Here is a 262,375-nt window from a genome sequence, read left to right as displayed (position 1 = left end):
ATGGTAGTGCAAATCGACCAAAGTGTTCCCAGTGTTGCTGTACTGAGGCAGTGATCAGGGTTGTGCCGGTTGGTTCAAGAACCGAATGGTTGAAGGGAAGTAGCTGTTCCTGAACCTGGTGGTGTGGGACTTCAGGCTTCTGTACCTCCTGCCCGATGGGAGCTGTGAGAAGATGGCACGGCCCGGATGGTGGGGATCTTTGATGATGGATGTTACTTTCTTGAGGCAGTGCCTCCTGTAGATACTCCTGATGGTGGGGAGGGATGTGCCCGTGATGTATTGGGCTGAGTCCATGACTCTCAGCAGCTTCTTGCGTTCCTGCCCATTCGAATTGCCGTCCCAGACCGTGATGCAACCAGTCAGGACACTTCCAACTGTACATCCGTAGATGTTTGTTAAGAGCGTTCCGTGACAAACCGAACCTCCTTAACCTCCTAAGAAAGTAAAGATGCAGGTGCGCCTTCCTTGTGATTGCATCTATGTGCTGGGCCCAGGACAGGTCGTCCGATATGTTAACGCCCACAAATTTAAAGCTGCTGACTCTCTCCACCGCCGATCCCCCAATGTAGACCGGCGCATGTTCACCCTCCTTCCCCTTCCTGAAGTCAACGATCAGCTCCGTAGTTTTACTGACGCTGAGCGAGAGGTCTTTGTCGCGGCTCCACTCAACCAGGTGTCCCGTCTCATCCCTGTACACTGACTCATCGCCGCCTTGGTATTGGTATTGGTTTATTATTGTCACTTGTACCGAGGTACAGTGAAAAACTTGTCTTACAAACCGATCGTACAGGTCAGTTCATTACACAGTGCAGTTACATTGAGGTAGTACAGGTACAAACAAAGCAGTACAGAGTAAAGTGTCACAGCTACAGAGAAAGTGCAGTGCAATAAGATGCAAAGTCACAACAAGGTAGATCGTGAGGTCAGAGTCCATCTCATTGTATAAGGGAACCGTTCAATAGTCTTATCACAGTGGGGTAGAAGCTGTCCTTAAGTCTGGTGGTACGTGCCCTCAGGCTGCTGTATCTTCTACCCGATGGATGAGGAGAGAAGAGAGAATGACCCGGGTGGGTGGGGTCTTTGATTATTCTGGCTGCTTCACCGAGGCAGCGAGAGGTAAAGACAGAGTCCAAGGAGGGGAGGCTGGTGTCCGTGATGCGCTGGGCTGTGTCCACAACTCTCTGCAGCTTCTTGCGGTCTTGGGCGGAGCAGTTGCCTTACCAAGCCGTGATACATCCAGATTCAATGTTAGAAGTAAAAATGTTAAATTTTAAACATTAACCCCTAAAACTAAACTCGAAGTGTGTGTGTGGCAAATTCCCAAACTCCAAGTCCAGGAATAGTTCTTAAAGTTCAGTTCAGCAAGCCATAAGGTGAAACATGAGCAAAGGCTCCTTCCACAACCACTGTTGACTGAAGACAAAACGTGGAGAGAAAATAGAGATTAATTACAAAATCCAAATGTTCCACTTTGAAACCGATTCGACACCTCAGTGTTTACTCAGCAGTGACTACTCCACTGCATCTGCCTCACCCCAAAAGGCTCTCGAATCGTGGCTGTCCAAAGACCTGAGATTCATCCAACGACAGCGGTGTCGTCAGCGTTCTATGGCGTTCCCATTGCCGAGTCCCCCATAGTCAATATCCAGAGAACACCACTGACCAGGATCTCAACCGGAGCAGCCACATCGACACCATGGTTACAGGCGCAGGTCAGAGGTCGGGGATCCTGCGGTGAGGGACCCACCTCCCGACTCCCCAGGACCTTTCCCCCATCTACAGGGCACGGGTCGGGAGTGTGACGGGACACCCCTCGCCTGCCTGGGTGACCGTGGCTCCAACAGCTCCCGAGAAGCTCCACACCGTCCCGGGACAGAGCAGCCCGCTCGATCGGTACCCTGTCCACCCCCCCTCAACACCCCCTCCCTCCGCCACAGCGCACCGTCCACAGAACACACTGTGGTTACTTGCCCAGGCTACTCCGACACCACCTCCCAAACCCCCCACCCCTCCCCACCAGGAAGGACGAGGGCAGTGGGGGGGTGCAGGGGAACGCCACCACCTGCAGGTTCCCCTCCCGGTCCCACACCACCTCCTGCCCCCCCCACCACCCACTTGGAAATATCTTTCCATTCCTTCACCATCACTGGGTCCAAATCCCAGAGCACCCTCGCCACCAGCACGGCAGGAGCACCTTCCCCAGAAGCACTGCAGCGGTTCGAGGGGGCAGCTCAGCCCCACCGTCCCAAGGGGCAATTAGGGATAGGCAGTAAATGCTGGTCTTGTCAGCAAGGCCCAATAACAAATAAGACAAAAAATAGGCATCCTGAAATAGCAGATTACATCAGTTGTTAGTAGTTGACAATTATCTCAGAAATAAAACCCCCTGTGTTAGATGAAATTAACTTCCTGTCCTCTGGCCTGTCACTGTTGTTAAACTAAATATAAAAATTGGTCATCTGGAAAGTTCCAACAAATTTCCTGCATCAGAATAATCACAAAAATGCCATGTACAAATCTCGAGAGGCCAGGGATAAGGTCAGTGGTGAACCACTTCTGATATGATCATCTTACATGATTGTCAGCCTTCAGGGGTCAGGGAGGGTTTGAGAGGCTGGACGGAGACAGACTCCAGGTGGACCTGTCAGGGCAGTGAGGAGGGAGCGCCACGCCGCGGGAGGGGTGGTGAGGAGGGAGCGCCGCGCCGCGGGAGGGGCGGTGAGGGAGTTCCGTGCTGTGGGAGGGGCGGTGAGGAGGGAGCATATTCCCAATTAGCCCGCTGACCCTACGCACGTCTTTGAGTTGTTGGAGGAAACCAGAGAACCCGGGTAGGGGTTGGGTCCAATGTGAGTATGGACAGATGGGAGCTGCAGTGTCTGTCACAACATAGGTTGATTTTGTGCAAAGTAAGATCCCACAAACTGCAGCACGATGACAGTCAGGCCTAAACTTTTGCATGCATCTTGAACTTCCTGTGGCAGGTATGGAGGGAGAGAGAGGGAGAGAGACAGTTTGAGGGAGTGAGAGAGAAAGAGAGAGAAAGAAAGAGTGAGAGGTAGAGAGAGAGATAGCGAGAGAGTGAAAGAAAGAGGCAGACAAAGAGCGAGAGAAAGAGAGGGTGGAGAGAGATAGAGAGACAGAGTAGAGGAGAGAGGTTGAGAGAGTGGGGGAGATAGGAAGAGAGAGAGGGGAGAGAGTGCAGTGGGGGAGATAGATCTCTCTTCCTCCCACTCCCTGTCTCTCTTCCCCTCTCTGAGCCACCACTGACTATCTGCAGCAGCTCCCAGATTTGCTGATGAGCCACTCTGCCGAGAACAACTCTCTCAGAGGTTTGCGGTTTCTATGACAGACGATCTCAGAAGCAGAATTAGGTCAGACGTATTTAAGGAAGTCACACTGGGTGCATGACAGAAGTAATCTGCAGGATTTTATTGCACTTCACTGTTTTAGTGCTTTAAGAGGACCCGTGTCTGCCTTTCATCCGTGCTGTCTGTTACAGAACCAAACCACCGCAGATTGTGGAAATCCGAGATAAATAGGGCTGATTTTCGAGGCTTTCAATCTGTGGGGGTGGGTGGGGGGGGGGCGGGTGGTGGTGGTGGGAGAGGAGGAGTCAACGTTTCAGGCCCTGAGACCTGGGACACGGGTGGGGTGGGGGAGCAATATCACAGGGTGAAGGTGAGGAGGGACTGGATGACATGTGAATGGTGAGTGGGGGGGGGGGGGGAGGAAAAAAAATGTAAAGAGGTGTAAATGGGAAGCAAAGCGAACTAGAAGAAGGCCATTCAGCCCATCGGGACTGCTCTCTCACTCATCGACACTCTCCTGCACCAGTCCCTCAATTCCTTTGAAATCCTAAACTCTGGATATCTCTCTCTCAGTGAATGAACCTCAGTGAATGAACCTCCGCAGTCTCCGGGGAGAGAATTCCAAAGACTCACCACCCTCTGGGGGGGGGGGGGGGAGGAAATCCCTCCCAAACTCCTACTCATTCCTGTAGCCCTCTCCACCTGAACAATTCAAGTGCTCGACTAGACATTTCTTAACTGTTGTCAGCACAGTCTGTTTCCACCATTCCTTGTGGTGTTAGCTTCATCTACAGTAAACCATATTCCGCAATCCGACTACTTGGAAATCCGGACAGCCTGGGTCGCCCGGTGATGTGTGTCACACTCCCTGTCCGTTTGCTGGGGGCTCTGCTTCCTGGCCTCCCTTTAAGTGCACCGGGTTCACTGGGAGACATTGTTACATCTTTAACGAGGTGAATTAAAAGCGTGTTGGGAGTATTCATGAGAATATCAGAGACACAAGGGGCTGCAGACACTGGAATTCAGGGCAACAAACAATCTGCTGGAGGAACTCAGCGGGTCGAGCAGCATCTGTTGGGGGAGAACGGATGTTTCAGGGTTTTGACCCAAAATGTTGATATTTCAGATTAGTAAATTGGCTTGCTATTGTGACATGCTTTGTTCTGCAAGTGGTCCATACAGATCATTTCATCACATCAGTACATCGAGGTAGTACAAGGGAAAAGCAATAACAGAATGCAGAATAAAGTGTTACAGCTACAGAGAAAGTGCAGTGCAGGCAGACAATAAGGTGCAAGGGCCATGACGAGGTACATTGTGAGGTCAAGAGTTCATCTTATCGTACCAGGGGACTGTTCAATAGTCTTATAACAGTGGGATAGAAGCTGTCCTTGAGCCTGGTGGTACGTGCTTTCAGGCTTTTGTATCTTCTGCCCAATGGGAGGGGGGAGAAGAGAGAATGTCCGGGGTGGGAGGGGTCTTTGATTATGTCGGTTGCTTTACCGAGGCAGCGAGAATTCCTTTCCTTCCACAGATACTGCTCACCCCAATGATTTCCTCCAGCAGATTGTCAATGAGAATAACGGCCACCATTCCGTAAAATCTGCTAATGCCTCAGTCCGCAGGGAGTCGGATTATCGGGGCTTCACTGATCTAACCTTGCCCCTTCCTCTAAACACCCTTAAACTCCACACCTTCCGGAGTTAAGGAACTCACGTTCCCACTTCCTCTACCAGAGGTTTGCAGAACTGTTTTTAGTCTCAGTTTAGTCAGAGTGAGGAAAGTTTAGGAGTGTGTTTACTCAGAGGTTACATTTCTGAACCAGAGCATGAGCATGCAGCTTCATTTAATCCAAAGTTACGTTCCTTCTTCAGTTTCGGACATTCTGGACTCTGGTCTGGGATTTTCTAAAAATATGGATACTGTGGAAAAGTGGCACCCGGATGTGGCCGGATCTGATTCCACTGCACCAGGCTGAAGGTCTGAACCAGCAATTTCATGTCAACCTCAGTCCTCACGTGCTCCAAACATGACCACAACTGGCAACTTCCTCTTCACCTCCCTGTCTGGCTCTTGCGTTATGATCTTCCATTCTCAGTTTGAATGGTCAACTCATGTCATCATGGATGTGGATTTGAACTTGAAATTTTAACCAACTTCTCCTCCAATTCCAGCCAAGTGATTATCCCCTGATTCCCATCACTCAGGCAATGGTAGAACAGCCTTCAGCTGCCAGAGTCTGACTCTCTCTCTCTCTCTCTGTCTCTCTCTCATCTACCCATCTATGTCTCTCTCTCTCTCCTCTCCTCTCTATCTACCCCTCTATCTCTCTCCTTGTCTCTCTCTCTACCAGTCTCTCTCCCTGTCTCTCTATCTACCCATCTATCTCTCTCCTCTCTACCTATCTCTGTCTCTCTCTCTCTCTCCTCTCCCTCTCCTCTCTATCCACCTGTCTCTCTGTCTCTCTCTCCCCTCTCCCTCTTTCTTCTCTCCCTTTCTGTCTACCCATCTCTCTCACTCTTTCACTCTCCTGAGGCCATGTAGGTCAGACAAGGAAGGAAGTTCTGCTGAGAAATTACCAAGAGCTCAGAGCAAAATTGAAAAGCAGAACCACAAGATCCCCAGATGATTATCTGAGCCATGTGTGAGTTGACAAAGGGTAATTGTATTCAGGAGCTGGTTCAGAGCATGGTGGGTAGAGGTGGATTCAGTCCATGGGACACTGGGGAAGGAGAGAACTTCTCCTGAACTGTGCTGAGACCAGCGTCCTCCCAAATCACATTAATGGGGTTGTTAAACCAACGAGGAGTGGGAAGGGCTCCTAGAACGGATGTTTAATAATCAAGAGGAAATGAGAGCCCAGTGGCACAGGAGCGAGTCGGAGATATTGATGAGCAAAGTGTGTCAGTCTGGGGTGGCCAATGTGAACAAAATGATCCAGCACATACAGACTTAGCAAAAACCGTAAAAAACCAAAGCTTAACCATCTTCATTTGGGTAAAATCATGAGGGGTGTAGATATGGTCTTTTCCCCTGGGTAGGGGAGTCTAAAACTATAGAGGGCATAGGCTTAAGTTGAGGGGGCAGAGACTTAAAGGGGACCTGAGGGGCAACTTCTTCTGTGGTGTGTGTGTGGAACAAGCTGCCAGAGGAAGTGGTAGAGGCGGGTACAGTTACAATGTTTAAAAGACGTTTGGACAGGTACACGGATAGGAAAGGTTTAGAGGGATATGGGCCAAATGGGACTAACTTAGATGGGAATCTTGGTCGGCATGGACCAGTTGGGCTGAAGGGCCTGTTTCTCACCGTATGACACTGTGACTCTATGGATGCACGTAATGTTAGCAATAATATGGATGGGTTGGCTGTACAAGTAGCAACATATAGCTGCAGGGTGACCAGCGCTGGATGCTCAGTATTCCAGGTTTGATGATGTAACACAGGCCTCTGTAAAGCAGCCGGCATAATCAAAGACACCAGCCACGCCGGACATTCTCTCTTCTCCCCTCTCCCGTCGGGTAGAAGATACAGGATCCTGAGGGCACGTACCACTAGGCTCAAGGACAGCTTCTATCCCGCTGTGATGACTATTGAACGGTTCCCTTATATGATGAGATGGACTCTTGACCTCATGATCTACCTTGTTGTGACCTTGCACCTTATTGCACTGCACTTTCTCTGTAGCTGTGACACTTTACTCTGTACTGTTATTGTTTTTACCTGTACTACATCAATGCACTCTGTACTAACTCAATGTAACTGCACTGTGTAATGAATTGACCTGTACGATCGGTATGCAAGACAAGTTTTTCACTGTACCTCGGTACAAGTGACAATAATAAACCAATTCCAATACAGGCCAAATTGAAAAGAAGGCAGGGTGGTTTTGTTAATCAAGGAAGGCATCAGCATGGTGTTGAGTTATGCTGTACAGGTACTAGGTGGTAATGTAGAATTGGTTTGGATTGAAACTTCTCCAGATGTTCGGTATCCTGACTGGGTGCATCACGGCCTAGTGTGGGAGCTCCAGTCCACAGGAACGCAGGAGGCTGCAGAGAGCGGTGGCACTCAGCCAGTTCCATCGTGGGTACAGCTCTCCCCACCGTCGAGGACGTCTACAAGAGGCGACATGTCAGAGAGGTGGCATCCATCATCGGGGACCCCTACCATCCGGGCCGTGCCCCCTTCTCGATGCTGCCACCAGGCAGGAGGCACAGGAGCCTGAAGACCCACACCTCAAGGTTCAACAACAGCTTCTTCCCCACTGCCATCAGGTTCTTGAACCCACCTGAAAATCCCCAACACTACCTCGGACTGTGTTTCTATTTCTCTCTCTCAACTTGTCCCAGTGTCGTTCTGTTTATTTTGCCGTGTGAGTTATGTATAATTTATGTTAATTTAAGTTTATGTTAAGTTATGTTTGTCCTAGTTTGGCATGTGACCGAACACGCTAACAAACTTCGACAGGTGTGCTGTTGGAAGTGTCCTGACTGGTTGCATCACGGTCTGGGACGGCAATTCAAATGCACAGGAACATAAGAAGCTGCAGAGAGTAGTGGACTCAGCCCAACACATCACGGGCACATCCCTCCCCACCATCGGCGGTATCTACAGGAGGCGCTGCCTCAAGAAGGCAACACCCATCATCAAAGATCCCCACCATCCGGGCCGTGCCATCTTCTCACAGCTCCCATCGGGCAGGAGGTCCAGAAGCCTGAAGTCCCACACCACCAGGTTCAGGAACAGCTATTTCCCTTCAACCATTCGGTTCTTGAACCGACCGGCACAACCCTAATCACTGCCTCAGTACAGCAACACTGGGACCACTTTGCACTAAAATGGACTTTTTTTGTTGTAATTGTGTTCTTTCTTGAAAAATTGTGGATAATTTATGTTTAATTTATGTGTTTCTTGTGAATGCTGCTTATCTGATGCTCTGTGCCTGTGATGCTGCTGCAAGTAAGTTTTTCATTGCACCTGTGCACACACGGACTTTTGTAGATGACAATAAACTTGACTTTGATTTTGTCTTATAACATACTGTGCTACTGCTGCTGCAAAAACGATGATTTTCACGGCATTTATACTGTGTGTGTATACCTATGACAATAATAAACTTGAACTTGACTTGAAATCACGAATAACAGGAAGAAGACGTGGGTGGAAGTTGTCTATAGACCCCAAAATATGACCTCTCAATCAGGCAGAGCATATTTGGAGAAATATATAGAGGAGGTTTGAAGGGAACTGCAATCGTCATGGGAGATTTTAACCAACATATTGATTGGCAGAGGTAGCATTCGAAGAAGGATTTGCAGACTTGCATCAGGGCTTGCTTCTTGGAACAGTGGGGTACAGAACCAGACAGAATACTTTTGATTTGATTGCGTGAAACAAAAGGCTCAAGAAGAGTCAGAATCAGGTTAATTATCGCTGACGTATGCCGTGAAATCATAGAATCATAGAACAGTACAGCACAAAACAGGCCCTTCGGCCCACAATGTTGTGCTGACCTTTAAACCTCGCCTAAGACTATCTAACCCATATCCCTCTATTTTAAATTCCTCCATGTGCTTATCTAGCAATCTCTTGAATTTGACCAATGTACCTGCCTCCACCACCACCCCAGGCAGCGCATTCCATGCCCCAACCACTCTCTGGGTAAAACACCTCCCTCTGATATCTCCCTTGAACTTCCCACCCATTACTTTAAAGCCACATCCTCTTGTATTGAGCATTGGTGCCCTGGGAAAGAGGTGCTGGCTGTCCACTCTATCTATTCCTCTTAATATTTTGTACACCTCTATCATGTCTCCTCTCACCCTCTTCCCCTCCAAAGAGTAAAGCCCGAGCTCCCTTAGTCTCTCCTCATAATGCATACTCTCCAAACCAGGCAGCATCCTGGTAAATCTCCTCTGCACCCTTTCCAATGCTTCCACATCCTTCCTATAATGAGGCGACCAGAACTGGCACATTATGTGTTGTTTTGTGGCAGCAGTACAGTGCAAGACATAAAAATTACTATAAATTACAAAAGTAAATAAATAGTGCAAAAGAAGAATAACGAGGTAGTGTTCATGGGTTCATGGACTGTTCAGAAATGTTCCAGAGAGTGGACCCATTGGTTGAAAATTTTCAGGGTGGGGGTGGCGTAGTTAGGGACTGGCAATAAATGCTGGCGTTCCCAGTGACGCCCAAGAGGAAGTAAGAAGAAGAGGAAGTGATAGTCATTTTTTGACATAGCATGATCCCACGGTCCGTGGCGCTTTGCTGCCCACGGGTGATCTGGTCAGCCATCTGTCACATGCCTGTGGTGTCGCAGAGGAATTTCCCTAGAGCTCGTCCAACCCATTCCTTCCCAACCCTGGTCCAAAAGGCCTTTCCTATCCATGGACCCGTCCAAGTGTCTTTTAAATGTTGTTAATTTACCTCCTTCAGCCACTTCCTCTGGCAGCTCGTTCCACATACGGACCACCCTCTGGGTGAAGAAGTTCCCCCTCAAGTCCGTTTTAAATGTCTCCCCTCTCACCTTAAACCTATGCCCTCTAGTTTTTAGTTCCCTTTCCCTGGGAAAAAGACTGACCATTCACCCTATCGATGCCCCTCATGGTTTTATTCACCTCTATAAGGTCACCCCTCATTCTCCTTCTCTCCAAGGAACAAAGTCCCAGCCTGGCCAACCTCTCCCTATAACTCAGGCCTTTGAGTCCTGGGAGCATCATCGTAAACCTCTGCACTCTTTCCAGCTTAATGACGTCTTTCCTTTAACAGGGTGGCCAAAACTGTACACAATACTCTAAGTGCAGTATCACCAACGCCTTGTACAACTACAACATAACGTCCCAACTCCTATACTCAGTGCCCTGACAGATGAGAGACCCAGTTGATTGAAGATCTCACTCAGCACTGAGTACCTGGATACGCCATCAGATATCTAGATCAGGGCTAGAACTTTGGGAACACAAAACCAAGGCTGATATCAGACCCCTGTCTCCAAGGCTCTTTGTAGAGTATCCCTGGAGTAGTCTTGTGGTCTGTTGTGTTATTATGGGGAAGGTATAACCTTTGAGTAACAAACTATCTGCTGGATCTCAGCGAGTTGAGCAGCATCTGTGGGGTGGAAAGGAATTGTTGACATTTCTGGTTGAAATCTTGTTAGCGCTTAGACGTAATACAAATCTCCTCACGCATTAGTTAGTTGACTGAGCTTTACTGACGGACAACAGCCATATAACAGGACCCTCGCAACTTACCATTTTGTCCGTGTTAAATAAAATAATCCTTAGTTATAAAGTTGTCATGTCCCAGTTCTTCCCGTCAAAACCTTGTTTCTTATAAACAGTTTTATAAAACTCTAGTTAGGCTGCATCTGGAGTACTGCATTCATTTCTGGTCGCCCCTTTACAGGAAGGATGCGGAGGCTTTGGAGAGGGTGCAGAAGAGGTTCACCAGGATGCTGCCTGGATTAGAGAGTATGAGCTATAAGGAGAGGCTGGACAAACTGAGGTTGTTTTCTCTGGAGCGGCAGAGGCTGAGGGGAGACCTGATAGAAATTTATAAAATTATGAGAGGCGTAGATCGAGTAGACAGCCAATATCTTGGTTAGTTCAATGGAGATGTGTGGGGCAAATTTTTTTACACAGAGAGCGGTGGGTGCCTGGAATGCGCTGCCTGGGGTGGTGGTGGACGCAGATACAATAGAGGCATTTAAGAGGCTCATGAATATGCAGAGAATGGAGGGATATTGAACTTGTGTAGACCAAAGGGATTAGTTAATTAGGTCGAAATCAAAATTGGGTTTCTCGGCATCTGCACAAGTCCATGTGTGCACAGCTGCAATGAAAAACTTACTTGCAGCAGCATCACAGGCACAGAGCATCAGATAAGCAGCATTCACAAGAAAAACACAAATTAAACGTAAATTATCCACAATTTTTACAAGGAAGGACACAATTAGAACAAAAGCACTTGGGCTTAGAAGAGAGGAGCTGTTGACTGACAATGTTAACGGTGAGGGACCACAGGGAGGTATCAGTGGACTGGCTAGGTGAGCAGAAAAGTGGCAAATGCAGTTTAATAGAGTCATAGAGAACTACAGCAGGGAAACAGGCCCTTCGGCCCATCTAGTCCACGCCGACGACATTTTGGCTCGTCCCATCTACCTGGCTCGGACCATATCTCTCCAAACTCCTCCCATCCATGTACCTACCCAAACCTGTCTTAAATATTACAGTTGAATCCACATCCACCACTTCCGCTGACAGCTCGTTCCACACTCGCACCACCCTCTGAGTGAAGGTTTCCCTTCAGATTCCCCTTAAATATTTCACCCTTCACCCTAAACCTATGTCCTCTAGTTCTAGTCTCACCCAATCTGAGAGGAAAAAGCCTGCATGCATTCACCCGATCTATACCCCTCATGATGTTGTATATAAGACCTTTTCTCATTCTCCAAGGAATAAAGTCCTAACCTATTCAACCTTTCCCTACAAGTCCTCAAGTCCCAGGAACATCCGTGTAAATTTTCTCTGTACTCTTTCAAGCTTGTTGATGTCTTTCCTGTAGGTAGGTGAGCAGAACTGCACACAATATTCTAAATTCGGCCTCACCAACCTCTTGTACAACTTTAACATAACATCCCAACTCCTGTACCTAATGCCCTGATTTATGAAGGCCAAAGTGCCAAAAGCTCTCTTTACGACCCTATCTACCTGTGACGCCACTTTCAAGGAACTATGGATCTGTATTCCGAGGTCCCTTCGTTCTACCGCACACCTCAGAGCCCTACCATTCACTGTGTAAGTCTTACCCTGGTTTGTCCTCCCAAAGTGTAACACCTCACACTTGTCTGCATTAAATTCCATCTGCCATTTATCAGCCCATTTTCCCAGCTGGTCCAGATCACGCTGCAAGCTTTGATAGCCTTCCTCGCTGTCCGCTACGCCCCCAATCTTGGTGTCATCAGCAAATTTGCTGATCCAGTTTACCACATTATAATTAATATAGATGATAAACAACAACGGACCCAGCACCGATCCCTGCGGCACACCACTAGTCACAGGCCTCCAGTCAGAGACACAACCATCTACTACCACACTCTGGCTTCTCCTGCTAAGCCAATGTCGAATTCCATTGGCTACTTCATCCTGAATGCCGAGCGACTTAACCTTCTGGACCAGAAGGAAATAATTAAAGTAACTGCAGGTGACAGAAATCTAATTCGTAATCGGTTTATTGTTGTCATGTACCGAGGTACAGTGAAAAACTTTGTTCTGCATGCCATCCATACAGATCATTTCATCACATCTGTGCACTGAGGTAGTACAGGGGAAAACAATAACAGAATGCAGAATAAAGTGTCACAGTTACAGAGAAAGTGCAGTGCAGGCAGACAATAAGGTGCGAGGGCCACAACGAGGTAGATTGTGAGGTCAAGAGTCCATCTTATCACACTAGGGAGCTGTTCTTATAACTGTCTTATAACAGCGGGATAGAAGGCGTCCAACCAGTCCATGCCAACCACGGTGACCACCCAGCTAGGCCCAATTTCCTGCGCTCGGTCCGTATCCCTCCAAGCCCTGTCCCTCCGTGTACCTATCCAAGTGTCTTTTAAATGTTGTTGTACCTGCCTCTGCCACTTCCTCTGGCAGCTCGTTCCATATACGCACCACTCTCTGCGTGGAAAAAGTTGCCCATGTAGTCCCCTTTAAATCTTTCCCCTCTCACCTTAAACCTATGCCCCCTAGTTTTAGACTCCCCTACCCTGGGGAAAGACTGCAACCATTCAGCCTGTCTATGCCCGTCCTGAGTTTATAAGCCTCTATAAGGTCACCCCCTCAGCCTCCTACAATCCAGGAACAAGATCCTAGCCTCTCCTTACAACTCAAGCCCTCCAGTCTCGTGAATCTTTCCCACGCCCTTTGGCAGATGCCTCAAGGAGCAGAGAGCATGGCTGAAACATTCAGGAGAAAGACAGAAGGGAAAATCCTTGGAAAACTTTATTTTCTGTTATCCTGTCCAGATGCAACACGGCTTGGTACGGCAACTGCACTGCCCGTGACCGCAAGAATCCGCAGAGAGATGTGGACACAGCCCAGCACGTCATGGAAACCAGCCTCTCCTCTATGGACTCTGTCTACACTTCTCACTGCCTCGGTGAAGATCCCTCCCACCTTGGACATTCTCTCTTCTCCCCCCTCCCATCGGATACAAAAGCCTGAAAGCAGGTACCACCAGGCTCAAGGGCAGCTTCTATCCCACTGTTGTAAGACTATTGAACGGTCCCTTAGTATAATAAGACGGACTCTTGACCTCACAATCTACCTCATCGTAGCCCTTGCGCTTTATTGTCTCCCTGCACTTGAAGTATGAAAGGCCAGGGGTCAGGTGACAGTGACGACACTACTGACCCCCATGGTCGGATGATAGCATTGCCTATTAGGTCAGAAGCAACACCACAGTCAATCAAGTTTTGGCTCCAGCCTACTAGGTAAACACCTTTGTCCTTGCTGGACCACTCGGATTGCTCTGTGCGAGCACCTTAGTTCCTGAGCACACCGACCACTGGTCCGTTTAAACACCTCTGTCCTTGCTGGGCCACCCAGCCCCCCCCCCCGCCCCCCCCCAGCAGCATAAAAATGCTGCATGTTTGGTTTTTCTCTCTCTCAGTCTCCGAGGACGTTGAGGTAAGCTGTGCACTACTTCAGGGCAGTTAGTTAAGGACTCCCGAGACCAAAGATCCAATGTTTGTCCAGAATCAGGGTGTCCAAACATTGTATTGTTTATTCCTTGATCATTTGTACCCAGTGACTGTGAGTGTGTGTGTGTGTGCGTGCGTGCGTGCGCACGCGCGCACCTCACCCCGTTGCGATTTCCCTCCACATTCGCGATCTCCTGCTTGAGAGTGTGTGAGTGCGCATCTGTTCCCGTTCATTCTGTCCTCGCGTTTGTCTTTGTTAATAAACCATTTTTAAATGACAAAGGCTGTGTGTCCAGACCTTTATCTTTAAGATACCAAAAGAACCTTTCTCACAACAGCACTGCACTTTCTCTGTAACTGTAACACTTTATTCTGCATTCTGCTATTGTTTTCCCTTGTACTACCTCAATGCACTGATGTGATAAAATGATCTGTCTGGATGGCATGCAAAACAAAGTTTTTCACTGTACCTCGGTACATGTGACAACAATAAGTCAATTTACCAATTTCCGCACTGGGAACATTGATGCCTCCAATTGGATGTCTTTCTGCCGATCTGTGTCTATGCCGTGTGAGGCCGTGACAAGTCCCAGGCCGTTTGGCACGGGTGGATCCCGGTTGTGATTGCCCAAACGGTGTTGAGGGAGTGAGGTGGATCATCTGGGGAGACCTGTTTGTCGGGTGGTGGGGGGATGGTCAGAGGGCAGTCAGCTCGTCGCTGGAGCAGATCTCGACCAGTAGGGACCCCGGCTGGTGCCGGGCGTTGGAGTGGTTCTGAAGACGCAGCACTTGGCTGGAGCAGCTCTCGTTCTCCGCGGCCAGGATGGTGGTCTGTCCCAGGAACACGTCCCTCAGGCAGCCCTTGGACCAGACCTGTGGGAGGGGGAGAGGGAGGGGGTTACACTGAGAGCAGTGGACACGCATTGACACGTGGAGACACAGATCCGGCGAACCCTGACCCCGGGGGATTGGTGCTCAGCGATCCCTGACCCCAGGCGGGTCGGTGCCCAGTGACCACATGGGGGGGGGTGGGGTTGGTGTCCAGTGACCCCCATGCGGGTCGGTGCCCAACGACCCCCATTGGGGGGGGTGTCAGTGCCCAGTGACCCCAGACCCCACGGGTCTGATCCCTGACCTGGGGAGGTTGGTGCCCAGTGACCCCTGACCCAGGGGGTTCAATGCACTGTGACCCATGACCGGTGGATCAGTGCCTTGTGAACTTTGAACCATGGATCAGTGCCCTGTGAACCCTGACCCAGTGGGGGGGGGTTGAGGTTTTGGTTGATACCCTGTCACCCCTGACCAAGTGTTGGGTTGCCCTGGGATCTGATCCCACCCAAACCGCCCCCAGTACCTGGATCCTGATTGGCTTGTTGGGCTTCCTCCTGTAGAACAGCCCCTTGAGGTCGAAGTCAGGGCTGGAGGTTCCCTTGTGAACGGCCGACCTCAGCCTGGCGCCCTCTCCGCTCATCACCACGTAGGCATCAGGAGCTGGAGGGGGGCAGAGAGAGGGCCCAGGTAACTACAGCAGCCCTCCGCAGCCCCGGAACCTCCCCTCCTCCCCTCCCCGGGACCAGAGCCTCCCTCATCCCCTCTTGGGTAACCCACACTTCCCCCCCCCCCCCCCCCCCCCCCCCCCCCCCCCCCGTGTCCCTCCCATTGCCACCTCCCCACAGCATCTGTTCACCCCTCCCCTTTCCTCAAAACCTTTACCCTCCTCCTGTCTGGTTCCACCTCCCTGTCTCCCTTCCCTAATCTGAACACAGAGTACAGCACAGGAACAGGCCCTTCGGCCCACAATGTCTGTGCTGAACACGATGCCGAATTAAACTAAATCTCAGCTGCCTGCACGTGATCCACATCCCTCCGTTCCCCGCGTATTCACGTGTCTGTCTAACAGCCTTTTAAATGCCTCTATCTGGCAGCCTGTTCCAGGCACCCACCACTCTCTGTAAAAAAAAACCTTGCCCTGCACATCCTCTTTAAATCTTTCCCCCTCTCCCGTGAAATGTGTGTCCTCTAGAATTTAATAATTTGGAATAAAGGTTGCCCTTGGCAATTGTGACTGCAAAACTGCTCCCAATCTGTGTTACTGCAGCAGCCAACTCAAACAAGGGCAACGGACAGTCGATGTTCCGGGTCGAGACCCTTCGCCTGGCCTCCATTTTCCTCCGTAGATGCTGCCCGACCCACTGAGTACACGATGCTGTGATGAACTAATTAAACTGGTAATTAAAGGCCTAACTAAATGAATCCCTTCTGCCTGCACAAGGTCCATCTCCCTCCATTCTCTGCACAGTCACGTGCCCATGTAAGAGCCCCTTAAACCCCTCTATCATATCTGCCTCCATCCCCACCCCTGGCAGCCCATTCCAGGCACCCACCACTCTCTGTGTAAAACACTTTCCCCGCACATCTCCTTTGAACATCCCCCCTCACCTTAAGTGCAGTATTATTTGACATTTCCACCCTGGGAGAAAAAAATTCTGACTGTCTACTCTATCTGTGCCTCTCATAATCTTATAAACCTCTATCAGGTCTCCCCTCAGCCTCCGACACTCCAGAGAAAACAACCCAAGTTTGTCCAACCTCTCCTTATAGCTCATGCCCTGTAATCCGGGCAGCGTCCTGGTGAACCTCTTCTGCACCCTCTCCAAAGCCCCCACACCCTTCCTGTAACAGGGCGACCAGAACTGCACACAGCGCTCTGAGTGCAGCTTGACCACACTTCTGGTTCCACCTATCACCTTCTGGCCTGTCTCCACCTCCCTCCTCTTCCCCTTCCCTGGCTCCACCTGTCCATCACCCCCCTCCTTGCCTGGTTCTACCCGTCCCCTGCCTCAATCAGACCTGGCTCGGAGATGGTCCAGAGAGGGAGCAATTTGGTGCTGGGGGAAGGTAGGGAGAAGACGATGGAGGGGGAATCAGAGTTAGAGGAGGCAGTGTGGGTCATTGAGGGGGAGAGGATGGTTTGGGAGGAGGTGGGGGAGATGGCCCATTTGATATGGTGAGACGAACAGCGGTGGGAGGATCGGGAGGGGGGTGTAGGAGATGGTGTATATGGAGGGGACGGTGTATATGGAGGGCACGGTGAAGGAGGGGGCTGCAGGCAGGGATAAAGCAGCAAATCCCCAACCAGAAGGCCCGATATAACTGGGAGCCGGTTCAACCGGACCATCTCTTCTGGCTTTGGAAAGGCGAACCGGGGTTGAGGCCCCCTTCCCTCCCTCCCCGGATCCCAGTTATACTCACGGTTGGAAGATCCGGGGAGCAGCAGGCCAGCAGCACTGCGGACGTGGACGGAGGTGACACGAGTCGGGTAACCAAGGCAGCATCTCCAGAAGGAAGGCTGGGGTTGGTCCAGGGTCAGCTCTCTGCGTAGACCGAGGGGTACGGAGGGAAGAAAGGCTCATCAGTGGGGGAGAGGTGGGAGGGCGGAGAGACTCAGAGGGTCCTGGGCAGCAACGTCCCTCCTCTTGCTCCCGGCCTGGCCCTTCGTCTCGAACCTTCCTGGTTCTCGGCTGGTTGGAGAACTTCCTGCAGAGGTCCTGCCCGACCTGTTAGGTGTCTCTGCCGCTCGTTGGTCTTCCCAGAGCGTCGAACCAGAGAGGTCCAAAGGCGGGAAGGTCAACACAAATGTCAAAGGGAAGGTCAACGCATGGGTCAAAGGGGCAAGGAGCCAGCAGCCAGTCAGAGATCAAAGTTCAAAAGGTAAAGGCAGGTCAAAAGATCATAGGGCCAATGTGTTGAGACAAAAATCAATGGGGGGGGGGGGGGTCAAAGAGTCTATGGTTGGTCAAAAAGCAAGAGGTCAAGGATTAAAAGGTCAACACAAAAGTTAATGGTCAACAGTTGGTTAAAAGAAAGCCAGGAGTCAAAGGTTAAAAGGTCAACACAAAGGCCAAAGGGTTAACAGTTGGTCAAACAGTGAGAGGTCAAAGTTCAAAGGGTCAATGGTTGGTCAAAAAATGAGAGCAAAGGTTAAAAAGGTCAACAGTCAAATGGTCAAAGCAAGGGGCAAGGAGCCAGCAGCCAGTCATAGATCAAAATTCAAAGGGCAAAGGATCATAGGGGATGTATTGAGGGAAAAATTAACGGGAGGGGGTCAAAGAGCCAATGGTTGGTCAAAAAGGAACAGGTCAAAGGTTAAAAGGTCAACACAAAGGCTTAGGGGTCAATGGTTGGCCAAAAAGTGAGAGGTCAAAGCAAAGATTAAAAGGTCAGCTCGAAGGCCGAAAGGCCAAAGCAAAGGTCAGAGGATCCACGCGTGGTCAGAGGATGAGGCGGTCAGATGTCAAGGGTCACTGGCCTACCTGAGTCTTGCCGGCCTGTCGGTGAAGAGCTGGAGCAGGAAGTGACCCTCCAGGCTGGGCTCGAAGGTGCTGGTCACCACGACGTACCGCCCTCGGCTGAGCTCGGCGCGGAGCGAGACGCTGCGCATGTCAGCGTAGGTGGAGCCCATCACCTTCTGCTGCAGGGCGTGCAGGCGGTACTCCCGGTTCACCTCCACCTGCGGCTCACAGGCACGGGACAGGGTCACCTCGCAACCCCCCGCAGGACCCATTCACCCTGTCTACGCCCCTCCACCTTATCCACCTCTGTAAGGTCACCCCTCAGTCTCCCACGCTCCAAGGAACAAAGTCCCAGCCCGCCCCACCTCTCCCTGTAACCCAGTCCCCCGAGACCCGGCAACATCCTCGTAAATCTCCTCGGTGTCCTTCCCAGCTTAATGACGTCTTTCCTACAGCAGGGCGACCAAAACTGAACACAACACTCCAGGTGCGGCCTCACCAACGTCCTGAACAACTGCAACACAACGTCCCAACTTCTAGACTCAGTGTCCTGACACCTTCAGCGCCAAACACCTTCTTCACCACCCTGTCTACCTGCAACGTCACTTTCAAGGAACCAGGTACCTGTACTCCTCGGTCCCTCTGTTCCACAGCACTCCCCAGGGCCCTGCCGTACACAGTGAAAGTCCCACGCCGATCTGTCTTCCCGAAACGCAACACCCCGCAATTATCCGAATTAAACTCCATTTGCCAATCCTCGGCCCACTTACCAGGGTGACCAAGATCCCCTGTAACTTTGGATAACCTTCTTCACTGCCAACGGGCTATTGTAGTGTCATCTGCAAACCTGCTGACTATCCCTATTTTTTCCTACTTTTTCTGACCTTTTTTTTATTAATTCCTTTATCATAAAATACAATCTACAATACTACAACACTACAACAAACACAGAGACAATAACAGTGACTAAACACAGTCACCAACACAAACTAAATTAAATTAAAACACCCCCATCTCTACCAACGATGGCGCTTATCCCTTGCGGTGCCCAACGGTCCCAGAACACCTCCATGGTGCCCGTGGACACCACATATTCCCTCTTCACAGCTACCCGGGCACGGACATAACCCCGGAACATCAAGACGCAGTCCGTCCGGGCAGCACCTTCCGCTAGCTGCTTCCAGGACCCATGGATAGTCACCTTAGCCAGCCCCAGGAGCAAGTTCACCAAGATATCCTCAGCCCTCCTTGCCCCTCTCCTTACTGGATGACCACAGATAAATAGGGTGGGGCTAAAGTGCAACCAGAAGGCGAGGAGTAGCCCCCGCAGTTATGCAAAAAGGGGCTTCAACCTCGCACACTCCATGTACATATGGTACACGGTCTCCTCCGGCCCACAGAAGTGACAGTCGGCTGGGAGATCCATGCACAAACTTAGAAACTTGTTACAGGGCATCGCCCTGTGCTGCAGCCTCCACCCCAGGTCCCCGATGTACATGGGAAGTACACCCCTGTAAAGGGACTTCCAGTGGGGGAGCCCCTTGCTCCCAAGTGAAAAACCGACCGCCGTGGTGTCGGGACGGTGGACAAGGGCTAGGAAGTGGAGGCTTTGGAGCAACAGCCCATACAGGTACCACCTACCTGCATCCCAGAAGGGACTAACTATGCCTTGTACATTCTCATCCAAATCACGTTGACCAGGCAGCTGGCAGGGGAGAGGGAGGGGAGGGAACTGGGGGACCACCCCACACTCACCCTGAAGATCTCGAAGCCGATGGAGAGGTTCTGACCTCTGCCCTCACGACGGTGTTGTCTCCTGTCCTCCTGCTGTAGGCAGAGCAGGGCAGTGTCGTCACGGGACAGGTGGAAGACGAACTGTGGGGTGGGGAGAGAACAGTGTGAGAGCGCAGACGCAGCCAGGGAGCCCAAACTGACTCCGAGAACCAGGAGGGTGGCTCCAGGGGCTGTTCTTCCCATCCACTGCCTCCTATCCCTCATCTCCCTCAACACCGTCCATCACACACTGCCCCCACACCCTTCCCTGTCTCTGTGACCCCCTCCCTGTCTCTGTGACCCCCTCTGACCCCCACACCCCTCACTGTATCTGTAACCCCCTCCTTCCCCTACACCCCTCCCCATCTCTGAGACCCCCTCCCTCCCCCACACCCCTCCCTGTCTCTGTAACCCCCTCCGGCCCCCACACCCCTCCCTGAACCTCTCCACCTCTCCCTTTAAGACGAACTCTCCCTCAGCTACCCTGATACCTCCCGGGTGCACTGGGACTACGTCCTCTGCCCACGTTGTCTGTTGGGGGCACCTCCTGAAAGGCGCTATACAAATGCAGGCAGAGGAAGATCAGCTCCTGCAGAGCTGCCCGGACCTGTGGGTTCTGCAGGAAGGTGTGGCGGTTGTTGATGCATCCCCCGCTGCGGTTACGGAGAGCGTCCGCGGACACAGACCACTGGCTGAACGCCCGAGCCTCCACCCACGTCTTGTGGAAGCTGAGGAAGGAGGTGTTGATGCGGCGGCACACCACCAGGTCGGTGAAGTTCTGCATGAAGTCGTCGAAGCTCATCCTGGGGTGGGGGCGGAGGGAGAAGGTTAGACACCCCGCGACCCCATGAGCAACCATGGACCCTCCGACCAATCACCGACCCTCCCACCAACCTCCGACCAATCACCGACCCTCCCACCAACCTCAGACCAATCACTGACTCTCCCACCAACCTCAGACCAATCACTGACCCTCCCACCAACCTCAGACCAATCACCGACCCTCCCACCAATCACCGACTAATCACTGACCCTCCCACCAACCTCCGACCAGTCACCGACCAATCACTGACCCTCCCACCAACCTCAGACCAATCACTGACCCTCCCACCAACCTCAGACCAATCACCGACCCTCCCACCAATCACTGACCCTCCCACCAACCTCCGACCAGTCACCGACCAATCACTGACCGTCCCACCAACCTCAGACCAGTCACCGACCCTCCCACCCATCACCAACCCTCCCACCAACCTCTGACCCTCTGACCAACCTCCATCCCTCCCACCACCCTCCATCTAATCACTGACCCTCCGAACACCCTCCAAGTAATCACTAACCCTTTGACCAATCACTGACCCTCTGACCACCCTCCGACCAATCACTGACCTTCCGGCCAATCACTGACCCTCCAATCACCCTCTGCCCAATCACAGACCCTCCGACCAACCTCTGACCAATCACCGGACCCCACTGAGGATTCTCAGGCCGCTGTCTCCTGCACCATCACGGACCTCATCTCCTCCAGAGATCTCCCCTCCACAGCCTCCTACCCCATTTGTTCCCCAACCTCGCACCTCCCGTTCCTACCTCACAAACCAAACTGCCCCAGCGGGCCTGTTGCTTCTGCCAGCTCCTGCCCTACCGAACTTGTTTCCTCGCATCTCGATCTCGTCCTTCCTGGTCCTCACCTACATCCGGGACACCTCACGTGCTCTCCACCACTTTGACGACTTTCAGCTCCCCGCCTCCTTTTCACCATGGACGCCCAGTCCCTGTGGACTTCTATCCCCCATCAAGAAGGCCTCAGGGATCTCTGCTTCTTTCTGGAAAACAGACCCAACAAGTTCCCTTCCACCCGGCAGAAGTTGTGCTTACATAGATACACAGAACGTAACAGCACAATACAGGCCTTTCGGCCCACAGTTGCTAAGTAAAAGCAGCTCAGACGAAGGGTCTCAACCCAAAACGTTGACCGTCCATTTCCCTCCACAGATGCTGCCCGACCCGCTGAGTTCCTCCAGCACTTTTTGTGTTGCTCCAGATTACAGCATCTTCAGGATCTTGTCTCCATTGACCAGTCACTGACACTCCAATCAATCTCCAACCAATCATTGACCCTCCAATCAATCTCCAACCAATCATTGACCCTCCAATCAATCTCCAACCAATCATTGACCCTCCAACCAATCTTCAACCAATCAAGGAGCCTCCAACCAACCTCTGACCAATCACTGACCCTCCAACCAATTTCCAACCAATCATGAACCCTCTAACTAACCTCTGACCAATCACTGACCCTTCAACCAATCTTTGACCAATGAAGGAGCCTCCAATCAACTTCTGACCAATCACTGACCCTCCAACCAATCTTTGACCAATGATGGAACTTCCAACCAAACACCGACCAATCATGGCCCCTCCAACCGTTCCTGTACCTGAACGCAAATGTCTAGACTGAACAAAGTAGTGACTGGCTGGAGGGATCTCCGCACTGTGGGAGGGAGGGGAACTGAGGGAGGGGCGGTGAGGGAGCTTCGCACTGTGGGAGGGAGGGGAACTGAGGGAGGGGCGGTGAGGGATCTCCGCACTGTGGGAGGGAGGGGAACTGAGGGAGGGGCGGTGAGGGATCTCCGCACTGTGGGAGGGAGGGGAACTGAGGGAGGGGCGGTGAGGGATCTCCGCACTGTGGGAGGGAGGGGAACTGAGGGAGGGGCGGTGAGGGATCTCCGCACTCTGGGAGGGAGGGGAACTGAGGGAGGGGCGGTGAGGGATCTCCGCACTCTGGGAGGGAGGGGAACTGAGGGAGGGGCGGTGAGGGATCTCCGCACTCTGGGAGGGAGGGGAACTGAGGGAGGGGCGGTGAGGGATCTCCGCACTCTGGGAGGGAGGGGAACTGAGGGAGGGGTGGTGAGGGATCGCACTCTGGGAAGGAGGGGAACTGAGGGAGGGGCGGTGAGGGATCTCCGCACTCTGGGAGGGAGGGGAACTGAGGGAGGGGCGGTGAGGGAGCTCCGCACTGTGGGAGGGAGGGGAACTGAGGGAGGGGCGGTGAGGGAGCTCCGCACTGTGGGAGGGAGGGGAACTGAGGGAGGGGCGGTGAGGGAGCTCCGCACTGTGGGAGGGAGGGGAACTGAGGGAGGGGCGGTGAGGGAGCTCCGCACTGTGGGAGGGAGGGGAACTGAGGGAGGGGCGGTGAGGGAGCTCCGCACTGTGGGAGGGAGGGGAACTGAGGGAGGGGCGGTGAGGGAGCTCCGCACTGTGGGAGGGAGGGGAACTGAGGGAGGGGCGGTGAGGGAGCTCCGCACTGTGGGAGGGAGGGGAACTGAGGGAGGGGCGGTGAGGGATCTCCGCACTGTGGGAGGGAGGGGAACTGAGGGAGGGGCGGTGAGGGATCTCCGCACTGTGGGAGGGAGGGGAACTGAGGGAGGGGCGGTGAGGGAGCTCCGCACTGTGGGAGGGAGGGGAACTGAGGGAGGGGCGGTGAGGGATCTCCGCACTCTGGGAGGGAGGGGAACTGAGGGAGGGGCGGTGAGGGATCTCCGCACTGTGAGAGGGAGGGGAACTGAGGGAGGGGCAGTAAGGGAGCTCCGCACTCTGGGAGGGGTTGTGAGGAGGGAGCGCTGGTTTAATATCTCATCTGTAACTGATGACAAAATCCGGGTTGGATTTTATGCAGGGAGGAGGGAGAGGTGGAGAGGTTTAGGGGGAAAATTCCAGGGCTCAGAATTCCGGGCTATTGAAGGCAGGGCCACCAACAAAGGAGCGATTCAAGTAAGGACAACCTAGAGACTGGAATCGAGGGGTCGCTGATGTTGGGGGAGGCTGCAGGGTTTGTCGGGGTAGGCTTGTCATTTTTTTGGAGGGGGAAAGAGTTTTACCAGAATTCCCCGTCATCCTGGACGGTGACTCCCATCCTCTCCCGCTCCCTCTTGCCAATCCTTTCCCATTCTTCTGACCTGGGAACGAAATGGGAGAAGGCAGTGAAACCAGGTGTCCTACAGCGCAAAACATCCCCTTAATCCCCTTCCCCTCCCTCTCCAACCCCACGACCTGTACTGGGACCCCCTGACTCCATTCACCTCAGGTAGCAACGGACCCCATTCCTCATGCAACTCTGTCCCACAATCTCAGGGTCAGGGGACGTTACTGAGGGAAACAGTCCAACAAACACCTACAGATGTACTGCAGCAAGCATCCTGACTGGTTGCATCACGGTCTGGGACGGCAATTCGAATGCACAGGAACGTAAGAAGCTGCTGAGAGTAGTGGACTCAGCCCAACACATCACGGGCACATTCCTCCCCACCATCGGGAGTATCTACAGGAGGCGTTGCCTCAAGAAGGCAACATCCATCATCAAAGATCCCCACCATCCAGGCCGTGCCATCTTCTCACAGCTCCCATCGGGCAGGAGGTACAGAAGCCTGAAGTCCCACACCACCAGGTTCAGGAACAGCTACTTGCCTTCAACCATTCGGTTCTTGAACCAACCGGCACAACCCTAATCACTGCCTCAGTACAGCAGCACTGGGACCACTTTGATCACTTTGCACTACAATGGACTTCTGTTGTAATTGTGTTCTTGTAAAAATTGTGTTTAATTTATGTTTTTCTTGTGAATGCTGCTTATCTGATGCTCTGTGCCTGTGATGCTGCTGCAAGTAAGTTTTTCATTGCACCTGTGCACACATGGACTTGTGCAGATGACAATAAACTGGACTTTGACTTTGATTAATGAGAGGGTTTGAACCCCATCAAGCAGATGGGAAAATAAAGTTCAGTTCATTAAGTACATTTGGAACAAAAAGCCAAACCTACCCGAATGTTGTAAATTAAAAAAACAATTACTAATGTGAGGGTATGAGCTATAAGGAGAGGTTGGACAAACTTGGGTTGTTTTCTCTGGAGGGGAGAACTTTATGAGGGGTATCAATAGGGGAGCCAGTCAGAGTCTCTCTCCCAGCGTAGAAATGTCAAATACTAGAGGACACGGGTTTAAGGTGAGAGGGGGTAAGTTGAAGGAGATGTGTGGGGCAAGTTTTTTTACGCAGAGAGCGGTGGGTGCCTGGAACGGGCTGCCAGGGCTGGTGGTGGAGGCAGATACGATAGAGGCGTTTGTTAGAATATGCAGGCGATGGAGGGATATGGATCATGTGCAGGCAGAAGGGATTAGTTTAACTTGACATCATGTTCAGCACGGACATTGTGAGCCGAAGGGCCTGTTCCTGCGCTGTACTGATCTATGTTGTATGTTCTAACGTGACATTTTACCCTTCCTTACCTGGTCTGACCTCTCGGTGACTCACACCTTCAATGCGGGTGACTTAACTGTCAATTCAGGAGGCAACTGGGGTTAAATCAGAGGAGGTTCACTAGGATGTTGCCTGGATTGGACCACTTTAGTTATGGGGAGAGATTGGACAGGCTGGAACTGTATTACCTTCAGTGCAGGAAGCTGAAGGGTGACCTGATAGAGGTTTATAAAATCATAAGAGGCATTGATAGGGGTAGACAGTCCAAATATTTTTCTCATGGTGGAGGTATCAAAACCAAGAGGGTGTAGGTTCAAGGTGAGTTTTAAAGGGGATCTGAGGGTTGAGTATTTTACGCAGAGAGCAGCTGATATCTGGAACATGCTGTCAGGTACAATCACTACATTTGCCTTTGTTAGTCGAGGCACTGAGTTCCAGAGTCGGGAAGTTGTGTTGCAGCTTTATAAAACTCTGGTTAGGCCGCATCTGGAGTATTGCATTCAATTCTGGTCCCTCCATTACAAGGAGGATGCGGAGGCTTTGGAGAGGGTGCAGAAGAGATTCACCAGGACGCTGCCTGGATTAGAGGGCATGAGCTATAAGGAGAGGTTGGACAAACTTGCATTGTTTTCTCTGGAGCGGCGGGGGCTGATAGAAGTTTAGTTCCGAGTTTACTGTCATCTGCACAAGTCCGTGTGTGCACAGGTGCAATGAAAAACTTACTTGCAGCAGCATCACAGGCACAGAGCATCAGATACACAACATTCACAAGAAAAATGTGAATTATACACAATCTGGACAAGAAAGAACACAATTAGAATTTAAAAAAAGTCCATTTTAGTGCAAAGTGGTCATATTGTTGCTAAACTGTAGTGTTTAGGGTCGTGTAGTAAGAGAGGCATTGAAAGAGTAGACAGCTGGTATCTTTATCCCAGGGTCATAATGTCTAATACTTGAGGGCGTTCATTTAAGGTGAGAGAGAGAAAGTTCAAAGGAGATGTGCGGGCCAAGCTTTTTACACAGAGCGGTGGGTGCCTGGAATGCGCTGCCAGGGGTGGTGGTGGAGGCAGATACGATAGAGGGGTTCGAGAGGCTGTTAGAGAGGCACATGAATGTGCAGAGAATGGAGGGAGATGGACGTTGTGTAGGCAGAAGGGATCAGTTTAGTTAGGTGTTTAATTAGTTCAGCACAACTTGGTGGGTCAAAGGCCTGTCCTGTGCTGTATTGTGTTTAAGAGACACTTAGATCGACACTTCATTAGACGAGGCAGAGATATGGTCCTAATGCGGGCAAATGGGATTACAGTAGATTGGGGGGGGGGGGGAAGGGTCATTATGGAGGAGGTGGGCTGAAGGGCCTATTTCTGTGCTGAGAGATTCAGACTCTCTGACTGTGAGGTGCTGGTGTTTGCAATGAGCCACGTCAGGAAACCCCCTCTCTAAATCCATCAGTTAGTGTGGGGTCGATTGTGTTGGAGCACAAGATCAGCTGGACCTTGGTGTAGATCCACAGTTCTGCTGCCCAGGTTTAGGGATGTACTTGCGTTGGGGATCGTGCAGAGAACGTTGGGTCTTGGGGTGAAAGAGGTGCCTTAGAGAGGTTGAGCAAGGTGCACTGGAGTCCAGAGAGGTGATCCTGGTGAAAGATAAGATCCTGAGGAGGACTAACAGGGTGGATGCTGAGGGGTGGCGTACCCTTGGAGGCACAACGTGTCCGAATAAGGGATCGCACGTCCCAGACGGAAATGCGTAGGAATTTCTTTCGGAGACACGAGAGGCTGCGGACGCTGGGATCTGGGACAACAAACAATCTGCTGGAGGAACTCAACGAGTCGGGGAGCATCTGTGGGGGGGGGGGGGAAGCGGACAGTCGACATTTCAGGGTCGAGACCCTTCATCCTGACGGCGGACGCTGCTCGACCCGCTGAGTTCCTCCCGCACCCTGTGATGCGTTGCTCCAGATTTCCGGTGTCTGCTGTCTCCTGTGTCTCCATTTTGCTGGGAGACCTCAGCGGGTCGAGCAGCATCTATGGAGGCAGAGGGATGGTCGATGTTTCGGGTCAAGACCCTGCATTGGGACTGAGAGGGGAGAGGGGAGATGGCTGCTATAAAAGCAAGGATATACTGCTGAGGTTTTACAAGGCCTTGGTCAGACCGCATTTGGAATACTGTGAGCAGTTTAGGACCCCATATCTAAGGAAGGATGTGCTGGCCCTGGAGAGGGTCCAGAGGAGGTTCACAAGAATGATCCTGGGAATGAAAGGATTAACATAGGAGGAGCGTTTGATGTCTCTGGGCCTGTACTCTGGGAGATCTCACTGAAACCTCCCGGATACTGAAAGGCCTGGATAGAGCGGACGTGGAGAGGATGTTTCCATCAGTGGGAGAGTCCAGGGTCCGAGGGTACAGCCTCAGAATAAAGGGACGTCCCTTTAGAACTGAGATGAGGACGAATTTCTTCAGCCAGAGGGCGGTGAATCCGTGGAATTCGTTGCCACAGAGGGCAAGTCACTGGGTGTAATTAAGGCAGAGATTGGTAAGGGGGGGGGGTTCAGGGTTATGGGGAGGCGGGAAGAACGGGGTTGAAAAAAATCAGCCATGATCGAATGGCGGAGCAGACTCGATGGGCCGAATGGCCTAATTCTGCTCCTATGTCTTATGGGTCAGGTCTGAGAGTGCAGAGGGGGCAGAACTGATCTGAAGAGAGGGGCAGTTGGAAATGGACATGGAGCCGGAATTTCTTTTCCCAGAGCATTGGGAATCTTTGGAATTCCCCATCCCAAGTGGAGTCAGTGACCGTGTCCGAGGATAGATGGAGGGTTACAGGAAACGGACGGGGAAGCAATGTTGAGGTCAAGGTCCAATCAGCAGTGACCTTATTGAATGGGGGAGGGAGGGGGGTAGGTTGGTGGGGCTGAATGGCCTGTTCCTGTTTGTGATGGCCACCTCCGGGGAATCCCTGAACCCGCTCGAAGGGATGGGGGGGTGCAGGGAGCAGGGTGGGGGGGGGGGGCAGGGAGGAGGGAGGAGTGTGCGAGGAGGGAGGAGGGGGAGGGAAGGAGGGCAGGGAGGAGGAGGAGGGTGGGGACAGTGGAGGAAGGGGACGGAGAGAGGAAGGGGACGGAGGGAGGGCAGGGAGGAGGGAGGGGGTGGAGGAGGGAGGGAGGAAAGACTCACCCGTCGCTCCATGGGCCGTCCCACTCGACGCTGCCCCAGGGGTTCCGCAGCCGGAGTAGGTTCAGCCTCTCGGTGGTGAGGAAGGTCCAGACTCCCCGGCCGGGACGCAGGGTCCTCACGCCCGTCACTCCGTAGGCGTGACCCTTCACCAGGCCGCAGCCCGTCCTGGCCTCCAGCTCGCCGCCAGACTCGGGCTGTGCGGGGCAGAGATGGGAGGGATCACCACACATCCCCCTGGGAGGCCGGAACACGGAACAACACAGATGGGAACACGCACACGCATGTATCACGGTCAGCAGACAAGCTGGATCACGGCAGGGAGCGGGGACAGACTCAGACCGGAGACGTGAGAGGTTCTGGAGATGCTGGAATCTGGAGCAAGTGCTGAGGGAGCTCAACGGGTCAGGCAGCATCCGTGGAGGGAGATAAACCATCAACGTTTCGGGAGGGGTCTCGACCCGAAACGTCGACCGTCCATCTCCCTCCACGGATGCTGCCTGACCCACTGAGTTCCTCCAGCGCTCTGTGTGTGTGTGTTGGATTGAACTGGATTCAGTTCCTTGCAAGGGGTGTGACAGGGGAGGTGGGTGAGCTCAGGGCGTGGGCAGCTACGTGGGACTGGGATCGTTTCGTCATTCCGGGAGGGACAGGACTGGCCGCTAAATGTCCCAGGGCACAGGTGCTGGAGGCGGGACAGAGAGGAGGGGGAGGGGGAGGAGGGGAGGGAGAGGACGGGGAGAAGGGGGGGAGGAGGGGGGAGGGAGAGGAGGGGGAGAGGGAGAGGGGGAGAGGGAGGAGGGGGAGGGAGAGGAGGGGGAGGGGAGAGGGAGGAGGGGGAGAGGGAGGAGGGGAGGGAGAGGAGGGGGAGGGGAGGAGGGGAGAGGGAGGAAGGGGAGAGGGAGGAGGGGAGGGAGACGAGGGAGGAGTGGAGGGGGACAGGGAGGAGGGTGGCAGGGAGGGGAGGGGGAGGGGAGGGAGGAGGGGGAGGAGAGGAGGGGAGAGAGAGGAGGGGGAGGGGGAGGAGGGGAGGGAGAGGAGGAGGAGGGGAGAGGAGGGGGACGGGGAGGAGGGGCACAGGGAGGGGAGAGGAGGGGGACAGGGAGGGGGAGGGGGAGGAAGGAGGGGGACAGGGGGAGGGGGAAGGGGAGGAGGGGAAGCTGCATTTCTGATTGAGAGAAGGTCATGCAGTCGCCCGAGGTGAGGGACCCTCTGGTGAGGTCCTGTGGGTGATGCTGAGGGACGGAAGCGGGATGGCCGGGCACTGTGGGACTGCCCAGCCTCGTGACTCCTCTGCTGCAGGATTAATTGATTTATTTGGGTAACGTGGTGATTTCTGAGCCATGCTCTGTACCGCTGCTGCAAAACCATACCTTATTCAGTGAAAGTAAACCTGATTCGGATGGGCCGCTGACCGTCAGCGTGAGGAACAAGTGTGCAGGGAGGTTGTGGAGAGAGGAAAGAAATGATTGTGATAGTACACACACACACACACACACACACACACTCCCTCACACACACACACTCACACACACACTCACACTCTCACATCTTCATACACACTCAAACATGCACATACACACATTCACACACACCCTCACACACACACACAAACACACATAGACCCTCACACACACAGACTCACACACACACACACAGACTCACAGACAGACTCACACAGACTCACACTCTCACCCTCATACACACTCACACACACACAAACATGCAGATACACACATTCACACACACACCCTCACACACACACACACACATAGACCCTCACACACACAGACTCACAGACAGACTCACACAGACACACAGACTCTCACACACACACAGACTCTTACACACAGACTCTCTCTCACACACACACACACACACACACACACACTGTTGAAGGGAGGAACTGCCCCTCGCACAGCGCGGCGCTCCCCCCCTCCCTGCCCCACCAGCGGGTGTGTTTGGGGGTGGCGGGGTACGAACCCGGATGGAACAGCTGATCAGGGCGCCGCGGGAATGGGCCTTCAGCAGGTTCTTGTACAGCTGCTTCCTCTTGTCCAGCTGCGTGCGGAACCCATCCCTATCCAGCACCACCGGCTCCGAGATCCCGCCGGTGAAATCCACCAGAGCCTCTCCTGTGTTCCCGCCGTCCAGCGCCTCGTAACACCCGTTCAGCCTGGCGTGGAGACAGGACCACAGTCAGTCCGGCCCCCGCCGCACCGTCCACCCCGAGGGGGCTGTCCCGGCCGGTGATGGCCATTCGGCCCCTCGGCTTCCTGCCCCTCACAGGCCTCCTCCCAGTCCCCTCCCGTCCGCCCCCTCACCGCCGCCTCACTGCTCCAGAGAGCCCAGATCGATCCTAACCTCCGGCACTGTGTGTGTGTGTGTGTGTGTGTGTCTGTGTGGAGTTTGCATGTTCTCCCTGTGACTCCGTGGGTTTCCCCCGGGGGCTCCAGTTCCCTCCCACATCCCAACCACGTGCGGGGTCGGTGGGTTAATTGACCGCTGTGAATTGCCCCCCTAGTGTGTGGGTGAGGGGGTAGAACATTTTGGGGGTAGTGGGACTGCACCAAAACCCGGCGTGGTTTCGATGGGCTGAACGGCTTCACTCGCTGCCCTGGGATAACGTGGGGAATGCTGTGGGGAATGCCGGCTGTTCCGGCTGTGTTCTCTTTCTCCCAACCTGTTCTCCGGCGGGAGAAACCGACCTCCGATCCTGAGCACTCCCAGGATCCCACCAGCAAAATATTCCAGGAATGGAATCCCAAAACTCCCATCGACTCCCAAGATCCAACCAGCAAAACATAATGGGAACCAAATCCCAACATTCCCATTGATTCCCAGGTCCCACCACCAAAGTGTCCCAGGAAGGGAATCTAACGTTCCAGGAACCCAGCACCAGTGTTGCGGGAGGGGAGTGGCGGTGTGGTTGGGTCAGTGGGGACTGTGGTGTGCTGGGAGCCCCCCACCCCCCTGGGATGGGGTCCGAGCCCACTCACTTGGCGTAGGCTTTCTCCAGGAGAGCGCACCAGAACTCGCCGGGTTGCTCCGAGCAGCAGAAGAGGAGGCTGCCCGCTAGGGTGGGCAGCCGGTCATCGATCACCACCTCCTGCCAGTGGCCCAGCCGGCAGAACCGGAACCGGAAGATCCCAGCGTATCGCTCGGGATGCTTCGGATCCCATTCCTGATTCTGGTGCTGTGGGATCACCTGCAATGGAAAAATCCCCATCCCTATCCGATTCCTGATAAATCAGTGGGCAGCAATGTACACAGACCCCTCCCGTCCTGTATAAATACACAGACCCCTCCTGTCCTGTATAAATATGCAGACCCCTCCCTTCCTCCTGCCCAAATTCTCAGTTCTCCTCCTGTCTAGACATACAGACTCCCCCGTCCTGTTCAAATACAAAAGACTCTTCCCTCTCCCACCCAAATTCAAAGCCCCCCTACCCAAATACACCCCCCCTCCCTCCCTCCCAATGCACCCAGTGACGGACCCTCTCGGGAGAGGATTCCGAAGATAACTCACCTTCTGGATGAAGACATTTCTCCCCATCTCTGCCTCGAACACCCGACCCTTTATTCTGTGATCCCTCTAAACCTTTCCTATCCGTGGACCTGTCCAAGTGTCTTTTAAATGTTGTTAATGTACCTGCCTCACCCACTTCCTCTGGCAGCTCGTTCCACACACCCACCACCCTCAGGGTGAAGTTGTTGTCCCTCAGGTCCCTTTTAAGTCTTTCCCCTCTCACCTTAAACCCTCTAGTTTTTAGTTTCCCTTCCCTGGGAAAAAGACTGAGTGCATTCACCCTATCGATGCCCCTCATGATTTTATACACCTCAGTCTCTTGCGCTCCAAGGAATAAAGTCGCAGCCTGGCCAACCTCTCCCTATAACTCAGTCCCTCGAGTCCTGGCAACATCCTCGTAAATCCTCTCTGCACTCCAGTTTAACCATGTCTTTCCTCTAGCAGGGCGACCAAAACTGAACACAATGCTCCAAGTGCGGCCTCACCAGTGTCCTGTACAATCGCACCATAACCTCTCAACTCCTGTAGTCAGTGCGCTGACTGATGACGGCCAGCGGGCCAAACACCTTCTTCACCACCCTGTCTACCTGCAACACAACTTCCAGTGAACCATGTACCTGCACTCCTCGATCTCTCTGTTCCACAGCACTCCCCATGGTCGTACCTGGGCCCCTCTGTCCCACAACACTCCCCAGGGCCGTACCTGGGCCCCTCTGTCCCACAACACTCCCCAGGGCCGTACCTGGGTCTCTCTGTCCCACAACACTCCCCAGGGCCATACCTGGGCCCCTCCGTCCCACAACACTCCCCAGGGCCGTACCTGGGTCTCTCTGTCCCACAACACTCCCCAGGGTCATATCTGTGTCCCACAACACTCCCTGGGGCCCTACCTGGGTCCCTCTGTCCCACAACACCCACCCCCCCCCCAACCGCTACCCGGGGCCCTGCCATTCACTATGAGACACCAGACCTTTTTCCACAGGGAGGGCTCGGTGGCGAGGCAGGAGCAGGCTGCCACGAACCAGCAGTTGCCCAGCCTGCCCTGGTTCAGGTCCCGGGAGCTGATCCCATCCACGAAGAGCCGAGGGTCCGTGCACAGTTCCTGTGGGGGGAGGGGGTGCGAGAGGGGGCAAGAGTCAGCAAGTGGTTGGGGTGTGTGAGGTTTGAGGGGAATGGCTGATGGAAAGGGGGAGAGTCGGTCGTCTAAAGTAGTCGTACAGCACGGAAGCAGGTCCTTCGGCCCAACTGGTCCGTGCTGACCAAGGTGCCCATCTAGGCTGGTCCCATTCAGCCCAAATGTACCTGTGTACCTGTCCGAGTGTCTTTTAAAGGTCGTTAGTGGGCAGGCACAGTAGTGTAGTGGTTAGCGTAACGCTATTACTGCGCCAGCGACCCGGGTTCAATTCCCGCCGCTGTCTGCGTGGGTTTCCTCCGGGTGCTCCGGTTTCCTCCCACATTCCAAAGACGTGCGGGTTAGGAAGTTGTGGGCATGCTATGTTGGCGGTGGAAGCGTGGCGACACTTACGGGCTGCCCCCAGAACACTCTACGCGAAAGGTGCGTTTCACTGTGTGTTTCGATGTACATGTGACTAATAAAGATCTTATCTTATCTTACCTGCTTCAACCACTTCCTCTGGCAGCTCGTTCCATACACAGACCACCCTCTGGGTGAAAAAGTTGCCCCTCAGGTTCCTATTAAATCTCTCCCCTCTCTCCTTAAACCTGTACCCTCTATTTATTGAGTGGGTGCATTCACCCTGTCTACACCCATCATGATTTTATCCACCTGTATATGGTCACCCCTCAGTCTCTATTATCCTTGAAAATATTTATTCCTTAAGTCCTTGCCTGTCCAACCTCTCCCTATAACACAGGCCCTCGAGTCCTGGCAGCGTCCTCGTCAAACTGGAGAGAGGTAAGCGGGGTTTGATACTCGATGAAGAAAAAAGGCCCCCCCGCAGCGCGGTGCTCCCTCCTCACCGCCCCTCCCGCAGCGCGGCGCTCCCTCCTCACCGCCCCTCCCGCAGCGCGGCGCTCCCTCCTCACCGCCCCTCCCGCAGCGCGGCGCTCCCTCCTCACCGCCCCGTCCCTCCTCACAAGCTCACACCCTCTGGACTGGGACCCTCGAACTCAGCTGTGTGAGGAGCCCAGTGCACAGATCTTCACTGAGATAAAGCTCTCCATCCGACGGTCCCAGTGGGATCTATCAGTGCCGGAGGGAGAATTCCGGGATTGGAAGCACTGAGGACTCGCCTGGGCTCCTGCTCACTGTGGGTCTGCACCACCATCTAGTGCCCGTAGAGCATAACTGCAGCTTCCTTTGGGCTAAATTATTCTTTAAAGAAAATTTTCAAGACAAACTACATGGAAAGCGGCCCTTCAGCCTGCAGATTCCTGCTAGCCATCGAATACCTCTCCAGATTAGTCCCAATTTCCAGCATTCAGTCCCCCTGGTGTTTCAGGAAATCATCTAGATATTTAAACAGGGACTAAGGTAGGCTTAAATTGGCCATGAAATGTCCTTGGTGAGTATCGGTATTGGTTTATTACTTGTACCGAGGCACAGTGAAAAGCTTGTCTTGCATACTGATCGTACAGGTCAATAAGAGAATCCCAAAAGCATTTTTTACTTACATTAAAAACCAAAGGGTAACTAGGGAGAGGGTATGACCAATCGAAGACAAAGGACGGAATTTATAACTGGGGCCAGAGGAATTAAGCAAGGTACCAAACGAGTACTTCACATTGGTATTTACTAAGGAGAAGGACTTGGGACGATAGCGAGATCAGGGAGGGGTATTCTAGGGAATGTTGAGATCAAGGTGTTGGGTCTTTTGAAGAACATTAAGGTGGATAAGTCCCGGGGGCCTGGTGGGATCGATCCCAGGTTATTGAGAGAGGCAAATAAGGAGATTGCTGGGGTCTTGACAGAGATCTTTGTATCCTCTTTAGTCTCAGGGACTGCAGAATAGCCAAAGTTGTTCCTCTGTTTAAGAAAGGCAGTGGAGACAAACCGGGAAATTATAGGTTGGTGAGCCTTACGTCAGTGGTAGGGAAATTATTAGAGAAGATCCTTAGGGATGGGAACTACATCTGGAAAAGCATTGACTTATTAGGGACAGTCAGCATGGCTTTGTGTGAGGGAGGTCATGCCTTACAAACTTGACTGAGTTTTTTTGAGGAGGTGACAAAGATGATAGATGAGGGGAGGGTAGTAGATGTTGTATACATAGACTTAAGTAAAGCATTTAGTAAAGCCTCATGGTAGGCTGATCCGGAAGATTAGGGCGCATGGGATCCGTGGAGACTTGGTATAAAAGATAAGATAAGATGAGATTTCTTTACTAGTCACGTGTACATCGAAACACACAGTGAAATGCATCTTTTGCACAGAGTGTTCTGGGGGCAGCCCGCAAGTGTCGCCACACTTCTGGCACCAACATAGCACGCCCACAACTTCCTAACCCGCGCATGTTTAGAATGTGGGAGGAAACTGGAGCACCCGGAGGAAACCCACGCAGACACGGGGAGAACGTACAAACTCCTTACAGACAGCGGCCGGAATTGAACCCGGGTCTCTGGCAATTGGATTCAAAATTGGCCTGTCCATAGAAGACAGAGGGCAGCGGATGGAGGGGTGTTATTCTGACTGTAGGTCTGTGACCAGTGGTGTTCCACAGGCATCAGCCTGTTCCTCTGTTGTTAGTGATAGAAAGAAATGGTTTAGATAGCAGTGCAGAGCTGACAAGCAATTGTGCAATGACACCAAAATCGGCTGAGCTGTGAGGAAGGTTGTCAAAGGATTCAGTGAGATTAAAGGTCAGTCAGAAATACAGGCAGAGAAACGGCAGACGAAATCGAACCCGACCTGCACCCAAGAGACGGCAGACATTGGAATCTGGAGCAACACACAAGATGTTGGAGCAACTCAGTGGGTCGGGCAGCATCTGTCGAGACCCTTCACCTGGACTGGAAGATAGAGGGGAGGTAGCCGGTATGAAGAGGTGGAGGGAAGGGGTGGGGAGTGATAGGTGGATCCAGGTGGGGGGGGGGGGTAATAGGTAGATGGAGGAGGAGAGGGCGGGAATAGTGACAGAGACTGGGGGGTGGCAGGTGGAGGGAGGGGAGGGGAATCACTTTACAGGGAATGACACCGACGGAATTCCCTCTACACCACAGTGATACTCGGATTCCAGGAAAAGTTGAGGAGGCTGGGGCAGGATCCGCCTTTATCCATCTCCGGATTGTGGAAGGAGGAGACAGGATCTCGTTGAAATCCGTCAGACCCCAAAGTGGGTTGACTGACGTTCTGTCCGATGGGAATAATCCCAGAACAGGAGCGCCAAGAGTTGACCGGAAAAACCGGGACGAGGAGGGATCTCATCTCTCGGAAGGTGGGGAATGGTCGGAATTCTCTTCCCCAGAGATCAGTGGGGGTGCAGTCGGTGAACAAGGCCAAGAGTTTGGGTTCGTAGGGAGCTGGTTATTGACCTCAGGGAGCGAGGCGGAGCACATACCCCTGTCTGTATCAGTGGTTCTGAGGTGGAAATGGTTGAGAGCTTCAAGTTCCTCGGTGTAAACATCACCAACAGCCTGTCCTGGTCCAACCACATAGACGCCATGGCCAAGAAAGCTCACCAGCACCTCTACTTCCTCAGGAGGCTAAGGAAATTCAGCACGTCCCCGTTGACCCTTACCCATTTTATTGATGCACCATAGAAAGCATCCTATCCAGATGCATCACGGCTTGGTACAGCAACTGCTCTGCCCAGGACCAAAAGAAACTGCAGAGAGTTGTGGACACAGCCCAGCGTGTCACGGAAACCAGCCTCCCCTCCATGGACTCTGTCTACACTTCCCGCTGCCTCGGGAAAGCAGCCAGCATAATCAAAGACCCCTCCCACCCCGGACATTCTCTCTTCTCCCCCCCTCCCATCGGGCAGAAGGTACAAAATTTTGAGAACGCGTACCACCAGGCTCAGGGACAGCTTCTATCCCGCAGTTATCGGACTCTTGAACGGACCTCTTGTATGACTAAAATCTCCCAACCTACCTTATTGTCTGCCTGCACGGCACTTTCTCTGCAACTGCAACACTTTATTCTGCATTCTGTTATTGCTTTCTACTAACCTCGATGTCCTTATGTATGGAAAGATCTGTCTGGATGGCACGCACACAGAAGCTTTTCACTGTATCTCGGTACGTGTGACAATAATAAACCAATTACCAAATGGAAGATGCTGAAGGGATTGGAACAGGGGCACAGATCACTAGCACCTTGTTGAACAGCAGAAAGAGAAGGGCTGAATGGCTGAATCTTCCCGTAATGGTGGTTAACAACACGTAAACCAAGGTGAAGCTTCGTCACTTACCCCTGGACGCTTCCATTCAATTGTCCCAGGAGGCGGTCTCAAGTAGTAGACAGAATCGTCGGAGGCGGGGAACAGGGGGTCCTCAAACAGAACCCCCCTCCGCTGACACTCCCGTCGCAAAACCCGGAAATTCTGGTCCTTAAACTGCCTCACACGCTGAGGCATCGCTCACAGGTGGAGGAGAACAGGCAGTCCTGGCAGAGGGAGAGAGAGAGGTTGGTGGGGTAGGCGGTAGTGCATTGGTGTTTACAGGGGGTCCCGGGGAGTGTGTCAGTATTTACGGGGGTCCCGGGGAGCGTGTCGGTATCTACAGGGGTTCCTGGGGAGCGCGTCGGTGTCTACAGGGGGTCCCGGGGAGTGCGTTGGTATCTACAGGGGGTCCCGGGAGTGCGTTGGTATTTACAGGAGGTCCCGGGGAGCATGTCAGTATTTACAGGGGGTCCCGGGGAGTGCGTCAGTATTTACAGGGGGTTCCGGGGAGTGCATCAGTATTTATAGGGGGTCCCAGGGAGGGTGTCGGTATTTACAGGGGGTCCCGGGGAGTGTGTGTAATTAAACTAGTAATTAAAGGCCTAACTAAACTAATCCTAAACGAATCCCTTCTGCCTGCAGAAGGTCCATCTCCCTCCATTCTCTGCACATTCACGTGCCTACCTACAAGCCTCTAAAACGCCTCTATCGTATCTGCCTCCACCCCCACCCCTGGCAGCGCATTCCAGGCACCCACCGCTCTCTGTGTAAAAAGCTTGCCCCACACATCTCCTTTGAACTTACCCCCTCTCACCTTAAATGCACGCCCTCAAGTATTAGACGTATCGACCCTGGGAAAATGACACCGGCTGTCTACTCTATCTGTGCCCCTCATAATCTTACAAACCTCTATCAGGTCTCCCCTCAGCCTCTGACGCTCCAGAGAAAACAACCCAAGTTTGTCCAGCCTCTCCTTATAGCTCATGCCCTCTAATCCAGGCAGCATCCTGGTGAACCTCCTCTGCACCCTCTCCAAGCCTCCACATCCTTCCTGTCGTGGGGGCGACCAGAATTGAATGCAGTACTCCAGATGTGGCCTAACCAGAGCTCTATAAAGCTGCGACATCCCGACTCTTGGACTCAGAACCTCTCCTTATAGCTCATGCCCTCTAATCCAGGCAGCATCCTGGTGAACCTCTTCTGAACCTCATCCTGACTCTTGAACTCAGAACCTCGACTAATAACCTCGACGACGTTTGAAGTCCGCCCAACAACAGCAGTGAACCAACCTGCCGGGATGCTGGACCTGTTTTAGTTCAGGTACAACCTGCTGGGCTTGTGGAGGCCCCACCTTCCCCGGGAACAACCTCAATGACACAGAAATCTCAAGCCCTCCCCGCCTCCCGCTCCATTCCTACAGTCACACACTCACTCTCCTAGTGGGGCGCAAGAGAACTCAGCGGGTCGGGCAGCATCTGGGGATGGTCGATGCTTCGGGTCGAGACCCTGCATCGGGACTCTCCACCCTCCACAGATGCTGCCTGACCCGCTGAGACCCTCCTGCAATTTGTCGTCTTACTCCGTGGGAAAAAGCCCCTACTCGCTCTGAGACCTCTGCACCCGGGATCCGCTGGGAAACGGCACCCCGTGGTTGCTCCTCCCTTTGGAAACCCTGGGACAATCAAGTCCCGTCAGCTGAAGGTAACTCACCACAACCTACAAGGTCACCAGTGCAATTGCGAGAGGGGGTGGGGTCCCCACGTTGTACCCTGCTCTCAGCCGTAAACCAGCCTGCGGGAGTCTACCTGAAGTTAGGAGTTTTAATGATTAATTTGGGATTAGCGATGAGATAACACACACACACACACACACACACACACACGCACACGCACGCACGTGCATGCACACACACGCACGCACGCACACACACACACACATACACACACACACCCCAAAGCCCACATCCCGAGACCGCCGTGGGGAAACAGAGCCGGTGGGAAACTCCGGCAACATGTAGCGCAGGGGCCAGGGATCCCTGGAGATCGGAATGTCGCTGTTGCAGGGCTGGAGGGCTGGGGTTGGACAACAATCGGAACCTCGCCTGTTGGACCAGTGTGGGACAACAGTCGGAATTTTACCTGTTGGAGGAGTGGGGTTGGACTACAATTGGAATCCCACCTGTTGGTTTCAGCGCCAACACCTGCTTTATTCTGGGCAACCCCCGCCCCCCCTAGCCCCCCCCCCCCCCGTGTCCCCTTCCCACACCCACCCAGGATCTCCCTTCTCCATCCCCACCCCCTCCATTACCCAGACCCATCGCCCTCACCACCCCCCCCACCACCTCCAGCCCGTTCCAGCCCTCCCTCTCACCTCCACACAGAGGCTCCCTCCCCCCTCAGCCCTGATGAAGGGTCTCGACCTGAAACGTCGACCCTCACAGACGCTGCCTGACCCGCTGAGCTCCTCCAGCGCGTTGTGTGTGTGTGTGTGTGGGGTGTGTGTGTGTGTGTGTGTGTGTGTGTGTGTGTGTGTGTGTGTGTGTGTGTGTGTGTGTGGGTGTGTGTGTGTGTGTGTGTGTGTGTGTGTGTTTGTGTGTGTGTGTGGGGTGTGTGTGTGTGTGTGTTTGTGTGTGTGTGGGGTGTGTGGGGTGTGTGTGTTTGTGTGTGTGTGTGTGTGTGGGGTGTGTGTGTGTGTGTGAGAGAGAGAGAGAGAGGGCTGGGGAGTCCACTGATACAACCGGCCGTCACCCTAAACTGGACGAGTTACAGTGTGACCGGTGACTGAAGGCTGGAGGCTGTGTCCATTGGAGATTTCCTCTGCTGTCACCCCAACGCCATCTCGTTCCCCACAATCTCACTGTCCCCACACTCATCCTTCCGCATTCCCTCCTCTTCCCCTCCCCTTTAACTTTGCCCCTTTCTCTCCCCCCCCTCTCTAACCACCTCCTGTCTTTCCCTCCGTCCCTCCCCCCATTTCTCTGTCCCACCCACCCTGTACATCTCTATACTCCCCTTCTCCTTGTCTCTCCTTCCCCCTCTCCAGTCTCCACCCCCCCACCCCCCCTTCCCCATTCACTGCTCTCTCTTCCTCTTCCTCTCTCGCCTTTCTCACGCCTGCCCCGAACCCATCCCACACCACAGCATTCTCTGCAGTTCCAGCCCAGCCGCACTGACCTCGCCGACAGTGAGTCTCTGCCTCCCCCTGGTCACTGGAAGCTTGCTGACCAGTCCCCTATGGCTCCTGCGCAACCCGGGCTTCCACACAGACAGACCTTTGCTGGTGAAACTGGTGTCATCTCACTTGGACTGGAGTCCTTGGACAACGAACCAGGACTTCCTGGATTACTTCAGAGGCAACTCTATAAACACACACGCCCGTTAACCCTTTAAAGCCAATTGCCAACTGGTGTAAGTTGCTTTACTCTCACAGGAGAGGATTTGGGCCCAGCATTCTGAAGTTGGGTCAGGGGCATTTACTGACCTGGGGACTGTGTCAGTATTTACAGGGGATCCAGGGGAGTGTGTCAGTGTTTACAGGAGGGTCCCGGGGAGTGTGTCAGTGTTTACAGGTGGTGCCAGGGAGTGTATCAGTATTTACAGGAGGGTCCCGGGGAGTGTGTCAGTGTTTACAGGTGGTGCCAGGGAGTGTATCAGTATTTACAGGAGGGTCCCGGGGAGTGTGTCAGTGTTTACAGGTGGTGCCAGGGAGTGTATCAGTATTTACAGGGGATCCAGGGGAGTGTGTCAGTGTTTACAGGAGGGTCCCGGGGAGTGTGTCAGTGTTTACAGGTGGTGCCAGGGAGTGTATCAGTATTTACAGGAGGGTCCCGGGGAGTGTGTCAGTGTTTACAGGTGGTGCCAGGGAGTGTATCAGTATTTACAGGGGATCCAGGGGAGTGTGTCAGTGTTTACAGGGGATCCAGGGGAGTGTGTCAGTGTTTACAGGGGATCCAGGGGAGTGTGTCAGTGTTTACAGAAAATCCCGGGGAGTGTGTCAGTGTTTACAGGTGGTGCCAGGGAGTGTATCAGTATTTACAGGAGGGTCCTGGGGAGTGTGTCAGTATTTACAGGGGGTCCCGGGGAACGTGTCAGTATTTACGGCGGTCCCGGAGAGTGTCGGTATTTACAGGGGGTCCCGGGGAGTGGGTCGGTATTTACTTGGAGTCCCCAGGGAGTGTGTCAATTTGCTCCACCCCATTGGTCAATCAAGGATGCTTGCAATCTGTGTTTCTGATCATTTTCAACAGTAAACACAGTTTAGGGGAACAGGACCCTGTAGGATCCCATTGGTAACAGGATAACAACAACCCCTCTACCCAGCACCCAATGACCCATTCCTTGTGAAACTCCGGTAGAGACACTGAACCATAGGTAAACCAATGTACCACTGGGAGTAACTTTAAGTCAAGGCTCTTTATTGAAAAGTCTTGGACTAATTAGTTCCTCGGGACACCCCAATGGGAATCAGGAGGCCATTCCACCCCTCCAGACTATCCTGCCCACTTTCCCACAACTCTCTCCAAATCCTCTGACCTCTCCAGATTTTGATTCCGGCCCTGAATGTAAAGTCAAGTCAGGGTCGAGTTTACTGTCATCTGCACAAGTCCATGTGTGCACAGGTGCAATGAAAAACTTACTTGCAGCAGCATCACAGGCACAGAGCATCAGATAAGCAGCATTCACAAGAAAAACAGATAAACACAATTTTTACAAGAAAGAACAGAATTAGAACAGAAGTCCATTTTAGCGCCAAGTGGTCCCAGTGTTGCTGTACTGAGGCAGTGATCAGGGTTGTGCGGTTGGTTCAAGAACTGAATGGTTGAAGGGAAGTAGCTGTTCCTGAACCTGGTGGTGTGGGGACTTCAGGCTTAAGGTCAATTGTGGAGAGAATTCTGAAGATTCAGCAGCCTCCGGGTGCAGACATTTCTTCTCATCTCAGTCCTGGATGAGCCCTTAACCTGAAACTTTGTCCCGGTTTCAAACTCTTCAAGTACTCTTCAAGAACTACTCTTCAAGTAGTTACAGCTATACAGGGGAGTTTCCAGCAGACAATTTACACATCGTGGCAATGGCTTCTCTTTTTTTTCGTAAAATAGGAATGTAATGTTACTTTAGGGGTGAAAGTCTGCCTGGGACACGTTGGTGAGTTCCAGGCCTTCCTTGCAGTAGCGCTGTGGGAAGGTAGTCCCGTCAACTGTGCTGCACTCCACGGGAGAGTCAGCCCAGATCTGGATGATCGTCGGGTCACTGGATGAAGCCACAACCTTCACATTGGAAGGATCCAAGAAAGGTTGTAGAGTTACACAGAAACAGGCCCTTTGACCCACTGAGTCCGTGCCGACCATCAATCAATCACCCATTTACACACATCCTGTCTTATTCTCCCCTCATTCCCATCAGTTCTCCCCACCCCCGGATTCTACCCCTCACCCACACACTAAGGGGGCATTTAACCCATCGACCCCGCACGTCATTGGGGGCTAGGAGGAAACTGGAGGAAACCCATGCGGTCACAGGGAGAGCGGGCAAACTCCACAGGTGTGTGCGCGCGCGCGCACACACACACACACACACACACACACACACACCCTTCATAAACCTCCAGTCAGGCTGCATCTGGAGCACTGCATTCAGTTCTGGTCGCCCCATGACAGGAAGGATGTGGAGGCTTTGGAGAAGGTGCAGAAGAGGTTCACCAGGATGCTGCCTGGATTAGAGGGCATGAGCTATAAGGAGAGATTGGACAAACTTGGGTTGTTTTCTCTGAAGCGTCAGAGGCTGAGGGGAGACCTGATAGAGGTTTATAAAATAATAAGAGGCATCGATAGACAGTCAGTATCTTTTCCTCAGGGTCGAAATGTCTAATACTAGAGGGCATGCGTTTAAGGTGAGAGGGGGGGGAGTTCAAAGATGTGCGGGGCAAGTATTTTTTTTACACAGAGAGTGGTGGGTGCCTGGAGTGTGCTGCCAGGGGCGGGGGTGGAGGCAGATACGATAGAGGCGTTCAAGAGGCTCTTAGACAGACACATGAATGTGCAGAGACTGGAGGGAGATGGACATTGTGCAGGCAGAAGGGATTGGTTTAGTTAGGCGTTTAATTACTAGTTTAATTAGCTCAGCACAACATCGTGGGCCGAAGGGCCTGTTCCTGTGCTGTGCTGTTCTATGTTGTATGAAATCCCTCATCACTGCAAACTGAGGCCAAAACAGCATTAGTGCAGCGGGCAGAGCCGCTGCCTCACAGCCCCAGAGACCCGGGTTCAATCCCGACCTCCGGCAATGTGTGTGTGTGGAGTTTGCACATCTTCCATTTCCCCGGGCGCTCTGGTCCCCTCCCACATCTCAATGACATGCGGGGTCGGTGGGTTAATCGCCCGCTGTGCATTGCCTCCCCCCCCCCCCCAAGTGTGTGGGTGTGGGGTAGATTCTGGGCTGGGGGGGGTGCGGGAGTTGATGGGAATGTGGGAAGATGGGAAGGGAAAATGCAAACTGTCCGTTTCCCTCTGTGGAAAATGTGGTCGATATGTTAAATGGGTGGTCGATGGTCGCCACAGACTCAATGATAATCCCAAACATTAGGTGCAGCCACTCCCTGCTTGGGCGATGTAAATATTCGCTCGCTTGTTATCAAGCGCTCCCAGTGATCACCAACCTGCAGAAGAGGGGAAGCGACTCCTCAAAACGCAAAAGAGAAACTGCGGATGCTGGAAATCTGAGGCAAAGACAGAAGATCTTAGAACGAGTATCACACAGAGCTTGGAGGAACTCAGCGGGTCGGGCAGCATCTGTGGAGGGAGGTGGACAGTCGACATCTCGGGTCAGAACCCTTCACCAGGACTGGAAAGGTAGAGGGGAGGTAGCCGGTATAAATAGGTGGGGGGTGGGGGTGGAGCAAGAGCTGGCAGGTGATGGGTGGATCCGGTGGGGGAAGCCACACAGCACAAGATGGTGGCGGAGACCAGTGGAGCAAAATCTCTTCCAACATCTGCAATCTCTTGTGTCTCCATCTTAGAAAGATGCAACGGTTCATAGAGTCAGGCAGCACGGAAACAGGCCCTTCGGCCCAACTGGTCCATGCCGACCACTGTGCCCACCTAAGCTGGTCCCATTTGCCCGTGTTTGGCCCACGTCCACCACCTGCCAGATCTTGCTCTCCCCTTCCCTTCCCCTCCCCTCTTTATACCAGCTCCCTTCCCTCCATCTCTCAGTCCAGATGGAGGGTCTCGGCCTGAAATGTCGACTGTCCATCTCCCTCCACAGATGCTGCCTGATTTCACATCACATCATATGTCAACGATAATGAACCTGATTCTGACCCGCTGAGTTCCTTCAGTATTTTGTGTGTTGCTCCAGATTCCAGCATCTGCGGTCTCTTCTGTCTCCCTCTGAACCTCTCCCATCCCTGTACCTGTCCAGACGTCTTTGGAACATTGTAATTGACCCTCCTCTACCAGTTCCTCTGGCAGCTCGTTCCACATACCCACCACCCCGTGTGAAAAATTCACCTCTCCGGTCCCTTTTAAATCTCTCCCCTCTCACCTTAAACCTATGCCCTCTAGTTTGAAACTCCCCTACCCTGGGGTAAAACACTGTGAACAGCCACCTTTATCTGTGTCCCTCATGATTTTGTAAACCTCTAGAAGGTCACCCCTCAGCCTCCTACACTCCAGGGAAAACGTCCCAGCCTATCCAAGTCCCAGAATATCCTCGTGAATCTTTCCTGCGCCCTTTCCAGCTTAATCACATCCTTCCTATAGCTGGGCGACCAGAACCGCACACAATATTCCAGGGGCGGTTTCCTACAGCTGTAACATGACAACCCAACTCCTGTACTCAATGCCCCATCCGTTGAAGGCAAGCGTGCCGTAGGCCTTCTTCACCACCCTGTTACCTGTGTCTCCACATCCAGAGCACCGTGTACATGTACCGCCCGTTCTCTGTAGGTCAGGCAGTGTCTCCAGAGACAAAAGTAATATCTCAGCCTACTGTCTTGGGAGAAAGGGAAGGGGGTGTTGGAGAGGTTGTTCTGTGTTAACATAGAACACTACAGCACAGTACAGGCCCTTCAGCCCACAATGTTGTGCCAACATTTTATCCTGCTCTAAGATCTATCTAACCCTTCCCTCCCACATAGCCCCCTATTTTTCTATCATTCATGTGTCTATCTAAGAGTCTCTTAAATATCCCTAATGTATCTGCCCCCACAACCTCTGCAGGCAGTGCGTTCCACACACCCACCACTCTCTGTGTAAAAAACTTACCCCTGACATCCCCCTTATATCTTCCTCCAATCACCTTAAAATTATGTCCCCTCGTGTTAGCCATGGTCGCCCTGGGAAAAAGTCTCTGACTGTCCACTCGATCTATGCCTCTTATCATCCTGTACACCTCTATCAAGTCACCTCTCATCCTCCTCCTCTCCAAAGATAAAAGCCCTAGCTCACTCAACCTATCCTCATAAGACATGCTCTCCATTCCAGGCAGCATCCTGATAAATCTCCTCTACACCCTATCTAAAGCTTCGATATCCTTCCTATACCTGCCATACCTTTATTTGCTGCTGTTAATAAGCCAATCAGCAGGTAACAATTTGCAAATGCGCCTCGTTTAGACTCTTGCAAGGTGAAACTCACAAGCTCAGGCACAGAGACCAATATTCTTGCGGGCAGGTTTGCTGGAACTGTCGGGGAGGGTTAGGAGGGATTGAATGACAGAGGGGCTAACAGAGTGACAAAAGATGTGTCTATGGTGCAAGAGAAATGAAATTATCAATAGGGAATAATTCAAGGGAACCCAGTTCTGAAACCGGGGCTGGTTATCTGAAATTGGTGTTGAGGCTGGAGGGCTGTAATGTGCCCAGTCAGGAGGTGAGGTGCTGTTCCTTGAGATTGCAGGGAGCCACAGATGGGTTGGTCGTGGTGGGGATAGAACAGAGAATCAAGGAAGATTAGGGGCGGGGAGGCTCTCTGTAGTCACCTGATCCTTGTTTGGTTTCTGGAGCAGGATTTGATCCCACGATATCCCCCAAGTCAGAAGTGGTTGGTGCACACTGGCACGTTGGATGGAGATACAAGAAATTCTGCAGATGCTGGAATCTGGAGCAACATACAAAAAGCGCTGGGGGAACTCAGCAGGTCAGGCAGCATCCCTGGAGGGAAATAACACTGGATGTCCCGGTGGGAGGCTCCGGTGGAATCAAGGGATCTACCTCGGGATGAGTTGGGCATCAACTGAAACAGGAAACTCACTAGGTCAATGCTGGGAGTGATTCGGGCAGCAATCAAACATCTCGGGATGGGGAGGAAGAGGCTGAAGATAAGTTTATGTAAACAGAGACAAGTTAGAGCCAACCTTTGCCCTGTATCCAAGGAGAAGCTCATTTATCTCTCTCTCTGGGTGAGAGTTGACACGGCCCAACCCTGTGCCACACCAGAGTAAACACCACAGGGTAAAGGCACATCCGAGACACTTCTATACGATCTGTTCCTTACAATAGCAGAACAATGGTCTTTGATGCTCCTATTTCACCCCAACTCATCCAAACCCCCTCCCTCATCTACAACCCTGCTGCCCCGTCCATCTCACAGGTCCTGCCCCTCCATCAGCCTCGGGATCACTACCCATCTCGGCCCGAAGTGTCAACTGTCCATTTCCCTCCACAGATGTTGCCCGACCCACTGGGTTCATCCGGCAGTTTGGTTTCTCCACCAAAACCCACTGAAGCAGCACCATCATTGTTGAATTATGGCAGTTGAATTGCTTCGCTCCTCCGTCTCTGTAACCCCCTCCCTCCCCTACACCCCTCCCTGTCTCCGTAACCCCCTCCCTCCCCTACACCCCTCCCTGTCTCCGTAACCCCCTCCGGCCCCTACACCCCTCCCTGTCTCCGTAACCCCCTCCCTCCCCTACACCCCTCCCTGTCTCCGTAACCCCCTCCCTCCCCTACACCCCTCCGTCTCTGTAACCCCCTCCGGCCCCTACACCCCTCCCTGTCTCCGTAACCCCCTCCCTCCCCTACACCCCTCCCTGTCTCCGTAACCCCCTCCCTCCCCTACACCCCTCCCTGTCTCCGTAACCCCCTCCCTCCCCTACACCCCTCCCTGTCTCCGTAACCCCCTCCCTCCCCTACACCCCTCCCTGTCTCCGTAACCCCCTCCCTCCCCTACACCCCTCCCTGTCTCCGTAACCCCCTCCCTCCCCTACACCCCTCCCTGTCTCCGTAACCCCCTCCCTCCCCTACACCCCTCCGTCTCCGTAACCCCCTCCGGCGCCCACACCCCTCCCTGTCTCTGTAACCCCCTCCCTCCCATACACCCCTCCCTGTCCCCGTAACCCCCTCCGATGCCCACACCCCTCCCGGCTCTGTAACCCCCTCAGGCCCCTACACCCCTCCGTCTCTGTAACCCCCTCCCTCCCCTACACCCCTCCGTCTCTGTAAACCCCTCCCTCCCCTACACCCCTCCCCGTCTCTGTAACCCTCTCCACTCCTCCTAGTCTCTGGATTATCCCTCCATTCACCCACCTGTGACCATGCACCCCTTTACCTCCCTGATGTCCCTCTCCTTTCCCCCCCATTGAAACCTTAAAATCTTCCTGTCAGTTGAGGCGTTCCCCTGAATCTACTGACAAGGCTCAGAGTTGACCTTTACAGAAATGCTGGAAAAAATCAGCCAGTTAAGCAGCTTCTGAGGAGAGACAAACCAGTTCACGTGTCTGGTCAGGAACCCCTTCTCCAGAATATGACGACTGAATGGGTGTTTCTAGCGTTTTCTATTTCGGTTTCAGTTTTCAGTTCTCAGCTTTCAGCACCCTGCTCTGAGAGGCGGCTTGTGTTTGATCATGCTCCTAGGGAGAGCTTTAGGACATTTTTGATACGTGAAAGGCATTTTATGAGTAAAGTCTTTGTACTCGAAATGACATCATCGTCATGAAGTCAAGTATTTCAGCCCAATTAACTGGAATTGCAAGTTGGATGTGATGCATTTGGTAATTTTTAAGCTTCCTAACAGTAGCCTGCAGTGTGCATTGAAACCTCATTCCTCGACTCCTTCCCGTAACCTGTTAGGGTCATACAGCACAGAAAGAGGCCCTACGGCCCAACTGGTCTATGCCGACCAAGATTCCCCATCCAAGCTGGTCCCATTTGCCAGCATTTGGCCCATATTTCTCTAAACCTTTCCTACTCATGCACTTGTCCAAGTGGCTTTTAAAAGATGTTATTGTACCCACCTCAGCCACTTCCTCTGGCAGCTCGTTCCACATATCACCCTCTGTAAAAAAAAAAGTTGCCCCTCCCCAAGTTCCTATTAAATTTTTCCCCTCGCACCTTAAACCTCTAGCTCTTGATTCCCCATTCCTGGGAAAAAGACTGAGTGCATTCACCCTGTCTCTGGCCCTCATGATTTTATACATCTCTATAAGGTCACCCCTCATTCTCCTACACTCCAAAGTCCCAGCCTGTCCAACCTCACCCAATAACTCAGGCCCTCGAGTCCTGGCAGCATCCTTGTAAATCTTTTCTACACTCTTTCCAGTTTAATAACACCTTTCCTTTAGCAGCGCGACCAAAACTGAACACAATACTCCAAGTGCAGCCTCACCAGCGTCCTGTACAACTGCAACATGACGTCATATATGCAATACTTCTTGTCTGAGACTGCTCCTGGAGCAGTGTGTGTGCAGTTCTGGTCGCCATACTGGAGGAAGGGTGTGATTAAGCTGGAGAAGGTGCAGAAATGATTCACAAGGTCATTGTCAGGACTGGAGGGCTTGAATTATAAGAGGAGGCTGGATAGGCTGGGACTGTCTTCTCTGGAGTGAAGGAAACTGAGGAGTTTATAAACTCATGAGGGGCATAGACAAGGTGAATGGTCACAGCCTTTTCCCCAGGGTAGAGGAGTCTAAAACTAGAGGGCACAGGTTTAAGGTGAGAGGGGAAAGATTTAAAGGGGACCCGAGGGGCAAGTTTTTCCCCCAGAGGGTGGTGGGTGTATGGAACGAGCTGCCAAAGGAGGTGGTGGAGGCAAGTACAGTTACAGTGTTTAAAAGATATTTGGCCAGGTACATGGATAGGAAAGATTTAAAGGGATACAGGCCAAATGCAGGCAAATGGGACTGGCTCAGGTAGACAACTTGGACGGCATGGACGAGCTGGGCCAAAGGGCCTCTTTCTGTGCTGTATAACTTTATACATGTTGTCGGGTTACTGTTCTGGCAAAGCGTGCCTGAGGTGCGTTTGGCGGGTGCCGGTAAGGATAAACTATATTAAGGCAACCGTGTTACACAGTCAACAACCTTACCAGCTAAGTTCTCCCAGGGAGACACAAGAGACTGCAGATGCTGGAAGTCTGGAGTGACACACACAAAACGCTGCAGGAACTCAGCGGGTCGGGCAGCGTCTGTGGAGGGAAATGGACAGTCAACGTTTCGGGGACTGTCTGACCTGCTGAGTTCCTGTAGTGTTTCGTGTCTTTATCCAGGATCTCCCAGGATCCAGATTACAGTGAGAGGCTGTAATGCTGTTAAACGCTTGGGGGAGTGGGGGATACCAATATCCTGAAATAAAGGGAGTCGTTGTTGCATGGTGGAGGGTCGTGGCTGTCACGTGACAGCACTGCCCATTACCTGGTCAGAAGACACACCACTGTCAATCAAGGTTTGGCTCCAGCCCACCCATCAGTGCACACCTGACCATTGGTCCCTTTAAGCACCTACTTGGCCTCGAGCCATTGGCCTTTGTGATCGATTAGCCCCCGCTGGCGCCGGGCCATTGGCCTTTTTGAACTACCTGGGCTGGACCCCCCAGCCCTCCAGCACTATAAAGAGAGCCACATGTGCCCGGTTCATTCTCTTTGACTGCTCCAAGGGATTCACCCTGCTTCATTCCAGGCACTGTGGAATGGCGCTGGAGATCGTTGGTAAGGTGTGCACTGTCAATAGGGTTAGGAGCATTCTAGTTAGTATCCCTGGTAGCATTGAGCCATGCCTGCACTGAGTCAAGGGGTGGCAGGTATCGTATTGCTTTTTCCTTGATTGCCTGTACCCAGTTTGTTTTGTGTGTGTGTGTGTGTGTGTGTGTATTTTACCCTTGTTGTGATTTTCCCACACTCGCTCTAACTGGTGAGCGCGTGTGTTGTTCCTGTTATCTTTTCCCTGCCTTTGTAAATAAGTCATTTATGTCTAAGACTGTTCCGAGTCCTTCTCCTTCGAGACCTCGAATCTGTTTCACAACAGTTGTGAATTGAACTTTATTATAAAAACCTCAGGATACAGCTGTGTCGCTTGAGGAGGGTGTGCATGCGTTTGTGCACGTCCATCCGTCCTGTTATCCTGCTGCGTCATGTATTTACACAGGTGCGCAGCGCTACCTGTAGGCAGCACTGCCAGCGGTGCATTCCCACTGGCTCACTCCCGATGTCCCGGGAATGCTTTCGAGACCTTCCCACACCCCTCGGAGAGCTGGCACACATCTTCAGCATCCCCCCCCCACCCCGCCACTCCCCTCCCCACCCACACAACACACACGGAGAGTCCCCTCCAGTGGTTCAGCCACACCGACACAGAGTCCGTCGCGCTCTCGGCTGCCGCCAGCCTCGTCCGTTTCCGCGAGCTGCCTGCACCTCGCCGTCCCCGGTCATGGGGTACGCTTTGCCGAGCTTGGCCCTCTCTTCGCCCTCCTCCACCGCAAACCCCCCACCGCGCCCCCTCCTCTGCCTCCTGGGGGCAGGGGGAGGGCCGTGAAGTAATAGAGAGAAAGGAAGAACGGGAGAAAGAGTCAGTGGAGGGGCTCACTTGGGGGAGTTGCTGTTGCTCTGGGTTTTGCTGTCCGACACCGAGGGGAGGGAGACCACGATGTATTTCTGCGTGTTGCCTGTCACTGTGCTGCTGGGCGCGGTCTGGGAGGTGGACACCAGCTTGACGATCGGCTGCACACTGGGCACGGTGGTGGTGATGGGGGACGTGCTGCCGCTCCCGCACGACGTGGTCCTCAGTGTTATCACCTGGAAGGGGGGGGGGGGGGGGGGGGGGAGAGACGGAAAGAAGGTTTGGCGACGGCCAACTGCAGCCCACGAAGGACATCGCCTTCCCAACCGTTTCTCCGTCCTGGGCGCCCCATTCACCTCCCTCCACCACCGGCGCACAGTGACTGCAGTGTGCACCTTCCGTAAAACGCACCATCCGTAAAACGCTCCTTCAACACCACTTCCCAAATCCTTATCCTGTCCTGCCGAGGACGAGCAGGGAACCCTGAGCTGGAAATATCTCACCAGTCCTTTATGGTCACTGGGTTCAGATTCTGCATCTCCTCATACAACACTGTGGGAGCACCTTCACCAGCAGGACTGCAGTGGTTCAAGGAGGCAGCTCACACCCACCTTCTCAAGGGGCAATAACTGCTGGTCTTGCCAGCAATACCCACAAGGCAATAGATAACATTATGGGAAGGATGTGGAAGCGTTGCAAAGGGTGCAGAGGAGATTTACCAGGATGCTGCCTGGTTTAGAGAGTATGGATTATGAGAAGAGACTAAGGGAGCTGGGGCTTTACTCTTTGGAGAGAAGGAGGATGAGAGGAGACATGATAAAGGTGTATACAATATTAAGAGGAATAGATAGAGTGGATAGCCAGTGCCTTTCCCAGGGCACCAATGCTCAATACAAGAGAGCGTGGCTTTAAAGTAATGGGTGGGAAGTTCAAGAGAGATATCAGAGGGAGGTTTTTTACCCAGCGAGTGGTTGGGGCATGGAATGCGCTGCCTGGGGTGCTGGTGGAGGCAGGTGCATTGGTCAAATACAAGAGATTACTAGATAAGCATATGGAGGAATTTAAAATAGAGGGATATGGGTTAGATAGTCTTAGGCGAGGTTTAAAGGTCGGCACAACATAGTGGGCCAAAGGGCCTGTATTGTGCTGTACTGTTCTATGACTCTATGATAACTAACTCTTGGATTTATAGTCTTACATCACAGACACAGGCCCTTCGGCCCACTGAGTCCGTGCCGACCATCGAGCACCCATTTACACCCATCCCATTTCATTCTCATCAACCCCACCAGGTTCTACCCCTCACTCACACACGATTTACAGCGGCCAATTAACCCATCGACTCCGTGTGTTGTTAGGATGTGGGAGGGAACCGGAGTACCCGGGGGAAACCCACGCTGTCCCAGGGAGAACGTGAAAACTCCACACGTGCACGTACACACACAAACACAGAGCGCGAGAGTCCTCAGAAGCTCCCTCCACATCTAAGGTCACGGCTGCTCCCTGATTTCCACGGTTCCCTACAGAAGTTCCCAAATTCACAGTGCCCAAACAAATCTACCGACCTCAACCTCAAATATACTTAGTGACACAACTTCTACAGTCCTCTGAATGTTCGCAGCAGGCTGCCTGAAGAGATTCCCCCTCACTTATACCTTAAAAAGTCAAAGTGCTGTTTCCTGGTTCTACAGTTCCAAGGCAGGGGGGGATCAGCCTTTCAAACGTCTACTCTACCTTGTCAAGCCCCTTAAAAGTTTTACATGTTAACCACCTTCCCATAGAGTCAGTCACGCAGCATGGAAACAGGCCCTTTGGCCCACTGGTCTGTACTATCAAGCATGGAAACCCTACTCAAGTGCCCATCAACCCCTCCTTCCCCCCCCCCCCCCCCCCCCCCCCCCCCCCCCCCCCCCACCGATTCTACCCCTCACCCACATACTGGGGGGTAATTAACAGCGGGTAATTAACCCACCGACTCCACACGTCATTGGGACGTGGGAGGAGACTGGAGAGCCCGGGGGAAACCCATGCGGTCACGAGGAGAATGTGCAAACTCCACACACACACACACACACAGCATGAGAGGTGGGGATAGAGGTGTCCAAAATTATGAGGCGCAGAGAGAATGGATAGGAGGAAACCTTCTACAGACCCAATGGCCGCCCATCTTCCTCGATTACAGCTCCTCCCACCCTGACTCTCACAAGGATGCGATCCCTTTTCCTCAATTTCTCTGCCGCATCTGCTCCCAGGATGAGGCTTTCCACTCCAGGACATCCGAGATGTCCAACTTCTTTACTAACCGTGGCTTCCCCCCAAATGAGGTCGAGAGAGCTCCCACCCGCATCTCTGCCATTTCCCGCACCTCCGCTCTCACCCCCACCCCTCCCAGACCCAACAGGGATACGGTCCCCCTTATCCTCACATCTCAGCCCATCAGCCTATGTATCCAACACGTCATTCTCCGCCCGCCATCTCCAACGGGACCCCACCACCAAGCATAGCTTCCCCTCCCCATCCTTTTCTGCCTTTCACGGGGACCGCTCTCTCTGCGACTCCTTAGTTCACTCCACCCCCCTCCCCCCCCACCCCAGGAACTTTCCACTGCCCCTGCACCACCTCCATCCAGGGACCCAAACAGTCCTTTCACCTGCACCTCCCGTAATATCATCGACTGCATTCGGTGCTCCAGGTGTGCCCTCCTCTACACTGGGGAGACCAAACGCAGACTAGGTGACTGTTTCGCCGAACACCTGCGCTCCGTCCGTAACCGCGACCTGCACCTCCCCGTTGCCGGTCACTTCAACTCCCCCCTCCCACACTATCACTGATATGTCAGTCCTCGGCCTCCTCCACTGCCGGGAGAATTCCAAACGCAAACTGGAGGAACAGCACCTCATTTTCCATCTTGGAACCTTGCAGCCTAACGGCATGAACATTGAATTCTCCCACATTAAGTAATCCTCACCCCCCCTTCCCCACACCCCCCCTACTCCCCCACCCCCCCACCGTGCTTCTTCTCTTCCCTTTCCCAGCCTCTCTTTTTTCTACCTTTTTTCCTCTTTCTCTCCTTACCTGTGACCCCTCCCCCGGTGGATCTGCTCTCCCCTCCTCCCCGCACCTGCCCATCACCATCTCTTACCTGCATCTACCTATCCCCACCCTGTGCCCACCCTACCTCCCCCCTTTTGTCCACCCACCACTGCTCTGCTTTTCCCTCCTATATATCGGGCTTCCCCTTTTCCTATCTTCAGTTCTGAAGAAGGGTCCTGACCCGAAACGTTGACCGCCTGCTTTTCTCCACGGATGCTGCCCGGCCTGCTGAGTTCCTCCAGTGTTTTTCATCCAGGAGGAAACCTTTCCCCATAGCAGAGGTAGCTAAAACTAGAGGGCATGGGTTTAGGGTTAGGGGTCAGAGATTAATAGAGGGGATCTGAGGAAGAACCTTTATATCCAAAATCTGCCTGAGGGGGTGGTGGAGGTAGAGACTCTCATGACATTTAAGAAGTACCTAGACAAGCCCTTGAGTCTCAAGGCATCATAAACTTGAGCCAAGTGCTGGAAAATGGGATGGGTGTAGATGTGTCCTTAATGGTCAGCATGGATATGATGGGCTGAAGGGCCTGACTCTGTGCTGTATGTCTCTACGACTCAATAATTCCCTATGGCTGCACAACTTCTTTCCCCAGACCCTCAACAAACCCCACCTCTAAAACCATAGAACACTACAGCACAGAAAACAGGCCAGTCGGCCCTTCTAGTCTATGCCAAAACTTTATTCCGCTAGTCCCATTGACCTGCACCCAGTCCATAACCCTCCAGACCTCTCCCGTCCATGTATCTATCCAATTTATTCTTCAAACTTAAGAGTGAGCCCGCATTTACCACCACAGATGGCAGCCCATTCCACACTCCCACCACTCTGAGTGAAGAAGTTCCCCCTAAACCTTTCCCCTTTCACCCCAAAGCCACGTCCTCTTGTACTTCTCTCTCCAAATCTACATGGAAAGAGCCTACTCACATTTACTCTGTCTATACCCCTCATAATTTTGTAAACCTCTATCAAATCTCCCCTCATTCTTCTACGCTCCAAGGAATAAAGTCCTAACCTGTTCAATCTTTCCCCGTAACTCAACTCCTGAAGACCCGGCAAAACTAAAACAAAAATACGTGATGTCAAGTTACAGCCGTACAAGACGTTGGTAAGACCACGTTGGAGTATAGAGAGAGAGCGAGAGAGAGAGAGAGAGTGTGTGTGTGTGTGTGTGTGTGTGTGTGTGTGTGTGTGTGTGTGTGTGTGTGTGTGTGTGTGTGTGTGTGTGTGTGTGTGTGTGGAGTTTGCACGCTCTCCGTGACATGTTTCCCCCAGGTGCTCCGGTTCCCTCCCAAATCCCAACGAAGTGTGGGGTCAGTGGGTTAAATGGCTGCTGTAAATTGCGCCCTTCGTGTACTAGTGTGTGGGTGAGGGATAGGGTATTAAATAGAATTAGTGTAGTTGGGTGCTTGATGACAGCACATACTCAGTGGGGCGAAGGGCCTCTCTCCATGCTGTGTCAGTCTATGACTCCCCCAGCTTGGAGGGATGGTGGGGGGGTCTTGGCATTAATACCAATCTCTGCCTCAGATAGGGCTCTCCTGTTTGCTGAGCTTTGGTCAGGTGGTGCAGTGTGGGTCAACTCCCAAGGTGGGGGGTGGGGGTGGATGCTCGGTGTGAGAGTGCGTGGGGGCCATTACTTCGCCAGCAGCACCCGATCCCCTCTCCCGCACCCACCGCCTTGGCCCGTTTCTGCTCACCTGCTGAGTGCTGGAGCTGCCGGAGCTCGAGGACATCACGATGTAGTTGGTCGGAGATGGGGACGACTGCGTCGGGGTGGAGGGCCGGGTCAGGAGCGTCTGCATGGGCAGTGTGATGGAGCTGGGCACCTTGAAGATGCTGGTGGTGGTCGAGGGCTGTGATGACTGCGGGCTCTGGGGGACGGTCAGCAGGGGCCTGGGCTGCAGCACACAAACAGGCGGGTTAGCGGCAGTCTCCTGCGTCAACACCCACTCCCTCCCAGAGAAGGCCAACACCCCGTGGGACTGGAATCACAGAAACTGCGGACGGCAGATCCCCTTTCCTGAAGGACACCGAGTGCTGGATGGCTTCCATGGTTACCGACCCTGCCTCTTTATTCCAGGAACATCTCACTAACTGGACTTAACCGCCAAGTTTACATCATTAGTCGGAGCCCGGATTATCAGCCCAGTGCACACTCCCCCCGGGTTACGATTGCCTGACTTACTTAGTGAGCTCCCATGATATTATTAAAAGTCGAGAGATCGAGTTTAAGAGCCGCGAGGTAATGATGCAGCTCTATAAAACTCTGGTTAGACCACACTTAGAGTACTGTGTCCAGTTCTGGTCGTTTCATTACAGGAAGGATGTGGAAGCGTTGGAAAGGGTGCAGAGGAGATTTACCAGGATGCTGCCTGGTTTAGAGAGTATGCATTATGAGGAGAGACTAAGGGAGCTCGGGCTTTACTCTTTGGAGAGAAGGAGGATGAGAGGAGACATGATAGAGGTGTACAAAATATTAAGAGGAATAGATAGAGTGGACAGCCAGCACCTCTTTCCCAGGGCACCAATGCTCAATACAAGAGGGTACGCCTTTAAAGTAATGGGTGGGAAATTCAAGGGAGATATCAGAGGAAGGTTTTTTAACCAGAGAGTGGTTGGGGCATGGAATGTGCTGTCTGGGGAGGTGGTGGAGGCAGGTACATTGGTCAAATTCAAGAGATTGCTAGATAAGCATACTATATGAAGGATTTTAAAATACAGGGATATGTGGGAGGAAGGGGTTAGATAGTCTTAGGTGAGGTTTAAAGGTCGGCACAACATTGTGGACCAAAGGGCCTGTATTGTTCTATGTTCTAAATTCAGAATTTCAACGTACGTACACAGATCAGTACAGCACAGAAGCTTCGGCCACAACGTCCGCACTGAACACGATGCCAAATTAAACTAAATCTCTCCTGCCTGCACGTGATCCACATCCCTCCACTCCCTGCATATTCATGTATCTGTCTAACAGCCTCTCAAACTATTGTATCTGCCTCCACCACCACCCCTGGCGGTGTATTCAAGCACCCACCACTCGTGTTTAAAAAAAGTTGCCCCGCGCATCTCCTTCAGACTTTCCCCCTCACACCTTAAAGCTGTGCTCTCTAGTGTTTGACAATTTTACCCTGGGAAAAAGATTCTATCAACCCTATCTACAGGGCATAGAATGCTACAGCATAGTACAGGCCGTTCGGCCCACAATGTTGTGCCAACATTATATCCTACTCTAAGATCTGTCTAACCCTTCCCTCCCACATAGCCCCCTATTTTTCTATCTAAGAGTCTCTTAGGTGTTCCCAATGTATCTGTCCCACAACCTCTGCCGGCAGTGCGTTCCACGCACCCACCACTCTCTGTGTAAAAACACCCCTAATATCCCCCTTATACCTTCCTCCAATCACCTTAAAATTATGTCCCCTCGTGTCAGCCATTGTCGCCCTGTGATTCTCAGTTTTGTTTCTCACAAAGTGATTCCCACGAAGTGAAAATCACGATTCTCATGATTTTATAGCAACACACACGCAGCATCTATGGAGGGAAATGAACAGTTGACGTTTTGGACTGAGACCCTTCATCTGCACTGCTGATCTTGTGTCCTGATTTTATAAACTTCTATCAGGTGGTGGTGTAAGTATACGATAGACGTTTTAAGAGGCTCTATTACATGTAGATAGGCACATAAACATGTAAAATAGAGGGACATGGACCATATGCAGGCAGAAGGGATTAGGTGTCATTGGCTTAATTTGAGACACAAGGCACTGCAGATGCTGGAATCTGCAGCAACAAACAATCTGCTGGAGGAACTCAGCGGGTCGAGCAGCATCTGTGGGAGGAAAGGAATTGTCGACGTTTCCAGTTGAAACCCTGCATCAGGACTGAGAGTGGAGAGGGGGAGATGGCTGGTACAAAGAGGAGAAGGGGAGTGGCGAGAAATGACTGGTGAACTGAGGAGACAGTGGCAGGTGAAGGATAGATGGAGGCAGAGAGAGAAAGAGGGGTAAATGGAGAGAAAACCAGATGGAACGAGGTGGGAGGAGGGGAGTGTGAAGACAGGACACAGCTGCTGGAGGGAGATAAGCAGGAACACAAAGGGCTCCCAGTGCTGGACTCTGATAAGTAAAAGGAGGTGAGAATGGGAACCATGAGGGGAGAGGTGAAGTGGCTTAATTAGTTTGGCACAAAATGGTGGGTTGAATGGCCTGCTCCTGTGCTGTATTGCTCGATCGTTCAAACTCCACACACAGACAGCACCAGAGGTCAGGATCGAACCTGCGTCGCTGGAGTCATAGAGTTATACAGCACAGAAACAGGCCCTTCGGCCCAACCCGTCCATGTCAATCTGAGCTTGTCCCAGTTGCCTGCGTTTGGTCCATAATCTTTGAATATTTTTAACAGAGGTAGATAGATTCTTGATAAGCCATGGGTGTACAGAGTTGAAGTTACACTATTGACATAAAATGCCGATAATATGCTACCCAACTATTTGGAAATCCTGACGGTTCAGCATTTGGCTCAGCAGCTGATGTTTACCACACTCCTTTCTGACTCACTGGGGTTCCTGCCCTCTCTTTAAACTCGACCCCATTTCCAGCACTCTCTTCAAGAGTCTTCCAGGTCCCTTTGTGGAGTCATGCCACTGTGCTAACTGACCAGAGCTACAGAGTGTTGACAGAGAGCAGACAGACAGATGGACAACAGCAGTGACCATCTCTCCCCTGCCTCGGAGGCGAGCGATTCTGCAGATGCTGGAATCTGAAGCCACACACACACACACACACACACACACACACACACACACAAAATGTTGGACGAACTCAGCAGCATTTCTGGAGGAAAATAAACAGTTGACGTTTTGGGTCAAGACCCTTCATCAGGACTCTGCCCTTACTCCATCTCTTACGCAGTTTAAAAGCACAAGGATAAGAAGGGATCAGAGAGAGGGGGAACGTTGGCCGTGTGCCATCTACAGGAGGAATTGGAAACTGTTACGCTGCTGGTTACAATTAAACATTTCCCCCCTTGCTTGGAAATGAAGGCTTGGTTGGACCGTATTCAGGAGTACATGCACTGCTGTGGTTTTAAAGGGCCAGGGCGCCGGGAAAGCACGAACAAACTCAGCACAGATGTTATCAGAACTTGCAGCAAATGCTGAGCCTTTGCTCCAACCTTCCGCAACCCTGCTATCCAGCTCCACTGGCTCGGTGGTACTGCGAACAAACTAGGGTCGTCCCGACTGGTTCACCAGAGCCAAGTGGCCTTTTAAGTTGGTGGAGGTGATTTGAAGTTCTTTCTGGAATGATCCGGGCTCCTGTGACCAATTGTAAACACCGTGGCTTCTGTGCAAAGACAGGCTGCCCGTGCAAGGGGGAGGGCAAATGCAGACCAGAAGGATCAGCACCTCATGTTCTGCCTGGGTAGTCTACAACCCGAGGGCGTGAACACTGCTCCCCCCATCACTCTGCTTCCTTCCCCTCCACCCACTCCATCTGCCCAGCACCCCCCCCCCCCCCCGTTCCCATCTGCCCTCCCCACCTCCCTCACTTGATTTCATGCTCCACCTTCCTCCTATCAGATCCCTCACCTGCTGCCCTCTGTTACCTCCACCTATCACCTCCCGGCCTCTGTCGCTAACTCCACCCCTCCCTCCTCCGTCTGCCTATCACCTCCCCCTCACCTGGATCCACCTCTCACATAGAACATTACAGCACAGTCCAGGCCCTTCAGCCCACAATGTTGTGCTGACATTATATCCTGCTCTAAGATCCATCTAACCCTTCCCTCCCACATAGACACATGAATGATAGAGAAATGGAGGGCTATCTAAGAGTCTCTTAAATGTCCCTGATGTATCTGCCCCCACAGCCTCTGCAGGCAGTGCGTTCCACACACCCACCGCTCTCTGTGTAAAAAACCTACTCCTGACGTCCCCCTTATACCTTCCTCCAATCACCTTAAAATTATGTCCCCTCGTGTTAGCCATTGTCGCCCTGGGAAAAAGTCTCTGACTGTCCACTCGATCTATGCCTCTTATCATCTTGTACACCTCGATCAAGTCACCTCTCATGCTCCTTCTCTCCAAAGAGAAAAGCCCCAGCTCACTCAATCTATCCTCATAAGACATGCTCTCCAATCCAGGCAGCGTCCTGATAAATCTCCTCTGCACCCTCTCTAAAGCTTCCACATCCTTCCTATAATGAGGTGACCAGAACTGAACATGATACTCTAAGTGTGGTCTGACCAGAGTTCTACAGAGCTGCAACATCACCTCACGGCTCGAACTCAATACCCCGACCAATGAAGGCCAACGCTCCATACGCCTTCTTAACAACCCTATCGACCTGCGTGGCAACCTTGAGGGATCTATGGATGTGGACCCCAAGATCCCTCTGTTCCTCCACATTGCTAAGAGTCCTGCCACTAACCTTGTATTCTGCCTTCAAATTCGATCTCCCGAGGTGTATCACTTCACACATATCCGGGTTTAACATCACACGTCACCTGTCAGCTCTTGCCTCGCCCTTCCCCCTCACCTCTCTATACTGGCCATCTCCCCTCTACTCTTCCAATCCAGGCGAAGGGTCTTGACTCGAAATGTCGACTGTCCATTTCCCTCCACAGATGCTGCCCGACCCGCTGAGTTCCTCCAGCAGCTCGTTTTTTTTTGCTCCAGATTCCAGCATCTGCGGTCTCCGTGCCCCCACTACCTTCCTGTCTGCTTTTGGTACCAGATTTGAACAGGTACCAGATCTCCTCATTGAAGTCACCCTTCCTATTGGAGGATACAAGTCTCCCCAACAAACAGAGGGACTCACTGGGGAACCCGCGGCCTTGTTCGGGGACAGGGGGGCCTTGTAGTTGGAAATTCAGCACCCCCTAAACAGCTTGAAACTCTTTCGTCCAGCACCCTTGGGTCCTGACCAGTGCTGGACCACAGAAAATGCCTCTGATCATCTTCCTCTGAGCCGGAGAACTGTTCTAGACTGCTACATCAGGGATGTAGTTGTAGAAGGATTCATAGAAAGCCTCCACTCTCCCAAAATCCAGAACGTCCTCTGGAGGAAGCCAATATTATGCTGTGCCCCTCCCTGGGCTGACACGGTGTGGGACTTCCCAACAGCAATGACACAATCTCTGCCTCTCTCCTCCCGGGACATTTTCACAGCAACACTTTTGGTTATTACTACGGGAAGGCCGAAGGTAAAGCACCGCCCTCTCTGATGAGGCGCTCACCTGCTGCGTTGTGGAGGAGCCGGAGGCTGACGACATCATGATGAATTTGGTGGGAGGTGGCGAGGGTTGGGTGGGGGTCGATGGACGGGCAGAGACCAGGGTCTGCATAGGCAGCGTGATGGAGCTGGGCACCTTGATGATGCTGGGCGACCGCGACGTCTGCGTGGTCTGGGGAGCCTGCGAGATGGTGAGGGTGGGCCGAGGCTGCAAAGCAAGGACACGATTAAGGCTCTGCCACCTGAGGCACTGAACCATAGAGTCACATAGCATAGAAACAGGCCCTTCGGCCCAACTCGTCCGTGCTACCCAACATTCCCATCTGCCCACATCCCTCTAAACCTTTCCTATCCATGTACCTGTCCAAGTGTCTTTTAAATGTTGTTAATGTACTTGCCTCAGCCACTTCCTCTGGCAGCTCGTTCCATACACGGACCACCCTCTGGGTGAAAAAGTTTCCCGTCGGGTTCCTATTAAATCTCTCCCCTCTCACCCTAAACCTGTGCCCTCTAGTCCTTGATTCCCCAACCCCGGGAAAAAGTCTGTGCGCATTCACCCTGTCTATGCCCCTCATGATTTTATCCACCTCTATAAGGTCACCCCTCATTCTCCTACGCTCCAATGAAGAAGTCACAACCTCTCTCCATAACTCAGTCCCTCGAGTCCTGGCAACATCCTTGTAAATCTCCTCTGCACTTTTCCAGCGTAATGGCATCTTTTCTACAGCAGAGTGACCGAACCTGAACACAATGTCCGAATGCGGCCTCACCAATGTCCTGTACAACTGCAACATAACCTCCCAACTTCTATACTCAGTGCCCTGACCAATGAAGGCTGGTGTGCCAAGAGCTTTCTTCACCACCCTGTGTACCTGTGACACCACTTTCAGGGAACCATGTACTTGTACTCCTAGGTCCCTCTGTTCTACAACACTCCCCAGGGCCCTGCCGTTCACTGTGAAAGTCCTACCCTGGTTTGTCTTCCCAAAATGCACACAGAGATCGGCTACTCACTCGCCCTATGAAGAATCACACAGCTATATAACCCCCAGTAGTCGTGCAGCACAGAAACAGGGCTTTCGGCCCACCATGTCCATGCTGTATCCATCTACACTATAGGTCTGTTGCCTTCTATGCCTTGGCAAATCAAGTGCCTAGAATATAGAACAGTACAGCACAGGAGCAGGCCCTTCGGCCCACAATGTTGTGCTGAACTAATTAAACTAGTAATTAAAAGTCGAACTAGACTAATCCCTTCTGCCTGCACAAGGTCCATCTCCCTCCATTCTCTGCACATTCATGTGCCTGTCTAAGAGCCCCTTAAACCCCTCTATCGTATCTGCCACCACCACCACCCCTGGCAGCCCGTTCCAGGCATCCACCACTCTCTGCGTAAAAAAAACCTGCCCCGCACATCTCCTTTGAACTTACCCCCCTCACCTTAAATGTATGCCCTCTAGTATAAGACATTTCGACCCTGGGAGAAAGGTACTGTGTGTCTATCTGTGCCCCTCATAATCTTATAAACCTTTATCAGCTCCCCTCAGCCTCCGATGCTCCAGAGAAAACAACCCAAGTTTATCCAACCTCTCCTTATAGCCCATGCCCTCTAATCCAGGCAGCATCCTGGTGACCCTCTTCTGCACCCTCTCCAAAGCCTCCACATCCTTCCTACAATGGAACGACCAGAATTGAATGCAATACTCCAGATGTAGCCTAACCAGAGTTTTATAAAGCTTGTCTGCATATTTCTTAAATGTGAGAGTCTCTGCCTCCACCACCCCCACCAGGCAGTGATTCCAACACCCTCTAGGTGGAAAAAAATTCCCCCTGAGATTCCCTCTACACCTCCTATCTCCCATCTTAACCAATGCCCTTTTGTCTGACCAAGGGAAAAAAGACTACCATGTACCCCCCTCATAATTTTAGACACACCTATCAGGCTCCAGAGAAAGCAAACCTAGACTACCCAGTCACCCCTTGTACTGGCATGCTCTAATCCAGGCAACATCCTGGTGAACCTTCTCTGCACTCTCTCCAGCGCAACCGCATCTTTCCTGTAGTGTGGCGACCAGAATTGCAGACAGTACTCCAAACGTGGTCTGCCCGATGTTTCTTTCTTTTTACAATTCTTTTATTAATTCCACATAGAGAATACAGAGTACATGAATCAGAAAAAAATAGAATATTACTGAGTACATTGTCTTGAATCACACTTAAAATCACAATACCCCATAATGGTAATCAACAATGATTATTAATAATGATTAAATTGCAATAATTTTATTATTAAAAAAATCTAAACCCACTACTAAGACTGAAGCTGTTTGGTAAAGAAAGAAAGACAGACAAAGAGAAACCCTCATCACATAATGATACCAGCCAACATCTGTACTTTAATCACCAAATCAAAGGTTTTGAAAGTAGTTCAAAAAAGGTCCCCAAAATGTTTGAAAGTCTAAGTTAGGATCAGAAATTGAACAACAGATCTCTAAATTTAGGTATGACATAACATCACGTAACCATTGAACAACTGAACAGCCCAATGTTTTATAAAGTCCTAGCTCTTATATCCTTTGTCATGGTCGATGGGTGCTTTTAGCATGTCTTAAGAGGGGCAAAAGGGTGAAGAGAACAAATGGAATCTCTGTGATCGGGTGGAGACCAAAGTTGTCCAGGTGATACAAATACTGTAGCTGCCATCTAGATGATGGTGAACCCCAAACCTACGGACCACCTCTTGCACTACCATGGACTTGCTTCTAATTCTGTTTCTTTTTGCACTAATGTCCTGTTTTTTTTTCTTCACTGTCTTGTATAATTTAGGTATTATTTATGTTCTGTGTTGTTGTTATCTGTACCTACGTGCCTGTGATGCTCCTACAAAAGCAAGTTTTTCACTGTACCTGTACCTCACCATACGTGTGCACATGACAATAAACAACTTGACTCGAGGGCAAACGTCACATTAGCCTCCCTTGTTGACCTTATCCACCTGTGCTGCCACTTTCAGGGGTCTATGGGTGTAACCCACAGTCCCTCTGCTCATCAGTACTCCTTATGGCCCTACCATTTACTGTGTACATAATCCCTTTGTTTGCTTTATTCTGTACAATTCCATGATTGATATTGTGAGATTAATCCAAGTCAGACAACGTTGCCCCGATGTACAACTCCTAGACCAGTGCCTGCAGTGCTCCAGCCCCAACCTTTTAGCTCGAGGTGATAGAGTCATACAGCACGGAAACAGGCCCTTTGGCTCAACTGGTCCATGCCGACCAAGATGTCCCATTTGCCAGCATTTGGCCGATAACCTTCTATACCTTTCCTATCCATGTACCTGTCCAACAGGACAGTTGCTAATGTTCACCTTATCTCCAGAACAAATAAACTTCATTCTAGTCCATGATTACTTGAATATAGGACAGAGAGCACGGCCACCAAACATCCATTTACACTGATCCTATATTAATCCCATTTAACTCTTGCCACATTCCCATCAGCTCCCCCCAGATTCTACCCCTCACCCACACACACTAAGGGGGCAATTTACAGCGGCCAATTAACCCACCGACCCGCACGTCGTTGGGATGTGGAAGGGAACCAGAGCACACAGGGAGAACGTGCAAATTCCACACACACACAACCCCGGAGGTCAGGATCGAACCCAGGTCTCTGGAGCTGTGAGGCAGCGGCTCTATCCGCTGCGCCACTGGGCTGCCCGCAGTTGTTGCGCCTTACCTGCGTGATGGTCAGTGTGGTCCTGTTCACCTGCTGCGCCTGCATAGCTGCCTGCGCACGAGCCTTCACCACGTGAGTGCACAGCATGGGGCCCAGGTAGCCGTAGTCTGTCTTGTAGGACTCCTGGTTGTCCGGAGGCGAGCGAACCTTCGCCACGACGGGCGCGCAGTGTTTCTGGAAAAGAAACAATGCAAAGGAAGGAAGGAAGGGGAGATGGCAGCAGATTCAACGTCAATTCTCCCTGAGGGCATTGGGAAAATACGTGGGAGGGAACCAAGTGTGGGACCATCATACACAAAAGACAAACTTAGTGCGTGAGTACAGCTGGTAATTCCAAGGGCAAACAGACTTCATTACAAAGGGGCTAGTAAATTTGGTAAATCGGTTTATTGTTGTCACATGTACTGAAGTACAGTGGAAAACTTTGTTTTGCGTGCCATCTATACAGATCATTTTATCACATCAGTACATCGAGGTAATACAAGGGAAAAGCAATAAAATTGTACAGTTTAGGCTGCTTTATTTTAGGTGGGATGATACAGTCATAGTTATAGTGTCATCAGCATGGAAACAGGTCCTTCGGCCCAACTGGTCCATGCTGACCAAGGCACCCATATAAGCTAGTCCCATCTGCCAGCAATTGGCCCATATCCCTCCAAACCTTTCCTATCCGTGTACCTGTCCAAGGGTCTTTCAAAAGTTGTTATTGTACCTGCCTCAACAGCTTCCTCTGGCAGCTCATTCCATATACTCACCACCCTGTGTAAAAAAAAAAGTTGCCCTTCAAGTTCCTATTAAATCTTTCCCCTCTCACCTTAAACCTCTGCCCTCTCGTTCTTGATTCCCTAACCCTGGGAAGAAGACTGAGTGCATTCACCCTGTCTATGCTCCTCATGATTTTATACATCTCACCCGTCTCCTATGCTCCAAGGGAAAAATGTCCCAGCCTGTCCAACTTCTCCCTATAACTCACTCTTGAGTCCTGACAACATCCTTGTAAGTTTATTTTATTGTAAATCTATTTTCCTATAGCAGGGTGACCAAAACTGAGCACAATACGGCCTCACTGGCACCTTGTACAACTGCACCAGCAGCTTGTACAACTATTCTTGCACTGAGGACAGTTACTGGGTTGATTCCTGGAATAATGGGTTGTCTTAAATGAAAGGTTGAGCAGGTTGGGTCTGTAGTCAATGGAGTTGAGAATAATGAGGTGACCTTATTAAGATTCTAAGGGGGATTGACTTGTGGATGTAGAGAGGATGGTTTCCCCCAGCAAGGGAATCTAGAACTAGGGGACAACAGCTTTAGTTAAGTTAAGGGTAGTGGATCTTTGGAAATCTCTACTAGCTGTGGATACATTCAAGGCCAAGGTGGTCAAGTTTTTAAGTTTGTAGTGGAATCGAGGGGGGTTATGGACAGGCAGGCAAGGCCACTATCCGATCAGCCATCTTACTGAATAGGCCAGCAGGAAAGAAGGGCTGAGTGGCCCACTCCTGCTCCTATTCCAGAGCAGAGAGTGTGTCGTTACTTGGAGAACTCTTTCAAAGACCAGCGCGGCCCCGTTAAGCCCAATAGATTCATTTCTTTTCTAAATTAAGAGTCGCCAACCTTCATGAATCAGGTCTTGGGCACCAACCTGTCTTTCCCCCCCACTTCCCCCTCCCATTTTCCCTCATTCCTGTGACCCCACTCACCCCTTCTTTCCTCTCCCCCACCCTCATGACCTGCTTACTACCTCCCTCCTATTCCCCACCTCCTTCCCTTTATTCCATGGTCTCCTGTCCTCTCCTACCGGATTCCTCCTTCTTCAGCCCTCTGCCTCTTCTACCTCTCAGCCTCTTGCATCATTCCCTTTCTTCCCCATGCCCCTCCCACCCGCCTACCTTCTTCCCCCGGCTCACCCATCACCTTCCAGCTCATGCTCCTCCCCACCCTTTTATCCTGGCTTCTGCCCTCTTCCTTTCCAGTCCCGACGAAGGGACTCGATCTGAAATGTCGACTGTTTATTTGCCTCCATAGATGCTGCCTGACCTGCTGAGTTCCTCCAGCATTTTGTGTGTGTGGGGCTTCAACCAGAGAGGGCTTCCAGTGCAGGGGATTTCAGGAAGAATGTTGGAGGAGACGCCAGAGGGATTTATCAGGAGAAGCAGGATGTGGGACATTGGACATGCTGGGAGTGTTGTCCTTGAAACAAGTAGAGGTTCAACAAACAGATGCTTGAAATGGTGACAAACAGTGACTGGCTGGGTCAGGAGAAAGGTTTCCCACTGGCAGAAACAGGACGGAGACTTGCATTAACTGGGAAAAGTGACGGAGGGGAGGAGGAGCTCTCCTCGCTCAGCGAGTCCTTGAGCTGCGGACTGCACTACATGAAAGGCCAGGGGGAGGCAGGTCCAGTCCAGCAGCAACTTTTAACAAGGAGCTGGATCAACGATTGGAAAGACATAAATATGTAGGGGTGAAGGGAAAGAGCCGGGGGAGTGGGACTAACCAGACAGCTCCTTCGCAGAGCTAGGACAGGCAGAGGCCGGTGGGGGGGGTTACAGAGACAGGGAGGGGTGTAGGGGAGGGAGGGGGGGTTACAGAGACAGGGAGGGGTGTAAGGGAGGGAGGGAGGGGGTTACAGAGGTAGGAGTGTGGGGGTGTTTTTACAGAGATGGGGGTGGGGTGGGATGGGATGGGGGTGGGGTGGGATGGGATGGGAGTGGGGTGGGATGGGATGGGTTGGGTTGGGGTGGGGGATGGGGGGAAGCTCCTTTGGTTAGAACAGAGAAGTGTACAGCACAGGAACAGGCCCTTTGGCCCACGATGGTGTGCTGAACTGATTAAACGCCTGACTAATCCCTTCTCCCTACACAACGTCCATATCCCTCCATTCTCTGCACATTCAGGTGCTTATCTAAGAGCCTTTATTGTATCTGTGAGCACGGAGTCCTTTGTCTTTCTGCTGACCCTATCTCAGGAGGCTTGGCCAACACAAAACCCAGTTCCATCTGGGCTTACTTACCAGCAGTAAACTCTGTACGTGGTCAGCTCCTATCCTGTCGATGTTGCTGACGACCGGTCCGTCCAGCACCACTCGGATCCGCTCACCTTCTATCTGCAACCTCTGGATAATCAGAGTCTTGATTACCTGTTTGGGAGGGAGTTTGGTCAACCGGAGAGCTCCAGACGGAGGAGATGTGGCTGCAGTGTGCACCGTCTACTAAACACACTCTCCCAGGCTGCTCCAACAGCACCTCACAAACCCAGGGCTGTTACCACTAGGAGGGACAAGGGCAGCAGGGGTATACCACCACCTGCAGGTTCCCCTCCCAGTCACACACCATCCCGACTTGGAACCATCTCGCTGTTCCTTCACCGTCACTGGGTCTAAATCCCGGAACTCCCTTCCCACCAGCACCGTGGGAGATCCTTCACCAGAAGGACTGCAGCGGTTCGAGGAGGCAGCTCACCCTTACCTTCTCAAGGGGCAGTTAGGAATGGGCAGTAAATGCTGGTCCAGGTCCCGCAAGTTAAAATAACTGGGGTGCGAATCTGGCACTTTGGTCACTTTCTTGTTAATCTTAATAAAGCTGAGGGGGCAGATGAAAAATAGTGAGATAAACGGAAGAGAATTTGGGAATAATTGCACGTACAGTGTGCACCTCCATGCATATATCCTAGTGAACTAATTTTGGAGACATTTTAAGGTTTAGAATAGGTAAGGACTCAAGTCTCTGGAGATACACAGCCCAAGGTGTCATGCTCCCCAGGGGCTGAGCCGACTTTTTCTGGTAGGTTTTTAAGGGAACACTTACGTCGTGGCCAAGTTCCGCCAACCCAGCGATGCAACCGTACCGGGTAGTCCAGGGGGTTTTATCGTCCAACCAGCTCTGAAATCAGACAGGAAAGGCCAGGTTATGCAGAGAAAGCTAAACGGAGCAGGCTCAAGAACTGCGCTGATCGGGGAAGAGGTTGCAGATAAGTAGAGTACAGAGGGCTCCAGATGCTTTTGGGTACGTCACCAAAGACTTACAAATTTCTACAGATGTGCGGTGGGGAGCATTCTGACTGGTTGCATCACCACCTGGTATGGAGGCTCCAACGCCCAGGATCGCAAGAGGCTGCAGAGGGTTGTAGACTCAGCCAGCTCCATCACGGACACAACCCTCCCCTCCATCGAGGACATCTTCAAGAGGCGGCGCCTCAAGGCGGCGGCGACCCTCACCACCCAGGACATACCCTCTTCTCATTACTACCACCAGGGAGGAGGTACAGGAGCCTGAAGACCCACACTCCACGATTTAGGAACAGCTTCTTCCCCTCCGCCATCAGATTTCTTAACAGTTCATAAACCCAATCTTGTTTTATTGCACTATTTATTTTTGTAACTTATGTCTTTGCACTGTACTGCTGCCACAAAATTTCACACGATATAAGTCAGTAATAATAACTCGTATGCGTGAGAGTGACATCCCAACAACACACAGACGCACAGGTCCAATTAACCCAGATACTATAAGTTGCTACTTAGTGTTGGTAGGCGGTAAAAGAATCAAAGGGGAGTGGATGGGCAAGCTTGAGATATTAAGATGCAGAGCTACAGGCAAAGAAGTGGAATGGGATTCTCTGACGGTTTCAGATTTCGTAACATCTGGAGTTTTCCAATGCTGGGAGCTGACAGGGACCTGATGGGCCAAATGGCCTCCTGTGTCACAATAAGTACATTCAATTGTAACGCTTGACCTCTCACGCTAGGATAGACTCTGGAAGTGCCGAGCGACACGACAAGACCTGCAACACCGTAGGGAGTCCGATTAAACAAGGTCAGGCAGTCAACACAAAGTGGAGTCCATCACGGACACCAGCCTCCCCTCCATGGACTCTGTCTATACCTCTTGCTGCCTTGGTGAAGCAGCCAGCATAATCAAAGACCCCACCTTTTCGGGTCATCCCCTCTTCTCTCCTCTTCCATCAGGTAGAAGATACAGGAGCCTGAGGGCACGTACCACCAGGCCCAAGGACAGCTTCTACCCCACTGTGATAAGACTATTGAACGGTTCCCTTATACGATCAGATGGACTCTGACCTCACGACCTACCTTGTTATGACCTTGCACCTTATTGTCTACCTGCACTGCACTTCCTCTGTAGCTGTGACACTCTACTCTGTACTGTTATTGTTTTTACCTGTACTACATCAATGCACTCTGTACTAACTCAATGTAACTGCACTGTGTAATGAATTGACCTGTACCTCGGTACAAGTGACAATAATAAACCAATACCAATAATCAGGGACCACTCCTACCCTGGTCATTCTCTCTTCTCCCCCCTCCCATCGGGCAGAAGATACAAAAGCTTGAGAACATGTACCATCAGACTCAAGGACAGCTTCTATCCCACTGTTATCAGACTCTTGAACGGATCTCTCAAATGCTAAAAGATGAACTCAAAATCTCTCAGAAGACAGAACAGTACAGCACAGGGAAAGGCCCTTCAGCCCATGACGTCTGCACCCAACACGACGCCAAATTAAACTAAATCTCTTCTGCCTGCACGTGATCCACATCCTTCCATTGATCTCCCGACCTACCTCGCCATGGCTCTTGCACTTTAATTGTCTACCTGCCACTGCACGTTCTCTGTAACTGCAACAACTTATTCCGCATTCTGTTTTCTTTTTAGTACCTCGATGTACTTACGTATGGAATGATCTGTCCAGATGGCATGCAAAACAAAAGCTTTTCACTGTATCTCGGTAAGTGTGACAATAATAAACCAACACCAATATAGGGGAAGGTTGTCCTTGCCCAGCCTGGCCCAAGGGGACTCCAGACCCACCAGTTTCGTTGAGTCCTAACTGCGTAGTTTAAGGGCGACTGGAGATGGAGACTAGGTGCTTGCCCCGCCAGTGACAACCACACACCGAAAGCGAACTGGAAAAGCCTCTGAATGTGGAGCATTACATTCACTTGCCATGTAAGCCATCTCACCTCCCCGGCTGTATCACTAGGAGGCCACCAAACCAAGGGTGAAGTGGCCATCCCAGCACCGTCATATGTAAGCCACAGCCAGTAGCAAATTGAAGGGAAGATACATAGTCCAGCCAATAGGAATGCTGTTCCCCACCGCAAGTATCTCCTTGACCCTCTCGCTTCACACAAGAGCCTTATCACCAAACACTCGAACAAACTTCTACAGAGGTACTGTTGAAAGTATCCTGACTGGTTGTGTCATGGTCTGGGACGGCAGGAACACAAGAAGCTGCAGAGAGTGGTGGACTCAGCCCAATACATCACAGGCACATCCCTCCCCACCATCGGGAGTATCTGCAGGAGGCACTGCCTCAAGAAGGCAGCGTCTATCATCAAAGATCCTCACCATCTGGGCCATGCCGTCATCTCGCAGCTCCCATTGGGCAGGAGGTACAGAAGCCTGAAGTCCCACTAGGTTGAAGAACAGCGACTTCCCTTCAACCATTCGGTTCTTGAACCAACCGGCACAACCCTAATCACTACCTCAGTATAGCAACACTATGACCACTTTGCTTTTATTCTAATTGTGTTCTTTCTTGTAAAAATTGTGTTTATCTTTTTCCTTTTGAATGCTGCTTATCTGATGCTATGTGCCTGTGATGCTGCTGCAAGTAAGTTTTTCATTGCAGCTGTGCACACATGGACTTGTGCAGATGACAATAAACTTGACTTTGACTCTAGCCACCCACGAGGGATGGACACTTCTACTGAAACAAAAGCACAAGGCAATGAGGGGGAGCACTTACCTTAGTGAAGGTTTTGGTGATGCGGGACTGAATGTTGTTGGTGGTGGTGCTGAAGTTCTTGCAGATCTGCGCCATGAGGCGGGCAGCAAAATCCCTCAGCGCCCAGTGGTTGTCCACATCTGGCCGGAGGCACAGCTGCCTGCTCACGATGCACGTCACCACCGCCGGGATCAGCTCGTGCAGCTGGAGGGAGGGAGCGAGTGAATGCGGCAAGAGAGAATGAAAGACCAAACGGTTATTAAAGGGGAATCACACATCCAGTCCTTTCCACTTGGAATTTATCCAGCATAAAAGTCCTGCACTGCCTCTCTCTCCAACCCCTCAACTACATAATCTTCCAGATCATCCCCCACAATCACCTCACCCTCCGTGACTGGACACCTTGCTAAACCCTCCATTCCTCCTTTAAGATGCTCCTACTTTACTTGGACACTGTTGTAATACCTGGTACTGAATCGTTATTGATTATGCGCTATCTGCCTTGTGTTCAAGGATTTTTATATATGCAGGTTATTAATTAGAGCCATAGAGTCAAACAGCACAGAAATGGGCCCTTCAGCCCAACTTGTTCATTCCGACTGTGTTGCCCAGCGAGCTGGTCCCATCTACCTGTGTTTGGCCCATAGCACTCTAAACCTCTCCTAATTCTCCAAGCAAGAAGCAGTTGCTGGAATTTCCAACCTCAAGTGCGGTGGATTTCCCCAAAATCCAGTGGTTTCTGCAAAATCCAAACATGTTGGGAATTAAGCACTCTCCCAAGTTAAGTTCAACTCAACCAAACACGTAATGAATGGGCAGGCTGGCTGTGAGCACTGAACCACTCCTCTCTGTTGTCCATTCTCTCAGCATTATCGCTAATAGAATACTTTGCTCATTTACCTCAATTATGGTACTTGGTTCACCTCAGTCACTGCGTTTCCTACACTGCAACAGTGACTTCAAGGTACTGAAGCATCAGAACTTTCAGTCATAAGAGCTGTACAGCATAGAAATGGGCCCTTCAGCCCACCACATCCATGCTAGTCATTGTACTAGCCCATCTGCCCACATTTGGTGCATAGCCTTCTATGCCTTGGAGGTTCAAGTTCTTGCCTACTTTCTTCTCTCACATCCTTCCCAGGCAGCGTGTTCGATTCCAACCACTCCGTGCGGGGAAAGAAAATCCCTCAGATCCCCTCTAAAATCTCCCATCTCAAACGTCTGCCCTCTTGTTTCAGAAACCTCCACCAAGGGAAAGAGATTCCTACCGCCCACCCTATCTATTCCACCTACTTTTGTACACCTCTATTGGGGCCCCCTCAGCCTCCACCGCTCCAGTGAATGCTTTGGGGCACATTATGGTGAGGGCCTCCACTTAACTGCAAGCACGTACACTGGCGAACGGAGAATAGGGTGACACTCACGTATTTCTCCAGGTAAAGTGTAGGATTGTCCATTAGGGCTTTCACCATCCGCATCAAATAGATCAGGAGGGCCAGGTTATTCTGCACCACGTTCACTCGTACCTGGGGAAATATGGAAAGCACAGAAACTCAGAAAGACTCCAGGCGGCAGAGGAGACCATTAACTAGGAATAAAACATCTCTTTACACAGACTATTGGGACTGGCCCTTTGACCCACCATGTCTGAATGCACAGTCTTTTTCCCAGGGTTGGGGAATCAAGAACAAGACAGTATAGGTTTAGGGCAAGGTGGGAAAGAACTCTAGGTTCCCCATGCATCCTCTCAGCATCAACCCTGTCAATTCCCCTCAGAATCTTGTGGTTTAATAGATCACAAATTTTAATGAGCAAAGAAGCAGGCCATTCAGCCCACCAGCTGTGTGCCTGTATTTATGCTCAGCTCCTTCCATTCACTTCTATAGTTAGTAGAGCTGTTCCCTCACAGCTCCAGAGACCCCCTGGTTCGATCCTGACCTCTGGCGCTCTGTGTGTGCATGTGTGTACATGTGCATGTCTGTGTCTGTCTGCGTGCCCGTACGTCTGCTTGCATGTCTGTCGTTTGCACCTTCTCCATATGCCTGTTTGGGTTTCCCCCAGGTGCTCCGGTTCCCTCCCACATCCCAACGATGTGCGGGGTCGGTGGGTTAATTGGCCACTGTGAATTGCCCCCAGTGTGTGGGTGAATATAACCCTAATCACCCAACCTGTCTTCTAAAGCAGCTCAAAAATTGGATCTTTGTCCTTTAGAGTTTAGAAGAATGAGTGGTAATCTTATTGAAACATGTGATCCTGACGTACGTGTGTGTGTGTGTGTGTGTGTGTGTGTGTGTGTGTGTGTGGTTTGCATGTTCTCCTTATGGCCATGTGAGTTCCCCCAGATGCTCTGGTTTCCTCCCATGTCCCAACAACGTGCAGGGTCCGAGGGTTAATTGGTCCCTAGTGTGTGGGTAGAATGAGGGAGTGTTGAAGGGCGGCGTGAGAGAGAAAATGGGTTACAGGGAAACAGGATGTCTATCTGAGTTAGTCCCATTTGCCTGCGTTTGGCCCATATCCCTCTAGACCCAACGACATGCGGACTGATTGGTTAACTGGCCACAGTAAATTGCCCCCAGTGTGTGGATGAGTGGTGGAATCTGGAGGGAACTGATGGGAATGTGGGGAGAATAAAATGGGATCAGTGTAAATGGGTGATGATGGGTCAGCACAGACTTGTGGGCCGAAGGGCCTGTTTCTAGGCTGTATCTCTCTATGGATTCATCTTGTTTATCCCACAGGAGAGTTCCACCATATACAGGGGGGAGGAATTTTCTCCCAAATTCCCTAGGGGATTTATTGCTACCTTACCCCTAGGCTGAGCTTAGGAGTCAGCCACCATCACCGTCTGCCCGCTTAAAACCTTAAGAGACCATGATCAGGGGCAAAATGAGGAGCCTCACCCCTTCGGAGATGAAGGTGCTGAACCTAGGCAGCATCTGGTACAAGCCAGGGTCCGTGGCTATGCTCTGCAATGCCTCCTGTGGGAGATAATGAAGGAAGCGGTCACCTCTCGAGGAAAAACGACAAACTGATCGTAAAACCCAATGGTTTTCATTTCTAAGCGCAAGATCTTACTGCTCTTTTGGCCTCACAGGACCCGACGCACGCCTCGGTTATCTCCTTGTAATACAGCTGCTGCTCCACTGAGAGCTCGTGTGTGGTCCTTGGCTTCAGTTTCATTACACCACCATCCAGCAGAGATTTCTTCTTGTCTTTACCTGTGGAGGGAAGATCAATTATTGTCCTCAAGGGAGGTATTTTATCCATCCTTACCCATCTGACCTACAGCGACTCCCTGAAAGTGGCTGCGCAGGTTGAAAGGGTGGTAAAGGTGGCGTATGGCATGCTTGCCTTTATTAGTCGAAGCATCGAATTCAAGACCCAGGAACGTATGTTATAGCTTTGTAAGACGTTGGTTAGGCCGCATCTGGAGTATTGCTTTCAACTCTGGTCGCCTCATTGTAGGAAGGATGCGGAGGCTTTGGAGCGGGTGCAGAAGAGGTTCACCAGGATGCTGCCTGGATTAGAGGGCATGAGCTATGAGGAGGGGTTGGACAAACTTGGGTTGTTTTCTCTGGAGCGGCGGGGGCTGAGGGGAGACCTGATAGAAGATGCGCAGACAGCATAGGTAGTCAGAATCTTTTTCCCCATGATAAGGGTATCAAAAACAACGGGCATAGGTTTAAAGTGAGAGGACGGAGTATTAAAGGGGATCTGAGGGGCAAATTTACACAGAGAGTGGTTTATATCTGGAAGGTGCTGCCAGAGGAGATGGTGGAGTCAGATAGTCAGTTTAAGAGGCCTTTAGACCGACACTTAAATAGGCAAGGCAGAGAGGGATACAGTCCTAGTGCAAGTAAATAGAAGTAGTGTAGATGGGCAAAGAGGTCGGCATGGACGCAGTGGACAGAATGGCCTGTTTCTGTGCTCTCTCTCTCTGACTCTGACTGTGAAATTATAATAGGTGTGGGAGAGGGCAGTCGTAACCAACACTGGCCTTGGTGCGGGTGCATCCAGATGAGATCCAAAGTGGTCTGAATCCTGTGTCCGGAGGGGTGGGATGTGCAGATGAACAGAGGGACCAGAGAGAATAAAGCTGCGCTTCTCCAGGATTAACTTCATTTGCTTTGAGTTCATAATTTACAATTTTGCTCCCCTAAAAGTTCACATTCACCCTGGGTTAGGTCTGGTGCACTGAAATAATGGCTGCTCTTTGACCTGGAGCCCAGGCATAGACATCCTGACCTTTGCTGTCGGTGGCCGTGGTCCCTTGACCTTTGCCTTTCGCTTGACCTTCCTCCTCCTGTCCTGGTTTGATGACCTTCAGTGGCTCGGTAGACTCAACCTTCTGCTGCTCTTTAGGGGCTGAGGAGAGGGAGAGAGATTAGAGGGAGGGGAAGAGAGAGCGAGCGAGAGATCGGGGGCAGAGAGAGAGAGAGAGAGAGAGAGAGAGAGAGAGAGAGAGAGAGAGAGAGGGGCAGAGAGAGAGAGAGAGGGGCAGAGAGAGAGAGAGAGGGGCAGAGAGGGGGGAGGGGGAAGAGGGGGAGTGGGGGGAAGCAAAATCAAATATCAGTGAGCAGATTCCATTGTGAAGACCTGTGATATAACCAACAAGGAAACTGAAGCGGAACAGGTCGGCATGCACAAGAGCGGATGTTAGCAGGAGAAGGACCATCGCTTGCAAATTAATTGAGGGACTAAACAACTTGTGCATGAAAGTCCAGGTGCTATAAATCTGAAACAAAAACAGAAAATGCTGGAAATACTCCACAGGTCTGGTAGCAACTGTGGAGAAGGAAGACAGAATTAACATTTCAGGTTGGAGACTCTTCATCAGAATGTCGAGCTTACAAAAACAAAGTTGGCTTTCCGTAGAAGGTGGGGGAGCAGCAAAGGAAATATCTCCAATAGGGTGAGACCAAATGAATTATAACAACAGGTGGGATCAGGCAAGTTCAGTCAGGTGAATGTGTGTGTTGGTGGAAGGGAGCTGGTTGGGCCTCTGTTCATGGAAGAAGCAGAGAGCCCTCAGACCCTCCAGATGAGGGATGGAGGTGTAGAGGGGGAGGGGGTGGAACGGGGAAAGGAAGGATGGAGCCAAGGTAAGAAGAAGTAAATTCCTAATGGTGATGTGAACTCAGTTGGTTTCACCCCATCAGGGACGTTCCCTTTGTTCTACCCATCCACCCCACACCTTCTCTGCGACTGAAACCCAACTTGTTCTCTCCCTTCCCCAGCTCCTGACCCGAAACATTAACTGTTCCTCTCTCCACAGATGCTGCCCGACCTGCTGAGTGTTTTCCTGGCATTTTCTGTTTTTTGATTCAACCCAGGCACATTTAAGATTTAGGGTAAAAACATCACACAGCAAGATTTGGCCATTCAGGTCATCCTGATGGCCAAAAACAGCTACCCAGCCCATTCGTACCTCCCAATCCTGTCTCTTCAAATCCATGCAGAGTTTAATTTGTTTCCTCCCCTTTCCCAATTCTGACCCAAAACGGGAACTGTTTCTCTCTCCGCAGACGCTGCCAGACCTGCTGAGTGTTTCCAGCATGAGGACTTCTGCCTCCATCACACTCGTAAGGCAGTGGGTTTCAGCAGATCTCCAACCCCGAGGGCGAGGGAAAAGCCTTTCACTTTTCCTCTAATCCCATTAGTGATTATTCCCAAGATAGGAGGAGAACCTGCCGATGGTGGCACTTCCATGAGCTTGCTGCCCTCATCCTTCCCAGCTGAAGAGTTTGGGTTTGGGAGGTGCTATTGGAATAGCCGGGGCAAGCGAGTGCGGCATTCTGTAGAAGCTACACGCAGTAGCCACTGTGGTGCTGAACCCCTTCTACTTCCAGAATGCTGGGAACACTCACTCTTCATTCATACAGCCTAACCTGCTGGGCATATCCCACAGCCCCGCTATAGGCAACACAGGGATAATGGGAATTGGGTGATAAAATGGACAAGACACAGGATCTGTCAGGATCTTATTAAAAGGTGAAGCAGCGACCAGACTGCCTGCTCCCATTCCCCTTCTGATACAAGTATTTCCCGAACAAACATGCAACGGTCAGAGATGTAGAAGCCTTACCAGGTGGTGGATTCTCTGGGATGGCAGGCTGCACTCCCTCGATGCTGAGCCAATGGGCTGCAAGGTAAATAGCAAGAGGTTAAGGTCTGGTTGGTGCCCATCTCCCCCTTCCCTCCTGATGCTCTCTGGAGTCCATTGCTCGAGCATGTGGGTATAAATGATTCTTCCCCTTGCAGAATAACCAACAGCAATGCGTGCGGCATGCTTGCCTTCATCGATCAGGGCGTTGAGATTAAAAGTTGGGAACTCACATTGCAGTTACATAAAACTTTGGTCAGGCCACATTTGGAGTATTGTGTGCAGTTCCGGTCACTGCACTAGAGGAGAATGTGGAGGGTTTGGAGAGGGTGGAGAAGAACTTGGACAGGTACGTGGATAGGAAAGGTTGAGAGGGATGTGCACCAAACGCAGGCAAATGGGACTAGCTTAGAGGAGCAACTTGGTTGGCATGGACCAGTCAGGCCAAAGGGCCTGGTTCAATGCTGTATGACTCTGTTACTCTAAGAGATTGACCAGGATGTTGTCTGGAATAGAGAGTATTAGCTATAAGGACAGGTTGGACAAACTTGGATTGTTTTCTCTGGAGCATCAGAGGCTGAGGAAAGTAGTTTATAAAATTATGAGAGGCATAGATAGGGTAGACAGAGTCTTTTTCCCAGGGTAGAAATGTCAAATACCACAGGGAATATCTTCAAGGTGAGAGGGGGTAAGTTTAAAAGAGATGCGCGGGGTAAGGTTGTTTTTCTTTTACACATAGTAGGTGCTTGGAACACGCTGCCAGGGGAAGTGGTGGAAGCAGATAGGATAGTGGCGTTCAAGAGGCATTTAGACAGGCCATGAACAGGCAGGGAATGGAGGGGTATGAATCATGTGCAGGCAGAAGGGATTCAGTTTAGTTTGGCACAGACATGATGGGCTGAAGGGCCCGTTCCTGTGCTGTTCTACGAAACTCCCACTGACGTTGCCGACAAGCCTCCATGGACAATGTGAGGGGGGTACGTTCAGGACAAAGCGAGCCACAGGGCTCTTGCCCAACTCTAGGTGTGGGTGACCTTATGGAGGTTTATAAAGTTATGAAGGGCAAAGATAGGATAGAGAGAGTCTTTTTCCCAGGGCCGGGAATCTAGGTTTACGGTGAGAGGGGAGAAATTTAAAGGAGACCTGAGGAGCAAGTTTTTCCACACAGGGGATGGTGAGTATCTGGAACGAGCTGCCAGAGGAGGTGATGGAGGCAGACAGAGTTACAACATTTAAAGGGTATCTGGAGAGACATTTAGATACGAAAGGCAGAGAGGGATGTGACAGCATCGTCTTGTTTTCTCATCAGAACTGATCATTTCCTGGACTGGTTGGGCGGACTTTGCCTGTCACGGCTGAGTGGTGTTAAGGACTACCGGAAGACTCGTATGCTTGCTGTTGCCGGGAACAGCAGAATGTAACTAGGGACTGTGTTTACTTGTAACCTGTTTGTTCTTGTTACCAAATTGTGCAAAAAAGCAATTTTCTTGAACATACAGATTAGATCAGAGCCATTTTGCAATAAACCAGCAACAAACAACCTGCTGGAGGGACTCGGCAAGTCGAGCGGCAACTGTGGGAGGAAAGGAATTGTCGACGTTTCGGGTGGAAGCCCTGCACCAGGACTGAGAGTGGAGATGGCCCATATGAAAAGGAGGGGAGTGGCGAGACAGGAGTCCGAGCGATTGGTGGACTGAGGAGGGGCGTACGATGACGGGCAGGTAGTGTCAGGTAGGGGAGGTGAGGAGGGGTGGAGTTGGGAGACTGTGGCAGGCTAGAGATGGAGGCAGACAGAGAAAGAGGGGTAAATGGGGAAAAAAAAACAGATGGAGCGATGTGGGAGGAGGGGAGTGTGAAGACAGGAGATGGCTGCTGGAGGGAGATAAGCAGGAACACAAAGGGCTCCCAGTGCTGGACTCTGATAAGTACAGGAGTTGAGAATGGGAACCATTGGGGGAGAGGTGCATGGCAGACGGAACCAGAATCAGATGGGGGGGGGAAGAGGTGGTGGGGTGGTAGGGAGGAGGGGGGTGGGTGGGGGGAGGAGGAGGGGGTGGGTGGGGTAGAAGGGGAAGTGGGGGGGTGGTGGAAGGGGGAACCGAAATAAACCAGCATCTTGCAATGTCATGCCCAACCAGCCTGCAAAGACCCTGAAGCAGTATGTCTACTGCTGACCAGTGTGTGACTGCAATGAGAACATGTGCCTGCCACCCAGTTCCACATCACCGCCGATGACGTTCTGTATACCAGAAGAGGAGAGGAGGCTGACATTGGGCTCGACCCCAGGGAGACAAAGTGGGGAGCTGGTGGCCAACACTTACCTTTGAGGCAGACGTCCAGTGGTACCCGAGGGAGGGGCGTATTGATGATGTCACTGAGGTCCACCTCCTTCTCCTCATAGAAGTGAAGCTCCCGGCCTCCTCCGCTGGCGTAGCGGAAGGGGATGAACTCCTGCGCGTGGAACCCGTACAGCGGCTGGTGGGGGGAAGCAACGGGACAGCGAGCAGGTTACACGCACCCGAGGGATTCCCGCCGCTAACCTGCCACACTTGCCCATCCCTCTGCTTCATCCTCACCAGCAACAACCTGGGCCTGGGACTCAGCTACAGTGGGAGACTGGAAGGGGTAAGGTGGGACATGGGGAAGGGGCAAGGTGGGACATGGGGAAGGGGCAGGTAGAACAAATCCCTAGACTCACATATCACAGACATGGGCCTTTCAGCCCCCCGGACAACTACCATGCACTCATTCCCATTAATCCTAATTTGATTCTCCCCACATTCCCGTCAATAACCCACCCTCGCAGATTCTACCGCTCACCCACTCACTAGGGGAACAATTTACAGTAGCCAATTGACCCACCAACCCCACACGTTTTGGGATGTGGGAGGGAGCCGGAGCACCCAGGGAAAACCCACGTGGTCAGGGGGAACTGTTTTTGTTTAAAGGAAGGACCAGAGACCCAGGTGAGAGAGAGAGAGAGAGAGAGAGAGAGAGAGAGAGCGAGCGAGAGAGCGAGTGTGTGTGTGTGTGTGTGTGTGTGTGTGTGTGTGTGTGTGTGTGTGTGTGTGTGTGTGTGTGTGTGTGAGTAGTTTGCACGTTCTCCGTGACCGTGTGGGTTTCTCCCAGGTGCTCCAGTTCCCTCCCACATCCCAATGCCATGCGGGGTCGGTAGATTAATTGGCCATTGTAAATTGTCCCTTGTGTGCAGGTGAATATAACCGGAATCAACTCAATCTGTCTTCTAAAGCACCTCAAATATCGGATCTATGTTGTTTGGAGTTTAGAAGAATGAGGGGTAATCTTATTGAAACAGGCAATGGCGGCACAGCTGGTATAGCTGCTGCCTCACAGCTCCAGTGACCTGGGTTCGATCCCGACCTCTGGCACATACCACCAGGCTCAAGAACAGCTTCTACCCCACTGTGATAAGACTATTGAACGGTTCCCTTATACAATGAGATGGACTCTGACCTCACCATCTACCCTAACCTTGCACCTTATTGCACTGCACTTTCTCTGTAGCTGTGACACTTTACTCTGTACTGTTATTGTTTTTACCCTGTACTACCTCAATGCACTCTGTACTAACTCAATGTAACTGCACTGTGTGATAAATTGATCTGTACGATCGGTTTGCAAGACAAGTTTTTCACTGTACCTCTGTACAAGTGACAATAGTAAACCAATACCAGATTTCTGAACGGTTCATGAACCCTTTTGAATGTTTGTTTTGTGATTTTATAGCAATTTTACATCTTTGCGCAGCATCGCTGCTGCAAAACAACAAAATTCATCGTCATGTAAGTCAGTGATAATAAACCTGATTCTGAACCCACTGCCCCTGACTACACTGAGGCAGCTCACCTCAACATTTTCAGCTTCAAGGCACAGTCGATGTCCACTGTGGTCAGCTTCTTCCGCTTGCCATGGTGCATGTACTTCAGTGCATCCTGTGAGAGGGGAAGCAAAGTGCATGAGGTTCCTGTTAAAATTATGCCTTTAGGATGGGATGACTTGGGGTCAGCGTTATTTGATGGTGGCTTCCCAAAGCAGCAGCTTCCAGGTAGAACTTCCTCGGTGTGTAGGTGGATATAACCCTAATGAACTCAATCTGTCTTCTAAAGCAGCTAAAACATCAGATCTATATTCCTTGGAGTTTAGAAGAATGAGGGGTAATCTTATTGAAACATGTAATGATGGCACAGCCGCTGCCTCAAAGGTCCAGCAGCCTGGGTTCGATCCCAACCTCCGTCGCTGTGTGTGTGTGGAGTTTGCATGTTCTCCCTGTGACAGCATGCATTACCCCTGGGTACTCCGGTTTCCTCCCACGTCCCAATGGTGTGCTGGGTCCGAGGGTTAAACTGGTCCCTAGTGTGTAGATAGAATCAGGGAGTGTTGAGGGGTACATGAGAGAGAATGGGTTACAGGGAAACAAGATGTCTATCTGAGTTAGTCCCATTTGCCTGCGTTTGGCCCATAGCCCTCCAGACCCAATGACGAGCAGGTTGATTGGTTAACTGGCCACTGTAAATCGCCCCCAGTGTGTGGTGGAGTGGTGGAATCTGGGGAGATATAAAATGGGATCAGTGTAAATGGGTGGTTGATGGGTCAGCGTGGACTCAGTGGGCTGATGGGCCTGTTTTCCGGTTGTAATCTCTGTATGGATTCATAGTTTCCAGTGACCCAGGTTCGATCCTGACCCTCCGGTGCTCTCTGCTTCTTCTAAAACAACCTAAAAAAAAATCAGATCTATATTCTTTTAAAAAAAACATGTAAAAAGTACAAAAAAAAAGCCAGTACAGGGCTTCCTTTATGCTCATAGTGTCGTCCAGTCTATGCGATCATATCGAATCCATACCTTTGTAATGCCTTCAGGTTAATATGCTCCATGCACAAAAAATCATGAGGGGCATAGATGGGGTGAATGCACACAGTCCTTTTTCCCCCCAGGGTTGGGGAATTAAAAACTAGAGGGCATAGGTTTTAAGGTGAGAGGGGAAAGATTTTCACCCAGAGGGTGGTCAGTATATGGAACCGAGCTGCCAGAGGAGCAGGTACAATGACATTTATGCCACTTGGATAGGAAAGGTTCAGAGGGATATGGTCCAAACACAGGCAAACGGGACAAAGTTTAAGATGGGAATGTTGGCCGGCATGGACCAGTTGGGCTGAGGGCCAGGGTCTGTGCTGCATTAGTCTTTGACTCTATGTGAGTCGGCCTTTCGAACCTGCTCCACCATTCAATGTGATCGTGACTGATCCATGTCCTTGTCAAAGTGTCTTTAATGTTGTTAATGTACCTGCCTGAACCACTTCCTCCGGGAGGGGTATCGAAGGACAAGTAGGTGATGGGTAATTACAACATAAACAGCATTTCCTCCCTCGGTCACTAATATAATGCAAGGTAAGAGAACAGTCATTTAAAACTGAGGTGTGTAGGATCTTCTTCTCTGGAATTCTCTGGACGGTTGTGGAGGCTAGATCATTGGGGTTATTTAAAGGTGGGGGGAGATACACTTAAAAGATTGGGGAACTGTTGGCTCAGGGGAATTGGCAGGAAAGAGATGAGGCCTGGGGCACAACACAAGAAGGCACGCCAGCGGCTCTACTTTGTTTAGGAGTTTGAGGAGATTCAGTCTGTCACCAGAGGACTCTTACAAATTTCTATTGATGTTTGGTGAAGAGCATTCATAGCCTGGTATGGAGGCTCCAATGCACAGGATCGCAAGAGGCTACAGAGTGTTGTAGACTCAGCCAGCTCCATCACGGGCATCCATCAAGCATCTGTCTACTAATCCCATTCCCCAGCACTTGGACCATCGCCTCCTATGCCTTAGCGATTCAAGGGCTCATTCATTAGGAGCAGAATTAGGCCATTCGGCCCATCGAGTCTGTTCCGCCATTTAATCATGGCCGATTTTTTTGTCTCAACCCCATCCTCCCGCCTTCTCGCCATAACCCTTAACCACCTCCCCCCCCCCGACAATCCAGAACCTATCGATCTCTGCCTTAAATACACCCAATGACTTGGCCTCCACCGCCCTCTGTGGCAACGGATTCCACAGATTCACTGCCCTCTGGCTGAAGAAATTCCTCCTCGTCTCAGTTCTAAAGAGACGTCCCTTCATTCTGAGGCTGTGCCCTCGGATCCCAGACTCCCCCACTGAGGGAAACATCCTCTCCATGTCTACTCTATCCAGGCCTTTCAGTATCCGGTAGGATTCAGATATGGATACTTCTTAAATGTTGTGAGAGTCTCTGCCTCCACTGACCCCTCAGACAGTGAACGCCAGATTAAATCACCCTCTGGGTGAAAAAAGTTTTCTCCTCGGGTCATTCTTACCCATCACCTTAAATCCATGCCCTCCAGTTTTAGACAATCCTGCTACGAGGAAAAGTTTCCCAGCCTATCTCTACCCCTCTCCGATGGTAGCAGCGAGAAGATGGTATGTCCTGGACCCTTGCAACTTTCTACAGATGTACGGCGGAGAGCATTCTAACTGGTTGCATCACAGCCTGGTGTGGAGACGTACATTAGGCTGCAGAGGGCTGCACACTCAGCCAGCTGCATCACAGGCACAACCCTCCCCACCATCGAGGACATCTTCAAGAGGGTGCCTCAAGAAGGCGGCATCCCTCACCACCATCCGGGACATGCCCTCTTCTTGTCGCACCATCGGGGAGGAGGTACAGGAGCCTGAAGACCCACACAACGATTCAGAAACAGCTTCTTCCCCTCCGTCATCAGATTTCCAAATGGTCCATGAACCACCTTGTTATTCCTTTTTTTTGCACTATTTATTTGTTTTTGTATTTTATGACAATCATATGTCTTTGCACTGTACTGCTGCCGCAAAACAACAAATTTCACATAACTTAAGTCAGTGATAATAAACCTGATTCTGGAGATAGACCATGGTCATATTGAATGGCGGAACAGTCTTGAGGGGCTGAGTGGCCTACTCTTGCGCCTTTTTCTCCCCCTCAGGTGCCTTTCCCTTCACATCTGACCTCAAAACGTTCCTGGGTCCACGTCAAGCTGGGTGTTTGCCATCACCTGGATGGCAATATTCAGGCTGGTTTACCTGTGCCAGCTCCTTGATTCTGTAGCTAACCTCCTCGGTCAAACTTTGGCACGTTTCTTCAGAGAGCTGGGAGATCCCAATGGACTCGGCGATGACTTTCATGGACTCCGTGGGGAGCAGCGTATTGCTGATCTTGAGCTTCTTCTCTTCCGCCATACCAACTTCTGGTCATAGCCTGCAAAACAAACGGGGCAGGGGAAATCAGAAGGTTACAACTCGCTGAGTATTTAAGTAGCTTCTGGTGGCCACACTATCAGAAGACCACAAGATACAGCAGCAGAATTAAAGAGGAATAGGTCTCCTCTACTCGCACTCTCTCTCTACCCCTCCCTCCCCCACTCAACCCCTCCTTCCCTCCCCTCACTCTACCCCCTCCCCTCACTCCACCCCTCCCCTCACTCCACCCCTATCTCCCCTCCCCTCCCTCCCTACCCCTCTCTCCCCTCCACTCCCTCCTTCTACCCCTCTCTCCCCTCCACTCCCTCCCCTCCCCCTACCCCTCCCTCCATCCCTCCTTCACTCTACCCCTCCCTCCCTCTATCCCTCCTTCCCTTCCCTCACACTACCCCTCCCTCCCTCTATCCCTCCTTCCCTTCCCTCACACTACCCCTCCTCCCTCTATCCCTCCTTCCCCCTCACACTACCCCTCCCTCACTCTACCCCTCCCTCCATCCCTCCCTCTCCTCCCTCCATCCCTTCTTCTCCTCCCTCCCCTCCTTCACTCTACCCCTCCCTTACTCTACCCCTCCCTCACTCTACCCCTCCCTCCCCTACTCTACCCCTCCTTTCTTTCTCTGCCTCTATCCCTCCCTCCTCCCCTCCTTTCTATTCCTCCCCTCTCTACCTCCCTATCCTCCTCCTCTCCCTCTTCTGCTTCCTCCCCTCCTCTCCCCTCGCTCTCCCCTCCCTCTCTCCCGCTCTCCCCTCCCTCTCCCCTCCCTCCCTCTCCTCCCTCTCCTCTCCTCCCCTCCCTCTCCCCCCCCTCCCCTCCCCCCCCTCCCCTCCCTCCCCTCCCTCCCCCCTCCCCTCCCTCTCTCCCCTCCCCTCCCTCTCTCCCTCCCTCCTCCCCTCCCTCCCTCCCCCTCCCCTCCCTCCCTCCCCCTCCCCTCCCTCCCCCTCCCCTCCCTCCCCCTCCCCCTCCCCCCTCCCCCCCCTCCCCCCCTCTCTCCCCTCCCCCTCCCCCCCTCTCTCCCCTCCCCTCCCTCCCCTCCCCTCCCTCCCTCCCCTCCCTCCCCCTCTCCCCTCCCTCCCCCTCTCCCCTCCCTCTCTCCCTCCCCTCCCCTCTCCTCCCTCCCTCCCCCTCCCTCTCTCCTCCCTCCCTCCCCCTCCCTCTCTCCTCCCTCCCTTCCCTCCCCTCCCCCCCCTCCCCTCCCTCCCTCCCTCCCCTCCCCCCCCTCCCCTCCCTCCCCCCTCCCTCCCCTCCCCTCCCCCCCCTCCCTCCCTCCCCCCTCCCTCCCCTCCCCTCCCTCCCCCCCCTCCCTCCCCCTCCCTCCCCTCCCTCCCCCTCCCCTCCCTCTTCTCCCCTCCCTCCCCCTCCCCTCCCTCCCCCTCCCCCCCCCCTCCCCCCCCCCCTCCCCCTCCCCCCCTCTCCCCTCCCCCTCCCCCCCTCTCTCCCCTCCCCTCCCTCCCCTCCCCTCCCTCCCCTCCCTCCCCTCCCTCCCCCTCTCCCCTCCCTCCCCCTCTCCCCTCCCTCTCTCCCTCCCCTCCCCTCTCCTCCCTCCCTCCCCCTCCCTCTCTCCTCCCTCCCCTCCCCTCTCCTCCCTCCCTCCCCCTCCCTCTCTCCTCCCTCCCTCCCCCTCCCTCTCTCCTCCCTCCCTCCCCCTCCCTCTCTCCTCCCTCCCTTCCCTCCCCTCCCCCCCCTCCCCTCCCTCCCTCCCCTCCCCCCCCTCCCCTCCCTCCCCTCCCCTCCCTCCCTCCCCTCCCCTCCCCCCTCCCTCCCCTCCCCTCCCCCCTCCCCTCCCTCCCTCTCCTCCCGCCCGTTTGTTTCTCACCGACGCGCCGCCATTTCGCCAGAATCCGCCATCTTGCCTCCTCCCACCGCCCAGGTCCTGCCAGTTGAAAACAAATTAAATCCCCTCTCACCACAGAGCCTTCTCTCCCTGGTTCTTCCCTCCGTGTTTTAAAATACCCTTTTCCAATAACAAAATCTCATTTTGCAAAGTACCCCTCCACAATGGCTGAGTTCCCTCTGACTGGTCATTTTCTTTATTTTTTACTTGGATAAAACTGTCCTCCTATGAGGATCTGAAGCAGCCCACGTGACTGCTTCAGGTCCTACAATCTGAATAGAGAATAAATCTTTCTTTATTTCAGGTCTTTGGACCTCTGCACCTCCCCAATTTATAAAATAAACATTTTCTTCTTCCTATCCACATTTAGTGACTGCTGTCCTCAAATTATCAGTTGAAAAAACCCTCTGCAGCCAAGGACCTGGCGCAGGGGGAGGAGCAGCTAATGAGTCCCTGCCCACGTGACCCCAGGGCGGGGCCAGGGTTTGATTGACACCTCCGAGTCATATCGACGTTCATTCATTAGAATTAAAGCAAACATAATCTCTGTTCTTGTAATGCGAATGCATCACCAGGCGGAATGCAAAGAAGTAGAGGATGTGCTTTGGACAACGGTTAAGGTTGTTAGTTTGAGGGAGGTCCACTTATTGCAATTTCATCATTGAATTAATGCCCAAAGGTTTGCAAAGTAAACGCTCTTTCGAAGAGCTCACTAGCTCCTCTACTTCCTCAGGAGGCTGAGGAAATTCAGCATGTCCCCGTTGACTCTCACCAACTTTTTCAGATGCACCATAGAAAGCATCCTGTCTGGATGCATCACGGCTTGGTATGGCAACTGCTCTGCCAAGACCCCAAAACACATCACCTTGCACATGTCTGGATTAGTGTCCCCATTGACCCTCACTAATGCTAAAGAAATTTTACATGTCCCCTTTGATCCTCACCAATCTTTTAATGATGCACAACAGAAAGCATCCTAACAGAAATGCATCACGGCTTGGGACGGCAACTGCTCTGCCGGGGACCGCAAGAAACTGCAGAGAGTTGTGGACACAGCCCAGCGCATCACGGACACCAGCCTCCCCTCCACTGACTCCGCTTACACTTCCTGCAACCTCAGAAAAGCAGCCAACATAATCAAGGACCCCTCCCACCCTGGTCATTCTCTCTTCTCCCTTCTCCCCTCTTCTCCCCTCTCCCATCAGGCAGACAATACAAAAGCCTGAAAACACGTACCACCAATCTCAAGCACAGCTTCTATCCCGTTGACATCAGGCTCTTGAACGGACCTCTCAAATGCTATAAGATGAATTTGCGATCTCTCAATCTACCTCGTCGTAGCCCTTGCACTTTATTTGTCTGCCTGCACTGCACTTGCCTCTGTAATTGCAACACTATATTCTGCATTCTGTTTTCCCTTTTTTCTACCTTTATTTCCCTTCTTTCTACTTATGTACGGCATGATCTGTCTGGATGGCACACAAAACAAAGCTTTCACTGTATCTCGGTACACGTGAGAATAATAAACCAAAAGCGAATAATAAGACAATGGTCAAATCTCCTGCTGCACTCTCTGTACCTCAGCACTCTGCAACTCTTGATCACCTGTGAATTTAATTGTTCTTTCATTGGCCGCGGTTCTTTCATCTGCTAGTCTTGAGCTTTGAGACTTTCTCCTTAATCTCCATTACTCTCCACTGTCTTTCTTTTTCAATCTTTTTATTAGTTTTCAATTTTTCAGGTGCAACCTATTTAACAGAGCTTTGGCTGGTTCTTTACATCACCTTATATGGTTTCGTTTTGTTTGATAATGCTGCTGTGAAGTCCCTTCGGATTTTTACCTTGAATTCCCAGACCCAGCAATATCCCTGTTCATTTCCCCTGCGTCCTAAATCTTCCTTAGTTACTGGGTTCATTTTATATTGGTCTATCATGCTTTTTATTTCAAAAAAACGACTTTATTTAAACAAAATACAAATACCAAAGGAAAAACAGTGCAAAAATATTTTACATTCACAGTATCATTTGCTGAATACATTCAGTAGGGTTAGTACTTTTTTATAATGTAGGACCATTGGTCGATCAGTGGATAATAACCTTTCTTCTTTATGTTAACTATCTCCATTCATTCTTGTTGAATTTACACTTTTAAAAGTAATCCCAGATTTAATTCGAACTTTTAGCCAATAGGGACCCAGGTGACATTGACGTCACGGAGGGCGGGGCTAGGCTTCAACCACGTGGGATGCAAGCACGCTGCCACGTTATTGGACCAACCTGCCAATGACGTCTGACTCTAGACTCCGCCCTTTGCAGGGACGTGGCTGCTGGCGTGGCGCGTCGCGTCGCGCAGGGCGGGATGACGCAGGCACGCAGGCGGCGACGTGGGGCCGCTGGCCGGGATCGGGACGCCGGGGCGCCGGAGATGCTGCGGCCGCTCCTCCTGCTCCTGGTGCCGCTGCTGGGCGCGGGGAGCGCCGCCGAGGACGACGAGAGGCTGCCGACCAAGTGCGAGGGTGAGGGGGGGAGTGTGGGGGTTGGGGGGGGGGGATCGGTGCTGATGGTCGGTTACCCCTAGCAACGGGGGGCATCCAAGATGGCGCGTTCGTCATGGCAACCGGTTGTCAAGGTGATGGGTGCTCCATCCAATAGGGATCCAAGGTGGTGGGTTCCCCATCCAATAGGGATCCAAGGTGGTGGGTTCCCCATCCAATAGGGATCCAAGGTGGTGGGTTCCCCATCCAATAGGGATCCAAGGTGGTGGGTTCCCCATCCAATGGGGATCCAAGGTGGTGGGTTCCCCATCCAATGGGATCCAAGGTGGTGGGTTCCCCATCCAATATGGATCCAAGGTGATGGGTGCTCCATCCAATAGGGATCCAAGGTGGTGGGTTCCCCATCCATCGGGGATCCAAGGTGGTGGGTTCCCCACCCAACGGGGATCCAAGGTGGTGGGTTCCCCATCCAATATGGATCCAAGGTGATGGGTGATCCATCCAATAGGGATCCAAGGTGGTGGGTTCCCCATCCAATATGGATCCAAGGTGATGGGTGCTCCATCCAATAGGGATCCAAGGTGGTGGGTTCCCCATCCAATGGGGATCCAAGGTGGTGGGTTCCCCATCCAACGGGGATCCAAGGTGGTGGGTTCCCCATCCATCGGGGATCCAAGGTGGTGGGTTCCCCATCCATCAGGGATCCAAGGTGGTGGGTGCTCTATGCAACTCGTCCAAGGTGATGGGGTACCAAAGTAACCAAAGGTGGTGGGTAGCCCAAGCAAAAGGGTGTTGAGGGAGGTGGGCTTCCATTCCAGCAGGGCGTCCAAGGTGGTGGGTGCTCCAAGCAGGATATCCAATGTCACTATCGCGTGCTACGGGGCATCCCAGGTGGTGGGGACCCTGTGCAATGGGGCGTTCAGGGTGGCGGGGACCCCATCCAATGGGGCGTCCGAGGTGGTGGGGACCCAGGCAAGGGCATTGAGGGAGATTGTTGCCCATTCAATAGGGCTCCAAGGTGATGGTTCTCCATGTAACAGGACATCCAAGATGATGGGTACCAAAGTGTGCAAGGTAACCCATGCAGGGCATCCAAGGTGGTGAGTGCTACAAGCAGGATATCCATTGTTGTCAGTATCCCATGCAACAGGGTGGCCAAGGTGCTGGGGACACCAAGCAGCAGGGCATCAAGATGGTGGCTAACCTCAGCAACATGGCATTGAGGTGTTGGGTTCCCCAAGCAGCAGAGTATCCAAGTTAGTGATCTACCCATAACAAAAAGCCGTCCAAGATGGTGGCTATCCCAAGCAACAGCATTCACCTTGAGGTGGAGCAACCCATTTTGACTGGCCAATTAGGAAGGGATTAGTGGACATGTTGATGGTGCTGAATGAAATAGGTAAAGGGATGAGGTTTATAACTGAAAATGTCCTTGTCCTCAAATGATAGACTGTTGCCTTCCCCAGAGGCTGCCTGAGCTATTTTACTTTTAGATTTCCAGTACTTTGCTTTTGGGATTTGCAATGTTACATATATTTTGTGTACCATCCCCACCCATATAAACATATGAATTTGGAGCAGGAGTTTGCCATACAGCTTCTTGAACCTGTTCTACAATTCAACAAGAAAAGAGTTGAACTGATTGTAACCCCAACTCTATTACTTATCTACTCTACCTCTGCCTTGCAAAGATTCAAAGACTGCTTCTGCTGCTCCTTAGAAAAGAGAGTTTCAAAGTCTCGCAACCGTCTGAGACAAATATTTTCAACTCAGAAAAACAAACTGCTGGAGGAACTCAATGAGTCCATTGGGGGGGGGCGAAGCGGGGGGAAGGAATTGTCGAATTATACCAGGACTTACACCTGCTCCTAATGTTCTTATCAGTGTTGGGGCTGTGTGGTCAAGCTCAAGATGAAGGGTCACAAACCCTCTGTCAACTCTGTGTATGGCAGGCTAGCATTTTTGATTGTACATCTCAACAAGTTGAAATCTCTTCATAGAATCAGGAAACTTTACAACCATTTGGCCACCATGGGCAGAATTAAGACCTTAGATTAATCCCACTTTCCAGATCGTCATCTGTGGTCCTACAGGTTACAGTTAGAACATAGAATGTAGAGCAGACCCCTCAGCCCACAGTGTCTGTGCTGAACACGATGCTGAATTAAACTAAATCTCTTGTGCCTATTCATGCTCCATATCTTTCTGTTCCCTGCATATTCATGTGTCTATCCAAAAGCCTCTTAAACGCCATTATCGTAGCTGCTTTCACCTCTAGCCCTGGCAGCCTGTTCCAGGCACCTACCACTCTCTGTGTAAAAAAAATAAAAATCTCCTTTAAGCTTTCCCCCTCTCGGCTTAAATGCATGTCCTCTAGTACTTGACATTTCTACCTTGGGGGTGGCGGGGGGAAGGATCGTGACTGTCTATGCCTCTCATAATTCTATCAGGTCTCCCCTCAGCCTCCACTCCAGAGAAAACAACCCAAATTTGTCCAACCTCTTCTTGTAGCTCATGCTCTCTAATCCAGGCAGCATCCTAGTAAACCTCTTCTGCAACCGTCTCCAAAGCCTCCACATCCTTCCTGTAATGGGGTGACCAGGATTGCACACAATACTCCAAATGCAACCTAACCAAAGTTTTTATAGCTGCAACGTGACTTCCTTACTCTTGTACTCAGTACTCCGACCAATGAAGGCAAGCATGCCATATGCCTTCTACTGAGTGGCCACTTTCAGGGAGCGATGGACTTGGACCCCAAGATCCCTCTGTACATCAATGCTGTTAAGGGTGCTGCCATTAACTGTACACACTTGACCTCCCAGCTGCAACACCTCACATTTGCTCGGATTAAACTCCATTCTTCATGGTCATTCAGATACTTGGTATTGGTATTGGTTTATTATTGTCACTTGTACCGAGGTATAGTGAAAAACTTGTCTTGCAAACCGATCATACAGGTCAATTCATTACACAGTACAGTTACATTGAGTTAGTACAGAGTGCAGATGTAGTACAGGTGAAAACAGTAACGGTACAGAGTAAAGTGTCACAGCTACAGAGAAAGTGCAGTGCAATAAGGTGCAAGGTCACAACAAGGTAAATCATGAGGTCAGAGTCCATTCATTGTATAAGGGAACCGTTCAATAGACATCACAGTGGGGTAGAAGCTGTCCTTAAGTCTGGTGGTACATGCCCTCAGGCTCCTGTATCTTCTACCTGATGGAAGAGGAGAGAAGAGAGAATGTCCCGGGTGGGTGGGGTCTTTGATTATGCTGGCTGCTTCACCAGGACAGCGAGAGGTAAAGACAGAGTCCATGGAGGGGAGGCTGGTGTCCGTGATGCGCTGGGCTGTGTCCACAACTTCTTGAGGTCCTGGGCAGAGCATTTGCCGTACCAAGCCGTGATACATCCACATAGGATGCTTTCTATGGTGCATCGGTAAAAGTTGGTGAGAGTCTTAAAAGTAGTGAGTTTCTGCCTCCACTCCTCCCCCGCCCCAGCCCCTACCCCTTTCAGGCAGCGAGCTCCAGGCCCCCACCTCCTTTTGAGAGAAATATTTTCTTCACAACCCTCTTCTAATGTTTCTACCAATTCAATCTGTCAAAAAAAAGCCAGGAACACCCAGTAGGTCAGGCTGCATCAGTGGGGAGAGAAACAGTCAACGTATCAGGTCAACGACGTTTCGTCAGAACTGACAGAGTGAGGAAACAAGTGTATAACTCACAGGGAGAGGGAGGGATGGATGGAACAGAGGGGATGTCGCTGATGGGTTGCAGGCCAATGCTGTGAAAGTAAGAATTACTTTAAAAAAACACCTGGTAGTTGAAGACTGAAAACGAAACAAATGGGAACAGAAAGGTGAAGCCACATCTGTGGAGAGTGGGGAAGAAGGAATGGTTACCTGAACTTGGAATCGTAGAGTTGTACTGCATGGAAACAGGCCCTTCAGCCCTCCACTTCCATGCTAACCCTTTTCCCCATCTACACTAATCCCATTTGCCTGCATTAGGGCCATATACTTCCAGTGTATTTAAATGTCTGTCTAAATGTCAACAAAACCAAAGAGCTGGTCATTGACTTCAGGAAAGGGGGTGGTGTACATGTACCTGTCTACATCAACAGTGCTGAGGTCAAAAGGGTTGAGAGCTTCAAGTTCCTGGGAGTGAACATCACCAACAGTCTGTCCTGGTCAAATCACATAGATGCCACGGCCAAGAAAGCTCACCAGCGCCTCTACTTCCTCAGGAGGCTAAAGAAATTTGGTTTGTCCCCTTTGACTCTCACCAACTTTTATCGATGCACCATAGAAAGCATCCCATCTGGATGTATCACGGCTTGGTTCAGCAACTGCTCTGCCCAGGACCAAAAGAAACTGCAGAGAGTTGTGGACATAGCCCAGCGCGTCACGGAAACCAACCTCCTTGGACTCTGCCTTTACCTCTTGCTGCCTTGGTGAAGCAGCCAACATAATCAAAGACCCCACCCACCCGGGTCATTCTCTCTTCTCTCCTCTTCCATCAGGTAGAAGGTACAGGAGCCTGAGGGCACATACCATAAGACTGTTGAATGGTTCCCTTATACAATGAGATGGACTCTGACCTCATGATCTACCTTGTTGTGACCTTATTGCACTGCACTTTCTCTGTAGCTGTGACACTTTACTCTGTACTGCTATTGTTTTACCTGTACTACATGAATGCACTCTGTACTAACCCAATGTAACTGCACTGTGTAATGAATTGACCTGTACTGTCGGTATATAAGACAAGTTTTTCACTGTATCTTGGTACAAGTGACAATAATAAACCAATATCAATACCAAATGCCTCTTAAACATAGGGATTGTGTCTGATTCCACCACTTCCACACAGAGGAGGCAGTGGAATCAGACGCACTTCCTATGTTTGAGGCATTTAGACATACTTAAATACACATGTGTAATAAAAAAACTTGCCTCTCTGATCCTCTTTAAAACTCCTTCCTCTAAGCTTAAACCTAAGGCCTTTTGTTTTTGATACCCCTACCATGGGACAAAGATTCTGATTACCTAGCTGTCTTTGCCTCTTATTATCTCATATACCTCTATCAGGTCACCTCTCAGCCTCCTTCGCTTCAGGGAAAACAAGCCCAGCCTCTCCGATCTCTCCCCATAACTAGAGCCCTCTAATCCAGGCAACGTCCTGGTGAATCTTGCCTGTACTCTTCCCAACGCAATCAACTTGTTAAATTCAGTATACAAGTCCCGAGGGCAACATGTTGGTAGAAAACGAGGTAGTGTTCCTGAAGCTCAGTTGGGTGTTGTTGGGATAATGAAGAAAGCCAAAGACAGAAAGATCACAGAGTGGGAGTGGGATGGAGCATTGAGGTGACTGGGAGCTCAGGACAGAGTGCAGGTGTTCTGCAAAGCTTTTGGTTCCTCCAGAGCAGAGGAGCCCACGCGGCGCACTAAATTGAACTAAATCTTAAGCACATTGTAGACCTTTCCCTGACTCCCATTGTCTTCCCTCTGTATGAAGTATGCAAGTTCCTGACGGTGGAGCTGCAGACCGCACTGGACAAGACCAGACGATCCAAGGAAGTGCTGGAGCTTGGGGAGGTGCTGGACAGTGGGAAGAGGAAGAGGAAGATCAAGTACAACACCTCGTGAGTGCAAAAACAAGCCCTCCCTCCAGATGCTTTGCTTTTAGTTGTTGTTCTGGGTTACTCTTTCAACTTCAGGCCAAAAGTTTCCACTATATTGTAGAGAGAGTAAGAAATGACCCAATGCAGCATCAAGGCATGAAACAGTGCCTTCTACATGGGGCTCTTACTATCAGCAGGACCCCAGAGGTGTGCGGAACACCTGGCTGGCAGTGGTCATGTTTTCTTGTCTCCTGTTTACCTATGGAATGAAACCAGTTCCCCCGAGCTTCCGCATAACACAAGGCATCTGGTATCTGGCTGCTGCACTACTGTTACGGGCTTGTATCTCTTTCCTATTTACTGCTTCCTAATGCACGGCCAACAACTGACCAAGAGTGAGTTCTCAGAGACACTCTTACTGTTATGCTCTTGCTCTATCTCCAATCTCTCTCTATCTCTCTCTCCCCTAATCTCTCTCCCCTAATCCCTCTCTCTCTGCCTCCCTCCCTCTCTCTCTGCCTCCCTCTACCTCTCCCTCTCCCTCTCTCCCCCCTAATCTCTTTCTCTCCTGATCTCTTTCTCTCCCAATCTCACGTTCGTTCTTTCTCCTCTAATCTCTCTCTCTCTCTCCCCAGTCTTGTGCGCGTTCTCTGTCTCTCTCCCCCTAACCTCTCTCTTTCTCTCTCACCCCCCCAACAGGGAAACACGGCTGGCAGAAGCAATGGACAATATCTGCGAGAGGATCCTGCAGTACAACGTGCACGCGGAGAGGCCCGGCAGTTTAAGATATGCAAAGGTAGAGGCGAGAGTGCATGTGTTTTCATGCCATAGCAGGGACACAAGGCGTCAGTGTGTTTAACAGGCCATGTGCCTTTAAATTGGTAAAGGTTAATGGTTTACTAGGGAATTGCAGAAGGGTTGTTAAAGGAGGTGGTGTTGGAGACCAGCTCCCCTAACACATAGCAGCAGTGGAACAACACAACTTACTCAGTAGAGTTTGTCTGCACATCCACTCCTGACCTGATGCTGCCTGCCATTTCCACCCAAGTAGAGAGCCCTCACCTTGGCTGCTACTCTGGCAGCAGATTCTGGCCCAGCAGCCTTAAACCCATTGGCCGTGGTTAAAACGGGGGACACAGGACAAAGATGCCAAGGGTCTTGTCATGACTACAGTGTGGACATCCAGTGACGTTGCACTGTCTTAAATACGTCTGCTTAACCCCCACAATTTGGAGTAACTGGTAACCATCAAATATTCCGAACCACATACAATGTTTTCCACAGTTGTTTTTTATTTCTTAAAAAAAATGGAAAAACAATTTCACAGTACCTAATATCTCTCAGGTTAAAATCATAATGATATGATGCTGGGATGGAAATTACAGTAACTGGTCTGATAGTTAAATTAAGTCCAAAATTTGATCTAACAAAGGAAAACGTCAACTGATGTAATGCATAATTGTGCATATGTTCACTGGTGTAACTGTGTGTGTGTGTGTGTGTGTGTGTGTGTGTGTGTGTGTGTGTGTGTGTGTGTGTGTGTGTGTGTGTGTGTGTGTGTGTGAGAGTGAGATAGAGCCATACAGCACGGATACAGGCCCTTTGGCCCAACCAGTCCATGCCGACCACGGTGCCCACCCAGCTAGTCCCAATTTCCAGCGTTCGGCCCATATCCCTCCAAGTCCTGCCCCTCCATGTACCTATCCAAGTGCTTCTTAAATGATCCTGTTGTACCTGCCTCACCCACTTCCTCTGGCAGCTCGTTCCAAATACTCACCACCCTCTGCGCAAAAAAGTTGCCCCTCAATTTGCCTGTGTTTGTGTATGTGCATTCGTATTTATACTACGGCGAAAGTTGTGCGGGTATATTCACGCGCGCGCGTGTGTGTGTGTGTGTGTGTGTGTGTGTGTGTGTGTGTGTGTGTGTGTGTGTGTGTGTGTGTGTGTGTGTGAGAGACTAAAAGTGTAGAAGCTGTCAGTGTGGTGAAGCTTTAACCATAGAACCACAGAACAATACAGCACAATACAGGCCCTTCGGCCCACCATGTTGTGCCGACCTTCAAACCACCCCTAAGACTATCTAACCCCTTCCTCCCACATATCCCCCTATCTTAAATTCCTCCATATGCTTATCTAACATTCTCTTGAACTTGACCAACATATCAGTCTCCACCACCACCCCAGGCAGTGCATTCCATGCACCAACCACTCTCTGGGTGAAAAACTTCCCTCTGACATCTCCCTTGAACTTCCCACCCATTACCTTAAAGCCATGCCTTCTTGTATTGAGCATTGGTGCCCTGGGAAAGAGGTGCTGGCTGTCCACTCTATCTATTCCTCTTAATATTTTGTACACCTCTATCATGTCTCCCCTCATCCTCCTTCTCTCCAAAGAGTAAAGCCCTAGCTCCCTTAGTCTCTCCTCATAATCCATACTCTCTAAACCAGGCAGCATCCTGGTAAATCTCCTCTGCACCCTGTATCCATGCTGTATTGCTTTATATAGGAAAGTTACTGACTGCAGTGCACCTCTGACCACCTCGTGCTGCTGTTTGCAGGGCACCAGTGAGACAATGACGACCCTGAAGAATCTGGTCAACAAAGGGGTTAAGGTGGAGCTGGGGATCCCGTTCGAGATGTGGGATGAGCCCTCGGCCGAGGTCACGGACTTGAAAAAACAGGTGAAAGGTGGAATGGTGGTTTATCGCACTTCCTTCCCCAGGTGAAAGCACTGACGCTGTGCAGCTGTTGGTGATCTGTCTTCACAGTGACCGTTTACAGGAAGTGGTGTCTTGTCTGACTACAGGCAGCATCACTCTCCCCTACCTACATCTACGCACTCTCCAGAGATGCTGAGGAGTGGACCACCTTGGCCAATCATCCTCCTGATTGGATCTGACGTTAACAGAATAATGGAATAAAATGGAGGCCATTTGGCCCTTCATGCTTGTGCCAGCTCTTTCGAAAGTCCTCCTTTCCCCATATTCCTGTGATTTTTTTTCTGCTTTCAGTTTTTTATCTAATTCCCACGTGAAGACTCCTGTTGAATCCATTTGCATCAACCTGTTGGGCAAGCATTCCAAATCAGAACCACACATTCCTGAAAGAGATTTCCCCCACATCATTTTGGTTCTTTTCCCAACCATCCCCACCTCGGACCCTCTGCTATTGAAACTCAGCCATTGGAAACATTTTGGTACAGTGCAGCTTTATAAAACTCTGGGTATGCCACATTTGGAATATTGTGTTCAATTCTGGTCTTAGAGGAAGGACGTGGAGGCTTTGGAGAGGGTGCAGAAGAGGTTCACCAGGATGCTGCCTAGGTTACAGGACATGTGCTCTGAAGAGAGGCTGGGCAAACGGGTTGTTTTCTTTGGAGTGGCAGAGGTTGAGGGGAGACCTGATAGGGGTTTATAAAATTATGAGAGGCATAGATAGAGTAGACAGTCAGAATCCTTTTTTACTCAGGGTTGAAATGTCTAATAATAGAGGGCATGCATTTAAGGTGAGGGGGGTAGGTTCAAAGGAGATGTGTGGGGCAAGTTTTTTTTTACACAGAGAGTGGTGGGTGCCTGGAACGTGCTGCCAGGGGTGGTGGTGGAGGCAGATACGATAGAGGCGTTTAAGAGTGTAGCAGTTAGCGTAACGCTATTACAGCGCCAGTGGCCCGTAATGACACTGTGTGTAAGGAGTTTGTACGTTCTCCCTGTGTCTGCGTGGGTTTCCTTCGGGTGCTCTGGTTTCCTCCCATATTCCAAAGACGTACGGGTTAGGAAGTAGTGGGCATGCTATGTTGGCACAGGAATCGCGGCGACACTTGCAGGCTGCCCCCAGAACACTCTACGCAAAAGATGTATTTCACTGTGTGTTTCGATGTACGTGTGACCAATAAAGATATATCATCGTATCATATATGTACATGTGCAGAGAATGGAGGGATACGGACATTGTGTAGGCAGATGGGATTAGTTTAGTTAGGTGTCTAACAACTAGTTTAATTAGTTCAGCACAACATCGTGGGCTGAAAGGCCTGTTCCTGTGCTGTACTGTTCTATGTTGTGGGTACTGCTAGCTTCAGAGCAACAGAATCTAGTATCAATTGATAAGTTGCAAAGTGGCAGCTGCAATTTTGAAGCAAACAGTGCGACAGAGTCCAAAATCCAGGCCAAAATGTTTCCGTTCTGTTCCTGCCACCAATTCTCCCCCCATTCCTATAAACTCCCCCCCAGATTCTACCCTTCACCCACACAATTTACAGCAGCCAATTGATCCACTGACCCCACATGTCGTTGGGATGTGGGAGGAAACCGGAGCACCCGGGGGAAACCCACATAGTCACAGGGAGAACGTGCAAACTCTACGCACATACAGCTCCGGAGGTCGGGATCGAACCTGGGTCTCTGGCGCTGTGAGGCAGCGGCTCTACCCGCTGTGCTGCATTCTCCTGTGTTGTAGGGAAACATAAAGTGGTCCAAAACTCTGGCTGCTAATCCAGTGAATTAATTAGCGTGCACACCTGATGTCATCGTATTCCTTCCAGTGTGAGAACATGTTGGAACGGTATGAGGATGTTGTGGAGGACTGGTACTTTCACCATCAGGACCTCGAGCTGGAGAAGTTTCTGTGTGTGGCCCATGTGCTGACAAAGGACGATCAAGGTCAGTGTGCTGAACTCTAACCAGCTGCTTCAGTAGCAGAATAATCAAAATGATTATCACACATGGATTGCCATTACTTTATTTCAAGAATAGTTATCAGTTAAAACATTTTTTAAAAAGCTGCAGATGCTGGAAATCTAAACATAAAATGCTGGAAACACTCAGCAGGTCAGCCAAGAAACAGCTTGCATTTTAATTCAAAGGATCTTCGACCTTAAATATTAGCTCTGTTTCACTGCCCATAGATGAAGCCTGACCAGCATTTTCTGCTTTCATTGTAGTTATCAGTTATACTAGTTCACTAAACTCTGAACACATCCCTCAGAGCATGAGCTATCAGGGGAGGTTGGACAAACTTGGGTTGTTTTCTCTGGAGCACTGGAGGCTGAGGGGAGACCTGATAGGGGTTTATAAAATTATGAGGCATAGACAGTCTTTTTCTCAGGGTGGAAATGTCAAATACAAGAGGGCATAGCTTTAAGATGAGAGGGGAAGGCTTAAAGAGATTTACGAGGCCAGTTTTTTTTTACATGGAGTGGTAGGTACCTGTGAGGGGAGGGGGTAAGGCAGATACAATAGCAATGGTTTAAGAGGCATTTAGACAGACACGTGGACAGGCAGGGGAATGGAGGGATATAGAACACATGCAGGCAGATGGCAATCGTGGTCAGTACAGACAGTGGTGTCTGTTCCTGTGCTGTACTGTTCTCTGTTCTATCCCAAATCTAACAGTAAATAGAAACACAAAATCTGAAATTAAACAGGAACTGTTGTTGAAATTCTGGGGAATGGTCATCGACCTGAAACGTTCGCTGTGTTTCCGTCTCTGCAGCTGCTGAGATCCCTATTGGCCAAACGTGTTATTTCAGTAATTGTTACATCGTAGAGTTCAAGTTATGTTGGTCTGGCATCTCCAGGAGCATGGAGACACCATCGGCAGCTTCCTCTCCCACTCGCACACCATCAGTTTGGAGATGTATCACCAGTTCTTCATTGTTGCTGGGTCTAAGTCCCGGAACTCCCTCCCCACCAGCACCGTGGGAGCACCTTCCCCAGAAGGACTGCAGCGGTTCAAGAAGGCAGCTCACCCCCACCTTCTCAAGCCGCAGTTAGGGATGGGCATGAAATGCTGAGCATGAAATGAATAATATTAGGTAAACATTAATCTCTGGAACATGGGAGCAAGTGTAAAATAAGGTGGGATTAGTATAAGTCAAACTCAAGTTTACTGTCATCTGCACAAGTCCATATGTGCACAGGTGCAATGAAAAACTTACTTGCAGCAGCATCACAGGCACAGAGCATCAGATAAGCAGCATTCACAAGAAAACATAAATTATAGAACATAGAACACCACAGCACAGTACAAGCCCTTCAGCCCACAATGTTGTGCCGACATTTTATCCTACTCTAAGATCTATCAACGCTTTCCCTCCCACATAGCCCCCTATTTTTCTATCATTCATGTGTCTATCTAAGAGTCTCTTCAATGTCCCTTGTGTTCTTTCTTTCTTAAATATACAAGAAAGAACACAATTATAACAAAAAAACAAAGTCCATTGTTGTGCGAAGTGGTCACAGTGTTGCTATACTGAGGTAGTGATGAGGGTTGTGCCGGTTGGTTCAAGAACCGAATGGTTGAAGGGAAGTAGCTGTTCTTGAACCTGGTGGTGTGGGACTTCAGGCTACTGTACCTCCTGCCCGATGGGAGCTGTGAGAAGATGGCACGGCCCGGATGGTGGGGATCTTTGACGATGGATGTTGCCTTCTTGAGGCAGCGCCTCCTGTAGATACTCCCGATGGTGGGGAGGGATTAGTGTAAATGAGCGAAGATAGTCACTGTGGACTCGATGGGCAGAAGGGCCTGTTTCCATGTTGTGTTACTCTGATGAACAAGGATCAACGATCGTTCTGGCCATAAAATTGTGCCTTTGCTTTAGTTTGGTAGGAAGGGCATCTGTACATGCTATAAAACAAGTGCACGTTTGAGTGGGTGGGACAGCTGGAGGGGGGAGGTCACACTCCAGAAGTCCACCCGAGTAAATTTTGGCAAGACGGACCCTTGACCATTAACTGCCCCCTTCGCCTCTGCTTCCAGACTGCCTCGTGGAAGGTGTGGAAAGGCCGAAAGGGCGACGTGGCCACCAGCACAGGGAAGGAAAGGAGAGGCGGCGAGGCCGGCAGAGGGCGAGGCGGAGAGCGAAGAGGCAGCGGGCAGGGAGCCGTGCTTCACGATGCTTCAGAACTCTGAGCCGAGGTGTGTGGGGAACCGGGGGGCAGTTCACGGTGCTGGAGGCCTGTACCCAACCTGGAACAGTGGTGGTTTAGCGCTGCCCATCACAGCCCTGTTTCGTCCTTCCGATTCACACCCACCCAACGGTCAGGACACGTACAAGTTGTGCGCCGCCTCGAATCCTGACGCTCCTGTTGTCCCGAGTCTCCACACCATCACGGCTCTCTTTCCCTGTTGGTACGGTTTGTGCCAGAACTCTTTTGGAAATGATTTGTTTTTAAACCTTTGTAAGTGACTCTGCAAGATAAGCTCCAACACGCCACGAAGCAGTCGCTCCCCCAACGTTTCCCCGGGGCCCTTGCAAAGCTACCAACAAGCAGGCGATACTTTAGTGATTGCCCCGTGTGTCCAAACACAGCCTAATACATCGATCACCTTTTATTAATCTCCCTGCTTTTATTTCCCTGCTCCTAGCACCCACAGTGGCTGAGGTGACCTACACAACATTAAACATGTACTGTCTGACTTGGTTCCCCCTGAGTTAAACAGATTTCTCCAGACCACAAGACTCAGCGTCAGAATTACCTGCTCTCCTTTGCCCCACAAACCATGCGAGGCTGTTTCTCATCAGCAGCCAGCTCTTTCAGGTCAAGCTCCTCACGAAACTAACAAATCCATCGACTTCCAGTTTAATCCAGTGAGCTTCATTGCCTTGAGATGCTGCCAGTAGTCTATTTTCTCAAGCTGCTGAATTAACAACCGCCCTTTACGTAATAAAATGCATCCCCGGTGGCTTCAGAAAGCACCTCCTCGTGTCGTTTCTCTCGGGTTATCCCTGGTTAACAGCGCTGCTCTGATGCTGGTCGCCAGCCCATGCCCTGATCCCGGGTTGCATTGTGAGCATTGCCTTTCATCTCAGGAGCTTCCCACTTAGAACATAGAACACTACAGCACAATACAGGCCCTTCAGCCCACAATGTTGTGCCGACCTTTAAACCCAGCCTAAGGCTATCTAACCCCCTTCCTCCCACATATCCCTCTATTTTAAATTCCTCCATGTGCTTATCTAGCAATCTCTTGAATTTGAGCAATGTACCTGCCTCCACCACCACCCCAGGCAGCGCATTCCATGCCCCAACCACTCTCTGGGTAAAAAACCTTCCTCTGCTATCTCCCTTGAACTTCCCACCCATTATTTTAAAACCATGCCCTCTTGTATTGAGCATTGGTGCCCAGGGAAAGAGGCGCTGGCTGTCCACTCTACCTATTCCTCTTAATATTTTGTACACCTCTATCATGTCTCCTCCTATCCTCCGGGAACCCGTCCTGTATTTTTTTATGAACATACAAAAGTTTATTGATTAAAAGCACTACAAAATGACATCCAGTGTTAAAACTACAGCAACTGACACAAGAAAGAAAAACTACGCAGATTCTAACTACGTAACTACAGCAGAGAACGTTAAATAAACCACCGCAAAACGCACTACTTCGGTTAAGAATCTCGTTCACACCGTCCACTACACACACGATCCCCTGGGGGGCCCACCCATTATGGAATTCACCCAGGGTGCCCGTGGATACCGCGTGCTCCCTCCCCAAGGACACCCACGCGCAGACATAAGCCCGGAAGAGGGCGGGCAGGCGGACCGGCCGGAACCCTCGGCCGCCTGCACCCGTGGATGGCCAGCTTGGCCAGGCCCAGGAGAAGGCCCACCAAGAGATCCCCCAAACGACCCGGGGAACCCGTCCTGGTGCAGGCAGCGGAGCGCCTAGACCCCCTTGGGGATAGTAGAGGAGAATCTTCTGCCCCTGAAAGATAATGCTGCATTACAGAGTGACATCAAAGGCATAGGTTTTAATCGGAACTTGAAATCATTCAGAGGAGGAGCCCAAACCTTCGGTGGGTTTTGATCATCCACAGTTTGCTCTTGCAGAGCCTGCAGCTGCGATTGGTATTGGTTTATTATTGTCATGTGTACTGAGGTACAGTCAAAAGCTTTTGTTCTGCATGCCATCCAGACAGATGAGGTAGTAACAAGGAAAAGAGAATGCAGAATATAGTGTTATGGTTACAGAGAAAGTGCAGTGCAGGCAGACAAATAAAATGAAGGGGCCACAGTGAGGTAAATTGGGAGATCGAGAGTTGATCTTTAGTGTATGAGAGGTCGGTTCAGGAGACTGATAACGGCGGAGTAGAAGCTGTCCCTGAGCCTGGTGGTGGTTGTGTGGCAGCTCTCCTGTCCAGGGCATGGCTCCAGAGGTGAGAGCACAGCTGCCTGGCTGGCATTCTGAGCGAGGGATCTGCCTGGCTATCTCTCCCATCGGACTTCAAATCAGGTCCTATCACCCTCCAGAGGCAGGCATAAAGGATGCTATGACCACTGCTTCAAAGAAGAGCGGGATGTCTTGCTCCTGCTCCTGAAATTGGGTTTCACGACCAGGACACTTTCTCGAACCTACCCCTGAACCGTGACCCCCACCAAGGACCACAGGACATGATCTTCCTGCACCATCACTGACCCCATCACTTCGGGAGATCTCCCCGCCCCCCCCCCCCCCCCCCCCCCCCCCCCCCCCCCCCACAGCTACCAACATGATAGTCCCACAACCTAGGACTGCCCGCTTCTATCTCCTTCCCAAAATCCACAAGATGGACTGTCCTGGCAGACCTATTGTTTCCAGATGCTCGTGCCCCACAGAGCTCGTATCCTCGTATCTAGACACTATCCTGCCCCCCTCGGTCCAATCCCTTCGCACCTATATCTGTGACACATCACACGCTCTCCAACTCTTCCATAGTTTTAAGTTCCCCGACACGCACAACCCCATCTTCGCCATGGACGTCCAGTCCCTGTATACATCCATTCCCCAACACGATGGCCTCACTGCCCTCCGCTTCTTTCTTGACCAGAGACAGAACCAGTCCCCTTCCACTTACACTCTCCTCCGCCTGGCTGAACTTCTCCTCACCCTAAGCAACTTCACTTTCAATTCCTCTCACTTTCTACAGACCAAGGGTGTAGCTATGGGCACTCGCATGGGCCCCAGCTATGCCTGCCTCTTCATTGGCTACATTGAACAGTCTCTGTTCCAAGCCTACTCCGGCCCCATTCCTCAACTCTTTCTCCGCTATATCGACAACTGCATTGGTGCCACCTCTTGCACCCGTGCAGAACTCAACAGTTTCATAAATTTCGCCACAAATTTTCACCCTGCTCTCCAATTCACTTGGACTGTCTCTGACGCCTCTCTCTCCTTCCTTGATCTTTCCGTCTCCATCTCAGGAGATTCCTTATCCACTGACATCTTCTACAAACCCACTGACACCCACAGCTACCTCGATTACAGCTCCTCCCAGCCTGTCTCTTGCAAGGACGCGATCCCTTTTTCTCAATTTCTCTGCCTCCGCCGCATCTGCTCCCACGAGGAGTCCTTCCGCTCCAGGACATCTGAGATGTCCAACTTCTAACCGTGGTCGAGAGAGCTCGCACCCGCATCTCTGCCATTTCCCGCACGTCCGCTCTCACCCCCACCCCTCCCAGACCCAACAGGGATAGGGTCCCCCTTGTCCTCACATTTCATCCCACCAGCCTATGTATCCAACACGTCATTCTCTGCCCGCCATCTCCAACAGGACCCCACCACCAAATATATCTTCCCCTCCCCATCCCTTTCTGCCTTTCACAGGGACCGCTCTCTCTGCAACTCCCTAGTTCACTCCACCAGCTCCCCTACCCCCAACCCCGGGAACTTTCCACTGCCCTCGCCATAGGTGCAACACCTGCCCCTGCACCACCTCCATCCAAAGACCCAAACAGTCCTTTCAGGTGAGACAGAGATTCACCTGTACCTCCCTTAATATCGACTGCATTCGGTGCTCCAAGTGTGGCCTCCTCTACATTGGTGAGACCAAACGCAGAGTAGGTGACCGTTTCGCAGAACACCTGCGCTCTGTCTGTTACCACGATCTGCATCTCCCCGTTGCCGGTCACTTCAACTCCCCCTCCCACACTATCACAGATATGTCAGTCCTCGGCCTCCTCCACTGCCGGGAGAATTCCAAACGCAAACTGGAGGAACAGCACCTCATTTTCCATCTTGGAACCTTGCAGCCTAACGGCATGAACATTGAATTCTCCCACTTTGTAACCCCCCTGCCCAGTCTCCCCCCCCCCCCCCAACAACCATGCCTTTTCTTCCCTTTCCTAGCCTCTCTTTTTTCTAAGCCCTTTTTTCTCTCCTTACCTTTGACCCCTGCCCCGGTGGATCTGCTCTCCCCTCCTCCCCCGCACCTACCCATCACTATCTCTTACCTGCATCTACCTATCACCACCCTGTGCCCACCCCGCCTCCCCTCTTTTGTCCACCCATCACTGCTCTGCTTTTCCCTCCTATATATCGGGTTTCCCCTTTTCCTATCTTCAGTCCTGAAGAAGGGTCCCGACCCGAAACGTTGACCGCCTGCTTTTCTCCACGGATGCTGCCGGGCCTGCTGGGTTCCTCCAGCATCATTGTGTTTTTCATCAAGAGCAGGGATGTCCCCAGTTCAGTACTTAGTCCTCGCTGCTTTTCACTGAGGTACAGTGCATTTGTTGGTGGGAACACACATTGGCTGTTGCAGTGAGTACATTTCCCAAGTGCTGAGAGCTACGGTGAGAGGGAAAGGACAGGTGCTGTAGATGTGTACATCTCCCTTCCAGCTCATTTTTGGAGCAGCAAACTGTTGACTCCTGAGCAAGCTCTTGACTTGCAGCTCCCTGCCTTTAGGTGGTGCCTTAAACACAGCCAAGTCCTCGCACAGGAACAGTTCTCACGCCCCGTGCCACGTGCAGACATAGTGGGGAGCGGCTGGGAGAGAGGTGTGAGGAGAGGGAGAGCGAGCAGCGTCCTGGCAGTGTTGCCTGACCCCAAAACGAAATCAAGCTGTCGTTGAGTGTTAAAGGAGTGCCAATTCGGATCTACCTCCTTGACCTCTGAGCGGTTTCCAGCACTCCATAGCTCAGTGGGTGTATGAAACACCACAAGTAGGTCACTTGGCACCTCAAGCATGTCCCACCATCCAATATGATCATACACTGGCCTCAACTCCTCTTCCGTGCTAGATCCCTATACCTCTCAATTTTTTCCCCCCCAAAAATTATCTATCTCTACCTTTAACTACTTGGAATAAAATCCAGTTGGTTGTCATTACCCGCCTCCCGCGAGTTGGTGCTTTTGTTAAGAAGTGCTGTTTACATCTCTCTTGGCCCCTCCTTGTCTGACGGTTTGTCGTGGGGGTTCTGTGTGGTCACTGAAGAGGCGTCATTGGAGCAGGTGCATTCTCTTAACACAGGTACTCGACCCACGTCCCTGCATGTGCTACTTTTCATTAATGTTTTCTTCCCAGATTTCCATTTGGCACAGGAATTTTATATCGCATCCATTTCCAGTGTTCAATATTTATGCTTCAAGTACGAGAAAAAAATAAATGGTTACTTTTTAGAATAAACTGTGTCTTGTCAGTACTTCAGATATCAGTGTGAGGTATCCGAACGAGCTGGTTATTACTGAGATGCAAGAGACTGCAGATACTGGAGGAACTCAGCGGATCGGGCAGCATCTGTGGAGGGAGATGGACAGTCGACGTCTCGGGTCGAGACCCTTCATCTGGACTGACAGGTAGAGGGGAGGTAGCCGGTATAAAGAGGTGAGGGGTAGGGGTGGAGCAAGAGCTGGCAGGTGATGGGTGGATCCAGGTTTAGTGGGTGGGGGGGGTTTATAGGCAGATGTTTATTATGAGCATCTGGCATGGATGAAGGGTCTCAAAATGTTGACTGTCCATTTCTCTCCACAGATGCTGCCTGACCCCCTGAGTTCCTCCAGCCTCTTGCGTGTTGCTCCAAATTCCAGCATCTGTAGCCTCTCTTGTGTCTCCAGGTGTTTATTCCGTTGCGTCTGTGCCAACCTCTGCAGCTGCTTGGTGAACCTCTGATCATCCAGAGGTTAGTTTAACTTGGCATCATGGTCGGCACAGACAACGTGGGCTGAAGGGCTGTAATGTTCCATCCGATTATTCCAAAATCCAGATAATTCGCGTCTGGCTCGCTCATTAGTCGGGAATGAGAGCAGGAGGCCCAGAGCGTAAGCAGTGTGGGGCGGCCTGGGCCTGGGTATTGGCATTAGTATTGGTTTATTATTGTCACTTGTACCGAGGTACAGTGAAAAACGTGTCTTGCACACCAATCGTACAGGTCAATTCATTACACAGTGCAGTTACATTGAGTTAGTACAGAGTGCATTGAGGTAGTACAGGTAAAAACAATAACAGTACAAAGTGTCACAGCTATAGAGAAAGTGCAGTGCAATAAGGTGCAAGGTCACAACGAGGTAGATCGCGAGGTCAGAGTCCATCTCATCGTATAAGGGAACCGTTCAATAGTCTTAGCACAGTGGGGTAGAAGCTGTCCATAAGTCTGGCGGTACGTGCCCTCAGGCACCTGTATCTTCTACCCGATGGAAGAGGAGAGAAGAGAGAATGTCCCGGATGGGTGGGGTCTTTGATTATTCTGGCTGCTTCACCAAGACAGCGAGAGGTAAAGACAGAGTCCAAGGGGGGGGGGGGGGGGGGGGGAGGCTGGTGTCCGTGATGCGCTGGGCTGTGTCCACAACTCTCTGCAGTTTCTTGCGGTCCTGGCCAGAGCAGTTGCCGTACCAAGCCGTGATGCATCCAGATAGGATGCTTTCTATGGTGCATCTGGTTGAGGTTCCAATCACTGGCAAAGGTGGCGTTTGGCACGCTGGCCTTCATCAGTCAGGGCACTGAGTATAGAAGTTGGGAGGTCACGGTGCGGTTCTGCAAGACACCGGTGAGGCTGCACTTGGAATATTGCGTACAGTTTTGGTCACCCTGCCATAGGATAAATGTTATTAAACCGGAAAGAGCGTGGAAAAGATTTTCCAGGATATTGCCTGGACTTGGGAGCCTGAGTTACAAGGAGAGGTTGCGTAGACCAGGACTTTATACCATGGAATGTAGGAGATTATGAGGGTGACCCTGACAGAGGTATATGATCATGAGGGGTATAGACAGGGTGAAAGTGCATAGTCTTTTTCCTGGGGGGGGGGGTGCTTAAAAACAAGAGGGCATAGATTTGAGATCAGAGGCGAGAGATTTAAAAGGGACATCAGGGGCAGCTTCTTCACGCAAAGGGTGGTGCGTATTTGGAAATGAGCTGCCAGAAATAGTGGTTGAGGTGGGCACATTAGCAACGTTTAAAAGCCATCGAGATAAGTCCATGGATAGGAGAGGTTTAGAGGGCTATGGGCCAAACGCAGGCAGATGGGACTAGCTTGCCGGGCAATACGTGTTTTGCATGTGTTTGACTCTTAATCCTGGTAATTTGGGAATGCACCCTTGGTTTGTGACCTTGTAATTGAATTCTTGGGAATCCCATCTCATTCTGCACCGCACTCCCTCAAGGCCAGTATTGTAGAGTCAAACATCCCACTAACAGGCCCTTCAGCCCACTGAGTCCATGCTAACCATCGAGCACCCATTTACACTGATCCCATTTTATTCCCCATTCCCATCAAGAGTCCCATTGGATCGAAGGGCCTGTTTCCGTGCTGTATGACTGTATGATCACGTGAATGCACTCAAGTCTTTTTCCCATGGTTAGGGAATCAAGAACTAGAGGGCATAGCTTTGTGAGAGGGGAAAGATTTAATAGGAACTTGAGGGGCAACCTCTTTACACAGAGGGTGGTGTGTATATGGAACGAGCTGCCAGAGGAAGTGGGTGAGGCAGGTACATTAACAACATTTAAAAGACACTTGGACAGGTCCATGGAAATAAAAGTCCAATAATCTGGGAAATCTGCCAAGCCTGCCCCACCAAAGTCCCGAGGATGCTGGATTATTGGACTTTTATTGGTACTATCCACACGCTGTAAAATCATCAGATATAGGAGAAGAATTAGGCCATTGGGCCCATCAAGTCTGTTCTGCCATTCCATCATGTCTAATTTTTTTGTCAACCCCATTCTCCCGCCTTCTCCCTGTAACCCTCAACTCCCTCACTAATCAAGAACCGATCAATCTCTGCCTCAAATACACCCAATGACTTGGCCTCCACAGCCCTCTGTGGCAACAAATTCCACAGATCCACCATCCTCTGGCTGAAGAAATTCCTCCTCATCTCAGTTCTAATGGAATGTCCCTTTATCCTGAAGTTGTGCCCTCGGATCCTGGACTCTCCCACTGATGGAAACAGCACGTCTGCTCTATTCCAGGCCTTTCAGTATCCAGGAGGTTTTGACAAGATTCCCCCCCACCCTTCTGAACTCCATCGAGTACAGGACAAGAGACATCAAGCATTCCTCATACATTAACCCTTTCATTTCAGGATTATTCTTGTGAACCTCCTCTGGACCCTCTCCAATGCCAGCACATCTTTTCTTAGATACGGGTTCCAAAACTGCTTACAATACTCCAAATACAGTGTGCCCATCGCCTTATACAGCCTCATGCCTCCATATTGCTTAAAATCTTTCAAATATCAAATTTGAAGTTGAAACCTTTTTAACATACACAGGCGATTGATAATTAGACCAGTCCAACTTTGACCTTCATCTGTATGAGGAGGTTTTCCTAACCATGCCTGGCTCCAATATGTAGACAGAGAGACTGCAGCTGCTGGAATCTGGAGCAACACACAAGACACTGGAGGAACTCAGCAGGTCGAGCAGCATCTATAGGGGGAAATGGACAGTCGATGTTTCAGGTCAAGACCCTTCACCTGGATGCCAATACGTAGACCCTGCCCCAACCAGCAAAAAAGAAAATGTCATCTGCTCTCTCTGTTTCCCTCAGTCTGCGATTAAATTTCCTTAAACTGGGCCCTCATGTGACTCCTGCCTTATTACACCTGTTTGACTCTTAAAGAGTCCTGGTAATTTGGGAATGCATCCTTGGTTTGTGACCTTGCAATTGAATTCTTGGGAATCCCATCTCATTCTGCACCGCACTCCCTCAAGGCCAGTATTGTAGAGTCAAACATCCCACTAACAGGCCCTTCAGCCCACTGAGTCCATGCTAACCATCGAGCACCCATTTACACTGATCCCATTTTATTCCCCATTCCAATCAACTCCCCCCTTGCCCCCCCGGATTCTACCCCCCATACACAGAGGGGGCAATTTAGAAACATAGAAAACCTACAGCACAATACAGGCCCTTCAGCCAACAAAGCTGTGCGGAACATGTCCCTTCCTTAGAAATTACTAGGCTTACCTATAGCCCTCTATTTTTCTAAGCTCCATGTACCTATCCAACAGTCTCTTGAAAGACCCTATCTTATCCGCCTCCACCACCGTTGCCGGCAGCCCCTTCCACACACTCACCACTGAGTAAAAAACTTACCCCTGACATCTCTTCTGTACCTACTCCCCAGCACCTTAAACCTGTGTCCACTTGTGGCAACCATTTCAGCCCTGGGAAAAAGCCTCTGACTATGCACACGATCAATGCCTCTTATCATCTTATACACCTCTATCAGGTCCCCCCTCATCCTCCGTCGCTCCAAGGAGAAAAGGCCGAGTTCCCTCAACCTGTTTTACAGCAGGCAGTTAACCCACTGACCCGCAGGGAGAAAGTACAAACTACACACGCACACACAGAGCTGGAAGTTGGTATCGAACCGGGGTCTCTGGAGCTGTGAGGCAACCACTCTACCCGCTGTGCCAGATGCAGGGTGAACGTTTCCATGAGTGTAACCAGAGGCTGTCAGTACAAGGAATCCAACAGGGCACGCTGAAGATGTGGAAGCACTCCCGCACAGAGTGGCTGAGGTGAACAGTACTGACGAATTTAAGAGGAGGCTGGACAATTGTGTGAGGGATACACTGATGGGGGTAGGTGAGAGAATACAGGAGTCTCGAGTGCAGCGTAAGCACCACCATGCACCAGTTGGGCCAAATGGCCTTCTTGTGTGCTGAGGAGAGTGATGGAGCCACACAGTGCAGAAAGACCCTTCAGCCCATCACGTCCATTCTGTCAAGTACCCATCCACACCAATCCCTTGGTTTGTAGCCTTCTCTACCTTGGCAGTTCAAGTGTTTTGAGAGCCCCCGTCTCCACCACCCATCAGGCAGTGCGTTCCAGATTCCAACCACCCCCCTGGGTGAAATTTCCCCAATTTCCCAATCTTTCAAACTTTACCAAATTCATTTTTAAATACCCCCAATGATCCATCCTCCACAACCCTCCAAGGTTGGGAATTCCAGAGTTCCTATGCACCTTAGTTTTAAATGACGGCTTCCTTCTCATCCCCTCGTCATTATGTCCCCCCATTCAAGTCTCTCCCACAAGTGGAGACAACTCAATATCTGTCTTCCACGACCCCCTGGAATCTTAGGTGTATCAATTAGATCGCCCCTTGATCTTCAAAACAACAAAGAACACAGGTCTAACTTTGTTAGCTGTTTGTGATGGGACAACCCACTCACCCCAGCCTGGTGGCTCATTTGCTTTAAGGTTGTAAATGAACGATAAAGTGTAGCGGTCAGCGTAACGCTATTACAGCGCCAGCGACCCAGATTCAATTCCGGCTGCCGTCCGTAAGGAGTTTGTACATTCTTCCCGTGTCTGTGTGGGTTTCCTCCGGGTGTTCTGGTTTCCTCCCACATTCCAAAGACGTACGGGTTAGGAAGTTGTGGGCATGCTATGTTGGCGCCGGAAACATGGCGACATTTGCGGGCTGCCCCCAGAACACTCTACGCAAAAGATGCATTTCACTGTGTGTTTCGATGTACGTGTGACTAATAAAGATATCTTATAAGTGATGACCTAGTAATGTTAAAGCACAGAAACAGGCCCTTCTGCCCAACATATCTGTGCCGCCCTTGGAGCTACACTAATCCCATTTACCCGCGTTGGATCCATAACCAATTCATCCAGAGGCAGCCCCTGAGGGCTCCGTTCCTGAGAATTGTCTGTTTCTCCATCAGTCAGTCTGTCTGTTTTCTATACCTATCCAAATTGTGTCCCTCTGCAGACACTTGCTATCACTCCTTCATTTCATCTAACACTGCCCGTAATTAAACTAATGAAGTATATACTGTATTCAGTTATTAATGAGTACCATGAAATATTTTATTATTATTAGCTTGAAAAGGTTTTAAAAATGTATGGGAGAATTTGCATAATGTCAGGTAACCTGGGGGGGCCCCTAGACACTTCTTAAAAGTTGTGAGAGTCTCCACCTCTTCATGCAGAATTCCAACCACCCTCTGGGTGAAAAATTCCCAGTCAGAACCCCCAAAGTATCAGGAGTAACACGACATCATGAAAATGTTGACTCGATATATTCTGTGCTAAGCACTTTTGAATTTATTTTAATAAATAAAGTACATCCAGGTCCTCCCCAGGTTACGGCAGGGTCCTGCTCCCGTGAACTGCCCGTAACCCGGACTGTTCGCAAGTCAGAAATGCAGCCGCGAACCGAGTCCCGCAGCAGCCGGCAACTCCGTCCCGCCGGTCTCCCAAACACTCGTTTGTAAGTATGGGCTGTATATAAGGCGGGCGTTTGTAAGCTTGGGGAGGAACTGTGTATTGGGCTGAAAGCAGGCAACTGGGACTAGCAGGGAGGATGCAGTGGTCAGCAGGACCCAGTTGGGCCGAAGGGCCTGTTTCCGCACTGTATTACCCTATGAAATTTAGAAAAAAGTTTCTAATCCCACCACGACAGCTGTGAACTTAAATTCAGGGAATGAGCTCGAGTTGGATACGTGTGTCCTGGTCACTGGAGGTAAGGCTGTGACGTTGGAGAGGATTCAGAGAAGATTCACTGGAATGATTCCAGGAATGAGAGGGTTAACGTATGAGGAACGTTTGACGGCTCTTGGGCTGTATTCCCCGGAGTTCAGAAGAATGAGGGGAGACCTCATAGAAACATTTCGAATGTTAAAAGGCCCGGACAGAGTAGATGTGGCGAAGTTGTTTCCCATGGTAGGGGAGTCTAGTACAAGAGGGCACGACTTCAGGATTGAAGGGCACCCATTCAGAACGGAGATGCGGGGAAATTTCTTTAGCCAGAGAGTGGTGAATCTGTGGAATTTGTTGCCACGGGCAGCTGTGGAGGCAAAGTCATTGGGTGTATTTGAGGCAGAGATTGATAGGTATCTGAGTAGCCAGGGGCATCAGAGGTTATGGTGAGAAGGCGGGGGAGTGGGGCTAAATGGGAGAATGACAGAGCAGATTCGATGGGCTGAATGGCCGACTTCTGCTCCTTTCTCTTACGGTCTTATGGTCTTCTTCTCTGTGGATTGTCACCTTGTCGTGGTGGAGAAGCTTGTGTGGTTCTGAGATCCCAAGAGCGATGCCGTCTGGAGCTCTGCTCCTGGTGTCACCCATGGCGGTAAGGTCGATGGTGAGGTCCCTGACAAAGAACAATCCAACCAAGACCTCAACGGTGGAACAGGCGGACGAAGTTACTTCGAACTCAATGGCTGTGAAGGCGGATGAAGGCTCCCACAAATCCATCAGCTCCAATCGTCGTGGTTTCCATGCCATTGGAATCAGTTGGTTGATCTGTGAAGCATCGTGTGCTTTTTGTAGTGCGACATCAGGTACACGTTAAACAAATACACGCACAGGCGTTTTCACTCTGTGGGCTAAAGCCCGATCTGCCATCTGGAACTACCTGTCCTGAATGCGGAAGAATTTTCAGAGCCAAGATTGGACTCATAAGCCACTTGAGAGCCCATAAATAGATCTACGGAGCGGAGACCATCATCCTCAACCTCGAGGGATAGCCACGACGATGTCTTATGGTCTTACTCTGCCTTTGCTGCTTCTCCTGGATCCCCCGTTACCTACAGAGGGGTGGCTCAGCACCTAAACACAGGTGTCAGTGGCCGGGACGCTTTCTTTTGTTACCCTGAAGGGTGGCCCATGACCGGGAATGATGACATCGGCCAGAGTCCGCACCCTGTCCCTGTGTCGCGCCTGTAGCTCGGGGTTCTCGCTGAGCTCCCGCCAGCTCTGCTCGTCGTCCTCCCTCTCGAACAGGTCCCCCGCCACCACCACTGTCCCCAGGCAAGTGCCTCGCACCAGGAGGCTGACGTCACTGCCGCAGTGTCCCGGGGTGGCGAAAACCTCCAGCCAGTCGTCGATCCTGTAGGGCAGCCCGGAGCGGAAGTCGTGGCTCAGGTAGGCGTCCCGGCGGCAGATGTCGAACGACACGATGAAGGTGGCCTCCGGGAACAGGCCGAGGTTGCCCACGTGATCCGAGTGGCCGTGGGTGCAGACCACGTACGAGACGTCCCCGGGTCCGAGCCCATGCGATTCCAGGGTCCTCAGTATCACCCCGCCGTCCCATGGGTTCCCCGTGTCCACCAGGACTACCTGCGGCCCTTTCACCAGGGTTATCGAACCATCCGCTCTTGTGTTGCCCTCCTCATCTGTGTAGGCGTACCCCTCCTTGATCACAAAGACGGAATACGGACTGCCTGGTATGGCAAGCAAGCAGGGAGGCTCCATCTGAGCGTCGAATGCCCCACTCATGGTTCGATGGTTCCTGCGAACTTAACTCTCCGACCTCGACCTGGCAATAGCCCTGTTCCCATCCTGTAAGTAAAGGAAGATGCATTTAAACTCCAGCACCGTCGGGACATTGGTTTCCTGAACTGGCAGGTTTTGCAGACTGGTATAGAGAGTATGGATTATGAGGAGAGACTAAGGGAGCTAGGGCTTTATTCTTTGGAGAGGAGGAGGATGAGAGGAGACGTGATGGAGGTGTACAAAATATTAAGAGGAATAGATACAGCCAGCACCTCTTTCCCGGGGCACCAATGCTCAATACAAGAGGGCATGGCTTTAAAGTAATGGGTGGGAAGTTCAAGGGAGATATCAGAGGAAGGTTTTTTACCCGGAGAGTGGTTGGGGCATGGAATGTGCTGCCTGGGGCGGTGGTAGAGGCAGGTACATCGGTCAAATTCAAGAGATTACTAGATAAGCATATGGAGGAATTTAAAATAGAGGGATATGTGGGAGGAAGGGGTTAGATAGCCTTAGGCGAGGTTTAAAGGTCGGCACAACATTGTGGGCCGAAGGGCCTGTATTGTGCTGTAATGTTCTATGGTTCTATCGGCGTTGCAGGTAGACGGTGAAGAAGGTGCTTGCCACGCTGGCCTTCATCGGTCAGGGCACTGAGTATAGAAGTTGGGTATGTTATATAAGTTATGGTAACAGTTTATTATTGTCATATGTACTGAGGTACAGTGAAAATCTATAACGGGATAAAAGCTGTCCTTGGAACCTGGTGGTATGTCCTTTCTGGCTTTTGTACCTTCTGGCCCATGGGGGGAGAAGAGAGAATGTCCGGGGTGAGTGGGGTCATTGATCACATTGCAGTTGTACAAGATGTTGGTGAGGCCACACTTGGGAGTATTGTGTACAGTTTTGGTCATCCTATTGTAGGAAAGAAGCCATCAAGCTGGAAAGGGTGCAGAAAAGATTTACAAGGATGTTGCCCAGACTCGAGGGAGGGCTTGAGCAGGCTTGGACTTTATTCATTGGAGCGTGGGAGACTGAGGGGTGATCTTAAAGGGGTGTACGAAATCATGAGGGGCATAGAGAGGGTGAATGGTTACGGTCTTTCTCCCCAGGGAAAGGGAATCAAAAACTAGAGGGCATAGGTTTAAGCTGAGAGGGGAGACATTTAATGGGAACATGAGGGGTAACTTTTTCACCCAGAGGGTGGTGGGTATGTGGAACGAGCTGCCAGAGGAAGTGGTTGAGACAGGTACATAACAACATTTAAAAGACACTTGGAGAGGTACACGGATAGGAAAGGTTTAGAGGGATATGGGCCACACATAGACAAGTGGGACCAGCTTACATGGGAATCTTGGTCGGCATGGACCAGTTGGGCTGAAGGGCCTGTTTCCGTGCTGTATGACTGTTGGACGTTATTCCTATTAATACCCAAACACACTTTCACTTTACACGTTACACACCAATATCATGAATTTTCCAGTGAACCTGATGAGTTTAAAGGGAGCGGGAAATATACTAGCACTCCAGATCCCAGCTCTGGCTGCACATCTGGACCCCTGGATTAACAAGTGAGCCAGATGTTGAACCATCAGGATTTCCAAACAATTGGGATGCCAGATTATCAGAGTTTTAAATCTTCCATTCAAAGTCAAAGTCAAATTGATTGTCATCTGGACAAGTCCATGTGTGCACAGCTGCAATGAAAAACTTACTTGCAGCAGCATCACAGGCACAGAGCATCAGATAAGCAGTATTCACAAGAAAAAACATAAATTGAACACAATTTTTATACGTAAGCACACAATTGGAACAAGAGAGCACACAATCAGAATAACAGAAAACAAAGTCGTTTTTAGCGCAAAGTGCTCCCAGTGCTGCTGTACTGAGGCAGTGATTAGGGTTGTGCCGGTTGGTTCAAGAACCAAATGGTTGAAGGGAAGTAGCTGTTCCTGAACCTGGTGGTGTGGGACTTCAGGCTTCTGTACCTCCTGCCCGATGGGAGCTGCGAGAAGATGGCACAGCCCGGATGGTGGGGATCTTTGATGATGGGTGTTGCCTTCTTGAGGCAGCGCCTCCTGTAGATACTCCCGATGGTGGGGAGGGATGTGCCCGTGATGTATTGGGCTGAGTCCACTACTCTCTGCAGCTTCTTGCGTTCCTGACAATAATAAACGAATCCAAGCATGTTGCTGATGTAGGGCTTCTGGTAAGAAGGGCAGACACGGTAGTGTAGTGGTTAGCGTACCGCTAATGAGCCAGGTTCAATTCTGGCCACTGTCTGTACGTTCTCCCCGTGTCTGCGTGGGTTTCCCCCGGGTGCTCCGGTTTCCTCCCACATTCCAAAGGCACACGGGTTAGGAGGTTGTGGGCATGTTATGTAGGCGCCGGAAGCGTGGCAACACTTACGGGCTGCCCCCAGGACACTCTACGCAAAAGATGCATTTCACTGTGTGTTTTGATGTACAGGTGACTGATAAAGATCTTAGATGAGATCCCTACGTCCATACTTGGAGAGGTGATGAGAGTCCGTTCACAAGCAACCCACCCACCAAGGGGCTCATGGGAATCAAACAAACTACAGATGCTGGAAGTCTGAAATAAAATCAGAAAATGCTGGAAACCCTCAGCAAGTCAGGCAGCATCTGCGGAGGGGGAAACAGTCAACATTTCCGGTCTGATGTCCAAGAAACTTATATAAATCTGCCATTTGAAGACTCAATGGTCCAAATGGCCTTCTCTTTACTGTTCTATGCCTCTACTCAAGAAAGGTCCAAGACCTGAAATGTAAAACTTAGAGTCACACAGAGAGATGCAGGACAGAAAAAGGCCCTTCAGCCCATCAAGTCCATGCCAACCACCAAGCAGCCATTTACTCTGAACCTAGATTAATCCCATTCTATTCTCCCCACATTCTCGTCAACTCCCTCCAGATTCCGCCCCTCACCCACGCACTAGGGTTAATTAACCCACCGACCCCACATGTCGTTGGGATGTGGGAGGAAATTGGAGCACCCGGGGGGGGGGGGAACGTGCAAACTCCACACACACACACACAGCGCCGGAGGTTGGGAACGAACCCAGGTCTCTGGAGCCCTGAGGCAGTGGCTCTACCCACTGCACCAACCTGCACCCTACATTATGTACGTTCTTTTCCTTAAGGGAATTTTTGACGTGTCAGGAGTTAATTTAATTTTGAAGAGCATCTCACTGGGACTTCTGTGACCCCTCCACCTTCTGAGATGGGAGCACCACCTGTCGAGCCACACTCAACAACTCCGTTCCTCTCTCCACAGACGCTGCCTGACCTGCTGGGTGTCTCCGGCATTGGCTGAGGCTGCCTCGGGCTCAAGGACTTCACTTCTACCCCCATCGTTCACAGCTGCAAGACGTCCTGAGACCCCCTCCCGGCCCACGAGAGAGCTTCCAAAGCCTGGTCACCTCAGGGGTGTGGGAAACCGCACAGCAAGATCCCAGAAATGGTCAAGGCCTGGTCACCTCAGGGGTGTGGGAAACAGCACAGCGAGATCCCAGAAACGGTCCAAGCCTGGTCACCTCAGGGGTGTGGGGCGGTGCTGCACAGCAAGATCCCAGAAGCGGTCGAAGGCTGGTCACCTCTGAGGTGTGGGGGGGGGGGGGGCGCACAGCAAGATCCCAGAAACGGTCCAAGCCTGGTCACCTCTGAGGTGTGGGGGGCCGCACAGCAAGATCCCAGAAACGGTCCAAGCCTGGTCACCCCTGAGGTGTTGGGGGAGGGGGGGGCGCACAGCAAGATCCCAGAAACGGTCCAAACTTGGTCAAGAGACGCGCGGGAAACTGCACAGCAAGATCCCAGAAACGTTCGAGAACATCTGCTTTTTTTTTTGCAGCTGTTCAGTGAGAGGGAGAGAGAGAGGGAGGAGGGAAGGGAGAGAGAAAAGGGGGAAGGAAAGGAAGGAGAAGGTGCAAAGAGAGGGGCTGCACCGGGCCCGGGGCCGCCCCTCCCTCGCTAGGCCGCAGCCTCGGCCTCGGGTCGGTTCCGAAGCCGGGTGGGCCCACACCGCCCCCAATACGTTCTCCCTGCTCCCTCCGCCCCTAATTCCGCGGCCCGGACACGAACCGGCGACTCACCGCTGCCGCAGCTGCTGGTCGCCCGCCCGCCCGCCTCTCCGTCCCGGCGAACCCCTGCGAATGAACCAATAGATCAATCCACCCGCCCCCCCCGACTAATGACTGGTGTTCGGCGCCCGCCCGCCCGCCTCTCCGTCCCGGCGAACCCCTGCGAATGAACCAATAGATCAATCCACCCCCCCTGACTAATGACTGGTGTTCGTCGCCCACCCGCCCGCCTCTCCGTCCCGGCGAACCCCTGCGAATGAACCAATAGATCAATCCACCCCCCCTGACTAATGACTGGTGTTCGGCGCCCGCCCGCCCGCCTCTCCGTCCCGGCGAACCCCTGCGAATGAACCAATAGATCAATCCACCCGCCCCCCCCCCTGACTAATGACTGGTGTTCGGCGCCCGCCCGCCCGCAGCGTCATTCAGGGTAGGTCACTGGCAAAACGAGTCAGAGGGATTTGATGGGGTATGCCTGAGAAAGGGAATGGGTCATTACACAGTGCATTGAGGTAGTGCAAGGTAAAGCAATAACAGAATGCAGAATAAAGTGTTACAGAGAAAGTGCAGTGCAGGTACAATGTACGTATAATTTATATTCTGTGTGTGGTCTGTACCTAGGTGCCTGTGATGCTGCTGCAAGCAAGTTTTTCATTGTACCTGTACCTCACTGTACTTGTGCACATGACAATAAACTCGACTCATGTAGGTATTAGGTCATGCCACTGCACCTTTCCTGAGAGAATATAAACTCAAAGTGTTTTCCATCTTCCGGGACGCTCCGTCGCTATGCCACTTTACGCAAGTTTGGACGAAGTATTCTTATGTGTCAGAGCATACATCACCTTTTCTTTTCAAGGATTTTTAAGATGTCGTTAAAGCTCTGTTCATCCTGCTTAGCCTTTTGTATCATCCCCGTACACCTCGTCCATTGCTTCCGCATTCATTTTATAACACGGTGATCAGAACACAGTCTTCTGTGGTCCAGCCAAGTTTTGAAACGAGTTTAGCGTAACTTCCCTCCTGGTCAGTTCTCGCGGCCTTGCTTACGTCTGACACAGCTTTTGGTGATTAGTGCACTTGTATTCTGAGATTCCCCTCTTCGTCTGCACTCACCTAAGCTCCACAACTTCCATAATAAGTGACCTCAGAGACAAAATACTGCAGATGCTGGATATCTGAAATAAAAGTGCTAGAACACTTAGCAAGTCAGGCAGCATCTGCGGAGACAGAAACAAGAGTTAACATTTATTATTATTGGTTTATTATTGTCACTTGTACCGAGGTACAGTGAAAAACTTGTCTTGCATACCGATCGTACAGGTCAATTCATTACACAGTGCAGTTACATTGAGTTAGTACAGAGTGCATTGATGTAGTACAGGTAAAAACAATAACAGTACAGAGTAAAGTGTCACGGCTACAGAGAAAGTGCAGTGCAATAAGGTGCAAGGTCACAACAAGGTAGATCGTGAGGTCATAGTCCATCTCATTGTAGAAGGGAACCGTTCGATAGTCTTATCACAGTGGGGTAGAAACTGTCCTTAAGTCTGGTGGTACGTGCCCTCAGGCTCCTGTATCTTCTACCTGATGGAAGAGGAGAGAAGAGAGAATGACCCGGGTGGGTGGGTGTCGATGACCTTCCATTAGAATAAATGAGACGAAGCTCTCAAAGTCAAAGTCAAGACATCTGCACAAGTCCGTGTGTGCACGGGTGCAACGAGAAACTTACTTGCAGCAGCATCACAGGCACAGAGCATCAGATAAGCAGCATTCACAAGAAAATCTCAAATTAAATAAATTATACACAATTTTTACAAGAAAGAACACAGTTAAAACAAAAAGAAACAAAATCCATTTTAGTGCAAAGTGGACCTAGTGTTGCTAACCTCTAGTGATTAGGGGTGTGCAGGTTGGTGTTGTCCTATACACAGTACAACAGTGGTGTCATCGGCGAATTTGTAAATGGCATTGGAGCTGTGCTTAGCCACACAGTCGTGTGCGTATATGGAGTAGAGCAGGGGGCTAAGCACGCAGCCTTGAGGTGCACCTGTGTTGATGGGCAGCGAGGAGGAGATGTCGTAACCAATCCGCACTGACTGAGGTTTGTCGATGAGGAAGTCGAGGATCCAGTTGCAGAAGGAGGTGCAGAGGCCCAGGTCTTGAAGCTTGGTGATAAGCTTGGAGACGATGATTGTGTTGTCGCAGGTGAACAGCCTGATGTATGTGTTCCTGTTGTCCAGATGGCCCAGAGCAGAGTGAAGAGCCTAAGAAATTTGAATTGGTAAACCGGTAAATTGGTTTATTATTGTCAAATGTACAGAGGTGCAGTGAAAAACTTTGTTCTGCATGCCGTCTACACAGATCATTTCGTCACATCAGTACATTGAGATAGTAGATAAGACTTTTTTATTAGTCACATGTACATCGAAACCCACAGTGAAATGCATCTTTGTGCAGAGAGTTCTGGGGGCAGCCCGCAAGTGTTGCTACGCTTCTGGCGCCAACATAGCATGCCCACAACTTCCTAACCCGTACGTCTTTGGAATGTGGGAGGAAACCGGAGCACCCGGAGGAAACCCACACAGTCACAGGGAGAACGTACAAACTCCTTACAGACAGAGGCCAGAAGTGAACCCGGGTCGCTGGCGCTGTAATGGAGTTACGCTAACTGCTACACTACCATGTCCGCCCCTACACTACCGTACCAAGGGATAGGCAATAACAGAATGCAGACTAAAGTGTTACTGTTACAGAGAAAGTGCAGTGCAGGCAGACAATAAGGTGCAAGGGCCACGATAAGGTAGATTGTGAGGTCAAGAGTCCATCTTATTGTACTAGGGGACCATTCAATAGTCTTATAACAGCGGGATAGAAGCTGTCCTTGAGAGGGGGGAGAAGAGAAGATGTCTGGGATGATTACATCTGAGGAGCAGATAATTCTGTTTCCCTGCTGAAAGTCGCCAACATTTTCTGCTTTATTTCAAATTGGAATTGGAATTGGTTTATTAGTTCAAGTTCATTGTCATGTGCACACACAGCCAGGGTACAAATGCCGTGAAAAATAGCTTTTTGCAGCAGCAACACAGTACATTACAAATATAATTTAAATTAACGTAAATTATACATCTTACATGGCAAACTAAACGTATCAACACCAGTGCAAGTTGAGAGACAGATAAAGAAATATTGTCCACAGTAGTGTTGGGTTTTTTCAGGTGGGTTCAAGGACCTGACGGCAGTGGGGGAGAAGCTGTTGTCGAACCTTGAGGTGTGGGTCTTCAGGCTCCTGTACCTCCTGCCTGATGGCAGCATCGAGAAGAGGGCACGGCCCAGATGGTGGGGGTCCCTGATGATGGGCGTCACCTTCCTGAGATTTATTATCACATATACTGAGATACGGTGAAAAGCTTTTGTTCTGGGTGCCATTCAGACAGATCATTCCGTATGTAAATACATCACGGAGACCGCAGATGCTGGAATCTGGAGCAAAAAAAACGAGCTGCTGGAGGAACTCAGCGGGTCGGGCAGCATCTGTGGAGGGAAATGGACAGTCGACATTTCGAGTCAAGACCCTTCGCCTGGATTGGAAGAGTAGAGGGGAGATGGCCAGTATAGAGAGGTGAGGGGGAAGGGCGAGGCAAGAGCTGACAGGTGACGTGTGATGTTAAACCCGGATATGTGTGAAGTGATACACCTCGGGAGATCGAATTTGAAGGCAGAATACAAGGTTAGTGGCAGGACTCTTAGCAATGTGGAGGAACAGAGGGATCTTGGGGTCCACGTCCATAGATCCCTCAAGGTTGCCACGCAGGTCGATAGGGTTGTTAAGAAGGCGTATGGAGCGTTGGCCTTCATTGGTCGGGGTATTGAGTTCAAGAGCCGTGAGGTGATGTTGCAGCTCTATAGAACTCTGGTCAGACCACACTTGGAGTATTGTGTTCAGTTCTGGTCACCTCATTATAGGAAGGATGTGGAAGCTTTAGAGAGGGTGCAGAGGAGATTTATCAGGATGCTGCCTGGATTGGAGAGCATGTCTTATGAGGATAGGTTGAGTGAGCTGGGGCTTTTCTCTTTGGAGAGGAGGAGGATGAGAGGTGACTTGATCGAGGTGTACAAGATGATAAGAGGCATAGATCGAGTGGACAGTCAGAGACTTTTTCCCAGGGCGACAATGGCTAACACGAGGGGACGTAATTTTAAGGTGATTGGAGGAAGGTATAAGGGGGACGTCAGGAGTAGGCTTTTTACACAGAGAGTGGCGGGTGTGTGGAACGCACTGCCTGCAGAGGCTGTGGGGGCAGATACATTAGGGACATTTAAAAGACTCTTAGATAGCCATTTCTCTATCATTCATGCGTCTATGTGGGATGGAAGAGTTAGATGGATCTTAGAGCAGGATAAAATGTTGGCACAACATTGTGGGCCAAAGGGCCTGTACTGTGCTGTAGTGTTCTATGTAATAAAAAGAAAAACAGAATGCACAATAAAGTGTTACAGTTACAGAGAAAGTGCAGTGCAGGCAGACAATAAGGTGCAAGGGCCACGATGAAGTAGATTGGAGGGTCAAGAGTTCATCTTTTAGCGTGAAAGAGGTCCGTTCAAGAGTCTGGTAACAGCGGGATAGAAGCTGTCCTTGAGCCTGGTGGTACGTGCTTTCAGGCTTTTGTATCTTCTGCCCGATGGGAGGGGGGAGAAGAGAGAATGTCCGGGGTGGTAGAGGTCCTTGTTTATGTTGGCTGCTTTCCCGAGGCAACGGGAAGTGTAGACGGGAAAAACGCTGCAATATTTTATTTTTGAGGTCACTGTTTGTTTTGAAGTTGAGAGTCTAGGTTAGGGTAGAGGAACCGCAGATACACGACTTGCTTTCAGCGGTGTCATGCATTAGCAAGGTCGTGAGAGTTCAAGAGTAGGGAAGTTATGCTAACCCTGTGTTGAACCTCGGATGGACCACGCTTGGAGAACTGCAGACATAATAGACTGCAGATGCTGGAATCTGGAGCAACACAGAAGGAGCTGGAGGAACTCTCTAGGTCAGGCAGCATGTATGGAGGGAAATAGACAGTCGACAATCCCAGTCCAGGTGAGAGGGCCTTGACCCAAGATGTCGACTGTCCGTCTCCCTCCATAGATGCTGCCTGACCTGTTGAGTTCCTCAGGTGCCTTGTGTGTTACTTGGAGAGCTGTGTAAGGCTGCGGTTGCTATGTTATATAAAATGGATGTCGAGGCATTGGTGACTTACAGGGATGGCCGATATCTCTATCCTACCAAAGGTACAACCTCGCAGTTACCTCCTCCATTGAATTCCATTTGCTAGTTCTTGGCCCATTTGTAATTGGTTTATTGTTGTCACTTGTACCGAGGTACAGTGAAAAACTTGTCTTGCATACTGATGGTACAGGTCAATTCATTACACAGTGCAGTTACATTGAGTTAGTACAGAATGCATTGATGTAGTACAGGTACAAACAATAACAGTACAGAGTAAAGTGTCACAGCTACAGAGAAAGTGCAGTGCAATAAGGTGCAAGGTCACAACAAGGTAGATCATGACGTCAGAGTCCATTCATTGTATAAGGGAACTGTTCAATAGTCTTATCACCGTGGGGTAGAAGCTGTCCTTGAGCCTGGTGGTACGTGCCCTCAGGCTCCTGTATCTTCTACCCATTGGGAGAGGAGAGAAGAGAGAATGACCCAGGATCAGTTCATTACACAGTACTTTGAGGTAGTACAGGGTAAAACAATAACAGAATGCAGAATGAAGTGTTACAGTTACAGAGGAAGTGCAGTGCAGGTACAACTTATTATGTACAATTTACGTATAATTTATATTGTGTGTGTGGTCTGTACCTACATGCCTGTGATGCTGCTGCAAGCAAGTTTTTCATTGTACCTGTACCTACGTTAGACTACTGTTTATTGGCTACAGCTCTGCCTTCAATACTATAATTCCAAGCAAACTCATCACCAAACTCCAAGACCTGGGACTCAACACCTCCCTCTGTAACTGGATACTTGACTTTCTGACCAACAGTCCGCAATCAGTGAGGATAGGCAGCAATACCTCCGGCACGATTATTCTCAACGCTGGTGCCCCACAAGGCTGCGTCCTCAGCCCTCTACTCTACTCCCTATGCACTCGTGACTGCGTGGCCAGATTCTCCTCTAACTCCATCTACGAGTTTGCAGATACCACCGTTGTAGGCCGTATCTCAAACAGCGATGAGTCGGGGTACAGGAAGGAGATCGAGAGCTTAGTGACATGCCGTCATGACAACAACCTTTCCCTCAAAAGCTTTGTTTTCTGTGTCATCTGGACAGATTATGCCATTTGTAAGTACATTGAGGTAGTAAAAAGATAACACAATAACAGAATGCAGAAGATAGTGTGAGAGTTGCAGAGAGAGTGCGGTCACAAGTTTTTTAACACTCTCTTGGGACCCTTCTCCTGTGAAATTCTACACCGCGGAAGACAGTGAAGGCCACATCATTAAATATATTCAAGAAGGAGGTGGATCTACTTCTTTGGGAGTTGGGGGAAGTGGACACCAGTCAGCCAACACCTTGTTGAATGGTGGAGCAGGCTCAATGGCCAACTCCTGCTCCTACTTGCTGGCTCTCGTTGGCAAATCTTTCAGAGTCATAAGAATCCTACACTACGGAAACAGGCCCTTCGGCCCAACTGGTCCATGCCGACCAAGATTTCCATCTCAGCTGGATTTTCTTCCTGTTTTCTCTTTCTCCAGGTCTTAGTCTGTGTCTCTGGTCTTCGCCCAGAAGTTCCAGTTGTTCACGGAGCTGCATGGAAGGTTTTCCCACCTTCTCGGTTCGGCGCACCATTCCCGGGAATGCTCCTGTGTAACAGGCACTGGTCACGGTCTTACCCCTCCCCGGGGAGCTCCAGTTCCCTCCCACATCCCAACGACGTGCGGGGTCGGTGGGTTAACTGGCCGCTGTGTGTGGGTGAGGGGTAGAATCTGGGGGGAGTTGACGGGAATGTGGGGAGAATGGGTTTCAGGGAATATTAGCAGGGGAATGGGATTGCCCTGTGCTAGCCCGGCAAAGACTCAATGGGCCAAATCGATCCTCTGTTGTAAGGCACCGTGGAGTAAATCTGGGACCTTCACTACACTGTGAGTCGGTAACCAGAGGCTGACGCACTGAGACTCACTGAGATAGTCGCTACTCTATGTGAGTTTGTTTGAACAGTCAGAGTCTATTCTGTGTGGATTGATGGAAGGAATTCCGATCGTTGTCCCGGTGACAGCTTGTGCCTGGAACAACCCCGGGTCAGCTGCCAACTTAATAAATATGGAATTTGTCTGAACAATTCTTCATACAGTAGTCTTTGATATAAACAGAGTGGGGTGTCGATCAGAATGAGATGGACTTGGGTAGCATTCCCTGAAGTTCCAGTGTGATTTGGATAATAGTGACAGGGCTGTTGAAGTGAAGGTGCTCCTATTGATCTGGGGTGTCCAGGATTCGAGGGCTTGGTGTGAAACTAGGGCCAGAGACAATGGTTAATCTTAAATGTGAGACTGAGAGATTTTTATTAACGAAACATGTGCCTGGTGGGTAGAACCACTGCCTCACAGCTCCAGAGACCCGGGTTTGATCCTGACCTCCAGCGCTCTGTGTGAGTGTGTGTGAGTGGGTGAGTGTGTCAGTGTGTGTGTCAGTGTGTGTCTGTGTCTGTGTCAGTGTGTGTCTGTGTGAGTGTGTGTGTGTGTTTGTGTCTGTCTGAGTGTGTGTCAGTGTGAGTGTGTGCTTGTGTGTGTGTGTGTGTGTGTGTGTGTGTGCGTGTGTGTGCAGAGTTTGCACGTTCTCCCTGTGACCGCATGGGTTCCCTCCCACATCCCAACAACGTGTGGGGTCGGTGGGTTAATTGACCGCTGTGAACTGCCCACCTAGTGTGTGGGTGAGGGGTAGAATCTGGGGGGAGTTGACAGGAATGTGGGGAGAATGGGTTTCAGGGAATATTAGCAGGGGAATGGGATTGCCCTGTGCTAGCCCGGCAAAGACTCAATGGGCCAAATCGATCCTCTGTCATAAGGCACCGTGGAGTAAATCTGGGACCTTTACTACACTGTGAGTCGGTAACCAGAGGCTGACGCACTGAGACTCACTGAGATAGTCGCTACTCTATGTGAGTTTGTTTGAACAGTCAGAGTCCATTCTGTGTGGATTGATGGAAGGAATTCCGATCGTTGTCCCGGTGACAGCTTGTGCCTGGAACAACCCCGGGTCAGCTGCCAACTTAATAAATATGAAATTTGCCTGAACAATTCTTCATACAGTAGTCTTTGATATAGGGTGTCGATCAGAATGAGATGGACTCTGAACTTGGGCCACATTCCCTGAAATCTCGGGGTGATTCGGAATTCTGGTAGACTGCACCTGGCTCACTCATTGTATCCGTAAGCCGATGACGTTATGCCGGACCTGTCCACCATTTTCTCTGCTCTGAACGTGAAGGGAATTGCTGGGCGTTATTTATCTTACACTATGTCCTAATCAAAATCTGACTGGGGTCCTGCCACCTGTGTTCCTCACTGGGGGCCTGTTTCCTTTTAATCACAGGGACCTTGTTTCCTTTTAAACACTGGAAGCCCTGTCTCCCTTCTTTTTAAACTCACCAGAGCCCCAGTTCCAGCTTCTTTTAAACTCACTGAGCCCTTGTTCCCTTTTAAACACAGAGGCCTCATTCCCTGCTCCATATAGTCTCACTGAGGCCCTGTTTCCCACTCCTCTTAAACCACCAGGGCCCCATTTCCCGCACCTTTTAAACCCACCAGAGCCTCACTTACTGCTCCTTTTAAGCCCATCAGGGCCCCATTTCTTTAGAGTCATACAGCACGGAAACAGGCCCTTCTGCCCAACTGGTCTGTGCAAGGGCCAGTTGCCCGAGTTCGGCCCATAACCCTCCAAGCCCCTCCCCTCCATGTCTCTATCCAAATGCCCCTTAAATGTTGCAATTGTACCCACCTCGACCACTTCCTCTGGCAGCTCGTTCCAGGTAATCATCACCCTCTGTGTAAAGAGGTCTCTTTTAAATCTCTCGCCTCTTATCTTGTATGTGTGCCCTCTAGTTTCAAAGTCCCCAGCCCTGAGAAAAAGCCCATGACCATCCACTTTATCCATGCCTCTCATGATTTTATAAACTTCTATGAGGTCACCCCTCATTCTCCTGCGCTCCAGGGAATAAAGATAAGATAATATAAGATAAGATATCTTTATTAGTCACATGTACATCGAAACCCACAGTGAAATGCATCTTTTGCGTAGCGTGTTCTGGGGGCAGCCTGCAAGTGTCGCCACGCTTCCGGTGCCAACATGGCATGCCCACAACTTCCTAACCCGTACGTCTTTGGAACGTGGGAGGAAACCGGAGCACCCGGAGGAAACCCACGCAGACACACGGGGAGAACGTACAGACTCCTTACAGACAGCGGCGGGAATTGAACCTGGGTCGCTGGCGCTGTAATAGCGTGACGCTAACCACTACACTACCGTGCCTGCCCGTGGCCATCGTGATCCAGCGTGGCCAACCTTTCCTGATAACTCAGGTCCTCTAGTCCAGGCAGCACCCTCGTAAATCTCTTCTGCACCCTCTCCAGCTTAATGATGTCTTTCCAATTACAAGGTGACCAAAACTGTACACAGTACTCCAACAGCGGCCTCACCAACGACTTATATAACTGCAACATAATGTCCCTACTCCTAAACTTGATGACCTGACTGATGATTTCCTGCTCCTTTTGAACTCACTGGGCCCCTGTTTCCTTATAAACCCACTAGGGCAGTGCAGTGCAAATTACTATAAGTTACAAAAATAAATAAATAGTGCAAAAAAATGAATAGCAAGTGGTGTTCACGGGTTCAGAAACCTGATGGCGGAGGGGAAGAAGCTGTTCCTGAATCGTTGAGTGTGGGTCTTCAGGCTCCTGTACCTCCTCCCCGATGGTAGTAATGAGAAGAGGGCATGCCCTGGGTGGTGAGGGTCCTCAGTGATGGATGCTGCCTTCTTGGGGCACCATCTCTTGAGGATATCCCCGATGGCGGGGAGGGTTGTGGCCATGATGGAGCTGGCTGAGTCTACAACCCTCTTGCGATCCTGTGCATTGGATCCTCCATATCAGGTTGAGGCAAGGTTTGGTTTAGGTACATGGTGACAAGGGGTCTGAACAATGAGAGACTGAACAACTAGAGGTCACAGATATGACGTAAAGGGGAAGAGATTTACCAGTGATAGGAGGAAAACTATTTTGTGGTTGGAATATGAAGGTTCCACCATGGATCTTGAAAGGAAACTGGATAAATACAGGAAGTCCCCGGGTTACAAACACCCGACTTACGAACCGACCTCTGTAAAGCCTATTATTTAAAAAAATCGAGTTACACACAATGGTTCGTACCAACGAACGGGCAGACTACTTTGCGCGACGCTCAAAACACTGCGCGTTTTAAGCGGTTCGTCGGCCCGAGGGAGAATAATTGTTAATTAAGGCTCCTTCCGGTATGCAAGACATCAATTGGAACGAGAGTAAGTGTTAACCCTTAATTATTTTCTTTTCTACCTAAACAGTAACTGTTCCGACTTACATACAAATTCGAATTACAAACAGACTCAAAAATGGAACTCATTGGTAATCCAGGGACTTTCTGTATATGGTGGAGAATATGTGTGAGGCTCCAGAGAACTGGGATTGGGGGTTGGGTGGGACAGTGAGCAGGCAGCTAGTTTATGGGCCAAATAGCCTCCAACTATGCTGTAACTACTCTGGGATTCAATGTAGAAATCTCGGAGGAATGATCTTTGTGACTAAAGATCTAAGTACACGTTCATAGGAGCTTTATCCAACTGTTAATTTTTTTTAGATTTTATTTACAGCGTGGTAACAGGCCCTTCCGGCCCAACGAGTCTGCGCCGCCCATTTTAAACCCCCAAATTAACCTACTCGTACGTCTTTAGAATGTGGGAGGAAACCGGAGCACCTGGAGGAAACCCACGCAGGCACGGGAGAACGCACAAACTCCTTACAGACAGCGACGGGAATCGAACCCGTCGCGCTAACTGATCATCATTTATTTGTATTATCAGAAGAGACTTCCCCATTCCTACACCTGCTGGCCTTTCCCTTAACCGCCGTTTACTTCCTGTTGAAGAACCCGAACTTATTTGGAATATTGTGAGCAATCTTGGGCCCCGTATCTAAGGGAAGATGTGTTGACCCTGGAGAGGGTCCACTCACAAGAATGATCCCGGGAATGAAAGGGTTAACATATGAGGAATGTCTGATGAGCTCTCTTTAAACTGATCAGGACCCCATTTCCCACTCCCTTTAAACTTACTGGTTTTGTTGGAAAATGTATTATTTAATACTGCGTTACATCTAAAAAGATCCGTGTTGTGCTATAAGTAAGAGTGGAAAGTCTGCTGGTCTATCACCACTAGTGTCCTGAGCACCCTGGATTACTGGAGTTTAACAGTACACTGTACAGTGAACCAAGGCATGTCTTATCTCTCCGTGTTATACACATCCTGTTGTCTGCAACTGTTTGCAACAGGCACGGTAGTGTAGCGGTCAGCACAACGCTATTACAGCGCAAGTGACCCGGGTTCAATTCTGGCCGCTGTCTGTAAGGAGTCTGTACGTTCTCCCCGTGTGTCTGTGTGGGTTTCCTCCGGGTGCTCCGGTTTCCTCCCACATTCCAAAGACATACGGGTTAGGAAGTCGTGGGCGTGCTATGTTGGCGCCGGAAGCGTGGCGACACTTGTGGGCTGCCCCCAGAACACTCGACGCAAAAAGAAGCATTTCACTGTGTGTTTTGACATACATATGACTAACAGAGAAATCTTATCTTATCGTTTCGTCAGTGTGAACTTCAAGAGAGATGCATCCTCCTGCAAACAAAACATCTGAATTTTTAACAGCACTTATCTCAGAAGCTGTTGTGAACTGGCTGCCATGGGCCAGTGAGGGTAAGGATAGGTTGATTTGGCAGATGAATGTGTGGCTGAGGAGTTGGTGCAGGGGGCAGGGTTTCAGATCTGTGGATCATTGGGATCTCTTCTGGGGAAGGTACAACCTGTACAAAAGGGACAGGTTACACCTGAACTGGAGGGGGACCAATATTCTTGTGGGCAGGTTCGCTAGAACTGTTGGGGAGGATCTAAACTAGTTCGGCAGGGGGATGGGAACCAGAGTGATAGGTCAGAGCTTGGTACATTTAGTGTACAAATGGATGCAGAGTGTAGAAAGGCTGTGAGGCAGTTGAAAGGACAAAGTTGCAGTCAGTTGGATGGGCTGAAGTGTGTCTGATATGAAAAGTATCAGGAACAAGACTGATGAACCTAGAGCATGGGTAAGTACACGGAACCATGACGTGGTGGCCATTACAGAGACTTGGCTGTCACAAGGGCAGGAATGGCTGCTGGATATTCCAGGGTTCAGATGTTTCAAAAGGGACAGGGATGGAGTTAGAGGTGGGGGAGTGGCTTTGCTCATCAGGGACTGTGTCACAGCCGCAGAAAGGGAGGACATTCTTGGAGGGTTCATCTGCTGAGTCAGTGTGGGTGGAACTCGGAAGGGAGCAATCACTCTATTGGGAGTATTCTACAGAACCCCCCCCCCCCCCCAATAGCAGCAGAGACACTGAGGAGCAGATCGGGAGGCAGATCTTGGAGAGGTGCAGAAATAACAGAGTTGTTCTCATGGGTGATTTCAGCTTCCATAATATTGATTGGCATCTCCTTAGTGTAAAGGGGATAGATGGGGCAGAGTTTGTTAGGTGTGTCCAGGAAGGATTCCTGACACAGTATGTGGACAGACCGACTGGATGAGAGGTCATTCTGGACCTGGTACTCGGCAATGAGCCTGATCAGGCGTCAGATCTCTCGGTGGGAGAGCATATTGGAGACAGTGACCATAACTCCTTGACCTTTACCATAGCCTTGGAGAGGGATAGGAGCAGACGATATGGGGAAGTATTTAACTGGGGGAGGGGGAATTATGATGCTATTAGGCAGGAACTTGGGAGCGTAAATTGGGAACAGATATTCTTGGGGAAGTGCACAGTGGAAATGTGTAGGTTGTTTAGGGAGTACTTGCATGGGCTTCTGGACAGGTTTGTCCCATTGAGGCAGGGCAAGGATGGTAGAGTGAAGGAACGGTGGTTGACAAGAGACATAGAACATCTTGTCAAGAGGAAGAAAGAAGCTTAAGTGAGGTTTAGAAAGTATGGATCAGACCAGGCTCTGGAGAGTTACAAGGTAGCCAAGAGGGAGCTTAAAAATGTACTTAGGAGAGCTTGAAGGGGGCATAAGAAGGCCTTGGCAAGTAGGATTAAGAAAAACCCCAAGGCGTTCTACACATATGTGGAGAATAGGAGGATGACTAGAGTGAGGGTAGGACCGATCAGGGATAAAAGTGGAAGCGTGCCTGGAGTCGGAAGAGGTAGGGGAGGTCCTTAATGAATACTTTGCTTCAGTATTCACCAGGGAGAGAGACCTTGACGTTTGTGAGTATTGTGTACGACAGGCTGATATGCTATGGGCATGTCGATGTGAGGAAAGAGGGTGTGTTCAAACTTTTGAAAAACATTAGGATAGATAAGTCACCGGGGCCGGACAGGATATATCCAAGGTTATTACAGGAAGCGAGGGAAGAGATTGCTGCACCTTTGGCATCGACCTTTGCATCATCACCAGCCACAGGAGTAGTGCTAGATGACTGGAGGGTGGCAAATGTTGTTCCTTTGTTTAAGAAAGGGAGCTGGGATAACCCTGGGAATTACAGACCAGTGAGTCTTACTTCAGTGGCAGGCAAATTACTGGAGAAGATTGTTAGAGCCAGGATTTATGGGCATTTGGAGAAGCATAGACTGATTAGGGACAGTCAGCATAGCTTTGTGACGGGCAGGTCGTGCCTCACGAGCCTGATTGAATTCTTTGAGGATGTGACAAAGCACATTGATGAAGGTAGAGCAGTGGGTGTGGTGTACATGGATTTTAGTAAGGTGTTTGACAAGGTTCTTCATGGAAGGCTCATTCAGAAAGTCAGAAGGCATGGGATCCAGGGAAACCTGGCTGTGTGGATTCAGAATTGGCTCACCCATAGAAGACAGAGGGTGGTGGTAGATGGAACGTATCCTGCCTGGAGTCAGTGAGCAGTAGGGTTCTGCAGGGATCTGTTCTGGGACCCCTGCTCTTTGTGATTTTTATAAATGTCTTGGATGAGGATGTGGAAGTGGGGGTTCGTAAGTTTGCTGATGATACAAAGGTTGGTGGTGTTGTGGATAGTGTAGAAGGTTGCTGTAGATTACAACAGGACATTGCTAGAATGCAGAGCTGGGCTGAGAAGTGGCAGATGGAGTTCAACCCGGAAAATTGTGAAGTGATACACTTCAGGAGATCGAATTTGAAGGCAGAATACAAGGTTAATGGCAGGATTCTTAGCTGTGCGGAGGAACAGAGGGATCTTGGGATCCACGTCCATAGATCCCTCAAGATTGCCACACAGGTCGATAGGATTGTTAAGAAGGTGTATGGAGTGTTGGCCTTCATTAGTCGGGGTATTGAGTTCAAGAGCCGCAGGGTGATGTTGCAGCTCTATAGAACTCTGGTTAGACCACACGGAGTATTGTGTTCAGTTCTGGTTGCCTCATTAAAGGAAGGATGTGGAAGCTTTAGAGAGGGTGCAGAGGAGATTTACCAGGATGCTGCCTGGATTGGAGAGCATGTCTTATGAGGATACGTTGAGTGAGCTGGGGCTTTTCTCTCTGGAGAGGAGGAGGATGAGAGGTGACTTGATAGGGGTGTACAAGATGATAAGAGGCATAGATCGAGTGGACAGTCAGAGACTTTCCCAGGGCAAAAATGGCTAACACGAGGGGACATAATTTTAAGGTGATTGGAGGAAGGTATAAGGGGGACGTCAGGAGTAGGTCTTTTACACAGAGAGTGGTGGGTGTGTGGAACGCACTGCCAGCAGAGGTTGCGGGGACAGATACATTAGGGACATTTAAGAGACACATGCATGATAGAGAAATGGAGGGTTATGTGGGAGGGAAGGGTTAGACAGATCTTAGAGCAGGATAAAATGTCGGCACAACATTGTGGGCCAAAGGGCCTGTACTGTGCTGTAATGTTCTATGTTCTATGTATCCATGATGAAGTTCCATCCCTAAGCTACCAGGGAATTAGCATTACTTGTATAAAATGTATTAATAGCTTGCTGACATTTACAAAAAAACGTTGGCAATATATCTTGCTAACGACATGTAATCATCTGAAGCTCTGCAGTTTCAAAGGTTGGGACCAGGCAAAGAAAATATGGTCATGTATTGAGCAAGTGTTCATAATAACGAGGAGATATTAACCTCTTGCTGCTCAGTTACAATTAACCAAAGATGGGGGATAATCTTTCACAGAAACAAAGGACTGCAGATGCTGGAATCTAGATGAAAAACACGATGATGCTGGAGGAACTCAGCAGGCCGGGCAGCATCCGTGGAGAAAAGCAGGCGGTCAACGTTTCGGGTGGGGACCCTTCTTCAGGACTGAAGAGAGGAAAAGGGGAAGCCCGATATATAGGAGGGAAAAGCAAGAGCAGTGATAGGTGGATAAAAGAGGGGAGGCGGGGTGGGCACAGGGTGGGGATAGGTAGATGCAGGTAAGAGATGGTGATGGGCAGGTGCAGGGGAGGAGGGGAGAGCAGACCCACCAGGGGATGGGTCACAGGTAAGGAGAGGGAAAAAAGAGGTTGTAAAAAAGAGGCTAGGAAAGGGAAGAAGGGAAGAAGGAGTGATGTGGGGAAGGGGGATGAGGATTATTTAAAGTGGGAGAATTCAATGTGCTTAAAGTAGGACAATTCAATCTTTTACCCCTCTACCACCTGTCGTAATCTCCAAAGGCAACAAAGCCACCATTGCAATGCAAGACACAGCACAGCCAATATGCATGTAGCAAGTCACCTTGACAATGTGTCAGAAGCGTTGGAAAGTTATGAGGTATATAGAACATCAGTACAGCTCAGGAACAGGCCCTTCGGCACACAATGTCTGTGCCGAACATGAGGCCGAATTAAACTAAATCCCTTCTGCCTGCACGTAATCCCTAACCCTCCATTTCCCTGCATATTCATGTGTCTGTCTAACAGCCTCTTAAACCCCACTATCGTATCTGCCTCCACCACCAGCCCTGGCAGCCCGTTCCAGGCACCCACCACTCTCTGTGTAAAAAAACTTGCCCCACGCATCTCCTTTAAACTTTCCACCCCCCCTCTCACCTTCAAGCTATCCTCTCGAGTATTCAACATTTCTATCCTGGGAAAACAATTCTGTTTACCCTATCTGTGCCTCTCATCATTTTATGAACCTCTTTCAGGTCTCTCCTCAGCCTCCGACATTCCAGAGAAAACAACTCGAGTTTGTCCAACCTCTCCTTATAGCTCATGTTCTCTAATCCAGGCAGCATCCTGGTGAACCTCCTCTGCACCTGGAAATTTAGTAAAAGTATTCAAGATTATGAGGGTCTGTGAAGAGGCAGCTCCCAACAACAAGAAGGTTATTGACCAGAAGACATGGATTTAAGATAGCAAAATATAAAGAGAGGGGAAATGTTTTTACACAGCACGATGTTGTAGGGGTGGTGTAAAGGCACTACCTGGTAGACTAGTTTGACACCTTCCCAGGGCAGAGCAGCCCGCTCGATCGGTACCCCGTCCACCCCCCTAAACACCCCCTCCCTCCACCACAGCGCACCGTCCACAGAACGCACCGCCGTTACTCGCCCAGGCTACTCCGACACCACCTCCCGAACCCGCTGTCCCTCCCCACCAGGAAGGACGAGGGCAGCGGGGGGTTGCAGGGGAGCGCCACCACCTGCAGGTTCCCCTCCAGGTCACACACCGTCCCCACTTGGAAATATCTCGCCGTTCCTTCACTGTCACTGGGCCCAAACCCCGGAACTTCATCCCCAACAGCACCATGGGAGCACCTTCACCATGTACGCTAAGGCAATTCAAGAAGACCACTTTCTGAAGGGACATTTAGGGATTGGCGATAATTGCTGGCCTTCTCGACAATGCCCACTCAGAAAGGGTAGGAGTCAAAGTCTGCAGTGGAATGGAAGGCTGGGACCATTTTCCCTGGTGCGAAGGAGGCTGAGGGTCATAGATAGGGTGGATGGTCACAGCCTTTACCCCAGGGTAGGAGAGTCTAAAACTAGACGGCACAGGTCTTGCATAGGAGGTGAGAGGGAAAAGACTTCAAGGGGACGTTTTTCACACAGAGGGTGGTGGGTGTATGGAACGAGCTGCCAGAGGTTGAGGCAGGTACACTTACAACGTTTAAAATACATTTGGATGGGGACATGGATAGAAAAGGTTGGGAGGGATGTGGTCCAAATGCAGGCAAATCAAGAGTCAGATTTGTTATCACTAATTTCAAATGCAAAAAAAACAAAATATTGAGGTGGTGTTCATGGGTTCATGGACCATTCAGAAATCTGATGGCGGAGGGGAAGAAGCTGTTCCTGAATCGTTGAGTGTGGGTCTTCAGGCTCCTGTACCTCCTCCCCGGTGGTAGTAATGAGAAGAGTTCCCTTATACAATGAGATGGACTCTGATCTCACGATCTACCTTGTTGTGACCTTGCACCTTATTGCACTGCACTTTCTCTGTAGCTGTGACACTTTACTCTGTACTGTTATTGTTTTTACCTGTACTACCTCAATGCATTCTGTACTAACTCAATGTAACTGTACTGTGTAATGAATTGACCCGTACGATCGGCTTGTAAGACAAGTTTTTCACTGTACCTTGGTACAAGTGACAATAATAAACCAATACCAATACCAAGAGGGCATGTCCCGGGGGGCGAGGGTCCTCAGTGATGGATGCCATCTTCTTGAGGCACCGCCTTCTGAAGATGTCCTCGAAGGTGAGGAGGGTGTTGATGGAGCTGGCTGGGTCTACAACTACAAAATGGGACCAGCTCAGGTAGGCAACTTGTCCAGGTTGGGCTGAAGGGCCTGTTTCGGTGCTGTATAGTTCTACAGCTCTTTCTGAATAACACCACATCGCAGTCTCCTAAACTGGGTTGCTGGTCACTTGATTTGCTGCGAGCTTTTTCCTCCCTGGTTAATCATTTCCGGACCTTGAAGTAAACGTTGATTTACTGTCGCTCTTTGCAAGGTTTGGGTCTCAGACTTTGCTCCTATTTTATTCCTTCTGCCTCGTCAGGGGTTTTCCCCTCTCTGAGCCTGTCAGCAGGATGCAGAGTAAGGAGGCAAAGGAAGCGGGGCCAGCAGACAAAACACCCATCCTGTGGAACTGAGCCTTGATGTGCAAGGAAAGTACTACGTCACCAGCATCGAGTGAGAAAACCCAGCTGATTCTGTTGGCAGTCCTGAGATCGACGGGGCGCCGAGAGGGATGTGTACGGGGAAGTGCTCCAAGTGCATCGGGGTGACCCTGATCCCCCTTGCCGTTGTCTGTATCACAGCTAACGTGCTCCTTTTCTTCCCCAGCTTTGAGGTGAAATATGTAGAGAGCACCAACATGCTGACACCAGAGATCCTGTACCTTGGAGGCATTATCGGTGGAGGAATATTGGTGAGAAACTTCCCTCGGCTTCCAAGCAATGTTGCAAAGGGGGGGGCTTCCAATAATCATTTCTTAACAAGCGCTTCTTGTTGAGTCTATTCATCTTCTACGGGTTGAAGGAAGTCATTAGAAAACTCGGTCGGGCACTCCGGTGAGGAAGATTGATTGCAAACAGAGACTCTCTCTCATCCCAGTTCGGGGCTTGGCAGTGGGTGGGATCTGAGGCAGAGTTTCCAATCCCGCCGCAGTGATACTTGCCTCTCCGGGCTCGTTGGTCGGGGGGTGGGTGGGTGGGGAGAGAGCCTTCAATAGTTTTTTGTTTATTGTTCGTTGTGAGAGCTTCCCAAACGAGAGGAGCTCTGAGACTGGGCGGGGAAAGGACAGTTTGGAAAAAGACCCCGGAATGGCCAGAAATCGATGCTCTTATCGGAGAAGCACTTTTGGAGTAAAGGGATATTTGCAGACCTTTGCTGATGGTTCGTTTTTAAGAATTTGGGAACTTTTTGTGGACAGGGACCCTCACTTGGAACCATAGAACCACAGAACACTACAGCACAGAAAACAGGCCATTCGGCCCTTCTAGTCTGTGCCGAAATATTCCGCTAGTCCCATTGACCTGCACCCGGTCCATAACCCACCAGACCTCTCCCGTCCATGTATCTATCCAATTTATTCTTCAAACTTAAGAGTGAGCCCGCATTTACCACGTCAGATGGCAGCTCGTTCCACACTCCCACCAGTCTCTGAGTGAAGAAGTTCCCCCTAATGTTCCCGCTAAACCTTTCCCCCTTCACCCTAAAGCCGTGTCCTCTCGTACTTATCTCTCCTCATCTAGGTGGAAAGATCCTGCTTGCTTTGTCCTAGATTGGAAAGAGCTCAGCGTTTGAGGTTCTCCTCTCTCCCTGCCTCTCTTTGTCTCCTATATGATCACAGTTCACCTCCAATTCCGGTCTCTTTCTCATTCCACCATTTCCATTGTGCCAGTGTTCATGGATCTGCCTCTCAGCTGCCTGAATCACTGGACCCTCACCATTATAATCCTGGGGTCCACCACTGGCCAGCCACATCAACACAGTGACTGCAAGGGCAGGTCAGAGGCCTGCGATCCTGCAGTGAGTGATTCACCTCCCGGCACCCCAAGGCCTTTCCCCCATCTGCAAGGCACAGGTCAGGAGTGTGATGGGACCCTCCCAACTTCCCTGGGTGAGCGCGGCCCCAACAACTCCCGAGAAGCTCCACACCGTCCAGGACAAAGCAGCCCGCTCAACCGGCACCCCATCCACCCCCCCCAAACACCCCCTCCCTCCACCACAGAGGCTGCAGTGTGCACCGTCTACAAAACTCACTGAGGATATTCAGGACAGAGATCGATCGGTTCTTGGATGTTAATTTTTCTCCGGACTATTGGGTGTTAATTTTTAAATGTTACAGAGCGTTACAATCAATGTCCCAGTGAAGCAGGTGAGTTGAGAGGGATTGAAGGAACCAGGGGTCCCGGTGACTGAAAAGGGGGTCTGAAACACAGCACTTGGTGCACCACTGAGATTTCGGAAAGGTCAGATGGTCAGAGTTTGACTGGGTTAAGGAAATCGAGGGATTTAGGGTCAGTGTGGGGAGGAAGCGCTGGGGTCTAAGGTCAGCCACGATATCACAGAATGGGAGAGCAGAGAAAGAGGGGCCGAGCAGCCTCTTGTCGAATCATGGAATGGTTCTAGCATGGAAGAGGGCCATTCTGTCCATCGCCTTTGTGTCAGCTCTCTGCCAGAACAACTCACTACCCACATCACCCTGTTTCCTTCCCCTCCCCTGCCCCCTCCGCCTGCCCGTCAGCCACACACCCCTCCTACTGGTTCCCCTCCCCCCACTGTTCCCATCTGCCCCTCCCTCGATTCCATGCCCCACCTATCAGGTTCCACCATCTGCAGCCCTCCACCTCCACCTATCACCTCCCGGCCCCTGTCACTGTTCCTGACCCCCCCCCCCCCATCTGCCTATCGCACCCCCTCCTCACCCGGATCCACCTCTCACTTCCCACCCCTCGCCCTCGCCTCCCGACGCTGACTATCTCCCCTCTATCCTTTGTCCAGCTGAAGGGTCTCGACCCGAAACGTCGACAATTCCTTTCCCCTCCACGGATGCTGCCTGACCCGCTGAGTTTCTCCAGTAGATTGTTGTTCCAAATTCCAGCTTGTCTAGTCTCTTGCGTCTTCCTGTACCGCTATGATGTGCAGTTCTGGTCGCCCCGTTACGGGAAGGATGTGGAGGCTTTGGAGAGGGTGCAGAAGAGGTTCACCAGGATGCTGCCTGGATTAAAGGGGATGAGCTATGAGGAGAGGTTGGACAAACTTGGGTTGTTCTCACGGCTAACACGAGAGGACATAATTTTAAGGTGATTGGAGGAAGATATAAGGGGGATGTCAGAGTTTTTTTAAAGTGGTGGGTGTGTGGAACGCACTGCTGGCAGAGGTTATGGGGGCAGATACATTAGGGACATTTAAGGGACTCTTAGATAGACTCGTGAATGATAGAGAAATGGAGGGCTATGTGGGAGGGAAGGGTTAGATAGATCTTAGAGCAGGATAAAATGGCGGCACAACATCGTGGGCTGAAGGGCCTGTACCGTGCTGTAGTGTTCTGTGTTCTATGTTTTCTCTGGACCGTAGGAGGCCGAGGGAAGACCTGATAGAAGTTTATAAAATTATGAGAGGCATCGATAGGGTTAGAATCTTTTTGTCCCAGGGTGGAAATGTTGAATACTAGAACACGTAGCTTCAAGGTGAAAGGGGGAACGTTTAAAGGAGATGCGTGGGGCAAGTTTTTTTACACAGAGAGCGGTGGGTGCCTGGAACGGGCTGCCAGGGGTGGGGGTGGAGGCAGATACAATAGAGGTGTTTGAAAGACTTTTAGACAGGCACATGAATGTGCAGAGAATGGAGGGAGATGGATCACGTGCAGGCAGAAGGAATTAGTTTAATTTGGCATCGTGTTCGGCACAGACATTGTGGGCTGAAGGGCCTGTCCCTACGCTGTACTGTTCTACGTGCACTGTGGTGAACCGAACTGATCTCACTGAGTCAGACCAGTGTTTTACAAAGGTTCAGAATATCTCCCTTGCTTTTATACTCCATCCTCAATTGCCCCCAGTGTGTATCATTGAATCATACAGCACGGAAGCAGGCCATTCAGCCCAACTCATCCACACTGACCAGTCGGCACCTATCCCTATTAATCCCATATCCCAGTGCTTGGCCCACAGCCTTCTATGTCTGGGCTATGTCAGTGACTCTGCTTCCACCTCTCTCCCAGGCAGTGCTCACCGATCTCTGGGTGAGAAAGGGTCCCCCTCAGATCCCTCTAAATCTCTTCGTCCTCCTCCTAAATCTGTGTCCTCTGGTTTAATCTCCCTGGGGAAGAGTTCCCTGCAGTCTTACCCTATCTACACCTCTCATAATTTCAGAGACCTCAGTCACGTCCCCTCTTAACCCCCCTCTGTTCCAGGGAGAACAGAGCCAGCCTCTCCCGTCTCTCCTCGTTACCTAAACCCTCCATCCCAGGCAACATCCTGGGAATCTCTTCTGCATCCGCTCTGTTGTGAGTGAGAGGTAGAATCTGGTATTGGTATTGGTTTATTATTGTCACTTGTACCGAGGTACAGTGAAAAACTTGTCTTGCATACCGATCGTACAGGTCAATTCATTACATAGTGCAGTTACACTGAGTTAGTACAGAGTGCATTGAGGTAGTACAAGTAAAAACAATAACAGTACAGAGTAAAGTGTCATAGCTACAGAGAAAGTGCAGTGCAATAAGGTGCAAGGTCACAACAGGGTAGATCGTGAGGTCAGAGTCCATCTCATCGTATAAGGGAACCGTTCAATAGTCTTATCACAGTGGGGTAGAAGCTGTCCTTAAGTCTGGTGGTACGTGCCCTCAGGCTCCTGTATCTTCTACCCGTGCAAGGTAGATTCCTGGAGGTTAGAAGATCGCCAGCCCTGTAAGAAGATTTAAAAGAACATTATTAGTAATAGTTAGTGACATAAAGTTTAAATTTTAAAGTGCAGAACAATTACAGCAATGAGTAGGTCTGTAGAGAGCAGCTTGCAATGAGTCGCCACACTCCTGCGTCATCTTAAATGAATGAGGCACCACTGAGGTTCAAACACAGGATCTCCTGTTTACTAGACCGGCACTTTAATCAACTGAGCCACAGCGCCAGCTAGCTGGGAGAGTTGATGAGAATGTGGGGGGAATAAAAGATGGGAATGGGGATAGTTTAAGCTGGGAGTTGATGGTACCTCTTGATGACTCTCTAGAGCCCAGAATTGTGTACACCTTATTAACCACAATCTCAACCTGCGCAAGACCACTGGCAGGTCCTGTCCATATCTCTGTTGCTATAAGACTGGAAGGTCATAAGATACAGGAATTAGGCCATTCGACCCATTGAGTCTGCTCATCCATTCCGTCATGGTTGATTCTTTTTTCTCAATCCCATTCTCCCCATAACCCTTAACCCCCTTACCAATCCAGAACCGATCATTCTCTGCCTTCAATACACCCAATGACTTGCCCCCTGTGGCAACGAATTCCATGGATTCACCGCCCTCTGGCTGAAGAAATTCCTCCTCATCTCAGTTCTAAAGGGACGTCCCTTTATTCTGAGGCTGTGCCCTCGGATCCTGGACTCTCCCACTGATAGAAACAACCTCCCCACGTCCGCTCTATCCAGGCCTTTCAGTATCCAATAGGTGTCATTGAGACTTCACCCCCCCACCTTCCTTCTGAACCCCATCGAGTACAGGCCCAGAGACATCAAACACTCCTCCTATGTTAACCCTTTCATCCCCAGGATCATTCTTGTGAACCTCCTCTGGACCATCTCCAATGCCAGCACATCTTTCCTTAGATACGGGGCCCAAAATTGCTCACAATATTCCAAATGTGGTCTGACCAACGCCTTAGCAGTACATCCTAGCTTTGATGTTCTAGTCCCCTCGACATGAGTGCTAACACTACATTTGCCATAAGACAGCGATGGTAGAGGATATTAGTCACTTCTTCAACAGGAAGGTTTAGACATGGAATATGTGAGTGTCAACATCTAGCGGACACTGAATCAGGAGAAGGACTCTCAACTTTCCAACTCCATTCCCTCAAAAACGTGCCAGTGAATCTAATCGTTCTCTTCACAATTTCTTTCCAACAGGTTCTCATTCCCGGGATACATATCCACGCAACAGGCAGTGGGGGCTGCTGCGCCAACAGATGTGGGGTGAGTCACTGTGGTTCAGGAATCGGGAACACCGGGCACTGTTCTATTCTCCACAACCCCTCGGAGGTGCGAGGGTGAATGATTCTGGAACTCGGGGGCGGTGTTAACATGGAAAGACGGGGCTTTCACTCTGGAATGAAGAGCGGGGAGTTTGGAGCCACACGCGCGAGATGCTGGAGGGACTCAGCAGGTCGGGCAGCATCTGTGGAGGGGAACGGACAGTCGACGTTTCGGGTCGAGGCCCTTCACCTGGGCCTGAAATGTCGACTGTCCGTTTCCCTCCACAGATGTTGCCTGACCCGCTGAGTTCCTCCAGCATCTCGTGTGTGTGGCTTCAGCAACCATTCAGTCCATCAACTCCCATTTTAGCACCCGTCTCCTGTAACCTGTTCTCACTCACATTCCCTCCCGAGCTCCCAACACCCAGCTACACTCGGGGTGATTTACAGTGGCAAGTAACCAATCAATGACGATATCCAACAACGGAAAATTCGATTACCACCCCTTGACATCCAATGGTAATAGCAGCACAGGATCCCCCTACTGTCAGTACCCTGGGGGTTACCACTGACCAGTAACTGAACGAGAGTAGCCACATACACAATGTGGCCACAAGAGCAGGTCAGAGGTTTCGAATCCTACGGCAACTAACTCACCCCCTAACACCCCCCCCCCCCAAAAGCCTGTCCACCATCTCCAAGGCTCAGGTCAGGAGTGCAATGGAACATTCTCCACTTGTCTGGGTGAGTGCATCTCGAGAAGCTCGACACCATCCAGGACACAGCAGCCCACAACCGCTCATCCACACCCACCCACACACTCCACCGCCCACGCACAGTCGCAGCAGGTTGTACCGTCTACAGGAGGCACTGCAGCAACTCCCCGAGACTCCTCAGACAGCTCCTTCCAAACCCACCACCCCTACCAGCGACAAGGACAAGCGCAGCAAAAGTACGGGGAACACCACCCCCCTGGAGGTTGCCCTCCGAGCCACACCCCATCCCGACTTGGAAATATTTCGCTGTTCCTTCACCGTCGCTGGGTCACAATCCTAGAACTCCCTCCCGAACAGCCTTGTGGGTACATCCACACCTCAAGGTCTGCAGCAGTTGAAGAAGGCAGCTCACCGCTACCTTCTCAAGGGCAACTAGGGATGGGCAATGAAATGCTGGCTCAGCCTGCAAAGCCCACACCCCTTGGATTAATTTTAAAAAATTTAAATATCAACACGTCCTCGGGACGTGTGAAGGAACAGAGCACACGGGGGAAGCCCACGCAGTCACAGGAAGAAGGTGCAAACTCCACACACACGCGCGCGCGCGCGCACACGCACGCACACACACACACACACACACACACACACACACACACACACACACACACACACACACACACACACACACACACACACACACAGCACCGGAGGTCGGGATCAAACTGGGGTCTCTGGAGCCGTGAGGCAGCGACTACCCCCTGTGCCACCTGTGACACACTAGTGCAGGAGGAAGGGATGGGTGAGAGGGAGAGGTGATCTGGAATTTCCAATGGCATCAGGGAGCGTCAGGGAATCCCACAGCAGATGCTTGGGCTCGACTGCATCACTATGGTCTCGCCGACACTCACCCCACTGTGAGTGGTCCTGGGTTAGGGTAGATGGCTAACTGGTCTGTCGGCAAAAACCCCGCCAACCCTCACCATGAAGATCAAACCAGCCTTGACCTATTGGACCTAGATTAGAGGGCATGAGCTATAAGGAGAGGTTGGACAAACTTGGATTCTTTTCTCTGGAGTGTCGGAGGCTGAGGGGAGACCTGATAGAGGTTTATAACGTTATGAGAGGCACAGATAGAGTAGACGGTCAGAATCTTTTTCCCAGGGTAGAAATGTCAAGTACTAGGGGACTTGCATTTAAGTTGAGAGGGGAAAGTTTAAAGGAGATGTGTGGGGAAAGTTTTTTCACACAGAGAGTGGTGGGTGCCTGGAACGGGCTGCCGGGGGTGGTGGTGAAGGCAGATACAATAGAGGTGTTGAAGAGGCTTTTGGATGGATACATGAACGTGCAGGGAATGGAGGGTTAGGGATTACGTGCAGGCAGAAAGGATTTAGTTTAATTCAGCCTCGAGTTCGGCACAGACATAGTGGGCCAAAGGGCCTGTTCCTGTGCTGTGCTGTTCTGTGTTGTAATGGGAGAGCAGACTTGTTCAGCTGGACGTCCCGTGAGAACTGAGCCAACGCTGTCATGGAAAGTGTGATATCAGAGTTGGTCTCCGTTCCACTGAGATAACCCAGAGACTGGGGCAGTTACTGCAGGCAGTAAACTCGCGATGGAGATCAGCTGTCCTGGTGAGATGCAAGACCAAAGTCTATCAAGGCTGTTGAGAGCCTTGGGAGCGGTGCCAACAAAACCTTGGACTGTTCCTCAAAGGTTACTTCCAATGCCTGAGGGAAGGAGCTGTCCCCGGACCTGAACAGGTGGAGAACATGTCCTGATTGGGACAGGGCTTCCCAGATCCCACTGGAGTCCCATCACCAGTGATCCCAGTTTTTCCTGGCTCCCTGGAAGGGTTGGGAATACCTTCCAATCTGCTGGGAGGGACCCTACGACAGAGAGGCGGGAGGGACAGTCCTGAACCTTCCAACTGTGCATCCAGTCCAGATCCTGGCTTCCTTGGGATCTTGCCTGCCCATCCTGACACCTCAAGACAGGAGATGGGGGTGGAGGAGGGGGTCACCTTCGTCGCTCTCCCCTCATGACCTCTCCATTGACACCCGAACGACCCTTCTCAATACGTTTTATTACAGTCAAATTGGACAGACAAGATCTCCCCCTAACAAAGCCATGCTAACTTTGATTAAAGTCAAAGTCGAGTTTATTGTCATCTGCACAAGTCCATGTGTGCACAAGTGCAATGAAAAACTTACTTGCAGCAGCATCACAGGCACAGAGCATCAGATAAGCAGCATTCACAAGAAAAACATAAATTAAACGTAAATTGTACACAATTAGAAACATAGAACATAGAAAACCTACAGCACAATTCAGGCCCTTTGGCCCACAAAGCTGTGCCGAACATGTCCCTAGCTTAGAAATTACTAGGCTTACCCATAGCCCTCCATTTTTCTCAGGTCCATGTACCTATCCAAAAGTCTCTTAAAAGACCCTATCGTATCCGCCTCCACCACCGTTGCCGGCAGCCCCTTCCACGCACTCACCACTCTCTGAGTAAAAAACTTACCCCTGACATCTCCTCTGTACCTACTCCCCAGCACCTTAAACCTGTGTCCTCTTCTGGAAACCATTTCAGCCCTGGGAAAAAGCCTCTGACTATCCACCCGATCAATGCCTCTCATCATCTTATACACCTCTATCAGGTCACCCCTCATCCTCCGTCGCTCCAAGGAGAAAAGGCCGAGTTCACTCAACCTGCTTTCATAAGGCATGCTCCCCAATCCAGGCAGCATCCTTGCAAATCTCCCCTGCCCCCTTTCTATGGCTTCCACATCCTTCCCATAATGAGGTGACCAGAATTGAGCACAGTACTCCAAGTGGGGTCTGACCAGGGTCCTATGTAGCTGCAGCATTACCTCTCGGCTCCTAAATTCAGTTCCATGATTGATGAAGGACAATGCCCCACAAGAAAGAACACAATTAGAACAAAAAAACTCAAAGTTCATTGTAGTGTAAAGTGGTCCCACTGTTGCTGTACTGAGGTAGTGATTAAGGTTGTGTCATTTGGTTCAAGAACCGAATGGTTGAAGGGAAGTCGCTGTTCCTGAACCTGGTGGTGTGGGACTTCAGGCTTCTGCACCTCCTGTCTGATGGGATCTATGAGAAGATGGCACGGCCCGGACGGTGGGGGTCTTCGATGGTAGATTTTGCCTTCTTGAGGCAGCACCTCCTGTAGATACTCCTGATAGTGGGTATGTGGAAGTTGATCTGCGCTGTAATAAAGCAAACCACAACAGAACCAAGGAGCGTACAAAAGTACTTTATTGTCTAATGCTCGCGGGAGTGGGGGTACATGGAGGAGCAAACAGTCAGTCAGTGCTGCTCTTCCCTGACTCAAGGAATACAGGGTGCTAACAAACTTAAATACATTGTACTCTGGCGGGTGTCCCACCTTACTGCACAGGCATACCCATGTTTGGGTATGCTTGACTAGCTCACGTTGCCATTGGTCAAGCCGAGGCTGCTGTGTGCAGCCAGATAGGTTAACCTATTTTTCACAGTTAGTCACAACCCGGTTTCCTTGTGGACTTGAGGTTTCATAACTCAATAACTTCTTTTCAATCACTCCATATTCTACAGAAAGCAGATGGCTAAAGATTTTACAGCAGCTATATAACTAGTAACCCTTTATTCACCAGAGTTCCCTTCCCATTGTCCTCCACAGGGAGGGATGTGCCCGTGATGCGTTGGGCTGAGTCCACTACTCTCTGCAGCTTCTTGCGTTCCTGTGCATTCGAGTTGCCCTATCATGATGCAACCAGTCAGGACACTTACAACAGTACATCAGTAGAAGTTCATTAGAGTGTTTGGTGACCTCCTTAACCTCCTAAGAAAGTTAACCTCCTAAGAGGTTTGCTTTCTTAACTACCAGGTCGGATCAGCAGTAAAGAAATAGAATGCTATGTTGGTATTCATTTTGAGAGGTATAATGTATAAAAGTAGGGAAGTGTTGATGAGGCTCTGTGGGGCACTGGTGAGGCCTCATTTGGAGTACTGTGCGCAGTTTTGGGCCCCTTATCTTAGGAAGGATGTACTGATGTTGGAGAGGGTTCAGAAAAGATTTACGAGGATGATTCCCGGAATGAAAGGGCTTACTTATGACGAGTGTTTGTCGGCTCTTGGACTGTATTCATTGGAGTAGAGAAGAATGAGATGGGACCTCACAGAAACATTTTGAATGTTGAAAGGACTGGACAGAGTAGATGTGGTTAAGCTGTTTCCCCTGGTGGGTGAGTCCAGAACTAGAGGGCACAGTCTTAGAATTAGAGGGTACCCGTTTAAAACAGAAATGAGGAGAAATTTCTTTAGCCAGAGGGTAGTGAATTTATGGAATTCTTTGCCACGTACAGCAGTGGAGGCCTGATCATTGGGGGTGTTTAAGGAGGAGATTGATAGGTTTAGGGTGAGAGGGGAGAGATTTAAAAGGGACCTGAGGGGCAACTTTCTCATGCAGAGGGTGGTGAGTATATGGAACGAGCTGCCAGAGGAAGTGGGTGAGGCAGGTACAACAGGTTCATTTAAGAAGCACTTGGACAGGTACAGGGAGGGGTGGGGCTTGGAGGGATATGGGCCGAATGCAGGAAATTGGGACTAGATGGGTAGGTATCATGGTCGGTATGGACTGGTTGGGCCGAAGGGCCTGTATCCGTGCTGTATTGCTCTATGACTCTATGATCTGCAGTTACTTGTGTTTCTAGCTTAATCCTGTCCCTTAGAACTTCCTCCCACTGATGATAGACTTACAGTCCTGTCGTTACCTGGTCTATTCCGGCTGCCTTTCTTGACTAAAGTCAGCACATTTACTGTCCTCCAGTCATCTCGCACTTCACCTTGTAGACGACACCACCGTAGTGGACCGTATCTCAAATTACGATGTCGGAGTACAGGAAGGAGATAGAGAGCCTCGTGACATGGTGTCATGACAACAACCTTTCCCTCAATGCCAGCAAAACAAAAGAGCTGGTCATTGACTTCAGGAAGTGGGGTGGAGCACACGACCCTGTATCAATGGTGCTGAGGCGGAGATGGTTGAGAGCTTCAAGTTCTTTGGTGTAAATATCACCAATAGCCTGTCCTGGTCCAACCACATAGACTCCATGGTCAAGAAAGCTCACCAGCGCCTCTACTTCCTCAGGAGGCTAAGGAAACTCAACATGTCCCCTTTGACCCTCACCAACTTTTACTGATGCACTATAGAAAGCATCCTATCCAGATGCATCACGGCTTGGTACGGCAACTGCTCTGCCCGGGACCGCAAGAAACTGCAGAGAGTTGTGGACACAGCCCAGCGCATCACAGAAACCAGCCTCCCCTCCATGGACTCTGTCTACACTTCCCGCTGCCTCGGGAAAGCAGCCAAATAATCACCTCCCACCCCGGTCATTCCCTCTTCTCCCCCCTCCCATCGGGCAGAAGATACAAAAGCCTGAAAGCACGTACCACCAGGCTCAAGGACGGCTTCTATCCCGCTGTTATCAGACTCTTGAATGGACCTGTTGTACAATAACAATCTCCTAATCTATCGTCATGGCCCTTGCACTTTATTTGTCTACCTGTACTGCACTTTCTCTGTAACTGTAACATGAAAGCATTCTGTTTTTCCTTTTACTAAGTCGATGTACTTATGTATGGAACGATCTGTCTGGATGGCATACAGACAAAAGCTTTTCACTGTATCTTGGTACTTGTGACAATAATAAACTAATACCAATCAGCTGTGGCCTGCAAAGATTTAAGTATCTCTGTCAGGGCCCCAGCAATCTCATCCCTTGCCTCCCACTGCAACGGGATACATCTCGTCGGACCTTGGGGATTTATCCACCTTCAGCTTGCTATGGAATCTAATACAGGGTCTCCCTGGGTTACGGATAAACTGATTTAGGAAAATACAACTTTATGCAAATTTTCCCAAACATTTTTAAAGCGATTTTCAAGTTGGTAATATTAGTGATAAAATGTTTCATGGTGTTCGTTAATGACCGGATACAATGCGATAGAATTACTGCCATTGTTTAGTCAGGGAAAGGGATGACGGGATTGCTATAAAGTACAAAAATAAGTAAATAGTGCAAAACAAAAGGAATAAAGAGATGGTGTTCATGGGTTCATGGACCGTTCAGAAATCTGATGGCAGAGGGGAAGAAGTTGTTCCTGTATCGTTGAGTGTGGGTCTTCAGGCTCCTGTACCTCCTCCCCGGTGGTAGTAACGAGAAGAGGGCATGTCCCGGGTGGTGAGGGTCCTTAGTGATGGATGCCGCCTTCTTGAGGCACCGACTATTGAAGACGTCCTCGATGGCGGGGAGGGTTGTGCCCGTGATGGAGCTGGCTGAGTCTACAACTCTCTGCAGCCTCTTGCGATCCTGTGCATTGGAGCCTCCGTACCAGGCGGTGAAGCAACCAGTCAGAATGCTCTCCCCCGTACATCTGTAGAAATTTGCAAGAGTCTTTGGTGACGTACCCAATCTCCTCAAACTCCTAACGAAGTAGAGCCGCTGGCATGCCTTCTTCATGATTGCATCAACGTGTTGAGCCCAGGATAGATCCTCTGAGATGTTGACGCCCAGGAACTTGAAGCTGCTCACCCTTCCCACCGCTGACCCCTCAATGAGGACTGGTGTGTGTTCTACCGACTTCCCCTTCCTGAAGCCCACAATCAGTTCCTTGGTCTTCCTGACGTTGAGTGCAAGGTTGTTGTTGCGACACCACTCAACCAGCCGATCTATCTCACTCCTGTACGTCTCCTCGTCGCCGTCTGGTGGTGTCATCGGAGAATTTATAGACGGCGTTTGAGCCACACAGCCATGAGTGTGGAGAGAGTAGAGCAGTGGGCTAAGCACGCATCCTTGAGGTGCGCCTGTGTTGATTGTCAATGAGGAGGAGATGTTATTTCTGATCCGCACTGACTGTGGTCTCCCGATTAGGAAGTCGAGGATCAAGACCCAGTGTGCAGTGATCCAAAGTTTTGGAACCTGTATTCCAACTAGAATGATCAGTCCCAAGGTGGGAGGTTAAGACCCTTGTGAATAACTGTGATCCTTGCCACCAATTCAGATGTTCCTGTCCATATTCTTCGCTGGGGTGGGAGCAGCCGGCTCGGTCTACTGTCTAGTCACATCCGCCTTAGGCCTGATCAATGGGCCAACCTGTCAAGACAGCATGGGCAACTGGACCAGACCTTTCTCTGTTAGCTCGGAATTTGAAGAGCTCAGGTAAGACTTGTGTATGTCTAACCTCCCTTCAGCTGGTGAGTGAGCGCTAGAGGACATCTGACGCTCCCACGGTGTTGGTAGTGTAAGATATTGGTGACAATCTGTCTGAGCACAGTGAAGATCAAAGGGCGCACCAACCATGCAGTAGGCCACACTTGGAGAACTGTGTCTGGTTCTGGCCGCCTCATTATAGGAAGGATGTGGAAGCGTTGGAAAGGGTGCAGAGGAGATTTACCAGGATGCTGCCTGGTTTGGAGAATATGGATTATGAGGAGAGACTGAGGGAGCTAGGGCTTTACTCTTTGGAGAGGAGGAGGATGAGAGGAGACATGATAGAGGTGTACAAAATATTAAGAGGAATAGATAGAATAGACAGCCAGCGCCTCTTTCCCAGGGCACCAATGCTCAATACAAGAGGGCATGGCTTTAAAGTAATGTGTGGGAAGTTCAAGGGAGATACCAGAGGGAGGTTTTTCACTCAGAGAGTGGTTGGGGCATGGAATGCGCTGCCTGGGGCGGTGGTGGAGGCAGGTACATTGGTCAAATTCAAGAGATTGCTAGATAAGTACATGGAGGAATTTAAAGTAGAGGGATATGTGGGAGGAAGGGGTTAGATAGTCTTAGGTCAGGTTTAAAGGTCAGCACAGCATTGTGGGCTGAAGGGCCTGTATTGTGTTGTACTGTTCTATGATTCTACGGTTCTGTGGATTAGGCAAACAGGGGTTAAAGTAGCTATCTTCATGCTTCAGTACTGGGTGGGAAGGATCACAGGCCTTTCAGCCCATTGAGTTGATGCTGACCGTCATCCATTTACACTGATCCCATTTTATTCTCCCCTTCCCATTCCCATCAAACTGCCCCCCAGGTTCTACCCCCTCACCTACACACTAGGGGGGCAATTTACAGTGGCCAATTAACCCACCGACCCCGCATGGTCAGCTCACTATAGGAAGGATGTCGAGGCTTTAGAGAGGGTGCAGAGGAGGTTTACCAGGATGTTGCCTGGATTAGAGGGCATGTGCTATCAGGAGAAGTGGGACAAACTTGGGCTGTTTTCTCTGGAGCGGAGGAGGCTGAGGGGTGATCTGTTGGAAGTGTATAAAATTATGAGGGGCATAGATAGGGTGGATAAGCAATATCTTTCTCCCATTATTGAGGGATCCAATACCAGAGGGCATGCATTTAAGGTGAGAGGGGGTAGGTTCAGAACAGACGTGAGGGGTATGTTTTTTACTGAGAGACTGGTGGATGCCTGGAATGCGTTGCCTGATAGGGCGGTGGAGTTAAATTCACTGGGGGCTTTTAAGAGGGGCTTGGATGGGCACATGAATGAGAGGAAAATGGAGAGATATGGGCATTCTGTAGGTAGGAAGGATTAGCTATGTCAGTACAACATTGTGGGCTGAAGGGGCTGTTCTGTGCTGTACTGTTCTATGTTCTATGTCGATGTGGTTGGGACGTGGGAGGGAACCGGAGCACCCGGGAGGAAACCCACGCGGTCACAGGGAGAGCGTGCAAACTCCACACACGCAGTGCCGGAAGTCGGGATTGAACCCGGGTCTCTGGAGTTGTGAGGTGGTGGGTCTAACAGCTGTGCCACTGTATGCACTGATTTACCACAATGGTGACCCCCAGGATGTTGATGGTGGGGGACTCGGTGATGGGAAATCCATTGACTATTAGGTCAATGGTTAGGGCAGATAGAATCTCTGTTCCATAGTAGGGGTGACAAAAACAAGAGGGTGAGGGCTTAGGTTTAGGGTGAGAGGACGGAGTTTTAAAGGGGATCGGAGGGGTAGATTTACACAGAGTGTGGGTGATATCTGGAACTCGCTGCCAGAGGAGGCGGTGAATCAGGTACAATCCATACATTTAAGAGGCGTTCATTGGTATTGGTTTATCATGGTCACACGTACCAAGATACAGTGAAAAACCTTTGCTTGTGTGCCATCCAGACAGATCATTCCGTACATCAGTACATTGAGGTAGAAAAAAAGAAAACAGAATTCAGGATATAGTGTTGCAGTTACAGAGAAAGTGCAGAGCAGGCAGACAAATAAAGTGCAAGGGCCACGACCAGGTAGATTGTGAGGTCAAGAGTTCACCTTTTTGCGTGTGAGAGGTCCATTCAAGGAGAAGAGAGAATGTCCGGGATGGGGGGGGCGGTCTTTGATTACGTTGGCTGCTTTCCTGAGGCAGTGGGAAGCGTAGACAGAGTCAGTGGAGGGGAGGCTGGTGTCCGTGACGCACTGGGCTGTGTCCACAACTCTCTGCGGTTTCTTGCAGCCTTGGGCAGAGCAGTTGCTGCTCCAAGCCGCGATGCATCGGCAGGTCCTGGTTGGATATACTCCTGATGCGGGCAAATAGGATTAGTTCAGGAAGCGTAAGCATCATGTGATGGGTGAAGGGCCTGTTTCTGTGCCGTACAACACTCTGTAACCCCTGTGAAGAACGTCGGGGGTGATTTCTAACTCATTGTCTTATCCACTGCACAGAGAGGACAACTACCTGTTTGAACCCAACATGTGGAACATGTGTGTGGAGCCCAAGGATGTGGTCCTGTTCAACATCATTCTCTTTGGCCTGATGATCGGTTTCAGCATGTTGGAGCTCATCCTGTGTCTGATCCAGGCCATCAACGGCCTCTTCGGCTGCCTCTGTGGCACGTGCATTAATCGTAGGGCAGTGAGTATTACCCCGAACATAAACATGGGCTTCTCAGCAATGGAGTCACCTCAAGTCCTGGTACAGTAGTGGCAAATGCCAGGCAGACAGGCACATGAATATGCAGACTGGAGGCATACGGACCTTGTGCAGGTAGAGGAGATCAGTATAATTAGGCGTCATAGCTTAATTAGTTCAGCACAACATCGTGGGTTGAAGGGCCTGTTCCTGTGCTGTACTGTTCTGTGTCCTAATTGTTCATTGCCACATGCACACGTACAGTGAAAAACTTGCTTGCAGCGGCGTCACAGGCATGTAGGTACAGACAACACACAGAACGTAAATTATACGTAAACTGAGACAGTGAAGAAGGAGAGAAAAATAAGACCGTGCGAAAGCAAGATCTTAGTGCAAAAAATCCCAAAGACACAATCAGAGACAAGTCTGTGGTCGTGCCAGAGATTGTGTAATTATTGTGTAATTCAAGCTTTTCAGGTGGGTTCAAGAACCTGATGGCAGTGGGGAAGAAGCTGTTCCTGAACCTTGAGGTGTGGGTCTTCAGGCTCCTGTAACTCCTGCCTGATGGCAGCATCGAGAAGGGGGCACGGCCCGGATGGTGGGGGGTCCCCGATGACGGGTGTCGCCTTCCTGAGCCGTCGCCTCTTGTAGGCGTCCTCGACGGTGGGGAGAGCTGTACCCGCGATGGAACTGGGCTGAGTCCCACCGCTCTCTGCAGCCTCTTGCGTTCCTGTGGAATTCCCTCACCAGGCCATGATGCAACCAGTCAGAATGCTTCCCACTGAACTTCTGTAGACGTCTGTCAGTCTTTGGAGGGAGATGGGGATAGTGCAGGAAAGACAAGTCGAGTTTATTGTCATGTACACAAGTACAGTGAGGTACAGGTACAACGAAAAACTTGCTTTCAGCAGCATCACAGACATGTAGGTACAGACAACAAAACACACAATATAAATTATACATAAAATATACAAGAAAGCTAAAAGAAAGAGAAAAATAGACTATACCAAAACAAGACAGTACAAAAACAGAGACACAATCAGAGACAAATCCACAGTAGTGCAAGAGGTGGTGGGTAGTGTTCTGTTGCTGAGGTAGTGATTAGGGGTGTTCCGGTTGGTTGAAGGACCTGATGGTTGAAGGGAAGTCGCTGTTCCTGAACCTGGTGGTGTGGGATTTCAGGCTTCTGTACCTCCTGCCCGATGGTAGTATCCTTGAGGATGACTCGCCTCCACTGGTTACGTCTGAACTAGTTCGGCCAACGTGGGACTTGTGGACTCTGCTCTGGGTGGGGTAGGAGGTACTGCTGGACGAGTAGGGAGATCGGGAGGTGGTCTCTCACCTACATAGGACCTCCCATGTGCTCCCGAGGCATGGGATCAGGTTTCTCAATCCCATCCGCAATGATCCTCCTCCACGTTGTGTGTCTGTGGTCCAGAGAGTCCCAGGATTTAATGGGAATGTTGCATTTCTTCAAGGAAGCTTTGAGCACCTCCTTGAACCTTTTCCCTCTATCCACCTGGTGAGCTCTTCTTGTGACAGAACTCGGGATGGAGCATCTGTTTCAGGAGTCTGGTGGCTGACTACAAGTGGCATGGCCTTCCCAACGGATCCAACTGAGTGCAACTTCGACCTCAGTGTGGGAATGTTGATTTGGGAGGACACACCGACACTGGTTCAGTTGTCCTGTTGGTGGATTTAACAGAGACACCCTTGGTGGTATCTCCCCTGAGATGTTAGGGTTTGGAGTGAGGAACAGAGACCATGTAAGTCACGCTCTCCTGAGGCAAACCTTTTATATTCAAGCCACTTTTTAAAATTTATTTCAAAAATAAACTTCACCCATAAAAAAATATATACAGGAAAAACAGAAGAATCAGTACATTCGTTGGAGGTACAAGAGACTACAGATCTGGAGCAACATACACAATGCTGGAGGAACTCAGCGGGTCGGGCAGCGTCTGTGGAGGGAAATGGACAGTCGATGTTTTGGGTCGAGGCCCTTCGTCTGTTCGTTTCCCTCCACAGATGCTGCCTGACCCGTTGGGTTCCTCCAGCAGTTCGTTTCTTTTGCTCCATTACATGATCTAGTTGTGGACGCCGCTCAGCACATCACGGAAACCAGCCTCCCCTCCATGGACTCCGTTCTACACTTCTCGCTGCCTTCCCTGACGGATGTCTCCTTACACTGGAAATTCAGCAACTTTCTGGCAGACCAACATGCGCCTGTCACCGAGTTGATGACCTTCCGGCAGCGGTCAATGTCTGTCTCGGCGTGTGTGTCCCTGGGAACTGCCCATAGATCAGAGAGACTTCTATTACCATTCGGAACTCCCTAGGGGAAAAATGTCAGATACTAGAGGCCAAAATTGTGCCCTCTTTGGAGAGGAGGAGGATGAGAGGTAACCTGATAGAGGTGTACAAGATGATAAGAGGCATAGATCGAGTGGACAGTCAGAGACTTTTTCCCAGGGCGACAATGGCTAACACGAGGGGACATAATTTTAAGGTGAAAAACATTATGATGCTGGAGGAACTCAGCAGGCCGGGCAGCATCGGTGGAGAAAAGCAGGCGGTCAACGTTTTGGGTCAGGACCCTTCAGGACTTTTAAGGTGACCGGAGGAAGGTATAGGGGGGATGTCAGAGGTAAGTTTATTACACAGAGAGTGGTGGGTGCGTGGAACGCACTGCCGGCAGAGGTTGTGGGGGCAGATACATTAGGGACATTTAAGAAACCCTTAGATAGACATGAATGATAGAGAAATGGAGGGCTACATGGGAGGGAAGGGTTAGGTAGATCTTAGAGCAGGATAAAATGTCGGCACAACATCACAGCTCAAAGGGCCTGTACTGTGCTGGAGTGTTCTATGTTCAAAGTTTTAAGGTGAAAGGGGAAAGTTTAAAGGAGATGTGCGGGGCAGGTTTTATCCGCAGCCTGGTGGTGGTGGAGGCAGATACGATAGTGGTGTTTAAGAGGCTATTAGAATATGCAGGGAATGGAGGGATTTGGATCATGTACAAACAGAAGGGATTAGTATAATTTGGCATCATGGTCAGCACAGACATGGTGGGCCGAAGGGCCTTTTCCTGAGCTATGTTCTATGTTCTAGGTTGACATGGCACCAGGGACGTCTCGCTCAACGGAGCAACCGACAATCTGCTGGAGGAACTCAGCGGGGGGAATGGGAAGGAATTGTCGACGTTTCGGGTTAAAACCCTGCATCAGGTCCTGATATTTTACGTTAAGCATCTTCTGTTCTTGTGCTTTCAGAGACCCGTGTGACAGGATGGCGTTCGAGGGGAACTGTGAGCTCGGAAAACAGCCACAACAACATCCAGATACCAGATTAAATGAATATAACTACCCCATTACATTTGGGAGGTAGTCACTAAAGAAGTTCTTTTCTACAACGTTATTTTGTAATGTATCTTCTAGAAAACTCAATACCCTGCTGGTAGTTTGCACAAATTGTTTAAATGCTTAATTCAACTCTCACTTGTCAATAAAGGAATGATGCTGATCTTACACAGGAGAGGTGATTATCTGCTGGTGGGATTGAAGACATATGGGACACGGAGGAGGGTTCTTTGGCCAATTTGTCCACACCAGCCAAAATCAAAGCAGTTCAAATTCAAGTTTGTGGTCATGGGCACACACACACCCAGGGTATAAATGCCATGAAAATTAGCTTTCTGCGTTAACAGCTCAGTACATTACAAATGCGACAAGTTAACATAACATAAATTATACATAACTTACAGAACAAAATAAACATAACAACACTCATGCAAATTGAGAGAGAGATAGAAATCTAGTCCGAGGTAGTGTTGGGGCTTTTCAGGTGGGTTCAAGAACCTGACGGCAGTGGGGAAGAAGCTGTTGTCGAACCTTGAGCTGTGGGTCTTCAGGCTCCTGTACCTCCTGCCTGATGGCAGCATCGAGAAGAGGGCACGGCCCGGATGGTGGGGATCCCCGATGATGGGTGTCACCTTCCTGAGACGTCGCCTCTTGTAGGCGTCCTCGACGGTGGGGAGAGCTTACCCGTGATGGAACTGGCTGAGTCCCACCGCCCCCTGCAGCCTCTTGCGTTCCTGTGGAATTCCCACACCAGGCAGTGATGCAACCAGTCAGAATCCTTCCCGCTGAACATCTGGAGAAGCTTGTCAGAATCTTTGGAGGGAGATGGGAAAATCAAGTCAGCTGGACTGTCCCCTCTGACAGTGCGGCACCCCCTCAGTACTGCATTGGGAGGTTCTGCCTCGACTGTGCCTGCCTAGACCCTGCCTGGGTTCGAGCCTCTGTGCTCTAAACCGTCGAACCTCTAAGGTGAAATTGTCTTGAAGTTTCACTGAATATGGCCAACAGAATCAAAGACCCCACCCACCCCGGACATTCTCTCTCCTCCCCCCCTCCCATCAGGTAAGGATACAAAAGCCTGAAAGCACGTACCACCAGGCTCAAGCACAGCTTCTATCCCACTGTTATCAGACCCTTGCACGGACCTCTTGTACAATAAAGATGCACTCTTGACCTCACAATCTACCTCGTCGCAGCCCTTGAACTTTATCGTCTCCCTGCACTGCACTTTCTCTGTAACTTTAACACTTTATTCTGCATTTTGTTTTCTTTTTCTCTACCTCAATGTACTGATGTACGGAATGATCCATCTGGATGGCACGCAAACTATAGCTTTTCACTGTACCTTGGTACGTGTGACCATAATAAACCAATACCAATGAACGCCTCTTAAATGTATGGATTGTACCTGATTCACCGCCTCCTCTGGCAGCGAGTGCCAGATATCACCCACACTCTGTGTAAATCTACCCCTCCGATCCCCTTTAAAACTCCGTCCTCTCACCCTAAACCTAAGCCCTCACCCTCTTGTTTTTGTCACCCCTACTATGGAAGAGAGATTCGACCCTTTCAGGTCGAGACCCCTCCCCCCCTCACCTACCTTCCACCCCCCTCACCTGAACTCACCTATCACCTGGGCTCACCTGTCCCCTGCCTGCGTGCGCTCCTCTCCCTCCCCCCCCACCTTCTTATTCTGGCTTCTGCCCTCTTCCTTTCCAGTCCTGATGAAGGGTCTCGGCCTGAAACGTTGACTGCTTGTTTCCCTCCATAAATGCTGCCTGACCTGCTGAGTCCCTCCAGCATTTTGTGTGTGTTGCCCCATTGTAGTGTAAAGTGATCGAGGTAGTCACAGTGTGGCTATACTGAGGTAGTGATTAGGGTTGTGCCCGTTGGTTCAAGAACCGAATGGCTGCTGTCCTTGAACCTGGTGTGTGTGACCCTATCACCCCACCCACAGTGGTGCAGCGGTTAGCGTAACGCTATTACAGCGCCATTGACCCGGGTTCAATTCCCGCCGCTGTCTGTGAGGAGCTTGTACGTTCTCCCCGTGTCTGCGTGGGTTTCCTCCGGGTGCTCCGGTTTCCTCCCACATTCCAAAAGACGTACGGGTTAGGAAGTCGTGGGCGTGCTGTGTTGGCGCCGGAAGCGTGGCGACACTTGCGGGCTGCCCCCAGAACACTCTACGCAAAGGATGCATTTCACTGTGTGTTTCGATGTATGTGTGACTAATAAAGAAATCTGATCTTATCAAACTACTTGATTCTGGAGTTGTTGACCCTCCCAGCCCAGATAGGTAAAACCTGGCGTTGCTAATCTCCCGGGACGTCAGTCTATTCCCCAATATCCCGAACCAAAGGGGTGCACACCAACACTGGGACCCCAACACCCGTGTGAGTTCCCCTCCCGTCACAAGTTACGCCCCCCTCAACTGACCAATGGCACAACGCGCAGCCAACAATTAATGCGCCAGTTGCCATAGGCAACGTGTTAAATAGAATAAAGAAATGTTGCATGGCAGGTTAAAAAGTGACTTGACGAGCCGGACATTTGTGGTTGATGGGCCGGGAGAGAGACGAGGAACAGTGCGCGGACGGCGGTGTGGTTGAAAGTGAGTGGGAGTTTGGAACTTCGTGCGGGACGTCCCGTCTGGGGATTGAACCGGGGGAGATGAAGAGGTGACCTCAGGGTGGGATTCAAAGGTCAAACTCCCTTCCCAGTTGCGGGGCAGACGCGGGACTGGGTTCCCCGCGGTCCCCTTCGCGTCGGGAGAAGGCCAATCGGCCCCACTCCGCCATTCTTTTGGGTCAGTGGTCAGCCTGGTGGATGGAAACTAAAGCGAAGTCCCTGCCCAGTGTCAGTGGGAGGGGTCTGGTTCATCGGATGATGTTCCCCACACTCCCTGTGAACCCACCGGGACCCCGTTCCCCACACTCCCTGTGAACCCACCGGGACCCCGTTCCCCACACTCCCTGTGAACCCACCGGGACCCCGTTCCCCACACTCCCTGTGAACCCACCGGGACCCCGTTCCCCACACTCCCTGTGAACCCACCGGGACCCCGTTCCCCACACTCCCTGTGAACCCACCGGGACCCCGTTCCCCACACTCCCTGTGAACCCACCGGGACCCCGTTCCCCACACTCCCTGTGAACCCACCGGGACCCCGTTCCCCACACTCCCTTCAGTCTTTCAGGATTCACTGGAAAATTAACTATCCTACTGTGTAACATCTTTGGGAAAGAAAGTGAACTGAAAGGGTAGACACTAGGGACTGCAGATTTCGGGATCTGGAGCAACACACACAATGCTGGAGGTACTCTAATGCAGGGTCTTGACCCAAACTATCAACTCTCCCTCTGCCTCACAGATGCTGCCTGATTTGGGGTATTAACAGGGGTAAAATCCACCCGTCCCGTGGTGAGGTTCAAAGGGACCTTGGTGTCCTTCACCTGGAAACCAACATTCAAGTGTGGCAGAGAATTGACAGTCAAATATAAGTGGAAAGTACATAGTTAATGGACCCTTAACAGCATTGATGTACAGAGGGATCTTGGGGTCCAAGTCCACAGCTCCCTCAAAGTGGCCACTCAAGTAGATAGGGTGGTAGAGAAGGCATACGACAGGCTTGCTTTCATTGGTTGGGGCATTGAGTAGAAGAGTCAGGATGTCATGATGCAGCTGTGTGATAGGAATTTATAAAAAAGTGCTACCTAGCTTCAAGAGGCCAGGTTCATGGATTTCAACCCACACTTGGACTATTGCGTGCAGTTCTGGTCGCCCCATTACAGAAAGGATGTTCCCTCATTCGAGACTCTCCCACCGGTGGAAACATCTCCACAGCTACCCTGTCAGGTCCCACTAGGATATTCAATAAGATTGCCCCTCTTCTACACTCCAAAGAATTTAAGGTACACAGTACAGAAGAGGTTCACCAGGATGCTGCCTGGATTAGAGGGCATGAGCTACAAGGAGAGGTTGGACAGACTTGAGTTAGAACGTAGAACATAGAAAACCTACAGAACAATACAGGCCCTTCAGCCCACAAAATTGTGCCAAACATGTCCCTACCTTAGAAATTACTAGGCTCACCCATAGCCCTCTATTTTTCTAAGCTCCATGTACCTATCCAAAAGTCTCCTAAAAGACCCTATCGTATCCGCCTCCACCACCGGTGCCGGCAGCCCATTCCAGACACTCACCACTCTCTGAGTAAAAAACTTACCCCTGACATCTCCTCTGTACCTACTCCCGGCACCTTAAACCTGTGTCCTCTTGTGGCAACCCCTTCAGCCCTGGGAAAAGCCCCTGACTATCCACACGATCAATGCCTCTCATCATCTTATACACCTCTATCAGGTCCCCCCCTCATCCTCCGTCGCTCCAAGGAGAAAAGGCCGAGTTCACTCAACCTGTTTTCATAAGGCATGCTCCCTTAGGGTTGTTTTCTCTGGAGCGTTGGAGGCTGAGGGGAGACCTGATAGAGGTTTATAACATTATGAGAGGCATAGATAGGGTAGACGGTCTTTTTTTCCCAGGGTGGGAATATCAAATACTAGAGGGCATAGCTTTAAGGTGAGAGGGGGGTAAGTTTAAAGGAGATGAGCGGGGCAAATTTTTTTACACAGAGAGTGGTGGGTGCCTGGACCAGGCTGCCAGGGAAGTGGCAGTAGCAGGTAGAGTAGCAGTGTTTAAGAGGCATTTAGACGGACACGTGAACAGGCAGGGAATGGAGGGATACGGACCATGTGCAGGGAGATGGGATTAGCTAGTTTGACGTCATGGTCGGCACAGACATTGTGGGCCGAAGGGCCTGTTCCTGTGCTGTACTGATCTATATTCCAATAGAAGGGTAGAAGCTAGTGAGAAATGAAAGGGTTAACCCGGAGAAGGGAGAGAGAGACAAGTATAAAGTTTCCAGGGAAGATGAAGTAAAAATATGAGCTTGGAATTGAGAAGGTCGGCTGATCGATAATGGATTTGTTAAAATTCACCATCCACAAGGTAATGGGTGCTCCCCTTCGGATCCTTCCATTTCCCGCACCTCCGCTCCCACCCCCACCCCTCCCAGACCCAAGAGGGATAGGGTCACCCTTCTCCTCACATTTCATCCCACCAACACATCATTCTCCGACACTTCTGCCATTCTTTCCTCGCTGCCTTACGTATCTATTTTGTAAAATTAGGACCTGCCCCTTTACCCTGTGTCCCTGCAATTATATCTCCTCCCTCTAGATTTAAATGAAGGCTCCTCCTGAACGTCTTCCGAATAGCTGCGAATTCCCGATCCAAGTTATCCGCTCCACACTCTCGGCTTGGATCCAGTTGCCACTGCCCCTTTGCCCGCTCGCCTTAAATCTGCGCCGTCCGATTACATACAGTGAATCCTGGAGACAAATCGCCAAGCCAGCTGGCATCTGTGGAGGCAGGATCAGAGGGAACGTTCCCAGGTCTGAAACTGGAAACAAACGAAAACAATTTAGTTTTCTCCCAAACTAAACACAAACTAATCATCAACAGCAACATTTCGGTTGACTGTTTAGACCCCATAACACGGTCCAGAACCTTATCCCTCCCCTGCAGTTAATACACTGTAAAATTATCATATTCTCCAGTTATATTGTTAATGACAAACTTATTTTCACAGGCATTTTCTTTGTTCTGTTTACATTGGTGGATTTAACATATATCTTAATCGGTAAGTTTTGTAAAAATCTTGGAATTATGTACTGTTAGATTTACATTTCATTAGTAATTTAGCTTTATAATGTTTTTAAAAAATAAGTGCAGGAGGGAGAGGGGCAGGGGGAAGGCTAATCAATCCTTTGGATTGACAGTGGGTTCATCGTTAGCCTTGTGTCTGGTCCCAATGACTCTTTACAGATCTTTAAAGGTGCCCCGTAGAAAGCATCCGATCCGGATGCATCACGGCTTGGTACGGCAACTGCCCTGCCTGGGACCACAAGAAATTGTGGACACAGCCCTGTCCATCACACAAACCAGCCTCCCCTCCCGTCTCCACTTCCCACTGCCTTGGGAAAGCAGCCAACATAATCAAGGACCCCTCCCACGCTGGACATTCTCTCTTCTCCCCCCCCTCCAATCAGGCAGAAGATACAAAAGCTTGAGAACACGTACCACCAGGCTCAAGGACAGCTTCTATCCCGCTGTTATAAGACTATTGAATGGACCGCTCTCACGCTAAAAGATAAACTCTTGAAGTCCCTATCTACCTCGTCGTGGCCCTTGCACCTTATTGTCTGCCTGCACTGCACTTTCTCTGTAACTGCAACACTATATTCTGCATTCTGTTGTCCTTTTGTACTACCTCAATGTACTAATGTACGGAATGATCTGTCTGGATGACATGCAAACAAAAGCTTTTCACTGTATCTCCGTACATGTGACAATAATAAACGAATTCCAATTCCAATTCCAATATCTACTGAGTGTCTTGAAATGTATGGACCTCATAAAGAGTCAGCAACCAACTCTTCCCAGCTCCCTGGATCGGGAGTTCCAAGGATTTGAAACCCTCAAAGAGTGAAGACCCACTTGTGAACATTCCCTGAGAATGTTCCGCCCACTCCGGTGGTTTTCCCAAACTTCCCCAACTGAGTGGATTCTACACCTCAGTATCGACCCTGTCAACCCCTCTCTGAACCTCGGGTCTCCATAGGACCTGCTCTCCTTTTCCTGAACTCCACTGAGTCCAGGCCAACGTTCCTCAATCACAGATCATTTCTGACGCAGAAGGAGGCTCTTCGGCCCATCTTTGTCAGTGCCTATTGAATACGAGCAACCTGGCTTAATCCCACCTTCCCGTACTGCGTCCCATTTCCTGCACTCCCTCTAAACTCACCAGGGCCCTGTTTCTCACACTCCCTGTCTGAGATTGTCCGCATAGATATGACCATGGCCCATAACAGGGACTGTGTCATAGAGTCATAGAGTAATACAGCCCGGATACAGGCCCTTCAGCCCAACATGTCTACGCTGACCACATCGTCCACCTAGCTAGTCCTATGTATAAACAATGTCATCTACACACTGCCAGTCCGATCCTTCACAAAATAAGCACTGGACTAACGTCTCCATGCCTTGCCTTATCGAGTTGGACTTCTTGGGTGAAGCATGCAGAATCCACCCCTCAAACCAAGGTAGTCTTAAATTGGATTATTTTTATGTTTCCAACACACATCAAGTTTATGCCAACTCACCGATTAATCCTATTCCGTCATTAATTTTCCCCGTAACCCATTCTCCCCGCATACCCGCCAACTCCCCCCCCCCACCCAGATTCTACCCCTCACCCACACACTAGGGGGGGCCAATTCACAGCAGATGCAGGTGAGAGATAGTGATAGGCAGGTGGTGGGTCTGCTCTCCCCCCCCCCTTCCCCGCACCAGCCCATCACCATCTCTTACCTGTATCTACCTATCACCACCCTGTGCCCACCCCACCTCCCCTCTTTTGTCCACCTATCACTGCTCTGCTTTTCCCTCCTATATATCGGGCTCCCCCTTGACCTATCTTCAGTCCTGAAGAAGGGTCCCAACCCAAAACGTTGACCGCCTGCTTTTCTCCACGGATGCTGCCTGGCCTGCTGGGTTCCTCCAGCATCAGAGTGTTTTTCCATTTTGCTAAGCTGTAGTGATTAGGAATGCAAGCCCTCCAGTCCCGGGAACATCCTTGCAGATCTTTCCTGCACCCTTTCCAGCTTAATGGGGTCCTTCCTATAGATGGGTGACCAGAACCGCACACGCAGTACTCCAGCTGCGGTCTCACCAACATCTTGTACAGTTGTAACATGACATCCCAACTCTTGTACTTAGTGCCCTGCCCATTGAAGGTCAGTGTGCCAAGTGCCTTCTTTGCCACCCTGTCTACCTGTGTCACCACTTTCAGGGAACCACGTACCTGTACCCCTCGGTCTCTCTGTTGTATTGTTGTTCTGACATAAAGTATTTCATTTTTCAGCTGTCACCTATATAGATTCTTGCCCCAAGGGACAAATGATTCCTATTTATAATATTGTGTCTGGGTTCTTAAATATTTCAACATCATTCATCGACTGTTACGGAACGCCATGTTCTAAATCGTTCTTGAAGTGTTGGAACTTCGTATCGAAGGCACTTGAAGGAGCCTGGTTAGCAGCAGGTAATTATATGGTAGGCTGTGTCACTGTGTTCAGTGGGTCAGGCTTACCAGTGGGGACAGGGGAACGTCTCTGGTGGAGAAGCGGGACGGATAAAGAGGAAGGCAGGAGGGGCACAAAGAGACGGTGGTGTGTGACATGGATTGGTGGCAGGGGAGAGCCGCTGCCTCCCAGCTCCAGAGGACCGGCTTCGATCCAGACCTCCGGCGCTGTGTGTGTCTGAGTGTGTGTGTGTGTCTGAGTGTGTGTCTCTGAGTGTGTGTGTGTGTGTGTGTGTGTGTGTGTGTGTGTGTGTGTGTGTGTGTGTGGAGTTTGCACCTTCTCGCTGTGACCGCGTGGGTTTCCCCCGGGGGCTCCGGTTCCCTCCCACATCCCAAGGACGTGCGGGGTCGGTGGGTTAATTGCCCCTTAGTGTGTGGGTCGGGGTAGAATCTGGGGGCTGTTGATGGAAATGTGGGGGTGGGGGGGAATAAGATGAGGATTAGTGTCAATGGGTCAGCATGGACACAGTGGGCTGAAGGGCCTGTTTCCATGCTGTATCTATCTGTGACTTAGTGTCTAGACAACAAGCTACAGTGGGCTACGGGCCACGTGGGTGAATAGGATGAAGTACTTCAAGATCAAGTTGATTGTCATCTGCACAAGTCCATGTGTGCACAGGTGCAATGAAAAACTTACTTGCAGCAGCATCACAGGCACAGAGCATCAGATAAGCAGCATTCACAAGAAAAACATAAATTAAACATAAATTATACGCAATTTTTACAACACAATTAGAACAAAATAACACCCATTTTAGTGCAAAGAGGTCATGGTGTTGCTGTACTGAGGCAGTGATTAGGGTTGTGCCGGTTGGTTCAAGAACCGAATGGTTGAAGGGAAGTATCTGTTCCTGAACCTGGTGGTGTGGGACTTCAGGCTTCTGTACCTCCTGCCCGATGGGAGCTGTGAGAAGATGGCACGGCCCGAATGGTGGGGATCTTTGATGATGGACGTTGCCTTCTTGAGGCAGCGCCTCCTGTAGATACTCCCGATGGTGGGGAGGGATGTGCCCGTGATGTATTGGGCAGAGTCCACTACTCTCTGCAGCTTTTAACAGTCCTGCGCATTCGAATTGCCGTCCCAGACCGCGATGCAACCAGCCAGGTCAGCACGAATGCGATGGGCCGAAGGGCCTGTTTCTGTGCAGTCCGATCCTGTGACATCGTGTCATCGGGTTGGCGATGGGTAAATATGACAACTTTAAAAGAACACCAACACCATTTGCAATTATAAAACAGCTACTCTGGAGTTTGCATTTCACACACTGGGTGCTTTTGAAGGTCTATTTTGTTTGTTGCCAGGTTTTTATTGGACTTTTCAAATCTTCCCGCCTGACTACATCAATGAAGCCTCTGCAGAGTATTGCCACCAAGTCTTTTACTCCTTTTCACTTGTGACTGTCACTATTTCCAGCATCATTTATGTAACCATACTTTATTTTGAGATGCGCAACAAGTGCAAGGGCAACAAGGAGACCAGCGGGCTGGCGAAGGAGCTGGAAGCGGCCCCCGAGGTCGTCGCCATGCTCACCGAAGTACCTCGCTCGCCTGTACCGCCCACCGTCCCCAGCAGAACGCTCCGCCGGAAGCGCAAGCCCCCGCCGTTGGAGATCAGGCACAAGCATTACTGATTCCCGTTTCCAAACAGGGGTCGCTCCCCCCCACCCCCAATCCCACGCCTCTCCGGAGAATGCAGAAGTTCTGAAGATCATCCATTTGTCTTCATATACCGTCCTCAACGACCGACCATTTCCCCTGCTCCTCCTCCCCAGGGAAAAACAAAACCCACCACTTCAGATACACCTCTCTCCATTTCTCTTTAAGCTTAGAAAATCCCAGGGATAACTCCACGCATTGTCAGGGACTCTTATCAGAGCAGAAAGATTATGACACACAACTGCATCAGTCCGCTGCAAAGCAGAAGGCATTGGAACCACGGCAAATCAATAAAGCAAATGACAAATCCCAGACATATGTAAATATTTGCTCTAAGTCTATTTAAGGGAGTGTGGGAAATGGGGTCCCGGTGGATTTACAGGGGGTGTAGGAAACGGGGTCCCGGTGGGTTTACAGGGAGTGTGGGGAATGGGGTCCCAGTGGGTTTACAGGGAGTGTGGGGAACGGGGCCCCAGTGATCCAGATGCCAAACCATCAGGATATCCAAACAATCAGATGGCGGACTATCGGAGTTTTCAGTCAGGGAGTGAGGGACATGTTGATCAGCTGTAGAGCACACAGGAAGCAGTGACACAGTGTCCCTCCAGAATCGGGCAGTCAAGTTACCATCCACACCTGCGGCTCCAAACCATTGCAGAACCTAAAGAAAAGTCAAAGTCGAGTTTATTGTCATCTGCACAAGTCCATGTGTGCATCAGGTGCAATGAAAAACTTACTTGCAGCAGCATCACAGGCACAGAGCATCAGAGACACAACATTCTCATGAAAAACATAAATTAAACATAAATTATACACAATTTTTACAACACAATTAGCTCAAAAAAACATCCATTTTAGTGCAAAGTGGTCCCAGTGCTGCTGTACTGAGGCAGTGATCAGGGTTGTGCCGGTTGGTTCAAGAACCGAATGGCTGAAGGGAAGTAGCTGTTCCTGAAGCTGGTGGTGTGGGGACTTCAGGCTTCTGTACCTCCTGCCCGATGGGAGCTGTGAGAAGACGGCACGGCCTGGATGGTGGGGATCTTTGATGATGGATGTTGCCTTCTTGAGGCAGCGCCTCCTGTAGATACTCCCGATGGTGGGGAGGGATGTGCCTGTGATGTGTTGGGCAGAGTCCACTACTCTCTGCAGCTTCTTATGCTCCTGCGCATTTGAATTGCCGTCCCAGACCGTGATGCAACCAACATCTTCTATAGCTGTAATGTGGTGTCCCAACTCTTGTACTCAGTGCCCTGACCGATGAAGGCAAGCCAAACACCTTCACCGCCATGTGTGCCTGTGTCATCAATGCACACTGTTAATTTATTCTGTCCTCGTGCTCCAAGAGACTGTTAATGTTTTCAAACTTTGATTCCGTGCAGAGTTCTTGAAATTCCTTACCTCGCTGGTAGACATCAAGCACTGCCGAGTAACTAGTGTTGGAAGTGAACATAAGTGAAATCAAAATCTTTTGAATTAAATTCAGATTCATGAGTGAGATACAAGTCCCATTTGCAGTGGATTTAGTTCCCCAGCTCTTTAATTCTTTTAGAATCCTATCTAAATATTGGATGCTTTTGAAACTCAATTTCCATATTAAAGCTATGCTTTAATTTTCACACCTACGTTGTTTCATGGAACATACTTTGCCTTGAAAATGATGTGTTGAGGAGCAGTTACAAGTGTAGAACAGATGGGGGCAGTAAAGTGGTACAGTGGGGAGAGCGGCAGCTTCACAGCTCCAGAGACATGGGTTCGATCCTCACCCCTGGCGCTGTGTGTGTGTGTGTGTGTGTGTGTGTGTGTGTGTGTGTGTGTGTGTGTGAGTGTGTGTGTGTGTGTGTGTGTGTGTGTGGAGTTTGCACGTTCTCCCTGTGACCGCGTGGGTTTCTCCCCCGGGTGCTCTGGTTCCCTCCCACATCCCAATGATGTGTGTAGTCAGTGGGTTAATTGGCCGCTGTAAATCGTCCCCTGGTGTGTGGGTGAGGTGTAGAATCTGGGGCGGATGTTGATGGGAATGTGGGGAGAATGAAATGAGATTGGTGTAAATGGGTGGTTGATGGTCAGGCACGGACTTGATGGGCCGAAGGGCCTGTTTCTGTGCTGCGTCAATCTGTGAATCCAAGATTGATTAGTGTATTTAATGAGGCCGCGCCGCGGGAGGGGCGGTGAGGAGGGAGCTCTGTGCTGTGGGATGGGCGGTGAGGAGGGAGCGCTGTGCTGCGGGAGGGGTGGGGAGGATGAGCTCGTTCCATTTACCTGCGTTTGGCCCCTACCCCTCTCCTCCTCTCCTATCCTTGTATCTATCCAAATGCTTTAGAAGCGCAGTGATTGTACCTGCCTCAACTATCCCCCTGGCAGATCCATACACCCACCACCCTCTGTGTGACAAACTCGCTCCTCAAATACCCTTTAAATATTTCCCCTCTCTGCCTCGACTTATGCCCTCTAGTTTATACTCCCCCACGCTGGGAAAAAAACCGTGACCAACTACCCTAGTTTTACCCTAGCAGGATAAAATGTTGGCACAACACTGTGGGCCGACGGGCCTGTACTGTGCTGTAGTGTTCTAGGTTCTATGTTCTATTATGTCCTTGTAATGTTATAAGCCTCCTGTGCTCCAATGAGAACAGTCACAAGCCCATCCAGTCTCTCCCAAGAAAGCTCACCAATGCCTCTACTTCCTCAGGAGGCTAAAGATATACGGTTTGTTCCCTTTGACTCTCACCAACTTTTATCGATGCACCATAGAAAGCATCCTATCTGGACGCATCACGGCTTGGTACGGCAACTGCTCTACCCAGGACCGCAAGAAACTGCAGAGAGTTGTGGACACAGCCCAGCGCATCACGGACACCAGCCTCCCCTCCTAGGACTCTGTCTTTACTTCTTGCTGTCTTGGTGAAGCAGCCAGCATAATCAAAGACCCCACCCACCCGGGTCATTCTCTCTTCTCTCCTCTTCCATCAGGTAGAAGATACAGGAGCCTGAGGGCACGTACCACCAGACTTAAGGACAGCTTCTACCTCACTGTGATAAGACTATTGAACGGTTCCCTTATACGATGAAATGGAAAATGACCTCACGATCTACCTTGTTGTGACCTTGCACCTTATTGCACTGCACTTTCTCTGTAGCTGTGACACTTTACTCTGTACTGTTATTGTTTTTACCTGTACTACATCAATGCACTCTGTACTAACTCAATGTAACTGCACTGTGTAATGAATTGACCTGTACGATCGGTATGCAAGACAAGTTTTTCACTGTACCTCGGTACAAGTGACAATAATAAACCAATACCAATACCAACACATCCTCCATTCGAGACAACATTCTGGTGAAACAAACAATCTGCTGGAGGAACTCAGCAGGTCGAGCAGCATCTGTTGGGGGGGGCGGGGTTAAGGAAGTGTTGACGTTTTGGATGGAAACCTTGCATCAGGACTGAGAGTGGAGGGGGGAGAAGGCCAGGATAATGCGTGTTGCTCCAGATTCCAGCATCTGTAGTCTCTTGTGTCTCCGTCCTGGAGAATCTACCCTGCACTCTTTCTGATGTGACCACATCCTTTCTGTGGTGTGGTGACAAGTGTGGTCTGACCAATGTCTTGTAAGTTGGAACATGATGTCCCAACCCTTCTGCTCAATACTCCCGCCTATGAAGACAAGCAAGCTAAATGCTTTCTGCACCACCCTCTCCTTTTGCATCACCATTTTCAGGGAACTGTGCACTTGCACCCTAAGGTCCCTCTGTACGTCAATGCTTCTAAGGTTCCTGCCTTTTACTGTGCATGCCCAGCCAGAATTAAGCAACCCAAGGTGCATTACCTCACACTTGTCTGGATTAAGTTCTAGCTGCACCCATCTTGCTGTCAAGGTGTGTCTCTTTGAGGACGCATCTTACACAGCGAAGACACAATTGGTTCTTCACCCAGAACCAATTTCAGAAGAATTTCTATAGATGTATGGTGGAGAGCATTCTGACTGGTTGCATCACCCCCTGGTACAGAGGCTCCAATGCACAGGATCGCAAGGGACTGCAGAGGGTTGTAGACTCAGCCAGCTCCATCACGGGCACAACCCTCCCCGCCATCGAGGATGTCTTCAAGAGGTGGTGCCTCAAGAAGGCGGCATCCATCACTGAGGACCCTCACCACCCGGGACATGCCCTCTTCTCGTTACTACTATCGGGGAGGAGGTACAGGAGCCTGAAGACCCAAACTCAGGAACAGCTTCTTCCCCCCCGCCATCAGATTTCTGAACGGTCCATGAACCCATGAACACCACCCTGTTATTCCTCTTTTGCACTATTTATTTATTTTTGAAACGAGGTAATTTTATGTCTTTGCACCGTACTGCTGCTGCAAAACAACACCTTTCATGACATATGCCGGTGATAATAAACCTGATTCTGATTCTGAAGATACGTGATGGGACATTGGAACAGCTGGTAGAACCACTGCCTCCGAGCTCCAGAGACCTCGGTTCGAATCTGACCTTTGCAAGGATCAGTGCTGGGACCTCTGCTGCTTGCGATATATAAGTGTGATCTGGATAAAAATGTGGGGGGGGGGAGCTGATTAGTATGTTTGCAGATGACACAACAACTGGGGGAGCTGCGGACAGTGAGGAAGAGTGACACAAAGGATTCAGCAGGGTACAGACCCAGTTGGAAATGTGGGCAGAGAAAAGGCAGATGGAGTTTAATCAGGGCAAGTGTGCGCTGCTGCACTTTGGGAAGTCAAATGTAAGAGGAAAGTCTACTGTAAATGGCAGGACCCTTAGGAGCATTGATGTACAGAGGGATCTTGGTCCATAGCTTCCTGAAAGTGGAAACACAAATAGTAAATAAGGTAAAGTAAAAAATGCTTGCCTTCATCAGTCGGGGCACTGAGTATAAAAGTTGGGAAGTCAAGTTGCAGCTCTATAAAACTTTGGTTAACTCCACACCTGGAGTTTTGTGTGCAGTTCTGATCACCCCATTACAGGAAGGATTTGGAAGCTTTGGTACAGAAGAGGTTCACCAGGATGCTGCCTGGATCAGAGAATATGAGCTATATGGAGAGGTTGGACAAACTAGGGGTGTTTTCTCTGGAGCATCAGAGGCTGAGGGGAGACCTGATAGGGGTTTGTAAGATCACGAGAGGCAGAGATAGGGGAGACAAGAGTCTTTTTCCCGGGGTGGAGATGTGATATACTAGAGGGCATAGCTTTAAGGTGAGAGGGGGAAAGTTCAAAGGAGATTTAGACGCAAAACGTAGTGGTGGGTGCCTGGAATGGGCTGCCAGGGATGGTGGTGAAAGCAGGTACAATAGCAACATTGAAGGGGCACGTAGACAGACACATGAACAGGCAGGGGATGGAGGGATATGGACCATGTGCAGGCAGATGTATTGGTATTGGTTTATTATTGTCACTTGTACCGAGGTACAGTGAAAAACTTGTCTTACATACTGTACTGGTCAATTCATTACACAGTGCAGTTACATTGAGGTAGTACAGGTAAAAACAATAACAGTACAGAGTAAAGTGTCACAGCTACAGAGAAAGTGCAGTGCAATAAGGTGCAATTAGTTTAATTCAGCATCGTGTTCAGCACAGACATTGTGGGCCGAAGGGCCTGTTCTGGCGCTGTACTGTTCTGTGTTCTTATGTCTGTGTTTCTAGATGAGATAAGTTTCTAGATAAGATATCTTTATTAGTCACTTGCGTAGTGTTCTGGAGGCAGCCCGCAAGTGTTGCCACACTTCCAGCACCAACGGAGCATGCCCACAACTTCCTAACCCGTACGTCTTTGGAACGTGGGAGGAAACCAGAGCACCCGGAGGAAACCCACGCAGACACGGGGAGAACGTACAAACTCCTTACAGACAGTGGTGGGAATTAAACCCTGGTCGCTGGCGCTGTAATAGCATTACGCTGACCGCTACACTACCGTGCCTGTCCCACACTACCGTGTGTGTGGAGTTTGCACGTTCTCCCTGTGGCCGCGTGGGTTTCCCCCGGGTGCTCCAGTTCCCTCCCACATCCCTACGACGCAGGGGGTCTGTGGGTTAATTGGCTGCTGTGAATTGCCCCCCTAGTGTGTGGGTGAGGAGTAGAATGTTGGGGGTTGGGGGGAAGGAATGAAATGGATTCGGGTAGGACTAATGTAAAAATGGATGTTTGAAGCACGGAAGGCTCCACATCTCTATGTCCTGACGGTGGTGGAAGCAGAGACTCCCACTGCACTTAGAAAGGACCAAGAATGGCTCTTGAATCGCCAGGGCACAGAAAGACCAAAGCAACAACCAGTCTGCTGGAGGGTCGAGCAGCATCTGTTGTGGAGGGGGAAGGATTTGTTGACGTCTCAGGTCGAGACCCTTAATGTCTTATGAGGATAGGTTGAGCGAGCTAGGGCTCTTCTGTTTGGAGAGAAGGAGGATGAGAGGTGACTTGATCGAGGTGTACAAGATGATAAGAGGCATAGATCGAGTGGACAGTCAGAGACTTTTTCCCAGGGCGACAATGGCTAACACGAGCGGACATAATTTTAAGGTGATTGGAGGAAGCTATAAGGGGGATGTCAGGGGTGCGTTTTTTTTACACAGAGAGTGGTGGGTGCCAGAGGTTGTGGGGGCAGATACATTAGGGACATTTAAGGGACTCTTAGATAGACACATGAATGATAGAGAAATGGAGGGCTACGTGGGAGGGAAGGGTTAGATAGATCTTAGAGCAGGATAACATGTCGGCACAACGTCGTGGGCTGAAGGGCCTGTACTGTGCTGTAATGTTCTATGCCTCTGCCAGCATCTGCAATCTCTTGTGTCTCCATTGAAAGGCCAAATGATTAGTGAAAGATGGTCAGTATGGATAGAGCGGGCCGAAGGGCCTGTTTTGTGCTGCATGACTCTGTGGGACAGGTAGTTTGCAATTGGGAGACGCTCCCTAACGTAGAGAGGCCCCGCAATCTTCAACTCTAATCTGCACCCAGTTGATATGAACCGCTATTTACAGGATGCATTAAGGAAGTGGCGTTGCAAGGCCGCTTTTAACATCTGTTCATCTGCCCTGTGAGCGGTACAAACATTTGCATTTTTTGGGGCTTTGCCTTGCAGCTAATCGTTCAGTAAAATTACACAACACAGCCCCCCCTCCTTCAGGGACACCAATCAACCATCTCTGCCTTCAATTGGCCACAGGGGACTTTAAATAGGTCCGGATCAGTTTCAGCATTTCGATTGGGGCTGTCTCACTCTGAGAAGACACCGGTTCGATTCCTGGCTCTGGTGCAAGACTTCAAGCAGGTAACACGCTTCTACACCCACCGAGTGCGACTTAGTGGGAATTCTGAATGCAGATTATGAAACCTTTTGCAGTTAAAACCCATGAACCCAGACGTAACTTCACTCTGGTGGGACGCGTTGTCGTTCCCCACCCCGCCGGCGACCTCCTAATGATTCGATTAACATTCAATGTGATCTGCAAAACTGGTTTTAAAGTTTGGGGGAGAAAATCTTAGAACCGGGTGCTTTGAATTTTCATCCAGGATATTAAAAATAAACTACCAGTAGAGGTGAAATACCCTTCCCCCCCCAAAAAAAATACAAAGGGATGGTCTTAACTAGTCCAAACTATTAGTGTCCACTCGAGACACAGGCTGCTGAAGCAGTAAACTGGAATAACAAAGGATCTTGCTGAGGGAGCTCGAAAGACGAGTTGAGTTTGTCTTGCTGTTGTCTGTAACAAGGGGGGTGGGGGTTACTTTGTTCCAAATGCCCACAGTTGCAGTTTATTCTGTGGTGAAAAGTACCCCACCTCCCTCGGGTGTGTACTAGAAAAGCCCCCTCAGCGTTCCTCCCAGTGGAGGGCGTGTATTGTAGTGACTGCTAGTGATTGTTTATTCAGCGGTGGGATTGGGGTCTGTCTAGTCGAAGGATTCCAATCCTGTTTAAAACAATTGGATGTTGGTCGAGACAAGTTGTTCGCTGTACCTCCATAGAACTGACCATGAAGTGTTTCATGGTAGATGGTGTTCAACTGAGAAGTGTGGAGTAGTTCATTTTGGTAGGTCAAATATGGTATTCATGGTAGGACTCTAGGCAGTGTGGAGGATCAGAGGGATCTTGGGGTCTGAGTCCATAGGATGCTCAAAGCAGCTGCACAGATTGACTCTGTGGTTAAGAAGGCATACGGTGTATTGTCCTTCATCAACCATGGAATTTAATTTAGGAGCTGAGAGGTAATGGTGCAGCTATATAGGACTCTGGTCAGACCCCACGGAGTACTGTGCTCAGTTCTGGTCACCTCTCTACAGGAAGGATGTGGAAGCCATAGAGAGGGTGCAGAGGAGATTTACAAGGATGCTGCCTGGAATGCGGAGCATGCCTTATGAAAACAGGTTGAGGGAACTCTGCCTTTTCTCCTTGGAGTGATGGAGGATGATGGGGGGGGGGGGGGGACCTGATAGAGGTGTATAAGATGATGAGAGGCATTGATCGTGTGGATAGTCAGAGGCTTTTTCCCAGGGCTGAAATGGTGGCCACAAGAGGAGGCAGGTTTAAGGTGCTGGGGAGTAGGTACAGAGATGTCAGGGGTAAGTTTTTTTTTACTCAGAGTGGTGAGTGTGTGGAATGGGCTGCCGGCAACGGTGGTGGAGGCGGATACGATAGGGTCTTGTAAGACACTTTTGAATAGGTATATGGAGCTGAGAAAAATGGAGGGCTATGGGTCTCTAAGGTAGTGACTTGTTCAGCACAGCTTTGTGGGCCAAAGGGCCTAAATTGTGCTGTAGGGCTTCTTTCTAATAAAGCAATACAGGAAGGCATCTTGGTCTCTCTCAATGAGGAGAGGGCATCAAATGAAGCACTGAAGTATTCCCATTGTCGAGTGACAATCCCTAACACGAGGGGACATAATTTTAAGGTGATTGGAGGAAGATATAAGGGGGATGTCGGGTAAGTTTTTTTTACAGTGGTGGGTGTGTGGAGCACACTGCCGGCAGAGGTTGTGGGGGCTGATACATTAGGGACATTTAAGAGACTTAGACACATGAATGATAGAAAAATAGGGGGCTATGTGGGAGGGAAGGGTTAGATGGAGTAGGATAACATGTTAGCACAACATTGTGGGCTGAAGGGCCTGTACTGTAGTGTTCTATATTTTCCCCTTGAGTGAAGTCTTGTCACTGAGTTTGGGTGAGTGCCTACAACAAGGCTCCAAGACTGAAGGAGACCCTCTCTCTAATGGGTTCCCTGGAAAAATTGGTGGTTTCTATTTGTTGGTTTCGGGAGGGTGGATATTTGCCAATCCTGCAGTGAATGGCTTGGTGGGATGTTTTGGGGGGGGGGGGGGGGGGTGTGGGCTTTTGGAGCTAACTATTGGCTGGTCTGGAGTTGTACAGGTTAGGAGAAAATGGGTTTGGGGTAAGTGTGCTTGATAGCTAGCATGGACTGAAGGGTCTGTTTCTGTGCTATCTAACTCCGGGATGGGCAAGGTTGTGCTTTTTACCCCCGATGACCATTTAATACAGCACATAACTGACTTAAAATTGTGCTGTAGGGATTGCTGCTGGGTCCACTGTCTGTCATCAATATTAATGACTTAGATGACCATGTTGTTAACCTGGTTAGTTTGCGGTGGTGTCGTGGATGGTGAAGAGTTATCTATGATTGCAGCAGGGCCTAGATAAATTAGGGAAGTGGGCCAAGGAATAGCAGAATTTAATTAGGGTGAGTATGACGTGTTGCATTTAAGTTTGAACCAGGGCAGGACTCCTACAGTAAATGGTAGGACCCTGGGGAGTGTTGTAGAACAGGGAGACCTCTGGGTGCAGGTACAGTTCTCTGAACGTGGTGCCGCAAGTAGACAGGGCAGTGAAAGAGTTTGGCCTTTGTGCTGCCCTTCATCAGTCAGGGCACTAAGTTGGGGGTGTTGTGTTGCAACTGTACAAGTCATTGGTGAGACAGCACGTGGCGTTCTGGGCGCCCAGCTATAGGAAGGGTGTCATTAAGCTGGAACGAGTGCAGGAAAGAGTCATGAGGATGTTACTGGGACTGGAGGGCTTGAGTTGTAAAGAGACTGGATAGGCTGGGATGGTTTCCCTGGAGTGTAAGAGAATGAAGAGTGCCTTTGTAGATGTATATAAAATCATGAGGGGCAGATAAGGTGAATGGTTGTCTTTTTCTCAGGGTAGGGAAGCCTAAAACTAGAGGGCACAGGTTTAAGGTGAGAAGAAAGATTGAAAGGGGAGCTGAGGGGCAAGTTTTTCCACACAGGGTGGAACAAGCTGCCAGAGGATGTGGGTACAATTACATTTGAAAGACATTTGGGCAGGTACATGGGGGAAAGATTTAGAGGGATGTGGGCCAAATGCAGGCGAATGGGATGGGTGAGTTGGGTCAGTTTCCATGCTATGTGACTGTAATTTTGGGATCCAGATATTGCTGGAGAAGTTGGTGTTTATTGGTTACTACCTGGATTGAGTGTGACAGCTGCAGTTCCTCCAGTGAAGGTGCTCCCACAGTGCTGTCGGGAGGGTGTTCCAGGACTTGGATCTGGTGAAGATGAAGGACTGGCAATATATTTCTAGATCTGTGGTGGTGTGGGACTTTGAAGGGAGCCTGCAGATTTTTATTGTTCACTTTGGCTATGGGCTTTGCATTCTGAGATGGTGTCTAATTGCCCATCCCTAGCTGCCCTTGGAGGTGGTGGTGAGCTGCCACCTTGATCCACTGCAGTCCTTGAGGTGTGGAGATCCCTACAACGTTGTGTGGGATGGGAGAGAGCCAGGATTTCCCCCTCAGGAATGGTGAGATATTTCCAAGTCAAGATGGTGTGTGGCTCGGAGGGCAACTTCCAGGGGGTGGTGTTCCCCGTGCTTTTGCTACCCTTGTCCTTTCTGCTGGTAGAGGTGGTGGGTTTGGAAGGAGCTGTCTGAGGAGCCTTGGTGAGTTGCTGCAGTGTCCTGTAGGTGTTACAGCCTGCTGCTACTGTGTGGTGAGGTGAGGTGGATCAAGTGCTGTGGTGGAGGTGCTGTCAGAGTAGCCTGGATGAGTAATTACAGTGCATTTTGTAAACTGTGTACACCTCTGCCACTGAGGTGGAGGGAATGGTTTGGGGAGGATAGGGTGCTGACCGAGTGGGCTGCTTTGCCCTGAACAGTGTTGGGTTTCTTGAGAACTTAGAGCCACATACACCCAGGCAAGTGGAGATTCTTCACCACACGCTCACAGATGGTGGTGGGGAGAGAACAAGAGACTTGTGGCAGAAGGTGTTACTTGCTGCAGTGAAGTTTACTATTGTCATGGGTATAGGGTGTAAAAAGTCATAAAAATGGGCTCTTTTCATCATGGTATGTTACACGAGGAGGACAAACAAGTTAACAGGCTTAAACTAATGGAAAATTAACATGTAATACCCAGCTTCTGATTTGTTTTTGCTTGTGATGGATCCAGTTACTTTTAGTCAGTTGTCTCTCAGGATGTTGATGTGTTTTTGGGGGGTGGGAGAGATATCACCATGCAAGTGTCAAGGGTAGGTGGAGTTCTCCTACTGAGAGATTACTTTTTAAAACTTCCCCAGCTGATGTGGTGAACATCACTCCAGTTCGTTAACTTGACCACTGTACCCTGCCTTGTAACTATTGCATCAGCATTTAAGTAAGCAAGGGTACTTCACTGCTCTAGTTCGATACCAACCTCCGTGTGTGTGTGTGTGGTCTGAACCTTCTCCCTGTGATTGAGTTCCCCCAGGTGCTCCATTTCCCTCCCACATCCCAACCATGTGGGGTTGGTGGGTTAAACAGCTGCTGTAAATTGTCCCCCCCCCCACCCCACCCCCCCGTGTGTGGGTGAGGGGTAAGATAGGATTAATTTGTGACTAATGTTGTATTTATTACCTTCATGTGAACAAGGAATTTCATTGGTTTATGGTCATATACAGAGTACAATGTAAATGGTGTTTCGTCAGCACAGATGATGGGCTGAAGGGCCTGTCTCCATGCTGTAATGGAGTTTTGGGTTGATTAGTTCATGAATTCATTACCTCATGTCACTGGCCTTCATTGGTCAGGGCAGTGAGTACAGGAGTTGGGATGTTATGTTGCAGTTGTACAAGATGTTCGTGAGGCTGCACTTGGAGTATTGTGTATGGTTTTGGTCACCCTGTTATAGTGTAAAAGTTGACCTGCACTCTGTAAATCAGACAACTGCGGAACCAAAGAACTTACAATTAATGCTTTATTCTTTTTCATGCTAGTGGGGGAATAGAGTAAGTAGTGTAACTAGAGCTCTGTACTGATCCCCACTCAAAGAAGCCTCGGTTTCTACGTATCTTTATACTCATTTTTGTGGGAAGCTACACTTACTGAGGCATGTTCACGTGAAACTTATCACAACAAGATATGTCTACATTCCCTCTCGCTTGCACCTGGTCTGAGAACCAGACACAAACATCATCCCATGGCTGGATTAATTCTTGACCCTGAAAGAAGCAGACAATATGAAGCATACCATTAACCCTTGCATTCCCAGCTATCTTTTACAATAGGAAAGATGTTGGTAAACGGGAAAGATTTACCAGATGTTGCCTGGACTTGGGGGCCCTGAGTTACAAGGAGAGGTTGTGTAGATGAGGACTCATGATCTTGTATACCTCCATCAGGCCACCCCTCAATCTCCCTGGAATGTAGGATATCGAGGGGTGGCCTGATGGAAGTATGTAAGATCATGAGGGGCATAGACAGGGTGAAGGTAGTCTTTTTCCCAGGGAGGGGGTGCTAAAACCAAGAGGGCATAGGTTTAAGATGTGAAAGATTTTGAAAAGGAACCATCGGGGCAACTTCTTCACACACAGGGTGGGGCATATTTGGAATGAGCTGCCAGAAACAATGGTTGAGGTGGGCACATTAACAATGTTTAAAAGCTATCTAGGTAAGTCCATGGATAGGAGAGGTTTAGAGGGCTCTGGGCTAAACTCAGGCAGATGGGACCAGCTTGCTGGGCAACCATCAGCATGGATGAATTGGGCCAAAGGGCCTATTTCTGTACTGTATGACTCTAATATTAATGTTCTAACATCTTTTCAACAACTCTTCCAATTCAGAGGGCAGTCAAGAACCAACTGAGGTCTGGAGTTGTTGATCAGATAAGGACAGCCAGGTGATTTATTGCTAATGTAATGTGCATTCTCTTCTCCCAACTAGGTCCTGTACATTAGTGACTGGCAACATGGACGGGGAAAGTAGCTTTTATACTCCTCTCCTGCAGACCATTGAGGAGCCCCCTGTTTCTCCGGCTGCATCAGGTACTATAGAATTGGTTTTCTGTGGAATGTGGGTATGCCCATAGCTTTGAGACCAGTGGCTTCTAATACTTAAAACTGAGCTGGTTCCAAATAGTGCTTAAGTTTATTGTCATGGGCATGCATACCCAGGGTGTAAATGCCTTAAATTGTTTTTCTACAATGTAGGACATTAGAAACAATTAAATTAGCAAATTATACACATCTTGCACTACAAAACAAGCAATAGTGAAAGTTGAGAGAGAAACAGTGAGGTAGTGTTGGGGGTTTTTCTGGTGGGTTCAAGAACCTGATGGCAGTGGGGAAGAAGCTGTTGTTGAACCTTGAGGTGTGGGTCCTTGGGGCTCCTGTACCTCCTGCTCGATGGCAGCATCGAGAAGAGGGCACGGCCCAGATGGTGGGGGTCCCTGATGATGGATGTCACCTTCCTGAGACATTGCCTCTTATAGATCTCCTCTATGGTGGGGAGAGCTGTACCTGTGATGGAACTGGCTGAATTCCCACTGCTCTCCGTAGCCTCTTGCGTTCCTGTACATTGGGGTTCCCACACCAGGCTGTGATGCAACCAGTCAGACTGCTTTCCACTGAACATCTGAAGTTTATTTACTATGTAATTTTGCTCTTAAAAGTATCTTTAACATGGACCTAAGGCCTAAAATTTAACTCTAGCATCCGGTAGACTTGTTTCTTGTACCATGTTCTCTTGACTGTCAAGGTAAGTGTTCGATGTCCATCCCTAGATGCCCTTAAAAAGGCAGGTGGTTATAAGCCACTTGGGCCTTCCAGAGATGGGTAGTCACTGGTTATTGACAATGATTGTGAAGTAATGTTATCTGTTGCATCTGAGAGGTGAAAATGAGGGATGATGTTTACAAGGTGCACTACATCTTAGTGTCTACAGACTTACTGTTGAAAGTATCTTGACTGGTTGCATCATGGTCTAGTGTGGCAATTTAAGATGAGATAAGATATCTTTATTAGTCACATGTACACCAAAACAGTGAAATGCATCTTTTGTGTCGAGTTCTGTGGGCAGCCTGCGGGCAGCCTGCAAGTGTTGCCACACTTCTGGTGCCAACATAGCATGCCCAAAAATTCTTAACCTGTACACTTTTTTGGAATGTGGGAGGAAACCCATGCGGACACATGGGGAGAACGTACAAACTCCTTGCAGACATCAGTGGGAATTGAACCTGGGTCACTGGTGCTGTAAAGTGTTGTGCTAACTGCTACACTACTGTGCCTACCTTTACTTGAATGCAGAGGAACACAAGAAGCTGCTGAGTAGTGGACTCTGCCCAATACATCACGGGCACATCCCTCCCCACAATCAGTAGTATCTACAGGAGGTGCTGCCTCAAGAAGGCAACATCCACCATCAAAGATCCCCACCACCCAGGCCGTGCCATCTTCTCACAGCTCCCATCAAGCAGGAGGTACAGAAGCCTGAAGTCCCACACCACCAGGTTCAGGAACAGTGACTTCCCTTCAACCATTCAGTTCTTGAACCAACCGGCACAACCCTGATCACTGCCTCAATGTAGTAAAACTATTTCTACTTTGCACTAAAATGGAGTGTTTTTATTGTGTTTTTTTCTTATAAAAGTTGTGTATAACAACGTGTGAATGCTGCTTATCTGATGCTCTGTGCCTGTGATGCTGCTGCAAGTAAGTTTTTCATGTCACCTGTGCATATGACAAACTCAATGCTGACTTTGACAAACACCTATTGTGGTAGAAACAAGGATGCTTGTGTCTAATGGGCAGCTCCTTGCTGGGGCTAAGTTTCCTGTATTGTACCTCAGTACAACATACACATGGTCTAATATTTTTCAATTCCATTTGCAGTGTGCATGAAAGTTTTGACCTCCATTTTGGCAATTGCTTCCATAACTATTGGTGAGATTTTCATTTATTCTTAATTCTTGGTATGAATTTAAAAATATTGGCTGTTCAGGGAAGTTGGTGAGGCTACTATTTTGCTTTGGCTTAAACAGTAAGTGCTGGAAATGCTCAACCAGTCGGGCAGCATCTGTGGAAAGAATTGAGTCCAGGATCCTTGGAACACAGAACAGTACAACACAGGATGAGGCCCTTTGGCCCACAGTGATGTTGTGCTGAACTAATTGCTTAACGAATCCCTTCTGCCTACACAATGTTCATATCCTTCCAATCTCTGCACACTCATGTGCCTATTTAAGAGCCTTTTAAATGCCTCCACTACCACCCCTGGCAGCACATTCCAGGCATCCATCACTTTAAGAAAAATCATGCCCTGCACATCTCCTTTTGAACTTGCCCCCTCTCACCTTAAGTACATACCCTCTAGAACTGGACATTTTGACCCTGGGGAAATGATGAACTGTCTACTCTATGCCTCTCAATCTTTTAAACCTCTATCAGGTCTCCCCTCAGCCTCCACCGCTCCAGAGAAAACAACCCAAGTTTGTCTAACATCTCCTTAGAGCTCATGCCCTCTAATCCAGGCAGCGTCCTGGTGAACCTCTTCTGCACCCTCTCCAAAGCCTTCACATCCTTCCTGTAATGGGATGACCAGAACTGAATGCAATACTCCAGATGCAGCCTAACCAGAGTTTTATAAAGCTGCAACATAACTTCCTGACTCTTGACAATGCCTCCTTTAATAAAGGCAAGCATGCCCTATGCTGCCTTTGGGGCAAGGTCTATGCCTTCATAGGGCAAACATGCCCTATGCCACCTTTACCACCCTGTGCAGCCACTTTCAGGGAGCTATGGACTTGGTCCTCAAGATCCCTCTGTACATCAACACTTGAGGGTCCTGCCAGTAACTGTGTACTGTCCTTTTACATTTGATCTGCCCAAGGGCAACACCTTTCAGCTTGGCTGGAGTCAATCACTTTCCACAGACATTGTCTGACCTATTAAATTTTTTCAACACTTCAGATTTCCAGTATCTGATTTTCATGTTTGATCACCTTGCAGTATTTAATATAATTCATTTGACTTGGATTGTGTTCAATCAAAATCCAAAAAGCCCAGAGTATTTTCCCCTTAAGAAGGGTTTGCCCTCTTAATTTTTTCTTTGAGGATTTGATACTGACTTCCTCTACTTGGAATCAAGAACTCTAGGAGAAACTGGGGAAACCTGCTCTCATGAGAATAGTAGCCCATCAAGCTCACTCTGCCAGTCATACTGTACAGAAATAGGTTACTTGGCCCAAATGGTCCATACTGACCAAGATTCCCATCTAAGCTAGTCCTGTTTGGCCCATATCCCTCTTGTACCTTTACTGTCTAAATGTCTTTTAAATGTTGTTGTACCTGCCTCAACCACTTCCACTGGCAGCTCATTCCATAGACAGACCATGCTCTGGGTAGGAGGGAAACAAGTTGCCCCCTGGGTTCCTATTAAATCTCTCCCCTCTCATCTTAAACCTATGCCCTCTAGTTCTTGATTTCCCTAACCCTGGGGGGGGGGGGGGGGGGGGAGACTGCACATTCACCCTATTGATGCCCCTTATGATTTTTAAACACTTTATAAGATTGCCCCTCATTCTCCATAGAACCATACAGCACAAAACAGGCCCTTTGGCCCACCATGTTGTGCTGTCCATCAAACCACCCTCACACTAACTAACCCCTTCCTCCTGCATATCCCCCCCATCCCACACTCCTCCATATGCCTATCCAACAAGCTCTTGAACCTGTCCAATGTATCTGCCTCCACCACCACCCCAGGCAGTGCATTCCATGCACCAACCACTCTCTGGGTAAAAAAAATCTCCCCTGAACCTCCCACCCATAAACTGAAAGCCATGCCCTCTCATCTTGAGGATTGGTGCCCTGGGAAGGAGGTGCTGACTGTCTACTCTATCTATTCCTCTCAGTATTTTATATACCTCTATCATGTCTCCTCTCATCCTCCTCCTTTCCAGTGAATAAAGCCCTAGCACCTTAAGCCTCTCCTCATATTCAATACTCTCTAATCCAGGCAGCATCCTGGTAAATCTCCTCTGCACCCTCTCCAACGCCTCCACATCCTTCCAATAATGAGGCGACCAGAACTGAACACAGTTCTCTAAGTGTGGCCTAACTAGAGTTTTGTAAAGCTGCATCATCACCTCATGGCTCTTAAACTCAATCCTGCAACTTATGAAAGCCAACATCCCATTGGCCTTCTTAACTGCTCTTTCCACCTGAGGCAACTTTCAATGAACTGTGAATATGAACCCCCAGATCCCTCTGCTCCTCCACACTGCCAAGTACCTTGCCATTTACCCTGTACTCTGCCCTGGAGTTTGTCCTTCCAAAGTGTACCACCTCACACTTCTCTGGATTGAACTCCATCTGCCACTTGTCAGCCCAGCTCTGCATCCTATCAATATCCCTCTGTAAGCTCCGACAGCCCTCCACACTATCCACAACACCACCTATCTTAGTGTCATCGACAAACTTACTAACCCAGCCCTCCACCCCCTCATCTAAGTCATCTATAAATATCACAAAGTAGAGGTCCCAGAACCAATCCCTGCAGGACACCACTAGTCACTGCCTTCCAATCCGAGGGCACGCCTTCCACTACAACTCTCTGCTTTCTACATGCAAGCCAATTCCTAATCCACACAGCCAAGCTTCCTTGGATCCCTTGGCCTCTGACCTTCTGAAGAAGTCTACCATGAGGAACCTTATCAAACACCTTACTAAAAATCCATGTAAACCACATCCACTGCACTGCCCTCATCAATCTTCCTGGTCACCTCCTCAAAGAAGTCTATCAGGCTCGTAAGGCAAGATCTTCCCTTCACAAAGCCATGCTGGCTGTCCCTAATCAAGCCCATGATTCTCTAGGTGTTCATAAGTTCTATCCCTTAGAATCCTTTCTAACAGCTTACCCACCACAGATGTGAGACTCACCGGTCTATAATTCCCTGGCCTATCCCTATTACCTTTTTTGAACAAGGGGACAACATTCGCAACCCTCCAATCCTCTGGCACCATCCCCATGGACAACGAGGACTCGAAGATCCTTACCAGTGGTTCAACAATCTCCTCCCTAGCCTCTCGAAGCAGCCGGGGGAAAATCCCGTCAGGCCCCAGAGATTTATCTGTCTTAATATTATTTAACAACTTCAACACATCCTCTCTCTTGATATCTACAACCTCGAACATTACCCCTACCAGCACTCCCTTCCGCCTCATCAAGACCCCTCTCCTGTACTCCAATGAATAAAATCTCAACCTCTCCATAACTCAGTCTCTTGAATCCCAGAAATGTCTTCGTAAATCTCCTCTGCACTCTTTCCAGCTTGCTTCAGCTTTCCTGTAACAGGGTGACCAAAACCGAACACAATGTTCCAAATGCAGCCTTGCCAATGTCATGTACCACTGCAACCTAACCGCCAGCTTCTATACTCAGTGCCTTGACTGATGAAGGCCAGTGTCAAAACCATCCTGTCTATCTGCAACACCACTTTCTGGGATCTATGTACTTGCACTCCTAGGTCCCCCTGTTCTACAACACTCCCCCCCCAGGGCCCTGCCATTCACTGTGAATGCCCTGTGCTGGTTTGTCTCCCCAAAATGCAACACCTCACACATCCAAATTAAACTCCATTTGCCATTCCTCAGCCCACTTACCCAGCTGATCACGATCCCTCCTGTAAACCCTGATGACCATGTTCACTGTCTACACCACCAGCTATGTTGGTGGCATCTGCAGTATGATCATGGGTGATCCACCCCAGGTGTCCTCTGTTCTCAGTTCCTTATAGTCCTCGATTCCTTGATCTTTCAAAAATGTACCTATTTAAACATCTGTAATGATCCAGCCTCCACAAACCCCCTCCCCCCAGTGTAAAGAATTCCACTCTTTGAGAAGTTCCGATGTGCCCCAATTTTAAATGACTGTCCCCTTGTAAGTATTGGGATCATCTCTATAATTAAAGTGGAGCTTTCAAAGGCTGCCTTTTGAGAGAACTAATCGATAAAGTATTAAAATGAATCTTGTAACAGATTTGGAGAATGCTTAATGTAATCCTGGGAGCTCCGGAAATATTGAAATGTCCTTGTGAAAATCTATTTACTGTCTTGAGCTTCATGCAAACAATGAATTTCATTGCACACCCTTGTGTATATGACATTAAAGTAATCTTTTTCTCCCCCTCTTCTTCCCCTACACCTTCCCTGGCAGGCACCATCTACTTGGACTCTTGTACCAAACAGTACCTCATTCCAATTTATCTAATTGTCTCCGGAAGCTTTACACTCTTCTTCATGATACTGTCACTGGTTCCATGTGGTTCAAGTGGTGAAAGTTCTACAGGAGCGGCCCATAAATCGGGTAGCGTGTGGAAGAGTTTGGCATCTGTCTTCTCCTTCATTTGGTTTATTTGTGGTAATGTATTTTAACACTAGTTCAAACGAGGGTGCTTGGAGGTATATTAAGATCTATATTTGCCAGTTGCATGGGTGTATTAGAAAGGGGGGGGGAGACTGCAATTTGGTATTTAATCTTTACTGCCTTTTTTCACTACTTTGGATTTATTTTGGGTTTTCTAGGCTGATTTTTGACATGGTATTTGATGCTTTTTATTAGTGGTTGGATCTACTATAATCTAAAAGATGTCCTGTTAAGAGCCATCGAGGGGATATTGGAAACACTCTCTCAACAAGTGTCTAAATAGGTTCATTATTGTCACATGTACTGGGGTACAGTAGAAAAACTTTGTTTTGCATGCCATCCATACAGATTATCTCATTACAACAGTGCATTGAGGCAGTACAAGGGAAAAGCACTAACACTGCAGAATATAGTGTTGCAGTTAGTGCAGTGCAAGTAGACAAAGGTTCAAAGTGGATTGTGAGGTTGAGTCCATCTTATCATACTGGGGGACCGTTCAATAGTCTTATCACAGCGGGATAGAAGCTGTCCTTGAGCCTGGTGGTACGTGCTTTCAGGTTTTTGTATCTTCTGCCTGATGGGAGGGGGAGAATAGAGAATTACAATCAGCAAGGCACACAGCTACGTGCTGGTAAATGGGATTAGTATAATTGATCAGCACACCTAGTGGGTTGAAGTGTCTGTTTCCCTGTTGTATCTTTCTGATTCTGGTAGGTGAAGAGTCATTACTTATGGTCTGTTAGTGAGTCCTTGCAGGGAAATGTCATGACTCACTGGTGACCTTTGGTACTTGTTCTGTTACACTACCAAGACCCTAATATCTTTTGAGCTCAATCACAGCCTTGCTCCTTGTACAGATTTGAGTGTCCGTCTATAATCAGACACTACCAGCCTGGATATATCTTCCTGGTTACCTGGGAAAATTCCCAGGAGAATGGTATTGTTCCAAGTCGGAATAGGTGGCCATTTTGGCTTTCTGTCAAACCCAAGACCCATCTTTCAATGCAAAGTGCCTCCTTGCAGAATATGTTAAGTTTATTTCCATAGGCATACATACACAGGGTATAAATGCCATAAATTGGCTCTTTGCAGCAGCATTTTATTAAAACATGTTGGTTAAATTGTTATACTATACACAAAGCTTCACAGGACAGTGAACAGAAGCCTTTTAAAATTAAACCCACTGCTTTTTCTCCTCTCCTAGGTAACGTTTGGATCTACAGCATTTATAAGCCAAATTATATTGACAAATCGTCGTCTGACTACTGCGATAAAACCCTGTATCTCTTTGCTTTCTGGCTTACCACTGCTATTTATATTCTCCTGGGTATAACACTGCTGCTTGGATGCTGTGCATTGCTCTGTGCTTTTATCTTGAGTGGGAGCTTCCTCTTGAGACAGCGTACATAGAAATTCCCTCAACTCTCCTTTGTATTCGGTTAGCACGGACCTTGTCAAATATTTTGGGCTCTTGGGATAATTTGGCTTGATCTAACATGTTATATTTGGACACTTTACAAACCCTTGCATCTTTTTTTTGCCTGCTGTATAGACACTGATAATTGTAAAATCACTAATTGTAAAATCAATGTAAGCTTTTATATTAAGAAAAAAATCAATGAATTGTTGAAAAGGTCTGTATATTAACTTTCTAGTCATTATCAAAACAGTTATGGTTTTAAGTTCAGTAATCTAGTTGATTGACTTCAATAAAAAAAAACTTCAATTAGACCTTTAATGGTTTAACTACTGACTCATGGTTACTGTTTGCTGTAACTTCTCTCCCCCATGACATGTGAAATCACTTTCTGAAGAATTTGGGAAGTGTGGGCTTGTGACACAATCCACTGGGCTTGAGCAATGCCCAGAGTGCTTGGTTGGGAGGGATGGCAGAGATGTCGAGGGGGGGGACTGCTTGGTTGGGAGGGATGGTAGAGATGTCGAGGGGGGGGGGGGGGGACTGCTTGGTTGGGAGGGATGGCAGAGATGTCAAGGGGGGAATACTTGGTTAGCAAATTAACTGATAGAGATGTACAAGACGACAGATCCTGGAATCTGGAGCAAGAAACAATCTGATCTGCTGGAGGGACTCAGTGGGTCAAGAAGTACCCTGTTTAGGGGTGGGGCAGGAAAGGAATTGACAATATTTTGGGCTGAAACACTGCACTGGGGTTTTGACCTGAAATGCTGACAATTTCTTCCTCCAGCAGTTTTTGATTAACTGATGCGCACACCAGAGGAAGTGGCTTTCTCAGCTGCTTGCAGCTACAGTATAACTTGAAAGCAGCACACCGGGATTTTGTAGGATTAGCAAACTTTCCAGACCGTAGGATGTTATTTGTATCGAACTGCCCCATCTTTAATTTGTTTTCTAAAGTTACACAGGATTATAAATTGGGAAGGAAAAATGGGATCTGATAATTTGGAAATCCCAATTTAGTATCTAGCTCACCAGGTGATCTCTTTGGCACTCCTTTCCCACTTGCCCAGTGAGGCAGACGCCAAACCATTGGGATTTGAAGCATTGGGTTATAAGAGTTTTTACAGGATTTTCCCTGTTGTTTAAGATGGAGGGAGGGGTGGTCTTGACTTGCATCCACCTTGTAGTTGGAGAACATTCATCTGCTGAGTCTGCTGACCCCCATTTTTGTTTCCCCCAAACTTATCTCCCTGCTCCCTGCAAACCACTTCCTCTTCCCAACCCATCAACTCTTATTCCCTTGCAGTGGCCAATTACCTGCTGGTCTTTGGGATGTGGGAGGAAGCCGGAGCACCCAGGGGGAAACCCATGTGGTCACGGGGAGGACGTGCAGACTCCTGACAATGTCAGAGATCAGGATTGAACCCTGGAGCTGTGAGGTAGTAGCACTACCTGGTGCAGCACACCCATTATCTATGAAATGGTCTGGTTGCCTTAATTATCAGTAGTGGGGGTGGGGTTGTACAATAAAGTTGCTGCTCCCACCTAATAAAACTAATAATTGCAGCTATGGGTGTGCAGGTAAGTCTCACTTTGTGCCCCCATTCCAGCTCGTTGAAGCTTTCTCCAGTCTTGGTCGATGGTAGCTTAATGCCAAGGGCATTTGGTGCTGAGCTGTTAGCCCAGTTACACTTGCTACTCTATCTAAAAGTACTGGGAAGACTCCAATCTGAGGAAGTGGCTAAATGTGAGGTTGGTGTTTATCTTTTTCTGCTGCCTGATCAACTGAGCTTCACTTTGCAAGTAATGAGAACACCAGGAAATAGGAACAGTAGGTCCCTCAAACTTGCACAGCCTCTGCTCTTCTGTGCCAGCTCCCAGTAACCCTCAGTTCCTTGGTCTTTCAAATATTTGTTTATACAGCATGAAAACTGGCCCTTTAGCCCAATGGTTTGTGCATGGAACGGGCTGCCAGAAACAGTAGTGGAGGCAGATACGATAGGGTCTTTTAAGAAACTGTTGGATAGGTACATGGTGCTTAAAAATAGAGGGCTATGGGTAAGCCTAGTAATTCCTAACGTAGGGACATGTTCGGCACAGCTTTGTGGGCTGAAGGGCCTGAACTGTGCTGTAGGTTTTCTATGTTCTAACCTATCCATGCTGACCAGTGTGCCTACCTGAGCTAGCCCCATTTGCCTGTGTTTGGCCCAAATCCCTCCAACTTTTCCTATCCGTGAACCTGTCTAAATGTCTTTTAAATGTTTGTAGTTGTACCCTTTGGCAGCTTGTTCCACATACCCACTACTGTGGAGAAACTTGCCCCGAGGGGCCCCCTTTAAATCTTTCTCCTCTCTGTACTCTAGATTTCACACTTCCACCACCCCGCCCCAAACCCTGGCACCATCCACTCTATATCAAGCAGAATTAGGCTATTCAGCCCATTGAGTCTGCTCTGTTAGTCATTATGACTTTTTTTTTCCCTTCTCCCTTTAACCCCCACACCAATCCAGAACCTACCAATCTTTGCCTTAAATACACCCAGTGACTTGGCCTCCACTGCTCTCCATGGCAACAAATTCCACAGATTCCCCACCCTCTGGCTGAAGAAATTTCTCATCATCTGTTCTAAAGGGACGTCCCTTTATTTGGAAGCTGTGCCCAGTGATCTGGCAGAAAATTCCAGATTCATTACCCTCAAATTTCAAACACCCTTTTAAATAACTGGCCTCTTGTAACTATGTCCCGTTGTTCGTGACTCTCGCACAAGTTGAACATTATCTTGAAAATTGCCCTTGATCTCTGCTTTTCCTGAATTTCGGCTTGAGTAGATCTGTTGCTGTAATCTGCTTGGGCCTATTGAGGCTGGTTAAATTCCCCTGGGCATCATCTCTGAGAGCAAACTGGCAGGAGTATGGGAAATGTTTTTAGTTCTTGTAGAGCCAATGCAGGGGTGCCAAATACTTGGCTTGCCCGTGACATTCAAAGCCGCCTTACAGCTGAACTGAAAGTTGTTCTGCTTCCATTGGGAGGTGCCAATGCTGAGAGTTGGCCAACATTCCTGGGTTCTGGAGTGGGATTGGCGAGCCATCCCAAGGTTAAAGTGTGGCAATGCTATAGGTATGTGGTCTAACAGCATTGGTGCTGGACAAGGTGGCTTGTGTCAATGCACTAGTGCTCCTGTAATGTTAATGTGCAAGTTGCCCCTGTATGAAACTTTGGGTCCACATTTGGAGCAGTGTGTGCAGTTCTGGTTGCCCCACTGCAGCAAGGACTGGGAGGCTTTGGAGAGGGTGCAGAAGAGGTTCACCAGGATGCTGCACGAATTAGAGGGTATGAGCTATAAGGAAAGCGTGGACAAACTTGGGTTGTTTTCTCTGGTGTGGCAGAGGCTGAGGGGAGACCTGATAGTAATTTATGAAACAGGCATAGATAGGATAGACAGCTGGTATCTTTAGCCCCAGGGTCGAATGCCTAATACTTAAGGGCATGCATTTAAGGGGGCAAGTTCAAAGGAGATGTATGGGGCAAGTTTTTGTTTTAGAGTGGTGGGTGCCCGGAGTGCACTGCCAGCGGTGGTGCAGACTTCCTCAATCTCGATTTCCCCCTGCTGGCGTGACTTTCAAGGGGTCCCTGGCATCAACCAGTGACGTCAACAAGCCGGCTGAGCAGCCCAATCAGAAGGAAGTCCCGCAGTTAGTGAATAATAAAGAAAAACTGCTATTGTAACCTCCTCCGGCGCGCCCCCCCCTCCGGTGTCCGTCTCCATCCCTGTCCACCCCCCACATCACCTGTTTACATTCTCCCTTTTCCCCCCTCCTGGTTCCATTACATTTCACCCACTGGCTGCCTTTTCCCCCCGATCTGGCTCTGGTTCCGTCTGCCATGCACCTCTCCCCCAGTGGCTCCCATTCTCACCTCCTGTACTTATCAGAGTCCAGCACTGGGAGCCCTTTGTGTTCCTGCTTATCTCCCTCCAGCAGCCGTCTCCTGTCTTCACACTCCCCTCCACCACCTCGCCTCCCTTTTTATTGTTTTTTTTTTGTCTGCCTCCATCTATCATCCACCTGCCTCTGTCTCCCAACTCCACTCCCCTCCCCTACCTGCCCATCATCCTTCACCCCTCTTCAGTCCACCTCTGGCCCCTCACACACTCCCTCCTCCTCCTCCTCTCCTCAGTGTACTGGCCATCTTCCACTCTCGGTCCTGACCCAAAACGTCGACCATCCCTTTCTCTCCCACGGACGCTGCTCGACCCGCTGAGTTCCTCCAGCAGATTGTTTGTTGCTCCAGGTTCCAGTGTCTGCCGTCTCTTGTGTCTAACCTTTCAACATTACATGAAAGATGGAAACAAACATGTATGATTAGAGTGGAGAGATCATGTGAGGAGGCACCAATCGTACATGAACCGGTCATAAAAGCAGAGGATGCTGGGAATACTCAGCAAGTTAGTCAGCATCTACGGAGAGAGAAGCAGTCAGTGCTTCAATATAATCACTAAGTAGGTCAGGCAGCATCTGTGCAAAGAGAAATATTTCAGATGAGGGCCCTTCATCAGATATGAGAAAGAGAAATAAGTTAATCTGGTAAAATGTAGGTGGAATAAAGGGAATTTCTGAGGGAGTGATGTAGTGGCGGGTGAGATCAGGTTAAGCTGCTCTGAGAAACAGCAACGTTAGAGCACGTGGGCTTGGGGATACTATAACAGTGTGGATTGAGAGAAGATAAGATCTCTATTAGTCACACGTCCATCGAAACGCACAGTGAAATACATCTTTTTGCGTAGAGTGTTCTGGGGGCAGCCCGCAAGTGTCGCCTCGCTTCCGGCGCCAACATAGCATGCCCACAACTTCCTAACCCGTACGTCTTTGGAATGTGGGAGGAAACCGGAGCACCCGGAGGAAACCCACGTAGACACGGGGAGAACGTACAAACTCCTTACAGACAGCGGCTGGAATTGAACCTGGGTCGCTGGCGCTGTGATAGCGTTACGCTAACCGTTACGCTACCGTGCCTGCCTCAGCTACAGTACCGTGCCTGCCTAACAGATAGAAAGTTAAGTAGGATTAAGTGAGTCCTTCACAAAGTGGCAAGCAAAGATAAGGCGGAAAGAGTGCAGAAAAGATGTTGCCAGGACTCGAGGCTAATTGAAGAGGTTGGGCAGGCTAGGACTTCATTCCATGGAATGATGGAGACTGCCTGCACGTGGTCCATCTCCCTCCATTCTCTGCACATTCATGTGCCTATCTAACAGCCTCTTAAACCCCTCTATCATATCTGCCTCCACCACCACCCCTGGCAGCCCGTTCCAGGCACCCACCACTCTGTGTATTTAAAAAATAATTGCCCTGCACATCTCCTTTAAGCCTCCCCGCTCTTACTTTAAATGCATGTCCTCTAGTATTTTACATTTCTACTCTGGGACAAAAATTTTGAGTGTCAACCCTATCTATGCCTCTCATAATTTTATAAGCTTCTATCAGTTCTCCAGAGAAAACAACCCAAGTTTGTCCAACCTCTCCTTATAGCTCATGCCCTCTAATCCAGGCGACATCCTGGTGAACCTCTTCTACACCCTCTCCAAAGCCTCCACATCCTTGTTGTAATGGGGCGACCAGAATTGCACACAATACTCCAAACTTTTGCAAGCTATTTGAATGACACTGAGGCAGTTGCTTTCAGTTTCAAGAATGGTTTGTACTTTGAAGAACTCTGGAAGTTGTTGTAATTCCCTAAAGTTTGCATCTGCAAGTTTTGCCTCTGAGCTGTCAATCAACACAATGTAGGGCGGGTTGAAGCAGAGGGGGCGGATAGAAAGAGTAATGATTGACGTGAGAATAAGCTAATGAGAGTGCAGAGGCGGAGACCGCGACAGCAAATCAGACGAGGCGGGGAAAATGGTAGCTGAATGAGCGACGTCTAACTGGACCAATAGAATTTCCGAAGTGTCGCGGGTCGCAGCGAATCAGTTGGCGCCTTGGAGGCGGGATAAGCCAAGGATGAGCGACCTTCCGAAAAGCCAATAGGAGTACAGAGGCGGTGACACTTTCAGCGAATCGGAGCGAAGGAAAATATTGACCGATCTCTAGAGCAACCAATAGGGGTAGAGGGGCGGAATCAATCGGGGCGGGATCAGGGGCGCTGGGGGTAACGGAGATAACCGGCAGCTTTACCACCCAATGGGAGCACAGAGAAGGCTCCGTCGCAGCCAATGGAGAGGGGAAGGGGCGGGGCTGAGGTAGAAGTCAGGTGATCGGGGAGGAGGCGACGGCGATGGTGAGAGGGGTCGGCTCCGGGCAAACGCTGGGCGGCGGGGGAAGCGGCGAGGGAGAGGGAGAGAGGGAGAGACCGCGGCGGCCGGCGGGGGGGGCCGGGATGTCGTCCGTTCCTGGCGGTTCGCGAGTCCCGGCGGGGGTCGGGGTCGGGGCTCAGCCGCTGACCGGGCCCCGACGCCAGGGGTCAGAGTTCGGAGGGCACGGGGGGGGGGGTGACGGGGGACTTGACCACTTTGTGCTGCTTGGCTCCCGGGCTTTGCAAAATAAAACCCCGCTGCAAGCTGGCATCTCGCAGCGAATGCAGCAGGAGCAACTTGCAGGGCTCTGCCCCTCGAGTGCACAGCAAGATCCCACTATGCAACCCCACCACCACCCCCTCCCCCCAGTCCCCTCTGCCAAGGGGGACGGGTCCTCCCTCCTCGCCCTGTCCCAGTCTCTTGTAATGTTTATTAGTCCCCAGACACAGTGAAAAGCTTTTGTTTGCATGTCATCCAGACACTGATCATTCCATGGGTGAGTACATTGAGGTAGCGCAAACATTTAAAATTTTATTTACAGCCTGGTAACAAGCCATTCCGGCCCAATGAGTCCGCGCCGCCCATTTTAAACCCAAATTAACCTACCCGTACGTCTTTGGAATGTGGGAGGAAACCGGAGCACCCGGAGGAAGCCCACGCAGACACGGGGAGAACGTACAAACTCCTTACAGACAGCGGCGGGAATTGAACCCCGATCGCTGGCGCTGTAATAGCGTCGCGCTAACCGCTACGCTGCCGTGAGATAAGATTTCTTTTATTAGTCACATGGAAACGCACTGTGAAATGCATCTTTTTGCGTAGAGTGTGCTGGGGGGCAGCCTGCAAGTGTCGCCACGCTTCTGGCGCCAACATAGCACGCCCACAACTTCCTAACCCGTACGTCTTTGGAATGTGGGAGGAAACCGGAGCACCTGGAGGAAACCCACGCAGACACGGGGAGAACGTACAAACTCCTTACAGACAACAGCCGGATTTGAACCTGGGTCGGTGGTGCTGTAAAGCGTTACACTAACCGCTACACTACCGTGCCATACTGTACCGAAACAAGAAAGTTCAGAATATCACGTTACAGTTGCAGAGATAGTGCAGTGGAGGCAGACAATAAGTTGCAAGGGCTACGACGAGGTAGATTGAGGGATCAAGAGTTCACCTTTACCATATAAGAGGTCCATTCAAGAGTCTCATAACAGCGGGATAAAAGCTGTCCCTGAGCCTGGTGGTATGAGTTTTCAAGCTTTTGTATCTTCTGCCTGATGGGTGAAGGGAGAATGACTGGGGTGGGAGGGGGTCTTTGATTGTGTTGGCTGCTTTCCTAAGGCAGCGAGATTTGTAGAGTGAGTAAGTGGAGGGGAGACCAGTTTTCATTGATGGACTGTTGCTAATATGTGGTGTTGTTCCTCTATTCCCCCTGGGTGGTCTACAATCCAACGGCAATGAATGTTGAATTCTCCAGCTTCCCGTAACCTGCTCCCCCCTCTGTCCCTTTTCTCTCTCCTCCTGATCTACCCAGTTCCTCCTAAGACCCCACCCACCCGGGTCATTCTCTCTTCTCACCTCTTTCATCGAGTAGAAGACACAGGAGCCTGAGGGCACGCACCACCAGACTTAAGGACAGCTTCTCACTATGATAAGACCATTGAACGGTTCCCTTATACAATGAGATGGACTCTGACCTGATGATCTACCTTGTTGTGACCTTGCACCTTATTGCACTGCACTTTCTCTGTAGCTGTGACACTTTACTCTGTACTGTTATTGTTTTTACCTGTACTACCTCAATGCACTCTGTACTAACCCAATGTAACTGCACTGTGTAATGAACTGACCTGTACGATCGGTTTGCAAGACAAGTTTTTCACAGCACCTCGGTACAAGTGACAATAATAAACCGATACCAATACACCCACCCAGCCCCCATCACCCTGTTTCTTTCCCCTCCTCCACCCACCCCATCTGCCCATCACCCCCAAACCCCTTCCACTGGGTCCCCTCCCCTCACTGTTCCCACCAGCCCCTCCCCACCTCCCTCACCTAGTTCCATGCTCCACCTATCGGATTCCATCACCTGCTCCCCTCTGTTACCTCCACCTATCACCTCCCGGCCTCTGTCGCTAACTCCACCCCTCCCTCCTCCATCTGCCTATCACCTCCCCCTCAACTGGATCCACCTCTCACCTGCCAGCTCTTGCTCCACCCCTTCCCCTCACCTTTATATACTGCCTACCTCCTCTCTTGTCCTTTAGTCCAGGTGAAGGGTCTCGACCCGAGACGTCGACTGTCCATCTCCCTCCACGGATGCTGCCCGACCCACTGAGTTCCTCCAGCACCTTATTTTTTTTTGCCCCTTCTTGTGCTTCCCTCATGGGGATGGTATTGTGGCGAAGCGGGGAGAGCCGCTGCCTCACAGCTCCAAAGACCCGGGTTCGATCCCGACCTCCGGCACTGTGTGTGTGTGTGTGTGTGTGTGTGTGTCTGTGTGTCTGTGTGTCTGTGTGTGTGTGTAGAGTTTGCATGTTCTCCCTGTGACCGCATGACTTTCCCCCTGGTGCTCCGGTTCCCTCCCGCATCCCAACGACGTGCGGGGTCGGTGGGTGAATTGGCTGCTGGAAATCACCCCCCCTCCCACCCCCCCCCCCCCCAGTGTGTGGGTGAGGGGTAGAATCTGGGAGGGAGTTGATGGGAATGTGGGGGGAATGGGATTGCTTTGATGAGCTGGATTCAGTGAGTGGACTTGGCTGTGCTCTGCGGTGAGTGTTTCACGTTGATGATCCTTCATTCGGATATACCTAGTGATATTGATCAAAGACAGGAGAGCTGAGCTCATGAAGGGGATGGTGATACGAGGCAGAAATTGATGGTGGGGCAGCGCGTAGAGTCACTGCGTTGCAGCTGCAGAGACCCCGGTTCGATCCCGACCTCTGCACTGTCTGTGTGGAGTTTGAACATTGTGCCTGTGACCGCGTGGGTTTCCCCTGGGTGCTCCGGTTTCCTCCCACATTCCAAAGACGTACGGGTTAGGAAGTTGTGGGCGTGCTATGTTGGCGCCAGAAGCGTGGCGACACTTGCGGGCTGCCCCCAGAACACTGCGCAAAAAGATGTATTTCGCTGTGTGTTTCGATGTACGTGTGACTGATAAAGATAAGAAGATCTTACCTATTTACTGCCCACTGTTGGGCTTCACGTTTGGCAGTCCGCAGCCCAGCGCTCTCACACGCTTCTCTCGTCTCTTCGTTCCACCCAGACGTCCGCTTTGACCCAAGGGTTGGAGAGGATTCCGGATCAGCTGGGATACCTGGTCATCAGCGAGGATGGGGTGCTGTCCGTAAGTTCAACGGGAGCACGCAAGAGATGGCAGAAGCTGGAGTTGGGAGCACCAAAACAATCTGCCAGAAGAACGGCAGTAGTTGGTTCGGGAGGGGGCTTCGGGATTCCCGAAAGGTGGAATACTTGCTGCGTTTCTTGGGGAGGGCGAGGCGATGGCACAGGTCATAGGTCGTGCCGTTGGCCGGGACGGCAAGGGTTGACCATGCTTTACGGGCTGGTGGTCAGAGAGCTGGTTGTCTCGGCTCCTTGTGGTCTGTCTACTCCAGCCAACTCTTATCACCCTGCTCCTGTACTGAGCAGCTCTCTCCAGCCCCAGTGTCCTCCCCGGCTCGTTGAACGACCCAATCTGCTGACCTTCCTGCACCCTGTACCTTGTGTCCAATTCCCCTTTTGAAATTCCTGTTCAATCTTAGGAAGGGTATTACTGGCATTGGAGTTAGTCCGGAAAGCGATTCACTGGGCTAGTTCTTGGGATCAAAGAATTGTCCAGTCACGAGCCCAGACAGGGTGAAAGCACACAGTCTTTTTCACAGGGAGGGAGTGCTAAAAACAAGAAAACAGAATGTAGAGGATAGTGTTACAGTTACAGAGAAAGTGCAGTGCAGGTAGACAACAAGGTGCAAGGGCCACGATGAGGTAGATCGCGAGATCAAGAGTTCATCTTTTAGCCTATGAGAGGTCTGTTCAAGAGTCTGATAACAGTGGGATAGAAGCTGTCCTTGAGCCTGGTGGTGCGTGCTTTCAGGCTTTTGTATCTTCTGCCCAGCGGGAGTGGGGAGAAGAGAGAATGTCTGGGGTGGGAGGGGTCCCTGATTACGTTGGCTGCTTTCCCGAGGCAGCGGGAAGTGTAGACAGAGTCTGTGGAGGGGAGGCTGGTTTCCGTGATAGATCCACAACTCTGCAATTTCTTGCGGTCCCGGGCAGAGCAGTTGCCGTCCCAAGCCGTGACACATCCAGAGAGGATGCTTTCTATGGTGCATCTGTAAAAATTGGGACATGCTAAATTTCCTTAGCCTCCTGTGGAAGTAGAGGCTGTGGTGTAGAAGGACTGCGAATTACTGACCGTGGTGTAACCTTGTCCTCTGTACAGTCGGCAGGGGAACTGGAAAACGATGAGCACACCGCTGGGGTGATCATGCGGATGATGCAGACCGCTGTCAAGCTCTGTGTGAACGGCAATACCGACCCCTCCTTCAAGAGAATGTCAGGTGAGTGAAGCAGAATCCCTCCCCTTACTGAGTCGCTGTGAAAAACTGTGACGGTGAGCACTGACAAATGGGTCTCCTCTCTTTCATAAGGAACAGGATTAGGCCATTCAGCCCATCGAGTCTGCTCCGCCATTCAGTCATGGCTGATTTGTTTTCTCAACCCCATTCTCCTGCCTTCTCCCCGTAACCCTTAACCACCCTTACCAATCGAGAACCGATCAATCTCTGCCTTAAATACACCCAGTGACTTGCCCTCTGTGGCAATGTATTCCACATAGTCACCGCCCTTTGGCTGAAGAAATTCCTCTTTACCTCAGTTCTAAAGGGACGTCCCTTTATTCTGAGGCCGTGCCCTTGGATCCTGGACTCTCCCACTGATGGATACATCCTCTCTGCGTCTGCTTTATCCAGGCCTTTCAGTATCCCGGAGGTTTCAATGAGATCCCCCCTCGTCCTTCTGAACTCCCCAGAGACATCAAACGCTCCTCCTACGTTAACCCTTTCATTCCTGGTATTATTCTTGTAAACCTCCTCCGGACCCTCTCCAAGGCCAACACATCCTTCCTTAGATACGGGACCCAAAACTGCTCACAATACTCCAAGTGCGGTCTGACCTACGCCTTATAAAGCCTCAGCAGTACATCCTTGCTTTGATGTTCTAGTCCCCTCGAAACGAATGCTAACACTGCATTTGCACTTTCAGTGGTGTTTGGCGAGCACACATACATGGCGACCATCTCCGGACAGAAGGTGTTTGTGGTAAAAAGACAGAACAACCCTCACGAGGCCGTTGAGGTGTGAGCCAGTCTCCTAGAAACAAGTCGATTCCTACCGCCAGATGCTTGGAAACTGAACTTCCCCCCTCTCTCCACTGGAAACCTCCAGCCCCTTTCACTGCCTCCTCCAACTCCCCTTCCACGGATCTGGCAGCAAAACCTCTGGTTTCTACCTTGTTCGACAATCACCTTCCCTCCCCATCCACAAAATCTCCGGACTCTGGAGCCTGTTATTTATTTTTCCGCCTCGATTTCCAGTTGATGGAATGGAGAGGGAGAAGGGAGAAGAGGGGTGTAAGTTTAGATTGTGCCGGTGAACTGCAGAATCTGTTTTGTTCCTGTTTGCCTGTCGGGTGGAAATAAACCTCTTGTTGCATGCGCTCGATTACGTTGTCTTGTTCCTGTCACCGGCGAGGTATTTCGGTTAACCTCGAGGGCTGAAGATTTGGAACAAGCATCCAACAACTTCACCCAGGAGAACGAGAGTGGCGGATTTTGGGGGACGTCGCCGTCTGCAGCTCACTTCTTCCGTCTTGGGACCCCCTCGCTGCCGGTTCGATACTGGCTCAGTAGCAACCCAGGGGTGCCCTGCCTGATGGGACGTCCCAGTTCACAAAGGGGGCATGTCGCTGCTGAGGCAGTTCAGTGGCAGAGCCGCTGCCTCACAGCTCCAGCGTCCCCGGTTCGATCCCGACCTCTGTCGCTCTGTGTGTGTGTGTGTGTGACTGTGTGGGTTTCCCCCGGGTGCTCCGGTTCCCTCCCGCATCCCAATGACGTGCAGGGTCGGTGGGTTAACTGCTGTAAATGGTCCCCTGAGTGTGTGGGTGAGGGGTAGAGTCTGGGGGGGGGGGGGGGGGGGGGGCAGAATTGATGAGAAAATGGGGATAATAAAATGGGATGGGTGATTGATGGTTGGCGTGGTCTCGCTGAGCTGAAATGTCTTCACAGAACCCTAGAACAGTACAGCACAATACAGGCCCTTCAGCCCACAATGTTGTGCTGACCTTTAAACCTCGCCTAAGACTATCTAACCCCTTCCTCCCACATATTCCTCTATTTTAAATTCCTCCGTATGCTTATCTAGCAATCTCTTGAATTTGACCAATGTACCTGCCTCCACCACCACCCCAGGCAGCGCATTCCATGCCCCAACCACTCTCTGGGTAAAAAACCTTCCTCTGATATCTCCCTTGGACTTCCCACCCATTACTTTAAAGCCATGCCCTCTTGTATTGAGCATTGGTGCCCTGGGAAAGAGGCGCTGGCTGTCCACTCTTTCTATTCCTCTTACTATTTTGTGCACCTCTATCATGTCTCCTCTCATCCTCCTCCTCTCCAATAAGTAAAGCCCTAGTTCCCTCAGTCTCTCCTCATAATCCATACTCTCCAATCCAGGCAGCATCCTGGTAAATCTCCTCTGCACCCTTTCCAACACTTCCACATCCTTCCTATAATGAGGCTTTCCAGTGCTTGTAAGATGCTGGAGAGACTCAGCAGGTCGGGCAGCATCTGTGGAGGGAGATGGACAGTCGACGTCTCAGGTCGACACCCTTCGCGTGGACAGTGTCTTGTGTCTCCAAGACTTTGTGTAAGTGAATCTGTAAAGATGCCATCAAAAATAACGTGAAACTAAAACCAGTAAAAAATATTCCTAAGGTTTTGTCGGATTACCAGCTATCATATTTTTGTTATTAACAGGTGCCAGTGGGGCAGATAAGGCCTAGCATTTATTGCCCTTGAGGGGTGGCTCAGCAGAGGTACTCGGTCTGTTCACATGCAGGTAGTTCCAGAACTTACGCCCAGAAATTCCCTGGATAATGCCCTTCACAGTGAGGCGGTGGGAAACCTGAGCTCTGGTCAACAACAGGGATCGGACGACTTGCAGTCCCCAATGTTTTCCGTCTAGGCGTGCGTACAGTCCCAGGTTACTCCAACGGATGCTGGCTTGGTGCTGGGAGGTTGTACATTGCCAGTAGGAACAGCACCCCCACCCCGCCCCCCAACACCGACCCCTGCGGCTCACCCCCACCTTCCCGAGGGACAGTTCGGGATGAGCAACAAATGCTGGCCTTCGGGAACTCAGCAGGTCGGGCAGTATCTGTGGAGGGAAGTGGCTAGTCGACATTTCGGGTCGAGACCCTTCATCTGGACCCGCCAATATGTGCCGCCCTTTTAAGATTTCTTTATTAGTCACATGTACATCGAAACACACAGTGAAATGCGTCTTTTTTTGCGTCGAGTGTTCTGGGGGCAGCCCGCAAGTGCCGCCACACTTCCGGCGCCAACATAGCACGCCCACAGCTTCCTAACCCGTATGTCTTTGGAATGTGGGAGGAAACCAGAGCACCCGGAGGAAACCCACGCAGACATGGGGAGAACGTACAAACTCCTTACAGACAGCGGCCGGAATTGAACCCGGGTTGCTGGCGCTGTAATAGCGTAACACTAACCGCTACACTACTGTGCCTTGCCGGTGAGACTGGCAATAAGAAAATGATTGCTAATAATTCTATGAAGCTCTTGGAATATTTCTGTTTTAAATGCATGTTATTGTTGTTCCAGAACTTTAAGGCAGACCTGATGAGGTCAAGATGTTTGAAACAAGCCACCTTAGGAGGCAGCTGCCCAAGTGATTCCCCTTATCAGGAAACAGGAGGCAACATAGCTTTTTGTGTGTGAGGTAAGAGGCTGTAGTGTCTCGTGAAAAGCCTTGCACACCCTCGGTAACACCCTGACACACTGTGCGCTGTTGGGCAAGAGAGGTGGAACTGATACTAGGACGGGTCATGTCCTCAACTCCCTTAAGCCTGTTGAAGAGGAGGAGATTTTGCCACAATGGAAGGTGTCTGAATGGTCCCAACACCCTCGGGACGGGGCATGGGTGAATGCGGATTGTTGACCAGTGGGCAGAGATTTTCCAAAATTCTGTAAGATTCTTGGACGGGTTGGAAGATAGTGAGGTAACCATGTTAGAGAGAGAGAGTGGAAATACAGGCCAAGTTAGCCTGACATTAGTAGGGAAAATGCTGGAATCTGGGATCAGGGGACTTGGAAAATAATAGTATTGGGCTGTGGATTAATGGAAGGATATTCATATTTGAAAAATCTGTTGGAATTTTCTGAGATCATAGCTAATAGAATGGAGTCTTACAGCATGGAAACAGGCCCTTCAGCCCAGCTGGTCCATGCTGACCAAGATGTCTATCCCAGCTAGTACCATTCACCTGTGTTTGGCCTGTCTCTCTCTGAACCCTTCCTATCCATGGACCTGTCCAAATATTATTTAAATATTGTAATCGTACCTGCCTCTACCACTTCCTCTGGCAGCTCGTTCCACACACCCACCTCCCTCTGGGTGAAAAAGTTGCCCCTCGGGTCCCCTTTAAACCTTTCCCCTCTCACCTTAAACCTATACTCTCTCGTCATACTTCCCTGCCCTGGGAAAAAACTATGACCATCGACGTTATCTACGCTCCTTGTGACTTTGTACCTCCATAAGGTCAGCCCGCAGCCTCCTTCGCTCCAGGGGAAACAGTCCCGGCCTATCCAGTCTCTCCTTATAACTCAAGCCCTCCAGTCCCGGTAACATCCTCGTTAATCTTTCCTGCACTCGTTCCAGCTTAACGACATCCTTCCTATAGCTGGGCGACCAGAACCGCGCACAATACTCCTAGTGCGGTCTCACCAACGACTTGTACGGTTTTAACATTACGTTCCAACTCTTGTACTCAGTGTGCCAAAAGCTGCCTTCACCACTCTGTCTACCTGTGTCTCCACATTCAGGGAACTGTGTTTCTGTACCCCTGGGTCTCTCTGTTCTACAACACTCTTCAGGGCCTTGCCACTTACTGTGCAAGTCCTGCCCTGGTTTAACAGACCAAAGTGCAACACATTTGTCCAAGTTAAATTCCATCCTGCTCTTCCTTCGCCCATTTCCCCAGAAGAGGTGACTGTGAGCTTTCACAAGTCACACAGATTGGAGTGCATGCTCTGGGAGTAATCTGGTCTGATTAAGGGTTGGTTAATGGACAGAAAATAGGAGGAATAAATGGGTCTTTTTCTGACTGGGAGTCTGTGACCGGTGTAGTGTCACAGGACTGGTACTCGAATGTCATATCGCAGCTGTACAACAGTTGGTTAGTCCGCACTTGGGAGTATTGTGTGCGGTTCTGGTCGCCCTGCTACGGGATGTGGTAGCGTTAGAGAGAGTGCAGAAGAGAGTCACCAGGATGTTGCCTGGAGTGGAGGGCTGTGGTTATAAGGAGACGTTGGATAGGCTGGGTTTGCTCTCCCTGGAACGAAGGAGGCTGAGGGGTGAGCTGATGGTGGTTTATAAAATTATGAGGGGCACAGATGGAGGCCTTTTCCCGGGGAGGGGAGTCTGTAACTGGATGGCACAGGTTTTAGGTGAGAGGGGAAAGGTTAGAAGATGGGGCAGTGAAGGAGTTTGGCACACTGGCCTTCATCTGTCAGGGCAGTGAGTTGGCATGTCATGTTACAACTGTACGTCATTAGTCAGACTGCACGTGGGAGTATTGGCTGCCAGCTTAGAGGAAGGCTGTCATTAGGCTGGAAAGAGTCCAGAAAAGCTTCATGAACCCATGATTATAAAATTATAAGATTTCTTTATTAGTCATGTGTACATTGAAACACACAGTGAAATGCATCTTCTGCGTAGAGTGTTCTGGGGGCAGCCCGCAAGTGTCGCCGCGCTTCCGGCGCCAACGTAGCATGTCTACAACTTCCTAACCCGTACGTCTTTGGAACGTGGGAGGAAACCGGAGCACCCGGAGGAAACCCACGCAGACACGGGGAGAACGTACAAACTCCTTACAGACAGCGGCGGGAATTGAACCCGGGTCACTGGCGCTGTAATAGCGTTACACCAACCGCTACACTACCGTGCCTGCCCTCTACAGTTATTCCTTCCTTGCACTATCTATTTACTTTTGTAAGTTATAGTAGTTTTTATGTCTCGCACTGTACTGCTGCCGCAAAACAACACATTTCACAACGTATGTCAGCAATGATTCTGATTCACGAGGATGTTCCCGGGACTGAAGGGCTTGAGTTTCAAGGAGAGACTGAATAGATTGGGACTGTTTTCCCTGGAGTGCAGGAGAATGAGATGTGACTTTATGGATGCATATAAAATCATGAGGGGTGTAGCTAAGGTGAACAGTCAGGCTTTTTTCCAGGGTAGGGGAGTCCAAAGCTAGAAGGCATGGGTTTAAGGTGAGAGGGGGAAGAAGCATCACGCTCAGCATGGATGGGCTGGGGTGAGGGACCGGTTTCTGTGCGGTTCAGCTCTGTGACTTCAATGCAATTATATACAGCTAGATGGCAGTGTGGGCTGTGTGAAAGCAAGAATCAGAATCAGGTTTATTAGCACTGACGTACGTTGTGAAATTTGTTTTGTGGCAGCGGTACATAAAAATTACAGAAATAGTGTAAAAGAGTTTATGGGCCGTTCAGAAATCTCTTGGCGGAGGGGAAGAAGCTGTTTCTGGATCACTGAGTGTGGGTGTGGGTAGTGTAGCGGTTAGCGTAACACTATTACAGCGCCAGTGACCTGGGTTCAATTCCGGCCGCTGTCTGTAAGGAGTTTGTACGTTCTCCCCGTGTCTGCGTGGGTTTCCTCTGGGTGCTCCGGTTTCCTCCCACATTCCAAAGACGTACGGGTTAGGAAGTTGCGGGCATGCTATGTTGGCGCCGGAAGCGTGGCGACACTTGCGGGCTGCCCCCCAGCACATTCTCAGTAACGCAGAAAGACGTATTTCACTGTGTGTTTCGATGTACATGTGACTAATAAATAAATATCTTAGATATCCTCCCCGATGGTAGTAACGAAAAGTGGGCATGTCCTGGGTGGTGAGGGTCCTTAGTGATGGATGCCACCTTGAGGCAGCATGGCAAGATGGAATATAGTGCAGAAAAATGAGAGGACATCCACTCCAAAACAAAAAGGAGGGTGGCGTATTTTTTTAGTATTGAATGGTGACAAGAGGGAGAAATCAATGAAGGTTAACGTACAGGTCCAGCAAGCATTTGGGAAGGTGAATGGTACGTTGGTCTTCAATGCAGAAGATTTGAGCGCAGGAGACGACCTACTCAATTACGTGGAACCCTAGTAAGACCATGGCCAGGCTTGGTCTCGCCACCTTAGGATAGCCTCAACAGGAGGAATGCAACCAAGCTTCACTCTGGGAATGGTGGGCTACCCGAGGACAAGTTCTGGAGCACAGGCCCAGTCTGCTTCGAGCTTGGAATGATGAGACGATCTCACAGAATCCCCTTCGGTATTTAATATCTGTCACAATTTAGATGCAGGGATGTTTTTCCCCAGGGGGTCAGGGGCTCAGAATGGTTGACAGTTCAGGGCAGAGAGTCATACAGCAGGGAAACAGTCCATGCCAACCAAGATTCCCATCTAAGCTGGTCCCATTTGCCCCATATCCCGCAAAACCTTTCCTATCCAAATGTCGTTTTAAACATTGTTAATGTCCCTGCCTCTACTGCTTCGTTCAATGTACCCACCACCCGCTGCATTGAAAGGTTGCCCCTCAGGTACCTATTAAATCTCTCCCTTCTCACCTTAAACCTATGCCCTCTAGCTCTTGATTCCCCAACCCTGGGGAAAAGACTTGAGTGCATTCACCCTGTCTATGCCCCTCGTGCTTTTATACACGGTTAGTTCATCAGAGTCTCCTACACTCCAAGGAATCAAGTCCTAGCCTGTCCAACCTCTCCCTGTATCTCAGTCCCTCGAGTCCTGCCAACAGCCTCGTCAATCTTTCCCGCTCTCTTTCCAGATTAACGGCATCTTTTCTATAGCTGGTGAGGAGAAATTTCCTCACCTGGAGGGCAGAGGCTTTCTCGATCTCTGGGGGTTTTGCCACTGAGTACATTCAAGGCAGAAATCAGTAGATTTTAACATTGTAATAACAGTTAGTGTAGGTAAACAGTGCTGAGGTAAAAGATCGGCAGTGATATCATGGCAGAATAGGGCCAGTCTTCCTCCCACTTATTTATGACCAGTATGAAACAGGATCACCTGGGGCTGTGGTTCCAGGGCAAACACCACTGGAGTGCTGGGGCAGAGGGGAGAGACCTTGCTGTACAATGCACACTCTACATGCAGTGCTTCGGGGGATGTTTAATGTGCTGAGACACACTCATCTGGAACAAGGTGAGGAAAATTCTAGTCACCCCCATTACAGGAAGGATGTGCAGGCTTTGGAGAGGGTGCAGAAGAGGTTCACCAGGACGCTGCCTGGATTAGAAGGCATGAGCCTTCAGGAGAGGTTGGACAAACTTGGGTTGTTTTCTCTGGAGGCTGACAGGAGACCTGATAAGATTATGAGAGGCATAGATAGCTGGTATCTTTTCCCCACGGTCCAAATGTCTAAAAGAGGGCATGCATTTAAGGCAAGGGGGGGAAAGTTCAAAGGAGATGTGCCGGGCAAGTTTTTGTTTTACACAGAGCGCGCTGGGTGCCTGGAATGTGCTGTCAGGGGTGGTGGTGGAGGCAGATACGATGGAGGCGCTTAGATAGGTACATGAATATGCAGAGAATGGAGGGGTATAGACCACGTGCAGGCAGAAGGGATTAGGTGTCATTAGCTTAATTAGTTTGGCACAGTATCATGGGCCAAAGGGCCTGTACCTAAGAGTACTGTTCAAAGTCTAGTTTGTCATATACACAGGTGCAATGAAAACCTTACTTGTGGCGCCTCTACTTCCTCAGGAGGCTAAAGAAATTTGGTTTGTTCCCTTTGACACTCACCAATTTTTAATCGATGCACCATAGAAAGCATCCGATCTGGATGCATCACGGCTTGGTACGGCAACTGCTCTGCCCGGGATCACAAGACACTGCAGGGAGTTGTGGACACAGTCCAGCATGTCACAGAAACCAGCCTCCCCTCCTTGGACTCTGTCTTTACCTCTCGCTGCCTCAGTGAAGCAGCCAGCATAATCAAAGACCCCACCCATCCAGGACATTCTCTCTTCTCTCCCATTGGGGTAGAAGATGCAAGAGCCTGAGGGTACGTACCACCAGGCTCAAGGATAGCTTCTACCCCACTGTGATAAGACTATTGAACGGTTCCCTTATATGATGAGATGGGCTCTGACCTCACGATCTACCTTGTTGTGACCTTGCACCTTATTGCACTGCACTTTCTCTGTAGCTGTGACACTTTACTCTGCACTGTTATTCTTACCTGTACTACCTCAATGTATCTGCACTGTGCAATGAATTAATCTGTACAAACAGTATCCAAGACAAGTTTTTCACCGTACCTCGGTACAAGTGACAATAATAAACCAATACCACAGGCTATGTTCTATGAAAAGGCGCAGCCCGTCTTCAGGAAACAAGGTTAGGAGCGTGACTCGGATTGTGCGTGTATGAAAACAGACAGCAAAACCACAGCTGAGTGGGAATTTATTTATAACAGCAGAACGTACCATGCCCATGAAGGTGCAGTAACCTGGACAATTGCTGCCCTACCCTCTGAAACCAAGCCTTTAATTTAACAAATTTTGTAGTAGTGATTGTTACAGTAGTTTGATGCTGTCTAGGATAACACACAGGTTTGAAATAAAACACACATTGAAACACACACATTCCAGTTTCCTGATTGTTAAATCAATATGACAAAGTAAATAAATTACATTTAAATAAAGTGCATTCTGTTGAAACTGATCATTTAAAAAAAACTTTTAACAAAAAAGGCTGCTTTTCCCCTGATCTCAGCCCTTACAAGTGTTGTGTTCCTGTCTGCATTGGAATCACTCTCCACAATGTTTGAACAGGAATTTATTACAAGCTCCTTAGCTGACCAGCTGAGGATTCTTTCATTTACAAAACTCATTTTGGCTTGGATCGCAGCGATGGGTTCTCTCCGGTGCCTGGCTGCCAACTTGGGCCGACCAGATCCAGGGAGATTCCAGCCAAGGACGGCAGGATAAATACTGTGCGTGCCGCCGCTGGAGATTTGCAATGGAGCGGCGTTGAAGGTCATCATTGCAGCGCTAGCTCTGAGCCCCACCCTTTCTCCTGACCCACTTCACCAGAACAATATCTCAGCCCACCCTTGAACACCCAACACTCCCTTGGGGCTAGTCACAAAGCCAGCAGCTTTGGCGGGCCCCCCTTGGTACCCAAGACCTGGGGCCAAAGGAAATTCACTCAGCAATGAAGGGAAGGGGAGGGGGTGTTAACATCCAGGGAGAAAGGTGGTGGGGGGGTTAACCAACATAGCTGAAGGGAGGGGGAAACACCCAAGGATTGAGGAAGGAAGGAAGATTAACAGCCAAGGGTTGAGGGAGAGGGGGTTTAACCATCTAAGGATTTAACCTTCAAGGATTTTTCCCATAAGGATCTGCACCTCGGAGGCGCCGTGTAATTCCGAAGCCCCGTTGTGATTGAAGGCGTGAACTGAAGGTACACACTCCAGTCGTTAGACTGAAGCACGCAATACAGAGCGCAGACCAAAGGTGCTACAGCCAGGCCCAGAAGAAGGCAACTTTCTCTCCACCACTGTCTTCCTCTTGGCCCGTGGGGGGGGAGAGAGAGAAGAGGCGGGGGTGCTGGTTTATTAAGCACACCAGGGGGGAGGGGAAGAACATTGAGGGACTCCACACCTCCCAGGGAAGGCTGGCTCTTGCATTCTGTGATGGCCACATCGCAGGGCTTGATGTTCCCAATCACCCCACCAACTGCAGGACGTGTTTTTTTTACAACAATCCATTGTTACTTAAAACATGATTCACAAAAAGAAAATCAGTCCATTTAATCATCTCAAGTACTGAAGTGCCATCAAATTGGCAATTTGACTGACTGATCAAGGTCCAGTGATTCGACCACTGTGGCCAATTACCTCTGACTATTTGACTCATTTCTTTGGGACCCCACTCCAGTCTCAGTCGGGCTTCAGTAGGAGGACGCTGCAGCTCCCCGCCGTCTCCGACCCAGTGGAGTCGCCGGCTGCAGGAGGGAGGGGGGGGGTGGAGATGCGTGAACGAGTGATCATTCTGTCTCTCACCCTCTGGATTCACTTGCAGACTGGAGGTCAGAGCCACAGAGGGGTACGGCATGGAAACAGGCCCTTCGGCCCATCGAGTCCATGCCGACCATCAATTTCATTCACACCCATTCTATTTTACTCTCCCCACCAACTCCCCCCAGATTCTACCACACACAAGGGGGGCAATTTACAGTGGTAAATTAACCCACCGACCCCGCTGGTGGTTGGGATGTGGGAGGGAATCGGAGCCCCCGGGGGAAAGCCACAGGGAGAACGTGCACACTCCACACACACCGCCGGAGGTTGGGATTGAACCCAGGTCCCTGGAGCCGTGAAGCAGTGGCTCTACCCGCTGCGCCCTGACATTGGAAGCAAGAGTGGGTGATGGGATAAGTTCAGTGACCAATGGAAGCGCAAGCTGGGTAGTGCATTGGCAACCGAGGATCCACCCCTGGGCTCTGGTAACACACCAGCCTCCGGTCGAGTTTGAGCAGCGTGGAAAGTGTGAGGTGGGTGCGGGGAGGGCGGGCTCTCACCCAACCACGCCCTGGCCAACTCTTAGCTTGGTCTGCCAGCAAGGATTGGGGTGGGTCTTAATGAGACCGGACTGGACTGTGGCTCGGTCCTCAAGAGCAGCAAACTTCAGCAGCAACGACCAAGAACAGAGACACATCACACGCGCACACAGACACAACAGGAGCCACACAAAACATTGCTAACACCCTTGCGGGTTGCTCTAGATCACAAGCTGCCAGACTGTTAACTAGAAAATAACCCTTGGGCTGGTGTGAAGTCTTCTGATGTGTCTGCCCAGAGGGTGCAGTATTTTGATCTTTCCACTGTACGGTTTCAAGTATGTAGGCCCCAACAATGGAGTGATTCTTCCAGCAAGGCCTGGAGTAGATTAGTAATTGGAACACAAAGTATTAATGCTATCATAGGGGGCAGGTAGTAACTGGGGAAACACACAGAGCAAGAACAAATCGCTCTGAAGCAAGTGTTCCAACTGTAAACAGTGCACAGGTAACTCATACATTGGCAGAACAAGGCAAAGGGCTTGAAATACTCAGCAGGTCAGGCAGCATCCAGGGAGAGAGACACGCACAGAGTTAATGTTGTAGGTCAGTGACTTTTCATCAGGACTGGGCGCTGGGTCCAAACCCTGGAACTCCCTCCCCACCAGCACTGTGGGAGCACCTTCCCCAGAGGGACTGTGGTGGTTCGAGGGGGCAGCTCAGCCGTCTAATGGTGGCCCACTTCACACCAAATGGATCAAAACCCTTGTGGTTCCAAGGACTCTACGACTCAATAACTCAACATATACATAGTACAACTATAATCTCCTATCCTGCTAAGAGTTTCAAGGACCCTTCCAAAATATTTCCCTGCCCATCGTAACCTCCAACCGCACCGAGGGTTAAACCAGTCAGGGACTCACCGATACCGCTGGAGATGGGCTACAAGTGTGAAAGGGATGCAGTGACTGCATGATTGGGAGGGGGGGCTCTGGGGGTACCACCAGCCCGAAAGGTGGAGTCCAGGCCACACCAAGCACCACTCCGGGGAGGGGAATAAAACCTGGAACCTGATTCCACTGACCCTCCTCTGTCCCTCTTCCCAAGCTTCTGTCGAGTGACAGGGTTTTGTGGGTTACATGGGGGGGGGGGGGGGGGGGGGCGCGCAGCAACAGGGAAGTACAGACATTGAGCCCCCTCAACGCCCTGAATTTGTTTCAGCCCCTTATATCCAGCAAGACGTTATTTTTCCTCTTCCTTACAAAGTTCTCCCTGCACGCCTTACAGGGTGCTGCTGACGGGGAATGGGTGAACAGACCAGGGGTCAGGACAGGCTGGGATACACATCAACAGTGCAGCCTAACTGAGATCCCTGGTACTCAGATCAAACCGGAGGAGTGTCAGACCGACCAGTGTTGGCTCTTGTAGTTGGGGAGCTGGGTAAATGATCAGTGAGGTGTGTTTGGTTAATGGGCTGTGTTTGCATTCTTGGTCGATCAGGTTAGTGTAACTAACCCCGGTTAAGTTAGTCCACTGAACACAAGCTAGCAGGAACAGCGACTGAAGACATGGACAACTGTTGTACGGACAGAATCACTGTCTGCCTTATTACTTTGGGGGGGGGGGGGGGGGGGGGGGGGGTAGTGGGTCAGGGACCTTTCAGCTGGGGAGTTCCTCACTTGGAAGGGTTTGGAATGATTTCAAAGTCTCTGCCCGAGTACCACCGATATCGACAGATGGGAAGTGTGTTCTCCCCTCCCCCGGGTGCTCCCGTTCCTTCCCATGTCCCAACGATGTGTGGGGTCAGTGGGTTAATCGGCCGCTGTAAATTGCCCCCTTAATGTGTGGGTGAGGGGTAGAATCTGGGGGGGGGGGAGGGAAGTTGATGGGAATGTGGGGAAAATAGTTTAGGGTAGGATTGGTGCATAAATGCGTGGTTAATGGCTGGCACAGATCTGATGGGCTGAAGGGCCTGTTTTGCACACTCTCTCTCTAACAACAGCCTGTTATGGACTAGAATGTCGCCAGGAAGCAGATTGGGAACGAACCTTCCGCAGGGAATTGGATTCATTCAAACGTTTGGGGTAAAGTTCAGCAGGGGTGCAGAGGAGGAGAGAAATAGCCCACAGAAGCGCAATGGGAGCGTTTTCCTGCTGAGTTGCAGTCTACAAGTGAGCCAAGGGACTTCTCGATCGAGCACACCCATCGTGGGGAGAGTGTGGGTGAGGGGTAGGATCGGCGGGGGGGGGGGGGGGTTGGAGGAAAGAGGGGGGTAGTTGGAGAGTTGGGGGAGAATGAATAATATATTAAAAAAATCAGAGATTTGTGACATGGGGGTTGGAGAATTGGGGACACAGAACAGGAAGGTGAATGGGGGACACGGTTAGCGGTGAAATGTTGGGGCAAGGTTGAGAGGACTTTCCCCTGCTTGTTTGGTGAGGTCTTAGACCTGTGTGTGAGACACTCCAGAGCTAAACACTGGACACCAAGGTGGCTCTCAGCTGGCTGGGCAGAGTCACAGAGGATACAGCAAGGAGACAGGCCCTTCAGCCCACCAAGTCTGTGCCCACCTTTAAGGACTCATTTTCCCCACTGATCCCATCTTTACCCCTTTTTATTGTCTCCCTACCCCCCCCCAATACACACTAGGGGGACAATTCACAGCAGCCCATTAACCCACCGACCCCGCACATCATTGGGATGTGGGAGGGAAGCCCACGCAGTCACAGGGAGAACATGCAAACTCCACACACACACACACACACAGACAGTGCCGGTGGTCGGGATCGAACTGGGGTCTCTGGAGCTGTGGGGCAATGGCTCTCTGGTAAAAACTACTGGGGAGGGTAGGTGGAAAGGTGGCAGGGTAACTCGAGGCAGACTCTGTCAGGACTGGCTGAGCACTGGGTCAAGGGGACTGATCCGAGGGGTGAGGATGGGGTCACGTCATAATTTTTATGTCTTACACTGCACACTGCTGCAGCAAAAACACAAATTTCACGATGTGCCGGTGATAATATCCTGATTCTGATTCAAATTAAATCACTGCCCCCTCCACCCCACTCCCCAGAAACAATTGACTTCTGCAGCAGAACTCTGCGGCCACTTACACAGCTGACATTCTGCACTGGGCTCCACGAGTGACACCATCACTGCGCCTCTCCACACACAGCCCCAACAGTGTGCAAGACGCCTGGGATCGAGATTCCCTTTCCTTTGGCACTGAATGCTCAGTCTGGTAGACAGCCTGCAGACAGACACTGCTACTGGGCCGTGTACCAGTACTCTGGGCTGTGTACCAGTACATGACAGAGACAGGGCAATGAGATTCTTGAAGTGGCAGAAATTCACAATGACGTCATTGGTCCAGGGTTAAGTCGACTCATCAGGATTTTTTCCCCAACACTGTGGGAGCACGATCAAGGGCGACACAACTTGCACCCAGTCGTTCCTCGGAGTAGTTCACCATTACTGTAATACTGGATTCAAGTATGTGGTCCTCTTCCCACCACTAATTACTTCAACCAGCTTTGCAAAAGCACAGCGTGCCTGAAGCTTAAAGCGTCAAGATGTTGTTGTTTTCAAGGCAGTGCAATAAAGAAAAAAAAAATACAAAATAAAAGACCGCTAATCTTGCCGGGATGAAGAAGCACCAACTGCTTTTGTGCTGATCGGTTTGGCGCGACTTTGCTCGACGCTTCCCTGTGTAACTGGGTTCTCCCGCTCCCCCCAGACGACCCTCGCTGTGCTTCCGGTTCCTGTCGGTCGGTCGCTCCTACTTCACCGGCTCCACCACCAGCACCTTGCACTCCCGCTTGGCGATCTTGTCCACGGACAGCACCGTCTTCTCCGAGGGGAGGTAGAGAGGTCGGCTGATGGGGGACCCCACCGGGGGGGTGATGGCGCGCCGTTCCATCACGCTCCCTGTCCTGTGAGGAGAATAAACCAGAACCAGATAAACCAACACGTTGATGCAATCACGAAGAAGGCACCTCAGTGGCTCTACTTCATTAGGAGTTTGAGGAGATTCAGTAGGTCACCAAAGACTCTTGCAAATTTCTACAGATGTATGGTGGAGAACATTCTGACTGGTTGCATCACCGCCTGGTACGGAGGCTCCAATGCCCAGGATCGCAAGAGGCTGCAGAGGGTTGTAGACTCAGCCAGCTCCATCACGGGCACAACCCTCCCCACCATCGAGGACATCCATCACTAAGGACCCTCACCACCCGGGACATGCCCTCTTCTTGTTACTACCATCGGGGAGGAGGTCCAGGAGCCTGAAGACCCACACTCAATGGTTCAGGAACAGCTTCTTCCCCTCCGCCATCAGATTTCTGAACAGTCCTGGGATGACGATCAGAAAGGAATATTGGAGAACCGTTCCCAGAGGATGCTGGGGTGGGGGGGGAACCTAATGGAGCAGGTGATGTACGGGGATCAGGGTTGACCTGTAATGAGGTTGGTGGGTGAAGGGAGATGACCAGAGTCACGGGGAGATACGGCACAGAGACAAACTCTTCAGTCCACTGACCAACAAGCAGCCGTTTTTTCACATCAGTACTGCTCTAACCTGGCTTTTATTCTCCCCACCTGCCCATCAACTACCTCCCTCCAGGTTCTACCCCTCACCCACACACTAGGGGGGCAATTTACAGCGGCCAATTAATCCATCGACCCCACACGTCGTTGGGATGTGGGAGGGAACCCATGCAGTCACAGGGAGAGCATGCAAACTCCACACACACACACACACACACACACAGTGCCGGAGGTCGGGATCGAACCCAGGTCTCTGGAGCTGGGAGGTAGCACAATACCCTCTATGTGGCACCTTGCTGGCACTCAACAGACCATAATATGCGTGCGTACCTTCGTAGTGACCTCTGCACTGACTGCAAGTCAGAGCAATACAGCACGGATACAGGCTCTTCGGCCCAACCAGTCCATGCCGACCACCATGCCCACCCAGCTAGTCCCAATTCCTGTGTTCGGCCCATATCCCTCCAAGCCCCATCCCTCCATGTACCTATCCAAGTGCTTCTTAAATGAACCTGCCTCAGCCACTTCCACTGGCAGCTTGTTCCATATACCCACCACTCTGCGGGAAAAAGTTGCCCCTCAGGTCCCTTTTAAACCTTTCCCCTCCCACCCTAAGCCCCTAGTTTTGGACTCCCCTACCCTGGGGAAAAGACTGTTACCGTCCACCTTATCTATGCCTCTCATAATTTTAAACACTTCTATAAGGTCGCCCCTCATTCTCCTACGTTCCAAGGAATAAAGACCCAGCCTGGCCAACCTCTCCCTGTAATTCAGGCCCTCGAGTCCTGGCAACATCCTCGTAAATCCTCTCTGCACTCTGGACAACCATGGCACAGGTGCACATTAAGGAAGGGGCAAGAGGTAGGCGGTGTACAACCAACTGCTGAAGGGCAGGCATGGAGGCACCATTAGTGTCCATTCAGCTCATTGAGTCACGGAGTAATACTGCACAGAAACAGGCTCTTCGGCCCAACTGGTCCATGCTGACCAAGGTGCCCACCTAAGGTGCCCTATTTGCCCGCTTTAGGCCCATATCCCTCCAAACCTTTCCTATCCAGGTACCCGTCCAAATGTCTTCTAGCCATTAATGTACCCGCCTCGATAGTTTGGCAGCTCGCTCCGTGTGGACACTGCCCTCTGCACAGGGGTTCTGGTCACCTGCAGGACTGCACGCACTAGTTTGGCACCTGACTGCGCGCTCGGTTCCTTCGCGATCAGTGCAACTGAGTGCGTGGCAGGAGGCACCGGCGGGGGGCTGAGCTCCCTCGCGGGCACCTGGCCAACATGAGTGGGGGGTGAAGCGCCAACCGACTGCAAACGCGAGGCCCATTACCTCATCAGGTGGCTGCTGCGGGAGGGCTGCTGGTGGGAGAAGGACTGTGAGCGGCCCAGGCTGGCCTGGTGACGTTCCATCAGGTCCCGCACAGCCGGGCTGCCGGGGCTGCTCTTCCGGGACACGGGCCGCGCCTCGGGCGGCTGGCTGGGCACACTGGCCGTGAACTGCAGCTTCAGCTTCATGTGCTGGCTCAGCTGGGGGAGGAGGGAGAGGAGGGAAGGGAGGGAGAGAGGAGAGGACGGAAGGGGGGAGGGAGAGAAAGCAATTGGGGTTGGGTAGGCAGGGAATAAAATGACAGCAGATGGAACGTAAATACTACGGAACAATCTTTGAGGTCACCAGATTCATCCATCACAGAAACAGGCCCTTCAGCCCATCGAGTCCATGCCAACCAAGATTCCCATCCGAGCCAGTCCCACTTGCCCGTGTTTGGCCCACGTCCCTCTAAACCTTTCCCATCCATGTACCTGACTAAACGTCTTTTAAATGTCATTATTTACCTGCCTCAACCACATCCTCTGCTGGTCTGCTCCATATACGCACCATCCTCAGGTCCCAGTTAAATCTCTCCCCTCTCACCTTAAACCTATGCCCTGTAGTTCTTGATTCCCCAACCCTGGGGAAAAGTCTGTGTGCATTTACCCTCTCTGTGCGCCTCATGGTTTTATACACCTCTATAAGGTCACCCCTCAGTTTCCTATGCTCCAAGGAATAAAGTCCAAGCCTAATGCTGTGCTGAACTAATTAAGCTAACTAAACCAATCCTTTCTGCCTGCACATGGTCCATATTCCTCCGTTCTCTGCACATTCACGTGCCTATCTAACAGCCTCTTTAAACAGCTCTATCATATCTTTCTCCACCACCACCCCTGGCAGCACATTTCAGGCACCCACCACCCTCTGTAGAAAAACTTGCCCCATGCATCTCCTTTGAACTTACCCCCTCTCGCCTTCAATGCATGCCCTCTGGTGTTAGACACTTCTACCCTGGGGAAAAGATACCGGCTGTCTACGCCTCTCAGAATTTTATAAATCTCTATCAGGTCTCCCCTCAGCCCCCGCCGCTCCAGAGAAAACAACCCAAGTTTGTCCAGCCTCTCCTTATAGCTCATGCCCTCTAATCCAGGCAGCATCCTGGTGAACCACTCTCCAAAGCCTGCACATCCTTCCTATAATGGGGCAACCAGAACTGCACAGTTCTCCACGTGCATCCTCACCAAAGTTCTATACAGCTGCTGCAGAGTTTGGAGCCCACTACTGACACACCCCGTGTGGTTTTACCCAAGCATCAGTACCTCAAAGAGGCCGGCACGAAGGACCTGGAAGGCCACGCTGTACGTCACTGTGCTGCCTTTCTTGCAGTAGCCCAGATGGTTGAGGGGGGTGTGACAGACCACTGAGCTCAGGGTGGCCTCAGCAGCACGCTGCTCCTCAGTTGACAGCTTCTTCCCTGGGGAGGGGGAGACGGGGGGGGGGGGTGGGGAGTGCGGGAGGAGAGAGTCAGATTTGTACAGCACAGAAACAGGCCCTTTGGCCCAACTGGTGCATGCCGACCAAGGTGCCCCATTCGCCAAGGTTTGGCCCATATCCCTCTAAACCTTTCCCATCCATGTACCTGTCCAAGTGGCTTTTAAATGTTGTTATTGTACCTGCCTCACCCACTTTCTCTGGCAGTTCGTTCCATTCCACATGGATACCACCCTTTGGGTAAAAAAACTCAAGATCTGATGGTCCAGAATGAAGTCTCAAGTGCGCTGACACACACCTCCATCCTTCGGAGGGTATCATTACACCATGTCCCATCCCGGAATTGCCTTACATCCTGCACTCACGCCACGCCCTCTCGTCGCTACTCACACACCCACCTCCCCTTGCATTACCCTCCACAACGTCACTCCCCCACTGTCCTGCCCCCTCTCTCCCGCTCCCCCAAGGGGAGTCATAACCCACTGCCTCATGCAAGCCGCAGCCCCCACCTCTCCGCAGAGTATCAGGACCTACCTCCCTGGCAGCCAAGAGCACTCTCCGGGGTCCACACCAGCCGCACGGCCAGGAAGTCCTGCAGGTTGTTGAGGAGGGTGTACTTGACCGTGAACCGCTTGTACATCGACACCGGCGACTCGCACGACGCCATCATCACGAACTTGGGCCGGTCGAGCTGGATGCTCGGCAGCCTGCGGGAAGGAGACCGAGGACAACACCGTGTTCAAGACTCTCGACAATTCCCTAACCAGACTTAACCGAATTGGGGAGCGACGCAGAGGATCTTGCACTGGATTTCTGCTGCTAGAACGAGGATTGCGTATAGGTCTGGTCTCCACACCACAGGAAAACAATAGCGAGTGCAGGAGAGATTTGCTAGGACGTAGCCTGGAACAGAGGGCTGTAGTTACAAGGGGAGACTGCAGGCAGACCTGGTTGTCTTTCAGAAGTGTCGGGAACGTGCAAGTTAAACACCAGGAGATCTCAATTACAACTGGGAATGAGGAGTAGGTGAAAGGATGCAAAAGGATGGACTATTTACTTGGAGACACTTTTTAAGTCCTGCCACAGCAGCTGGGGAAGTTAAGTAAATAAACTGCTATGAAAGTTGTACAAAACATTGGTTAGACCGTACTGAAGAATATGGCACATAGTTCTGGTCACCACACTACGGGAAGGATCTGGCAGCAACAGAGAGGGTGCAGAAGACATTCACCAGGATGTTGCCTGGGATGGAGAGCTGTTGGGTAGGGTGGGTTTATTCTCACTGGGACACAGGAGCTGAGGGGTGACCTTATCGAGGTTTATAAAATCTCGAGGGGTAGATAGGATCCTCCCCACAACTCCTGGACACCCTCCCCCCACCGGATGCTCCAGATTCCTCCCATGTCCCAAAGACATCCTGGTAGGTTGAACGTTTGCTTCAAGTTACAAGAAGTGCAGGTCAACAGCAAAAGAATTAAACAGGAGTTGATGGGTGTGTATGAGAGAGAACAGGATGCAGGAAAATTGAGGGAAGAGAAGAAATAGGACTGAAGCTATTGCTCTGTTGGAAGGTGGCACGAACTAGAGGGGGTGAATGGCCTACATCTTAATAAATAAACACATGCAGCGTACAAGCAAGGAGCACTAAGTAGTCACCCACCTGTAATGTGTGTAGATCTTGTTAGTGAGAAGCTGGCTAGCAGGGGACCAACAAACAATTGCCGTCAGTGGGACTTCCAGCCCCTAAATGTGTTTCCAAACAGAGGAAGAAGTTATTGCTGTGGCACTTTAACCCGGGATCACAGAGCGAGTCTGGGTATAACACAGGCCTCAATCAACACAGAGAACTGCCAGCTACACACAGTGCAGATGAAGGGTCTTGACTCAAAACGTTGACTGTCCATATCCCTCCACAGATGCTGCCCGACCCGCTGAGTTCCTCCAGCTGTTTGTCTTTTTTTGCTTCAGATTCCAGCATCTATCATCTGTGTAGATGCTGGAATCTACTGTCTACTCTGTGTGGATAAACTTGCCCCTCAGATTGCCTTCAAATTTCTCCCCTCTCACCTTAAACCTGTGCCCTAGACTCTCCTGCCCTGGGACAAAGACTCTGAATATCTATCCTACATTATACCCATAATTTTAAAAACCTCAAAAAGGTCACCCTTCAGCTCCCTACATTGCAGGGAGAATAAACCCAGGCTTTCCAATCGGCCCTGGACATCCAGACTCAAGAGCAGCTCCTTCCCCTCTATCAGAGTCCTGAACCAGTCACCTCTTTCACATCCCCTTCCTGGTGGTGCTGCCATGTTCTCAGACTCTTAATTCTACCTCTTGGTTATTCCATTATTGTCACTTTTGTAGTCTTATTGCACTACTTCAAAGTCAAAGTCCAGTTTATTGTCACGTGCACAAGTGCATGTGTGCACAGGTGCAATGAAAAACTTACTTGCAGCAGCATCACAGGCACAGAGCATCAGATAAGCAGCATTCACAAGACAAACATAAATCCCATGCAATTTTTACAAGAACACAATTACAACAAAAACAAAGTCCATTTTAGATCAAAGTGGCCATAGCGGTGCTAAACTGTAGTGATTAGGGTTGTGCCGGTTGGTTCAAGAACCGAATGGTTGAAGGGAAGTCCTGAACCTGGTGGTGTGGGACTTCAGGCTTCTGTACCTCCTGCCCGATGGGAGCTGTGAGAAGGTGGCATGGCCTGGATGGTGGGGATCTCTGATGATGGATGTTGCCTTCTTGAGGCAGTGCCTCCTGTAGATACTCCCGATGGTGGGGAGGGATGTCCCTGTGATGTATTGGGCTGAGTCCACCACTCTCTGCAGCTTCTTACGTTCCTGCGTGTCCGAATTGCCGTCCCAGACCGTGATGCAACCAGTTAGGACACTTCAGTTACGATTTTTGGCCACTCTGCTGGTTTGTGCTCGCTGTAGTGTTGTATTTATTATTACCATGTATACTGTTTACTCTGTTAGCTTCACGTGAAAAGGAACTTCATTGCACCCTAGTGTATATGACAATAATCTAATCTGATCCAATCTCTCTTTATAATTACAGCCCTCCATTCCATTCCTGGCCAATCCCTTCTGCACACTATTGCTACCACATCCTTCCTGTAGTGTGGTGACTAGAAGTGTACACAATAATCCAACTGCGGTCTAACCTACATTTTGTACACCACCCATGTGGAACAGTCTCATTGAGTAACAGGATGAGGAGGGAGATGGGTCCTAGAAAGAGGACTTAGCTCCTTATGGATCCCTGGAACAGCATCAGAACCTGGGACTGACTCTCAGAAAGGTGGGACCCTAAGCCTAAGAGTGCTGGGCACAAGTCCGAGGACTGATCACCTTGTGGTTTTGACGGGTATGGAACCATCCGGGTCACGCCCTCTCTTGCTGCTACTGTCAGGCAGGAGGTACAGAAGCCTGAAGTCCCACACCACCAGGTTCAGGAACAGCTACTTTCCTACAACCATTGGGTTCTTGAAGCAACCTACACAACCCTAATCCTACCTCAGCAACGGAACACTGTGGACCACCTCTGACTGAATCTTTGTCTTGCACCAATGTTTTGTTTTTCCCCCCCCTCTTCACCATCTTGTCTCATTTATGTATAATTTATGTTCCGTGTGTGGTCTGTACCTACATGCCTGTGATGCTGCTGCTGCAAGTTTTTCCATTGTACCTGCACCTCACTGTACTTGTGCACATGACAATAAACTCGACTTGACCTGAGTGTTATACTCTGTCATCGCGATTACAACTTTAAATAAGTCTAACTAAACTTTTCACCAGTTGCTGGTGGTGTGGCTCCAAGGCCCACCACACCACCCCCCGGAGAAGAAATTTCTCCTCATCTCAGTCCTCAGACTGCAACCCCTGCTTCTGAACACATCAGCCAAGGGAAAAAAGCATCCCCACATCTACTTGGTCAAACCCCGTAAAAGTTCTCTCTCTTCGATTGACTCCCTCCCACTCAAAACATCTCAACGTCTACCCTGTCCCCTCAGGATCTTCTACATTTCATTTCAAGATCACCCCTCATTCTTCTAAACTTCCAAATAATAACTCCAAATACTAGGGTCACCAGGATGCTGCCTGGATTAGAGGGCACGAGCTATAAGGAGAGGTCGGACAAACTTGGGCTGTTTTCTCTGGAGCGGTGGAGGCTGAAGGGAGACCTGATAGAGGTTTATAAAATTATGAGAGGCACAGAGAGGGTAGACAGTCAGAATCTTTCTCCCAGTGTAGAAAGTACTAGAGGACACTCGTTTAAGGTGACAGGGAGAAAGATTAAAGGAGATGTGCGGGGAAAGTTTTTTTTAAACAAAGTGTGAGGTAGGTGCCTGGAACAGGCTGCAGGGGTGGCGACGAAGCAGATACGATAGTGGTGTTTAAGAGGCTGTTACATACATGTGAATATGCAGGGAATGGAGGCATAGGGATCGCGTGCAGGCAGAAGAGACTTTAAACTACTTGGCAGAGACATTGTGGGCCGTAGGGCCTGTTCCTGAGCTGTACTGTTCTATATCAACACAACTTCATTAGCCTCTCACGGCAGAGCAACTTGTGTTCCAGGAATTAGCTGAATGAATCTCTTCGGGATGGTGTGCAGTGCCAGTACATCCTTCCTTCAAATAGGGGACTAAAACTGTGCAAGGTACTGCTGGTGTGACCTCACCAACACCCTGTCTCTATATATCCCCATTTCCAAACTCCATCTCTCTTACAACAAAGGCCAACGTGCCATTTCCCTTCCTAACTACCCGTGCACCTGCCCAATAATTTTTGACCACACGTGCACATGGACAGTTAGATCCCTCCGAACTTCACATCTCCCCCCCTTTACGATGGGCGGTGCCCGAAAACCCATCCCGACTCCGGAGGAAAGAAGCCCTCGTGACCTGCCTTACCTCCTTGGCGTCTTCGTGCGGCCGCTCGTTGATCTGCAGCTGAAAGAGGAAGGCTTGTTCCTCCAAGGCGCTGAGCTTTATCGGGAGGTGGCTCGAACTGCCGCTCACCCTGTAGAACGACGCCACGGACACGTCCCCCGACTGGTGGCTGTGGTGGGGAAACCAAGGACAGGGATATTCAAACCAACCCTCACAAACCCGGGACCGCCAGCCATGACTTGTACGTACACAGTCCCTTCAACAGCTGTGTTACTAACCACGGTCTAACACCAACCATAGGAGGAGACATTAAGGCAGGTGGCAGTCAGTCCGATCAAACAGGTTTTGAGGAGCATTAATAGACCTCTCTTTAAATACTTCCTGATAAGAGTTTGTAACATGATGAGAGGCATCGATAGGGTAGACAGTCAGAGTCTCTCTCCCCAGTGTAGAAATGTCAAATACTAGAGGACATGAGAGGGGGTAAAGTTTACAGGAGATGTGTGGGGCAAGTTCTCTTTCAGTTCTGGTCACCTCATTATAGGAAGGATGTGGAAGCATTGGAAAGGGTGCAGAGGAGATTTACCAGGATGTTGCCTGGTTTAGAGAGTATGCATTATGAGGAAAGACTAAGGGAACTAGGGCTTTACTCTTTGGAGAGGAGGAGGATGAGAGGAGACATGATAGAGGTGTACAAAATATTGAGGGGAATAGATAGAGTGGACAGCCAGCACCTCTTTCCCAGGGCACCAACGCTCAATACAAGAGCGCATGGCTTTAAAGTAATGGGAGGGAAGTTCAAGGGAGATATCAGAGGAAGGTTTTTTTTTAAAACCCAGAGAGTGGTTGGGGCATGGAATGCGCTGTCTCGGGTAGTGGTGGAGGCAGGTACATTGGTCAAATTCAAGAGATTGCTAGATAAGCATATGGAGGAATTTAAAATAGAGGGATGTGGGAGGAAGGGGGTTAGATAGTCTTAGGCGAGGTTTAAAGGTTGGCACAACATTGTGGGCCGAAGGGCCTGTATTGTGCTGTGCTGTTCTATGTGGGTGCCTGGGCTGCCGGGGGAGGTGGTGGAAGCAGATACGACAGTGGTGTTTAAGAGGCTGTTAAATAAACACATGAATACACAGGGAGTGGAGGGATGTGGATCAGGGCAGGTCGATGGGATTGGTTTAATCTGGCATCACATTGGGTGCACACATAATGGGCTGAAGGGCCTGTTTCTGTGCTGTACTGGTGTATGTTTTATTAGGGCCATAGAGTCATACAGCGCGGAAACAGGACCTTCAGCCCATCGAGCCTGTGCCGACCATCAAACACCAACCACCCATTTACACTGATCCTATTATTCTTCCCGGATCCCACCCCCTCATCCACACAGTTAACCCACCGACCCGCATGTTGTTGGGAGTCGGTTATAAGGAGATAGGTGGGGGAATGGGATTGCTCCAAGAGCAAGCAGAAGTTCAGTGGGCCAAACGGCCTCCTCCTATGATACAAGAAATATGCGAGGCTAGACAGCCACGTGATTGCCCCAACATGGAAGGGGTGAACTACTCACCTCAGGGGATAGGATGGGCAGTACATGCTGGCCCGAGCAGTGACTACAATATTCCACAAACAAATAACAAGCAAGTGCTGGAGGAACTCGGCAGGTCAGGCAGCATCCATGGGGGGAAATGAACAGTCGACATTTCAGGTCGAGACCCTTCGTCTGGAATCCTTCCAGTCCAGTTGAAGGGTCTCGACCTGAAATGTCGACTGTCCATTCCCCCCCACGGATGCTGCCTGACCCGCTGAGTTGCTCCGGCGCTTTGCGTGTTGCTCCAGATTCCAGCGTCTGCAGTCTCCTGTGTCTCCAAATAAAAAGCAAGTTTCCCAGTGTCTGCCCGTGATCCCCAAATTCACCCACTTCATCACTGGTGGCCGTGCCTACAGCTGTCAGAGTCCTAAACTGGAATGCCCAGCACATAACTCTCTGCTCCCTTTTAGGTGTTCTGTAAAACCTACTGACATTTTAAATGATGCATGACTTGGTGTCAAATTCTGCCCGATAACCATCTCTAGTGAAACACCTTTGATAGGTTTTACTGCATTCAAGGCAGAATGTGAACTCAAGTCATTGCTTGAACAACATTGGGGCTCCACTTTTCTCACACTGAGCAGCAAGGACCCAGGACAATTCTATCGGAGCCTCCCAGTAGTATCTATTGAGTAGTAACCCCCAATCCCTCAAAGTAAAAACCATACTTGCCCCCCCTCCCCACTTCCCGTCCAGCCAAGTAACAACCATTCTCCAACCCAGTTACCCAAACACCAATCTGCCCCTACCCCCTAGTAACCACCCTTGGCCCATCTCCCCAAACTCTCCTCCTCATTCCCCCACAACTCTGAGCCCACCCTGCAAACCACTCCATCTCTCCAGCCACGAAACAACCCTTCTAACAGCCCACTCCCCCAACCACCGATCCTCCTCTGCCTCCTAGTAACAACCCTCCAGGCACGGTAGTGCAGCGGTTAGCGTAATGCTCTACAGCGCCAACGACCCAGGTTCAATTCCGGCCGCTGTCTGTAAGGAGTTTGTACGTTCTCCCCGTGTCTGCGTGGGTTTCCTCCTCAGTAGCAGCACCCCTTCCCCCACCACCCCACCCCACCCACACTCCCTCTCCATCGAGCTACCAGGATCAGTCCCCGCTGCCCCAGTGCGGTTGGTGCTGAGAGCATTAACCAATCCCCTCAGCGTGTACAGGGCACCAACCCCGAGAGGCAGGTTACTGAGCCAACAGGAGAAAGATGGAAGGGCAAACCACCCCCAACACCGACTGGGAGCACCGCACCAGCCCTACGTCTTTGCCGGAACCCTCTGCAGCTCGAGAAGACGTTAAGATGCAGCTCTCACCAGACATTGTCTACCAGCAACACGGAACCGTCAGGCATCATGGGCAAGTAACTGGCGTTAAAGTTTGGCAAGATCCGCACATCCTGGACGGAGATCTCCTCTTGAGAGGAGGTGTTTAGCACTATGGGAGTGGAGAGAGAGCAGCCATTTCAACAGTCATCACAGTGTTGGCAGCCAAAGCAATTAAAACCTTGCGTTGAAGTCAAGAATTATTGCATTAAGTAGTGCGTTCAATACAAAATTATGCAGCATTTTCAGTCAAGGTTTGACAGCGAGTTAGGACCGATAAAATACAAAGCATTAGGAAGAAGGCAGCGGAGGTGCAGCAGCCACAACTTCAACAGCAACAAGGCTCGTGGAGAAAAGAAGCCAACAGTAGGTAATCACACCACACTAGGAGCGTCATGCCCTGGAGCTTCAAACAAGCGCAGCGAGTCACGGAAATCCATGCACACAAAGACGGACGTAGGGGTTAGAGGGGTGGGGAGGGGGGTGCCAGTGTTCAAACCCTTTCACGGGCAGTGAGTGCAAGGTGAGTAACAGGATGCTGGTGAGGTCACATTTGGAATACTGTGTCCAGTTTTGGTTGCCTTGCTGTAGGAAAGATGCCATTAAGCTGGAAAGAGCGCAGAGGAGATTTACGAGATGTTGCCGGGACTCGAAGGGCTGAATTATGGAGAGAGGTCGAGCAGGTTGGGATTTTATTCATTGGAGCGTAGGAGAATGAGGGGTGATCTTATAGAGGTGCATAAAGTCATGAGGGGCATAGATAGGTTGAATGCACATAGTCTTTTTCCCAGGGTTAAGGAATCAAGAACTGGTGGGCATAGATTTAAGGTGAGAAGGGAGAGATTTAACAGGAACCTGAGGGGCAACCTTTTCCACCCAGAGGGTGGTCCGTATATGGAACGAACTGCCAGAGGAAGTGGCTGAGGCAGGTACTTTAACAACATTTTAAAGATACTTGGACAGGTACACAGATAGGAAAGGTTTAGAGGGATATGGGCCAAATGTGGGCAAATGGGACCAGCTTAGATGGGAATCTTGGTTGGCATGAAACAGTTGGGCCGAAGGGCCTGTTTCAGTACTGTATGACTCTATTCCCACTTTAAATACTTTCATTGATCCAGCCTCCACAACCATCCAGAGATTCATCACCCTCTGTGAGAAGTTCCTATGGACCTCAGTTTTGAATGACTGCCTCTAATTTAGTAATTATGTCCCCTTGTTCGTGACTCTCCCACTGGTGGAAACCTCTCCACTGGACGCTGCCTGGGTTACAGGGTATGTGCGATAAGGAGAGGTTGGACAAACTAACGTTGTTTTCACTGGAGTGGCAGAGGCTGAGGGGAGACTTGATCGAACAATTTTATAAAAGTTATGAGAGGCATAGGTAGCGTAGACAGCCGGTATCTTTCTCCCCCAGGGTTGAAATGTCTAATACTAGAGGGCATGTTCAAAGGAGACGTGCAGGGCAAGTTTTTTTTATATAAACACAGAGAGCGGTGGGTGCCTGGAATGCACTGCCAGGGGTGGTGGTGGAGGCAGATACGACAGAGATGTTTAACAGGCTCTTATTAGACAGGCACATGAATGCGCAGAGAAGGGAGGGAGATGGGCCATGTGCAGGCAGAAAGGATTAGTGTAATTAGTTGTCATGATCTTAATTAGTTCGGCACAACATCGTGGGCTGAAGGGCCTGTTCCTGTGCTGTAATGTTCTACCGTCAATGCCCAGGACTGTAAGAGCCTGCAGGGGGTTGTGGACTCAGCCAGCTCCATCACGGGAACAACCCTTCCCACCATCGAGGACATTTTCAAGAGGTGGCACCTCAAGGCGGCAACATCCATCACTAAAGACCCTCATCCTCTGGGACACACCCTCTTCTCGTTACTATCATCAGGGAGGTGGTGCAGGAGCCTGAAGACCCACACTCAACGATTCAGGAACAGCTTCTTCCCCTCCGCCATCAGATTTCTGAACGGTCCATCAACCCATGAACACTACCTCGTTATTCCCTTTCTTTTTGCACTATTTATTTTGTAACTTATAGTCATTATGTCTTTGCACTGTACTGCTGCTGCAAAACAAATTTCACATCATATAACGTCAGTGATATGAAGTCTGATTCTAAGATACCAAGGAGAGATTAAGGGCTGATCTGAATTTCTCTAATTGTTGGCGAAAGAGTCACCTGTCTTTCCCTCATTTTGGGGGGGGTAAACATGTGATTCGGGGAAGGAAGGGTTGACTGATCGAGCACTTGCGATGGGCTCAGCTCTTGCGACCGCCAGCTGTCTAAACACAGGGCGCATTTAAATCCCCCAGCCTTTATATGCGATCAGCAGGTTTACGTGAAAGAGGGAGTAAGAGCTCGCCCCACACCACCACTGCGTCAGATTGCAGTCGACTTGGCCGCTTACCTTTAATCACAGTTAGCTGCTTCCCCGACACGTTGAGCTGCCGACACTTGACCGTAGGAGGCTGTAGTACCGTTAGTAATGTACTCACTGCGGAGAGGGCACAAGTGAGATTGAAGACTTGACAAAAAATCCAAAGCATACTTAACACAGGAGGAGGAGGAGGCGGCCACTCGGCCCTGCCGTATACATGCCAGCTCCCAGGGAAGCAATCCAATTTCCCCCTTCTGCGTTATTTTCTTTCACCCCTGCAACTTATTATAACATAGAACAGCACAGCACAGGAACAGGCCCTTCGGCCCATCTTGTCTGTGCCAAATTAAACTAATTCCTTCTGCCTGCACATGATCCACATCCCTCCATTCTCTGCACATTCATGTGTCTGTCTGAAAGCCTCAAACAGCTCTATCGTACCTGCTTCCACCACCATCCTCCCCCCCCCCCCCCCCCCCCCCCCCTCACCTCCCGGGCAGCACGTTCCACCATCTCCCTGCACATCTCCTTTAAACTCCCCCCCCCCACCCCCTCACCTTAAAGCTATGCCCTCCAGTAAATAACTTCCACCCTGGGAAAAGAAGATTCTGAATGTCTACCCTATCTCTGCCTCTCATAATTTTATAAACCTCTATCAGGTCTCCCTTCAGCCTCCGATGCTCCAGAGAAGACAACCCAAGTTTGTCCAACCTCTCCTCATACCTAATGCCTCTCTAATCCAGGCAGTATCCTGGTGAACCTCCTCTGCACCCTCTCTAAAACCTCCACATCCTTCCTGTAACGGGGTGACCAGAAATGCACACAGTACCCCAAGTGCAGCCAAATTTTATACAACTCGATCATGACTTCCTGACTCTTGTACTCAATGCCCTGACCAATGAAGGCAACCATCTCCTTTACCATCCTATCTACTTGCGAAGCCATTATTCCCTCTCACACATACCCACCAGCCTCCCCATTGATTCTTATTAAGCTGCATTTAGGGGCAATTTACCAATTAATCTGCCAGCAGGTCTTTGGGATGTGGGAAGAAACTCATGTAGTCACAAAGAGGTGATTTGCAATTGGTCTCTTGTCAGATGTTCCACAGCTTTCTATTCTATTAAACATCTGGAAGCTGGGGTATCTGTTGCTCGATGGTTCCCCTGAGTTTCAATCCCACGTTCAGCTTTACACCCTTCCCATTCCACCCCAATCCCAAGTACTTTGCTTTACAGTCGAGGTAAAATTTTTGTCCTTTGCAGTGTTGGAGTTCGAATTGGTTTATTATTGTCACTTGCAACGAGGAACAGTGAAAAACTTGTCTAGCATATCGTTCATACAGATCAATTCATTACACAGTGCACTGAGGTAGTATAGGGTAAAACAATACAGAATGCAGAATAAAGCGCCACAACTATAGAGAAAGTGCAGTGCAGGTAGACAATACGGTGCAAGGTCATAACAAGGTAGATTGTGAGGTCCAGAGTCCACTAAATATTGAGAACAAGCTTCAGTTGTATGGAGGGGACTTGCACATTCCTGGTAAAGTTATTCCAACTAATCCCAGGATTGAGAATAGGAGCTGTAGGAAAAGGAGACCACTTGGCCCATTAGAATTCTGCTGGCTCTTTGGAGAGATCTCACCTAGTGATATAACCTGGAATTTTTCCTGCAAGGAGTTAATCCAAGCACTGCTCTGGAATTAGTCTCCAAGTTTAGCTTTCCCGATCCCAACGACTCCTGTGTTGAAGAGTTCTCTTCTCCCCTCTAGGTCTATTTCCAATGATTTAAACCTCCGACCACTGGGTTCCCACTTGGGGTTTACTCCAGTTCCTCTCAATCACCTTGAAATCCACTCTTGACCCAATGAAAACAGGCCAACTTTCCCAAACACCCATCAGTTCTCAAATCCCTATTAACACCTCAATAAACCTTCTGTCTCTCTTGACGGATGGTGCCCAGACACCAAACGCCAACCTGACCACTGCTTTGCAAAGTCTGGCGAAGGTTTCTTCCCTATTACCTGCTAAAGTTTTTTTTTTAAACCATCTTACTAACTTGGAGTGAGATTTAAGAAATGGACAGTGTTTGCCCAGCCACTTGTGTGTTCCTTTAACTGCTAAGGCTGGTCCTATGTGCCAGCTCCACAAACTGACTCCAATCGTAGAGAGAAATGGTAAAGAAACAGGCCCTTCGGCCCACTGAATCCACACTGACCATCAATTACCCATTTACACTGTGATCCCATTTTACTCTCCCCTCCTTCAATCAACTTCCTCCAGATTCTACCACTCGCCCACACACTCGGGAGGCAATTCACCCACCGACCTGCACGTCGTTGGGATGTGGGAGGAAACCGGAGAACCCCGGGGAAACCTATGCGGTCATAGGGAGAACATACAAACTCCACAGACACACAGAACCAGATGTGGGGATCGAACCCAGGTCTCTGGAGCTGTGAGGCAGCGACTCTACCCGCTGCTTTCAGTAGGTGTTGGGAGAAGGGGAGGATGGTGATCTTAAAGCATCAGGCTCCACAGGGCTTGAGACAATGACGTGCTTCCATTGGATTGCACTCCCCTATGGGTCCGCTAGCAGAGAAAAATTCACACCAAGCTACAGAGGGAACAGACATTTAAAAGAGCCGAGCTTTAACCCCGGACGTTCTCGCTTCTCCCCTCTCCCATCGGGCAGAAGATACAAAAGATTGAGAGCATGAACCACCAGATTCTACCCAGCTGTTATCAGACTTTTGAATGGACCTCTCACATGCTAAAGATGAACTCTTGATCTCCCAATCTACTACGTCGTGGCCCTTGCACTTTGTCAACCTGCACTGCACTTTCTCTGCAACATTAACAATTTATTCTGCATTGTTTTCTTTTTACTACCTAGATATACGGATTGATCTGTCTGGATGGCACGCAAACAAAAGCTTTTCAGTGTATCTTGGTACAGGTGACAATAATAAACCAATACCAATAAACTCCCAGCCTATCCAGCCTCTCCTTGTCACCCAGGCCCTCCAACATCCTCGTGAATCTTTTATGCACCTTTTCCAGCTTCATGAACACAGGAACGTTATGTAGGTTATATGGATGACTCAAACATCATTTATAAATTCGCAGACAACACCACTGTTGTTGGTAAAATCTCAGATGGCGACAAGGAGGCGTACAGGAGTGAGATAGATCGGCTGGTTGACTGGTGTTGCAACAACAACCTTGCCCTCAATGTCAGCAAGACCAAGGAATTGATTGCAGGCTTCAGGAAGGGGAAGTCAGGAGAACACACAGCAGTCCTCATTGAGAGGTGAGCAGTGGAAAGGGTGAGTAGCTTCAAGTTCCTGGGCGCCAACATCTCGGAGGATCCATACTGGGCCCAATACATTGATGCAATCATGAAGAAGGCTCTACTTTGTTAAGAGTTTGAGGAGATTCGGTACGTCAAAGACTCTTACAAGTTTCTACAGATGTACAGTGGAGAGCATTCTGACTGGTTGCATCACCGCCTGGTATGGAGGCTCCAATGCACAGGATCACAAGAGGCTGCAGAGGGTTGTAGACTCAGCCAGCTCCATCACAGGCACAACCCTCCCCACCAGTGAGGACACCTTCAAGAGGTGGTGCCCCAAGAAGGTGGCATCCATCACTTAAGGACCCTCACTACCTGGGACATGACCTCTTCTCGTTACTACCATCAAGGTGGTGGTACAGGAGCCTGAAGACCCACACTCAACGATTCAGGAACAGCTTCTTCCCCTCCACCATCAGATTTCTGAACAGCCCATGAACACTACCTTATCATTCCTTTTACTACTGCACTATTTATTTTGTAATTGATAGTAATTTTTATGTCTTTGCACTGTACTGCTGCCGCAAAACAAGTTTCATGTCATACAAGTCAGTGATAGTAAATCTAAATCTGAACATTAAGAAATGGGGCTTTTTCCACTGACTGCTAACTGTGTGAAGATACTTGGCTCGCTGTTCATCCATCTGTACTGCTGGTTGCCCCATCATCACTGTACCTTGAGCTTTAAAAGTGCTTTGATCTTCCCTGAAGATCTTGGAAGGGTTCTGGTTCTGCAGGATGGTCAGGTAGCCGTGCTCCCTCACCTCGGCCTTCTCCTGATCCCTCTTCCATACCGTGACGACGATCTGCAGTGGAGAACACAGTTCAGAGGATGTCAACTCCTGGGGCAAAGCCGGCGGGTGAGGGCGGCGAACTTCCGAGGAAAGCAGGGGGAGAGGGGTTCTGAGGACAAAAGGCAGGACGGTCAGGTCAAAGGAGGGAGAGGGGATTGGGGTGGGGTCAGTGTCAGACAGATAAAGGCATGGATGGGGGTGTAAGGAGGGAGTTAAATTGAGCAGAAGTCACATTTGATTCCTCCTTGGCATGTGTAAGAGTAACTCTAAAATGGTGGTGGTCATACAAAATGGTGTCAGCCTAGAATGTGGGAATGCTTTTAGAACCACGGAAGTGCTGATGTACAGCCTTGAGGATAGGTAATGATGGAGGACACATCTTTCTGCTGACATGCTGTCTCCATCTTTGAGATAAACCATGCTCTCTGCCTCTGAGATATGCGCCTAGGCCAAGGGTCTTCAGGAGATAAGGGCGTACAGACTGGTACCATAACTGAAAAGTACTGGTGTAGGAATTATGCTAGGTTTTGAAAGGTATAGAGCAATACAGCATAGATACAGGCCCTTCGGCCCCACCAGTCCATGCCTACCACGGTATAAAAAGCAACTTCTTTGCACAAATTGGAATCTTCACTTAGGCTGGGTCTCGACTGGGGCCAAGAGACAGAAGGCTATGGGACACCTGGGGTTCCCTCTAGCACTGTGTAGATCGGTTCACTGATGCGTATCATTTTGTTTCCTTCTATTTTGTTAAGTATCTTTCCTTTTGTATTTTATTTTTAATGCAACTCCAAGTTTTCTGTAACCTTTAACACATATATAGTGCCTCCTTTGCGAATGTGTCTTGTTGCTGAATCAGAAAAGAACAAGGAATGAGTTTTAAAATAATTTTGATACGGGGGAGGGGGGCGAAAGAGTGGGAAAGATAAGATATCGTTATTAGTTACATGTACATCGAAACACACAGTGAAATGCATCTTTTGCGTAGAGTGTTCTGGGGGGAGCCCGCAAGTGTCGCCACGCTTCCAGCGCCAACATAGCACGCCCACAACTTCCTAACCTGTACGTCTCTCTTTTTTGGAATGTGGGAGCAAACCGGAGCACCCGGAGGAAACCCACGCAGACACGGAGAGAACGTACAAACTCCTTACAGACAGCGGCCGGAATTGAACCCGGGTCGCTGGCGCTGTACTAGTGTTACGCTAACCGCTACACTACAGTGCCTGCCCCAACCTGATGCTCATGGCCTGTTTTGTAACTGGCTCCTTCCCCTACATCAGCAAGAACAGCCGATTCAGGTGGTGCACTCGTGGCCGACTCTCCCGGATACAGGAACATCCCAAAACAAATCCCGACGTGAGGAGGTTGCCGGGGTGACGGTGGAGGCGGCAGAAGCCACTCTTCCTGACGGAGTGCAGCTTGAGCACGGAGAAGCCGAGGACAGGGGGTAGGGAAGACATCACTGCACCAGCCAAATACCTTGGGAAGGCTGTGGTTCTGAATCAACAATCGGACAGACACACATCTGCAGCAGTGGTCTGATGAGTCGATCGACCGGGCATGGGCCAAGCGGAATGTCTGCAGGACACACTTCCCGTGGGACACCCTCTGATGGGCCGGAGAGGGGAGGCCAAGAGCATTTAAACAGGAACTCAGTCCGCTGAGCAAGCAAGACGCTCCCCAACTGCTGCAGTGTTGAGCTCTGGTATCACAAGTGGAATTGGCATTGATGGGATTACACTTGTGTCATAGAGCCATGCAGCACAAATACAGGCCCTTCGGCCCAACCAGTCCATGCCGACCACAGTGCCCACCCAGCTAGTCCCAATTACCTGCATTCGGCCCATATCCCTCCAAGCCCCGCCCCTCCATGTACCTACCCAAGTGCTTCTTAAATGGTACTGTTGTACCTGCCGCACCCACTTCCTCTGGCAGCTCACTCCATAAGACAGACATCATTCAACAGGAACACTGGAGTGCCCTTCTGCACCAACAGGTCACTTCTGCTTCACACCAGACGCTGGAGATTTGCCAATGCACTGTTGGTTTTCCGGTGGCAGAGAAAGTGGGGAAGGGATGAGTAGAAGAAAGGAAGTATCGCCGACAGGGCGAGACCAAACGGGTTAGTCGAGCCACATACCAGTATGTTATGCTTTTTTGTTTATGCGATGTGTTGGTCACAGGAAGGCAATGGGGCACACAAGTAGAATAAGAAAAACTGGGCCAAAATGAGAGGCAGAAATGGACAGCTGTGAAAGAGAGCAAGTTACACAAATCCGTTAACAAAAAGTGGCTGGGTGGTGAAGGTGGCGTTTGGCACGCTGGCCTTCATCAGTCAGGGCATTGAGTATAGAAGTTGGGAGGTCACAGTGCGGTTGTACAAGATGTTGGTGAGGCCGCACTTGGAGTATTGCGTTCGGTTTAGGTCGCCCTGCTTATAGGAAGGATGTCATTAAACTGGAAAGAGTGCTGAAAAGATTTACAAGGATGTTGCCAGGTCTCAAGGGACTGAGTTATCGGGAGAGGTTGGACAGGCTGGGACTTTATTCCTTGCAGTGTAGGAGACTGACTGGTGATCTTATAGAGGTGTTTAAGATCATGAAGAGCATAGATAGGGTGAATGCACAGTCCTCCCCCCCTCCCCTCAAGAGTTGGGGAATCAAGAACTACTGGGCATAGGTTCTAGGAGAGGGGAAAGATTTAGTAGGAACTTGAGGGGGCAACTTTTTTTTAAAAAAGGATGGTACATACGTGGAATGAGCTGCCAGAGAACATGGCTGACGTAGGTACAATAACTTTTAAAAGACAGTTGGACAGGTACATGGATAGGAAAGGTTTAGAAGGATATGGGCCAAATGGGACTAGCTTGGATGGGCATCCTGGCCGGCACAAACCAGATGGGCTGAATGGCCTGTTGCCATGCTGTACGACTCTCTCCCTGGGATCAAGGAAAGCTTTTCAAAACTGCTTTTTTTCCTCCAACGCTTTGAAATGTTGCTTTTGAAAAACAAACAAACAAAAATCTAATTTTGTCCCATTCCCATTTAGCACATAACCTTAAAAAGAACATTCCAGGGAAGGGACATAAAAAGCTGATTTACAGACTCTCCCTGGTTCCTCCACGCTCTTTAAATAGAACTGTTGAACTTGGTTGCACTGATTATTTGGTTTTCCGACTTCTAATCTCCCACAGCTGCTGACGGGAGTGCTTCATACTGTGCCTATTTACAGAACGAGAGCCTACATCACACAGGATGAGGTTGTGGGTTGTTTGCTAGTTGCACATTTCCGAAAGAACCTTTTAAGAATTTACTCATGCACTGATCAGCCTTTCTTGATCTTTGTTCAGTTAAATCAACCCCCTCACTGGTGTGAAATAGCTGCAGAAAAAAAATGCTGGAAACACTCAGCAGGTCAGGCAGCATCTGTGGAAAGGGAGCTAGTTAACATTTCAGGTCCAAGACTCTTGTTCAGAACTGGGAAAGAAGAAAAAACAAGTTAGGCTTCAGTGGTAGAGGAGGTGGGGGAGGGATGGGTAGAACAGAGAAAATATCTTCGATAGGATGAGACCAAACTGGTTAACGTCGCAGTTTGTGTGTGCGTGTGTTGTCTGTGACCGCGGGGATTTCCACTGCTAGGTTGGTGGGTTCATTGGCCACTGTAAATCCCCCCCCACAAGTGTGTGACTGAGAGGTAGAATCTGTGGGGGGGGGAGAGATGTGGGGAAAATAACATGGGTGGATGATGATTGATGTGGACTCAGTGGACCAAAGGAACAGTTTCAGTGCTGTATGACTCTACGTTAACTGTTTCTTTCTCCACAGATGCTGCCCAACCTGATGAGTATTTCCAGCATTTTCTATTTCACACTTGCAGCATCTGCACTTTTGGATTCCCATCGATGTGGATCACGAGTTACTTTGGTCAGGCAAGGGCAGATTTTCTTCCCTGAAGACCAGAGAGCTAGACAGGCCTGACAGTAATCCAATGGCTTCAGGGGCACTGTTACTGACACCAGCTTTTAAATTCCAGATTATTATCTCCCAGTGGTAAAATTTGGTTTTCTGGATCTGAGTCACATGTCAAGTATTTTAAACACCTTGCTCCCACTTACCTACTTGGCAACTCAAGTAGCCTTTTTGCATCTTCTACTGCCAAAAATTGATTTAATCTAATGAACACGAAACCTATTTAGTGAGTTTTTTTAAAAAAAATAGCCATGATTTACTTTGTTCAAGTTGTTCACAGGAGTGTGGGGGACATTAATCCTCCTTTACATTGGCGAGACCAGACGCAGATTGGGTGACCGCTTCGTCGAGCACCTTTGCTCCATCCGCCTCAACGGCTGGACTATTTTAATTCCACATCCCACTCCCACACTGGCAATGTCTGCCCACGGCCTCCTCTACTGCCACGTGGAGGCCAGGCACAGGTTGGAGGAACAACACCTCATATTCCGTCTTGGGAGTCTCCAACCTGACAGCCTCAACATCGATTTTGCTAACTTCCGGTAGCCCCTCCCCTGTTTCCTCGCCACCTCCCCCCCCCCCCCTTGATTTCCCTCTTTCCTGTGGCTCCATCACTCGTTCTCCTTCCCCTTCCCTGCCCTGCCCAATGCCTTTATTCCATGGTTACTGTCCTCTCCTGTCAGATTCCTCCTTCTCCAGCTTTTTGCCTCTTCTATCTATCACCTCCCAGCTTCTCACACCATTCCCTTTCACCCCATCCTCTCACCTGGACTCACCCATCACCTACCAGCCAGTGCTCCTCCTCCTCTCCCTATATTCCGGCTTCCTGATGAAAGGTGTCAGCCCAAAATGTCAACTGTTTATTTCCCTCCACAGATGCTGCCTGACCTGCTGAGTTCCTCCCAGCATTTTGTGTGTTGCTCCAGATTTCCAGCATCTACAGTCTCTCTCGTGTGGACATTAATCTTTAACCCCTAGAGAATGCTGACAGTCCAAAGTAAGATACCGTACGTCATAGGCAAGCATTACATAACACCTTAAGGCTACACAATGCTAGCCAACATTTCTATAAGCACCTTTCTTGACCCTTCAGGATATCCTAAACCCCTTGAACAATTGGTAGATTGGTTTATTATTGTCTCTCACCAACTTTTATTGATGCACCATTAAAGCATCCTATCTGGATGCATCACGGCTTGGTACGGCAACTGCTCTGCCCAGGACCGCAAGAAACTGCAGAGAGTTGTGGACACAGCCCAGCGCATCACGGACACCAGCCTCCCCTCCTTGGACTCTGATTGTGCTGGCTGCTTCACCAAGACAGCGAGAGGTAAAGACAAAGACCCCACCCACTCAGGACATTCTCTCTTCTCTCTTCTTCCGTTGGGTAGAAGATACAGGAGCCTGAGGGCACGTACCACCAGACTTAAGGACAGCTTCTACCCCACTGTGATAAGATTATTGAACGGTTCCCTTATACAATGAGATGGACTCTGACCTCACGATCTACCTTGTTGTGACCTTGCACCTTATTGCATTGCACTTTCTCTGTAGCTGTGACACTTTACTCTGTACTGTTATTGTTTTTACCTGTACTACATCAATGCACTCTGTACTAACCCAATGTAACTGCACTGTGTAATGAATTGATCTGCATGACTGGTATGCAAGACAAGTTTTTCCACTGTAGCTCGGTACAAATGACAATAATAAACCAATACCAAAACCAATACATGCCTCACAGGTGGATAGGGTAGTTAAGAAAGCTTATGGGATGTTAGCATTTATAAGTCATGGGATTGAGTTTAAGAGCCACGAGGTAATGATGCAGCTCTATAAAACTCTGGTTAGATCACACTTAGAGTACTGTGTCCAGTTCTGGTCACCTCATTATAGGAAGGATGTGGAGGCGTTGGAAAGGGCGCAGAGGAGATTTACCAGGATGCTGCCTGGTTTAGAGAGTACGCATTATGAGGAGAGACTAAGGGAGCTAGGGCTTTACTCTTTGGAGAGGAGGATGATGAGAGGAGACGATAGAGGTGTACAAAATATTAAGAGGAATAGATAGAGTAGACAGCCAGCACCTCTTTCCCAGGGCACCAATGTTCAATACAAGAAGGCATGGCTTTAAAGTAATGGGTGGGATGTTCAAGGGAGATATCAGAGGGAGGTTTTTTTACCCAGAGAGTGGTTGGGGTGTGGAAATGCGCTGCCTGGGGCAGTGGAGGAGGCAGATACATTGGTCAAATTCAAGAAATTACTAGATAAGCATATGGAGGAATTTAAAATAGAGCGATATGTGGGGGGAAGGGGTTAGATAGTCTTAGGTGAGGTTTAAAGGTCGGCACAACATGGTGGGCCGAAGGGCCTGTATCGTGCTGTACTGTTCTATGATTCTATAAATATAACTAACAATCTGGTCTCTGTCACCCCTTGTGGCAGAGAATTCCAGAGATTCTCTGCCCTCCCAGAGAAGAAATTTCTACACACCTTATCGAAGATTTAAAGGGGGCCTGAGGGGCAACTTTTCCCAGAGGGTGGCGGGTACATGGAACAAGCTGCCAGAGGAAGAGGAGGAGGCAGGTACAGTTACAACGTTTCAGAGGTATTTAGTCAGGTACATGGAGAGGAAAGATTCAGAGGGATATGGGCCAGACACAGGCAAATGGGTCTAACTCAGATAGACATCTTGGTTGGCATGAATGAGTTGGGCTGAAGAACCTGTTCCCATGCTGTACGACTCCATGACTTGGCTTTAAGTGAACAGCCACTTATTTTAACTACGTCCCCTTGTTCCTGACACTCCCACATGTGGAAACATCTCAACAGCTCCCCACCAGCCCTCAAATTTGATGCCAACCATCAACTACCCATTTACGCTGACCCCATCTTATTCTCTCCACATTCCTATCAACTCCCTCCCACCACCCCCACCCCCCCCCCAGATTTTACCCTTCACCCACACACAGGGGGCCAATTAACACACCAACCCTGCATGTCATTGGGATGTGGGAGGAAACCAGAGCATCTGGGGGAAATCCACGTGGTCACAGGGAAAACATGCAAACTCCACACACACAGTGCCAGAGGTTGGAATTGAACCTGGATCTCTGGTGCTTTGAGGCAGCATCTCTACCCATTGCGCTACTGTTTAGCCAGGTCCCTCAGACAACAAGGCAATAATGACAAGACCATTGTTTCCGTGATGTTAGACTAGGTGGAGATAGCGTCCAGGAGGGAGTGCCTCGCGCTTCTTCATGGGCCGTGGGATCGTTTACAAGAGAGGGTCTTAGCTTAACGTATCACACCAGTCCTCACTGAGGGGTCAGCAGTGGAAAGGGTGAGCAGCTTTAAGTTCCTGGGTGTCAACATCTCAGAGGATCGACCCTGGGTCCAACACTGATGCAATCACAAAGGTGGCACGCCGGCAGCTCTACTTTGTTAGGAGTTTGAGGAGATTTGATACGTCACCAAAGACTCTTGCAAATTTCTATTGAAGTGTGGTTGAGAACATTCTGACTGGTTGCATCACCGCCTGGTATGGAGGCTCCAATGCACAGGATCACAAGAGGCTGCAGAGGGTTGTAGACTCAGCCAGCTCCATCACGGGCACAACCCTCCCCTCCATCGAGGACATCTTCAAGAGGCGGTGCCTCAAGGCAGCGGCATCCATCACTTAAGGACCCTCACCATCTGGGACATGTGCTCTTCTCGTTACTACCATCAGGGAGGTGGTACAGGAGTCTGAAGACCCACACAGTGATTCAGGAACAGCTTCTTCCCCTCTGCCATCAGATTTCTGAACGGTCCATGAACCCCTGAACACTACCTCGTTATTCCTCCTTTGCATTATTTATTTTTGTAACTTATAGTAATTTTTGTCTTGCACTGTACCACTGCTGCAAAACAAATTTCACGTGATATGAGTCCGTGATAATAAATCTGATTCTGATCTGACACACGGCACCCACCAAATTGCAACATCCCCTCAGTAATCCACTGGTGCCAGGCCCAAGACCTGTGAACATTTCTCCGAAGCGGGAATGGAACCCACAACATTCTGACTCACTGGCACTCAACCACCTCTGGGGGAGAAGATTCCGGACATTCAGTGGCTTTACAAAAACGAATTGCTGGAGTTGTTTAAACAAATGGGGAATTAAGAAATAAATGTAAATAATTTTAAACCTGCAGACGTACGATCTTTACAAGACCCTCAAAGGAAATTGCAAACTTCTTCAGTTTGTGTTCCTCCACAGTCAGATGTGACTGAGCCACGACAGTTCTCAATACAGCGAGTTCCTCCAGCTTTTTGCGTGTTGCTCCAGATTCCAGCATCTGCAGTCTCGTGTCTCAATACACAACTCAGTCTGCCACACTTCCAACTTTCCAAAGCCAACGACAAATATATAAGGAACATGTAATGTTTTCCAAACATATCTAAAATATCTTCTCTTTTGCTCAAAAAAAAACACTGGTTGATTTCTTTTAAAAAGTCTTTCACTTTCATATGCTTCAAGTTCAAGTCAAGTTTATTGTCATGTGCACGAGTACAGTGAGGCACAGGTACAATGAAAAACTTGTAGCAGCATAAGAGGCCCAAAGGTACAGGGAGCACACAGAATATAATGCCAATGTAATACCCTCATGGATAGGGGGTATTTAGAGGGGTATGGGCCAGATGGGACTAGCTAAGTTGGGAATCTTGGTCGGTATTGACTAGTTGGGCCAAAGGGCCTGTTTCTGTGCTGTAGGACTCAGCAGGTCGAGCAGCATCTGTGGGGACAATTCCTTCCCGCCTTCCGCAGATGCTGCTTGACCCGTTGAGCTCCTCCAGTGGTTTGTTTTTAACCAAGCTGATCTTCTAATGCTCTGTTGGGAAGGCCAAGACCAAGGAAGTGATTGATGTGGACTTCAGGAAGGGGAAGTTGGGAAAACACACACCAGACTGGTTGCATCACCGCCTGGTACGGAGGCTCCAATGTGCACGATCGAAAGAGGCTGCAGAGGGTTGTAGACTCAGCCAGCTCCATCACAGGCACAACCCTCCCCTCCATCGAGGACATCTTCAAGAGGTGGTGCCTCAAGAAGGAGGCATCCATCACTAAGGACTCTCACCATCATGGACATGCCCTTTTCTCATTACTACTATCAGGGAGGAACAGGAGCCTGAAGACACACACTCAATCATTCAGGAACAGCTTCTTCCCCTCCGCCATCAGATTTCTTAACAGTCCATGAACCCATGAACACTACCTCGTTAGTCTGTACTGTTATTGTTTTTACCTGTACTACCTCAATGTAACTGCACTGTGTAATGAACTGACCTGTACGAACAGTGTGCAAGACAAGTTTTTCACTTCACCTCGGCACAAGTGACCGAGTAAACCAATATTTTCATAACTTAGTAATTTTTAGGTCCTGCAGTGTACTGCTGTTGCAAAACAACAAATTTCACAATACATCAGTGATAATAAATCTGATTCTGAAATCGATCTTCCTTCTCTCAGCCAGCCTAGACACGACACACACACGCACACTGTAATATGCCACTCTTGCCAGATCCTGAGTAATAAGTGACACCACCCTTCCAAACAAGCACTTACTGAATTTGAAGTCAGCTGTTAAAAACCATAAGAGTTCTCAATACAACGAGAAGGCGCCCCATAACTAAAAAAAATTAAAGTGAAAGACAATTCCTTCTCCCACCACAGATGCTGCTCGACCAGCTGACTTCCTCCAGCAGACCTTTTTTCTCTCCTGCAACCCCGACTGGATTCATTGGTGACCATTTTATATCGATTGTCGACAGTCTCGCCCACATGTGATAGCATCAGACCCTTCCGTAATCGTAAAAAAGACTCTCTTAAATCGCCCAGCATTTGTGCAAAGAGAGGCAGTTAACGTTTCCCTTTTCTTAAGAAAAGGGTTCGTGATCATTACATAGGTTGAAATTCTCTAGTCTGAGACCCTCAGGTCCTGACTGGTACCAGACCACAGAAATTGCCCCGAACATTATCCTCTGAACAGAACTGTTTTTTTTTAAGGACAGGTACTCCCTGGATCACATAAGGGTTAGAACATAGAACAGAACAGCACAGGAACAGGCCCTTCGGCGCACAATGTCTGTGTAGAGCATGATGCCAAATTAAACAATATCCCTTCTGCTTGTACATGATCCATACCCCTCCAATCCCTGCATATTCATGTGCCTATCTAAAGCCTCTTGAAGACTATTATCATATCTGCTTCTACTACCATCCCTGGTGGCTCATTCCAGGCACCGACCACCCCATGTAAAAGAAAACCTGCCCCACACATTTCCTTTAAACATTTCCCCCTCTCACCTTAAAGCTATGCCCTCAAGTATTCGATATTTTTGCCCTGGGAAGAAGATTCTGACTGTCTACCTTATCTATGCCTCTCAGAGTTTTATAAACTTCTAGAAGAGGACAGTGGAGCATGGAATAAAGGAAGGGCGGTTGGGAGGGGAACCGATCGGAGGAGCGTGTGGGTAATGGGCAGATAGAGAGGGTGGGGGATGGGAAAGAAATGAGGGCCGGTGGGATCGGGAAAAAAGAGGGAAGGGACAGAGGGGAGTGGTTACTGGAAGCTGGAGAAATCGATGTTCATGCCATCAGGTTGGAGACCACTAAGGCGGAACAGGAGGTGCTGTTCCCCTAATTTGCACCTCGCCTCAACTCGGCAGTGCGAGAGAGACATGTTGATGCGGGAATGGGAAATGGAATCGAAATGGCTGGCCACCCAGAGATTCTGGCTGGTGTTTCCCCTTTTGGGGGGATAAATGGTGAAAAAGGTGTTTGGCACGCCAGCCTTCATCAGTCAGGGCATTGAGCATACGAGTTGGGACATTATGTTGCAGTTGTACAAGTCGTCGGTGAGGCCGCACTTGGAGCACTGTGTACAGTGTTGGTCACCCTGTTATAGGAAAGACGTGGTTAGACTGGAAAGAGTGCAGGCAGGATTTACGAGGATGTTGCCAGGACTAGTAGGTTTGAGTTATGGAGAGGTTGGCCAGGTTAGGTTTTTAATTCCTTGCAATGTAGGAGAATAAGAGGGGGTGACCTTATAGAAGTGTTTAAAGTTACGAGAGGCATAGGTGGATGGTAACAGTCTTTTCCCCAGAGTAGTGGAGTCCAAAACTGGAGGCATAGATTTAGGGCGAGATAGGAAAGATTTAAAAGGGCCCTGCGGGACAACATTTTTCCCCCCACAGAGGGTGGTGAGTATATGGAACGAGCTGCCAGAGGAAGTGGGTGAGGCAGGTACAATGGGATCATTTAAGCAGCATTTGGATAGGTACATGGAGGGGTAGGACTTGGAGGAATATGGGCCGAACACAGGTAATTGGGACTAGCTGGGTGGGCACCGTGGTTGGCATGGACTAGTTGGGCCAAAGGGCCTGTATACGTGCTGTATTACTCTATGACTCTGCCATTCAGGGATCAAACATGATGAATTACCACAGAGCAAGGTACAAGTGGCAGTAAATGAGTGGTCCAAGTCTTGTGGTCACTCGATAGTCTGTTGCTCACCTTTGCTTTGATAGTTCCAACCGGTAGCTTGTCCAGAGCAACGGAGAGCGGGAAAATAACTTCATCATTGGAAATGATCGGTTCCTCCACTGTGGTCTGGAAGAAGAAAAGAAATGCTGAGGGTGTGGATGACATTAAGGAAACCCTCCCCACCATTGAGGACATCTTCAAGAGGCGGTGCCTCAAGAAGGCAGCATCGATCACTAAGAACCCCCACCATCCAGGACATGCTCTCTTCTCATTACTATTACTGGGGAGGAGGTACAGGAGCCTGAAGAGCCACACTCAACGATTCAGGAACAGCTTCTTCCCCTCCGCCATCAGATTTCTGAATGGTCCATGAACACTACCTCAATATTCCTTTGTTTTTTGCGCTAGTTATTTATTTTTGTAATTTATAGTAGTTTTATGTCTTTGCACTGTACTGCTGCCACAAAACAACACATTTATCATACAGATCAGTGATAATAAATCTGATTCTGATTGTGGCTTGCTCAAGTCCACAACTTAGCATAACAGCATGTGGCAAAGTTGCATTGAACATCACCAAGGACGCTTACCATCCGGGACATGTCCTCATCTTATTACTACCATCGGGAAGGAGGTACAGGAGGAGCCTGAAGACTCACTCAACGATTTAGGAACAGCTTCTTCCCCCTCCGCCAATGTGGGAAATACGAGGCTTTCGGGAGTGAGCAAGGTAGCAGGACTAATCGGACAGGTGGTACATCCACTACCACATCTCCTTTGAACTTTCCCCCTCTCACCTTAAATGCATGCCCTCCAGTATTAGACATTTCAACCTGTTCTTCAGGGTTATGGATGTGAAAGAGACTGTTGAGGAGGGTGTTGGGGAAATTGTGGAAAGAGAGGCAGTCAACGGTTTGGGCCTGCAACCCTTCGTCAGAACTAGGAAAGAGAGAGAAAGATACAAGTTGGTTTTCAATCAGAGGGAAGGTGGGGGAGGGATGTGTAGGACAACAGGATTGTCTATGATAGGATGACTTGAAATGGCTTCATGAAGACTGTTATTTTATTGAATGTGGAGGTTGGCAGGATGGAAGGCTAGGACCAGGGAAACTATTCTTACTCTGTCTAGGAGGCAAAGAGGTGAGAGCAGAGGTGCAGCAAATAGATGAGATGAGCCACTTCAACTTGCCTTATCACACGCACTCCTTTGTTCCACACTTTCTCACTCACCTTCTCTCCTACTGAAGTCTAGACCATAAGATATAGCAGCAGAATTAGGCCATTCAGCCCATCGAGTCTGCTCTGCCATTTAATCGTGGCCATATTTTTTCCAACTCCCATTCTCCCTGCACCCTTAACTCCCCTTACCAATCAAAAACCTATTAATCTCTGCCTTCAATACACTTGGCCTCCACAGCCCTCTGTGGCAACAAATTCCACAGATTCACCATCATCTGGCTGAAGAAATTCCTCCTCATCTCAGTTCTAAAGGGACGTTCCTTTATTCTGAGGCTGTGCCCTTGGATCCTGGACTCTCCCACTGATGGAAACATCCTTTCCACGTCCAGCTCTTTCAGTATCTGGTAGGTTTCAACGAGTTTCTCCCTCATCCTTCTGAACTCCATTGAGTATAGGTTCAGAGACATCAAATGCTCCTCATATGTTAAGCCTTTCACTCCTGAGATCATCTAACTTGTGTCAATCACATCCCCAGTTCTGATGAAGGATCACAGACCTGAAATGTTGACCATTTCCTCTTCCCACAGATGCTGCCTGAACTGCTGAGCTTTTTCAGCATTTTCTGTTTTTATTTCAGATTTCCAGCATCTCCAGTTTGTCTTTTGATTTTCATCTATTGCTGGACAAATTTGTCAGACTGGTTCCAGGGGTGAGCGGTTGCAGCTACGAGCTTAGGCCAGAGAAGCTGGGGTGATTTTGTGAGCAGATTTGATAGAGGTGTACATGACTGTAAAAGTTTTAAATGAGGAAGGAAAACAAAACTGTCCCCATGAGTTGATCATATAAGGACGACAGGACACAGATTTAAGGTTAGGGGCCAACATAATCAAAGATCCCTCCCATCCCAGGCATTCTCTCTTCTCCTCCCTTCCATCGGGCAGAAGATAACAAAGCTAGAAAAGAGATACCACCAGGCTCAAGGACAGCTTCTATCCCATTATAAGACTCTTGAACGATAAAGACAAATTCTTGACCTCACAATGTCCCTTCAACTACCTCGATGTACTATGTTTTGAAATGATCTGTATGGATCTTTTCACTGTAGCTCAGTACATGTGACAATAATAAAGCAATTACCAAGAGAGTCAGAGGGATGTGCTGAGGATTTCAACCCACTGCTTAAGAGTGGTGGGAAGCAGCAATGAAGATTTCAAACGGGAACTAATCGGATAGGCACGATGGAAGTAAACTTGCAGGGCTGCAGGGGAATGGGGAGGGAAGAAGAATAGGACTAGAATCAGAGTCATACACCATGGAAGCATCTCAACCGGTACATGGCGACCAAGATCCCCATCTAAGCTAGTCCCATTTGCCAGTGTTTGGCCCATATCCCTCTAAACCTTTCCTGTTCATGTACCTTTCAAATGTTGCTAACATACCTGCCTCAACTACTTCCTTTGACAGCTCATTCCATATACCTGACTATCCTCTGGGTGAAAAGCTTGTCCCTCAGGTTCCTATTAAATCTCTCCCCTTAAACCTCTGCCCTGTAGTTCTTGATTCCCCAACCCTGGGGAAAAAGTCTATGCCCCTCATGGTTTTATACACCTCTATAGATCACCCCTCATTCTCTTATGCTCCAATGAAAAAAGTAATTGGATCATGGAATTGTACAGCAGAGATATGGGCGCTTTGGGCTCACCTTCTCCATGCCGACCATCTACACTTATCTCATTTGCCTGCATTAGGCCCATACCCCTCGATGCTTTCCCGAATGAACGCCTTTTGTAACTACATCCACCTCCACTACCTCTGCTGGCAGCTTGTTCCAGATATTCACCACACTCAGTGTGGGGGACAAACTTAGCCCTCAGATTTCCTGGACTGGACTGCCCTGAAGAAAGCTGGCATGGACTCAACGGGCCGCCGGCCATCTCTTGTGCTGTTGTAAAAGTGAGAATGTAAGGATTAATGTTGTTCAGCTGCTGTGGCCTAACCATGGGGTGACTACAGTGGAGATGCATTGCGTATCCAGGTGCCTTGTGTAAATCAAAGAAGTAGTTAGTTAAGGAGTATCCCTGTCTTTGCGAGCTGTTTGCGATAAGTGGTTATTCTTGGAGCCTGGAGCTGTCTGTGACTTCAGATTGTGGCACGATGAACTGCTGCTGAGTTACAAAGTGCTTAAAGAAAAATAACAGATAATGAAGCAAAGAGTAAATTATTGTAATTAAGCAAAAAAAATTGTTAGGATAGCTTGGTATGTGAAACTTAGCACGTAGGCTTCTTTGCTTTAAGTACAAAAGAGGGACCCTGGCATTTGAATCTTTGAGTGGGGATCGATACAGAGCTCCGGTTACACTGTTTACTCTTTCTCTGTATCCCTCACTCCCGCTAGCGAAAGAAAAATATAGCGCTTGTTGTACGCTCCTTGGTTCTGTTTGTGTTTGCTTTATTACAGCGCAGTTCGACTTTCACACTGTAATGGCCTGTGTTAATATACCACCCTACTTCTTGACATCCAGTCTGTCAGCCAACCTAAATGAATGGACATGACAAACAAGCTCGAGCATTCAAGCAATGCATTCCATTTTTCCAGTGAGAGGTTGCCCTTCGAGCTACGTGCATTGGAAGTGGCATTGAGACATGAAGGACTTCCATTTCCATTGCCTTCCGGGCCACAGAACGAAACAGCACAAGAGGAGGCCTTTCTGCCCACGTACCTGCTGGCTTCTCAGAAAGGGTGATCCCAAAGTTCTCAATCTCCTGTTCAATCACAACCATGCAAGTTTCTTCCCCTTTCAATCATTTACCTGGATTTTCTTTTGAAAATTATGATTGAATCTACTTCTGTGACCCAGCTTATTACGAAAACCAGCCTCCCCCTCCGTTGACCCCGTCTACACTTCCCACTGCCTCAGGAGAGCAGCCAACATACTCAAGGACCTCTTCCACCCCAATCATTCTCTCTTCTCCCCGCTTCTGTCAGGCAGAAGATACAAAAGCTTAAGAGCACGTCCCACAGGCTCAAGGACAGCTTCTATCCCACTGTTATTAGACTCTTGAATGGACCTCTTGTACAATGAAGAGCTCTTGATCCCTCAGTCTAATTCGTCATGGCCGTTGCACCTTATTATCTACCTGCACTGCACTCTCTGTAACTAACACTATATTCTGCATTCTGTTATTGTTTTTCCTTTTGTACTGCCTTGATGTACTTATGTAGGGAATGATCCGTCTGGATGGCACGCAGAACAAAAGCTTTTTACTGTGTCTCTGTACACATGACAATATTAAACCAATTACACTAGCTTGCAACTACTTACACAAATGAGAAAGAATTCTCATCCCCCTTCTCGAATCGAAAGGCAAAGCAAAGAAACCACATCAAAGAGCCACAAATCACAGGTTAGACCTCAGCACACAACTGAAGGATTAATCAGAACCAAGGCAGGGTACGGGGTTAGTAAACTGAGAGCTTCTCAGAATGTTCAAAGCCGGGGCGGAACAGTGGCACAGCTAATGGAGCCACAGCGCCAGAGACCTGGGTTCAATCCTGACCGCCGGCGCTGTTTGTGTGCGTGTGTGAAGTTTGCACGTTCTCCCTGTGACCACGTGGGAATCCCTCAGGTGCTCCGGTTTCCCAACCACGTGTGGGTTGGTGGGTTAATTGGCCGCTGTAAATTGCCCCTAGTGTGTGGATGGAGAGTGGGAATGGGGGAAGAATAAAACAAGTGATTGATGTTGGCCACACGTAAATGGGTAGTTGATGGCTGGCATAGACTCAGTGGGCCAAAGGGCCTGTTTCTGTGCTGTATCACTTTGACTCCAAGTCATTTCATGTATACATTTTTTTTAAATTGGTAACTGGTTTATTATTGTCACAGGTACTGAGATACAATGAAAAATTTTTGTTTGCATGCCATCCAGACCAATCATTCCATACACAAGTACAGAGCAACACACAAAATGCTGGAGGAACTCAGTGGGCCAGGCAGGACCTGTGGAGGGAAATAGACTGTCAGCATTTCAGGTCAAGACCCTTCATCAGGCAAGTCCAGATGAAGGGTGTCAACCTGAAACATCGACTGTCCATTTCCTTCCACAGATGCTGCCTGACCTGCTGGGTTCCTCCAGCATTTTGTGTGTTGCTCCAGATTCCAGCATCTGCAGTTTCTCATGTCTCCATGTACAAGTACACTGGCGTAGCACAAAAGGAAAAAAACTAAGAACAGAATGCAGAATCATCATTGTGACTATCCCTCGAGGTCGAGGATGATGGTCTTCATTCCGTTGATCTATTTATGGGCTCTCAAGTGGCTTAGGAGTCCAATCTTGGCTCTGAAAGTTCTTCCGCATTCAGGACAGGTAGTTCCAGATGGCAGATCGGGCTTTGGTTGTTGTACTCACAGAGTGAAGACGCCTGTGTATTTGCTTAACGTGTACTTGATGTTGCACTACAAAAAGCACACGATACTTCACAAATCAACCAACTGATTCCAATGGCATGGAAACCATGACGATTGGAGATCTTCTTTGGAAACCACGAAGAATGCAAAATATAGTGTTACAGTTACAGAGAAAGTGCAGTGCAGGTGGACAATAAGGTGCAAGGCCATAACGAGGTAGATTGGAAGATCATTAGTTCATCTTTGGCAATACAAGAGTTCCATTCAAGAATCTGATAGAAGCCGTCCTTGAGCCTGGTGGTACTGTTTTGTTTACCCGTTATAAGAACGATGTCAATAACCTGGAAAGAGTGCAAAGATCTACAAGAATATTGCCAGGACACGAGGGCCTGACTTATAGGGAGAGGTTGGGCTGGCTAGGACTTTATTCCTTGAAGCCCAGGAGACTGAGGAGTGATCTTATAGAGACTTATTGAATTATGAGGGGCATTGATAGTGTGAATGCCCTTGGTCTTTTTTCCCCCCCAGGGTGAGGGAACCAAGAACTAAAGAGCACAGGTTTAAGGTGAATGGGGAAAGATTCTAAAGCGACCCGAGGGGCAACTTCTTCATACAGAGGCTGCTGCGTACATGGAAATGGCTGCCAGAGGAAGTGGTTGAGACAGGTACAGTAACACTATCTAATAGACATTTGGGCAGGTACATGGATAGGAAAGGTTTAGAGAGATATGGGACTCTTTGTCGGCATGGACGAGTTGGGCCAAAGGGCCTTTTTTCCTGCTCTATGACTATAACCCTAATCAGTATCTCAGTAATAGCAACACTATGACCACTTTTGCAACACCATGACCACTTTTGCAACACCATAACCACTTTGCCCTACAATCTTTGTTGGTTTTTTTTGGTTCTAGTTGGGTTCTTTCTTGCATAATTTACAGTTAATTGATGTTTTTCTTGCAAAAGCAGTGTATCTGATGCTATGCGTCTGTGATGCTGCTGCAAGGAGGTTTCTCATTGCACCTGATGCACACATGGACCTGTGCAGATGACAATGAACCGGACTTGACTTGAGAGCTTCATGCAAGCAAGGAACCTCATTGCACCTCGGTGCAATGTGGCCAATGATCTGGATCCGAGCCTCAAGGGGCGGCCGGAGCCCCGGCACTCACCTGGCTCTTGCAGCCGGCATCCTGGCAGCGGCCGGCGCTGTGCGTGAGGAGAGCCCGGCACTCCCTGAAGCCCCGCTCCTCCGGCTCGTCCTCTTCGACCTGTCCGGGCCCCGGTTCCCGGGCGGGGCCCAGGCCAGAGGCCGGGCCTGGGTTGTCGCCTCGCCTCAGGCCCGGGCAGACGCCGGCCAGCGCCGACAGGGAGGTGGCCAGCCGTCGCCAACCCAGGCCGGCCGCCTCGTCCTCCGGCGCTCGGCAGCGCACCACCAGCACGAAGCGGACGGTCTCGCCCAGGTAGAGGTGGCTGCGGCGGGGGAGGCTCCGGTAGCGGCTGTAGTCGGCCACCGGGCCGCAGGGGAAGTACATCAGGTACTCGCACTGCGACTCCATCGGCACGGCGCCCGCCCCTCTCTCACACGCCGCACCTGCCAATCACTTCGGGTCACCGGGCAACCGGGGGTATCAGCCATCTTATTGGAGAATCGGGATGCCAATCAGGCCGGGTCAACGGGGGAGGAAGGCGGATCCAGCACAAGGTCGGCCGCCGGATTGGAGAGCGGCGCAGCCAATCAACCCGGGTCATCAGGTACTCGCACTGCGACTCCATCGGCACGGCGCCCGCCCCTCCCCTCACACGCCGCACCTGCCAATCACTTCGGGTCACCGGGCAACCGGGGGTATCAGCCATCTTATTGGAGAATCGGGATGCCAATCAGGCCGGGTCAACGGGGGGGGGAAGGGCGGGCCGCCGGATTGGAGAGCGGCGCAGCCAATCAACCCGGGTCATCAGGTACTCGCACTGCGACTCCATCGGCACGGCGCCCGCCCCTCCCCTCACACGCCGCACCTGCCAATCACTTCGGGTCACCGGGCAACCGGGGGGCATCAGCCATTTTATTGGATAATCTAGATGCCAATCAGGCCGGGTCGGTGAGGGAAAGGAGGATCCAGCACAAGATCGGCCGCCGGATTGGAGAGCGGCGCAGCCAATCAACCCGGGTCACCGAGCAACGGGCGGTTGCAGGACGCCGCAGACCATTAGGTTAGGGAGCCGAGCAGCCAGTCAACTCCGGGTCAGCGAGCGATGGGCGGATCCAGGACGGCTGATTGGAGCGCCGCGCTGTCAGTCACCACGGGTCATCAGCCAGCGGCAGCTGGGCGGGGGTGAAATGTTTCGCCAGCGACGGCGGCCGCTCAATCCGTCCCGGTTGCCGCGGCAACGGCGCCGCCCGCCCTCAACCGCCGTCTCCCTCACCGGATGGTGCTTCTTGTCAATCAACGGTGGCGTTACCCGAGCAACGGTGGGCGGGGGAAAGCACCTCATTGGCCTGGACGGCCGGGACCCGCCCTGCTCCCACCACCCCCGGACCCACTTGTCAATCAACTCGGCTGGGAGCCCTCTCCCTATCCGGTCCGCTCGGTTGCCCTTGGCAACTGGAGCAAAAGTGCCTGCAAAACCCAGGCGAGTGCAATGTCGCTGTCAAACTGGCCGTAGAAACATAGAAAACCTACAGCACAACACAGGCCCTTCAGCCCACAAAGCTGTGCCCAAGAGTCTTTCATGATCGTGGCATCCGAACAGACACATACTTTTTCCCATGCAACATAGAGACAGGCCATTCTGCCCGTTGAGAGCTATGCTGGCTCTCGGTAATTGGCACTTGGGTTTACTATCGTCACACGCACCGAGGGTTGCAGTGAAAAACTTCGTTTTGCATGCCGTCCATACAATCATTTCATCACAGCGCAAGGGTAAAGCAATAACGGGATGCAGAATATGGTGTTACAGTTAGATAGTGTGGGGGTGGTTTGATGGACGGCACAACATGGTGGGCCGAAGGGCCTGTTTTGTGCTGTATGGTTCTATGGTAGTTACAGAGAAAGTATTGGTATTGGTTTATATCGTCACTTGTACCGAGGTACAGTGAAAAACTTGTCTTGCAAACCGATCGTACAGGTCGGTTCATTACACAGTGCAGTTACATTGAGTTAGTACAGAGTGCATTGAGGTAGTACAGGTAAAAACAATAACAGTACAGAGTAAAGTGTCACAGCTACAGAGAAAGTGCAGTGCAATAAGGTGCAAGGTCACAACAAGGTAGATTGTGAGGTCAGGGTCCATCTCATTTTATAAGGGAACCGCTAAATAGTCTTATCAAAGTGGGGTAGAAGCTGTCCTTAGTCTGGTGGTACGTGCCCTCAGGCTCCTGTATCTTCTACCCGATGGAAGAGGAGAGAAGAGAGAATGTCCCGGGCGGGTGGGGTCTTTGATTATGCTGGCTGCTTCACCAACACAACGAGAGGTAAAGACAGAGTCCGTGGAGGGGAGGCTGGTGTCCATGATGCGCTGGGCTGTGTCCACAACACTCTGCAGCTTCTTGCGGTCCTGGGCAGAGCAGTTGCCGTGCCAAGCTGTGATGCATCCAGACAGGATGCTTTCTATGGTGCATCAGTAAAAGTTGGTGAGAGTCAAAGGGGACAAACCAAATTTCTTTAGCCTCCGGAGGAAGTAGAGGCGCTGGTGAGCTTTCTTGGCCGTGGCGTCTACGTGGTTTAAATATCAGCTGTGTTACGGACTCAGTAAAAGTCCCTTTAAGATAGAGAGTGTGTGTGTATGTGTGTGGGGCGTGCTTACGTCAATAGAAGATAAAGGACGTAATGACGTTGTTGAAGAAGTCAGAAGAAGAAGAAAAAGGAGAGAGAGAGAGAAGGGAGAGAGACACCAGCCTGCTTGTTTTCTCTATCGATGGATGAGAAACAATAACTGTGTTTGCCACTGAAATCCATGTATGGAAGTTGGAAGTAATCCGGTGGAGTTCACTTTGTTGCTGACCTGTAGAAGGAAACAGGTATTTGTGTGTGGACGACCACGGTTCGGATGCTTTTCGGGGTGAGGAAGTCACTACCGAGTAAACACTGAAGTGTCGTTTGGGTTCCATCGTGGAACATTTGGATTTCGTATGTACTCTCTCTATGTTTTTCTACATCTACATCTTATCTTCAGACAACGGTGGTTGTTGAAGAAGCCCTTGCTCATGTTTCACCTTATGGCTTGCGGAACTGAACTTTAAGAACCATTCCGGAACTGGGAGTTTTGGACTTTGTCACACACACACACGACGAGTTTAGTTTTGGGGTTAACGTTCAAGGTTTAACATTTTTGAATTCTAACATACTAACATTTTTACTTTTATTTTACGTATTATCATAAGTAGTGATTAATAAAATAGTTTTTAACACTGAATCATGCTCAGTGTGTTTCTTTTGTTGCTGGTTTGTGACAGCTGGGAAGATAGAAGAACCAACGTCAGCGTGCTAAATGAAGCAAAAACAACAAGCATTGAAGCCTACATTATCAAGAACCAACTAAGATGGAGCGGTCATGTTGTTCGGATGAAAGACGAACGTCTGCCAAAACAAATCTTCTACCCCCAGCTTAAAGTAGGCAAACTTGAAAGAGGCGGACGACGGATTCAAAGACGTCTTAAAAGCCAACGTGAAGAAATGTAACATCGACATCAACAATTGGGAGACCACTGCCAAGGACAAGAAGCTCTGGCAAACCATCATCCGAGAAGGAACAGCAACTTTCGAAGCCAACAGATGTGCAGAATTAGAGGAAAAGAGAAGAACATGGAAGAAGAGGCAGCAAGAACCAAAGCCCGATCTGCCATCTGGAACTACCTGTCCTGAATGCAGAAGAACCTTCAGAGCCAAGATTGGACTCATAAGCCACTTGAGAGCCCACAAATAGATCAATGGATCGAAGACCATCATCCTTGACCTCGAGGGATAGCCACGACGACCTACCTTAGAAATTACTAGTCTTACCCATAGCCCTCTATTTTTCTAAGCTCCATGTACCTAGCCAAAAGTCTCTTAAACGACCCTATCATATCCGCCTCCACCACTGTTGCCGGCAGCCCATTCCACACACTCACTACTCTCTGAGTAAAAAAACTTATCCTGACATCTCCTCTGTACCTGCTCCCCAGCACCTTAAACCTGTGTCCTTTTGTGGCAACCCTTTCAGCCCTGGGAAAAAGCCTCTGACTATCCACACCATCAATGCCTCTCATCATCTTATACACCTCTATCAGGTCCCCCCACATCCTCCATTGCTCCAAGGAGAAAAGGCCAAGTTCACTCAACCTGTTTTCATAAGGCATACTCCCCAATCCTGGCAGCATCCTTGCAAATCTCCTCTGCACCCTTTCTATGGCTTCCACATCCTTCCTGTAGTGAGGCGACCAGAACTGAGCACAGTACTCCAAGCGGGGTCTGACCAAGGTCCTACATAGCTGCCACATTACCTGTCAGCTCCTAAATTCAATTCCACGATTGACTCAGTGGCTCAATGGCATCTTGGCTCAGTTTTTCCGCTCCCCATATTTTTCCCATACAACATCATGCAACATAGAGACAGGCCATTCTGCCCGTTGAGAGCTATGCTGGCTCCCAGTAATTGGTACTTGGTTTACTATTGTCACACGTACCGAGAGTTGCAGTGAAAAACTTTGTTTTGCATGCCGTCCATACAATCATTTCATCACAGCACAAGGGTAAAGCAATAACGGAATGCAGAATATAGTGTTACAGTTACAGAGAAAGTATCGGTATTGGTTTATTATTGTAACTTGTACCGAGGTACAGTAAAAAACTTGGCTTGCATACCAGTCATGCAGATCAATTCATTACACAGTGCAGTTACATTGGGTTAGTACAGAGTGCATTGATGTAGTACAGGTAAAAACAATAGCAGTACAGAGTAAAGTGTCACAGCTACAGAGAAAGTGCAGTGCAATAAGGTGCAAAGTCACGACAAGGTAGATCGTGAGGTCAGAGTCCATCTCATCGTATAAGGGAACCGTTCAATGGTCTTATCACAGTGGAGTAGAAGCTGTCCTTAAGTCTGGTGGTACGTGCCCTCAGGCTCCTGTATCTTCTACCCGATGGAAGAGGAGAGAAGAGAGAATGAGGCATTGAGGTAGTACAGGTAAAAACAATAACAGAGCACAGAGTAAAGTGTATAGAGGAAAGTGCAGGCAGACAGTAAGGTACAAAGGCCATGTTGATATACATTGTGGGATCGAGAGTTTATCTTTATTGTACAATAGGTCTGTTCAAAAGTCCTATAACAGTGGGATTGAACGGAAGCAACCAACAATCTGCTGGGAGAACTCAGCGGGTTGAGCAGCATCTGTGGGAGGAAAGGAATTATCAACATTTCAGGTCGAAACCCTGCATTAGGACTCACGGATAGAAGCTGTCCTTGAGCCTGGTGGTACGTGCTTTCGGGCTTTTGTATCTTCTGCCCAATGGAATGGAGGAGAGGAGAGAAAATCTGGGGTGGGGGGGGTCTTTGATTATGTTGGCTGCTTTACCGAGGCAGCGAGAAGTGCAGATGGATGTCAAGGCAACCCCACTAATTTTCCCTGCAACCCATTCTCCCCACGTTCTCACTAACTCCCCCTCAGATTCTACCCCTCACCCACTTACTAGGGGGGCAACTTACAGCGGCCAATTAACCCACCAACCCCGCACGCCTTTTGTTTTGGGATGTGGGAGGGAACTGGAGCACCCAGGGGGGGAAACCCATGTGGTCACAGGGAGAACGTGCAAACTCCACACACACACAGAACGCTGGAGGGCGGGATCGAAACCAAGTCTCTGGAGCTATGAGGCAGTGGCTCTAACAGCTGTGCCACAAAATCTAGAATGGAAGACAGTTATAGTGGGAGATTGGATAGGCTGAGCTTGCTTTCACTGGTCCAAAGAAGTTTGAGGGGTGACTTGATAGAAAGGGGCATAGATTTACGGTGAAAGGAAGGAGTTTTAAAGGGGACCTGAGGGGTAAAATTTTAAACAAAAAGTGATCGATTGTGTAAAATTTACACTTAATTTATGTTTTACTTGTGAATGCTGCTTATCTGATGCTCTGTGCCTGTGATGCTGCTGCAAGTAAGTTTTTCATTGCACCTGTGCACACATGGACTTGTGCAGATGACAATCAACTTGAACTTGACATAGCATCAGAGACACAACATTCCCAAGAAAAACATAAAATTAACAACAGAAATTACAGAAAACTATACAAGAAAGAACACAATTAGAACAAAAAAAAATCAAAGCCCATTGCAGTACAAAGTGGTCCCAGTGTTGCTATACTGAGGTAGTGATTAAGGTTGTGCCGGTTGGTTCAAGAACCAAATGGTTGAAGAGAAGTAGCTGCCCCTGAACCTGGTGGTGTGGGACTTCAGGCTTCTGTACCTCCTGCCCGATGGGAGCTGCAAGAAGATGGCATGAGAAGAAGACCCACACTCAACGATTCAGTAACAGCTTCTTCCCCTCCGCCATCAGATTTCTGAACGGTCCATGAACCCATGAACACTACCTCGTTATTCTTCTTTTGCACTATTTATTTATTTTTGTGACTTATGGTAATTTTTATGTTTTACACTGTACATTCTCTCTTTTCCCATCAGGGAGAAGATACAGGAGACTGAGGGCACGTACCACCAGGCTCAAGGACAGCTTCTATCCCACTGTGACAAGACTATTGAACGGTTCCCTTGTATGATGAGATGGATTCTGACCTCACAATCTACCTTGTTTGACTTCCCACCTTATTGTTTACCTGCAATGCACTTCCCTGTAGCTGTGACACTTTACTCCGTATTCTGTTATTGTTTTTACCCTGTACTACCTCAATGCACTGTGTAAAGAATTGATCTGTATGAATGGTATGCAAGACAAGTTTTTCATTGTACCTCGATAATAAACCAATACCAATACTGCTGCTACAATATTTCACCACATATGTCAGTGATAATAAACCTGATTCTGAAAAGAAAAAAGGGGTGAGGGAGAATGAAACAGGAAAGGGAAAAGTCTGGGACCTGTTCCTGTAGAGGTAAGTGATGCACCCCCCAGTGGATCAGCCTGCTCCGAGGGGTGAGGCAGTCCTTGGACCCACACACTGCACTCGGGAGCCGCCTCCAGCTCCCACCGGCCCCCTGTATTCAGCCAGATTCACCCTGTCCCTCCCGCGCCGGTGGGTGTGCAGGCCTCTGGGACCCCACAGAGCCCCTGAGCTGCTATGTGAGGGGGTCCAGACTGGGTGGGAGGGTTCGAGTGGCAATCACTACTGCATTCTACAGGGGTACCATTGAGAGTGTCCTGAACAGCTGCATCTCTGCCTGGTACGGTAACTGTAACACCTCAGACCACAAGACTCTGCAGAGCATCACGAGTACAGTGGGAAAGGTCATTGGAGAACCTCTTCCCTCCATCCTGGACATCTACAACACACGGTGCACACGCAAGGTCTGCAGAATCATAGACGACCCTTCTCATCCCTCCCATGATCTATTTGTTCCACTGCCGTCTGGCAAGCGGTACCGGAGCATCCGGGCCAGAACTACTAGACTGTAAAACAGTTTTAACCCCCAGGCTGTCAGGCTCCTGAATACCCTGGAGGCAGTCTCAGGCAAATGCCGCGTCAAAAGCCCTGGTTTGCACAACGGCAGTTGCTGAACATGTTTATACACTTAGTGCAACACAATAAGGTCTGTATTTTCTTCGTCTAACTCGGTTTTGCACTAACCTCGCACTAATTTTGTATTCTGTATATTCCATTTCTTGCACTATTTGCACTTGCACAATTTTTCTCTCTGCGTTTATCGTACGTCCTCTGTTCTATGTATGTCCTTTGTTGTGTGAGTCTGGGGGAAGCCACATTTTGTTCCTCAGTGTGTTTTACAGCACATGGGTGAATGACAATAAAGTAAACTTGAACTTGAACTTACCAGGGCAGCTCAGGGGCAGCTGGCTTCCCCCCACCGCCCCCCCCCCCCCACCAACCCGCAGGGCATGTGACGGGGGAGAAGGTTTGTGGAGAGTTTGCGTTCCTGTCAACTAGGAGTAGACATCACCAATAGCCTGTCCTGGTCCAACTACTTAATCGCCACGGCCAAGAAAGCTCACCAGCGCCTCTTCTTCCTCAGGAGGCTAATGAAATTCGGGAATGTCCCCTTTGACCCTCACCAGTTCTTACAGGTGCACCATAGAGCACAAGAATGGGGGCAAAATTGTACCCAGCGTTGCCCACATCCTGATGACCACTTTTGTGTGTGGACCCCAAATACGTGGGCACCAAGTGTCACCACGTGCTGAGGTCCTCCCTGTCCCTGGCATTGCGGAGGATGGGCCCGGCCGCTCTACTACCCAACGTCCCAGTCAGCTGGACTTTGCCGAACTACCTGTCCTGTGTGGAAGACTTCCTCCAAGTAAACACGTTTGACCACAAGTCCATCAGGCAGTGGTCAGCGCAGAATGTCCTGCAGACACTGCAGGACAGGGACACTGTGGCTACGGTGGGGTGGTTCCCTGAGCAAACTGTCCAAACCATCTGGCAGAATGCCTCATTGACGGATCTCACCAACAAGCACCAAGACCTCGCTTGGGTGACGGTGAGAGGGGCCCACACAGTCAGATCCTTCTTGCACAGACGAAGACCATCCCCAACGCACACTGCCCTCGGGACGGCTGCAGTGGGGAGGAGACGGTTACCCACCTCTTTGCAGACTGTGGATTTGCCCAGAGGGTGTGGAGACGGATGCGAGGGTCCGTGTCCCGGTTCATCCCCAGCAGCTGCGCGACAGAGGACTCTCTGATCTCCGGGCTGTTCCTGGGGACGCACACACTGAGACAGACGTCAAGTGCTGCTGGGAGGTCATTAGACTCAGAGAAGGACGCACTTTGGTCTGCCCGAGACTTGTTGGTCTCCCAGCTCAGCGAGGTGTCCGTAGGGAATGCTGCCGACCGGCACAGTCCAGGCTGCAGGAGTCCGTGCTGAGGGACACACTGAAGCTCGGTGCAGTCAATGCTAAGGCTCTGTGGGGAAGGGCCACAGTCTGGGATCCTTCTGCTTCTGCACATGGAGGGGCGGTGTTGGGTAGGGAAGCCCCTCGAACTATGAAAGGGGCATCACCAACGGGGGCCACATGAGTGGCAATGGTGCTCTGTTTTTTTTGTTTTAAACGTTTACACTACTGATGGCAACGACCATGAATGTAGAAGTCTTTTGCAGGCACGGCAGTGTAGCGGTTAGCGTAACACTACAGCTCCAGCAATCCCAGGTTCAATTCCAGCTGCTGCCAGTTTGTACGTTCTCCCCGTGTCTGCATGGGTTTCCTCCGGGTGCTCGGGTTTCCTCCGGGTGCTCCGGTTTCCTCCCACATTCCAAAGACGTGTGGGTTAGAACATTGTGGGCATGCTATGTTGGTGCTGGAAGTGTGGCGATACTTGTGGGATGCCCCCAGAACACTCTATGCAAAAGATGCATTTCACTGTGTGTTTTAATGTACATTTGACTAATTAAGATATCTTAGCTTATCTTCTTCCTTTGTAGATATCTTTTATTATGAACAAAGTCCATTATTTTATTTTTGAAATTAAAAATAGGAGCATAGAAAGCATCCTATCCGGATGCACCACGGCTTGGTACAGCAACTGCTCTGCCCGGGACAAGAAACTGCAAAGAGTTCTGGACGTGGCTCAATTTCTGTTTCCTTGTGTGTTCTGGAAGCTCTGTTGCTCTTTCTCAGTTGACTCTTCCCTACAGCGGAAGCGTCCGTGATTCTGCCTCACACTTGTGGAATTGTAGATTTACCGCAATGATGGAGGCCTTTGGCCTACTGGGTCCGTCCTGGTCAAAAATGAAAGATCCACCCAGCATGCCACGCCCCAGTACTGCGTCTGTAGCCCTGTAGATCACAGCTCTCCGTGGACCTACCCAGGTAAATGGGACGTGGTTCCTTACCTCCACCAGCCTTCGGGCTGAGAGTCCCAGAACCCCAGCACCCTCTGGGGGAAGAACCATTTCCCCATTCCCCACCCTCCCCCGCCAACCCTTCCACTGATTACTTTAACTCTCCACCCCCTGGCTTTTGACTTCCCTGCCATGGGGAATAGGTCCTCTCAGTCCGGGTGAAGGGTCTCGACCCGAAACATCATCTGTCCACTTCCCTCCACAGATGCTGCCCGACCTGCTGAGTTCCTCCAGCTGTTTGTGTGTTGCTCCAGATTCCAGCATTGACAGTCTCTTGTTCCATTAGACTATGAGATGCATAGATAAGGTCGACCGTCAGAATCTTTCCCCCAGGGTAGAAATGTCAAATACTAGAGGACATGCAGTTAAGGGGAGAGAGGGGAGGTTTAAAGGAGATGTGCGGGGTGAATTTTTCACACAGAGAGCAGTGGGTGCCTGGAACAAGCTGTCAGGGGTGGTGATGGAGGCAGATACGGTAGAGGTGTTAGACAGACACATGAAGATGCAGGGAATGGAGGAACATGGATCATGTGCAGGCAGAAGAGATATAGTTTAATTCGGAATCGTGTTCAGCAGAGACGTTGTGGGCTGAAGGGCCTGTTCCCGTCTCCTACTCTGTTTGAGGGCTCCCTTAATTCCGTGCACCACAATTAAGTCTCCCCACAGCCTCCAGGGTTACAAAATACAACCTCTCGTAGGTTTATTTCTAATGGACCATTAACTATTCCCTACAAATGCATACAACTGGAAAACAAAGCTCTCTTTAATGACCATTGTCTTCGTGTTAATTCCATTCTTGATAAATCGCCTCCTTGACCTCTGCAAGTCATTACTGTTGAGTTAGTTGGCATTAATACAGAAGCTCTCCCCTGTGTTCTTGCCACAAAGATTAGAGGACAAAGTGATCTTAACTCCTTTCCAGAAGCTCTTTTTGATGATTTTGATGAACTCCCTTTATATCCCGGGGGAACTCAGCAGGCCAGGCAGCATCCGTGGAGAAAAGCAGGCGGTCAACATTTCAGGTCAGGACCCTTCTTCAGGACTGAAGATAGGAAAAGGGGAAGCCCAATATAATAGGAGGGAAAAGCAGAGCAGTGATAGGTGGACAAAAGAGGGGAGGCGGGGTGGGCACAGGGTGGGGATAGGTAGATGCAGGTAAGAGATCGTGATGGGCAGGTGCGGAGTAGGCGGGGAGATTTTACTACCCATCCCTAATGAAGAAGGGGTTCACCAGGATGCTGCCTGGATTACAGCATGAGCTATAAGGAGAGCTTGGACAAACTTGGGTTGTTTTCTCTGGAGTGGAGGAGGCTGAGGGGACGGATAGAAGTTTATGAAATTATGAGAGGCAGAGATAGGGTAGACAGGCAGAATCTTTCTGCAAGGGTAGAAGTATCGTAGTGAAGGACACGCATTAAAATTTACAGGAGAGGTGGTGGATGCCTGGAGCAGGGAGTGATGGAAGCAGACACGACAATGCCATTCGAGAGGCTGTTAGATGGACACATGAATATGCAGGGAGTGGACGGATGTGGATCACGTGCGGGCAGAAGGGATTTAGTTTAACTCGATGTTGCGTTCAGCTCAGACATTGTGGGCCGAAGGGCCCGTTCCTGTGCTGAGGACACGCACAAAACGCTGGAGGAACTCAGCGGGTCGGGCAGCATCCGTGGAGGGAAATAAACAGTCGACGTTTCGGGCCGAGACCCTTCATCAGGACTGGAAAGGAGGAGGGGAGAAGCCGGAATAAGAAGGTGGGGGGAGCGGGGAGGAGTACAGGCTGGCAGGTGAGAGGTGAGTCCAGGTGAGGGGGGAAGGTAGGAGGGTGGGGG

General features: G+C 50.1%; 9 protein-coding genes across 15 annotated transcripts; 5 read left to right on the top strand and 4 right to left on the bottom strand.

The window, feature by feature from the left end:
- Positions 1–14,447: 14,447 nt before the first annotated feature.
- On the bottom strand, positions 14,448–40,723 carry LOC127586528 (calpain-5-like). 4 transcript variants are annotated; one of them, XM_052044544.1, is made up of 14 exons: positions 40,546–40,723; positions 39,083–39,177; positions 37,403–37,596; positions 33,001–33,132; positions 31,501–31,709; positions 30,485–30,677; positions 28,505–28,698; positions 23,954–24,031; positions 20,680–20,875; positions 20,055–20,174; positions 18,321–18,517; positions 17,260–17,381; positions 15,362–15,498; positions 14,448–14,880 (listed from the first exon to the last, which is right to left on the bottom strand). In XM_052044544.1, the coding sequence occupies exons 3-14, from the start codon at positions 37,565–37,567 to the stop codon at positions 14,704–14,706; spliced, it is 1,920 nt and encodes a 639-aa protein (XP_051900504.1). In that variant the 5' UTR covers positions 37,568–37,596; positions 39,083–39,177; positions 40,546–40,723; the 3' UTR covers positions 14,448–14,703. The 4 variants fall into 4 exon arrangements, with proteins under 4 accessions (XP_051900504.1, XP_051900505.1, XP_051900502.1 ...); XM_052044545.1 differs by having other exon boundaries at positions 40,644–40,705; XM_052044542.1 differs by lacking the exon at positions 39,083–39,177.
- A 10,287-nt stretch (positions 40,724–51,010) lies between these two features.
- On the bottom strand, positions 51,011–87,302 carry taf6 (TAF6 RNA polymerase II, TATA box binding protein (TBP)-associated factor). Its single transcript, XM_052044560.1, is given in 15 exon segments — positions 51,011–51,371; positions 61,469–61,672; positions 65,206–65,379; positions 68,216–68,341; positions 69,009–69,083; positions 71,974–72,156; positions 73,377–73,478; positions 74,853–74,930; positions 75,028–75,170; positions 76,198–76,317; positions 78,038–78,094; positions 80,377–80,530; positions 81,910–82,008; positions 85,144–85,318; positions 87,135–87,302. Coding segments are annotated over 14 exon segments (1,884 nt in total). The 5' UTR covers positions 85,300–85,318; positions 87,135–87,302; the 3' UTR covers positions 51,011–51,158.
- A 2,229-nt stretch (positions 87,303–89,531) lies between these two features.
- Positions 89,532–119,967, top strand: LOC127586635 (uncharacterized). The gene is made up of 9 exons (XM_052044749.1): positions 89,532–89,668; positions 95,167–95,293; positions 95,972–96,068; positions 97,831–97,953; positions 99,813–99,934; positions 102,029–102,187; positions 107,669–107,824; positions 118,996–119,206; positions 119,692–119,967. Exons 1-9 carry the CDS (start codon positions 89,578–89,580, stop codon positions 119,965–119,967), a joined length of 1,362 nt encoding a protein of 453 aa, XP_051900709.1. The 5' UTR covers positions 89,532–89,577.
- mblac1 (metallo-beta-lactamase domain containing 1) lies at positions 113,329–119,897 on the bottom strand. Of its 3 annotated transcripts, none has more exons than XM_052044552.1 (2): positions 119,810–119,897; positions 113,329–115,771 (listed from the first exon to the last, which is right to left on the bottom strand). In XM_052044552.1, the coding sequence occupies exon 2, from the start codon at positions 115,706–115,708 to the stop codon at positions 115,040–115,042; it is 669 nt and encodes a 222-aa protein (XP_051900512.1). In that variant the 5' UTR covers positions 115,709–115,771; positions 119,810–119,897; the 3' UTR covers positions 113,329–115,039. The 3 variants fall into 3 exon arrangements, with proteins under 3 accessions (XP_051900512.1, XP_051900514.1, XP_051900513.1); XM_052044554.1 differs by lacking the exon at positions 119,810–119,897 and adding an exon at positions 117,658–117,731; XM_052044553.1 differs by lacking the exon at positions 119,810–119,897 and adding an exon at positions 117,045–117,121.
- An 18,020-nt stretch (positions 119,968–137,987) lies between the features above and the next one.
- On the top strand, positions 137,988–157,828 carry LOC127586533 (transmembrane 4 L6 family member 1-like). Its single transcript, XM_052044555.1, has 5 exons — positions 137,988–138,418; positions 143,616–143,681; positions 151,462–151,619; positions 154,115–154,304; positions 157,574–157,828. Exons 1-5 carry the CDS (start codon positions 138,239–138,241, stop codon positions 157,583–157,585), a joined length of 606 nt encoding a protein of 201 aa, XP_051900515.1. The 5' UTR covers positions 137,988–138,238; the 3' UTR covers positions 157,586–157,828.
- Positions 157,829–160,159: 2,331 nt separating this feature from the next.
- LOC127586634 (uncharacterized) lies at positions 160,160–167,488 on the top strand. Its single transcript, XM_052044748.1, has 4 exons — positions 160,160–160,268; positions 163,305–163,355; positions 165,639–165,818; positions 167,160–167,488. The coding sequence occupies exons 1-4, from the start codon at positions 160,217–160,219 to the stop codon at positions 167,486–167,488; spliced, it is 612 nt and encodes a 203-aa protein (XP_051900708.1). The 5' UTR covers positions 160,160–160,216.
- Positions 167,489–174,493: 7,005 nt separating this feature from the next.
- On the top strand, positions 174,494–188,914 carry LOC127586535 (transmembrane protein 272-like). Of its 2 annotated transcripts, none has more exons than XM_052044556.1 (5): positions 174,494–174,799; positions 180,697–180,797; positions 182,643–182,693; positions 186,967–187,170; positions 188,381–188,914. In XM_052044556.1, the coding sequence occupies exons 2-5, from the start codon at positions 180,722–180,724 to the stop codon at positions 188,584–188,586; spliced, it is 537 nt and encodes a 178-aa protein (XP_051900516.1). In that variant the 5' UTR covers positions 174,494–174,799; positions 180,697–180,721; the 3' UTR covers positions 188,587–188,914. The 2 variants fall into 2 exon arrangements, with proteins under 2 accessions (XP_051900516.1, XP_051900517.1); XM_052044557.1 differs by having other exon boundaries at positions 174,510–174,799; positions 186,967–187,116.
- A 5,892-nt stretch (positions 188,915–194,806) lies between these two features.
- lamtor4 (late endosomal/lysosomal adaptor, MAPK and MTOR activator 4) lies at positions 194,807–200,599 on the top strand. The gene is made up of 4 exons (XM_052044559.1): positions 194,807–194,869; positions 198,148–198,228; positions 199,321–199,438; positions 200,142–200,599. Exons 1-4 carry the CDS (start codon positions 194,867–194,869, stop codon positions 200,237–200,239), a joined length of 300 nt encoding a protein of 99 aa, XP_051900519.1. The 5' UTR covers positions 194,807–194,866; the 3' UTR covers positions 200,240–200,599.
- A 5,427-nt stretch (positions 200,600–206,026) lies between these two features.
- trappc14 (trafficking protein particle complex subunit 14) lies at positions 206,027–251,101 on the bottom strand. Its single transcript, XM_052044547.1, has 11 exons — positions 250,715–251,101; positions 243,991–244,086; positions 232,349–232,478; positions 228,346–228,432; positions 225,923–226,043; positions 223,042–223,189; positions 219,769–219,851; positions 218,643–218,815; positions 217,937–218,091; positions 216,639–216,835; positions 206,027–214,692 (listed from the first exon to the last, which is right to left on the bottom strand). The coding sequence occupies exons 1-11, from the start codon at positions 251,099–251,101 to the stop codon at positions 214,539–214,541; spliced, it is 1,731 nt and encodes a 576-aa protein (XP_051900507.1). The 3' UTR covers positions 206,027–214,538.
- Positions 251,102–262,375: the final 11,274 nt, after the last annotated feature.

This window comes from Pristis pectinata, chromosome 37, assembly GCF_009764475.1.
Source record: "Pristis pectinata isolate sPriPec2 chromosome 37, sPriPec2.1.pri, whole genome shotgun sequence".
Taxonomy (NCBI): domain Eukaryota; kingdom Metazoa; phylum Chordata; class Chondrichthyes; order Rhinopristiformes; family Pristidae; genus Pristis; species Pristis pectinata.
This window is presented reverse-complemented; position numbering and strand designations above follow the sequence as displayed.

Excerpts from the sequence above, each read along its gene's own strand:
- LOC127586528 (XM_052044544.1), bottom strand. The coding sequence starts at position 37,567 with ATGCCTCAGCGTGTGAGGCAGTTTAAGGACCAGAATTTCCGGGTTTTG. Across the intron at positions 33,133-37,402 it reads TTGAATGGAAGCGTCCAGGG|GAACTGTGCACGGACCCTCG; the intron begins GTAAGTGACGAA and ends CTCCCCCCACAG. Across the intron at positions 15,499-17,259 it reads GCTCCCCGGATCTTCCAACC|CTCCTGATGCCTACGTGGTG; the intron begins GTGAGTATAACT and ends GCCCCCCTCCAG.
- LOC127586635 (XM_052044749.1), top strand. The coding sequence starts at position 89,578 with ATGCTGCGGCCGCTCCTCCTGCTCCTGGTGCCGCTGCTGGGCGCGGGG. Across the intron at positions 99,935-102,028 it reads ACAAAGGACGATCAAGGTCA|ACTGCCTCGTGGAAGGTGTG; the intron begins GTGTGCTGAACT and ends CTCTGCTTCCAG. Across the intron at positions 107,825-118,995 it reads CCCTTCATCTGGACTGACAG|ACGCTGCCTGACCTGCTGGG; the intron begins GTAGAGGGGAGG and ends CTCTCTCCACAG.
- mblac1 (XM_052044552.1), bottom strand. The coding sequence starts at position 115,708 with ATGAGTGGGGCATTCGACGCTCAGATGGAGCCTCCCTGCTTGCTTGCC.
- LOC127586533 (XM_052044555.1), top strand. The coding sequence starts at position 138,239 with ATGTGTACGGGGAAGTGCTCCAAGTGCATCGGGGTGACCCTGATCCCC. Across the intron at positions 143,682-151,461 it reads GCTGCGCCAACAGATGTGGG|ATGTTCCTGTCCATATTCTT; the intron begins GTGAGTCACTGT and ends CCACCAATTCAG. Across the intron at positions 151,620-154,114 it reads TCGGAATTTGAAGAGCTCAG|AGAGGACAACTACCTGTTTG; the intron begins GTAAGACTTGTG and ends TCCACTGCACAG.
- LOC127586634 (XM_052044748.1), top strand. The coding sequence starts at position 160,217 with ATGGGCCGGGAGAGAGACGAGGAACAGTGCGCGGACGGCGGTGTGGTT. Across the intron at positions 160,269-163,304 it reads GGACGGCGGTGTGGTTGAAA|GCATTTTCTTTGTTCTGTTT; the intron begins GTGAGTGGGAGT and ends TTATTTTCACAG. Across the intron at positions 165,819-167,159 it reads AGGAGCCTGGTTAGCAGCAG|GTTTTTATTGGACTTTTCAA; the intron begins GTAATTATATGG and ends GTTTGTTGCCAG.
- LOC127586535 (XM_052044556.1), top strand. The coding sequence starts at position 180,722 with ATGGACGGGGAAAGTAGCTTTTATACTCCTCTCCTGCAGACCATTGAG. Across the intron at positions 180,798-182,642 it reads TGTTTCTCCGGCTGCATCAG|TGTGCATGAAAGTTTTGACC; the intron begins GTACTATAGAAT and ends TTCCATTTGCAG. Across the intron at positions 187,171-188,380 it reads CTTCATTTGGTTTATTTGTG|GTAACGTTTGGATCTACAGC; the intron begins GTAATGTATTTT and ends CTCCTCTCCTAG.
- lamtor4 (XM_052044559.1), top strand. Across the intron at positions 198,229-199,320 it reads GCGAGGATGGGGTGCTGTCC|TCGGCAGGGGAACTGGAAAA; the intron begins GTAAGTTCAACG and ends TCCTCTGTACAG. Across the intron at positions 199,439-200,141 it reads CTCCTTCAAGAGAATGTCAG|TGGTGTTTGGCGAGCACACA; the intron begins GTGAGTGAAGCA and ends TTGCACTTTCAG.
- trappc14 (XM_052044547.1), bottom strand. The coding sequence starts at position 251,101 with ATGGAGTCGCAGTGCGAGTACCTGATGTACTTCCCCTGCGGCCCGGTG. Across the intron at positions 232,479-243,990 it reads TTGGAACTATCAAAGCAAAG|ATCGTCGTCACGGTATGGAA; the intron begins GTGAGCAACAGA and ends TCTCCACTGCAG. Across the intron at positions 226,044-228,345 it reads GCAGCTAACTGTGATTAAAG|TGCTAAACACCTCCTCTCAA; the intron begins GTAAGCGGCCAA and ends CCACTCCCATAG.